Source organism: Mobula birostris, chromosome 7 (genome assembly GCF_030028105.1).
Source record: "Mobula birostris isolate sMobBir1 chromosome 7, sMobBir1.hap1, whole genome shotgun sequence".
NCBI lineage: Eukaryota > Metazoa > Chordata > Chondrichthyes > Myliobatiformes > Myliobatidae > Mobula > Mobula birostris.
Genome location: NC_092376.1, coordinates 107892882 through 108181239, shown reverse-complemented (window position 1 = coordinate 108181239; position 288358 = coordinate 107892882). Strand labels below are relative to the sequence as shown.

At 41.7% G+C, this 288358-nt stretch overlaps 1 protein-coding gene and 2 pseudogenes across 1 annotated transcript; all 3 read left to right on the top strand.

Moving 5' to 3' along the window:
- The first annotated feature begins 58984 nt into the window (after positions 1 to 58984).
- Positions 58985 to 59956, top strand: LOC140200953 (adenosylhomocysteinase A-like; annotated as a pseudogene).
- Positions 59957 to 84251: 24295 nt separating this feature from the next.
- Positions 84252 to 210375, top strand: LOC140200788 (janus kinase and microtubule-interacting protein 2-like). The gene is made up of 20 exons (XM_072264396.1): positions 84252 to 84472; positions 92747 to 93244; positions 106266 to 106481; positions 111598 to 111696; positions 116265 to 116411; positions 128262 to 128402; positions 129490 to 129546; positions 130995 to 131114; positions 140643 to 140771; positions 143514 to 143597; positions 145911 to 145973; positions 151755 to 151853; positions 155851 to 155949; positions 170494 to 170547; positions 176775 to 176840; positions 185057 to 185125; positions 187123 to 187200; positions 195595 to 195798; positions 200138 to 200203; positions 206892 to 210375. The coding sequence occupies exons 1-20, from the start codon at positions 84344 to 84346 to the stop codon at positions 207066 to 207068; spliced, it is 2595 nt and encodes an 864-aa protein (XP_072120497.1). The 5' UTR covers positions 84252 to 84343; the 3' UTR covers positions 207069 to 210375.
- A 49894-nt stretch (positions 210376 to 260269) lies between these two features.
- On the top strand, positions 260270 to 266592 carry LOC140200952 (uncharacterized; annotated as a pseudogene).
- The last annotated feature ends 21766 nt before the right edge of the window (positions 266593 to 288358 follow it).

The window sequence follows — 288358 nt, the reverse complement described above, 5'->3', positions numbered from 1 at the left end:
CTTGAGGTTTTCAATATTTGATGTTTATTCTAATTGCACTGCAGAAAACCTCTGATAGTACTCTGTACTTAATATTTGCATTAGTACAAAGGCAACATTAATATGTCAGTACAGACCTCATCAAATGATGGTTATTGACTCTGCAGGAGAATTCCCTTCTTGTTTTAGCATCAACAATATTTTTAGGTTTTGATCAATTTGAATTCCAAGTGTTAAGACAAATATAGTTTCGAGTTGATGTAACACTTATAAAGTAGGATGTTGTGGTTGTCTCTGAATGAATATTGAATATTTACAAGCAACAAGGCTTTCGTGCTTGAAGAACACCAAGCCAACTTTCTTTTTTGAAGCCAGAAATTTTCAAATTTATTGTCTTGGCTGGAACTCTGCTCTCTGTGTGAGAGTTGGAAATGATTCCAGTACCAGTAACTAATGAGTTCCACCAAATATGTTGTTCTTCCCAACATCCCCATCTTTTTGTGATCCAACTTGGGGAGGGAATGGAAGGATTTATATTCCAATATGTGGTTTTTACACTAGCTTACTTTAAAAGCTTTATTACAATCTGCTGACATCATTGATAAAATAAGTTCAATCTCAGAGACATTTTACAAAAATGACTTTACAAAAATGTCTCAACCCAGAGACATTTTACAAAATATTAAATAAATTTCTTTTAAACATATTGTTGCAGTTTCTGCACAAACATAAGTTGCGTTGACAGTGTTGGTGTCTTTTGTGTGACTTGCACACAGGATCTCAGTTTCAGAATAGTATATTATAAGACCCATAAGATATAGAAGCAGAATTAGGCCATTTGGCCCATCGAGTCTGCACCATTTCATCATGGCTGAACAATTTTCTTTCTCCGCTCCAATCTCCTGCCTTCTCCCCATATTCCTGACTAATCAAGAATTTATCAACCTCTGCCTTAAATATACCCAATGACTTGGCCTCCACAACTACCTGTGGAAATGAATTCCAGAGATTCACCACTCTGGCTAAAAAAATTCATCCTCATTTCTATTCTAAATGGATGTTCATCTATTCTGAGGCTGTGTCCTCTGGTCTTAGACCACAACCTTCCTCACCATAGGAAACTTCCTCTTCACATCCCTCTGCCGAGGCCTTTCAACATTCGACAGGTTTCAATGAGGTTACCTCTCATTCTTCGGAATACTGGTGAGTAGAGGCTCAGGGCCATCAAACGCTCCTCATATAACAAGCCTTTCAATTCCTGAATCATTTTCGTGAACCTCCTTTGTGCCTTCTCCAGTTTTAGTACATCCTTTCTTAGATCAAGGGCCCAAACTACTCACAATACTCCAAGTGAAGCCTCACCACTGCTTTATAAAACCTCAGCACTACATTCTTGCTTTCACCCAGTTCTACCGTGCTTATCACATTCTTGAGAATGTGCCTGGTACCTATCCTACCCTACAACTATCTCAAGATGATGTAGGCGTTGTTGCAGTTTCCTCTGCATTAACCTTCCAGTTTACATCTGTATGCATCTTGATATATTAAGAAAGTGCTTTTATGATCATTAGGTGAATTTTGTTTGGGTTGGTTGCAGAGTGCAGGAATGTAATGATGCATTTTACATCCTTTGTACATCCTGTGGTGAAGTACGCCCCCGCACACCAGAAAGCTGCAATGGTTAATCCCTGGCATGCTGAGTTAACTGGAATCTATACCCATTGGGCCAGGATGGGGGAAACCTCTCCAAGTTATCACTTTTGAGCAATATTCTCTGAGCCATGCTGTCTGTTTCTGTACATTACAAGTTTGTAACAGGCCACTATACCACTGCAGGAGAAGTAGTTGTTTACAAGTCTATAAACTCACAAGAAGAATGGGAAAAAATAATGTACATTTTCCCGTGAGCAGGTAGGAAAGGATAGGAAATCTGTGGGAACTTTATTCTGCATTTCTACTAAAGGATTATTCTAGAAGGTAAGGTACAGTTTCCACATTCAGTCAGTGGGCTGCAGCATTTCATTGAGTGCTCCGGAGTGGAGTAGTGCAGAAGCACAAAGGATATGTCGACTCTTAGCTTTGCTTCATTACCATATGAATTGCTTTCAATTTGCCACATCTGTGACCATGGGGAAAGATGTTGCGAGTGTGCAGGGGGATTCGGTATGTGTTGGGGAGGATTGGGAGTCGAAGAAATTGCATTGTGACGTGAAATTTTTGGGCTGGTTTTAAAAGATCCAATCCATTATCTCTGGAGTCGAGCAGGTATGTGACTGAGATTAGCTCAATGCTGAAGTGAATTGTTACTGCTTCCTCTGATATTATATTCACTGTGAGAGGTGTGCCTCACCCAAATGTGTCTTTAATGTCTCAAGATGTATAATAATAAATTTGTGTAATAATGAGAGACAGGAGGCTGAGCTGTAATTACAGGCAAGCAGATGCGTAATACTGGTCTGCTATTGGCCTATGGGGATTGATGTCCTTGAATGTGGTGTCTTGTTGCTGGAGCACTACAGGGAAATGGCATAATTCAAATATCCTGCAAGATTTTAATAAATAGTATAAGACTGTTTTGTTCGGTAAGCAGAAAGAGTGATGATTAGGCAGAACAGATGGCCAGATGTAATCCAAAGGGAAGAGAAATGGATAGAAAATGTCAACACAATTCATTCATGTGCGTGCCTGGGGCACTGTGGGTGGTAATTATTTTTAGTTGGTAGACCGTGTAATACATTTTGGTTCATGATAGGAAGAGGTAATCCTTGTGCACTATACTGGTGTTGTTAATATGTGGGAAGAAAATGGCCATCTTTTTACATAAGCTAAAGATGAGTACTTAATATCATAGCTTGGTGGGGTCTTGCAATTGGTGTGGGCCAGGCGTTTTTATTATGTTGCTAGCACAATAGGCATACTCGACTTCTGCAGTAATGCTTGTATCGTGTGGGAGGGGTGCCCAGTCAGGGAGAACAACAGCTGAGGCTCCTCATTCCCCTGGCTCCTGATTTTTTTTTCCCTTGCATTTATAAGTGAAGCAAACTGGTGCCTTCCGTACAACTGATTGCAGAGAGAGCTGGTGTCACTGTATTTATGATCTTGTAATTAGATGGTACCTACTTGGTCAAGGAACATTTTATTTTAGGAGGCCTATAATGAAGCAGCAATCCCTTTAAAATACAAAATATTTGGATTCTTCCAAATTGGACTCCACAATGATTCAGATTTTCATTCTGTATCATCCCATTTAACAGTATCTAGTTATTTTTTCTTAAATGAGATTACCTTCTGGGGTGTCCACTTGATTGTGCTGGTATTTTACGTCTGCTGCTAGCAAAATAAGTGGAAAGGATTATGAAATTTTAAACACAAATGAGTCCAGCCAAAATTGAGTTCGGGATATATTAAGACCAACCTGAAAATAGACTGTACTTTATATAAAATGAATCGCTTTGTCTACTCTCTCCTCATTTACCGATCTGCAGGCCAGAGTGGATCCTGCTGAAGCTATGTTGCTTTTTGGGCACAATGCCACAGAAAACTACATTTTAAAAATTATTAGATTATAACAAATATAGACAGGAGATGATTCTGAGTGTTGTGCCTTAATGTCCAGTTCTTTTATACAGGTTACTCACAGCTCATTGACTGGATCCAGTCTGAGATGTGAGTAATCTGATTTTAAATATGTTAATTGAATTGCATAAAATTACCACACTTAAAAATATCCTTTCAGAACATACTTTACTGCATCTCATTACAAAAAAAGACAGAAGATTTATCGCATATTTTATGTTCATCAAAATACAACTGAATTCTGAGTGGAAAGTGAAAATAAAATTCCATTCATTATTAGTCACAATATAATGCTCTGAGAATACTCTTAAGTGTACATGGTAATGGTGAAACCACACCTAGAATCAATGTGCATGTATGGTTTCCGTACCTGAGGAAGAATACACTTGCTGTAGAGAGAATGCAGCAAAGGTTCACCAGACCGTCTCTGGCATGGAGGGATTCGTCATTGGGACAGATCACACAGTCTGGGTCTACACCTGGAAATTCAGTAGCATCAGGGGAAGCTTCATTGAAACATTCATTTTTAAGGTTCTTTTGCAGAGAAGATGCAGAGTTTATAATTCCCTTTGCTAAGGTACCTAGAACTTACGATCGGTATCTCAAAATAAGGGGATAGATATTCAGGTCAGAAGTGAAATGGCCTTCCATTTTGCTTTGAGTCATGTGCCTGTCTAAGAGTTTCTTAAATGTCCATAATAGATCTGCCTCTATCTCCCCCCCGAAAGCTTGTTTCACGCACCCACCGCTCTCTGTATGGGGGGGAAAGAAAAACAACCTTTGACAGCCGACCTGTCCGATACTTTCCTCCATTCCCCCAATCACTTTAAAAGTGTGTCCTCTCATATTAGCTATTTCTATCCCGGGGAAAAAAGGTCTGGCTGTCCACTCTACCTGTGCCTCTTATCGTCGAATGTATCTCTATCAAGTTGCCTTTCCTGCAAAGAGAAAAGCCCTAGCTCACTCAGCTTTTCCTTATGAGACATGTTCTCTCATCCAGGCAGCATCCTGGTAAATCCTTGACTGTAAGACCATAAGATGCTGGCTGGTGCTGTAGCATCATCAGCACCCGACTTCAAGGTGAATGGTCCCAAGTCTGAATCTGGCCAGACCCTTGCATGCTTTCCATCTGTGCTGGGTTGAATGTTGAACTAGCAAATTCAGCCTCATTCTTTATAAATATAAAAACAGTCAAATCCTATGGAAAGCAGCAAAAAAAAAATGCTGTCCAATGCACCACAAGGTGCTAAAAGGAATAACAACAAGAAGACCATAAGATGTAGGCCATTTGGCCCGTTCAGTCTACTCCACCATTTCATCATGGCTGATCGATATTTCCCTCTCAACTCCAACCTCCTGCCTACTCCCTGTATCCCTTCTGGCCCTGATAAGAATCTATCAAACTCTGCTTTAAATATACCCAATGACTTGGCCTCCACAGTTGCCTGTGGCAACGAATTCCACAGATTCACCACCCTCTAGCTAAAGAAATTCCTCATCTCCATTCTAAAAGGAAGCCCCTCTACTCTGAGGCTGTGTCCTCTGGTCTTAGATTCTTCCACCATTGGAAGCATCCTCTCCACGTTCAATCTGTTGAGATCTTTCAACATTCAATAGGTTTTAATGAGATCACCCTTCATTCTTCTGAATTCCAATGTGCTAGTGCCCAGAGCCATCAAAAGTTCTGCATATGACAAGTTTTTCAATCCTTAAATCATTTTTACTAACTACCTTTAAACCTGTCTCTAATATCAGCACATCCTTTCTTAGATAACGGGCCCCAAGCTGCTCACAATATTCCAAGTGAGGCCTCGCCAGTGCTTTATAATGTCTCAACATTACATCCTTACTTTCATATCCTAGTTTTCTTGAAATGAATGTTAACATCTCATTTGCCTTGCTCAACACCAATTCAATCTGTGAAATAACCTTTAAGGAATTCTGCATGAGCGCCCCAAGTCCCTTTGCACCTCATATTTTTTGAATTTTCTCCCCATTTAGAAAATAGTGAATGCCTTTATTTCTTCTACCAACATGCATGACTATACACTTCCTTTGTACCCCCTCTAAAGCTTCCACATGCCTTCAAGTTCAATCTTCCAAAGTGTACCACTTTATACTTTACTGGGTTAAATTCCATCTGACACATCTTAGCGCAGCACTTCATCATATCAATATCTTGTTGTAATCTACGACAACCTACAAACGCTATGCACAACACACCAATCTTTATGTCATCTGCAAACTTATTAACTCAACCTTCCACACTGTCAACTGACATTTTAAAAATCATCATGGTCCGAGAGTCCTAGAATAGATCCTTACAGGCCACCACTAGTCACAGATCTCCAGTCAGAATAGGTTCCACTCACTATGATTCTTTGACTTTGTGGGCAAGCCAATTCTGAATCCATGCAGCCAAATTTCCCTGGATTCCATGTCTTCTGACCTTCTGAATGAGCCTAACAAGGAGAAGCCTTGTTGAGTGCCTTAGTAAAATCAATATACACAACATTCCTGCTCTGCCTTCAGTTTGTTTTGCCAGACCCTCGAAGAGTTCAATCAGTCATGTGAGGCATGACCTGCCCCTTACAAATCAATGCTGACTACCCTAATCAGATAATGCTTCTCCAAATGCTTGTAAATCCTGTCTCTAAGAATACTCTCCAATATTTTGCTCAACACTAACTGGTGAATAATTCCCAGGATTATTGCTATTGCATTTTTTTTTTTGAACAAAGGAACTACATTTGTCACTCTTCACTCTTCTGGTACCACTTTTGTGGTCAGTGATGATGCAAACATCAATCTGTTTCCTTGCTTCCTGTAGTAACATGGGTATATCCTGTGTGGACTCTGGGGACTTATCTTTCCTAATGTTTTGCAAAAGTTCTAGCACTTTCTCTTTCTTAACGTCATGCTCTGATGTATCAGGCTGTCCTACGCTGTACTCACATTTGTTTTAGTCCTTTTCACTGGTGTCACATTTGTTTTAGTCCTTTTCACTCTAGTCACCCTCTTGTTCTTTATGTACATGTGGAGTACTTTGGGGTTTTCCTTCATTCTACTCACCAAGTGTTCTCATATATACTTCTAGCTCTCCTAAATCCATTTTTCTGCTCCTTGCTGGCTACCTTATAACTGTCTAGAGCCCTGCCTAAAACTTAAGTAAGCTGCTTTCTTCCTCTTAACTAGGTGTTCCACATCCTTTATCAGCCATGGTTCCTCCACCCTATTATCCTTACTGTGCCCCGATAGGACAAAACTCCCCAGAACTCATGCAAGTGCTCCCTTAAAAAAAAAATCCTCCACATGTCCATTGTGCATTTACCTGAGTAAATCTGTTCCCAATTTATGATCCCAAGTTCCTGCTTAATAACATCAGAATTTGCTCTCCCCAACTAAATAATCCATGCATTAGTCATCTATCCGTGTCCACGGCAGTGCTAAAGGCAAGGAAGTTATGGTCACTGCCTCCGCAATGCTCATCAACTGAAAAATCTGTCACTTGACCAGATTCATTGGCTAATACTAGATCCTTCACAGCCTCTCCTCGATCCGTTATGTCTACATATTGTGCCAGGAATCCCTTCCTGGACACATCAAACAAATTCTGTCCCATCTGAACCTTTTGCACTAATATTAGGGAAGTTGGAGTCACCCATGACAAAATCCATGTTAGTTTTGTACCTTTCATAGTCATACTTTATTGATTCCGGGGAAAACTGGATTTTGTTACAGTTGCACCATAAATAATTAAATAGTAATAAAACCATAAATAGTTAAATAGTATTATGTAAATTATGCCAGGAAGTAAGTCCAGGAACAGCCTATAGGCTCAGGGTGTCTGACCCTCCAAGGGAGGAGTTGTAAAGTTTCATGGCCACAGGCAGGAATGACTTCCTATGACGTTCTGTGTTGCACCTCGGTGGAATGAGTCTCTGGCTGAATGTACTCCTGTGCCCAACCAGTTATTTCCAAAATGTGCCTATCTCTGTTGCTGTTGGTGGATCCATAGAATACTCACAATTGCTCCCTTCCTGGTTCTGACTTCTACTTACACTGACTCATCATGACATCCATCCTTTCTGCAGCTATGATAGTCTCCCTGATTAGCATTGCCACTTCCCTAACTGTTTTATCTCCCCCACCTGTCCCAGTCCTGCCCTTGTGACAGCTAAGTGTCTGTAATAGCCACAATGTTGTTGTTGCAAACTCTAAGTTTATCACCCTTGTTCCTGATACTCTTTGCATTCAAATAGACACATTTCAACTCATCCCACGACTGCATTTATGCTTTATCTGCTGCCTATCCTTCCTCACAGTCTCTCTACACATTGCATTTGCCTTTACACCAACTACTCCATCCTTTGGCCTATCACTCTGGTTATCTACCCTCTGTCAACCTAGTTTAAGACCGCCCCAGTAATTTCCCAGTGCATCAAATGTTTCTTTCTTTAAAGGTTGAATATTAGCTTTATTTGTCACATATACAATGTAGATGAAAATGTAGATGGGTGGTAAGTAAGTCTGTGGATGATACCAAGATTGGTGGAGTTATAGATATTGTAGAAGACTGGCAAAGAATACAGCACAATCAAGATCAGTTGCAGATGTGGGCAGAGAAATGGCTGATGGAGGGGGAGAACACAGATAGATGTGAAGTGTTACATCCTGGTAGGGTAAATGCAAGGAGTCAGAGAGATTATGGGGTCCAAGTAGCTACACGGGTCGATAGAGTGGTTAAGAAGGCTTATGCAATGCTTGTTTTGATTTGTTGAGGCACTGAGTTTAAAAAGTCAAGAGGTTATGTTGCAACTTTATAGAACTCTGAGGCCACATCTGGAGTATTGCAGGCAGTTTTGGTTGTCCCACTATGGGAAAGATGTTGAGGCTTTGGAGAGGGTGCAGAAGAAGTTTATCAGGATGCTGCCTGGCTTAGAGCATGTGCTATCACGAGAGGCTGGACAAACCTGTGTTGTTTTCTCTGGGGCACTGGAGGCTGAGAGGAGATCTGATACAGATTTATAAGATTATGAGAGGCATAGATAGAGTAGACCAGGAGTATCCTTTTTCGCAGAGTAGAAACATCTAATACCAGAGGGCAAGCATTGAAGGTGAGAGTGAGTAAATTCAAAGGGGAAGTGAGAGGTAAGTTTTTTTACCCAGAGCGTGGCGGATGCCTAGAATGCGCTGCCTCATATGGTGGTAGAGTCAAATACATTCAAGGCTTTTAAGGGACATTTAGATAGACACATGAACATGAGGAAGATAGAGGGATATGGACGTTGTGTATGTGGGAGGGATTAATATTTGTGTTTTTTTATTCATTCACTTGTTAGCTGGTTCAGCATAACATTGTGGGCTGAAGTGCATGTCCCTATGCTATACTGTTCTATGTTCTATGTACTTCAAAACAAAAAGTGAAATGCATGGTATACATCTAATCAAATTAATGAGGATTATACTGAGCAGCTCGTAGGTGTGGCATGCTTCTGGGGCCAACGTAGCACGCCCGCTACTCACTAACCCTAACCATATGTCTTTGGAACATGGGAGGAAACTGGAGTGCATAGAGGAAACGCATGTGGTCACGTGGAGAATGCACAAACTTTACAGACAGCGGCAGGAGAAGAACCCTAATCTTACTGCTGGTGCTATAAAGTATTGTGCTAACTGCTACACTACTGTGGGGAATGCAGAAGAAGATCCCTGTCAATGCGATGGTGTCTGCAGGTAACCCCTCCATGGCTAAGTTTGACTGGATTGGGGGAGTAGTGGGTGGTTTGCAGGGTAGGCGGTAGAGGAACCCATCACAATGGAGCACCCACATGTGCAAGATATTAATAAATAAATTCTTCTTTATTGAGATGAATTCAAATATCTGCCAGAGCTATGAATCTGGAATGAAATCAATGCAAATGTACTTCAGATAGTTTTAAATTTCAAAAAATGTTTCAGATCTATGGGAATAATTCTTCCAGTTCATTCCTTTGGCAAAGAATGAGTGTAGGCTTCGACTAAGAATGACCTTTCTTACTCTGCCCTCAGGAATATTGCAAACCCTTCTGGATTTCCAGTGTCTCCAAGGGTTCCACTACTAATATGGGCAACGGTAATAAATCGTTTGTTACAGTAAAGATAAACCAGTTGGCTGGCCAGTGAACATTAATCTCCTGTAGAGGACTACCTTATAAGAATTTAATTTAAATTTGAAAATTAGTACCATGCACACTGTTAACAGACCAACAAAAAATACAGATGGCTTTTATGTAGGAAAATGCAGGATAGCTTGAGGTAATAAATGCTCTCTCCCATACCTTCAGGTCTTAATGAACACTTTGACCCTAATTTCAAACCTTTGTACATGTATCCCATATAACCATTGTGCAGTAATAATGATATTTTAAATCAGATTTTTAAAAATGGTCTAGTGATTACATTATTTTGGTAAATAATAGATGGATATAATTTTTGTATAGTTTCTCAGGCTGTTCCTCTTGTACTTTGTCTCAAGGGTATTCACTGTACAGAGGGCAAACTGCACATATTACCAATGATTTGCAAGTCATTTCTGCAAAAATTGAAGACTGCAGCTGATACAACAAGGTAAATAGTTTCCACAAAAATAAGGGAAGACGTGAGATGCAGTGAGATGCAGACAAATGTGAAGTGGTGCATTTCAGAAGTGCCATGGAGAATCTGACAGTTTGCTCTGAGTAAGGTGCAAGGCCAAAAGGAGTTTTCACAAACCTCTTGAGACTGTTGGGGTACGTTGATATGACAGTTTGGAAAGCATTGGGATATCTGGATTTGTAAATGATGTGGGAACTTTGTAATAATGATGTGGCGAGCCATGCTAAACCATTCCAAGTCGAGTCTAAACTGGACAATTTGTACAATTCTAGTCATCGCCATTTTTGAATTGAAATGACATGTGCAAGAAACGTACTAAATATGTGGCAGTTTGTTCCTGCAGACACGATGGAAAACCTAAAACTGTTTCACTTAGACCACGGCAGTCAACAGGAGACCTCATAGATTTTTAAAATTTATTGATGATTTTGGTAAAGTAGTGGGATCTAATGCCATTGAATGTAAAGAGTGAAAGGATGAGGGAAATGAAATTTCATCTTTCATTTATTCAGGTGCCTTGCCGTTCGGCATGTGCGATCATGTCTTTCCATCCATCACAGTCCCTGACCCTCCGAATTGTAGTTGTTGCCTCCCCTGTTTCTAACCATGATATTATTCCATCTATCATTTTCATTCTCTGTCTGCCTCTGCTTCTTTTTCCTTCCAGCTTTCCAGTTGTAACTAAATGTTCTAATGTCTCTCTTCGCATGATGTGTCCAAAGAATTTTGCTGTTTTCTGTTTTTTTTTTAAGTAATGTATGTTTTGTTTTCATTCTCTGTAGAAATTCTTTGTTGTTTATCCTGTCGTATATGATATGCATAGCATTCTTCTGAGGAACCACATCTCTGCTGCATTGATTCTTTTTTCCATTGCATTTGTGATGGTCCATGACTCGCAGCCAAACATCAATATAGGAAGAATGTAGCAGCTGAGAGTTCTAAGGCAGATGTCAATTGCTACTTTCTTGATCGTTAGGATGTTTCTCATTTCATAAGAACATTTAAAATGCTATGGACTTGTATTGTGGTTGGCAGGTACCGTTCTAAACCAGAAATTGTTGATGCATTCCAGAAATTCAGAGAAGTAGTATTGGTTTATCGATTGCAATACCAGATCTTTTGAACAACTCATTGATAGTTTTTCTTGTAATTTGCTGGATTAAGTAGTTTATTATCAAATCTGTGAAATTCTTATTTTGCACTGAGAGTTTTTAAAATTATCTAACTTATTTTGATCAGTGCACTTTGAGTCCTGGATTTGAAACTAATTTGTATCATAGCTTCTCATCGATGAAGCCTCCACATGGGTGGCTACAAATGCTCAATACAAAGCATGTTTGTTGTGGACAACAGCAAGCATTGCAAATCCCTGTTCAGAAATATGAAGTACAGTGTTGGTATACTCTGCATTTTTTTTAGATTATGAAGACACATAGTCCTCTTTTACAGTCATAGTCATACTTTATTGATCCTGGGGGAAATTCGTTTTTGTTACAGTTGCACCATAAATAAATATTAATAAAAAACTGTAAATAGTTAAATAGTAATATGTAAATTATGCCAGTAAATTATGAAAGTAGTCCAGGACCAGCCTATTGGCTCAGGGTGTCTGACCCTCCAAGGGAGGAGTTGTAAATTTTGATGGCCACAGACAAGAATGACTTCCTATGACGCTCTGTGTTGCATCTCGGTGGAATGAGTCTCTGGCTGAATGTACTCCTGTGCCCACCCAGTACATTATGTAGTGGATGGGAGACATTGACCAAAATGGTATGCAACTTTGACAGCATCCTCTTTTCAGACACCACCGTGAGAGAGTCCAGTTCCATCCACACAACATCATTGGCCTTACGAATGAGTTTGTTGATTCTGTTGGTGTCTGCTACCCTCAGCCTGCTGCCCCAGCACACAACAGCAGATATGATTGCACTGGCCACCACAGACTCGTAGAACATCCTCAGCATCGTCTGGCAGATGTTAAAGAACCTCAGTCTCCTCAGGAAATAGAGATGGTTCTGACCCGTCTTGTAGATAGCCTCAGTATTCTTTGACCAGTCCAGTTTATTGTCAATTCGTATCCCCAGGTATTTGTAATCCTCCACCATGTCCACACTGACCCCCGGATGGAAACAGGGGTCATTGGTACCTTAGCTCTCCTCAGGTCTACCACCAGCTCCTTAGTCTTTTTCACATTAAGCTGCAGATGATTCTGCTCACACCATGTGACAAAGTTTCCTACCGTAGCCCTGTACTCAGCCTCATCTCCCTTGCTGATGCATCCAACTATGGCAGAGTCATCAGAAAACTTCTGAAGATGACAAGACTCTGTGCAGTAGTTGAAGTCAGAGGTGTAAATGGTGAAGAGAAAGGGAGACAAGACAGTCCCCTGTGGAGCCCCAGTGCTGCTGATCACTCTGTCAGACACACAGTGTTGCAAGCACACGTACTGTGGTCTGCCAGTCAGGTAATCAAGAATCCATGATACCAGGGAAGCACCCACCTGCATCGTTGTCAGCTTCTTCCCCAGCAGAGCAGGACGGATGGTGTTGAACGCACTGGAGAAGTCAAAAAAACATGACCCTCACAGTGCTCGCTGGCTTGTCCAGGTGGGCGTAGACACGGTTCAGCAGGTAGATGATAGCATCCTCAACTCCTAGTCAGGGCTGGTAGGTGAACTGGAAGGGATCTAAGTGTGGCCTGACCATAGGCCGGAGCAGCTCCAGAACAAGTCTCTCCAGGGTCTTCATGATGTGGGAGGTCAATGCCACAGGTGTGTAGTCATTGAGGCCGCTGGGGCACGGCGTCTTCGGCACAGGGACGAGGCAGAATGTCTTCCACAGTACAGAAGCCCTCCGGAGCCTCAGGCTCAGGTTGAATACATGGTGAAGTACTCCACATAGCTGAGGGGCACAGGCTTTGAGCACCTGGTATTGACACCATCCAGTCCTGCAGCCTTGCTTGGGTTGAGACGTTTCAGCTGTCTACTCACCTGTAGAACTGTGAAGCCCACCGTGGTGGTTTCGTGTGGTGAAGGGGCATAGTCATGAGAGCAGGGTGGGGGACTGTGAGGAGGGGTAGGAGGGAAGAGTGGAATATGTGTTGGTTGGGGACCGACAACAGATGGCTCGTGGGGGATGGGCAGGGGCCACAATGTCAAATCTGTTAAAGAACAGGTTAAGTTGATTGGCCCTGTCCACACTGCCTTCAGCTCCTCTGTTGCTAGTTTGCCGGAACCCAGTGATGGTCCTCATCCCCTTTCAGACCTCTCTCATGTTGTTCTGCTGGAGTTTCCACTCAAGCTTCCTCCTGTACCTGTCTTTAGCCTCCCTGATCCTGGCTTTCAGGTCCCTCTGTATTGCCCTCAGCTCCTCCCGATTTCCATCTCTAAACGCCCTCTTTATAGCATTCAGGATGTTCGTAATGTCCTTTGTCACCCATGGCTTGTTATTTGAATAACAAAGGACAGTTCTTGTCGGAACATTGCAGTCCACACAGAAGTTGGTGTAATCAGTGATGCACTCTGTGAGCCCATCAATATCCTCTCCATATGGCTCACAGAGTGCCTGCCAGTCCGTCACCTCCAAACAACCCTGGAGCGCCTCATAAGCCTCCTCTGACCATTTTCTCACTGTCCTCGAGGCTGCAGGTTTACTCTTCACCAGAGGCACGTAGCAGGGTTTTAGATGCACCAGGTTGTGATCTGACCTTCCTAGTGGGGGGAGGGGAGAGGAGCTGTAAGCATCCTTAACATTAGCGTACATCAAATCCGGAGTCCTCTCCCCTCTAGTTGTACAGCTCACATACTGCGTGAAGTTGGGCAGTGTTCTAGCCATAGTAACATGGTTGAAATCACCCGAGATGGTAATGAGGGCACTCGGGTGCTGGGTTTGTAATCTGGCTATGACAGTGTAAACGATGTTACACGCTGATGTCAGTCATTTAGTAATGCATGCATTAAGAAATGATACAATATTTCCTCCGGTGCGATATCACAAAACACAGAAATGAAAAAACTAACAAAACCACATAACTATAGCATGTAAACAACAGGAATACTGCAGATGCTGGAAATTCAAGCAGGAAGAGGTGCAGCTGACGTTTCAGGCCGAGACCCCACATCAACGTTACTGGTGAACGCAGCAGTCCAGGCAGCATCTGTAGGAAGAGGTGCAATCGACGTTTCAGGCCGAGACCCTTCGTCCTGACCTCTTCCTACAGATGCTGCCTGGCCTGCTGCGTTCACCAGCAACTTTGATGTGTGTTAACTATAGCATGTAGTTACAACAGTGCAACGATACCGTAACTTGATGAAGAACAGTCCATGAGCACAGTAAAAGTTCAAAGTCTCTCAAATGTCCCACATCGCACGCAGACGGGAGAAGGAAGAACTCTTCCTGCCATGCTGACCACGCACTGACTCTGATTCATCTGAAGACTTCGAGCTCTGATCAGCTCTCCGACACTGAGTACTGAGCACCACCTCTGTCCGAGCGATTCGACCTCAACCTCGGTCGCGAACAGCAGGCAAAGCCAGGGATTTTGAGGCCTGCTCTCTGAAAGATTCCCGACCGCGCAGTAACAACAGCAGCGAACGAACGTTTCAGAAATTTCCACTGGAACTTGCTCTCATCTGCTCTGTTTCAAAATTATCATTTTGATATCAAAGTTGAATTGTTACGCAGCCCATTTCACAAAGTTATGTTCAGTCAGCTCCACCATGTGTACTAGTCTCTGTATCCAGGATATCTTCAAAGAGCGGTGCCTCTAAAAGGCAGCATCCATCGTTAAGGACCACCAATACCCCCAGGATATGCCCTCTTCTCATTGCTATCATCAGGGAGGAGGTACAGAAGCCTGTAGTCACACTCAATGATTCAGGACGAGCTTTTTCCTTTCTCTTATCTGGTTTCTGAATGGACATGCAACCTATAAACACTATCTCACTACTTACTACTTCGTCCTGACGAAGGGTCTCGGCCTGAAACGTCGACTGTACCTCTTCCTAGAGATGCTGCCTGGCCTGCTGCGTTCACCAGCAACTTTGATGTGTGTTGCTTGAATTTCCAGCATCTGCAGAATTCCTGTTGTTTGCGTTTTTAATCTCACTACTTATATTTTTTTGCACTGCTGCCGCAAAGTTAACAAGTTCCACGATATGTGCCAATGATATTAACCATGATTTTGATTCTTTAGTCTTGATTTTAAATTAACTGTGATTACACAAGTTACTGAAAATAGCAATGCAAGAAATTACTGCTGTCTTAAACTGAAGATTTAAACTCCTTTCATGTTCAGTGGTTACAACCAAAATGTCTATTTATATGTGATAAAGATTTGCAGTGGTGTCATCTCACCACCCTTCATTAGGATTTTATGGTTCAGGGATTACAAGATGCATTGTTAATTATTAAAATGAATAATCGCTTTGCAGTCCTATTTTACAGGCATGGTCATAACATGCCTTTCCTTCTGAAGCAAACATGTCTCATCAGTTTGTTCGCATCGTAGATTTATCATCAAGTTTGCAAAATGACTCAGAACGTCAGTTGAAGAGCAAAATATCAAAGTTTGTTTTGCTCTGGACCACTCCTAAAACATCACCAAAATTTCCAGTACTGTATTGTTTTAAGTGTGAAATGATGTATTCTTATTTTTTTAGCTGTAATGCAACTTTACATTTGGGGATTCTTTGGGGAGTTTCCTGTAAGGTAAAGAGTTTGCATTAAATTGTGGTAGTAATATTAAGGATAGAGTATGCTACTCGAAATTCCAGTGATGCAGAATTGCTTTAAATCTGCTATTAGGAGTTTGAAGAGATTTGGTTTGTCAACTAAAACACTTGTAAACTTCTATAGATGTACTGTGGAGAGCATTCTGACAAGCTGCATTACTGTCTAGTATGGGAGTGCTACTGCACAGGATCGAAAGAAACTACAGAAAGATGTAAAATGTGTCAGCTCCATCTTAGGTACTAGGGTCTATCGTATCTTCAAGGAACAGTGCTTCAGAAAGGCAACATCCATCATTAAGGACCCGCATCCCCCAGGGCATGCCCTCTTCTCATTGTTACTGTCAGGTTGGAGGTACAGAAGCCTGAAGGCACATATTCAGCAATTCAGGATCAGCTTTTTTCCCCTCTGCCATACGATTCCTAAATGGACATTGAACCCATGAACCCTACCTCTCTTCTGAAAAATATATATTATTTTGGCACCATTTAAAATCTATTCAATTTACATAATATGCTTACTGTAATTGATTTCCTTTTTCTTTCTATAATATCATGTATTGTGTTGTAATGTTGCTGCTAAGTTAACAAATTTCACGACGCATTCTGGTGATAATAGAAACATAGAAAATAGGTGCAGGAGTAGGCCATTCAGCCCTTCGAGCCTGCACCGCCATTTATTATGATCATGGCTGATCATCCAACTCAGAACCCCGCCCCAGCCTTCCCTCCATACCCCCTGACCCCCATAGCCACAAGGGCCATATCTAACTCCCTCTTAAATATAGCCAATGAACTGGCCTCAACTGCTTCCTGTGGCAGAGAATTCCACAGATTCACCACTCTCTGAGTGAAGAAGTTTTTCCTAATCTCAGTCCTAAAAGGCTTCCCCTCTATCCTCAAACTGTGGCCCCTCGTTCTGGACTTCCCCAACATCGGGAACAATCTTCCTGCATCTAGCCTGTCCAATCCCTTTAGGATCTTATACGTTTCAATCAGATCCCCCCTCAATCTTCTAAATTCCAACGAGTACAAGCCCAGTTCATCCAGTCTTTCTTCATATGAAAGTCCTGCCATCCCAGGAATCAATCTGGTGAACCTTCTTTGTACTCCCTCTATGGCAAGGATGTCTTTCCTCAGATTAGGGGACCAAAACTGCACACAATACTCCAGGTGTGGTCTCACCAAGGCCTTGTACAACTGCAGTAGTACCTCCCTGCTCCTGTACTCGAATCCTCTCGCTATAAATGCCAGCATACCATTCGCCTTTTTCACCGCCTGCCGTACCTGCATGCCCACTTTCAATGACTGGTGTATAATGACACCCAGGTCTCGTTGCACCTCCCCTTTTCCTAATCGGCCACCATTCAGATAATAATCTGTTATCCTATTTTTGCCACCAAAGTGGATAACTTCACATTTATCCACATTAAATTGCATCTGCCATGAATTTGCCCACTCACCCAACCTATCCAAGTCACCCTGCATCCTCTTAGCACATCCTCCTCACAGCTAAAACTGCCGCCCAGCTTCGTGTCATCCGCAAACTTGGAAATGCTGCATTTAATTCCCTCATCCAAGTCATTAATATATATTGTAAACAACTGGGGTCCCAGCACTGAGCCTTGTGGTACCCCACTAGTCACCGCCTGCCATTCTGAAAAGGTCCCGTTTATTCCCACTCTTTGCTTCCTGTCTGCTAACCAACTCTCCACCCATAATAAATCTGATTCTGATTTAATGGATATTACTATGTAGAATGGAACTGTGTTATTGTGTGTGGTCTGTTCTGCCCTAAAGATCTGTTCTGCTGCTTGGTGTCTAATATATTCATAAATTTTGAAAGGTTTTAAATTCCAGATTGATTTGTAGATTCAGTGAGATTATATTAAGAAATTTAAACTTTTTGTTTTATTGAACACTCTGTTTCAGGAGGCATTGTGATTTGGATCCTGTTTATTTTCAGTTTTGATGACTACTGAACTAATTGTTTACATGGAGGGAAAAGCAGAGTCGCAGATACTTCAAAAACATGTTTGTATCTCAGTGTAAGCTTTGCAAAGTAAAAACTGCAAAAGGTAAAAAGTTCATAAGGACAATTCTCATGTAAGTTACAGTAGGGTGAGCACTGAGCAGGGAATAGGAAACTCAACAATAATTTCCCAGTAATTACCTTGTGGGAAACATAAATAATTTACTGGAAATTCTGTGAAGTCACCACTCCATAAATCAGCAGCATTTCAATAATACATACTTGGCATCTTTTTCTGTTGGCCTCGAAGGTGGTTTGGCCTTCCTGCAGTACTCAGTCAAATACTCAAAAATGACAACAATAACCAGTTAACAACAGGAATTCTGCAGATGCTGGAAATTCAAGCAACACACATCAAAGTTGCTGGTGAACACAGCAGGCCAGGCATCATCTCTAGGAAGAGGTACAGTCGACGTTTCAGGCCGAGACCCTTCGTCAGGACTCACGAGGGGTCTCGGCCTGAAATGTCGACTGTATCTCTTCCTAGAGATACAATAACCAGTTATTGACCAGATGTGGCCTACCTCTCACTTTAAATAGTCCAGTGACCATAGAATGATTCGTGTATTGATAGAGAAGCAATGGGAAATATCTTGATATACATATGTTGATCTGACATTTTGATAAGAATGTACAATTTAACGTAAACATCCTACAATTTTAAAAGCCACTGAAGTAGTAAATAGTTTTCAGGATTGCCAATATGATTTGAACCTCAGCGAAACCAACAGGCGGTATTTATTTTTTGTTTGCCATGGTTGTGTAGCAGTTAGCGTGACACTATTTTAACTTAGGGTGTTTGGAATTCGAAGTTCAATCCCAGCACCATTCTGTAAGGAGTCTGTGCATGTCCGCCCTGAGGAATGCTTGGCTTTTCCCCGTGTGCTTCGCTTTCCTCCCATAGTCCTAAGACGTACCATGTAGGTAAATAGCCATTGTAAATTGTCCTGGGATCATGTTAGGGGTTAATTGAGGTTGTGGGCTTGCTGGGGTGGCATGGCTCAAAGGGCTGGAAGGGACTACTCCATACTATATTGATAACTAAATAAATGAAATCAAGTATGATCAGCATTAATATTACTTGTTGAATAAATATAATCAACATTAATATCACCACAATAATTTGGAACGGGGTGTAAGTTGAGAACTGATGCACCACTCATAGTCTTATCAAGTAAAACTTGGGTCTATTTGAGATAACCTGCAGAACAATTTAATCCTTGCAGTCAGTCACTCACGATATTTTTCTTGCTATTTTCATAATGGCAAGGCAAACCTTTCGCCTCTCAAAGATGGACATAAGCATTAGATTCACAGCTGATGGCTTGTATGGTAAATGAAGTGTGTAACTGAACCACATCAATCAGAAGATCTCCATCTATATTTCTCAGAATGCATTCCATTATCTGATAGAAACAGGATAGATGTAGAGGGAGGGTAATTTGCTTCAGTGTCTCAGGGTTATGAGGGTAGAAATCAAATAGCTTGACACACAATGATCCCTGCAGGGAAGAATATTTGTCAGGGCATTGGCCAAGGTGTAAGCTGGGTTTCTTAAGGGCCTTTGCAATTAAGAGGCCCGTCCATACTCAATAACTTAGTCACTGCTTTCCAGCTCTAGTGACCTAGGTTCCATCCAGATCTGCAGTGCTGCCTGCTTTGTATTTGCATATTCTTGCGAGGTTTCCTTTGGGTTCTCCTGTTTCTTCCTACGGACCGAAGATAGGCAGGGTAGGAGGTTAATTGGCCACTGTAAATTGTTCCTAATGTGTTGCTGAGTGGTAGAGTCTGGGAGGAGTTTTCAGGAATGTAGTGAAAATGAAAATGGGACAAGTATAAGTGGAACTTCGATGGTTAGAGTGAACTTAATAGGCTTCTCTACAGTCAGTATGACTGTGTAACTCCATGGTGAAATTCTCAAGTGAAAAATGGCCATTTCACTGATGGACCTGAAGGCAAGGGATACCACAGAAAATAGTTCTGTCACAGAAGAGAAATGGGAAGTAAATGTCCTTTTTGCATATTACCTTTTGGAGATGTTCTGCTTTTTGTAGGTGATTGTTAAAACATATTAAGTTGAAAAGGTCAGGAAAACATTTTTACTTGTGAGAAATATGGCAAACCAACTTATAAAAGATCCTACAGCTTATTGTACACGTCATTTAATTTAATACCAACCATTCAAAGGCTGACTAGAACTATGAGATAGGACGGTTGTCTTTTAATGGGATGGTAAAAAATTCAAGCCCCAAAATATGACTGAAAGTACATATATGCTGTGTCACTGTATGACTGCCTCTCAGCTGACTTAGAGAAGGAGGTTTTGTTTGCCTCTCCCAGTGAACAGAAAGGATTGCGAAGTATGACTGCAAAAGGCTTCAGTCCAATACATCATGGGCACATCTCTCCCCCACCATTGGTAGTATCTACAGGAGATGCTGCCTCAAAACGACAATCTCCACCAACAAAGACCTCCCACAATCTCCTCACAGTTAGCATCAGGTACAAATTCTCCAAACCACTAGCTTCAAGAACAGCTACTTTCCATCAACCATTCAGTTCTTGAGCCCACCTGCACAACCCTGATTATAAGTATAACAACAGAAAGGTGATAGTTTTCTATGGTAGGGGAATCTAAGACCAGAGAAGACAGCCTTAGAATAGAGGGACATCCATTTAGAACAGAGATGAGGAGGAATTTCTTGAGCCAGAGAATGGTGAATTGGTGGAATTCATTGCCACAGGTGTCTGTGGAGGCCAAGTCACTGGGTATATTTAAGGCAGAGGTTGATAGATCCTGGATTAGTCAGGGCATGAAGGAATACGGGGAGAAGGCAGGAGATTGGGGCTGAGAGGGAAATGGACCAGACATGATGAAATGAAATGACTTGATGGGCCAAATGATCTAATTCTGCTCTGATACCTTATGGTATCCCAGCCTACTATGACCACTTTGATCATTGTACTAAACTGGACATTTTTGTTCAAATTGTGTTTATTTTCTCAAAAAATTGCATATAACTTATGCTTTTGTGAAAGTTGCGTATCTGATGCTACATACATGTGATGCTGCTGCAAGCAAGTTAGTAATTGCACCTTTGCATGCATGTATTTGTGCATGTGACAATAAAGGACTTTGAATATGAGAGCCAACATCCATCATTGCCATATAGACGAACGAGCCTTTCACTAGTATCCTCCTTTATTCTGGACCCTCCTGTGGATAATTTCTTTGAGTTACTGTCATATTGAAATATTTATTCATGCCATATGAATTTCAGTTCCTTCTGTTCTTCATACTGGTATTGCCAAGTTTAACAAAATCAATGTTTTTTTGCCATTAGGGAATGAATAATTATTAACACTTAATTATTCAAATAACATATGAAGTATACACGGACCCTGAATGATCATTATAGAAATTACCAATGACAGAGTTGATAGTTATGTGTTGGTAGATAAGAGACTGAAATCAGAACCAGGTTTACTATAACTGGCATATGCTGTGAAATTTGTTGTCTTTGCAGCAGTGGTGCACTGCAATATGTAATAATGGGAGAAAAAATGAATTTGTGAATTACAGTGTGTGCATGTATATACAAACATTGTATATATTTGTGTGTGTATATATATATATATATATATATATATATATATATATATATATATATATATATAGTAATGCAAATATCTGACTGTATACAAAACAATTATGTGTTCAATCTTAGTGTTTGGGCAATATCCTCCCACATTTCCCTTCCTCATTATTTGTACATAGTGATAATGATGCAACATGAAGACTTTTACTCCCTCATGTTGTGAGATGGATGGAAGAAATAAAATTCTAAATCCATCTAAAAATAGAAATAAAAAAGTAGTGAGATAGTGTTCCTGGGTTCAATGTCTAATCAGAAATTGGATGACAGAGGGGAAGAAGCTGTTCCTGAGTTGATTGTATGCCTTCACTCTTTTGTATCTCCTTCCTTATGGTAGCAATGAGAACAAGAGATGACCTGGGTGATGGGGGTCCTCAATGATGGATACTACCTTGTGGAGGCATCACTCCTTGGAAATGTCTTGGATACTACAGAGGCTAGTGGCCATGATGGAGCTGAGTACATTTACAAGTCTCTGCAGTTTATTTCGATCCTCTGCAGTAGCCCCCGCCCGATACTACCATTACCAGACAGTGATGCAGCCAGTTACTCCACAGTATATCCATAGAAACTTGCACGTGTCTTTGGTAACATACCAAATCTCCTCAAACTCCAAATGAAATATAGTCGCTGCATCAATATGTCGGGTCCAGGACAGATCCTCAGGGATTTTGACACCAAGGAGCATAAACTTGTTCACTCTTTCCACTTCTGATCTGTCTATGAGGATTGGTGTATGTTCCCTCGTCTTACCCTTTCTGAAGTCCACAGTCAATTCTTTGGTCTGACTGATGCTGAGTGTGAGGTTGTTGCTGTGACACCACTCAACTAGCTGATATATCTCACTGCTGTATGTCCTCTCGTCACCATCTGAAATTCTGCCAGCAGCAGCTGTATTCTCAGCAAATTTATAGATTGCAAAACTGAAGTTATTTTTGACGTACAGAGCAATTTTTAATCACAGTTCAAAGTAAATGTATTATGTAAGTGTATCTATATGTCACCATGTACAACCCTGAGATTAATTTACTTGCAGGCATACCCAATAATATAGAATTGATGAAGGACCACAGCAACAGGGCTACCAGGGCAAAGCGTAAAGCTACATGTGTTAAAGTTTTCCAGCACAGAAACAGGTCATCAAGTCTGTGCTCTTTACAATAATCTTAACATTAATCCCTTTTGTCCCTTCCACATTCCCATTAATTCCCTCCCAGATTCTAGCAATCACCCGTACACCAGTGGCAATTTATAGTTGCCAAACCCGTCAGTCTTTGGGATGTGGAGTCAACCTCCACAAGGATGTGCAAACTTTTCACAAACAGCACTGAGGCGAGGATTAAACTCAGGTACCTGAAGCTGTGAGGCAGCAGTATTGCCATCCAGGATACTCTGGCTCAACCAATGTTAATAAACACTCCACTGCACAGGCTCTATATATCCTGAACTAACATACAATGCTGGAGGAGCTCAACAGGCCAGGCAGCATCTTTCGAGAGAAGTGAACAGTTGACATGTCAGGCCAATCCCCTTCATCAGGGCTTTTCTTCCATCCCATCCTGATGATGGGTCTCTGCCTGAAATTTGGACTGTTCTTTTGCCCCCAGAGATGCTGCCTAATCTGATGAGTTCCTCTGGTGTTTTGTTCCTCCAGGTTTCCAGCATCTGCTGAATTTCTTGTATATTCTGAACTCTTTCTATTCCTCCAGGACCACAGAAAAAAAAAATTATTTTAATTTCGTAGAAAAAAAAGTGTAGAAATGTTTTCTAAGCAGTTTTTTTGAAGGAGCAACGTGTGCTAATGGAAATGGAGCACGTTTTCAATTTATTCGTGATTGCCTTCATACCCTTTTAACACTACTTATTGATTAGGTGCCTTTGGTTCGAACAGACTCCTGTTTTCGCTGTGTAAAATGCTTATTTGTTTTTCATGACTCACTTAAGCAGTCAAACTAAACAAAATTAAGCCTGTCATTGTTTGAGGCAGTTTTTTTTAAGAGGACTTGTGCTCCCATCAGAGAAGGGTAAAATAGTTGTCAAGTACTACACTATATAAATAGTCTTGGAAAATCTGTATTTCTGCAAGGTGAGTCTGTACTTCAATTTCCTGGCTGCCATGAGAAGCTTAAGGGAATATTTTTCTTAATATTTTGATATACAGTACTCTTAAAACGTAGAAGAAGGGCATTCTGACTGTCAACTCTACGCTAGCTCTTGCAGTAATCCCATCCCTCACTTCTTTTCCTATAACATCTTCTGTCTCACGTGCCCATCAACTCCATACTGATTTTCCCTCTGGCTAGTTATACTTGGGACAAATTGACCTAACAGCCAGCATATCATCTTGAGTCTTCAGTGTGGTCCTCCTTGCTGGTGGTTTTATACAAATCATTGGCTTACCTGACCATGTTCTTATGAGTTTAGAATCAGATATAGGCCAGATCAGCTCAGATTCATAGGTCTCCACCTCTAAAAGATATTGATGACCCCGTAGTCACTTAATATATTCCACAGCTGACTAGTCACTTTCACCGATCAATTTTTATTTCTAGAATTTAAAACAAAATAATACCATGTTAGGGATTGAACTAACTCTGCCATTTTTTTGTCTTTGAATTTTTTTAAATTTTATACAGACTCCACACTGGATATTTTTTGATAGCATAGTTCAACACCCAGAAAAAATAAGAAAGGATGTTAGATTATTCTTGTGCATTCATTATGTAGCCTTATGTGACACTAATGGCAACTACAGGGAGATCTAAAAAAAAGGAGGAAAATGATGTTCTTTTTTCCACAATTATATTCTAGATTTTGTATTTGCAATTCAGTACTTTTGAATTGTTGCAAGGTGGAGACTATTAAGGATAGTTCATAAATAACAGGATCCATCAAAGGTCAAAGTAATAGAAGTGATTATATATTTTGATAATATTCATTGAAAAATTTGGCTTATTGTGGATAACTTCAGTTTCCTCTTTAAAATAACATCAGCAATTGTTACCAATCCCCAAAGAGTCAGCAGCAACATGCTTTAATGGCTACAGACCAGGGCCACTCGCTCCCATAGTTGTTAAGTGCTTGGAAAGATTGGTCACGTCCCACATCAAGGTTGTAATCCCTGTTTACAAAGTGAAAAGATCAACTGAATCTGCCATTTCTATCACCCTGCTTACTGTCTTGGAACACCTGGAGCACAAAGACATCTATGTCAGGATGCATTTCATTGTTTACAGCTCAGCCTTTAACACTATACTACCGAACAAACTGACTGTCAAGCTCCACAATTTAGGTCTCGGCACATTAACATGAAAATAGATTTTGGACTTCCTCACTAATCATACCTAGCCTCCCCTCCGAAACCTGAACACCAATGCCCTACAGTGGTGTGTACTGAGTCAACATCTCTGCTCTCTCTTCACCTCTGACTGCTCTCCTGCTCGTGCTACAAACTCAATCATCAAATTTGCAGATAACACAACTGTGATTGGCCAAATCACAAACATTAACAAATCTGCATATAGAAATGAGGTGTTGAAACTGTCCAATTGGTGCAAGAACCACAACCTATCACTCAACATCAAGAAGACAGAAGGAATGATAATTGACTTCAGGAAGATGAGGTCTTGAAGAGGTAGTAGAAAGAGTTTCCAGTTTCAAGTTTTTTGGGACGAACATCATCTAGAATTTCTCTTGGTCCATCAATACTACCTAGATGGTAGGGAAGGCACGGAAGCAACTATTCTCCCTAAGGTGCTTAAGGAGAGCTAATCTTTCCCAAAAACTGGGGGGCAACTTTTATCAATATGGGATAGAGAGCATACTGACATTCAGAATGACAGTGTGGTACTCTAGCTGCAGCAAGGAAAACACAAAACACTCCAACAGGTGATTAAGATGGCTCAACACATCATATGGAGTCAACTATTGGACCTGGAGACAATTTACAACCTTCAATGTCTATGGTGCGCTAGTAACATTGCTAAAGACCCATCCTATCTTGGACACTGTCTGTTCAATCTCCTGCCATTTGGTAAGCGATCCAGAAACATCTTAGCCAGGACATTAGACTGAAAAATGACTTCTTCCTGAGGACTGTTGTACAGCTGAATAATACTACACCCTGGCTAACTAATGGCCTTTAAGTGTTATGGACTATTGATGTCACTTATTGCATATAAATATGGAAATTCTTTTCCTTTTAGTTAATCCATACTGCATGCATTGTAAATATTTGTTTTGCACAGATTGAAAGTACCACAACCTTGTTCTCTTGAGTAATGATAATAAAGTTCTATTCTAGTCTCTCAAACCTAAGAGGATGGACTTAGACTTGGTCTAATGTCTATTTGATGAGATAACAGTGCATTATATCAAGTGTTGTAAGGAGCTACCAGCCTAGATTTTTAGAGTGGGAGCAGTATGCAGTTTTGATTTAAGCTACTCATTTGTCAACTGAACTGCAGAGGAGATTGTTTGGTTCTCTTTGGTAAAGGATAAGGAGCAAGTTTGGGATGGTGGTGAAAATTGGTAGCTCGGGTTGAGGCACTTGCTGTTGCAGTGTTCATCAAGCATGGCAATTATTGGCAAAGTGAACAGGACATACCTAAAACTGAGCACTCCCAGAAAGGAACACCAACAACTGTGCACTGAAAATGTCACCTCGACAGGTGATGAAACATCTCCAAGCTCTTTGCCAAACTCAGCGAACACCACAACATCAAAGAGCAATTCTTGCCTCAGTTAAATTCTATGTTTTGCTCGATAGTCTCCTGTAAGCAACCCATTGCAAAGCATTGTTCTCAACAACCCATAGCGTCACTGGCACATCAGCCAAGTCAGCAATCTTAACACTAGTTTTGGATTACATTTTTCTGGTTTAAAAATGCTGAAGTGATTGGCTACACACCTTGATACTTGCTAAATGAAATTACGAGTCGGAGCTCTTAACTTTACCAAAACGGACTCATACTTAGCACTTAGTCATGCAAGAGTGCAAGGGAACATGCACTGCTCTGCCATGTACTGACAGGAACCCTCTACTCTGAGCATCAACAATCTACTTTGCTTGTTACAGTAATCAGGGGGGTTAAACAAGCAGCTCAGCAGGAGAGTGAAGCAGTGCTCACTAATTAAGTTTAATCGATTCAAAAGCTGCTGACGAGTCATTTTATCAATCTGGCCGTTGTGTGCACAAGACTGAATCCAGTCTCTCCAAACGTAATTTGAAATTTGTATGTGTTTATGGAGCCCAAGTGAAGTCTAGGTGTATTTAACAGACTGGCACACTCTTCTATTACTGTTAAGATGAGAACGAAGATGGCTAGAAAGGCTTCAGATGTTAGGGCTTGGAATGAGTTTTGTAACCACACTTCATCAAGGTTCAAGCAGGTTCTTAAGTACACAAAATTGCTGCCTGGCTTAGAATAATGACATTATAATTGTAGCTAGAGTTAAAGCAAATGGTTAGTAAACCATCAGTTCCCTGATATAAGCAACCAATGCAGCATATCAAATTTATTAAACATTAAAGAGATAAATGAACAATAAGCTTAAATGGCTTATTTATGATGATTGCAAAGTGCAACAATCTTGCCAGCAGTAAGGCATCAACTCCCAAAATTATGTTGACCCTTGCCCTTGCAACATTTAAATATTCTTATAATATTTTGGAAGTGCGAATGAACATTCAAGTTACCAAGGCGTAATAGGTTACTGACTAAGTATTATAAGACCATAAGGTATAGGAGTAGAATTAGGCCATTTGGCCCATCGTGTCTGTTCTGCCAAATCATCATGGCTGATCCATTTCCCTCTCAGCCCCAATCTCCTGCCTTCTCCCCATATCCCTTCATGCCCTGACTAATCAAGAATCTATCAACCTCTGCCTGAAATATACATAAAGATTCAGCCTTCACAGCTGCCTGTGACAAGGAGTTCCACCGATTCACCACCCTCTGGCTAAAGAAATTCCTCGTCTTTTCTGTTCTGAAAGGATGCTGCTCTATTCTGAGGCTGTGTCCTCTGATCTTAGACTCTCCCACCATAGAAAAAATCCTCTTTACGTCCACTCTGTTGAGGCTTTCAACATTTGATAGTTTTCGATAAGGTCACACTTCATTCTTCTGAATTCTGGAGTGTACTTGAACTTGAATTGCTATTAGTGGGACGTAGAGATAGGACTTGATGGCTGGTGTTGATATGGTGACGTGGGAGGTCTGTCTCTAAGCTTTGTGATTCTTCTGTGCTCTACAAAATGGGTTGCTCATCTAATGTCTTGGAAGATGACAAGAAATGTGATGATATCTGTCATTTAATGTTGCCTGGCAGTGGTGTGGGAGAAGAATCTCACCAGCAAGCAGCAAACCAGCTCCAACAGGCCCCGAGTCTATTTGTCCCACTGAAATGATAGATTGTGTCCTGCAGTCAACTCGAATTGCTTAGGATGCAGCAGAATGTCGAAACTCTGAATCAGCAATTGCTTCAAACAAGGCTCAAATTCAGGATTCCCACAGACTGACTGATCACTATTGGCAGCTAGCAGAAGTCGGGGCAAGGTCTGCAGATAAGCTAGTAAGCTTGCATAGAGAGACATATTCTACAGTAAGCCTGCAGTGGATTCAAAATGGGTGGTATGATTGACAGTGAAGGAAGGATGACATTCTCATCTGAGTATAAAAGTGGTAAATGGAACACATTTAAAATGAAGGCATTTTAAAAAACCCTGCAGCATTGCCTTCCTTTATTAGCTGAGGCAAGGAATATTAAAGGGGCAATTTTTGATAGCTGATCTTAAGATAAGCATGGCATGCAATTACATGGCTGTACATTAGCATGTTAACTATTTCTAATAGCCCTGGAGTAACTGGCTTCCATATGCTTGTAATACCATCAAAATGTAGTTCAAGATTTATTTGAAGATTTTCTGCAACAAAGACCATTAAATTGTATTTTTCATAATTACATAAATCAGATATTCAAAGTTTAAAGTGGAATTAAATTGTTTGACCTCTCTTAATCTATTCCAACCAAGTTGAGCAGTCAGGGATATTGCTGATGGATGCACTGAAGCATTGTGCAACCACTGCTAAAACTCTGTGGGAAAGATCACCTATCCAGGGTGCAACTGAGGGTTGGTAGCTGTGTCACCACTACTCAAACCATTCATGCATGCAGTGTTAAGGAAGGAAATGTAAGCAATGTTGACGCGCTGTAAGAGAATGTGTTGAATTGCTGATACAGGGGAAGATGCGTACTGATTGCGTTTTCCATATGCACTATGACTAAAGTCTATCTAAAGAGAAAAAAGCTAGATAGCTGGGTAGTCAGGAAGAATGTGGTAACAACATCCAGTAACTTGTTCACGGTTTATCAGGCTGCCATGCAAACTTTGTAAAGGTTTCTGAAAAGGTCTGCAATAACTACTTTCAAACTTATGAACAGTTTAACCAGAGAGAAAAATACAAAAATTCTCAGCAAATTTGCCACAGTAACTTTAGTCCTTAAATTTAACTATTGAATTTAAAATGTTTGCATCCAATTCCCTGAAGAATTAAATCAACTAATTTCTTTCTATTAATCCTATTTGGGTGTATTATATTCCTGTAACCTCCTTCAGCTCTACAATCCTTTGAGATCTCTGCTCTTCTGTCTATCTTGTTGCAGCTCCAAGAATCTAACGTTTGTGGCTGTGCTTTCCACTGTATTGTTATAAAGTTCTGAAACTTGTTCCCTGAACACTTCCGCATTTCTACCCTCCTCTCTCCTAAGATGCTTCTTAAAACCTACCACTTGGACCAAGCTTCTGTTATTTATAGTAATATTTCTTTATATCATTCTACATCAAATTTTATCTGGGAAATACTCTGGGATATTAACTATATTTGGCATTCAATGCAAGGAGCATATAATATTAAGAATTTATCTTAAATATTTCACCATGTGTTGACTAATGGACTGTAATTAATCATACTCTAGAATATAAAGTCTTCTAATTTTTGAATAAAATAAGAAAGTGCTGGAAAAACTCAGCATGTCAGAAAAAGTCCAAAGAAAGAGAAACTTAATATTTCAGATGGAAGACCATCATTACAAAAGGTGAGGGATAAAATAAGTTAATTTTAAGTTTTTGACTTTAACAGCTTGCACGCCTGACTTGCGGATCATTTCCTACTGTTATGCATATTGGGAATTTCATGCTGTTAGGTGTGAAGTTATTCATTTTGGAAGGATTAGTAAGAGTACAAATCAGCGGTCAGACCTCAGCTGGAGTATATATGCAGTTCTAGTTGCTTCATTACTGGAGGGACGTGATTACTCTGGAAAGGGTGCAGAGGAGCTCCACCAGGGAGGTGCCGAGGATGGAATGTTTTAATACTGCATAGACTTACCTTGCTTTACCCTGCTTTTGGCTGAGAAGGCTGAACCAGGTGTGCCAACAGTTCAAGTCAAGGGCTCAGGGGTTTAGAGATGAGTGGTTGGAATCTGGACCACACTGCTTGATAGTTTACTAAAGAAAAAGACTCCTTCAACATTTAAAAAAAATCATACTGAGCACTTGAAGCACTAAAGCAATAGAGAGCACAACAAGGGTAGGAAAATAGCATTAGTGTTGATAGGTGTTTGATGCTCATCGTGGACATGGGGTCAAAGGACAGGTTATTTGGTTTATGATTCTGCATCTGTGTATTTGGCAGCTTTTACCTGCCCTTCATTTATATGCTTTCATAATCTAACTTGGTTAATCTGTCAATCGGATAGCTTTATCAAGAGCTTGGTGTCCCAGGAACCTTTGTGTCTTCCTGTCAGAGGTATTAACTTTGTCCCATCCATCCCACATCTCCCACTCTTTCTGCAACTTAAAACTATTTGGTTTTCTCACCTTTCTAGTTCTAACAAAGGGGTTTTGACACAAAACATTAGCAGTGCTTCTCCAAAGTGCTTCCAGAATGTTCTGTTTCATTTCAGATGTCCATCATTCTCAGTTTTTAAAAACTTTCATGGGATGCTTTGAGTTAAGTTTACAAAGTGCTAATATTAATTTTGCTTATATAACTGTATCTGGGAAGAAATGATACAGAAATTGTTCCACCCTTTGACAAGGTTGTGGCCCTTTTGGAGGTCTATGCCCACACGAACATATAACTCTCACTATAGATTTGTCAGTAAACTTAAAAAATATGTATGTGGGAAAATTTGGTAAATGGGTAATATATTTCTGAATCTGAGTCATCAGCGAATTACGCTGCTATAATTAATTCAAGATACTTTATTGAGAAGTATGAAGGATCTTCGCTTTGAGACTGATCTGTGAATGATTGATGCAGGCAATGAAATTGAAAAGGCTTTTTTTTCTCTGCATTAATTTCCTTTATGCTGATGCGGGCAAACAAATTAAAATCTCCGGGCTATGTTAGGGATAAAGGAAATCCTTAGTCTCCCCTTTTAATTTAATTAAAAAAGTGACAGGTTCCATGGGTATATTTATAAGCTCTCAGTTGATATTGACGATTGTTTGGACATCTATGCTTTGCAGAATTCCACAAATTTCCAATTGATTTGTCCTGATGCTTGCATGTTAATGATTAATTTCTATCTTGGGTCATAAATTGGGATTTTATTCATCTTATTAACTCGCATGGTTCAGTGAAATAAATTGGCCTCTTTGTTATTTATTATGTTGTATTGTTTGCTTATTCAGCATCATCTGCTTTCTGTTGTTTAGTTTTCTTTACGAAGCTTATCATTTTTCAATAAATAATTAGTGATATTTCAGAGTACATTACCTTTCTTTGTATCATTTAGCATTGCTTTACACCTTTATAATCAAAAACCTTCCATCAATAAGACCATAAGACACTGGAGCAGAAATAGGCCATTTGGTCCATTGTGTCTGCTCCGCCATTCAGTCATGGGTGATCTTTTTCTCCCCTCTTCAACCCCACTCCCCGGCCTTCTCCCCTTAACCTTCAGTGCAGTGTCCAATCAAGAACCTATCAATCTCCACCTTAAATACACCCAACGACCTGGCCTTCACAGCTGCATGTGGTAACAAATTCCACAAATTCACCACCCTCTGGCTGAAGAAATTTCTCCGCATCTCTGTTTCAAATGGACGGCCCTCTGGTATGTATGTATGTGATCTAATCTCTCTCTCTCTATGTTTTGTGTAAAAGATTTGACCCCTTCTCCATAAGTCACTTTGTATTTGGGATATCATCACTTTAGTATGTTCAGCAGTAAATGCTCCAGCATCTTGGTTTATGCTTGTTGCCAACATTTGATCTCTACTCAAAGACCAGTGAGTACTGGCTAGATTATTGCACCTCTCTCACAGAGTCGATAATCCATCTCATTGTGTCTCTAGGACCAGCACATGGAATAAATGTCCTGCACCTTGCGGCAGTCAAGCATGACAGTGAGGTGTACAGAGAATTCGGTCACCCATCAGCCAAAAAAAAACATGATACCTGCTTCAAGTTCATTTTCCTCGTACAGTTAGTGGTAGTTGTCCTTGCTCAAGGTAGTGGAAACTATTGTTACTGAGCAGTACTTTTCCTGGGCCTCTGACAGCCAAGGAAAGACCTGTTATGTGATTTTATTGTGTTTTGACAAGGAGGAAAACTCCACCCAATTTCGCATATCAAGGACCCTCAAACAACACTTTGGTAATGACAAAATAATCTTCAAGGGTCCTAGTTAAATGTTAAATATTAATTCTTGTGTTCTATAAAATGGTGATGCAGGATTTTTTCCCCCTACGAAGTGTCCTGGTGCAACACTTCTGGAGAGCACCTTTAATATTTCAGTAGTCCCTTGACACGGTTCTGAAGTGTCAAACAGGGTATGTGTGTATATACCCTTGTGTCCTCCCGGTAGCCTCCAACCTGATGGCATGAACATCGACTTCTCTAACTTCCGCTAATGCCTCTCCTCCCCCTCGTACCCCATCTGTTATTTATTTTTATACACACATTCTTTCTCTCACTCTCCTTTTTCTCCCTCTGTCCCTCTGATTGTACCCCTTGCCCATCCTCTGGGTTCCCCCCCCCCCACCTTGTCTTTCTTCCCGGACCTCCTGTCCCATGATCCTCTCGTACCCCTTTGCCAATCACCTGTCCAGCTCTTGGCTCCATCCCTCCCCCTCCTGTCTTCTCCTATCATTTTGGATCTCCCCCTCCCCCTCCCACTTTCAAATCTCTTACTAACTCTTCCTTCAGTTAGCCCTGACGAAGGGTCTCGGCCCGAAACGTCGACTGTACCTCTTCCTAGAGATGCTGCCTGGCCTGCTGCGTTCACCAGCAACTTTGATGTGTGTTGCTTGAATTTCCAGCATCTGCAGAATTCCTGTTGTATGTGTGTATATTTCTGGAATAATCTCAAACCAAGTTTGAACTGAGAGCAATATTAGGTTAGACTACCTTAAAGCAATATTTCAGACAGAATCATGGGGTTGAAATGGTGACATATACAGTATATAATTTGATATTACAATTTAGTTTGGATTTTGAAATTTGAAATCTCTTGTATCTATAAGTCTTGAGCAATGGATTCAAAAACCTAGGAAAAACAACATTTTATACTTTTGCACTGCATTTTCAAAGTTTTTTTGTCATCAAGATTTTAAGGAAAGTTTTGATGAAAGTTGAGATTTCTATTGAAGCTTGATTTGTATCAATAGGGTTGTGACTATTTTGGTTTGTAAATAGATCTGATAAAGGGCAGGGTTAAGATATTCAGACCAAAAGAGCAGTGGATGATACAATTCAATTCATTATAATACCCAAAATTGTAGTTAACTTCTTCATTTCTATAGTATCTATCACATACTTAAAATCTTACTTTTGTATTTTGTAATACCACCTGGGCTAAATTGTGCTTATACATTTTGTGCTTCAGTGAAGTGAGGTCTGACCACAATGACATTTACCTTTTGCAGTCCTCCTGAAGAAACTTAAGTTGTGAAAGTTCAAGGGAAAATGCTGCATCTGGAAGTCCTTTAATTTAATGATCCATGTAAATAAAAAGCTAATTGCATTTTTTTCTTGCAATGAATTCACTCAAGGAATTTATAATTGTTATTCATAACTTGAATATTGATTTTGTAGGCTGTGACAGAAGATTGTTTTGAACTTTGAGTTGTGACATTTTTTATATACAGTATGATATTGGGTCTCTGTGGGCTTTACTGGGGGTTGGAGTCATCTACTCCAACTCGCTAAGGCAAGTTGTATTATGATAATGGGAATGCTAAAATGGTTAACTGTGATTCCTGGGATTTGGGACCTGTCATTTGACAGCTGAGGCAATATTATCAATCTGTGGGGGCTTAGGTGTTGGATGAAAAGAGCTTGGAATGGCAAGGGAATCATAGGGCATTGGATTACTACAGGAAAGCTGTACATTGAATGAAAGAGCCAATATGATGGCCATCTATCTCTGATCATTTTGAGCAGATTTTTATGTTCAATTATGGACTAGTGAATATGAATCTGAATGGTGGCCGATTAGGAAAAGGGGAGGTGCAACGAGACCTGGGTGTCATTATACACCAGTCATTGAAAGTGGGCATGCAGGTACAGCAGGCGGTGAAAAAGGCGAATGGTATGCTGGCATTTATAGCAAGAGGATTCGAGTACAGGAGCAGGAAGGTACTACTGCAGTTGTACAAGGCCTTGGTGAAACCACACCTGGAGTATTGTGTGCAGTTTTGTTCCCCTAATCTGAGGAAAGACATTCTTGCCATAGAGGGAGCACAAAGAAGGTTCACCAGATTGATTCCTGGGATGGCAGGACTTTCATATGAGGAAAGAATGGATCGACTAGGCTTATACTCATTGGAATTCAGAAGATTGAGGGGGAATCTTATTGAAACGTATAAAATCCTAAAGAGATTGGACAGGCTAGCTGCAGCAAGATTGTTACCGATGTTGGGGAAGTCCAGAACGAGGGGTCACAGTTTGAGGATAAAGGGGAAGCCTTTTAGGACCGAGATTAGGAAAAACTTCTTCACACAGAGAGTGGTGAATCTGAGGAATTCTCTGCTACAGGAAACAGTTGAGGCCAGTTCAGTGGCTATATTTAAGTGGGAGTTAGATATGGCCCTTGTGGCTAAAAGGATCAAGAGGTATGGAGGGAAGGCTGGTGCAGGGTTCTGAGTTGGATGATCAGCCATGATCATACTGAATGGCGGTGCAAGCTCGAAGGGCCGAATGGCCTACTCCTGCACCTATTTTCTATGTTTCTATGATACACTGCTGTAAAATCTTGAAGACATCAGTGCCAAATAACTGGGTTGGTTGTGTTCCTAAAGATCTTAATGACACAGACCTTTGACTATGTGGTGAAAAGGTATAAAACATTTTACTTGGGTTTTCAAATCCATTGCCTAAAACTCTTAAGGATACAAGAGGTTCCAAAATTCGAAGTAAATTTTATTATCAAGGTACATGTACAACCCCGAGATTCATTTCCCTGCAGACATGCTCAACAAATCTATAGAATAATAACTATAACAGGATCAATGGAAGATCCACCAGAGTGTAGAAGACATTACAAGTTTAAATAAATAGTATTAAATAGGGAGAACATGAATAGCCAGATAAGGAGCTCTTAATGTGAGATCAATGGTTGTGGGAACATCTCAACAGATGAGCAAGTGAGTGTAGTTATCCCCTTTTGTTCAAGAGCCTGATGGTTGAGGGGTAGTAACTGTTCTTGAATCTGGTGGTGTGAGTGAGGGTTTTGTACTTTCTACCTGATGGCAGCATTGTGGCCGGGGGTGGGGGGTGGCGGGGGTGAGAAAAGGCCTGGTCTCGGTGCTTTCCTCTGGCAGTGCGTTGTGTAGATGTGCTCAATGATCGGAAGGGCTTTACCCATGATGGACTGAACCAAATCCAGTACCTTTGGTAGGATTTTCCATTCAACGGCATTGGTGTTTCTATGCCAGGCTGTGATGCAGGCAGTCAATACACTCTCTACTACACACCTGACAGCTGTAAAAGTTTTAGATGTCATGCCAAATCTCTGCAAACTTCTAAGGAAGTTCTTTGTAGACTTAAATCAATGATGAGATAAATATATAGCAAAAAAACAATGGTTGCATAGAAGGAGCTAGTCCAGCTGCAGTGAACTGCTGTAAAGCAGTCTGGGGGCAACAGTGACTATAAGTGCCTTGTCTGTCTGCTAAAGCCTTTCACACTAGTGCAGGAATTAAACAGTTAATGCTATGCAGTACTGGACTTGCACATTGAGCTCCTGAACGTGGCAGCATTTTGAACTTTCTCGGTAATGAGGAAACACTTGAGATTTAAGATAACAATTAGTGTCAAGGGCCAACTTGGAGCTTGGGTATAAGAACACAGACAAATTAATGCATGCCATAATTACAAGGAGCAGGAGCTGTTGATGGTCTGTGCCTCCAGTAGCTTGCAGCCATGTTTATCTTTGTGTTGTATCAGGCAGTGGGGGAAAATTTGTACTTCGTGGTAGCTGAGCTGAATTCTGTGCCACATGTGAGATATTCAAACTTGTTATCTATTATGCAAGGTCTTAAGAGCCTCCTGGTTTAATAATTATTTTCAGAAAAAGAAACTGTGATATTTCTAAGGGCAATCCGAATGCAATAATCCAATTAGCTCTGCACTCTTTCAGAGTATTTTATTTATTTGACCAGCTCAATCAGTTCAATCTGAGAACATGAATGAACAAAGATAACAAAGGGAACTTTACCACTCTGTGCTGAATAACCTTGCAAGGCAGACCTCCTCACAGATAGGACTGGCTCATCAAGCAGTGGAGAGCCTGTGTCCATATGCCTGAGATGCATCCTAACGTTTCCAGATAAGTCCCCTGTAACACAGGAGCATTTGAAACTTGAAATAAATGTTTCATTTGCTGAGACTGTAATCTCAGTAGCTGTAGGAGGAAAATATTTCCAGTTTAATTATAATGAAACTGATTTAATATAAAACCCAAATCAGACATGTTTGCTGATATCTCTCAGTGATCAATCATAAATTATTAACAATATGGAGATGGCCTTTATTTGCATGGCATCAATGTCAGTGGCTTCAAAGAGAAAGCATGCCTATCTTTTAAGATTAAGATTTTGTATAAACCCAGCTTGTGTGATGGATGCTAATTTTCTCAGGCTTAGGACATCATCTGGAGCAGCAACTGGATGACCTTCGACTCATAAGGGAGAATGAGGCAGTCATAGATGAGAGCTACAGGGAGGTAGTCACACCTAGGCTGTCGGAAGCAGGTCGTTGGGTGATGGGGGAAAGCGAAGGTGAGCAGACAGGTAGTGCAGAGCACCCCTGTAGCCATTTCCTTGCATAATAAGTTTACCGTCCTGGATACTGTTGGCGGGGACGACCAACCAGGTGTGAGCCACGGTGGCAGGGCCTCCGGCACTGAGTCTGATCCGGTGGTGCAGAAGGCTGGGATGGAGAAGAGGAGAGCTGTCGTCATTGGAGACTCTATAGTCAGGGGAGCAGACAGGAGATTTTGCGGACGTGAGAAGGATACCCCCATGGTTTGTTGCCTCCCGGGTGCCAGGGTCCGGGATGTCTCTGACTGGGTACACGACATCCTGGTACGAGAGGGAAAGCAACCAGAAGTCCTGATACATGTTGGTACAAATGACATAGGCAGAAAGAGGGATAAGGTACTGAAGTGTGAGTTTCGGGAGCTAGGCAGAAGGCTGAAGAACAGGACCTCAAGGGTAGCGTTCTCAGGATTGCTGCCAGTGCTACGTGACAGTGATTGTAAGATTGTAAGGAGATGGCAGTTGAATGCGTGGCTGAGGAGTTGGTGCAGGGAGCAGGGTTTTAGATTTTTGGAACATTGGGATCTCTTCTGGGGAAGGTGGGACCTGTACAGGTTGGATGGGTTGCACCTGAACTCGAGGGGGAGCAATATCCTTGCATGGTTCGCTAGCATGGTTCGGGAGGGTTTAAACTAATTTGGAAGGGGGATGGGACCCAGAGCGATAGAGCAGTGAAAGAAGTGCACGGAGTAAAGCTGGATCTAACATAGAGAGGCTTTGAGGAAAGAGAAGCAGAATAAATGGTGTAAAGACAGTAAGGTAGAAGGGCTGAAATGTGTGCACCTCAATGCAAGAAGCACCAGGAACAAAGGTGATGAACTGAGAGCTTGGATACATACATGGAATTATGATGTAGTGGTCATTACAGAGACTTGGCTGGCACCAGGGCAGGAATGGATTCTCAATATTCCTGGATTTCAGTGCTTTAAAAGGAATGGGGGGGGGAAGGGGAGGAGGGGGTGGCATTACTGGTCAGGGATACTATTACAGCTACAGAAGAGGTGGGTAATGTAGCAGGATCCTCTTTTGAGTCAGTATGGGTGGAAGTCAGGAACAGGAAGGAAGCAGTTACTCTACTGGGGGTATTCTATAGCCCCTGGTAGCAGCAGAGATACAGAGGAGCAGATTGGGAGGCAGATTTTGGAAAGGTGCAAAAATAACAGGGTTGTTATCAAGGGGGACTTTAACTTCCCTAGTATTGATTGGCACCTGATTAGTTCCAAGGGTTTAGATGGGGCAGAGTTTGTTAAGTGTGTCCAGGATTGATTCCTGTCATAGTATGTGGACAGACCGACTAGGGGGAATGCCATACTAGATCTAGTACTAGATAATGAACCGGGTCAGGTCACAGATATCTCAGTGGGTGAACATCTGGGGGACAGTGACCACCACTCCCTGGCCTTCAGCATTATCATGGAAAAGGAGAGAATCAGAGAGGACAGGGAAATTTTTAATTGGGGAAGGGCAAATTATGAGGCTATAAGGCTAGAACTTGCGGGTGTGAATTGGGATGATATTTTTGCAGGGAAATGTACTATGGACATGTGGTTGATGTTTAGAGATCTCTTGCACGATGTTAGGGATAAATTTGTCCCGGTGAGGAAGATAAAGAATGGTAGGGTGAAGGAACTAGGGGTGACAAGTGAGGTGGAAAATCTAGTCAGGTGCAAGAAGGCAGCATACAAGAGGTTTAGGAAGTAAGGATCAGATGGGTCTATTCAGGAATATAGAGAAGCAGGAAGGGAGCTTAAGAAGGGGCTGAGAAGAGCAAGAAGGGGGCATGAGAAGGACTTGGCGAGTAAGGTAAAGGAAAACCCCAAAGCATTCTTCAATTATGTGAAGAACAAAAGGATGACAGGAGTGAAGGTAGGACCAATTAGAGATAAAGGTGGGAAGCTGTGCCTGGTGGCTGTGGAAGTGAGCGAGGTCCTCAATGAATACTTCTGTTCGGTATCCACCAATAAGAGGGAACTTGATGATGGTGAGGACAATATGAGTGAGGATGTTCTGGAGCATGTTGATATTAAGGGAGAGGAGGTGTTGGAGTTGTTAAAATACATTAGGACAGATAAGTCCCCGGGGCCTGACGGAATATTCCCCAGGCTGCTCCATGAGGCGAGGGAGGAGATTGCTGAGCCTCGGGCTAGGATCTTTATGTCTTCGTTGTCCACGGCAATGGTACCGGAGGATTGGAGGGAGGTGAATGTTGTCCCCTTGTTCAAAAAAGGTAGTAGGGATAGTCTGGGTAATTATAGACCAGTGAGCCTTACATCTGTGGTGGGAAAGCTGTTGGAAAAGATTCTTAGGGATAGGATCTATCAGCATTTAGAGAATCATGGTCTGATCAGGGACGGTCAGCATGGCTTTGTGAAGGGCAGATGGTGTCTAACAAGCCTGATAGAGTTCTTTGAGGAGGTGACCAGGCATATAAATGAGGGCAGTGCAGTAGATGTGATCTATATCGAGTTTAGTAAGGCATTTGACAAGGTTCCACACGGTAGGCTTATTCAGAAAGTCAGAAGGTATTGGATCCAGGGAAGTTTGGCCAGGTGGATTCAGAATTGGCTTGCCTGCAGAAGGTAGAGGGTCGTGGTGGAGGGAGTACATTCAGATTGGAGGATTGTGACTAGTGGTGTCCCACAAGGATTGGTTCTGGGACCTCTACTTTTCGTGATTTTTTTTAACGACCTGCATATGGGAGTAGAAGGCTGGATTGGCAAGTTTGCAGATGACACAAAGGTTGATGGTGTTGTAGATAGTGTAGAGGATTTTCGAAGATTGCAAAGAGACATTGATAGGATGCAGGAGTGGGCTGAGAAGTGGCAGATGGAGTTCAACCCGGAGAAGTGTGAGGTGGTACACTTTGGAAGGACAAACTCCAAGGCAGAGTACAAAGTAAATGGCAGGATACTTGGTAGTGTGGAGGAGCAGAGGGATCTGCGGGTACATGTCCACAGATCCCTGAAAGTTGCCTCATAGGTAGATAGGGTAGTTAAGAAAGCTTATGGGGTGTTAGCTTTCATAAGTCGAGGGATAGAGTTTAAGAGTCACGATGTAATGATGCAGCACTATAAAACTCTGGTTAGGCCACACTTGGAGTACTGTATCCAGTTCTGGTTGCCTCACTATAGGAAAGATGTGGAAGCATTGGAAAGGGTACAGAAGAGATTTACCAGGATGCTGCCTGGTTTAGAGAGTATGCATTATGATCAGAGATTAAGGGAGCTAGGGCTTTACTCTTTGGAGAGAAGGAAGATGACAGGAGACATGATAGAGGTGTACAAGATAATAAGAGGAATAGATAGAGTGGATAGCCATTACCTCTTCCCCAGGGCACCACTGCTCAATACAAGAGGACATGGCTTTAAGGTAAGGGGCGGGAAGTTCAAGGGGGATATTAGAGGAAGTTTTTTCACTCAGAGAGTGGTTGGTGCATGGAATGCACTGCCTGAGTCAGTGGTGGAGGCAGATACACTCACAAAGTTTAAGATACTACTAGACAGGTATATGGAGGAATTTAAGATGGGTGTTATATGGGAGGCAGGGTTTGAGGGTTGGCACAACATTGTGGGCCGAAGGGCCTGTACTGTGCTGTACTATTCTATGTTCTGTGTTCTATGTTCTATCATTGAAGTGTTCCACAGAGCAGTGTTCTAGGTCCAAGCCTCTTTATTGTCCTCATCAATGGTCCTCCTTGTATAAAACTTCAGACGTATAGATGGATAAAGCAACTGATTTTATTAGCAATCTATCCATCACTGTAAATATCATTCCCTCCTCATTAGAATAGTATGGATTTACATTTGTTTACCACCACCTACATGCTTAATCAACCCCCTCAAAGTTGCCTTGACTTCTTTCACCTTTTCTTCTCTGTTGCTATGCTTAAATCCCAGTGAGCACCATCTCTGAGGGGGCAGTTAGTTGGAAAAGGAGCTTCACCCATATAGTGTCGGCAATAAAGGGCAAATTGACATTTTGACATGTATTATGGAAACAGGCCACTTTGACTCAACCTGTCCACACCATCAAATGAGTATTCATTGGTATTAATCTATTTGCATTTTCCACCATTTGGTCTATAGTCTTCCATGACAAGGTCATTCAAGTGTTTATCTAGATACTTGAATTGAGATAAAATATAAAACACACGATCCGGAGGTGTTGTTGATAGTGAAGTTGGTTACCACGGCTTACAGGGATATCCCGATAAATTTGGGAACTTGGCCAAGAAGTGGCAAATTAATCTCAATGCAGATAAATATGAGATCATGAATTTTGTGAAGTCAAACCTGAGAAGGACTTCTACTATGAATGACACGGCACTAGGGAGTAGAAGGGAACAGTGGGGCCCAGAAGTACAAGTGAATAGCTCATTGAATATAGTGTTGCACATAAAATAATATCACACAGGAGCAGAATTAGGCCATTCAACCCATTGAGTCTGCTCTGCCATTCAATCATGGTTGATTTATTTTCCCTCCCAATGCCATTCTCCTGCGTTCTCCCCGTAAACTTTGAGAGTCTGAGCTACAGAGAGAGATTGGTCCAGCTAGTTACTTCCTTGGTATGTAGAAGAATGAGAGGTGACATTATAGAAGTGTTTAGAAATATTAGAGGCAAAAATAAATAAAGTGAATGATAATAGTATTTCCTAAGGGTGGATGAGTCCAGACCCAGGGGTCATAGATTTTGGGTGAGAGGGAAAAAATTTTACACAAATTTTTCACACAGGTTAAGATTAGATGGAACCACCTGCCAGTGGAAGTGGTTGAGGCAGGTATTGTAGTATAAATTAAGAAGCACTTGTATATGGACATGGCCAGGTGGGGCCTAGAGGGAAATGGGCCAAATGCGGGGAAACTGGGACTAGCTAGATAGACAATATGGGCAGCATGGACTTGGCTTTATTGCTATGCTGTTGGTGGTTCTGCTTTCACACTTTCTCTGAGAGTGCATTCCATTTTCCCCTCTCGAAATCTTTTGCCCCTTACCCAAAATCTATATTCTCCTGTTTTATTTATCTTTGATATGGGGAAATCTTCCTACAGGCTACCATATCTATACCTTCCATAACTTCATACACCTCAGTCATACTTCTCTGCTCCAGAGAGAAATTACCAAGGGTGAGAAGGAGTTTAAGTGTATACAGGAAAACTTTCTGGGACATGGCATTGCTGGACTTGGCTACAGAAAATGAACCAGATCATAACCTGCATTAATATCATTGGCATATGTCATGAAATTTGTTTGTTTTGTGGCAACAGTATACAGTATAGCGTAAAACATTTAAAAAAAAACCTATAACTTACAATAAGAGAAATTGCCTTTTGAAGTTGTGCTCAATGCTGGTGAGGCCAGTGCCCATGATGGAGTTGGCTGACTTCGCAACTTTCTGCAGCTTTTTCTGATCCTGTGCAGTGGCCTCTCCATGCCAGACGGTGATGCAACCAGTCAGAATGCTCTCCAAGGTACTTCTGTAGAAATTTGCTGGAGTCTTTGGTGAATTACCAAGTTTCCTCCGACACCTAAAGAAATGTAACAATTTTTGTGCCTTTTTTAGTAATTGGATCAATACATTTGGACCGCAATCAATTCTTTGGTCTTACTGATGTTGAGTGCAAGGTTGTTGTTGTAACACTACTCAACCAGCTGAGTTATCTCACTGCTGTTCACCACCTTGTCATCATCTGAGACTCTGCCAACAATGGTCATATCAACGACAAATTGATAGATGCTGTTTGAGCTGTGCCTAGCCACACAGTCATGGCTGTAGAGAAAGTAGAGCAGTGGGCTAAGCACACATTCTTGAGGTGTGCCAGCATTGATTGTCATTGAGGAGGAAATGTTACTTTCAATCTGGACTGACTGTGGTCTCCTGATGAGGAAGTCAAGAATCCAGTTGCAGAGGAGCAGTAGAGGCCCAGGTTTTGAAGCTTGTTGATTAGTACTCAGGGTATGATCGTGTTGAGGATATGACCAGTATTAGTGGGGAAGTATACAGGAAACACCGAGAATATTCAAGATAGACTGGAGGATCTCTGATAACCACCATGTCCCCCAGTAACTCTTAAAAAGTTTACAATAATGCATGGCGGTGCAATTCCATGTAAAGTCATTTAAAAAATTTCAAGTACGGTATTGGTTAAATCCGTACAAAGCCTCCCAGGAAGTCTCCTTGTGAGACTGTTGCTTCACAGCGCAGCTCTGAAGCACTGGAATTTGACAAGTTTCTGATTCCCTCCAACCATAATTTCCCTGAACAGAGGAATTTTTATTTAAGACCAACAGACACAAAATTGTAGTGGAGCTCTGCAAGTCAGGCAGCAGCTATGGAAGGGAATAAATAGTCAACATTTTGGGCTAGTCCCTTCATCAGGACTGATTTCAAAGTTTAAAGTTCAAATTTATTATTAAATTACATACACCATATACAACCTTAAGATTCATTTTCTTGCTGAGGTGAGCGAAGCCAGACCAGGGCAACAACTGCTCCAGAACCTGGTGGCATGGAACCTAAGCCTTCTGTACCTCCCGCCTGATGGTAGTGGTGAGAAGAGAGGGAGACCAGACAAACCCAGGCAGCTGGTGCTGATCACCTGTTTATTTTTGTTCTCGGCCTGGACAATTTTAATCTTGCTCAATGCTTTAATCAATGCAGAGTAATGGAGGCGAGCACGAGTTTGTCTTCTGCTATCAGGCCTCGAAGCAGCGTCCGCCCAGCAATGACCCTGCTGGCACTCTCGAGAGTCTAGTTCACCAAACTCCCAGGAGACTGCAAGAGTGCCAGTCATTTAGTTGCTTTAAAAGTACATCCCTTAAAGGAAAATCACAGGTTGTGGACTGCAGAGATCACAGCTCAGAAGTAATTTACTAGAGTATTTAGTAGCCTGCAAGATGTGGCTGTTGGTCACCAGCACTATCTAGGCCTGATTCCTGATATGCCTGATTCAAGGACCCGATTCCATTGCCCGGTTCAAGGACCCGATTCCATTGCCTGGTTCAAGGGCCCGATTCCATTGCACGATTCAAGGGTCTTGGCCTGAAACGTCAACTATTTACTCCATTCCGTAAATGCTGCCTGACTTGCTGAGTTTCTCCAGCATTTTTGTGTGTTGCTCCAGGTTTCTTGCATCTGCAGAATTTCTTGTTTGGGATTGTTATTTTTACTATTTCTTTAACCTTGAGGGAACTCAGCAAATTATCTCATTCTCTTGATTTGGTTTTCTTGTATACTACCAAAATACTTAACATTATGATCCCTTGTTTTTCAATCATTCCTTGGCATTAGTAATAATAAGAGATTTCTAGACTAGTTATTTTGCATATCAACATGTGTTTAAATATTTATATTGAAAAATGAGGAAACTGGAGTAACCACCCCCATGGTTCTTAGCAATAATGTTCAATCCTACAGACTGAATACATTATCCCTCAGGCACAAAACTATGGTTCCCCTAAATGGATTGTTTGCCAGCATCCATGATTGACTGACAAGAATGTATTTATTACAGGACTGAAATACTCCATCTGCAGCTAATTAGTTTCCTTTCAAACCATTTGTTCCTCCTTGTTCTCATTTACCCTTTTGTTCAACCAAAGTTGCGTATGTGTGCATGTGAAAGGCTTACTCTGCTTAAAACCAATCACTACTACTTAAGTCAGCCTTCAGTTTTTAAAGGGAAGAATTATTTTTTCAGATTTTTGAAGAGGTAACTAAGGGGATGGATGAAGCTAGGGCAGTGGATGTTGTTCATATGGACCTTAGTAAGGCCTTAGGAAGAAGTCCCAAAATGCAGCCTGACCTGGAACACGGGAATCAGGGGGAGCAAGTGAGGTGGATTCAGTGGCTCAGTGATAGGAAGCTGATGGTTATAATTGAAGGTCCATTCTCTGACTGGAGACCTGAGACTAGTTTAGTGCCCAATGGGGTCAGTGTTGGGACTTCTGTTATTCTTTGTTCATGTAAATGATCTGGAAGTAAATATATATGGCACAATTAGCAAATTTGCTGATGATACTAAATTAGGTGTTGGTGAAGCAGGCTACAATCAGTAACAAGGTTTTAATCATTTGGGGAGACATGCTGAGGAATGGCACATTTAGTTAGTGTGAGTAGATGCATTTTTGACAGTCACACCAGGGTAGGACTTGCATATAGAATGGCAGGGCTGAGTGTTATAGAACAAAAAACATAGAATAGTACAGCCCATTACAGGCCCTACGGCCCACAATGTTGTGCTGACCCTCAAACCCTGCCTCCCATATAACCCCCCACCTTAAATTCCTCCATATACCTGTCTAGTAGTCTCTTAAACTTCACTAGTGTATCTGCCTCCACCACTGATTCAGGCAGTGCATTCCATGCACCAACCACTCTCTGAGTGAAAAAAACTTCCTCTAATATCCCCCTTGAACTTCCCACCCCTTACCTTAAAGCCATGTCCTCTTGTATTGAGCAGTGGTGCCCTGGGGAAGAGGCGCTGGCTATCCACTCTATCTATTCCTCTTATTATCTTGTACACCTCTATCATGTCTCCTGTCATCTTCCTTCTCTCCAAAGAGTAAAGCCCTAGCTCCCTTAATCTATGATCATAATGCATACTCTCCAAACATAGAAACATAGAAAATAGGTGCAGGAGTAGGCCATTCGGCCCTTCGAGCCTGCACCGCCATTTATTATGATCATGGCTGATCATCCAACTCAGAACCCCGCCCCAGCCTTCCCTCCATACCCCCTGATCCCCGTAGCCACAAGGGCCATATCTAACTCCCTCTTAAATATAGCCAATGTACTGGCCTTAACTGCTTCCTGTGGCAGAGAATTCCACAGATTCACCACTCTCTGAGTAAATTAGTTTTTCCTAATCTCGGTCCTAAAGACATCCTTCCTATAGTGAGGCAACCAGAACTGGACACGGTACTCCAAGTGTGGCCTAACCAGAGTTTTATAGAGCTGCATCATTGCATCGCGACTCTTAAACTCTGTCCCTCGACTTATGAAAGCTAACACCCCATAAGCTTTCTTAACTACCCTATCTACCTGTGAGGCAACTTTCAGGGATCTGTGGACATGTACCCCCAGATCCCTCTGCTCCTCCACACTACCAAGTATCCTGCCATTTACTTTGTACTCTGCCTTGGAGTTTGTCCTTCCAAAGTGTACCACCTCACACTTCTCCGGGTTGAACTCCATCTGCCACTTCTCAGCCCACTTCTGCATCCTATCAATGTCTCTCTGCAATCTTTGACAATCCTCTACACTATCTACAGCACCACCAACCTTTGTGTCATCTGCAAACTTGCCAACCCAGCCTTCTACCCCCATATCTAGGTTGTTAAAAAAATCACGAAAAGTAGAGGTCCCAGAACAGATCCTTGTGGGACACCACTAGTCACAATCCTCCAATCTGAATGTACTCCCTCCACCACCACACTCTGGCTTCTGCAGGCAAGCCAATTCTGAATCCACCTGGCCAAACTTCCCTGGATCCCATGCCTTCTGACTTTCTGAATTAGCGTACTGTATGGAACCTTGTCAAATGCCTTACTAAAATCATATAGATCACATCCACTGCACTACCCTCATCTATATGCCTGGTCACCTCCTCAAAGAACTCTATCAGGCTTGTTAGACATGGTCTGCCCTTCATAAAGCCATGCTGACTGTCCCTGATCAGACCATGATTCTCTAAATGCTGATAGATCCTATCCCTAAGAATCTTTTCCAACAGCTTTCCCACCACAGACATAAGGCTCACTGGTCTATAATTACCCGGACTATCCCTACTATTTTTTTTGAACAAGGGGACAATATTCGCCTCCCTCCAATCCTCCGGTACCATTCCCGTGGGCAATGAAGACATAAAGATCCTAGCCAGAGGCTCAGCAATCTCTTCCCTCACCTCGTGGAGCAGCCTGGGGAATATTCCGTCAGGCCTCGGGGACTTACCTGTTTTAATGTATTTTAACAACTCCAACACCTCCCCTCCCTTAATATCAACATGCTCCAGAACATCAACCTCACTCATCTTGTCCTCACCATCATCAAGTTCCCTCTCATTGGTGAATACTGAAGAGAAGTGTTCATTGAGGACCTCGCTCACTTCCACAGTCTCCAGGCACACCTTCCCACCTTTATCTCTAATCGGTCCTACCTTCACTCCTGTCATCCTTTTCTCCTTCACTTAATTGAAGAATGCCTTGGGTTTTTCCTTTACCCTACTCGCCAAGGCCTTCTCATGCCCCCTTCTTGCTCTTCTTAGCCCCTTCTTAAGCTCCTTTCTTGCTTCCCTATATTCCTCAATAGACCCATCTGATCCTTACTTCCTAAACCTCTTGTATGCTGCCTTCTTTCACCTGACTAGATTTTCCACCTCACTTGTCACCCATGGTTCCTTTACCCTACCATTCTTTATCTTCATTACGGGACAAATTTATCCCAAACATCCTGCAAGAGATTTCTAAACATCGACCACATGTCCATAGTACATTTCCCTGCAAAAACATCATCCCAATTCACACCCGCAATTTCTAGCCTTAGCCTCATAATTTGCCCTTCCCCAATTCAAATTTTCCTGTCCTCTCTGATTCTCTCCTTTTCCATGATAATGCTAAAGGCCAGGGAGCAGTGGTCACTGTCCCCAGATGCTCACCCACTGAGAGATCTGTGACCTGACCCGGTTCATTACCTAGTACTAGATCTAGTATGGCATTCCCCCTAGTCGGCCTGTCCACATACTGTGACAGGAATCCATCCTGGACACGCTTAACAAACTCTGCCCCATCTAAACCCTTGGAACTAATCAGGTGCCAATCAATATTAGGAAAGTTAAAGTCGCCCATGATAACAACCCTGTTATTTTTGCACCTTTCCAGAATCTGCCTACCAATCTGCTCCTCTGTATCTCTGCTGCTGCCAGGGGGCCTATAGAATACCCCCATAGGAACATAGAACATAGGAACCTAAAAGTCCATGTGCACAGATTGTCAAAAGTGGCTGTAATTGGACTGGGTGGTGAAGAAGGTATCTCGTGTGCTGATCTTTTTCAGTTAGGGCAGTTAGCTCAGGAGAAGGGAGATATGTTGGTGAGGCCACACTTGGAGTGCTGTGTACAGTTTTTTGTCACCCTTTTATAAGAAAGACATTATCAAGCTGGAGAGGGTGCAGAAGAAATTTACAAGAATGTTACCTGGGCTAGAGGACTGAAGTTATAGAAAGAAGTTAGCTATGCCAAATCTTTACTACTTGGGGCTGAGCCAAATAGGAAATGACCTCATAGACATTTATAAAATCCCGAGGGCTATGGATAAAGTGGAAGGTCATGATCTTTTCCCCAGGGCTAGAGAGTCCAAAGCCAGAGGGCACAGGTACAAAATAAGAAGGGAGAGATTTATAAGTGAGCTGAGGGGTAGGGTCTTTGCACAGAAGGTAGTGAGTAGGACCTGGAATGAGCTGGATAAAGCGGTCAAGGCAGGTACATGTAGGGGAAGCGTTGTAGTCCAAACACAGGCAACTTGGACTAGCAGGGAGGCTGCTGTGGTTAGTATGGACCAACTGGCCGGTTTCCATGATAAGATAAATTATGGTCAATCAGGGTGGTCTTGCCCTGTTCCTAACTGAGGTTCAAGCGCAAATGCTGGCTCTCAGAGCATTCCTGTCAACCCTATTCCTACACGTATTTCCCTGTAATCCAATCTCTCTCACATGTCTATCACTTTCTTTGTATCCCCTAACATCTATGCATGGTCAAATTACAATGGTTATGTAATCTACAAAACAACACATCTTTGTTTCTGCAAACTCCAGAGTAGTGAAAATCCTTCAAAAACACTTCAGCAGTTGTGGGTAATCGTTTTAAATGGCTTCCCGTGGGTGTCTTTCTGCTGCTGGATGTGTTAATTCTGGGGAATTAAAGTATGCATTAACAAGAGTGCTGAGCTCCAAAATGACACCAAATTAGTTTTGCACACCAGAGCAGCATCTGTCTGCTCTCTCTATTTCTGGTATGTGTTCCAATCCCCTCACCAATATAGGGTCCTGCATGGGTCAAACCACTGTGTGCTTGTAGAGTGGATTCATTTTTGAAACAAAGGGTGTTGAGTACAAAGCTAATTTAGTACCATTTGGATCTTAGCGCTTCAGCTAATGCTCCCTGTTAGTCCCACTGGAATGAACATCCCCACAAACAGGAAGGTGTCCTATTCTGTATGTTGACTGTTGTTTTTGTTTGCCGCTGTTTCTGATGCGAGTACTGTAACCTGAAGACCTTGACTGATATTGTTTAAGGAAAGCCTGTAGTTACTGGTTTCCTCAACATTTATAACAAATTCTCAGCATTTTAATAAATATCTGGGTAAATTGTTAGTGATATTGAATCAATTTGTAATCCTCTATGCCCTAGCAATTGCAGAGAGAATAAAATACTATTCTCACATTACACTTATTATAAATTCTCATGATGCTAATACTAAAAACCTATTGAAATGAAAGGATGCATACTCTTTCTGAAATGAACTTGAAAATGAAGAGGGAGTTAATTTGATATCTATTTCATGGTAAGACGAATAAACTGTTTCTGACAACCCGTAAAGGGATCAGCTGTTTTCATTTTGCCTTTCTATATTAGATCATCCACAGAGGTGAAATGAAGGGTAAACAGAAGACGTTCCTTTGTAAGGGAGACTGCACCAATGCAGCGTACAAGAATACACCGCCAAGATCCTAAACAAGGTTGAGCACTTCAGATTCAAATGTGCTAGCGGTGATTGAATCTTACCTTTGTTAATATGTGTGCTTTATAATTCTGCCCTTGGCATTTTTCTGATGAGCACAGCAATTAATAAATACAGATTTATATCACGATTTGAAGTGCCTATTGTTAAGTGTTCCATAATATTTCAGCAAGCCCCTCACACTGCAGTTGTATTTCAGTGAAGTGAGACTGGACGTCAGCAGGCTGACTGACAGAATCTAAGTTATGCTTGCTTGATTTCTGCCCCTGTTAAGATAAAGAGCACGACGTAGAACAAAAACAATTAGTTTAGTATTAGAAAATGCTGTTCTGTGACCTGATGTAATTTTTATGTTGTGGTATTTCCATCTAGAATATATTTATTGCAATGTGATTTAAAACACAGCTGGGTATGGGAGCCCCATTTTAGATTACTTGCATACAGGAAGCTTCAAAACGTCTTATTCCTTAAATGGTTTGTCTGTGCTTGAGTGACTCTGCTTGGCAGATATCTGCGGATACCAGCGAAGGCATAAATTAGCATGTATAGTGCAAAATTTAGCTGTGCTGTACTGTACTGAAACAGCAACACCTGCTCTCTCAAGGTGGTAAAAGGTTAATATGCCAAATGAGACAGGAGTTTAAATTTCATTGTTTCACTTGCAACCCAGGTAATCTTCTAAAGAGCCATATTTATCTGTTATGAGAAAATTGTATATTTGATATTCCAATGAAAAAAATGACTATACTATAAAGTACACATACTACGTAGAATTATTCACAACAAAATTACTGAAAATCAGTGCCAAAGCTCTGAAGTCTGTGGCCTCCACTGTTTTTAAGTTGGTATACGCACCACATTGATTTGTGTGACTTGGTACGCAAAAGGTTGCGGGTTTACTATGCAGAGGGATTTCAATCAGATTAACAATAGAGAACAACTGATTTCGCACCTCCAGGATGAGGGAGCCTAATGACCTCGAGAGAACTTGCAGGTTCCTGGCCACTCTCCGTTTGAGGACCTTGTGTGAGAGAAGGTTGTATTTACATCTTTGTCCAAATAACCAGTCAGATATAAGCTTACATGCAAATGTCTCCCTTGAAGCAGTAATGGAGAGATTCTGGAGTGCTTAGAATTACAACCTTACAAGGGTCTGGAGGTGGGTGAAACTTCATATTAGAGATTTAATTAGATATTACAATGTAAGTCCATTAATTAGTACCAGCGAGCAGAGCAGTTTGTTGTCAGTTAGTATCCTAGCACATGAGTATACGGCCTCTTTGTCTGAAGATGCCGTAGGAAGTTTAATTGTTTCAGGTCCTTTCACTGCTGGGCAGCTACAGCTATATTTAGCTGCCAACTAGTTTGGAGAAATCCCTACACGACAGATCAACCATTGCACCTGCCAATCAAGAGATTAGCTCAAGTACTTTGTGCACGTAGGCTATTTTATACTTAATTGCTAGAGTTAATCCACAGACTGACAGACAGCGGTGTTTGATCTGTTTTCTAAGGTACTTGATTGAAGCTGGCTTTGCAGTTGATTTTTTTTTATTGTGGTCTTATTGGTTCCTGAAACTCAAGGGTTTGAAACAACATGTGTTGCCTGTCAGCCTTATATTGTGGCATGTTGTTGCCACAGGCTTAACCATATGCTGGTTGATGCCTAATCTTCCCGAGCTTGGAGACTAGTTGACAGTACGGGAAAGCAGAAATCATGGTACAGTCTGCTGCTAATAACAAAATTGCATATGAGTACAGCGACGTGAATAGATTTCCTCACTAATGTAAATCCATAATTCTAATGAGCGCAGCTACATCTTTTAGGTTACACACTTGAATCTTGTTCACTACCACCATGGTACCATGTATAATTGAAATTTAATTTAAAATGGAATGAGCCAAACTAATATCAATTGAATATTGAAAATATCTTTGTTATCTGGACTCTCTGAACATATAGTAATCAAAATTTATTTTAAACAGTTCTCTACTGCCCTTTATGCCATTGGCATTTAGTGCAATAATGAAAGTCCTTTGTCTCTAGTGGTGTTCGGGGCTCCCTTTGTCATGTTTTTACTACAGTTAGTCATGCAGGTTCTGGGTGTAGCCTCAGGAATACTATCATACTCAGGTGTAGAAGGATTCTTCATTGCTCTTTCCGTAACAGTTTTGTTTGACCAATCAGAGTTGTTTGCCCTGAGCTGAACCCCAGGACCTGGAGACTGGTCGACCACTCTTAGACTAGCCTCTACCCTTTAAATTGTTTGGCATGGATGACTCTACCAAGAGCCAAAGCATAAAGCCCTGATTCCAGCCAACATAGCTCTCCTGGTCATTGAGGCAAACAAGCCTCCAAACCCAACGACAAGGTTATGGTCCTCTTGGGGGATTTTAGGCAACAGGATGGTGCTAATGTTCCAAAAACAGCATGTCACTTGACACATTTGCAAAAAAAAAATCATTCGTGTTTAATAAAATTAAGTGTTTATTTTGTAATATATTTAGGTGAAGATTACACCCAAATGTATCCTATACTAATATATATTCCCATATTATATACTAATATATATTCCCATTCTCTTAAAGTAGACCTTAATCAGTTAAGAGAAGTCGATGCTCACTTCTGTGCAAGCCAAACTGAATAGAAACATTGGTATGAAGTGGAAAGAAAACAACTTGATTGCATAACCCATGAGTTGGTGCTGTGATCTGGTTAAATTAGTCAAAACCAGTGCAGTGCCTTAATTCTAATGAACTTGCAGTTACAATTTGTGTTGTAGGTTTAATCTGAGGGATTTGAAATTCCATGAAAATGTTGGTCGTATTAATATTTTCACGTTCGTTGAGACTCATCAGTAAACACAAGACGTGCACTAAAATACATCTCTCATTAGAATGCTTATGTTTATCAACTTCACATAGCTTTACGTAAAGGCACCACTCTCACTGTATAACTAGAAAGCGTACTGTAGTGAGTCTAGGTACTTTGAATCATTCCGTCAGAAATTAGAGAATTTTGAAAGCTGAAGTGACATTTTGCTGCTAAATTTGAACTTTGATGAATGATATTGTGTCTTATTAAATGGGAAACACACTGTAGTCTCAAGGACCCATTCTCATTTTAGACCTTTCAATAAGCTATTAACTGGAGTTAGTGAAGCAGCAAAATAGTATATTACTGGTAATTGATGATAGCAGACAACAAGAATGAAACCAAACAAAATGAGTTAAGCTGTCCTATATCAATGGGAAAAATAATAACTGTGCATTGCAATCATACCAAGCAGAGAATTTGAAAATAATGCTTTGCATCAGCGGAGAATGAATTATGGAGCAAAGGGAATTTAAGCAGACATGTATAAAGCTGTATTTTTATTATTTTTTTAGTGTAAAGCACATTTGTCATCGGGATCTTTGTTGGGACGTACTGAACACTTGGCTCATTTCAAAAATTTAACAATACTCCTATAGGATCTGGTTTGCACCCACTGCTGTCTTGCTCCTGCTTGTTGTTATAGACATATTCAATTGAGCAAACCTGAATGAAACTTTTGGCTGTGGATGTCGGTATACACTTGACCTATTCATATCCAGTCTCCATTGACCAAAGTATTAAATGTGAACACTCAGCATATCAGGCAGAATCAACAGAAGGAAAAAAACAGAGTTAACATTTCCAGTCTGAAATGTTGGCTTTGTCTTTTTCCACAGATTTTAGAAACAGAAAACCTACAGCACAATACAGGCCCTTCAGCCCACAAAGCTGTACCGAACATGTCCTTTACCTTAGAACTACCTAGGTTTACCCACAGCCCAATATTTTTCTAAGCTCCATGTATCCATCCAGGAGTCTCTTAAAAGACCCTATCTTATCCGTCTCCACCACCGTTGCTGGCAGCCCATTCCACGCACTCACCACGCTCAGCATTTTAAAAAAAAAAACAACTTACCCCTGACATCTCCTCTGTTCCTACTTCCAAGCACCTTAAAACTATGCCCTCTTGTACTAGTCATTTCAGCCCTAGGAAAAAGCCTCTGACTATCCACACAATCAATGCCTCTCATTATCTTGTACACCCCTATCAGGTCACCTCTCATCCTCCGTCGCTCCAAGGAGAAAAGGCCAAGTTCACTCAACCTATTCTCATAAGGCATGCTCCCCAATCCAGGCAACATCCTTGTAAATCTCCTCTGCACCCTTTCTAGGGTTTCCACGTCCTTCCTGTAGTGAGGTGACCAGAATTAAGCACAATACTCCAAGTGGGGTCTAACCAGGATCCTATATAAATCAAACATTTCCTCTTGGCTCTTAAACTCAATCCCATGAGTGATTGTGCCGTATGCCGCCTTAACCACACAGTCAACCTATGTAGCAGCTTTGAATGTCCTATGGACTTGGACCTCAAGATCCCTCTGATCCTCCACACTGCCCAGATTCTTGCCATTAATACTAAATTCTGCAATCATATTTGACCTACCAAAATGAACCATCTCACACCTAGTGGGTTGAACTCCATCCGCCACTTCTCAGCCCAGTTTTGCATCCTATCAGTGTCCCGCTGCAACCTCTGACAGTCGTCCATACTATCCACAACACCCCAACCTATGTGTCATCAGCAAGTTACTAACCCATTCCTCCATCTCCACATCCAGGTCGCTTATAAAAATCGCAAAGAGTAGGGGTCCCAGAACAGATCCCTGAGGCACACACCACTGGTGTCCAAGCTGCTGAGGATTTCCAGCATTTAGTTTTTCTTTTAGATTTTCAGCATCTGTAGTTTAGACTTTTGTTCAAGGGAATATTATGGGGAAAGATATTTCCTGTTGACACTACCTAATGCATAACTGTTTTCTTTGTTGATATATTCCCCTGTTAAAGTCACCTTTAACACAAATGAGTTTTAAAACATAATGTTTACAGCAATACAGGGTAATAAAAATGCTTTTAAAGTACACCTGGTGCCATATGAATCATTGTGAACACATCCACTGATCTCAAGTGATAACAGCTTAAACTTTGGTTTTGGAGCTAGAGAGTGCTTGGAGGCTCAACCACAAAGTTGAGAAATTTGAGGACAATACTTCCAAAAAATGTAGATTATGAATCAGAGTTTTCAGGGTGGACTAGGAGGAGTAGGTAAGTAGAACAGGAGTCTAATCAGTGTACTTCAACCAACAGCAGATTATTCCTTTTGGATACAGGCGAGAGTGATGGTTCCCTCTGAGAGGGTGGGCAGAGCCAGAACACGTCATGGAGAGTGGCTGATTGGAACAGAAGGAGTAATGTGAGGCAGTGGTGGTGAGAATGGTTTTCATTACATACAGTGGCAGTCTAGTGCTTTTTCTGGCCATTGTTGTTTCATTTGTGCCAAAATCCAGGATGTAACTGAATGGATACAGCACACCTTAAAGAAGGGAGTTAACAGCCAGAAGTCATTGTTCATATTGGTAATAATGACAAAGGAAGGAGAGGTGACTTCTTGTAATCAGAATTTAGTGAGCTATGGCATACTGTTAGTTGAAGAGCACACAAGCAGGAATCTCAGGAAGACAGAGCAGATAAATTTGTGGCTGGAGTGAGGGTGCAGGAGGGAGAGATGGATTTAAATATTAGAGATTTTGGCACTGTTTCCAAGACAGGTAAGACCCAAGTTAGACAAATTAGTTACACCGCATCTGGACTGGGACTAACCTCACAAGGAGGTTTAATAAAGCTTTTAGGATGGGTTAAACTAGATTAATAGTGGGGTGGGAATGTGAGTAGAGTTGGGAAAGAGAGAACAAAGCTGCAAATTGACATCAGATGTTGTAAGCAAAATAACTGGGCAGCAGAAAGAAGGGCAGGTAAAAACAAAGTCAGAGGATGGTAAAATGCTAAAAGGCCAAACTTAAAGACATTGTCTAAATGTAAGCTGCATCTGCAGCATGGTAGATGAATTAATGGCACAATTAGCAGCATATGATATAATCTAACTGTCATTGCTGAAAAGTTGTTGCAGGATAGGAACTAAATACTCCAAGATACATGTCATTCAGGAAGGACAGGCAAAATAGAAAAGGAGGTGATACAGTGCCATTAATGTGGAAAGAATTCACAACAGTACTTGAGAAGGATTGGCAGTTCTCTGTAGAATTTGAAATAGTTTAGGTGGAGTTCAAAATCTGCTGAGGACATTGGTGAAAACTGTTTATAGACTTTGGAATAATTGTAGTGATATAGTGCACACAGTGTAAAAAAGAAAATTAGACTTGTATGTAACAAGAAAGCACAATATAGATAGAAGACCTTAACCTACATATAGATTGCTACATCTAATTATTACTAGCAGTGTTGAAAATGAATTCCTGAAATGTATCTCAGAGGGACTTGTAGATCAGCATGGTGAGAAACCAATCAGGGAGCAGCATTTTGAAATGGTAGTATGGAACAGCTATGGATTAATTAATAAACTTGTTGCAAAGAACCCCAGGCTAAAAGTGTCCAAACTGTAGAGGAATTTTACATTTAAGTTTGAAAGTGATGTGATTCAATCCAAAATCAGGGTTTTCAGTTTGAAGGAAAGATATCATGGAGATGTGAAGGGCAGGTTTGCTGGATGGTAAATGGCACTGAAGTGTAGAAAAATGTATCATCATAAGGGACAGGAAGAGTCCAAGTGCTGTTTAAGGCTACTCTGGAATTTCTCAAGATCATGACTGATCGATCGATCTATCTATCTATCTGTCTATCTATCTATTTATCTATCTATCGATTGATTGAGATACAGCATGGAATAGGCCCCTCCAGGCTTTTGAGTTGTGCCACATAGCAATCCCCTGATTTAATCCTAGCCTAATCACTGGACAACTTACAATGACCAATTAACCTACAAACTGGTACGGCTTTGGACTGTGGGAGGAAACTGGAGTGCCTGGAGTCACAGGGAGGACATACAAACTTCTGAAAGGCAGCGGTGGGAATTGAACTTGAGTTGCCTGTATGATGAAGTGTCTTACGCTAGCTCTATTTTCCTGCACTATACTTAAATTACTAACTTTAAACATTTCAAAATTCTCTACCCTCTGAGATTGTAACATTTGGTTCTAGACTTCTCAGTGGGAAAGGAATATGCTCCCAGTCTTCATCCCACCAGCTGTATAATAATCTTGTAATTCTTAAAGAGATTGCCCCTCATTCCTCTGGACCATCAATCTGTCGTCATAGAGTAAAATTGCCATCCCTGGAAACAGCCTGGTGAATCTTTGTTGGACTTCGTTAATGGAAAAGATGTGACATAGAAACATAGAGCATAAAAAGAGACATCAGCCTATCTGGCCCATACTAACCATGATGCTCACCTAAGCTATTCCCATTTGCCCACGTTTGGCCTATGTTTTACCCATACTCTTCTAAACCTTTTCCAATCCATGTACCTGTCCAAAAGTCTTTTACAAGTTGTTAAGAACTTCCTCTGGCAACTTATTCCAAGTAAGTACAATCTTTTATGTATGTTAATAATGTTTTCCCCTCAAGTTCCTATTAAATCTTTCCCCTCTCACCTTAACACTATGCTCCCCCCAACTCTGAGGAGGAAAAAGACTGAGTGTGTTCACCTCATTCATGCCCCTCATGATTTTGTAAACCTCTAAAGAAAAAATCCTGGCCTGTCCAACCTCTTCCCAATAACTCAGTCTCCTGCATTCTGGCATCATCCTTGTAAATCTTTTATGCATCTTGTCCATTTAATAAGCTTTTTAATATCCTGGTGACAAATTGTACAATACCACCATCTTGTACAATAGCAACGTAACCTTCCCAACATCCAGATAGTTCAAAATTCCCCCAAAAAATCAGCTATTTTATGTTGTTGCATGAATGAAGTCACTGTAGAAAAGTACTGATGAATTCCAAGCAGCTTCTTTATTCAACAAAACAAGGAACAGCAGACATCATATGGAGATGTTTCTGGTCGAATGGTCAGGCTGGCCCAACGTGGGATTCAATATTCTAAGTGCTAAACATCAAAAGACAAATCTATATTTACAATGTATCAACAATGCTTTCTTTGAAACTACACACAAACTTCACACCACCTGATTCACACCACAGGCATCCCAGTGAATTTTAAGCAAGGTTGTCTGGTTTGGGATTCACGGCTTTTAGGAACCTGTTGTTCAGAGCTGCACTCCAAATTAAATGCACAATTTATATTCTGTTCCGAAGACAGGTGGCCAATGTCATTTGTTAAATATAGATGTGCTAAACTCCAAAAATAGCTCTAACAATCTTTGCAGATATAGACTAAAACCATACATAATCTTTACTACAGCCTTAGATAATTGCAGAGACATATTTATTTCTACATTCAAGTCATCTGGTAATAAAATCCAATGTACCATTTGCCTTCCTAATTACTTGTTACATCTGCATGTTGGTGCAAGAACACCTGTGTTTCTCACAACACAAGTCTTTCCAAACTTGTACCATTCAAAAACGTGTGTGCACTTAAGTGAATGACTTCACATTTTTCCAGAGAAAGGTTTCAAGGGAATATAGATGAGCTAAGTAAATGAACAAAAAAGGTGGATCAAAAGCAATATGGAAAAATGTGAGTCCACCCACTTCTGTTCTCTGATCTATACATACATTGTAATATTTTTAAATGGTAGAAGACTGAGAAATGTTGATGTTCAAAGGTGCCCTGGTGCACGTGCCATTGAATGTCAATTACAACCGGTAGGTAGGATGACAAATGGTGCATTGTTCAAGGATTTGAGAGCAAGAATAAAAATAGTTTTACACAATTATATACACCTCGGTGAGCTAACACCTTGAGTACCCGGCACAATTTTGGCCTCTTCATCTAAATGTACTTGCTGCCTCGGTAAACTATCTAGGATAATCAAAGACCTAAACAAACACAGACGTTCTCTCATTTCTCCACTTCTCATCAGGCAGAAGATACAAAATCCTGAAAGCAAGTATACCAGGCTCGAGGGCAGTCTCTATCCCATTGTTAGACTCGTGAATAAACCTCTTGTACAATAAAATGAACTCTTGACTTCACAATCTAACTCATTGTGATCTTGCACTTTATTGTTCACCTGCACTGCACTCTCTGCAGCTGTTATATTTTATTCTGCATTGTTATTGATTTACATTGTTCTACCACAATGTTGATGTAATAATTTGATTTGCATGAACAATATGCAAGGACAAACTTTTCACTGTATCTTGGTACATAAACAAATACTAATAGAGATTTCTTGTGGAATGAGTTGAGAGAAGATTGAACCCTATCACAATGATCCCGTTGTTGCTACCTGACATGTCTGACAAGTTGCTGCACACATTTGTTGACATTAGTTTGACTGAATGGGGTTGTAAAGCAACTAAGATTGCAGAAAATGAGATGCCTGGCTTGATGATGATGAGTAAGATGTATCAAGATAGAAACCAATCATTGCAGACAGTCTTCACAGGACTATTCAAACTGCTGTATTGATTGGGGCAGAGGTTCAGTGCTCAACTACAATATGTTCTCAACTCTAAATCCTGCAGCTGCTGTACTTGCCAAATCTGTGATTCCTGTGTATGCTTAAAAGTGAGAGATGGAGGAAGGAATACATTTAGTGCAGTAAAGACACTATAGATTTTGGTGATGGAAAATCTCTCAATATGATTTTGGATGTTGGTGGGATCTTACAAATCCATATTAAGCATCCTAAACGGAGTATTATAAGAACCTGTGAAGAAATGACAGTGACAGTCCATAATCTCTGCAAGATGTACAAGAATAAGGTGCTGAAGTTCCTGCTATTAATGTGATTATCCCTGTCACTAAAGGGTAAATTTGACTACCTTTACAGATGCAGAGAATGACTTATGGTATAAAACATGCCACAGATGTTATGATTGCTGCCAAAGTAGCAGGAGACGGTAATGTGGACAAAGGTGTGTTCAGGCTCTTTGAGGCTTTGGAGCAAGAGTTATTGTAACAAATATTGACCCCATCAATACTCTACAAGCTGCGATAGAAGATTATGAGGTCATAACAATGGATGAAGCATGAGAAGAAGGGAATATCTTTGTAACAACAACTGGTTACAGATCTATCATTGTGGGAAGGTACTTTGAACAAATGAAAGATCAATATTAGTAACATTGATCACTTTAATATTAAGCTAGATGTAAAATGCTGGCTAGGAATGCTACAAAGAAGGTGGACATTAAGTCACAGATAAGAGAATCACAAATGAAAGACAGTCTGCAGATGCTGGAAATCAAAGCAATATCATAGAAAATCCTGGAGGAACTCAGCAGGCCAGGCAGCATCTACGCAGAAGAGTAAACAGTCGACGTTTCAGGCCGAGACCCTTCATCAGGACTGGAGAAAAAAGATGAGGTCAGAATAAGAAGATGGGGTGAGAGGAGGAAGCAGTACAAGGGAGTAGGTGATAGGTGAAACCAGGAGAGGGGGAGAGGTGAATTTAAGTAACAGGAAGTTGATTGGTGAAAGAGATTAAGGGCTGGAGGATGGGGGGTCTGATGGGAAAGGAAAGAAGACTATGGAAGGATAGGAAGGGGAAGGAGTACCAGATGGACTTAATTGGGAACACATTTTCTCTGGCAAATACACATCAGGCATGTGGAGTGTGTTTAAATATCAATTGCACAGAGCATATAAAAGGTATGTTCCTGTTAGAAGGAAGGGCAAGGAAAACTATGAAAATCTTCGGAGGTTAGAATCAAATGGAGCACATGGATATAACAAAGCCAGAAAAGAACTAAAAAAGGAAATTGGGAAAGCCAGCAGGGACCATGAAGAGTCCTTGACAAGTAGGATTAAGGTGAATCCCAAGACGTGCAATACATGCATCAAGAGCAAGATATCACCAGGGAAGAGGGTAGGACCACGCAACGATAATGGGGGAAACATTTGCTTGGATGTGGAAAATGTGAATGAGGTACTTAATAAGTACATTGCTTCAGTATTTACCCAGGAAAAGGACATGGAGGACCAGGAGATTGGTGTTGACTGTATAAGTACATTACAACCTTTAAAGGCTGAGGAGATGAAAGCATTGGGCCTCCTGATGAGTATAAGGTGGGTAAATCCTCAGGGCCTGATGGGATTTACCACAGGTTATTGGAGGCAAGAGGCGAGATTGCTGGGGCCTTGACAGGTATCTTTGTGTCCTCTTTAAGCACAGGCGAGGTCCTGGAGGACTAGTGAGTGGCTAATGCTGTACCTCTATTTAAGAAGGGAACAAGGGAAAATCCTGGGACCTATAGACTGGTGAGTCTCACGTCAGTTGCAGAGAAATTCTTAGGGATAGGATATATGAGCTTTTGGAGCCCCATGGCCTTATTAGGGAGAGCCAGTATGGCTTTGTGTATGGCAGGTCATGCCTTATCAACTTGATTTAGTTTTCTGACAAGGTGATGGAAGAGATTGATAATGGTAGGGCGGTGGATGTTGTTTACATGGATTTTAGTGAAGTGTTTGATAAGTGCTTCATGAGAGGTTAATCCAGAAGATTAAGATGCATGGGGTCCATGGCGAATTGGCTGTTTAGATTCAGAACTGGCTGGCACATAGAATACAGAGGGTAATGATTGAAAGGGCTTGTTCAAGATGGAGGTCTGTATTTGGTGATGTTCCGCTGGGATCTGTGCTCGGACCTCTGATTGTGATGTATATAAATGACTTGGATACGAATATAGATGGGTGGGTTAGTAAATTGGCAGATGATACCAAGATTTATGGAGTTGTGGATAGTGTAGAAGATTGACAAAGAATACAGCATGATATAGATCAGTTGCAGATATGGGCAGAGAAATGGTAGATGGAGTTTAACACAGCTATATTTGAGGTGTTGCACCTTGATAGGGCAAATGTAAGGAGACAGCGTACTAACGGCAAGATCCTTAAGGGTGTTGCTGAGCAGAGAGATCCTGAGGTCCAAGTTCATAGCTCCATGAAAGTGGCTGCACAGGTTGATAAGGTGGTTAAGAAGGCTTATGGAATGCTTGTTTTTGTTAGTCAAGGCATTGAGTTCAAAAATGAAGAGGTTATGTTACAACTTTATACAAATCAGGTTCCGCCAAATCTGGAATATTACAGACATTGCTATTTGCCTCACAATGCTGAGGCCTTGGAGAGGGTGCAGTAGAGGTTTACCTGGATGCTGCTTGGTTTAGAGGGCATGTGCTATCATGAGAGGATGGACAAACTTGTTTTGTTTTCTTTGGAGCAGTGGAGTCTGAGTGGAGATCTGATAGAGAGTTATAAGATATTGAGAGGGATAGATAAGGAAGACAGAGAATATCTGTTTCCCAGGGTAGAGATGTCTAATACCAGAGGGCATGCATTGAAGGTGAGAGGGGTAAGTTCAAACAGGATGTGAGGGGTAATTTTTTACTCAGTTGTGGATGTCTGGAATGTGCTGCCTGGTATGGTAATAGAGGCAAATATGTTGGAGGCTTTTAAGAGACACTTAGATAGGCACATGGATGTGAGGAAGATGGAGGGATATAAATATAGTGTTCATAGGATAGATTGAGTTTTTTGGTGTTCTTGATTTACTTTTTAACATGTTCAGTATAACATTGTGGGCTGAAGGGCCTGTTTCTGTGCTGTACTGTTCTATATTCTAAACCAGAGAAGCTGGATGAGGCAGTGGCTTCTACGCATTTGGAGGAAATAAAAGTGAAATTAACCAAGCTACCAGAGGATCAGTCCTGTTATCTCAGAATTCCTATGGATGGGCCTTTTAAACTGGCTCATTACAGATACTGAGCCCCATTTTTTCCTGTTCCAGAGCGTAGCAACATCCCTTCAAGAGAGTGCATTTATAGGCATCCTTGAAGCAGTTCTAATTGTCAAATAAATAGTCCCAGCTGATTGTTGCTCCAGTCTCAGCTGTAACTAAAACACCTTTGTTTTGCACTTTCAATGATTTTGTAATCAATTTTTTCTTACTAGACCAAGTTGCTGGAACTGGAGATATTTTCCAGATGATTTCTCGGAAGTCAAGAATGAGATGCAAGGTTCATGGTTACAGCCGTTTTATTTGATGTTCATCGAAGTACAGATCAAGCAGTGTCATCTTGAAAGAACAACTAACAAAAAGTGAAAACGAGAGTAAGACAAGTCACAAAGTTCTGGAGATTCTGGGTTCTCCCTTTATACTGCAAACTATTTTAAGATGGTTAGAGAGAGAAGTCTGCTCTGATAGGAGCAGCCTGTGAACAACAAGAGCAGTTTGATTTACTCTACAATGATGTTTCAGGCTTACAGATAGATACATTTAATCCAGTGAGAATTTGTAGACCATCCTTTGAGAGCAGTGAACAGGAAGCTGGTAGATGTCGCTGGACACCTGCTCACTTTCTGCACTTGTTTCAATGATTTCAATCTTCCTTGGTGCTTTATTCAGTGGGATTGGTGAGAAATGGAGTCGATTACGGACTCGTGCCCCATCTCCAGGCTCCTTGGCCTCAAGGTTGCACATTTCACTTGAAGACTCACAGAACCCTCTCAGCAAAGCACTAGACCGCTCAATCAGCCTGAATACACACCACCAAAATGCAAATTACAGGCTCCAACAGTAGCAGAACCACATTTGAAAGAAACAGTGAAAGAAGTAGTTCTGTGAACCATCTGGAGGATGTCACCCTTAGTTGCGTAGTGTGCTGGCACCACCTTTCTTCTAGGAACGTGTCCATCCTGGTAGCATTGGCTGACTCTGACCCTATTTCACTTCATCTCCTACTGAAACCTTGTTCTTGTCTCCTTTAACCTCGGGACTTGATTACTCAAATCACTGCTAGCTGTTGAACTCTCCAGGAACTTGCCTCACAAGTCCATGCTGTCCACCTAGTGTCTGCTGACATATATTGACTCACAGTTTAGCAACACAATGTTTCTTTAAAACTCGCTCATCCTATCCCATCTGGACCTACACTCCTTTGACGTATTCGCCATTTTCCACTTTTGGCCTTTAGATCAACTTCAAATTTGATTGCTCTGCTCTGGTGTACTTCCTTCCAGCGACAAATGCCTCAAGTCTTAGAATTCCCTTACCAAACCTTTCCATCACTCTTTCTCCCTCCAAAGCAATTCCTTAAAACCTAGTACTTTGAGGTTCTGTAGAACTGCTCAGAAAATTCCTTGTATACCTTAGTGCCATATTTAGTTTGAGAACTCTGCTCTGTGTTACGGCTCTATATAAATACTCATTAAAGAGAAAGTATTGGGATTTATTTAACATAATTGTGGGACTTGTTTCAGTGTGAGATTACAGTGCACGCTTCTCAAAACTTGTCTGGCTATAACTGAATGAGGGAAGAAAATGACAGTGGTCTTTTTAGCCGGTTCATCAAGATTGTGGATGGTGGTTCTGGGATAAGGAACACTTTGAATTTTGACAATAAGCCCTCTGCCCTAGCCACGTTCTTTGGTCACTATTCAGAAATATTTCCAACTGTGCTAGGAGGCTATTTTTTTCATTTGCTACATTGATTATCTAGTAGCTTTTAAAATGGAATTGCAAGGTTAGTTTGAGGTGGTGCTGAAGTTCAACACAGATGAAGCTTAATTAAAGTGAAATCCTTTCTGCACAAAATTTTGAGGCAGGCTAAAGAAATTCTTTATTCTATTTCTACAAATTGGATTCAAGTTAAATTAGAGACCTTCCAATCAAGTTTCAATTGGAATAAAGTATTTATAAGACCATAACATATAGGAGCAGAATTAGGCCATTTGGCCTGCCATTTCATCATGGTTGATCCATTTTCCCTCTCAGCCCCATCCTTCTCCCTGTATCCCTTCATGCCATGACTAATCAAGAACCTATCAACCTCTGCCTTAGATAGCTTGGCCTCCACAGCTGTCTGTGGCAATGAATTCCACAGATTCAGTACTCTCTGGCTAAATAAATTCCTCCTCATCTCTGTTCTAAAAGGATGTCCCTCTATTCTGTGGATGCGTCCTCTGATCACTCCCCCACCACAGGAAACATTTTCTCCACATCCACTCTGTCGAGGCCTTGCAACATTCAATGGTTTCAATGAGGTCACCTTCATTCTTCTGAATGGCAGTGAGCAGAGGTCCAGAGCCACCAAGTGCTCCTCATATAACAAGCCCTTCAATCCCAGAATCATTTTTGTGAATCTCCTTTGACCACTTTCCAATAACATCACATCCTTTCTTAGATAAGGGGCCCAAAACTGCTCACAATACTCACCAGTGCTTTACAAAAGCTCAAAATTACATCTTTGCTTTTGTATTCTAGTCCTTTAGAAATGAATGCTAACAACACATTTACCTGACTGTGATGCTCTATAAAATACAAATTTATTAGTGTAAATAGTTAATTCCTTTGAGTTCTATTTCACTGCTTTCATTTTATGTGTGATTCTGAGCTTCACAGACATGGATAAGAGACCTGTTATTTCAGTTGAAGGTAAATTATACTGGTACATCATGAGGTTTGGTATGATAGTCTGTTCAATCAAGTTCTCAGGTTCAATTTACTTACAGTCCAGTACCAGTCTTCTGTTAAAAAGTGGCATTGGGTTAATTCTAGTATTACAATGCTTAAAAATTCTAGTATTACAATTGCTTAAAAATTCTACTTGTTAAATTGTGCCTCACCACAGATTTCAAGGTAAATAAGGCTAAGGCTAAAATATGAAGTTTAACTCCATAACTTGAAGCTAAGGAGTAATTAATAATCAAGGCAACATGCACAAGTTGCTGGAGGAACTCAGCAGGTCAGTCAGCCTCTACAGAAATGAACAAATGGTCAATGTTTCAGGCTGAGATCCTTCTTCAGGACTGGAAAGGAAGGGGGCAGATGCCAGAATGAAAAGGTAGGGGGAGGGAAGGAGAACCCGCTAGAAGGTGACAAGTGAATCTAGGTGGACGGGAAAGGTAAAGGGATGGAGAAGAAGGAATCTGATAGGAGTGGAGTATGGACCAAGTGAGAAAGGAAAGAAGAAGGGGCACCAGGGGGAGGTAATAGGCAGGTATTTAACCTAGCACTAAATCATGATCAACCATAATAAAAAAAAGTGTGATTAATTCCTGCAGTTAGCTGCTCTTGCAAGAATGCATAGGATTATGAAAAAAATATGGTACAGAAACAGGCTATTTGGCCCAACTGGTTCATGCCAGTGCTTATATTCAGAATCAGAATCCTGCTTAATATCACCAGCATATGCCTTGAAATTTGTTAAACTTGTGGCAGTAGAACATTACAATACACGACAAATACAGGAAACAATTACAGTAAGTATATTTATGTATGTTAAGAAGTAAAATAACGATAAGTAGTACAAAAACAAATTTAAAAGAAAGTAGTGAGGTAGAGTTCATGGGTTCAATGTCCATTTAGTAATTGGATATCAGCGGGGAAGAAGCTGTTCCTGAATCGTTGAGAGTGTGCCTTCAGGCTTCTATACCGCCTTCCTGATGGGATCAGGACACGTCCTGGGTGGTGGGCGTTCTTCATGATGGAAGCCACTTTTCTGAGGCACTGGTCCTTGAAGATGTCTTAGATACTATGGAGGCTAGTGTCCATGATAGAGCTGACTAATTTTACAACTCTCAGAAGCTTACACCACTCAACTAGCTGGAATATCTCACTCCTGTATCCCCTCTCATCTCCAACTGCAATTCTGCCAACAATTGATGTATCATCAACAAATTTTTAGATGGCATTTGAGCTATGCCTCGCCACAGTCATGGGTATAGAGAGTAGAGTAGTGGGCTAAGCACACAACCCTGAGGTGCACCAGTGTTGATCCTCAGTGAGGAAGACATATTATCACCAATCCGCACAGATTGTGGTCTTCTGGTTATTAAGTTGAGGATCCAGTTGCAAAGGGAGGTAAAGATGCCCAGCTTCTGTTGCTTTTCAATCAGAACTGTAGGAATGATTGTGTTAATTTTTTAAAGCAAAGTATTGAGATAGGGTTCATGCATTCAATGTCTATTTAGTAATTGGATATCAGAGGGGAAGAAGCAGTTCATGCATCATTGAGTGTGTGCCTTCAGGCTTCTGTACCTCCTTTCTGATGGTAACAATGAGAACAGGGCATGTGGTGGGTGTCCTCGAGCTATTGTCAATAAACAGAATCCTGATATGGTTATTTGTATTGCCCAGGTGATCCAAGACCACGTGAAGAGATATTGAGATTGTGTCTGCTGTAAACCTATTGTGGTGATAGGCAAACTACAGTGGGTCCAGGTCCTTGTGGAGGCAAGAGTTGATTCTAGCCTCTCAAAGCATTTCATCACCATAGATGTGAGTGCCATCAGATGATAATCGTTAAGGAAGTTCACTCTGCTCTCCTTGGGCACTGGTAAAATTGTTTCCCTTTTGAAAAAAGTGGGTACTTCTGACCGTAGCAGTGTGAGTCTGGAATTTTTTGAGAATGTAACTATGAAAATGGACAAGGGAGAGCCAGTGTATGTAGTGTACCTGGATTTTCAGAAAGCCTTTGATAAGGTCCCACATAGGAGATTAGTGGGCAAAATTAGAGCACCTGGTATTGGGGGTAGGGTACTGACATGGTTGACAGACAGGAAACAAAGAGTAGGGATTAACGGGTGCCTTTCAGAATGGCAGGCAGTGACTAGTAGGGTACCGCAAAGCTCGGTTCTGGGACTGCAGCTATTTTACAATATACATTTATGATTTAGATGAAGGGATTAAAAGTAACATTAGCAAATTTGAAGATGACACAAAGCTGGGTGGCAGTGTGAAATGTGTGGAGGATGTTGAGATAATGCAGGGTGACTTGGACAGGTTGGGTGAGTGGGCAGATGCTTGGCAGATGCAGTTTCATGTGGATAAATGTGAGGTTATCCACTTTGGTGGCAAGAACAGGAGGCAGATTACTATCTGAATGGTGTCAAGTTAGGAAAGGGAAAGTATAACAAGATCTAGGTGTCCATGTTCATCAGTCATTGAAAGTAAGCATGCAGTTACAGCAGGCAGTGAAGAAAGCTAATGGCATGTTGGCCTTCATAACAAGGGGAGTTGAGTATAGGAGCAAAGAGGTCCTTCTGCACTTGTACAGGGCACTGGTGAGACCACACCTGGAATATTGTGTACAGTTTTGGTCTCCAAATTTGAGGAAGGACATTCTTGCTATTGAGGGAGTGCAGCGTAGGTTCACAAGGTTAATTCTCGGGATGGCGGGACTGTCATATGTTGAAAGATTGGAGTGACAGTGTTTGTATACACTGGAATTTAGAAGGATGAGAGGGGATTTGATTGAAACATATAAGATTATTAAGGGATTGGACACGCTAGAGGCAGGAAACATGTTCCTGATGTTGGGAGAGTCCAGAACCAGAGGCCACGGTTTAAGAATAAGGGGTAGGCCATTTAGAACGGAGTTGAGGAAAAACTTTCTCACCCAGAGGGTTGTGGATCTGTGGAAGGCAGTGGAGGCCAATTCTCTGGATGCTTTCAAGAAAGATAGAGCTCTTAAAGATAGTGGAGTCAAGAGATATAGGGAGAAGGCAGGAATGGGGTACTGATTGTGGATGATCAGCCATGATCACAGTGAATGGCGGGGCTGGCTTGAAGGGCTGAATGGCCTATTCCTGCACCTATTGTCTATTGTGAGATTGAAAATGTCTTTGACTATCCCTGCCAGATGGCTGGCACAAGTGTTCTGAGCCTTATCAGGTACTCCGTTGAGGCCTGCCACCTTGCAAGGTCACCCTTCTGAGAGACAGCCTATTCTTCTCAACTCAAAGTTCTGTTAGCATTTTTATTCCAGTTAAACAAATACTTAACTTTGCAAAAGCCTGAATAAGATGCTTGGTGGAGGTAAGTAGCTGCCATGAAGAGATGGTTAATTTCTTGCAATGAAATGATGCTTTCTTTTCATTTTATTCTCATCTTTTGGAGATGAAAGACAAGATTTTCTGTAAAATGTTGATATGCATTACACAGGGAATGTCATTGAAAAATACATGAAAAAGGAAACTTAGAACTTCTCCCTTGACTTGCAACACTGATCCACAAAAAGTAATTCTTGTAATAGTGGTGAAAATATTCAATGATAACCTGCAGACTTTTCAGAGTAGAATTGAATCCTTTCATTTTTCATGAAGATGAGGCCATCAAGAACTTTGCTGCTCAGCCACTAACTCAGGCCATCGTGTTTACCAATCATTGACCCTGTGCTCACTGATCTCCACATACTGCATTTTGTCTGTCTTACAGCCATCCCTTAATTTAGGACATGAATGAAGTGCTGGAAAATATTTTGTAAGTCAGAAAGACAAGGTGAAATGCCTTATACTTTTTACAGAAAGGTATGGAGAATGAGTCACTAGCCAAGAGAGAATTAGCTTTGTGAAATGAAGACTCTTACCTGATTCTTAAATCAAGTGATTTTAAATTGAGAGATTAGTGTTCACGGGGCATGATTTGAAAAGCGATGTGATGGATGGGAGGAAGAGTGCAGGACAGGCAGGAGCAGGGTTTCCCCAAACCTCCCTGCTGCCTTCCACACAGAGAAACCTTCAAAAGGATGATGGCTCAGAATCAGGCAAGTTTTGTAATTGGTGGGAGGATTGTGAATGTGGGGGAGTTAATGCTCACACAATGTTGTTGGGGAGGGTATGTGAGGAGAGTGTGGTGCAAGTGAAGCTGTCTATCAAGGGAGATGAGAGATGGAGAGTGTGATCACGATGGAGGTGAATGAACTCACACATTTTTAAGTAGCTGACCCAAGCTCTGCTAAATAATCACTATAAGACAATATAATTGCAGCCAAGACATCTTTCCTCTGGTATTCAAATCCTCTTGTAATTAAAATACAATATCTATATACAATTTAGCTTCCTACTCACCTGCAGTTTACAGTGACCTGTGTCTCAGGTGACTTTTAACTACCCAATCTCACATCATTAAAAAAACATTGTACTTATCTGTTTGTGTACCTGGGTGGATAGCTTCACATTTTCTGCAATAAACTGAATATCCTTATGCAATCACTTGGCTTGCCTTTTTAAATCCTCGTCCCCGCCCCCTCACACAATTACTTTTATATCATTACTAAATTTGGAAAGATAGACTTTGGTATCCTTGACCAAATCATTCATTTGGGTGATGAATGGTTTTGAACCAAGCACTAATCCTCATGGTATACAATAACTTGAAAAGTTAAAGTTGACCAGAGTTTGACAGGACATTGATTCATTAATTTTTCAGGATCTAGGCTTGGAATTATTATTATTATTATTAGTGGCTCATCTAAAATAACTAGAACTGAGGTATTGGGAGTGTTATAAAACACAAATATTGTAGAGTAGACAGTAGTGAAGAAGGCTTTTGGCATGCTGGCCTTCATAAATCAGGGTATTGAATATAAAAGTTGAGAGGACATGGTGCGGTTGTACAGGATGCTGGTGAGACTGCACCTGGAGTACTATGTTTAGTTTTGGTTGCACTGATATAGGAATGATGTTATTAAACTGGAGAGAGATCAGGGGTGCAGTGCTAGCTGGAGCACGTTGGGAACCTCTCTAAGAAAAAGCCAAAATAAACAAGCTAATTAATTAGGTGCCACCCAGGGTGGCATTTGAGTATCTCAGAAACTGCTGATCTCCTGGGATTTTTACGGCACAACAGACTCTGGAGTTTACAAAGAGTGGCGCCAGAAACAAAAAAAAATCCAGCGAGTGGCTGTTCTGTGAGCGAAATCATCTTGTTAAATCCACTTGCTGGATTTTTTTTTGTTTGAACAATTATGTGAAATTCTGCGAAAACGGACTAGCTTGGATGAGGGCATCTTATAGAACATAGAATAGTACAGAACAGTACAGGCCCTTCGGCCCACAATGTTGTGCCAACCCTTAAACCCTGCCTCCCATATAACCCCCTACCTTAAATTCCTCCTTATACCTGTGTGGTAGTCTCTTAAACTTCACGAGTGTATCTGCCTCCACCACTGACTCAGGCAGTGCATTCCAAGCACGAACCACTCTCTGAGTAAAAAACCTTCCTCTAATATCCCCCTTGAACTTCCCACCCCTTACCTTAAAGCCATGTCCTCTTGTACTGAGCAGTGGTGCCCTGGGGAAGAGGTGCTGGCTATCCACTCTATTTATTCCTCTTAACATCTTGTATACCTCTATCATGTCTCCTCTCATCCTCCTTCTCTTGGTTTTCGTTAGCATAGGACTGTTAGGCTGAAGGGCATTTTTCCATACTGCCTGACTCTAAGAACTTGAAGTTGGAATTATCCATTTGGGGAAGGTGGCAAGGATTGCCATGGAGATTAGGATTAATTTACAGAAAACTTCCTTCAATGAATTATACAAGTTCTTGAGGAAGGGACAGAAATAGGCTATCTGAACCCTTAAGCATATTCTGCCATTCAATAAGATTACAGGTAATCTGAAATTGCCCGGGCCCATTTTCCTACCATCTCTCATATTCATTTGATTCTTGTTTCAGTTACAAATCTCTCTCAGCTTTAAATAAACAGATGGATTGGCTACTGGAAAGGGGTCCATGAATTGGATAGTCATTTTTAATTTGTGGTCAGATCATGTATATGTATTTCAGAAATCAAATTGCAACAGTGCAGATCTAATATCTTTGAAGTATACAGTATATGTACAGCCAACAGTAAATCTCTAACTTTGTATAGCAACTTTAGCCCAGTCAAGTGTCACAAGAGGTTTCACCTGTGTGGTCAAACCTGAGCAGAGAGAAGAAATGGCTGCAAATTAATACAAAAATCTGTTTTCAGGAAGTTTTTAAAGATGGTAACATATTTAAGAAATGTGAAGAAAGATTCCAAAATTATAGAAGCAAAAATAATAAGGGCTCGTATACTGGGAGTAGAACAGAGAAAATTTCAATCTGAACTTCAATGCTGCGGTCTGTCATGTTGCTATGAAGAACACCTTATCCATTATTGACTCATAGAACATAACCAACAGATCTCAGGTCGTCAGGATGCACAACAGTTCCTCCCTTCCCATCATCCTCAACATGGCTGTATGCTGAGCCCCTTGCTGTACACTCTGCTCACACACAACTTCATGGCCAAACACCTGAGTGCTCCCATTGACATGTTCGCCAATGACATGACAGTGGTGGGGCTTATCACCAACAATGATGAGACACTCTACAGAGAGAGGTGGAAGAGTTTGAGTCCTGGTGCCAGGCAAATAACCTTTTACTCAATGTCATTAAGGCAAAGGAGATGATTATCAACTTCAGGAGAACTTGTACCACACACACCCCTCTTTCATCGATGGCACAGTGAGGGAAACTACAAGCATTTTCAGACCTCTGGGAGTGCACATCCTACACAATCTCTCATGGTCCCAGAACACATCCTATGCAATCAAGAAAGCTCACCAATGCCTCTGCTTTCTGAGGAAGATGAAGGATGATGGACTATGTAGATCAATACTCACGACCTTCTATGCATTCACAGTAGAGAGCATCTTAACATGTTGTATCACTGCATGGTATAGATGCTGCCCCGCGGTGGACAGGAAACCTCTATCATATTTGCCTCCACTACCATCTCTGGCATTACACAGTAGTCACCCTCCATTCTCCCTGTGTAAGAACAGAACTTTCCCCATACATCTCCTTTAAATATAACCCCTCCCACCTCAAATGCATGTCCTCTATTATTGGACATTACAATCTTGGGGGTGAGGAAAAAGATACTGTTTGCCTGTTCTTAAGGAAGTTATATTAAATGTTTTGTTACAATTTATGTTTGGAAGCCCACATTAACATGATGCACCAGACAAGCTTATATTTAGCTTGAGAATAAGAATTGCTGGAAAACAATGAGGAAACCACATTCAATGTTAGTCATATACTTGTATTGGATTGGCTCTCCATTGAAATAAATGGCAGCAGTGATCCTGCATCGGGTCTAAACTGGTGCAAATCTGGATGGCGAACCACCCAGTGTGGTGCAATTGCTGAGAAAGTAGAGATTTGCCCTTAGCATCTACGTTCTATTAGGAATCTAACATCAGAACACAGCTGGGTAACCAGTGCTGAGAGCTTGTGAAGAAATTCAAAGCATGCACTGCCCTGTGGGATCCCAAATCTTCTAGTTCCGGAGGAAAGCACTTGACAGTTTCAGAAATTTATCAGGAAAATCAGACCATTCTTCTTTTGGAGGGACGAACTCCTAACTGAAATGCAAACTGATGAGAACATTTGTAAATCCCATTAACTGATAACTTGCAATGAATTGCCTGTTTTTTTTTTCCTGAAGAATTGGCTTACCTCACTATAAAGTGAGCGATATCTTTAATAAATTACTGTCCCTAGAGTTTATAGATTTACTGCCATCTCAATATTACTGTTTGAGGTTGATTTATTCTGTGAATACTGAGGGGTAAAATGAGGACTATCATGTGTTGTAGAGGGAAATTGCATCCGATATCAAACTGTTGCACAAGCACAGATTTGTCAAGTTATTCCATGCTCATTTAGATGATGTGGCACAAGTACTTTGAAATACATATCGAACCTTGAACTTCACGGGGTTTCTTCTCTCCATTGAATATTCCAGCTCGATATCCATACACAAGCGTAACCAGTTATAGTAGCTGAAGAAGTCCCATGAGTTCAGAGGGACTCTGCTACCATGATTAAATCTGCTTTGCTTGGATTCTGAGCAATAGCTACCCAGGCACTTTTAAAACTACTTGTGAGTGAATCACCATCTTCAATAACGTGAATGATACTGATTGTCTGTGGCTTCTGAGAATGTAATGCAAAACTAAAATGGACTTCTCTGGATGATGTTCACCGACACTCCCTTAGGCATCCCAGGGGACGACGAGGAGAAGAATGACATTTCCTTTTGCATCTCGACAAAATGGACATTGGTCAGAAAAATGGATAAATTTTAAACTAAATTAGTATTTTTACTTCTGGTGATTATTTAAGCAGTATCTTAATTTAGATATCTAAATAATTGTGAACTTCACAGATGAAAGAGATTTCTTTCTTATTACAACAGCAAAGGCTACTTAGTCTATTAGGTTCATACCTTCTCCCAGCAGAATAGTCGCATCAATCCTGTTCTCTTTGAGCAACACACATCAAAGTTGCTGGTGAACTCAGCAGGCCAGGCAGCATCTCTAGGAAGAGGTGCAGTCGACGTTTCAGGCCGAGACCCTTCGTCAGGACTAACTGAAGGAAGAGTGAGTAAGGGATTTGAAAGTTGGAGGGGGAGGGGGAGATCCAAAATGATAGGAGAAGACAGGAGGGGGAGGGATGGAGCCAAGAGCTGGACAGGTGATTGGCAAAAGGGGATATGAGAGGATCATGGGACAGGAGGTCCGGGAAGAAAGACAAGGGGGGGGGACCCAGAGGATGGGCAAGAGGTATATTCAGAGGGACAGAGGGAGAAAAAGGAGAGTGAGAGAAAGAATGTGTGCATAAAAATAAGTAACAGATGGTGTATGAGGGGGAGGTGGGGCATTAGCGGAAGTTAGAGAAGTCGATGTTCATGCCATCAGGTTGGAGGTTTCCCAGACAGAATATAAGATGTTGTTCCTCCAACCTGAGTGTGGCTTCATCTTTACAGTAGAGGAGGCCGTGGATAGACATGTCAGAATGGGAATGGGATGTGGAATTAAAATGTGTGGCCACTGGGAGATCCTGCTTTCTCTGGCGAACAGAGCGCAGGTGTTCAGCAAAGCGGTCTCCCAGTCTGCGTCGGGTCTCGCCAATATATAAAAGGCCACATCGGGAGCACCAGACGCAGTATATCACCCCAGCCGACTCACAGGTGAAGCGTTGCCTCACCTGGAAGGACTGTTTGGGGCCCTGAATGGTGGTAAGGGAGGAAGTGTAAGGGCATGTGTAGCACTTGTTCCGCTTACATGGATAAGTGCCAGGAGGGAGATCAGTGGGGAGGGATGGGGGGGACGAATGGACAAGGGAGTCGCGTAGGGAGCGATCCCTGCGGAATGCAGAGGGGGGGGGGAGGGAAAGATGTGCTTAGTGGTGGGATGCCGTTGGAGGTGGCAGAAGTTACGGAGAATAATATGTTGGACCCGGAGGCTGGTGGGGTGGTAGGTGAGGACCAGGGAACCCTATTCCTAGTGGGGTGGCAGGAGGATGGAGTGAGAGCAGATGTACGTGAAATGGGGGAGATGCGTTTAAGAGCAGAGTTGATAGTGGAGGAAGGGAAGCCCCTTTCTTTAAAAAAGGAAGACATCTCCCTCGTCCTAGAATGAAAAGCCTCATCCTGAGAGCAGATGTGGCGGAGACAGAGGAATTGCAAGAAGGGGATGGCGTTTTTGCAAGAGACAGGGTGAGAAGAGGAATAGTCCAGATAGCTGTGAGAGTCAGTAGGCTTATAGTAGACATCAGTGGAAAAGCTGTCTCCGGAGACGGAGACAGAAAGATCTAGAAAGGGGAGGGAGGTGTCGGAAATGGACCAGGTAAACTTGAGGGCAAGGTGAAAGTTGGAGCAAAGTTAATAAAGTCAACGAGCTCTGCATGCGTGCAGGAAGCCGCGCCAATGCAGTCATCGATGTAGTGAAGGAAAAGTGGGGGACAGATACCAGAATAGGCACGGAACATAGATTGTTCCACAAAGCCAACAAAAAGGCAGGCATAGCTAGGACCCGTACGGGTGCCCATGGCTACACTTCTAGTTTGGAGGAAGTGGGAGGAGTCAAAGGAGAAATTATTAAGAGTAAGGACTAATTCCGCTAGACAGAGCAGAGTGGTGGTGGAGGGGAACTGATTAGGTCTGGAATCCAAAAAGAAGCAGAGAGTTTTGAGACCTTCCTGATGGGGGATGGAAATATATAGGGACTGGACATCCATGGTGAAAATAAAGCGGTGGGGGCCAGGGAACTTAAAATCATCGAAAAGTTTGAGCATGAGAAGTGTCACGAACATAGGTAGGAAGGGACTGAACAAGGGGGGATAAAACCGTGTCGAGGTATGCAGAAATTAATTTGGTCGGGCAGGAGCAAGCTGAGACAATGGGCCGGCCAGGACAGGCAGGTTTGTGGATCTTGGGTAGGAGGTAGAAACGGGAAGTGCGAGGTGTGGGAACTATAAGGTTGGTAGCAGTGGATAGGAGATTCCCTGAGCGGATAAAGTCAGTGATGGTGTGGGAGACAATGGCCTGGTGCTCCTTAGTGGGGTCACGATCGAGGGGTAAATAAGAGGAGGTATCCACGAGTTGTCGCTGTGCCTCGGCAAGGTAGAGGTCAGTACGCCAGACTACAACAGCACCCACCTTATCGGCGGGTTTCAATAATAAGGTTAGGATTAGTGCGGAGGGAGTGGAGAGCAGAGCGTTCTGAAGGAGTGAGGTTGGAATGGGGACAAGGTGCGATGAATTCGAGACGGTTGATGTCCCGTCGGCAGTTAGCGATAAAGAGATCCAGAGCAGGCAGAAGACCAGAGCGGGGTGTCCATGAAGAAGAGGAGGGTTGAAGGCGGGAGAAGGGGTCATCGGTGGGGGTGGAAGAGTCCTTGCCGAAGAAGTAGGCTCGGAGACGGCGGAAGAAAAGTTCCGCATCATGGCAAACACGGAACTCGCTGAGGTGTGGGCGAAGGGGGACAAAGGTGACGCCCTTACTGAGGACAGAGCGTTCTGCCTCCGACAGTTGAAGGTCGGAGGGGATGGTAAAGACGCAGCACGGATGAGAGCTGGGATCAGAGGGGGGAGTGGGGAGGGTGGGGGGCATCAGTGGAGAGGGGAGGGTTGGGGTGAGAGGAAGATGGAGCCTCTGAGGGCCCAGGAGCTGATGGTGGGATCTGAAGGAGATGGGATTGCAGAGTATTGGTGGGGGAAGGGGAGACGGGAGTCACAATAGCAGCACATAAAGACCTGGCGTTTGTGGAACAATCTATGTTCCGTGCCTATTCTGGTATCTGTCCCCCACTTTTCCTTCGCTACATCGACGACTGCATTGGCACTGCTTCCTGCACACATGCAGAGCTCGTTGACTTTATTAACTTTGCCTCCAACTTTCACCCTGCCCTCAAGTTTACCTGGTCCATTTCCGACACCTCCCTCCTCTTTCTAGATCTTTCTGTCTCTGTCTCTGGAGACAGCTTATCCACTGATGTCTACTATAAGCCTACTGACTCTCACAGCTATCTGGACTATTCCTCTTCTCACCCTGTCTCTTGCAAAAACGCCATCCCCTTCTCGCAATTCCTTCGTCTCCGCCGCATCTGCTCTCAGGATGAGGCTTTTCATTCTAGGATGAGATTGGTGTCTTCCTTTTTTAAGAAAGGGGGTTCCCTTCCTCCACTATCAACTCTGCTCTTAAACAGATTTCTCCCCCATTTCACGTACATCTGCTCTCACTCCATCCTCCTGCCACCCCACTAGGAATAAGGTTCCCCTGGTCCTCACCTACCACCCCAACAGCCTCCGGGTCCAACATATTATTCTCCGTAACTTCCGCCACCTCCAACGGGATCCCACAACTATGCACATCTTTCCCTCCCCCCCTCTCTCTGCATTCCGCAGGGATCGCTCCCTACGCGACTCCCTTGTCCATTCGTCCCCCCCATCCCCCCCCACTGATCTCCCTCCTGGCACTTACCCGTGTAAGCGGAACAAGGGCTACACATGCCCTTACACTTCCTCCCTTACCACCATTCAGGGCCCCAAACAGTCCTTCCAGGTGAGGCGACACTTCACCTGTGAGTCAGTTGGGGTGATGTACTGCGTCCGGTGCTCCCGATGTGGCCTTTTATATATTGGCGAGACCCGACGCAGACTGGGAGACCGCTTTGCTGAACACCTACGCTCTGTCCGCCAGAGAAAGCAGGATCTCCCAGTGGCCACACATTTTAATTCCACATCCCATTCCCATTCTGACATGTCTATCCACGGCCTCCTCTACTGTAAAGATAAAGCCACACTCAGGTTGGAGGAACAACACCTTATATTCCATCTGGGTAGCATCCAACCTGATGGCATGAACATCGACTTCTCTAACTTCCGCTATTGCCCCACCTCCCCTTCATACCCCATCTGTTACTTATTTTTATACACACATTCTTTCTCTCACTATCCTTTTTCACCCTCTGTCCCTCTGAATATACCCCTCGCCCATCCCCTGGGTCCCCCCCCCTTGTCTTTCTTCCCGGACCTCCTGTCCCATGATCCTCTCGTATCCCTTTTGCCTATCACCTGTCCAGCTTTTGGCTCCATCCCTCCCCCTCCTGTCTTCTCCTATCATTTTGGATCTCCCCCTCCCCCTCCAATTTTCAAATCCCTTACTCACTCTTCCTAGACCTGACGAAGGGTCTCAGCCTGAAACGTCGACTGCACCTCTTCCTAGAGATGCTGCCTGGCCTGCTGCGTTCACCAGCAACTTTTATGTGTGTTGCTTGAGTTTCCAGCATCTGCAGAATTCCTGTTGTTTGCTGTTCTCTTTGAACCTGTTCTCAATTACTTGTCTTTTTTCAACACCTATTCAGTTTTATTGCCACTTACCTTCTGCATTGGGATACTTCTGTTCTGTGATGACAGAGCTGACTATCATCCGGTGGTGCAATGAAGCCAGTTCTTTTCTTACAGGGGATATTGCAGAGTGACAATATACTGATGAGAGATGGGAGGGTTGCATGGATAGATACCAAGGAAAGTAAAAAAACTGTAGAGAAAATAGGAGAAGCAAAGCCATTTCAAATGAACATCTGCCTACCTCTAGATCGATCTCTCTCTCTCTCTCTCTCTCCTCCTCTCTCTCTCTCTCCCCCCTCCCTCTTCCCTCCCTCTCCCCTCTCCCCTCCCCCTCTCCCCTCCCCCTCTCCCCTCCCCCTCTCCCCTCCCCCTCTCCCCTCCCCCTCTCCCCTCCCCCTCCCCCTCTCTCCCCCCTCCCCCTCTCTCCCCCCTCCCCCTCTCTCCCCCCTCCCCCTCTCCCCCCCCCTCCCCCCCTCTCTCCCCCCTCTCTCCCCCCCTCTCTCCCTCCCCCTCTCTCCCTCCCCCTCTCTCCCTCCCCCTCTCTCCCTCCCCCTCTCTCCCTCCCCCTCTCTCCCTCCCCCTCCTCTCCCTCCCCCTCCTCTCCCTCCCCCTCCTCTCCCTCCCCCTCCTCTCCCTCTCTCCCTCTCTCTCCTCTCCCTCTCTCTCCCCTCTCTCTCCCCTCCCCCTCCCTCTCTCTCCCCTCCCCCTCCCCCTCCCCCTCTCCCTCTCTCCCCCCCCCCCATCCATCCCATAGGATGATAATGGTTCCTTTCAGTCAGTTTGTGGGTACCCCACTCAGAAAGGAACAGCGTGTGCGTGAATGGATTTTAGGTGAGTAGGGGGTTGCACAGGTCCAGACCCACCCCCTCGACATCCCCTCCCGGATCCAGCAGCATGATGGGGTCCAAGATGGCTGGGGGAAGTTCTATTGCAGTGAATGGCCAGACCAAGCTTCGATGCAAGGGATGCCCTTTCCGTGCTTCACGGCACGTGTTTACTTGATGGCCGTTGACCCTACGAGAGGGTTCATCCACCCTTTGACAGGTCTTGTTTTACGTCCTGCAGGGTGTCTATCCACCCTCCTCACCAGGCAAGCCTGGTGGCAGAGCCAGTTTAGTCCCTGACCACCCGACCATGCAACAGGTTGCACTGGGTCACATGGTACCAGTAGCACTCAGACCAGTGACCTGACAGCACCTCTGGATAGATAAGAATGGAAATGGCCAATTATAATGGCATTCAGACATTAGATGAAAATAGTCCCATTTTAAGTGCACTTGGACTTTCAAAACTTGTCTGTCCAGATTTGAGCCTTCCTGTCAGAACAATGTTTCTGAATTACCCACTGTTGAATTTAATTTACTAGTTTTGCAGTTGAAACTCTGCTTCCTAATCATTGAATCTTTCTTGGCAATGGACATAGGCTGCAAACAACCTTGGTGACATATTTGACACTGACAGAAGCTATGAACCACATTTCATTCCTGCCTAATTCCTTCTATTTGATCTTCAGATTATTCCCTCAAATGAGTTTAAATTCTCCTGCTGCTATGATAGAACTTGAACTCATGCCTTTAGATTATTACCCCCGGCCTTTTGATTAAAGGCCTAATATTTTAATCTCAGTCCCTCTGTCTGATTATAATTAATTAATATGAGCTTCAGCTCTCATTCACAAATTATTGTCTACAGCAGTATTTTGCAACGTGCTGTTTAGAGTACATTAGGTCTTTTGAGAATGCTCATTTTCAAACTTTGGATCCTTTAGAAGATCAAGGACAGTAAATTTAAGCAAACAGCATCATCTGCAAGTTCCTTTTCGTCTTTCCCATTGACTCAGAATTATATCCTTATTCCTTCATTGTCTCTGGTCAGAATTCTGGGATTCCTTATCATCGAGCACTGTGAAATTAATGACCTTTAAACCACAGAAGAGTATAAGAATGTAATTTAGCAACATTGCAAGGGCAATAGAATTGGACAATATCTGAAACTAACGGCAAGATGTTATTAGGTTTGTTTCAGGAAAGAATATCTTGTAATTTCTTAATATAAAGCTTGATTGTATTTGACTAAAAGAATTAAGTGCATATGTGTCAGATTTGACATTCCTTGACAGAAGAGTGTGCCATATGTTGAAGTGTGTGAGCGAAGAGGAGTGAGTTCAGTTGCTATTGCAAGGGAGAAGGTGCTCAAAAAGCTGAAAGACTTCAGGGTACATAAGTCACCCAGACCAGATGATCTGCACCCTAGGGTTCTGAAAGAGGTAGCTGTAGAGGCATCAGTAATAATCTTCTAAAAATCATTTGTACTTTACGTGGTGCCAGAGGACTGGAAAATTGTAAATATCACTCTACTCTAAGAAAGGAGGAAGGCTGCAGAAAGGAAATTATAGACCAGTTAGCCTGACCTCAGTGGCTGGGAAGATGTTAGAGTCAATTGTTAAGGTTTGCTATGGACTACCTGGTGACACAGGACAAGATAGGACAAAGTCAGCATGGTTTTCTTAAGGGAAAATCTTTTCTGACAAACTTTTTGGAATTCTTTGTGGAAATTACACGTAGGATAGATAAAAGGGTTGTAGTGGATGTTGTATATTTAGACTTCCAGAAGGCTTTTGACAAGGTGCCACACATGAGGCTGCGTACCAAGTGAGTAGCCCATGGTATTACAGGAAAATTAGTGGCGTAGTTAGGGGACTGGCTGATTGGTAGGAGGCAGTGAGTGGGAATAAAAGGATTCTATTCTGGTTGGTTGCCAGTGACTAGTGATGTTCCACAGGGGTCGGTGTTGGGACAGTTTTTATGCTGTATATCTATAACTTAAATGATGGAATAGATGGCCTTGTTGACAAGTTTGCAGGTGATATGAAGATTGGTGGAGGGGTAGATAGTGTTGAGGAAACGGGTAGGCTGCAGAAGAACAGACAGATTCGGAGAAAGGGCAAGAAAGTAGCAAATAAAATACAATGTTGGAAAAAGCATTGTCATGCACTTTTGTAGAAGAAATAAATATGCAGACTATTTTCTAAATGGGGAGAAAATATAGGAATCTGAGATGAAGAGGGACTTGGGAGTCCTTGTGCAGAACACCCTAAAGGCTAACTTGCAGTTTGAGCCGGTAGTGAGGAAAGCAAATGCAATGTTAGCATTCATTTCAAGAGGTCTAGAATACAAGAGCTGAGGCTTTATAAGGCATTGATGAGGCCTCACCTTGAGTATTATGAACAGTTTTGGGCTCCTCGTCTAAGAAAATGTGCTGGAATTGTAGACTGTCCAGAGGCGGTTCTCAAGGATGATTCCGGGAATAAAAGGGTTATCATACCAGGAACATTTTTAAGGCTCTGGGTCTGTACTCACTGGAATTTGGAAGGATGAGGGGGGATCTCATTGAAACTTCTTGAATGTTGAAAGGCTTAAAGAGGGTAGTTGTAGAAAGGATGTTTCCCATGGTGGGAGAGTCTAGGAGAAGATGACACAGCCTTAGGATAGAGGGGCGTCCATATGAAGCAGAGGTGCAGAGAAATTTCTTTAGCCAGAGGGTGGTGAATTTGTAGAATTTATTACCACAGGTAGCTGTGGAGGTCAGGTCGTTGGGTGTATTTAAGGCAGAGCTTGATAGGTTCTTGATTGGATACAGCATCAAAGGTTATGGGGAGAGGGCCAGGGAGTGGAGCTGAGGAGGGGAGAAAAGAATCAGCCATGATTGAGTGGAGGAGCTCCTAAGTCTTGTGGTCTTATGGAAAATATTTTCTGTGAGTGGCACTGGACTTGGAGTAGAAATAAACTCATGTCTTTACCTCCGTGATGCAATAGCTGATCTCCATTAAGATGGCAACAACAGTCATTGGTAATTTTGTCCCTGCATTGGGGAGAGAAATAGTAGAATCTTGCTCTGTTAATTCATCCATTGAATGATGCTTAAATTAATGTTATGTAGCTTTTAGACAGAAAATTAGGCTGAATAATACCACTTGTCTCATCAAAACCTGGCTCTTTGTGCATCCAGCTTTCCCAATCTATATTTTATAAAATATTCCAAATCAACTAATGGATGCTTTTTTTAAAATTCCAAGTAAAATACTTAGAAAGTTACAACAACCCAGTCTTTTGTATGTTTTTATTGTATTTGCATCTTGAAATCTCCATTCAAACATTTAAAAAAATGCTAATTGGAATATTTTTTTCATTGTTCAGCTTTTTAATGTCAAATTATTATTATCCATACTCACTGCAGCCTTTCTATTGTACATAATGTATTTTGGTAAAAGGAACAATAGTGCAGACTATTATCCAAATTTAGAAAAGGTTCAAACATCAGATGTGCAGAGGGCTTTAGGAGTCCTTGTGCAAGACTCCCAGATCGTTAATTTACAGGTTGAGTCTGTTGTAAAGCAGGCACTTATTTCAAGGGGAATAGAATATAAAAGCTAGAAGATAATGCTAAGCCTTTATAAGACACCAGTCAGGCCGCACTTGGAGTATTGTCAACAGTTTTGGGCCCCATATCTCAGAAAGGATGTGTTGTCATTGGAGGTTCACAGGGATGATTCTGGTAATGAAGGGGATAACATATGAGGAGTGTTTGGCAGCTTTGGGCCTGTACTCACTGGAATTTAGAAGAATGTGGAGGGATCTCATTGAAATCTACCAAATATTGAAAAGACTAGATAGGGAGGATATGGAGGGGGTGTTCCCTGTAGTGGCGGTATCCAGAACTAGAGGGCACAGCCTGAGGTGCGACCTTTTAGACCTTTTGAGCCGGAGAGTAGTGAATCTGTGGAATGCTCTGCCACAGACTCTGCAGTGGAGGCCAAGTCTGTGGGTATATTTAAGGTGGAGGTTGAAAGTTTCCTGATCAGTCAGGGCATCAAAGGATATGGCGAGAAGGCAGGTGTGTGGGGTTGAATGGGATCTGAGATCTGCTATGATGGAGTGGCAGAGCAGACTTGATGGTCTGAATGGCCTCATTCTGCACCTGTGTCATATGGTCTTGTATTGCAATGAGCTAACAAGCACTGAGAGTTCATGTTAACTGAAGTGTGACCATTACACAGTAAGTACATGGCACACTTTTTACCTGCAGGGAGAGAAGGCAATCTCCCAATGTCATTGATCCTAGCTGAGGAATGGCACCACCTGTGAGTAAATGCAGTCCTGAAAAGGTAATGATTGTCAATTGGTGGTGTAGCAAAGTACATTACAGTATAAGAAAAACACTGTTTAATTTGGAGCATTAAATCTCAAATGTTGTATTGCCATTCTCAAAACGGTTAGAAAGATCAATTGTTTAACTGTACTTGAAAATCAACCTAATTTATTTTTGCTGATTTATTTTCACAGATGATTGCTGCTTCATTGGATAAATGGGTGTACATGGATGGATGAAGGTATGATGAACAACGATTGACATTGTAGTAACACCACTAGTGGCAATTTACATATAACTGAGGTACTTTTCATTGGTAGGATCACTAGATTCAAACAAACCGGCCTTGTGTTCCCTGTAGACAAGGGATTCCCGAACTCTTTTATGCCATGGACCCCTACCATTGACTGAGGAGTCCGTGGACCATGGGTTGGGAAACCCTGCTCTAGACCCATCGAAGAAACCTTATATATTTGCGATTTAAAAAAAAATGATGTGTTGTTAATTATGTTTTGCCCGTATTTTTTAAATGTCTGATATTTTTCAGAATTTCTTTCTATTGACTCAGAATACCTTTCTATTGACTCAGAATACTTGCAGTATCAAAAAACTAACATTTAAGTGAACAGGCAAAAATAGATGTTTCAATGACAAATTCCATTCCTTATTTTCCTATTGATGTGAATGTTTTTGTTACAACAGCCTGGCAGATTCTCAAAAACAATTCCAGAGGGGCTGCTTTGGAAGACGATGTGATGGATATAGTGGGAATATTTTAAGAGCTGGTGAAAATTTTTTCCCATATACTTATCTTCCCTCTGCCTTTGTAAGCTATGTTGACAAATTCAGCTTTGTGTTAGATGTGTAAAAGTACCTTCTTTTCAGTCACCTTTACTGAATCGTTTCCTTTGATGTCTATGATCCAGGCTTTGCACAGCCCTGCTGGTGGCAGGAGGATGCCAGGGAATGTGATACAGAATGCGCTAGTGCATTTGCACTAAAATAAAATGGCAATTTATTCTTGAATTCAAAAGTATAACAGGAAGAACTGAAGATGTCCAAGAAGGGGCGTGGGAAGGCTGAAAAGCCTGAAGCCCTGATAGCTGCCTTGCAAGCTGCTAATGAGGATCTCAGGACTAAACTGACTGACATACAAATAGAGCTTCATCAGGAAAAATGTAAGGTGAGTGTTGCTTCATCAATTGATTCATCAGTGGAACAAAACAATACATAATGTATTTGGGTTATTTTTGCCACATAAACCAATATGTTTATGTGGGAAGGTCAGATCACAACCTGGTGCATCTAAAACCCTGCTACGTGCCTCTGGTGAAGAGTAAACCTGCAACCTCGAGGACAGTGAGGAAATGGTCGGAGGAGGCTTATGAGGCGCTCCAGGGTTGTTTTGAGGTGACAGACTGGCAGGCACTCTGTGAGCCACATGGAGAGGATATTGATGGGCTCACAGAGTGCATCACTGATTACATCAACTTCTGTGTGGACTGCAATGTTCCGACAAAAACTGTCCTTTGTTATTCAAATAACAAGCCATGGGTGACAAAGGACATTAAGGACATCCTGAACGCTAAAAAGAGGGCATTTAGAGATGGAAATAGGGAGAAGCTGAGGGCAATACAGAGGGACGTGAAAGCCAGGATCAGGGAGGCTAAAGACAGGTACAGGAGGAAGCTTGAGTGGAAACTCCAGCAGAACAACATGAGAGAGGTCTGCAGGGGGATGAGGACCATCACTGGGTTCCGGCAAACTAGCAACAGAGGAGCTGAAGGCAGCGAGGACAGGGCCAACGAACTTAACCTGTTCTTTAACAGATTTGACAGTGTGACCCCTGCCCATCTCCCACATGAGCCATCTGTTGTCGGCCTCCAATCAACACATGTTCCATTCTCCCCTCCTACCCCTTCTCACAGCCCCCACCCTGCTCTCATGATTATACCCCTCCCCCACACAAAACCACCACAGTGGGCTTCACAGCTGAACAGGTGAGAAGACAACTGAAACGTCTCAACCCAAGCAAGGCTGCAGGACCGGATGGTGTCAATACCAGGGTGCTCAAAGCCTGTGCCCCTCAGCTATGTGGAGTACTTCACCATGTCTTCAACCGGAGTCTGAGGCTCTGGAGGGTTCCTGTACTGTGGAAAACGTCCTGCCTTGGCCCTGTGCCGAAGACATTGAGGAATATAGGGAAGCAAGAAAGGAGCTTAAGAAGGGGCTGAGAAGAGCAAGAAGGGGGCATGAGAAGGCCTTGGTGAGTAGGGTAAAGGAAAACCCCAAGGCATTCTTCAATTATGTGAAGAAAAAAAGGATGACAGGAGTGAAGGTAGGACTGATTAGAGATAAAGGTGGGAAGATGTGCCTGGAGGCTGTGGAAGTGAGCGAGGTCCTCAATGAATATTTCTCTTCGGTATTCACCAATGAGAGGGAACTTGATGATGGTGAGGACAAGATGAGTGAGGTTGATGTTCTGGAGCATGTTGATATTAAGGGAGAGGAGGTGTTGGAGTTGTTAAAATACATTAGGACAGATGGAATATTCCCCACGCTGCTCCACGAGGCGAGAGAAGAGGTTGCTGAGCCTCTGGCTAGGATCTTTATGTCCTTGTTGTCCACGGGAATGGTACTGGAGGATTGGAGGGAGGCGAATGTTGTTCCCTTGTTCAAAAAAGGTAGTAGGGATAGTCCAGGTAATTATAGACCAGTGAGCCTTACGTCTGTGGTGGGAAAGCTGTTGGAAAAGATTCTTAGAGATAGGATCTATAGGCATTCAGAGAATCATGGTCTGATCAGGGACAGTCAGCATGGCTTTGTGAAGGGCAGATCGTGTCTAACAAGCCTGATAGAGTTCTTTGAGGAGGTGACCAGGCATATAGATGAGGGTAGTACAGTGGATGTGATCTATATGGATTTTAGTAAGGCATTTGACAAGGTTCCACACGGTAGGCTTATTCAGAAAGTTAGAAGGCATGGGATCCAGGGAAGTTTGGCCAGGTGGATTCAGAATTGGCTTGCCTGCAGAAGGCAGAGGGTGGTGGTGGAGGGAGTACATTCAGATTGGAGGATTGTGACTAGTGGTGTCCCACAAGGATCTGTTCTGGGACCTCTACTTTTCGTGATTTTTATTAACGACCTGGATGTGGGGGTAGAAGGGTGGGTTGGCAAGTTTGCAGATGACACAAAGGTTGGTGGTGTTGTAGATAGTGTCGAGGATTGTCAAAGATTGCAGAGAGACATTGATAAGATACAGAAGTGGGCTGAGAAGTGGCAGATGGGGTTCAACCCGGAGAAGTGTGAGGTGGTACACTTTGGAAGGACAAACTCCAAGGCAGAGTACAAAGTAAATGGCAGGATACTTGGTAGTGTGGAGGAGCAGAGGGATCTGCGGGTACATGTCCACAGATCCCTGAAAGTTGCCTCGCAGGTGGATAGGGTAGTTAAGAAAGCTTATGGGGTGTTAGCTTTCATAAGACGAGGGATAGAGTTTAAGAGTCGCGATGTAATGATGCAGCTCTATAAAACTCTGGTTAGGCCACACTTGGAGTATTGTGTCCAGTTCTGGTCACCTCACTATAGGAAGGATGTGGAAGCATTGGAAAGGGTACAGAGGAGATTTACCAGGATGCTGCCTGGTTTAGAAAGTATGCATTATGATCAGAGATTAAGGGAGCTAGGGCTTTACTCTTTGGAGAGAAGGAGGATGAGAGGAGACATGATAGAGGTGTACAAGATAATAAGAGGAATAGATAGAGTGGATAGCCAGCGCCTCTTCCCCAGGGCACCACTGCTCAATACAAGAGGACGTGGCTTTAAGGTAAGGGGTGGGAAGTTCAAGGGGGATATTAGAGGAAGGTTTTTTACTCAGAGAGTGGTTGGTGCGTGGAATGCACTGCCTGAGTCAGTGGTGGAGGCAGATAAACTAGTGAAATTTAAAAGACTACTAGACAGGTATATGGAGGAATCTAAGGTGGGGGCTTATATGGGAGGCAGAGTTTGAGGGTTGGCACAACATTGTGGGCCAAAGGACCTGTACTGTGCTGTACTATTCTATGAAGATGCCACGCCCCAGCGGCCTCAATGACTACAGGCCGGTGGCATTGACCTCCCACATCATGAAGACCCTGGAGAGACTTGTTCTGGAGCTGCTCCGGCCTATTGTCAGGCCACACTTAGATCCCCTCCAGTTCGCCTAGCAGCCCCGACTAGGAGTTGAGGATGCCATCGTCTACCTGCTGAACCGTGTCTATGCCCACCTGGACAAGCCAGCGAGCACTGTGAGGGTCATGTTTTTTGACTTCTCCAGTGCGTTCAACACCATCCGTCCTGCTCTGCTGTGGGAGAAGCTGACAACGATGCAGGTGGATGCTCCCCTGGTGACATGGATTCTTGATTACCTGACTGGCAGACCACAGTACGTGTGCTTGCAACACTGTGTGTCCGACAGAGTGATCAGCAGCACTGAGGCTCCACAGGGGACTGTCTTGTCTCCCTTTCTCTTCACCACTTACACCTCGGACTTCAACTACTGCACAGAGTCTTGTCATCTTCAGAAGTTTTCTGATGACTCTGCCATAGTTGGATGCATCAGCAAAGGAGATGAGGTTGAGTACAGGGCTATGGTAGGAAACTTCGTCACATGGTGTGAGCAGAATTATCTGCAGCTTAATGTGAAAAAGACTAAGGAGCTGGTGGTAGACCTGAGGAGAGCTAAGGTACCGGTGACCCCTATTTCCATCCAGGGGGTCAGTGTGGACATGGTGGAGGATTACAAATACCTGGGGATATGAATTGACAATAAACTGGACTGGTCAAAGAACACTGAGGCTGTCTACAAGAAGGGTCAGAGCCATCTCTATTTCCTGAGGAGACTGAGGTCCTTTAACATCTGCCGGATGATGCTGAGGATGTTCTACGAGTCTGTGGTGGCCAGTGCTATCATGTTTGCTGTTGTGTGCTGGGGCAGCAGGCTGAGGGTAGCAGACACCAACAGAATCAACAAACTCATTTGCAAGGCTAGTGATGTTGTGGGGATGGAACTGGACTCTCTCACGGTGGTGTCTGAAAAGAGGATGCTGTCTAAGTTGCATGCCATCTTGGTTAATGTCTCCCATCCACTACATAATGTACTGGGTGGGCACAGGAGTACATTCAGCCAGAGACTCATTCCACCGAGATGCAACACAGAGTATCATAGGAAGTCATTCCTGCCTGTGGCCATCAAACTTTACAACTCCTCCCTTGGAGGGTCAGACACCCTGAGCCAATAGGCTGGTCCTGGACTACTTTCATAATTTGCTGGCATAATTTACATATTACTATTTAACTATTTATGGTTCTATTACTATTTATTATTTATGGTGCAACTGTAACGAAAACCAATTTCCCCCTGGGATCAATAAAGTATGACTATGACTATACAGTATCTGTATTGCCATCTACACTGGCCACTGTAATTGGCCCTGATATTAATGAGTATGTGGAGATTCAAGGATGGGCATGTGATAAAAGACGGTGACTGAGAAATGAATAAAAGAATGGTATATACAAAACAGAATGCTGAATAAGGTGTTAGAGTTACAGAGAAAGTGCAATGCAAGTAGATAAGTAAGGCACAAGGGCCAAGACAAGGCAGGCTGAGAAATCAAGGGTTGATCATGTACTGTAGGAGGTCCATTTCAGGACGGGCTAATAGAACTTGTATAGACTGATAATTATAATAAAACAATAAACTTTTAGAAAATAAGTATTTTTGAGGCATTGTAAACCAATTCTTCAATTGTTGAATCACCAGTGAATGTTTGTAATACTGGTGCCTAGTTGTACTGATGTTGCATTGTCCAATGACCCTGCTTCCATCCTGACCTTGGGAACTGTCTGTATGGATTTTATACATTCTTCCTGTGACCATCTGGTGTTCCCCTGTGTACCCGTTTCCTCCCACATGTCAAAGATGTGCAATCTGGTATTTTAGCTGGCCACTATAATTATGCCTGGTATTAATAAGTGTGTGGAGAAGCAGGGATGGGTCATGAGACTTGACAGGCATGTGATAAAAGAACAGGTTCCTGGGAATTGAGTGAAGGAATGCTATTGATGTGGATATTCTGAGAGCCAGCAAAGACCCGATGGGTCAAAATGCCAGCTATATCATAGGAAAATCATTGAATATGAATACAAACAATCTACAGCCACACATCATGTTGATTAGAATATTAACTTAGAGAATCATTAATATATGGTCATCCATTTTTTCCATTAAAACACTTCATGGAGTGAAGATTAATTCAGATATTTGAAGTTCTATGTTCATAGAATAAAACTTCTCAGCACACTGGATACTCTAGTAGCAAATCAAAATCTTCATAATCCTCTCTTTTCAGATCAGTCAATTGACAGATTAAAGACCTTCTAATCATTTAATTCAATTTAATTTTTAGAGTAGCACCATGGGATAAAATAAATTTGATCAAATGAATATCTAAATGGGATATTTTGCATCCACGCTGTATGGGGAGTGTGTGTATGTGTTTGTGTGTATCTTTGACCTTATCTCTTTTGGATTTAGTTGCTTTTTCTTTCCTTTCCTTTGTAGATGCCCTTGATTTTCTATAATTATTCCAGGGGTTATAGACTTTTAGGGAAAGTTGAGAGACTAGAAACTTTTTCTTAATTATTATAAATCAATTAAAGATAAAGATCTTAAGGGGCTTGCTATAGTGTTATTTGCTTCCAGGTTAGTAAACTTGACAAAAAGATTATGTTTATGAAGCATTAGCATTCCCTACCCGAGATGGCTGTGGATGCTCAGTCATTGAGTATATTCAGAGCAGATATTGATGGATATTTGGATTCTTGGAAAATCAAAGGATTGTGACAGAAGGTGTAAAAGAGTCATGATAATTTTTTGAATGGAGAAACAGGACAATATTAGAATATTTCCCTCAGTCATTCTTATTGATTACATTTTTATGACATGAACTACCAATGTGTCTTACAAAGAAATGCTTTCCCTTTAAAGGTTTATTTTTTATAAAAAGGGAAAAATTGTCATCAAATACATTTTGAATACCTTGCTAGCAGATAGTGGGTGGTACAGTGTTGAACTAGGCTATACAAAGCCTCAAGCTGAATCTTTCGCCTGTGTCGAGATGGTTAACCTAAAAGGAGCAGCAACAATATATGTAGGGGTTCTCGGGTCAATTATGAGTTTATCCTCCAGTTATTTCTCTGAACATTTCATGTTGATTATGATTGAGGACTGCCATATCCTGTATCTCCTGATGTTACAAATGGTAATTAGACTAAGAATCTATGCTGAATCTAACGACATTTACTACTGTCCTGTTCTTTCTTTCTAAATCTTTTTATTAATTTTTCAAAATTATAAACTCAATAACAATGTTGGTACAAAGAGATTGAAAAAATGTTCATCAGCATATATAAAATGAATTTTAAGCAACATAGATATAAAAGACTTCCAAACTCATAATGAGATTAAACATTAAAAAAGAAATAAAAAGAAAAAAAATATATAAACAAAAAAAATCCCCAAAAGAAAAAAAAAACCCAAGAAAAAAAAAAACAAAACAGGGCTAGACCAACAGCTTGTATCGGACACGTTCAATAATGTCGTTAACTCCGCTCCTCTCATCATATAACTTAAGTTTAGAAAAAAAGATTCGGAAAGGTCAGATTATATCATATGAAAATGTTGCATAAAAGGTTTCCAAGTTTCTTCAAATTTAACCGAAGGGTCAAAAATATCACTTCTAATTTTTTCTAAATTTAAACTTAATATGGTTTGAGAAAACCATTGGAAAGTGGTTGGAGGATTAGTTTCCTTCCAGTTCAACAAAATAGATCTTCTAGCCATTAAAGTAACAAAAGCTATCATTCAACAGGCTGAAGAAAACAAAGATCTATGTTCTACCATTGGCAATCCAAAGATTGCCGTAATAGGATGGGGTTTTAAATTGAAGCATAGAACTATTGAAATAATATCAAAAATGTCTTTCCAAATTTTTCCAAAAGAGGACAGGACCCCTGTTCTTTCACGAGTTTCTCTGTAACCTGTTCTTTTTAGCATATCCATTAACTACATCTTTCTACATTTCCTGCAACCCCACAACCCACCTACAGTAGGGACAACTTACAGTATTCAATTAACTTACCAAACTACATGTCTTTGGAAGTTGGAGGAAACCAACAATAGTCACAGGACAACGTACGGACTCCAACAGACAGCATCTGAATCCAGGATTCAAACTGGGTCAATGAAGCTGTGAGACAGCAACTCTGCCAACTGCACAACCAACTCACAAAATAATCCACATTTAGAAAGGAGATGAGATAGTTTCAGGGGAAAAAAGAGAACAAGCTTCTTACTCTGGTGGAATTAGATTTCTATCATTAAAAATTAGTAGCTTTACAGGATAAGCTCTGAACCATTAGTTTTCTAATAAATATTTTCTGTTGATCAATCAGGTGTATAGTTTCCACTTCCTTTGGAATTGTTACATGCAAGTGTTAAATTTTTGCTCGTTTCTAAATTGTTCGTACAGATAAAGACCAAGAAGCAAATACAACAAACTTAAAGGCCAATTAGCCTATTATCCTTGTGACATCCATCAATTTATCTTCCACAGCTCCCCGCCATGTATTATAAATCTACATAATCTTTCCTGGTTTTACAATGTCTGGACCTATTGCAAAAATTACTCAGCAGAATTAATTCCTCTCAGTATTTTTGCTTAAGAACTTATAGGTTTATGATGTAATCAGCTGAAGGAAGACGGTGTAAATTAAACTTACCTTGCACCCCAACTTATTTTGTGCCATGTCGTATGATGTGGGCAATCATGGTCTGTGACCATGATTGTTCTTGGCAATTTTTTCTACAGAAGTAGTTTGCCATTGCTGCATTCTGGGCAGTGTCTTTATAAGACAGATGACCCCAGCCATGATCAATACTCTTCAAAAGATTGTCTGCTTGGCGCCGGTGGTCACATAACCAGGACTTGTGATGTGCACCAGCTGCTCATACGACCATCCGCCACCTGCTCCCATGGCTTCACGTGACCCTGATCAGAGGGGTGGGGGGCTAAACAAATGCATACCATGCCAAAGGGTGACCTGCAGACTGGCTGAGGGACGGAGTGTCCTACACCTCCTTTGGTAGAAATGTATCTCCACCCTGCCACCAACCCACCCAATTAACACTTCCCTATTTAATTTCAATCCCTGTTTTGACTTTGCAATCAAATGACAAGTGAGATAGCTATGACATTCATTGATTCTGGTTTATTTTCTATCTCAAACACCAGGATTTTAGAATTTGTTTAATTTTCTTGAGGATATTTATCCTGATTCATTGAAAAAGTTGTGGTTTGAAATCTAACATTTTAGAACTCAGTCATTCCAATTTCCTGTGTTGCTCTGCTTTCAGGTTAGCAAACTTGAGCGAGAGAAGGTACAGGAGGGAAAGCGTATACGAGAGCAAGAGCAGCACAAACATACAGCAATGGTCACGGACTTGAAAAGCAAGCTGCATGAGGATAAAATGAAGGAACTCCAGTCTGTTCGAGAGACATTAATAAAACAGCACGATCAGGAACTCGCACGCATGATTAAAATTAAAGACCAAGAGATTCAACGACTTAAGTCACTTGTGAATGCATTGCGAGATGGCAGCAGTGACAAAGTAAGAACAGCACTGTCTAATGAGGCCCGGGACGAGGCTCGGAAAACATTTGACTCTGAGCGCCTTAAGCTGTTGCAGGAAATAAGTGAACTGAAGTCAGCCAAGAAGCAGGTGGAGGAGTCGCTGAGCAACATGATTCAGGCAGACAAGATAAAAGCTGGAAACTTGAGGAGTGAGCATCAGTCCCATCAGGAGGCCATTGCTAAAATCAAATGGGAGTCCGAGAAGGATATCCGCAGGCTGGTGAGCACCATTGCCTTCAGGAGTTTGAATGGCATCAATGTTCCACCAATTGCTGAATGGGTTTGCTTTCTGTTATAATTCTAGAATGTTGTAACCATGACAAATCTTGAGAGGGATGTGACTTTCCATTGTTAAAAATGACAGAGTTTAGTAACGGTTACTTTTGCTTAGTTTTTATTAACAGTAAAAACATGTTTGCATTATTGGAAATTTCTGGATAGATTACAACTTGCCTGTAAAATGCTGCTATTATCTATTGCTGGTATAATCTTGTTTTGAAGTTTGCAGGATAGAATTTGGATTCTGATTTGCAGTTATTGAATTACGCAGCATATTATTGTAGATGTATTGAGGTAATGTCATAGTTCACTTCTTCAATGAATGAATATGTTAATCCAAGTTTAGATGATCATTGGAATTTCTCTTCAGTTGTAGTTTTGGTTCCTTCTGGGATGAGATGAACAAATCAAAAGTAAAGTATTTAATGCTAGCAACAATCTTCAAAGGCATAAGTAACTTCAATATAACTTAATAGTGAATATTATTAGCTATAGTAATGGTAACATTCTTGTGATTACTTCCTTTTAAATGCAAAGGCAGAGATTATTGACACATACCTTTTCTCTTTACCAAAAATGTGAAGTTAGATTAACCTACCATGGATCCACATAAGAATGACCACTGTGAGAGGAATACAAACAGGCAAGGAGATTGGTTACATTCCTGTAAACAGCAGTGAAGGAGTTTAAAAACTCCACAACGCAAGAACTGACCTGAGCATTTTCTAATCAAATGCAAGTTTCTCTGATGATTGTCATCACACAGTTGCAGGAATTAATATTTTTAAATTAACAATGTTGCCCTTTTGAGGCCTATGGAACCTTGATTTTGATGAATTTAACTATCTTTGGCTGTATTGAATGTGAGAGAAATCACTAAATTAACAATCATGGACAGTTCAAAACTTTGCCACTGCCGTTTCAATGCATGAATCCCATTGATGTACATTAAGTTCAATGAGTTCCTCACTCAACAAAATAGAATGATCCAAAAGAAACATTAGCAAAAAAACAAGTGCAAGAGGAACTCTGTAGCTAATTAATCATCTTCAAGTGTTTGGATTTAAGTAGTAACTGAAGCCTAATGTTCCTCATGATTTGTATTCAGTTGATGTGACACAGAGAATCTACTGTTATTTGAATGCATTATTTGCATTTTCTTTCCTTTATTATTGATGATTTTTTGTTCCTTTTCAACTCCAAGCAAACTAATGGAGTGTGATATCGCACATTTTCTTTGTTTATTCCTTCTGACTTTCACCATCTTGTAATGATCCAGAAAATACATAAGAATTATTTTATGTCACACTTATTGCTTCTTAATAATGAAAGATTGCCCAATAAGAAAGGACAGGAATGGACAATGACATTCCACTATGAATGAGTAAACTATTCACAAAATGTGCATTTGTGTGTTCCCTTTGAACAGGTGTTAATCTGTTCCATGAACTGTATTAAACTCATAGGGAGCAACATATGCTATGTTTTATTGGCATAGATCTTAGTAATTTTTACCAACATGGTCTAGAAGTTTTATTAAAGGCGCAAAAGGTTTGTGATTAGTAATGACATCAGAGGTTGTGGGGTGAAGGCAGGAGAATGGAGTTGAGAGGGATAATAACTCAGGCATGGTATGGTGGAGAGACTCGACAGGTTGACTGGTCAAATAATGTTCCTATAACCATATAAGCATATAACAATTACAGCACTGAAACAGGCCATCTCGGCCCTTCTAGTCCATGCCGAACGCTTATTCTGTCCTAGTCCCACTGACCTGCACTCAGCCCCTAACCCTCCATTCCTTTCCTGTCCATATAGCTATCCAATTTAAATTTATATGACAGCATCCAACCTGCCTCATCCACTTCTGCTGGAAGCTCGTTCCACACAGCTACCACTCTCTGAGTAAAGAAGTTCCCCCTCATGATAACCCAAAACTTTTGCGCTTTAACTCTCAACTCATGTCCTCTTATTTGAATCTCCCCCACTCTCAATGGAAAAAGCCTATCAACGTCAACTCTATCAATCCCCCTCATAATTTTAAATACCTCTGTCAAGTCCCCTCTCAACCTTCTACGCTCCAAAGAATAAAGACCTAAATTGTTCAATCTTTCTCTGTAACTTAGGAGATGAAACCCAGGTAACATTTCAATAAATCTTTTCTGTACCCTCTCAATTTTGTTGACACCTTTCCTATAATTTGGTGACCAGAACTGTACGCAATACTCTAAATTTGGCCTTACCAATGCCTTGTACAATTTCAACATTACATCCCAACTCTTATACTCAGTGCTCTGATTAATAAAGGCCAGCATACCAAAAGCTTTCTTCACCAACCCATCCACATGAGGGTTCCACCTTCAGGGAACTATGCACCATTATTCCTAGATCCCTCTGTTCTACTGCATTCTTCAATGCCCTACCATTTACCATGTATGTCCTATTTTGATTAGTCCTACCAAAATGTAGCACTTCACATTTATTAGCATTAAACTCCATCTACCATCTTTCAGCCCACTCTTCTAACTGGCCTAAATCTCTCTGCAAGCTTTGAAAACCTACTTCACTATCTACAACTCCACCTATCTTAGTATCATCTGCATACTTACTAATCCAATTTACCACCCCATCATCCAGATCATTAATATATATGACAAACAACATTGAACTCAGATCCCTGAGGCACACCACTAGACACCGGCCTCCAATCTGACAAACAGTTATCCACCACTACCCCCTGGCGTCCAGCCGCTGCTGAATCCATTTTACTACTTCAATATTAATACCTAAAGACTGAATCTTCCTAACTAACCTTCCACATAGGAACCTTGTCAAAGGCCTTACTGAAGTCCATATAGACAGCATCCACCGCTTTACCCTCGTCAACTTTCCTAGTAACCGCTTCAAAAAATTCAATAAGATTTGTCAAATGTGACCTTCCATGCACAAATCCATGTTAATTATATATACCATCTCTAAGAATACTTTCCATCAATTTACCCACCACTGACGTCAAACTCTTAGAACCCTTTTTAAACAATGGAGCAACATGAGCAATCCGCCAATCCACCAGCACCATCCCCATTTCTAATAACATTTGAAATATTTCTGTCAGAGCCCCTGCCATTTCCACACTAACTTCCCTCAAGGGCCTAGGGAATATCCTGTCAGGACCCGGAGACTTATCCATTTTTATATTCCTTAAAAGTGTCAGTACTTCCTCTTTAATCATCATAGTTTCCATAACTACCCTACTTGTTTCCCTTACCTTACACAATTCAATATCCCTCTCCTTAGTGAATACCGAAGAAAAGAAATTGGTCAAAATCTCCCCCATCTCTTTTGGCTCCGCTCATAGCCATCCACTCTGATTCTCTGAAGCGCCAATTTTATCCCTCACTATCCTTTTGCTATTAATATAACTGTAGAAACCTTATGAATTTATTTTCACATTACTTGTCAAAGCAACCTCATATCTTCTAGCTTTTCTAATTTCTTTCTTCAGATTCTTTTTACGTTCTTTATATTCCTCGAGCACCTCATTTACTCCAAGCTGCCTATATTTATTGTTGATCTCTCTCTTTTTCCGAACGAAGTTTCCAATATCTCTTGAAAACCATGGCTTTCTCAAACTTTTAACCTTTCCTTTCAACCTGACAGGAACATAAAGATTCTGTACCCTAAAAATTTCACCTTTAAATAACCTCCATTTGTCTATTACATCCTTCCCATAAAACAAATTGTCCCAATCCACTCCTTCTAAATCCGTTTGCATCTCCTCAAAGTTAGTCTTTCTCCAATCAAAAATCTCAACCCTGGGTTCAGTCCTATCCTTCTCCATAATTATATTGAAACTAATGGCATTGTGATCACTGGACCGGAAGTGCTCCCCAACACATACCTCTGCCACCTGACCTATATCATTCCCTAACAGGAGATCCAACACTGCCCCTTCTCTAGTTGGTACCTCTATGTATTGCTGCAAAAAACTATCTTGCACACATTTTACAAACTCCAAACCATCCAGCCCTTTTACTGGATGGGTTTTCCAGTCTATGTGTGGAAAATTAAAATCTCCCACAAACACAACCTTGTGCTTACTACAAATATTTGCTATCTCCTTACAATTTTGCTCCTCCAATTCTTGCTCCCCATTAGGTGGTCTATAATACACCCCTATAAGCATTACTACACCTTTCCCTTTCCTCAATTCCACCCAAATAGCCTCCCTAGATGAGTCCACTAATCTATCCTGCCAAAGCACCGCTGTAATATTTTCTCTGACAAGCAATTTAACACTTCCCCCTTGCCCCTCTGATTCTATCACACCTGAAGCAACGAAATTGAGGAATATTTAGTTGCCAATCACACCCCTCCTGCAATCATGTTTCACTAATAGCTACAACATCATACTTCCAGGTGTCAATCCATGCTCTAAGCTCATCCACCTTTCTTACAATGCTCCTAGCATTAAAATAGATATGTTTAAGAAACTCCCCACCTCTTACTCTGTCTTATTGTCTAAAAGAAGGCTCATCATAAATGAATCTTTTCAGAACATTTGTGTATGGTCAATGTCAAATTATTTAGATGACAAAAAATTTAAACCCTGGTGTGATAGTAAAGTGTTAGGAGATTCCTGACTCAAACACTTTCCACCACGTGTTGGATTTGATATACATTACAGTGTGCTAAAACATCCATACACAACAAAAGAAAATCAATCCTCTTTTATGATCTTGATACTCGGCTTTCTTTTTTAAATGTCAAGTAAGATCATAGAAAGATCTTGAAAAAGGAGGCCAGTCTGCTCATTGCTTCAGTTGATAAAGAGATGCCCCTACAAATACCACATTACAGCACCAAATTCATAGCCCTGCAGGTCTATACGACAAGTATAAATTCAATATATTTCTAAATATGAGTATTGTTTCCGTTGCTACTGCCCTCCTTGATAGTATTCCAATATTCTACCACCTATATAATCTTCCTACCTAAATCCATGTTGACTACATTTTGCTCCTCTGCTAAAGCACATACATCCTCCATGTGTACCCCAAATAATGCCTGACATCTGGAGAATGAAGAAGCACAGACCCAACTGCAGTGCCCATAAAGAGAAGAAATTCTGCAGGTGCTGGAAATCCAAAACTACACACACAAAATGCTGAAGAAATTCAGCAGGTCAGGCAGCTTCTGTGGAAATTAATTAACAGTTGAGGTTTCAGGCTGAGACCATTCTTCAGGATGGGAAAGGAAGAGGGAAGACACAAGAATAAAATAGTGTGGGGTGGGGAGAGGGGAAGGAGGATAGCTCGAAGGTGACAGATGAAGCCAGGTGGGTAGGAGAGTTAAAAGACTAGAGATGAAAGAATCTGATAGGAGAGGAGAGAAGACCATAGAAGAAAAGGCTCCTGTCCCCTGATCCACTCTCCTCTGGTATCAGGTTCCTTCCTTTCCAGCCCTTTAACTTTCCTAACCACCTGGTTTCACCTATCAGCTTCTAGCTATCCTTCTCCCCGCCGCCCCTCCAACCTTTTTATTCTGGCATCTTCCCCCTTCCTTTCCAGTCCTGAAGAAGGGCCTCAGCCTGAAATATTGACTGTTCATTGATACTGCCTGAACTGCTGAGGTCCTCCAGCATTTGTGTGTGTTGTAATACCCATCAGTAGTCTTTGACCAAGTCAGTTGTTGCTCCCACTCCTTTGTCTTACTAATGTTGAGCTGTAGATGATTCAGCTTGCAACATTTCACAAAGTCCTCCACCAGGGCCCTGTGCTCATCCTCCTGTCCTCCTTTTATACACCCATCTATTGCTGAATCATCAGTGCATTTCTGCAGAAGTTATGACGCAGTGTTGTATCTAAAGTCCAAGGTTTACAGGATGAACAGGAACGTAATATAAGCCACTTATATTTTCTCCTATAAATATCTTCAAAAAGAATTATACCACAATTAATTCAGAATAAACAATGTCTTAGAATTGATAAGACAAGAAGAAATAGACACAGCAATCAACCATCCATTTCTTTGTGCCTAGTTCCACCATTCATCAAGACTGTAGCTGACCTTCTATCTCAACTCCATTGTCCAGTGTGATCCCAATGTCCCTTGATTCTCCTAACACTTGGAAATCTATCGGTCTCTATTTTGAATGAATGTATTGACTGAATCTGAGTTAAATCCTCTATGCATCTACCCTGTAAGGATGTTGTAAGTTTTGTTGGGATTACATCCCAGTATTCTAAACTCTAGAAATTACACACCTTGTCGAATGAGCATGTCCTGAAGTGACAAACCTTTCACCCAAGGAACCTGCCTATAAATTTGGACTACACCCCTTATATGGCAAATACAGTATATCTGGTCTGAGGGAGAGTAAACCTGTACACTTCTGTGTTGTCGTAACAAGACCCTATATTACTCTAGTAAAGCATCTTTTATTCCTTTCATCAAATTCTTTCAGAAAGAAATTTAGTATAACATATGTCTCACAAATTGTTTGCTGCACTCAATTTGCTTTCAGTGATTTGTGTATAACGCCAACAGTGAGGAAGCTCCAAGTATCAGAATTTCAAAAATCACACCATTTAAATAGCACACCTTTGTTGTGTGCATTTAAGTGAATAATTTCATACCTTTCTATGTCACACTCAATCTGCCATGTTCTTGCCCATTCACTTGGCTTGTCTGTAAGTCCTTCAGAGTTTCTTTAATCCTCTTCTTGCTGTCCGCCTGCGTTACGATACATCAACAAACTTTGAAATCTAACTTTTGTCCCCGCAGCAAAAATATCATTGTAGATAGTAAATAGTTGAAATCCAAGCATTGATAGTTGTGGTACCCCACTAGTTACAGTCTGCTAACTGGATATTATTGGGAGATTAGTGCAGAAATTGTGGGGACCCTGACAGAGATATTTAAAATGTACTTGGCCACAGTTGAGGTGCTGCAGGACTGAAAGATAGCTAATGTTGTTCTGTTGTTGAAGAAAGGCTCTAAGAATAAGATGGGAAATGAAAGACCAGTGAGCCTGACGTCAGTCAGGGGTAAATTAATGGAAGATATTTTAAGAGATAGGATATATAAGCATTTGCATAGATGTTGCCCAATTAGGAATAGTCTGCGTGGCTTTGTGTGAGATAAGTCGTGTTTAACCATTCTTAAGAGTTTTACAAGGAGGTTACAAAGAAGATTACAGAAGGAAGTGTGGTGGATGTTGTGTACATGGACTTTAGCAAGGCCTTTTGACCAAATCCAACGTGGAAGGCTGTTCCAGAAGGTTAAGTTGCTTTGTATTCAGGATGAGGTAGCCGGTTGGACTTAACATTGGCTTAGCAGGAGAAGCCGTAGAGTGGTAGTAGATACATAGATGTCTCCCTGACTGGAGACCTATGACCAATAAAGTGCTGCAGGGATTGGTGCTGAGTCCATTGTTTATTGTCTATATCAATGATTTGGGTAATGTGGTAAACTGGAAAAGAAAAATTGCAGACAACATCAAGAATGGAAGCAGAGTGAACAGTGAGGAAGACTATCAAAGTTCATGGAATGATCTTGACCAGCTGGGAGAATGGGCTGAAAACTGGCAGATAGAACTTAATTCAGACAAGTGTGAGGTATGGCACTTTGGAAGGAATAACCAGGATAAGACTTGCACAATGAATGGTAGGGTTCTGAGTTGTGTGTTGGAAAAAAATAGATCTGGGAATAACAGGTCAATAATTCCTTGAAAATGAAACCACAGGTAAACAGGGTTGTAAAGAGAATTTTTTTCACATTGGTCACAAGTTAGGGCATTGATTAAAGGAGTTGGGATGTTGAAGTTGTCAAAGGCGTTGCTGAGGCCAAATTTAGAGGATTATGTGCAGTTCTATTCACCTTCCTACAGGAAAAAAAAACACATCAATAAGCTTGAAAGAATGCAGAAAAGGTTTACAACATTGTCGGATCTACAGAACTTGAGTCATAGGGTTCTCAAGTCCTAACAACATGCTTGTGAACACTTTCTGCTCTCTTTTCAGCTTATTGGCCTTAATTGTAAGGGTGGTCTGAATAAGTTAGGACTTTATTCCCTGGAGTGCAAAATTATGAGAGGGTGCAGGTAGGGTGAATGCATGCAGGCATTTTCCATTGGGGTTGTTTGAATACAGAAATAGAGGTTATAGGTTTAGGCTGAAAGGTGAAATATTTTAAGGGGAATTTGAGTTGAAACTTCACTCAGAGTGTGTTTAGTATGGAACGAGCTGCTAGCAGAAGTGATAGATGTGGTTCAGTTGTAACATTTAAGAGGTTTGGATAGGCACATGGATAGGAAGGATTTGGTAGGATATGTTCTGGATGCAATTAGATGGTACTAAACAGATGAACAGGTTTGCACGGGCTAGATGGGCCAAAGGACTAGCTACTGTCCTGTAGTGCTCTATGACTACTTTCTATTCATTTTGTTTTTCGATGTCAGTGTAATATCCCAAATTCCATTTGCTGTAACATTGTTGAACATTCTCAAAGTCTTCTGAAAGTCTAAATAAATCAATGCACCCATTCCACTTCTTTTCAATATTTGTCATATCCTCAATGAATTGAATTAGACATGGCAACCATGACTTTCCTTTCATAAATCTATGTTGACTGTGCTTTTGTCAATACAATCTTTATTATTGATTCTAGTGTTTCCTCTTCTGCTCATATTCGATTCTTCTTCTTCTTCTTCATGTGCCTTGCGCGTTACACGCTTGGGCGATTGTGGCTCTCCACATCGAATGATCCTATGCAGCATCAATGATATCTCACACACTTAGATCTGTTAGTTCTTTCACAGTGTCCATATATTTTCTTCTTTGCCTTCCTCTTCCACGTTTCCCAGGCATACGGCCTTGTAATGTAAGGCATTCCATTTCTCTCTTTCTGATAACATGGCCCAGGAGTTTAAGTTTCCTCTCACTTAATGTTCTCATTACAGATCTTTTTGTATGAGCACGTTGGAGTACTGTCTCATTAGTTACCCTATCTCTATATGGTCTTTTCAACATTCTTCTGAGAAACCACATTTCTGTTGCTTCTAAGTTTCTTTGGACTTCTGGTGTTATAGTCCATGTTTCAGAAGCATACAACAAGATTGACTAGATGTAACATTTTAGTAGCCTAAGCCTTGTTGTCATAGAAATGTGTCTGTTGGTAAAAATGGTTTTCATTTTTTGGAAGTTGGTTTTGCCAATGGCAATTCTTCTTTTTATTTCTACTTTACTTCTAGGATCTTGTGATATAAAGCTACCAAGGAAATTAAAGCTGGTCTTTTGTTCAATCTCTTGGTTACTGATGTACAATTGGCAGTTGGGAGTGTCCTGCTGTTTTGATATTACCATACATTTGGTTTTTTTACAGTTGATGGTTAGACCAAAATCTGCACTTGTTTGTACTACTTTGTCTAGGAGGATTTGTAGGTCTTCTGCAGCACTTGCTATTAGGGTGGTATCATCTGCATATCTTATACTGTTGATGTTAACACGTGCAATTTTTATTCCATCTAGGTCTTCTATTTCTCTGAGAATCATTTCACTATAGATATTAAATAATTCCGGTGAGGCCACGCATCCCTGTCTAACTCCTCTTTGAATTTTAGTCCAACTGCTTATATTATCATCAATTTTTACTGCCGCTCTTTGGTTCCAATATAAATTTTGAAGCAGTTGTTGGTCCCTTCCATCAATGTTTGGTTTAGCGAGAATTTGAAATAATTTTTCATGTTGCACCTCATTAAATGCTTTAGTGAAATGAATAAAACATAAAAGGGCATCATTTTGATATTCAGTTGCCCTTTCTGAAAGCATTCGTAGTATGAAAATTGCGTTCCTAGTTCCTCTACCCTCAATAAACCCATATTGCAGTTTAGAAGTTTCTGGTCTCAACTTGTTTTTAATTTGACCCAGAACAATTCTCAACAAAATCTTTATTATGTGACTCATAAGACTGATTGTTCTATAATTTTCGCAGTCAATAGTTCCAGGAATTTTTGGCAAAGTAATAAATACTGATTTCAAGAGATCATCAGGCAATACACCAGACTCGTATATGCCATTAAACAGTTCAAAAAGAATATCTATGCCCAGATCTTCTAGGGCTTGTATCATTTCTACTGAATTTTCATCGGGTCCAGTGGGTTTACCATGTTTCATGCTTTTCATTGCTTTAGTTATTTCTTCTTTGGTAATAGGTGGGCCAGAATTAGGGTGTTTAATATCTGGGGGTTCCCCTCTATTATCTTCAAAAAGCTGCTCTATATACTGAATCCACCTCTCACATACTTTATCTGGATCTGTTAGTACGGCTCCATCTGCTGATCTTATGCATCCTGTAAAGGAGGTTTTCTTAATTCCAGTAATTTCCTTAATTTTCTTGTGCATTTCTTTGCTGTTGTTAATATGGCCTCTATTTCACTGCATTTTTGATTCAGCCATTCTTCCTTTGCAATATTGCACAATTGCCTGGTCTGTCTTTCTAGCCCTCTGTATTGTACTTCATTATTCTTCACTAACCTTCGTTCCATCAGATCTAGAATTTCTTAGGTTATCCACCCCTTGTTGGTGTGTTGGATTTCTTGTACTGGGATTATCTCCTCTGCTGATTGCTGTATAGCATATTTAAATCTGTCCCAAATAGGTGTTGTTAAGTTTTTGTTGAGGTGTTCTTCTACAGTTGTTTTGAATTGTTGCTTAAGTATGCTATCATTTTTAAGTTCTCCCAACATATACTTTCTCTTTTTTCCATGTTTTAGTTTCTTTAATTTTGTTTTAATGGTAGCTATTACTGAATGGTGATCTGAACCACAGTCTGCTCCTGGGTAGGCTTTAGAATTTGTGAAATTATTTCTAAAGCGTTCATTGATGGTAATGAAATCTATTTCATTCCTTGTTCTATCTCCAGGGCTAATCCAAGTACATAATCTACGTGGATGATTTTTATACCAAGTATTGGTGATCACTTGGTTGTTTCTGACACACCAATCAGTAAACCTTTCTCCATTGTGTGTGCTGCTTGAATTGCCAGCATCTGCAGATTTCCTCGTGTTAACCTTTCTCCATTTTCATTTTTCTCCCCTAATCCAAAAGGTCCTATGATATTATCAACCCTTTCCTGCCCAACTTTGGAGTTAAAATCTCCCATGACTAGTTTTATATCCTGAGATTTACATTGCTCATAAGCGCTGTTGAGATCTTCATAAAACCTTGTTGATATCCTCTTCATCCGCATCATTTGTTGGCGCATAGGCTTGGATTATGCTAGTGTTAAAAGGGTTACCCCTTAATTTAACTAGAAGCAGCCGGTTGGATATCGCCCAATATCACATAAGACATTTTGATACTTGTTTGTTTAAAATAATTCCAACTCCATACATAAGCTGTTGACTTCCAGAATACATTATCAGAGAACTATTCTTAGTGAATTTGCTATTGTCGGTCCATTTAATTTCTGACAGGCCTAAGATATCAACTTCCAACCTTTTCATTTCATTTAATGTGTTGTCCAACTTTCCTTTCTGGTAAAGTATATGGATGTTCCATGTTGCTACCCTTAGCCTTTCCCTATTGCTTACCGTCTCTGGATGACAGTCTGGTGTGACCTGCAGCACATGACTATCCCTACCGAGTGAGGTGTTGTTCTGTTGATTAGTATCAACCCCATTCATGCTGTTGTCTGGTTTCCTTCTTTTGTTTCTTTCCATGATTGACTAGGTAGAAATTGCAACAGTGGTTTGCCGTTGCCTCCTGTTGCCGCGGTGCTCATCTAACTAGAGTATTTGACCTCTACTGGTGTTCCCAGTTGGGAATCATACACTAGACGTCGCCCAACCTTTGCTGTTGTTGTACAAAGACAATCCTCCACCAAAGCTTGGAATCCATCTCCCTGCTGCTGAAGACTTCAGTGATCTTAGGTGACACCACCACCATTGGTCTGGTTATTTTTCTGGCACCAAACACTTGCCATAGACAGAGCTTCTTCAGCGAGACAGGGCGCACCCGGACCTAAGTCCTACGTGAAGGCGGAGTTGTCTTGGGTGGTAGAAGCTATATTATCGCTATTGGCATTTCCTAATATTTAGTCAGGACCCAACCACCCCATACACCCCCATATTCGACTAAGTTTGGTAATTTCCTGTTTTCTCCCACATTTCTTTCTTAAATAGTTGGGAACCAATCTAGATTTTCTCAAATTTTGGAAGGTGGTAATCAGTAGTCCCACAATCTTTCTACAGGCTCCCATTCAAAATCCTGATTTTAGCTTGAGGAATTAATCTGAACTAGTTTTCATGTTAAACTGTTGTGGTTCTCCCACAATTTCCACAGGTCTGAGGGGTGCTAGGTGGGTCTTCCTTTTCTTGAAGGAGGGTTGTTTTGTGACTATAGCAAATCATCATCCATGTATCTAATGTAGTTTATAATCTGTTGTAAGTCACCTATCGCACCTTGCCCTGTAAAAGTCCCCATGGCTGCAACACCTTCCACATGCACAGGGCCCAAACTCAGGAAGATCAGAATGTGCTAGACATTAGCAAAAAGATGATGATCCAACTGATTAAATTTTTAATGTTCCACCACCCAATCTGATTCTCGAGACAGAACAAATCAGTCTGCATGCCAAAGACCATATTGACCTTTGTTTGTAAATAGATATGCAAAACTCCAAATGTAGGTCTTGCAGAGTTTCATCATGGTACCACAAATACGTTTATGTACTCTATTCAAATTAATTATCTAAAAAGTCAGTGGAATAAAGTATTTCTGAAATGAAACAACTGTAAAGTTGGACGAGTTCAGTTCTTGAGTCAAAAAATCTCAGCAGAAATGATGGATTGCATGAGCTTGCAATAAATTACCAACGCAGAGTGACTCGATCAGAGGATAGTAGAAACTCTTCACTTTCCCTAGTTTTTAAAACCTTTCTGTTTTAATTTGTGTTTCAAGATGGATGAGATTAAAGCTAAAGATCGAACAATCTTTTCACTGGAGAAAGAGCTGGAGGTGCAGACTGGTTATACGCAGAAGCTTCAGCTGCAGAAGGATGCTCTGGATGAACAACTGTTCTTGGTGAAGGAAGCAGAGTGCAACATGGGCATGAGCAGTCCTAAACGGGAAGTTCCAGGCAGTGCACGGGATAACTCTGATCACCCTGGCAGTCCGGTAAACACCTCTTCAACTTGTGGCCTCTGAGTAAAATCAACATTTTTTAAAATGCCTTGATAAAATGCCCTTTCAAGTGATCTTATTGAAATTGCTATGAAAGTATTTGAAGCAATCATTTTTGCTCATATGCACCAAATCAGAATCGGGTTTATTTTCAAAACTCAAAGTTCAAAGTGAAACTTATTATCAGAGTACATACACGCCACCACATACAACCATGAGATTCCTTTTCCTGTGAGTAGACTTAGCAAACTTATAGAGAAGTAACGGTAAACAGGATAAGTAAACAACAAACAGTGCAAACACAAGTATAAATAAATAGTAATAAATAATGAGAGCATGAAATAACAACATAAAGAGACCTTAAGTTGAAACCATTGGCTGTGGAAACACAAGAAACAGAATGAGTGTAGTTATCCCCTTTTGTTCAAGAGCCTGATGGATGAGGGGTAGTAACTGTTCTTGAACCTGGTGGTGCGAGTCCCAGGCAGCTGTACCTTCTACCTGATGGCAGCATCAGTGAAAGAGCATGGCCTGGGTGCTGAGGATCTTTGATGATGGATGCTGCTTTTCTACAGCAACATTTCACGTAGATGTTCTCAAAGACTTTACCCGTGATGTATTGTGTCAAATCCATCATCTTTTATAGGATTTTCCACTCAAAGGCATTGGTGATCCCATACCAGACTGTGACGCAGCCAGTCAATACACTTTCCACCACACATCTATAGAAGTTTGCCAAGGATGCCGAATCTCCAGAGACTCCAGAGGAAGTTGAGGCATTGTTGTGCTTTCTTTGCAATTATATTTATATGATATGTCCATGACAGGTCCTCTAAGATAGTGTCACCCAGAAATTTAAAGTTACTGACCCTCTCCACCTCAGATCCTCCAATGACTACTGGCTCATTGACCTCTGGTTTCTCTCTCCTGAAGTCTGCAATCAGCCTTCTTGACATTGAGTGAGAAGTTGTGGTTATTACACCACTGAGCCAAATTTTCAGTCTCCCTCCTGTATGCTGATTCATCACCACCTTTGATACAGCCCACAACAATGGTGTCATCAGCAACCTTGTATATGGTGTTGGAGCTGTACATGGCCACACAGTCATAAGTGTAAAGTGAGTAGAGCAGGGGGCTAAGTATGCATCCCTGTGGTGCTCCTGTGCTGATGAAGATTGCGAAGAGATGTTTTTGCCAATCCAAGCTGACTGGGGTCTACAAGTGAGGAAATCCAGGATCCAATTGCACAAGGAGGTATTGAGGCCCAGGTCTTGGAATTTAGTGATTAGTTTTGAGGGGATGATGATGCAAAATGTCGAGCTGTAATCAATAAAGAACATCCTGATGTATGCATATTTCGAGAGCTTTGTAATTTTGTGGCAGCACTACAGCACAAAACAAAGTTTCTACAAGTTACAATATACTGAAAAGAGGAACAGCTAGTAGTATTCAAGGGTATTTTTTATTTAATAAAATTCTATAAACTGCAACTGACATGTTTTTAACCACATCATTGGGCGGAGGAAATGTTGGTTGGGATAATGTAGAATTCCTTTCATTGTGAAAATTGAAACAAAGCTCTAACGTTCACCAGTTGAGGTCAGCAAATCTTTTGTTTACTGTCTCACTGGACTTCCTCAGCACCACACTGGAATGTTAGGCAAATTTCTATGCTCAAATTGTAGAATAGCAGGAAGCAGGCCCTCAAAAATGTGAAAGATATGTGTAAATAGTATAATGTAAACACAAAAGAAAATATGTTATGCGGACTTTCAACTGCCAAGGATTAGATTGGCTCACATGTTAACATTGTTATATCTGAATCAGTAGGACAGAACTTTCATTTGCTGTCTGTCTGGGAACACACTGTTTCTGCTGGTGTGATCTGGACACAGTCAACCATTAGCAGCCCTTTGCCCTTGTACGTGGCATGCTGTGTGTGGTCTAATAGGTTTGCAAAGATAACAGCAGATGATTTTCTCCATAATTTTCAGCATAAAATTCCATGTAGACCTGATCACCCTATATATGCCTATAGTTCACTAGATTAGAGAGAGAATGGTGCATTTGAAATATTGCAGAATATCGGTAGCTGGAGTTGACAATTTGGAAGTTTGGTTGCCCGCCGACCTTGGCAAAATATTTGCAAATGTTTCAGCTCCAGTCAAGAAGCCATCATCAGTGTACAGCTGAGGGTGTAGTTTCCTCAGAATGCTGGCTTATATACTCCCCAGGGCCCAAATGGATATTGATAAAGCTTCATGATTTGGTTGGCTGGTTCAAAATACTGAAAAGTTAGTAGTTCAAAGCTGCTAAACGGCTAAACTGTTCAGTGATCTGAATCATTCAGCAAGATCATGATGCTTTATCAATATCCATTCAGACCCCGGAGGAGTATCTAAGCCGGCATTCTGAGGAGACAACACCCTCAGCTGTACACTGATGGTGGCTTCTTGATTGGAGCTGAAACATCTGCAAACATTTTGCCAAGCTCAGTGATCAACCAAACTTCCAGAATGGTGTATTGCAATTGCTCAGGTGTAAGTTTCTTTTTTCACTATTATATTTTCTTCATTGCTAAGACAGTGAAAAGAGCTCTTTTAATTGATTTGACCAACGCACAAGTCTCAAATAACATCTGCAAAAGCTGATTGGAGAGACCTTATTTATTTGCTGTTATTCATGCGTATACTAGCTGCCACATTTGCATGCATGAAATAGTAATGTAAACGTAACCCTCTTACACAGGCTCATAATGAGTTAGCTATTACTGTGAGTACAAACTAACAGTAACATAACTCACAATGCATGGAGAATAATGATGGAAAGGCAACTTCCAATAAATACACCTGGGGTAAATATGATTCAGGTAAACGCAATTATAAAAGTTTGAATGTCCCTTTAAGGGGAAATGAGGCCATCACTTGTATGAACACTGACACACCATGCAAATTTACCATTCGCTTGGAAGCAATAGATTAACTCACACCTGTATAAACTTAGATTGAAATTGCATTGACAAAATATTTTAAACTATCATCATCATCGTCAGGTGCCATGCCCAGTTTGATCTTTGACTGCCATGGCCCACACACTCCTGTTTCGGGTCAAGTGGATCAATTCGTTGGTGTTCATTTCCAGTTCTCTGGCTGCTATCTCCATCATCATTTGTCTTTGTCTTCCTCTTGCTTTCTTCCCTTCGATCTTTCCCATAATTACCGTGCATTCTAACTCCTTTTTCCTAATCACATGTCCAATGAAGTTACATTGCCTTTTCATCTCGTACATCATTTCTCTTTTTGTGTTTGCTCTGTTCATGACATCCTCATTAGATATTCGTTTCATCCATGATATTCTTTGCATCCTCCTCAAAAACCACATCCCTACTGCTTCAATTCTTTTCCTCATGTTACTAGATATTGTCCAACACTCTGAGCCGTATAATATATAACTGGATAAACATACCAGTTCAGTACTCTGAGGCGGGTTATCATGCCTAGTTTAGTGTTGATCAGCATACTCTTCATTCTCGTAAATGTGTCTTTTGCCATCCCTATTCTTCTTTAGATATCCATGTCGCACCTGCCATCTGATGTCACTCAGCTCCCTAAGTAGCAAAAGTTCTGTACTTGTTTTATGTCTTTTCCATTTATTTTCAGCCTTATTTTAAACTATAACAAACAAAATAAAGAAAAAAGGCCCGTTACATATTTATTAGTCTAAGTGTGCACATAACTGTTGGATCTTATTTTTGCATAGTCAATCCAGATGGCTTCACTTCATTTACTCACGGTACCAAACACAGTTCAGGCGAAGCATACTTAGCTGTCTGTTCAACATCCAAAGACAAGGCACTGAACTTTCTCCACTGTCATGTGATAACCAGCTAACTATCTGAACATTCTCCATGAAATCATTTGTCTGCATGAGGATTTTCCCACAGCAGTTTCCGTCTTTCCGAGTGAGCTCATGTTCTGCTATGTTTGTCGTCCATTTCCGTCTTCCTTCTTTCTCCTTCTTCCTCAAAACTCCTGTGCTCTCTCCAGGAAATCCCTCTAGGATGTTCCAGGGCATCTTGTCCAAAATGTTAACATGGCAAATCCTTTTGGCTCATACAACAAACCTAACTTCATGAACTGAATTATTATTTTAAATAGCAAAACAACCTAATTATATAATGTAATTTAAAGGTCATTGCATTTTGAGAAAATCTGTGGAAAATAAGATGCCCAACAGCATAGCTGTATTAACAAAATAAAGCATGGCCTTAAACCAGGGTATGACATAGAGAATCAGAAAAGGCACCATTTGTGTGTGGCCTCAGAAACAGGACTGGATGCTTTAGGATATCCTATAGATGTGAAAGGTAACATACTCTTCCATCAATAATTAATGTGAGCCAAAGTGTAAATTTACAGTTTTTTCAGTTTCCCTCATATAAGACTTGCTTGTAAAAAAAAAATCAACTACCAATTTTACTTCTTTATCTGTCTTGAAACAAATATCTCTTTGGATGAATGATTGAGCAAACCAAAAACTAATCAATGGACCTCTGGAATATATGAAGACATGTCAATAACCTACAATGTAAGGCTGATTTGCTCTGATAACCTTTGTTTAGATTTCCTTTAAATATGTGTAGAGAATTTATTACATCCCATTCAGAAAAGGTAATCTTTGCTACACCAATGTTTGCATTTCCTGAATGATTCCTTTTGTAAACTCTTTCTCTTTCACTGCTTAGAACAAACTTATCAGCTTATAATAAAGATTCCATACTGAGTTTAACAATGTACCACTTATTCGCTAAATGCATCATTTATTTAAACATCAATATTGGTAACAAAGTAGGAGAACAAATGATATCACCTGACCTGAATGTGACCAGCAACTTACATTCCTATTTTACAATTCTAGTATCTGTAGCATTTTTCTTGTTCTGAAATGAAAACCTGTTTTCATTTTCTGATTGCTCTCTGTTTCAACCTGCTGTTCATGTGTTCGATGAGCGGATGGAGCAGCTAGTGGGCATCGGTATCCAGGGATCGGTCTGATCAGCATGCACAGAACTTGCATTCTTTACACACAGTTAATTCCATTCTTTCACCAGGATTTGCGGAGAAACCAACGCAAGATTGCAGACCTTAATGCAACGATTCGGAAGCTTGAAGATAGAAACACACTGCTGGTAGATGAAAGAAATGAACTGGTAAGTTATTTACGTCTAAAGCTCAATAATGTATTTATGAATTCACACTGTTATCTTCCTCCAGCAGTTAATCTGCCCATAAAATTATTTTTTAAGCTTCAGCAAACTGTCATTCTAGGGGATAGAGAACCCCAGGATGATGCCATCTGTGCACATTGTAAGAAGAAGGGCATTCTGATAACTAGCAAACCATCCAACCCCATTGTCCACATTGTAGAGAGTATGCTGTTTTTTTTTGTGCTCCTAGGTACAATCTCCTACTTGGAGCAAGTGGTCAGCTTTACCCCTAAGTGGTGTTGGCCCACGGTTAAGTTCTGTGTCCATGCTCACCAGCCAATATTCAGTTATTTTCTGCATCACAAGAGATGTAGCACCAACCAGGAGTTGCACATCTATTGAAAGCATAAAGTACAATGAGTTTTGCCAAAGTGAAGGACGACCACCTCACAAGTTGTTGTCCTGCCGAAGGGTCTCAGCCTGAAATGTCGACCGTACTCTTTTCTATTGATGCTGCTTGGCCTGCTGAGATCCCCCAGCATTTTGTGTGTGTTACAGGTTGTTATTGGCTTGGAAATGGTCTGATAACATAATTTCCTAAATGCCCCTTGAACGTAGCAAGAAGTACTCAGTTAAAACAAAAAATACAAATAAAACAAATAAAAAGTACCAGTGACAGTATAAAATTACATGTTTGGATCTCTGGTCTATTCAAGGTTGTTGGGGGTAGATGCAAATGTAGAATTTGCAGTCATGTCACCTGTGGTTTTATTGAATGTCAGAGCATGATCATAGGGTAAATTGGTGTGGTCTGGTTCCTACTTCAGAAATACATATGTTTATATCATTTCCAAAAATGTTTTTAAGTGGATTCCATTCAATTTTTGTTCTTGTCTGCTGTTCCCATTGTCTCACTAACATAAGCCCACTTCATTTAATCTCAGTTAATTTCCACACAACAATTCCCTGGCAGGAAATTATATAATTTTGCCTCTAGTTCTTTGGTTTGAGTCTGAGTCCAGCAGATTCCACGATGATGCTGAGATTTAGCATTTAGTCAGTTACCTAGAAAAAAATATGATGAATTTGATGGACAGAGTTAGATTATTTTGAACTAGTGGTTGGAAGAAAAGACCTGAAATATATTGTGCACATTTCCAGCACATAGTACATGAAGAGAGCGAGCTCTTGATGCAACTTTAGAAAACATTGGTTGGGCCACATCTGTATAATTGGGTACCAGTTTACTCACCACATTTAAGATAAATGTGACTGAACTGAAGAGGGTGCAGAAGAAATTCACAAAGATATTGCCTTGGATGGAATATTTCATTTATGAGAAAATACTGAACACGCTGGGTTTGTTTACCTTCAAGCAAAGGGTCCAAAAGAAGTGAAAACATTATGAGAGGAGTAGATAGGGTAAATATCAAGAAACCACTCCCAATGGTAGAAGTGTGTAAGAGCAGAGGGCATGGGTTTATGAAGAGAATTTGAAGGGATATGAGGAATTTTTTTTTCAGCCAGAAGTGTTTTGGAATTAGAAATGTGGCTGAAGCAGACAGGCACAATATTTAAGCAAAAAGATAAGTACTTGATTTGCCAAGGTATAGAATGCCATGGACAAAGTGCTGGTAAATGGCATTATGTAGATATTTAGTGGTTTATGTGAACAGGATGGATGGAAGGTTTTAACTCTCTGCTGTATTATTTGATGAATATGCTATATTATTCTATGAGGATGTTTGCATAGAATAAGTACAGGTTATCACCATAGGAAGAAATAGGCAAAATTCTGGATCTGATTAACATTAAACTACCTTTTACAGGATTTCCCCTGTCATTTTGGCCAGCATTTTGTTTGTTTTAGGGGGAGCTTGTACAAATCACCCGGAGAAGTGGTGACTGAGATCCTAATCTGGATCAAGTTAGTTGATTTTATTTCTGTGTGTGATTACACAAGCAATGTGTCTGACCATTTGAATAGCATTCAGCTTGAACTTTGTGTTATTACATATTGGTTCTTCTGTGAATGATCAGCATCAGTCCTGATTTAGATATAGGTGTATTTTGAGCCAGAAAAGATTTCTATTATTCATATCATTTGACTGTTTTGAACAGCAAAATAGAGTCCCAGGATAATGAACGTTTTGTACTAAGAAGTGCATTGCTGATCATTCTCTGATGAGTGAAGGACAATCTCATTGAAACCTACCTGGGCAGAGTGGATGTGTTGAGAATGCTTCCATTAGTAGAAGAGTCTAGCATCTGAGGACACAGGCTCAGAATATAGGGGTGCCCCTTTAAATTGTGATGAAGAGGAATTCCTTCATCCAGAGGGTGGTGAATCTATAGAATTTGTTGCCACAAAGGGGTCTGAAGGCCAAGCCGTTGTGTGTATTTAAAGCAGAATTTGACTGGTGAGGCATTAATGGTTATAGGGAGAAGTGGAGATTATGTGGTTGGGGGAAAAAAATCAGTCATGATTGAATAGTGGAGCAGACTCATTCAGCTGAATAGCCTAATTCTGCTCCTGTATCTTATGGTGTTGTTTTTATCAAACTGGTGAATGCTGCATTATTGTGACTTTCAACTGTTCAATGCTGGTTTAGGAGGTCGCACTGAGATGATTTCTCTATGAAATGGGGCCAAATCAATTTGCATACGATGAACCAACATACATATTCCCTAAACTGAATCTGTATATTTACTAAACTTGAGAATAGCTAAGTAATTGAAACTTTAATTGGAAAAAATTGTGAGTCAGCCCATTTAGTGAATGACATAAATTAAGGACATTTAACATAGATTTATAAAGAAAATATTGCATTTGATTAATTAATTTGATTTGTTGTGAGGTGGTAACAAGTAATATTTTTGGATGATAGTAATTCAAGTAGAGCACAAACTCCCAGCCTGATTCTGAGAGGGGCTGCCTGTAAATGTGATGTGCAGGTTGAGTCATGAAGACAGAAGTCAGCAAAGGCAGAGGAAGACTCACAAGTGGACCAAATGAAAGTGAAATCAAGATGGAAATTGGGACCAAAACCAAAAGTAGCACTAATTAACATCCTTGTGTTATCCAATGCAAACATATAGGATACTCGCCTTTCTTAGCTGGAACATGGGCTAAAGAGTACGGAGATTATGTGCAAATTATGTAAAATATTGCATACAACCATAGCTAGAGCAGAAGGCAAAAGAAGGGCAGGAATACATTAGAGAAATTGCAGAAGAAATTATCAAGGATCTTACCAGGGCTGGAGAATGACAGTTATGATTAGAGGCTGTGTAGCTGCTCCTTTCCTTCCAACAAAGAAGACTGGGGGAAGATTTAAATGAGGAGTAGAAAACTATGTGAGGTTTGGGTAAAGTGAACAGAAAGGGCTTATTTTCTTAGAGGTCTGTGACTAGGGTACACAGATTTCAGTAGAAGGGTTAGTGAGCACATCAGGATAAAAAACACTCTGGAAATGCTGATATCTGGAGTACTTTGCCTGGTAGGAAGATAAATATAGAAATCTTTCCAATTTTCAGAAATCTCTGGATACATTTGAAAAGTCAGAGATTGCAGGGTCATGGAACTGGAAATGAGAATAACTGAAATTTCATGACCCTTCTGTGTGGGGACTTTTGGATAATTCTATGTGTATAAAATATCTATTGTTTGGCTTCAAAGTAAATCTGAAAAAGTGTTTCAACAACTTAAAATGTATGAAACAATTAACAAAGCTAATTATTGTTGTGTATCTGAATTGATTCATGTATTGTATTGTATCTTCCAAAGACATGAAAGTGAAGGGAAATAACAATAGATCAAGATAAAAGGGAAGAGTAGATGGCTGCTGCTTGATGAGAGCCCCTGATGCAAAGATACCAGTGAAACTGTGTCCAAGTACAAAATCTTATAATGCATCCTTCATAGTTTTGTTTTCAATCAGTCAGTTTCTGAGCAATTGAAAGGTTTACCCTTTTGAAATATTGTCCAGTCGAAGACCCACTGATCCGCTGCCTATCAAACCCAAACTGTTCCTGACTAAACTATTCAATGATGCATTGCATCATTTCACAACCTTGTGTGGTCACATTGAATCTGAGCTTCCTTAAGCTCAGTCAGCAGTGCCCACATTAGATCTGAGGACGGAAAGTAAGGTTCTGTTAGCACAGCAACTAGGTCTTCAACATAATGAAGTTTGACCCGTTTCCTTTCATAGTGAGACAAACACACTACCAAGTATTGACCCAGCGGCAAGGCAGTTATGATTATAAATAACACCACAGTTAATTTCAATGGTTAAGTACATCTCAGCATTATTTCCTACCAGTACTGTGCTCAGTGCTTTGGGGCTTCACATGAAAGCATAGATTTTAAATTAGATTACAGTATATTGGCTGAATTTTGTCAACCTCTATGGTATATAACTATTGACTGACTAGACCCAAGGGTGTGACTAGTTGACATCGTTCAACAATCAGAACTGCGTAATGCCCGAGGACATCAAACAGTTATGCGATGTGACGGTAAGAAGACAAAAGGTCAAACAAAATTAATTTTGACCTTGTGTTTCCAGCTGAAGCGAATTCGTGAAGCTGAAAAACAATATAAACCTCTCCTGGAGAAGAACAAGTGCCTGTCTAAGAGAAATGATGATTTGACTCTGTCTTTGCAACGCATGGAAGAAAAACTCAAAGTGCTTACCAGAGAAAATGCAGAAATGGTAATTTCCAAGTATGACATGCTTTTGTTTCTCCACCTTCCAGTAAAATAGTAACCAATTTTTGCTAGGGATCAATTATATCACATTTTGGTAGCTATTTTGAGTTATTAGAATCAGTTGACACATTCCATTTTTCTAAAAAGCCACCATGTGCCCCAAGCAGTGCTAAGATTAGGAGGGAACTCATTAGCAAACCAAGAAATTGAGCATTGGCTGGGTCCGTTTAAATCCAGATGACTGAGTTTCTGACAGGTTTATGGGAAGCAATGGGAAGTCCCAAGGTATGGAGAAGCTCTTAGGAGGGTCTTGAAAGGGTTGTGTTCAGGAGAAGGAATGCCCCAGGGCAGAGGAAGCAAAACTTTCCTTGTGGTTCTTGGAGAAGAAACGTCTACTTCCCCATGGTTCACTTGCCCATTGTTTGGCTTCTTTTGAGGATGACTGTCATTGAGAGGATTTGAAATTATCTGGGACATATTCTATTGCACTTTCCTGGTCCTCAGCGGATCTGGTTCAACTATATGTAAAAGCTGCATTGATTTCCCGGCCTAGATTTCAATTCAACATTCTGATTTCCTTCATGACCATCGGCCATGGATCTGTGTAGATTCAACCATTTGTGGGTAGTTGCCCCTGCCCTTCCTCGGGCTCATTGAAGGTGGATTCAGATAGGGGATTGGTGGCTGAGCACCCTGCTAATAATAGCTATTATCCCACTTTGCTCCCTTCCCTTCCAGGGTTAACATAAGTCTCCATCTTCTTAACAGCATATCCACTGAGGTTTTAGTTCAATAATTTGTAGACATGTAGCAAACCCCTGACTTACAGAAAAATTCTCAATTTGCTTAACTTGCGTACTGCCTCCTCTCCATTTCCAAGTTTATTTTCCATGAAGTACTATCCTTCTGAATTCTCTGATTCTCTCTGTAATTATAGGGTACACACATTTGTCCTTTCCCAAACCACTGCCATTGTGTTCTTCAAATAAAAATTGCACACTACCCATCCATTGCCCCAATTCAACACCCCCCCCAAAACACACACACAACTCCAATGTCAACCATACCTAGCAGTTTGAATCCTCAAGTTCTAATTCTACAGGATCTTTCATGAAGCACAGATATGACCATCGACTTTGTTGAAATGGTTAACCATCTTTCTCTTCCAATAACTCGTTTTCCACATGACTGCTCACAAAAGATCAAATTAAGCTGCTATCACTTGTGCTTTCTTCATTTATTATATTTGTATATAACTTCAAGTGGATTATGATGTAGTCCCTACATTTTCAAAATCTCCAGTAATGACATTTTCCCTCCACTGCTACATTGTTTAGTCCTTCCTACCTTAAGAACCTATTTATTTACAACTCAGTATTCAGAAATATTCACATATATTGTAGCTAAGACGGATGTGAAAACAGTGATGTCAACCTCTTCACGTTTGCTCGAACTGTCAGCCTAAAGTGAAGCCATAGATTGAATATAGCATTCTGGAGCTTATTGCTAGGAAAATCAAAGTTAATAGCTTAACCCAGTTCCCCCTACTTCTGACTTCATTCCACCCCAGGATGAATCACTTCATGAACAGCCTTGGAATTCTGTTCAAATTGTGTTTTGATTTCAATATGCAATCCAGCATCAGAACTGCTAGCTGGTACTTCCCAAAGGACTACCTATTTTCTCCTGTACCTAAACCCTTTCCTACTAAATAGGTGTGTGAGACATAACTATTCCAATCCTGTCCAGTTTGGCTTGCAGTGTCCATTCATCGGTGTTCTAAGGGGCATACAAAAGTCAGGCTTAAGTGGCCCACTGTACCCGGAGACCTGATCTCAAGTTGAGAATACCAGGGCCTTGTTCCTAGACTGCCCTGGTGGCCTTTTGCAAGGTTCTCTTATCAGAAACCTTTGCTACTTTTTTAAATATCTGATTATCAGGGACATTTTAAAAAGAGTTCAAGTTAGGCTTTAGTAATGAAAACATTATAATCATTATAAAGAAATGTATTTAAGTAAAAACACTTTAAAACCCTTGCAATTAACTAAGAACAAGAAAGTAGATTAAACAAAATGGGGAAAAAGTAAAACACCTTATCCCATTTCAGATTCTCAATTTCAAATGTCAAGCATTCCTTTGCCTTCACAGATGCTGCCGGACTCATTGAGTTCCTCCAGCAATTCAGTTTTGTTTTCCTCCAGCTTCCAGCACCTGCAGTCTCTTGTGTCTCCAAGTAAACCACTTGCCCAAGGATTCCTATCAACTCAGCGTCCAGTGGTACGAAGGGTGGTTGGAGACACCCGCAGCTTATCTCTGACTTTCGCATTTTAATGCACAAGAGTGCAAGTCTGAGGTGAACAGAGCTAAGCACAAATAAGGAGAGTACTGTTGGTTCTTGATAGGATTATTGGCCACAATCTGAGCAATCTAGACCAGTATCCTGACATGTCCATTAATCGTACTTATCCCTGTAAGTAGAAGAAATGCTACACCTGCCTATTTACCTCCTCCCTCACCTCTATTCAGAGCCCTAGGCAGTCCTTCAAGGTGAGACAGCACTTCACCTGTGAATCTGTTGGGTTTGGCTACTGTATCAGTGCTTACAATCTGGTTTCCTCTTCAGTCGTTAGACGCGACATAGATTGGGGGACCACTTTGTCAAGCACCATAGCTCCATCGGCAAAATGCTGGACTTCCCAGAGGCCTACCATTTTAATTCCAGTTCCCGTTCCAACATATTGGTCTATGTCCTCCTCTATTGTCACAATGAGGCCACTCTCAGATTGGAGGAGCAACACCTCATATTCTGTACATATAGCTTCCAACCTGATGACATGAACATCAATTTCTCCAACTTCTAATACTTTTCCCCTCCCCCTTCCCACTTCTTCAATTCCCCACTCAGGCCCCCTCTTACCTCTTCTCTGCGCCTCACCTGCTTATCACCTCCTCTGGTGACCCCTCCTTCCATTTCTCCCATGGTCTACTCTAGTCTCCTTCTTCTGCAGCCCTTTATATTTTCTGCCTATCACCTCCCACAGACTTCTTACTTCATTTCCCCTCCTCTACCCGCCTGGCTTCATCAATCACCTAGCTTGCACTCTTTCCTTCCACTCACCTTCTTATTCTGGCTTCTTCCCCCATCCTTTTCACTCTTGATGAAAGCCTGAAATCTTGAGTGTTTATTCCTCTCCATAGAAGACTTCCTTTCTATAGCTAAACAACCAAACTACACACAGCCTATAAATGGTGTCTCATCAATGGCTTGTAGAGTTGTAACATGATGTCTCAAGTCTTGTACACAATGCCTGACTCACAAAAGTAAGCATGACATACAGCTTCTCCATCACCCTATCTACCTGAGTTGCCACTTTCAGGGACTGTGCACATGTAATAATTCTAGGCCTCTCAGTCCTACAACACTTTCCAAGGTCCTACCATTTACTATGCAAACCCTGTCCTGGTTTAACTTGCCAAAATGCGACACCTTGTACTTGTCTGAGCTACACTCCATCTGCCATTCTGTGGCACACTTTTCAAGTTAATTTAGGTCCTGTTGTATTCTTAAATACCTTCTTCATATCCACTACACCAACAATTTTGATGTCATCTACAAAATTACCAAACTTGGTTAAATTAAAAAAAATAATAAATCAACTTTGTTAAGCATTTGATTATTCCTCTTCACAAAAACTGAGAGTTGGTGTGAACAGAAATAGACCTTGTGACCTGTAAACTAATCCTGCTAGTGCCAGTTGCATGATCTTAACCACAACCCTGCATATTATTCTCTCTGTTTTTATAGTACGGTTTCTTCTAAAAGCAGTAATTGATTCTGTTCCTGTTACCATTGCAGGAAGCAAAACAAAATCCCCACATTCACTTTGTATCCTTTAGCAAAGATTTCAGACCTGGTCTGTAATTATTCTCCATTGGCAATGGCTTCTCTAAACCTTGCTAACCTTAACTTTTCAACACTCTCTGTCCCCATCTTCAGTAGTCTAATATTATAACTGAAATGTTTGGAACTACTCCAATAAATCTTTCTGAATTCTCGGAGACATTGATACTCCTAAAGGTTACTTACCAAAATTATCCCTGCATTCCTGGCACAGCATTCATTTCCTGACATAAGTGTGAGTTTCCTTTATTAAGGTTACATTATAGATGCAGCTTGCCGTTATTTACATTTTTTGCACACTTCCCTCAAGAAGAGACACAAGAACTGGAAGCAGGAGTAGGTTACCTAGCCCCTCTCACCTACCACATCAATCAGGAAGGCCAGTTCACCCCTAGCCTTAACTCCTCTTCTGTGCCAGTTCCCTAAAGCCCTCAATTCTCCAAACTTTCAACAAAACTATCTACAGTGGTGCTAGAAAGTTTGTGAACCCTGTGGAATTTTCTCCATTTCTGCATAAATATGACCTAAAATATGATCATATCTTCACCCAGGTCCTAAAACTAGATAAGGAGAACCCAATTAGGTAAGTAACACAAAAACATTTTACTTGTTCATTTAAAAACGCAAGCATGAGAAAATCTGCAGAAGCTGGAAATTCAAGCAACACACGCAAAGTGCTGGTGGAACACGGTAGGCCAGGCAGCATCTATAGGAAGAAGTACAGTCGACGTTTCAGGTCGAGACCCTTCGTCAGGACTAACTGAAAAAAGAGATAGTAAGAGATTTGTTGGGTGGGGGAGACACCCGAAATGACAGGAGAAGACAGGAGGGGGAGGGATGAAGCTAAGAGCTGGGAACTTGATTGGCAAAAGGGATACAAGGCTGGAGAAGGGGAAAATTATAGGACGGAAAGCCTTGGAAGAAAGAAAGGTGGAGGGGAGCAGCAGAGGAAGATGGAGAACAGGCAAGGAGTTATTGTGACAGGAAAAGAAAGAAAAAAGAATTAGAGATGGGGTAAGAAGGGGAGGTGGGGCATTAATGGAAGTTAGAGAAACCAATATGGCTTTCTATATACTAGTGAGACCTGACACAGATTGGGAGACTGCTTCGCTGAACACCTACTCTCTGTCCACCAAAGGAAGCAGGATCTCCCAGTGGCCACACATTTTAATTCCATGTCCCATTCCCATTCCGATATGTCAATCTATGGCCTCCTCTACTGTCGAGATGAAACCACACTCAGGTTGGAGGAACAACACCTTGTATTCCGTCTGGGTAGCCTCCAACCTGATTGCATGAACATTGATTTCTCTAACTTCCGTTAATGCCCCTCCTCCCCTTCTTACCCCATCCCAAATTTTTTTTTTCTTCTCTCTTTCCCTCTCCCAATAACTCCTTGCCTGTTCTCCATCTTCCTCTGGTGCTCCCCTTCCCCTTTCTTTCTTCCAAGGCCTTCCATCCTATGATTCTCCCCCTTCTCCAGCCTTGTATCCCTTTTGCCAATCAACTTCCCAACTCTTTGCTTCTTCCCTCCCCCTCCTGTCTTCTCCTATCATTTTGGGTCTCCCCCTCCCCCTCCCACTTTCAAATCTCTTACTACTTCTTTTTTCCGTTAGTCCTGACGAAGGGTCTCGACCCGAAATGTCAACTGTACTTCTTTCTATAGGTGTTGCCTGGACTGCTGCGTTGCACCAGCATTTTGTGTGTTTTACTTGTGCATTATTTATTGATTAAAAATTATCCAATATTACATGTATTTCTTGGAAAAAATATGTGAATCTTTGAGGTCATGCCTTCTACAAAAACTATTTGGAGTCAAATGTTCCAGTCAATAAGATGAGATTGAAGGTATGGGTTCTAGAGGTGCCCTGCTATATATATAAAACCTGACTTAGTGTGTGATTTTGTGATTTTATTTATATATATATATATATATATATATATATATATATATATATAAAATCACAAAATCACACACAAAATCACACACACAGTCAGGTTACTGGCAGAGTCTGCTCTTCTCAAGAATTATCTGTTTATGTGCACCATGCCTCAATCAAAACAACTTCCAGAGGACCTTAGCAGAAGAATTGTAGAGATGTGTGAAGCGGGAAAAGGCTACAAAAGCATTTCTAAAGACTTGAGTGTTCATCAGTCCACAGTAAGAGAAATCATCTCCAAATGGAGGAAACTGAGTACTGTTACTACTCTCCCTAGGAATGGGCATTCTGCAAAGATCACACCAAAAACATGTGCATTGCTGAAGAAAGTGAAAAAGAACCCAAGGTTAACAGCAAAAGATCTCCAGAGATCTCTGGAACTTCAGCAAGTCTCTGTTCATGTGTCCACTATTTAAAAAAAAAAGCACTGAACAACAATGGTCTTCATGGAAAGACAGCACAGAGGAAGCCACTGCTCTCCAAAAAAAAAATATTGCTGCACGTCTCAAGTATGAAAAAGACCACCCGAATGTTCTACAAAGCTTCTGGGACAAAGTTTTGCGTACAGTTGAGACGAAAGTTGAACTGTCTGGCAGAAATGCACATTGCTATGTTCGGAGGGAAAAGGGCACTGCACACCAACATCAAAACCTCATGGCAACTGTGAAGCATGGTGGAAGGAGCATCATGGCTTGGGGCTGCTTTGCTGCCTCAGGACCTGGACAGCTTGCAATCATTGAGGGAACAATGAATTCAAAATTGTATCAAGACATTTCACAGAAAAATGTCAGGGTAGCAGTCTGTCACCTGAAGCTTAATAGAAGTTGAATAATGCAACAAGACAATGATCAGAAAGACAAGAATAAATCAAAAACAAAATAGTTTAAAAAGAAGAAAATTTGTGTTTTGGAATGGATGAGCCAAAGTCCTCTCCTTAATCCTATTGAAGTGTTGTGGAATAACCTAAAGCAAGCAGGTCATGCAAGGAAGTCCAACTACATCCCAGAGTTGAAGCAGTTTTGTAAGGAGGAATGGCCTAAAATTTCTTCAAGTCGATGTGCAGGACTGATCAACAATTACTGGAAATGTTTGGTTGAAGTTATTGCTGTACAAGAGGGTCACACCAGTTAATGAAAGCAAAGGTTCACATACTTCCTCCAAGAAATACATGTAATATTGGATAACTTTATCAATAAATAAATGAACAAGTATAATGTTTTCTATATTATTTAATTGAGTTCTCTTTATCTAATTTTAGGATGCATGAAGATCTGATCACATTTTGGGTCATATTTATGCAGAAATAGTGATTCTACAGAAATTCTACAGGGTTCATAAACTTTCTAACACCACTATACCTCCTCTTTAAGTGCCTCCACAGCCCTCTGGTGTAAAGATTTCCTGAAATACAACCTGTTCTATGAACAGAAATACCTATTCCTCTCAGTTTGACATGACTGTTCCCGTAAGTTCCCGTAAATCTCCCACAAGTGGAAACTTTTCAGCATATATGTTGTCTTGGCCCTTCACTCATACTGTCTCACTTGTTTAATGCACTTCAGTAACTACAGAAAAGGTACTAATAGCTTGACAAATATGCTTATTTCATTATGAAGCATGAGCCAAGTATGTGCAGCTAGAACGGGAGAAATACCTGCAAAGCTGGGCAGCACACAATATGCCATGTATAAGACTGCAGATCACACTGAGCAGTTGTTGGACATTGAATCATGGAAGGTAGCTGAGGATGGAGAAGTTTGAGCATCAGATTGCTGCAAGTTAGGTCAAGAGATGGATCAGAGAGTGAGGGATTCAGCCAAAAGATTGATGGAAGGAAGAAGCTGAGCTACAAGTGAATGACGACAGATGAAGGATTGGTGAGGAAGAAGATTGGATGATCAATTAGTGGGTTAGAGAGAAGGGGTTGTATTGTAGAGGGGGATATATTTATGAAGAAGCATGGTGGTGTAGCAATTGCAGCAGTGGTGACTGGTGCAGTGACTGGGTGTTAAATCAGGAGGAACAGCCATATGCGGGACCAGTTGGAGGGGCAGCAGGTTAGGGGACATACTGGGGTTGATCAGGAGAGGTTTGTGGAGCATGAAGAAGTATGGATGTGAATTGTTGGCTACAAGGAATTTAGGTACTAGATCAGTTGGGTGGCTAGATAAAGCTTGCAAACTTGGCGGTGGCATGGCTGGAGACTGGAGGAGATGGTGGGATTGGTAAGAATTTACCTTAAAGTGAAACTGTCTGAGGTGGGTTCTTAGTGGTCGTGTTTAAATAGGCCAGATAGCTCCCTGCAAAAGCCTACTTCTACCTGAGTGGCCAATGTCATCAACATATCAAATGAATATGGCCGTGGTCCAAATCAGGATATGCATGCAAATATACATCACTGTGCAAATCCTGAATGCTCTAGATGTTAACAGTTCTGAAACATGGAAGGGTTAATGACATTGCAAACGTAAATTATATCCACAATTTCTTTGCCATTTATTTTGTTCTTTAAATGTAGTCACATAATACACAAAACCTTGGATTTATTGCATGCAACCCATTTTCAAAGTAATGAGTTATTGGTCATTGATATTAAGATTGACATAGAATATTAAAATATCATATACTGAAACTACCAGAAATTAATTATTATCATCAGAAATTGCAAATTTGTATACATGTAGGTTGAATTGCCTAAAGTTAACACTGAAGTAGACTTAAAATATGTAACCATTCCCAGAACCTGAATAAATGAGTTACTAGGTCAATGAGTGGAGTCTAAGTGCTGAGTTGATAGTCAAATTATAACGTATTAGAGAAGAAATGATCAACCTGCTCAGCACTTGGCACATTTGGCATCATAATGATTGAATTTTGGCCACTTAGATGTGTACCTCTGAGATAATGTGCAAGGGAAAAAACAGAGAAACAACACTTCAACCTTAAAAAAATACACCCAAGAGGTGGTCTCAGAGTGTAATGTGATTAATTCATACTGAAATGGTGGCAAATCCAAAAAAATAATTGTCAGAGTAGGACAAAACAGTTACGAGAACCAATGTCACTATAATTTTCTTCATTAAAATGGGATCAACAGTTGAAATAGGCCTCAGCTGTAGAGGAAAAAGCAAGATTTAGAAACAAAAAAAACAACTGCTCTGTGAGATATATTTCAATGTATGATTTTATTATAGAATCATAGAGAGAGATCAAGCACAGAAACAGGACCTTCACGCAACCAAATATTTAAGTTAACTGACAACCTCACTGTTGTTGGCTGAATCAAAGGTGGTGACAAATCAGCATGTAGGAGAGAGACTGAAAATGGTGTTGAGTGATGCCAGAACAACAACCTCTCATTCTACATCAGCAAGATCAGAGAGCTGTTTATTGACTATAGAAGGTCCATGAGCCAGTCCTCATTAGGTGAAACAATGTGGATAGTGTCAGTATATTTAAATTCCTTTGTGTTACCATATCGGAGGATCTGTCCTGCCACCAATACATAATTGTCATCACAAAGAAGGCACAAAACCATCTCTAATTATTTAGAGGTTTACATAGATACAGCATGTCACCAAAAAAGCTTTGATAAACTTCTCTGGATCCACTGTGGAGAATATCCTAACTGTTTGCACCATGTCTGGCATGGAAACACCAATGACCAGGCAAAGAAAAGGCCACAGAAAGTGGTGGATATAGGCCAGTCCATCACAGGCAAAGCCTTCCCTACCACTGAGTGTATTTGCATAGAGGTTGCCACAAGAAACCAGCATCCATCATCAAAGACCCTCACCATTAGGCCTTGCCCTTTTCTCGCTACTACCATCAGGTAGGAGGTACCAAAGTCTTAGGCCCCACACCACCAAATTGAGGAACAGTTAATAGGCAACAACCATCAGGCTCCTGAACCGATGTGGATAACTTCATTCACTACTACTCTGAACTGATTCTATGATCTACAGACTGACTTTGAAGGACTCTGTATATTCTCAGTATTATAATTATGTACACAGTCTGTCCTCTTTTGCACATTAGTGTATGTTAGTCTTTGTCTGTTTTATGTCTCATTTTTTCCCTGTAAATGACTGCAAGAAAATGAGTATTTCAGAATTATATGGTAACATATAAGTTCTTTGATAATTACAGTGAAGTTTGAGGTCCACACTGACCATTCACGCTATTTCCACTGGATTCTCTTCACATTCCCATCAACTCCACTTGTCATCATACTAGTGACAATTTACAACAGCCGTTCAATATGCTAACCTGCATATCGCTGGGATAGGGGAGAAAAGCAGAGCAAATCAAATCCCAAACCACATTCCAGATACAACATACCATTTATATTCAGATTTGGAGTCATTAATATGAATGTGGTAATTCGAAGGACCATTTCCTTGTTGTAGTCTGTCTAATCAGGAAGACACATTACAATTATAATTAAAAGTCAGTATATAGATAAAACATGTTTAATGGAAGACAACTATTCTGACACGGGTCCAGTAGGTGTATTGGTGTTACACTTCAAAATTGTACACAAGCTCATTTGTGCAAGTAGCCATGCCTGTCTTTTTGATCTATTCACTGTTCTTGGTTTCAAATCTGACTGGGAGAGAAGGGAAATAACAAGGAAATAACCTCAGAGGAGTAACCACAAATTTAGTACCTACAACCGCTAGTCAGCACTGGTTTCCAATAAAAGTTTCACCTTCAGATCCTAGAGAGTATGGTCCACTTTCCATATCTTGGGAGTCAGCTCTCGAGCAAAGGTATCATCAGTGAAGCTTCCTTTCAATGTCAGTGTTGGCCAGCTGACAAAAGGGCTGTTTGAACATCAACCACCAGACCAGGCATCAGATTGTTGGACTGCTGAGCCGTTATGAGCCAGTACTCATGTACATATTCGAGGTGCGGACTATTCACAGCAGCATCTCAAGGCACTGGACAAATGCCACCAAAGCTGCCTCAACAAACTCTCCAAATTTATCAAATCTTCTGGCAGAATAAATGAAACTACATCAGTGCCTTCTTCCAGACCGACACTGAGATGCTAGGTACATTTATTCACCTCTACTGGGCAGACCACATTATTCACTTAATCAACACCAGATTGCCAAATGAGGCACTCCACAGCTCTGACCAGGGAGAAGATTACCAGGTAGACAGAAGAAAACATTTGAAGGTATTCTTAAAGTATTCCCAAATAAATGCAGCATGCTTGCTGACTGCTGTAAATCTCTGACTTGTGACAACTCAAAATGGAGAACCTCAAATCCAGTACCCAGTGTAAACAGGAGTCCAACACCTCACATGTGGAAGAATCTTCAGGTTTCTCATTGTCTTCATCAGTCACCCCAAAACCCACAGAGCAAGAATGGAAGCAACTTTGGTTTGATCTCAAGGAACTGGCTAAGAAGATGAGATGGTCTATTAATAAACCATCATTACTGTTTAAGAATATTTAGAAATTCACTCAATAGCATTGGGTGGGGCAGAAAGGAGGGGGAGCTGGAAGCTTATAAAATATATGCACAGTATATCAGACACTGATTCTTTTGATGATTTAGAAAATTAAATCTGTTTGAGAGCAGTCCAAATAGATGGCATGGTGGTGATGACCTGGGTTCAATTCCCACTGCTGCCTGTAAGGAGCTTATATGTTTTTTTCCCATGACCACATGAGTTTCCTCCAGGCACCCTGGTTTCTTCCCACAGTCCAAAGAAGTACCAGTAAGTAGGTTAATTGGTCATTGAAAATTGCCCCCTGATTAGATTAGGGCTAAATCAGGGGAATTTCTGAGTGGCACGGCTCAAAGGGTCAGAGGGCCCTACTCTGTGCTGTATCTCAATAAGTAAATAAATGTGGTTGTGATCTGTGATTGTCTTTTGATGATATGCTATGCTCTACATCACCATTTCATGTAATCAAGAGAATCACTGCATCCAGAGGGATTATGTTACTGATAATTCTGCTGATCCATATTTTCTTTGTATTTCATTCATTTCACAGAAAGAGAAGATTGGCTCCCACTTGCCACTGAAAAAGTTGCGTTCCTTGAATGATCTTGACCAAGCTCATGAGGAACAAGAAGTTGAGTTTTTAAAGCTTCAGGTTCTTGAGCAGCAGAACATCATTGATGATTTGACTAGGGTGAGCACCTGGAACTTCTATGCCTTTGCCAGAGTCCACAGAGCGGTCTTGGGGAGAATCTGCTGATAACCAACACATTTCCCAAGCTCGGGAACATACAGAATCACGATGGAGCCTTTCTTATGGTAGATGCTAAAGATGGGGAGAAATAGCAGAGGCTAGAGATTATGATTTGAAGAAAGATAGATCATATTGAAACACAAAATACCGAAATCCCTGCATAGAGTGGATGTGGAGAGGATACCTGGATTAGCAGGGGAGTTTATGATTGAAAAACAGTACCACAGAATGAAGGGATGTCCCTTTAGAATCGAGTTGAGAAGGAATTTCTTCTGCAGAATATGGTGAATCTGTGGACTTCGCTGCCAAGTAGAGCTTTTAAAGCCAAGTCACTAAGTGTATTTAAGGCTGAAATTATTATTTCCCTCTTGATGGTTAAGTGGGAAAAGCAGGAGAGCAGTTGGTGTACCCAGTTGTATTCTATTTTCTAATGGGATTAAGAAAGGTCAGCCATGATTGAACAGTGGAAGCAGATTCAATGGGCCAAATCGCCTCCCTCTTCTGCATTCTCTTATAGTTTTCTTAACAGCATATGGGTAAGCTTTTGAATCAGCTGTATCACTTGTACTATTCATTAGGTGTTAAGTGCAAACCTGCTGTATTTGCTGCAAAACTAGAAAGAACCAAGAAAATCAATAGTGCAGAGTGATTAGGAAGCGTACTAAAAGTGCTCAGATTTCAGAAATCTTTCTAAACTCCATCTGTCTTAAATTCTGTGGAAATTAATGAGGGTTCCACCTTCAGACGTACTTTATGCAGAGTTAGCAAGCCCCCAGGGCAGTCATGAATGGCACATATGAGCTCACAAGTCATTTTCGCCTTGTATTGAAGGTCTTTCTGTTTCAACATAGCAATGAATTCTATATACAACTCAATGCATGACAAATGAATTGTGCAAATGGGACTTATTTCTTTCAAATGAAACTCTGTTTTATTTAATCGTAAAGCACATGATTCCCTAGAAGCTGCTGTCAGTTCAGTGGGTCCAATTGTAGCCCTGTTTGATCACCTTGTCGTTTTTTGTTAGGACCGTGAGAGGCTGCTTCGACGCAAAAGACACAAGCGAAGTACAAAGCATATCAAGGTAAATGGTATTGTTTGGAACAGTGAAGGATGATTTTTATCCCATTTTATCTTCCAAAATCTCATCGCTATATTTGGTATTGTGATGATGCAACTCTTCTAAAAAAAAAGTGCACATTTATTTCTTGCATGCATTAACTCATTACAATGCAACTTGTTTTAGTTGGATATATGAAATGCCAATGCCAGTAATATGTAATAATCTTGAAAGGAGCTACAAACACCAGGAACTATGGAAGGTAAAATAGAGTTAATGTTTGAGATCATTAGGTTCTTTAAACTGAAGTGTTACACTGTTTCTCTTTAGTATAACAAACACATCGAGGGATGTTGATAATATCAGCTATATGTTTGCACGACCATAAGGTTCTATGCAAGGTTTCTCCAGTATTAGAGTGGTAAGGAAAATAATTTGGTGAAATATTATCAGGTTAAAGTAATATTATGCTTTTGTGGTTTATGAAGGTTATTCATTTCCACATATGTAATATTTTTATATTGTGACACCTGGTAGTTGAGTTCTATAATGGACCCCTGCTGTTACCAAATATTCAATTCAATTGAACTCAAGTTTAATTGTTGTTCAACAATACATGAATACCCATGAATACAGTCAAACGAGACAGTATTACTACAGGGCCAAGGTACAAAACACAGTGCTAACAGTCACACACAGCACAAAGCATATGTAGCTCATATAAGATGAAAAGGTGCAGCCACGAAATAAAAGAGTCCAAACTTGAGTCATCCAGCTCTGCAGATAACCACAACAGAGTTTGTCTTCTGCAGAGCAAACACTGGGGGCAGAGGCAGCTCTGACCTGACCTGGATTCGTCATAATACCGTCCCTGGTTATATCCACGTCCATATTATATAAATATCCGGCCATTTTAATTTGCTTATGGACGAAAGAGAGAGACAGTTTCCAATCTGAATCTTCACCAAGACTTAAGGAATTGAGTGGATTTAAGTAGCAATAGGAGAATTTGGCATCTAAACCAGGGTTTCCCAACCTTTTTTATGGCGTAGAACAATACCATTAAGCAATGGGGCCATGGACCCCAGGTTACAAACCCCTGAAATGAAAACTTGTGAGAAATGTCTTGGAAGGAGCCTCATGCTTCAATTCAGTAGAAGCTGCCTGATCTGCAGAGTTTCCAACATTTCTCTGTTTCCTTTCATTTCAGAATTCTAGTATCTGCAGTTTCTTTTTGATTTTAATTTTCATGTTTCAATTCCTTTGGTTTGAAAAGTTACAAGTGCCTTTTTAGGTCCACATTAGGTCCATTCAAGTGTGTAACTGAAGTGAAGTATTTCAGCACCATCTCTGGAGGCAGAAGACCTGATCATACACAGACATAAATCATGCCACTTGATCTTATCTTGCATGTATATCCATTTTAAGGAATGGCTATTCACAATTTTTCGCCTCTACACCTCCCCTCACAGAGACACGTGGTAGAAACCTGTTTTGGGTTTGATGAAGAATCGATGGATTCAGAAACATCTTCCTTGGCCTCCTACAGAACAGACAGGACACCAGCAACACCAGAAGATGATCTGAATGAAGTGAGTAAGATGACTAGACTCAACAGAAGTATTTATTTTCAGGAGTCGGACTGTATGTTCTACGTTCATATTTCCTTTGTGCACATTTCATTCATTATTTATTGTAATGCCTGCACTGTTTTGTGCACTTTATGCAGTCCTGGGTAGGTCTGTAGTCTAGTGTAGTTTTGTGTTGTTTTACATAGTTCAGTGTAGTTTTTGTATTGTTCATGTAGCACCATGGTCCTGAAAAACATTGTCTCATTTTTACTGTGTATTGTACCAGCAGTTATGGTTGAAATGACAATAAAAAGTGACGACTTGATAATGCAATGGCAAGAGTTAACTGAAAAGTAAAGTCTAATGTCTTTGAAAGCATATACGCAAATACCACAGCCTCTGATGATTTGTATCATTACAGGTAATATACGTAGCTAAATATATATGTAGCTGAATGTTATGGATGACTACTTATTCTGATAAACTAAAAGGTGCTAGGAATCACACATTGATACTTCAGAATGACTAAAATAGTAATTGTGCAAAATGGGAAAAATTCTCCTGGCGTGATTAGAAATGTTCTTTTTGGGAATATGTTACATTTATTGTGTTATTGAGTCATTGAGATTGTGAAACGGTAACTGTCATTTTTGCTTGGTATTCAGGGAAAGATTTTTTCTTTATTTATTGAGATACAGCATGGAGTAGGCCCTTCTGGTCTTTTGAGCTACGCCACACAGCAACCCACTAATTTAACCATAGCCTAATTATGATACCATTTACAATGAACAATTAACCTACAACCAGTACACCTTTGGACTGTGGGAGGAAACTGGAGCATCTGGAAGAAACCCACACAGTCACAGGGAGAATGTACAAACTACTTTCAGGCAGCATCAGGAATTGAATCCGGATTGCCTGTATTGTAAAGTGTTGTGCTAACCACGACACTATCATACCACTCCAATACATTTATTTCAATACATGTTTACTTCAATAACTGCTAATAACTGTAATGACTGATGGTTGCTTAAGTGATAATATTTTACTTGCAAATATATGTAAAAGCATGCCCATTGAAAATCACTTTTCCTCTGAAAGCTACAAGCAGTCATTTACTCTCCAGCTGCCCTTGAGAAGATGGTGCTGAGCTGTCACCTTGAATCACTGTACTGTGTGGATCAGACTGTATTGTAGCTGATCAGGACAACTGACAGGCCATTTCAGAATGAAGTTGTTGCTGATCACTTTATTGCTCGTTGTTGTTGCGTGAATGAAATCACCTGAGAAAATTACCGGTAGATACCAAGCAGCTTCTTTATGTGTCAAAACAAGATACAGCAGGCATCATATGGAGACGCTTTCGGTGGACAGGTCCGCTGGCCCAACGTGGGGCTCGATATTTATTTGCAAAACACAAAATATTTACAAAGTATAGATAATGCTTTCTGCGAAACTACTTGCAAACTTTACATCTTCTGATTCACATCCATCCCATAGATACCAGCATCATCTATGCACTAGGATTCACAGCTTTTCGGAAATGCATTGTTTCAAATTAAATCCGTAATACATCTTCAAGGAACAGAAGACTGGTAGCCAAAGCCATTTGCTAAATGTAAATGACCTAAACTCCAAAATCACTCTAACAAGTCATTTAGACCAAACCGGACAAGACTGGCAGAGGTTTTACTTCAACACAGAAGGCCATTTAGCCTAGCAGTCTGATTTCCCCTCCTCATTTCCCTGTATACATACAATTTATTTTCCTCATGCGCATCAACCCTACTTACCAATAACAATAAACACAGAAGTAAACTTAACCACAGCACATTCTCAGGTGGTGTAAGAAAACCCTGTACACCTGGGTAAACCCATGTGGATGTGGTGTGAATATGCAAACTCAATACAGATTGCTACTATAGTCAATTTCAAATCCAGATCCCTGGAACTGAGAGGCATTAGCACAAAATACTGCTGCCTGAAAAGACACTTCTGTGAAACACTTAGGATTTTCAAGACAATGTGGTAGTGATGTGATTATTAACATTTTATTCCAAATACATTTAATTAACTCGAGCTACGTTCTCCAATAGTTGCGATGTTAGTGACCCTGATACAATTTCTTAATCAGGAACAACTAATATATCTAATATGAGAATCATTCCATGCCTTGCTAAATATGCAATGAATATCATTCTTGTCGTGAATGTGTCCATAATAATGTGTATGATATTGAAGATAATATCCTTGAATTGTAAATTTACAGATGACACAACCTATCCTGGAATTATTTTGAAACTCTAATTCCTTTTGAAATCTTTGAAATCTTGTTGTCCACAATGTAAACTTATTAAAGGAGCCTTTAAAGTTACCAATTTAACACTTAAAACATGGTTCTTCTGAACCTTGTAGATTTTGCAAATTCTGAGATTCAAGTGACATGTGGCTGTATTTACCAGGTTGCATGCAACAATCTGAACTAAGGTTCAACAAATTAATAACATGCTATGAAACTTTGCTGCCAGTGCCTGAACTATTTTATCAGGTACTTAGTTTACAAAACCACAGCTAATTTCTTCAACATAATTACCAGTTATTGTTCAATGTTTTCCATAGGATGCTATTTAGCACGTGAATGAAGATGAATTTCTGATTCAGATCCTTTGAAGCTGAATTCATTATTGAGAACTCGCTGACTATGACAACACATTGATAAACTGACTTCAACAGCAATTCAGTGGCCTGACCAATGATCCATAGATGTGAACTGAGGACCTGCAGGGCAACCAGTGTGATTTAGAATTCCAGTTAAATCTCCTGCAATGAGAAGTTAGCATCAGTTATGCTATCCATGAAAATAATGGTTGGTTGTAAAAATCCAATTGAGTTCACTAATTTCCTTTAGGGGGAGTAAAATCTCCCATTCTTACCTGGCCTTTAAGTGATAACAATTACCTCCTTACTGTCGGAAAAGCACTCGGCCCAATGGCTACTGAAGATGGGCAATGAGTGTTGACCCATCAAGTGACACTCACATTTTCAAACTGGAACAGAAAACAGCTCAGTTGTTTGAAGTGACTCAGTGTGGGTCAAACCACGTTATAAATTATAAAGCAGCCCTGCTTATGTGGAGAACAAAAGATAATAACTGTCGTCATTTTGAGTTATGTAGCGAGACTAATGGATCGCCACCGCAGCCCAGCCTGTTTTCTTTCCATTCTCTCCCACACCAATCAGCTATAAATCAAACCTTCCTACAGAGTGCAGCAGTTATATTGTTGAACCCAGTTACCCATAGGGTAAGATGTTAAGTGCTACTATAGCATTGTCAGAATTCAAAAGCATTTTCTAACATTGCAAATTAACAAATTGTTTGTAGTAAACATCACCGTTTAAGCTGAATGTTGTTAAAAAATCAATAGATACTTTATTAATCTTTAATATCATTGTCCTTGCCAAAGTTGACTGAAGCACGACTCCTGTTCTACTGCAATTAGCTGACTAATTTTTGTCCTCTAGAATGCCCAAGCAAGTCAATCAGCTGTGATTGGTTAGGTAAAATGGTTTGCTATAATTATCACAGGTACTGAGGTACAATGAAAAACTTTGTTTTGCATGTTGTCCGTAGAAATCATTTCAGTCAACGGTGCATTGAAGTAATGCAAGGTAAAACAATAACAGAATGCAGAACAAACTGTTATGGTTATCGAGAAAGTGCCGCATAGGTAGACGTTAAGGTGCATGGCCATAACAAAGTAGATTCTGAGGTCAAGAGTCCACCTTATCATTCTGGGGTTATGGTATGAGACTGTGCAGCAGCAAGCTAGAAGAAACTTGTTAATCATCTCAAGTAAGATCATGTCCCATCCCAAGAGTGAACAAACACATCCAAATTATGGGGTTCTGAATAGAACATTTACACACTTCAAGCACGGGTATAATGAAGAGCTCTTCCAAATCAAATCTGGCCAGATTCTCTTGGGCTGGTCACAGAGCAGAGCCAAATTTTGCAGAATATTCGGTCTCAATGGAGCAATGAACTACAAAAAATGATGAAATACAAAGTTCATTCTAAATAAAGTAAGTGCTCAGGAAATACAACTCTCCACATAGCCAATGGTGAGAGAGAAGTTAAGAAACAGGGCACAATAAAATCTCCCATACTTCTTAGTAATGGTACTCTGAGTTCTGCCCAAAAATACTGAACGCAATATCCTCACTCCTTTAGTCACATTGTGAATGTCCCTCAATTCCACTGGAGAAGGTTGCACAGTGTAGTCTGTGGAGCAAGGCTGAACTAACAGCAGTTTTAGGATTTCTGTAGTAACATATGCACGGCTGAACTTGTTGCCATCCTCACAGAATAACACTCGTCAATGCCAATATTTTTACTGATGCAACTAGCATAAACCTGGGCTTCTGGATTGAGTGTTTGAAACAGTTTTGATTTTCCTTCTACTCTGCTACCTGCTTTAACATACAGTTAAACCCCTTCCATTTACTGAGCAGGCTCATTTGAACATTAATATCTGTACCTTCCATTATCATTGATAACCATTTCTTTGAAGTTTGAGTTCACATATAAGGTGAGGCAGAGTCATTGACCCTAGGCCACATCTGGCAACATACTTGACACAATCAATTCCCCTTCACCAACTGCTCAAATATTCTAAATATTACTGACTGCCTCTACTAACACCTTGTTCTAGAAAGTTAAGATCAGGGGGACGCCATTTAGTTGCTCTGTCTCAGTATCAGAATCAGGTTTAATATCACCGGCATATGTCATGAAATTTGTTGGTATGCGGCAGCAGTACATTGCAATACATTATAATAAATGTAAATTACAGTGAGAAGTGTGTATATATTTAGTTAAATTAAATAAGTACTGGAATAAGTACTTCAATGTCCATTCAGAAATCTGATGGAAGAGGGGAAGAAGCTGTTCCTAAATTGTCGAGTGTGGGTTGTCAGGCTCCTGTACCTCCTTCCTCATTTTACCTTTCAGTTAAAAGACAAATTATCTGTGCCCTGGTATTTTGCCTATATACCTTAACACATTTGATTAATAGGTAGTTTCAGATCTAAACTAAACAATCTTTTCTCTGCAGTAACACTTTTTTTCAGAAAGGCATAGTCCAATTGCTATATTATTCCCCCTGCCTTAAACTCCCCTATAACCAAAGAAATGCACAGGATCAGTTCACTTTATTTCTTTATTTATTTATTGACACTTAGTGCAGAATAAGCCATTCGAGCCACCCCACCCAGCAACCCTGCATTTTAATCCTAGCCTAATCATGGCACAATTTACAATGATCAACTAACCTACCAACTGGTACTTTTTTGGACTTGTGGAGGAAATGGGAGCACCCGGAGGAAACCCAAACGGTGATGGAGAGAACATACAAACTCCTTACAGGCAGCAGCTGGAATTGAGCCCAGGTTGCTGGTACTGTCAAATGTTGTGCTAGCCACTACACCACTGTGCCATATTTTGAAAACCTGTACACCTCAAAACTTTACAAATTCTGGGAATTAAAGACATAATTTCTTATTGAACTTGTACTTCTTTCTTTTTCTTCCGAGACCAATATATCTTGCATAAGGTGTTGCAGACTGTGTGTATTGCTCCAGTACTGTCTAATGGGGTTTTGTGGGCTACAGCATAACTTCTACCTCTTTATATTCTCATCCTTTATGTCAGGAGTTCCCAACCTTTCTTATGCCGTACAGTTCTACCATTAAGCAAAGGGTCCATGGACCCAAGGTTGCAAATCTCTGTTTTAGATGTACAAGCTAGTGTTTCAATGGATTTCATGATCATTTGCGGTCCTAGTTCATGACATTTTAATAACTTAAGTACATGAGCTCCTTAACTCCTTTCTCACAGTTCTTCATTGACAAATGGTGTTTGGTCTATCTTGAATAACTTTCCAATGCTTTCCCATGTTCAACCTCCTATCATCCTAATCGATATAACAGTTCTTGACCTGCCCCAGGTTTCACAGTTCTTCCTTCTACAGTTTTTATTGTGCAAACATGCATATGTTTACAGAGATTAGGATTAAAATTGTGAACTTGATTTCCAAAATGACAAATTTCAAGTGATCACTTAAAAGAAATACAAACATTTATCTGCTATTAGATTAGCCTAAGGTGTCCATTTGTTCTCTCAATACTGTGGTGGTTAAATTACTATTTTGGAAAATCAGAAAACTGCTGCAGTAATCCACACAGATCATATCCCACCACACAGCTGTAAAGTTTTCTATCAATTAATAATCTGGAATTCTATTAGATTGTCATGAAAATAGACCAAAATCACTGAATACTTTCAGAGAAAGAAATCTGCACCCTATGCTTGGCCTGAGCTGCCCTACATGTGAATCGAGACCCATATATGTGGATGACTCTAAAATAGTTTCTGAAATGCTTTTAGCAAGTGCCCCCCCCCACAATTTGAGGGGAAAATAGGGATTTCTAGTAGTTTTTCCAGCACTACACAGAAGAATAAATGTTTAAGATTAAGCATAAGATTGCTTCTACTTGAAATACTCTCCTTCACTGGTTATTCATTATAGAACTGATGTTACAAAAATATTACAATAAGGCTGTGAGAAATCACATTTTATTGTATCATAGTTCATAACAACAGAAATAATGAGCTATTGTCCAGTGGGAGATTTTTTTGTACAGTTTTAAGGGAATAAATTCTGAACCCGAAATCTGAAAACAGACAACAGAATGTAGTCATGAGATTCAAAGCAGCTTATCTTGCCAAATAACTCGCTCTTAAAATTTAATCTATAAATAAATCTGCATGTAACTGAAGAACTTAGATGTTCTTAGATTTGGCAGTGCACAATAAACTAAACCATCGTAGTCTTATTGTGAACCTGAATCCATCTGTCTGCAGGTTGACTTACGAGAATATGTGTGGGATTTTCAGAAAGTGTTTGTTCTTCATATTTTCTCAGCAGGAATTTCATAAGATACTGAATCCCTCCTAAATATTGGCCAAGTGACATTTGCTGAAAATCCTCACACAGTTCATGCATTGCAATCATTAAATCGTTACCTGCAGTCTAGTACCAATAATAAAAGGTAGGAATAGGAGAAAACCATTTAATATTTCAAGCATAAAATAGAAAGAAAAATGCTGGGAATATTAGCAGGACAGGAGAGAAAAAGAGTCAACATTTCTGATGACTGAATTTTCATCAGAACTGTAACAAGTCAGGGTCACTTACCTGAAGTGTTAACCCTGGAGCTGTCTCTGAAGATGATGTCTGATCTATTGAGTAACACCAACACATTGTTTTTATTTAATTCCAAGTCCCCAGCATCACTGAATTCTGCTCATCAACTTAACAGGAGCACACCTGCACTTACCTAATTTCATATAACCCCTCACCTTTCTAACTTCTGAGCCATATAATACAAGGTTGTGTATTTTTTTTCATACAGTTCATTCTTGGAGGTAAGATTTCACCTTGGTAAATCAGCATTGCACTCATCCTATTGAATCTCCAAATGAAGACAAGTATGTGATGAGTAAATTGTCCATAGTTGCTCAGTTTCTCATGTGCAATCCAAGCAGTACTTGTGGCATAGTTTCTACTGTTTCAGTATCTCACTCTGAGACAATGATAATAGTAATAAAAACCAACAGCAAGAAAACTTCATTAAATAAAGGAAAACTTCCAGTGTCAAAACTGCATTTCCCAGTGTGGGTTTCTACATAGAGGACTGGTTTCTGGGAAGTAGCATGCTAAACAATGCTGTGAGAACAGAAAGAGAAATTGCTCACTTGATGTACAGTAGTTTTTAAAGTGGTGCAGACAGATACAACTGACCTAAATTTTATAACACCCTTTGTCTAGATATTTCAGATGTAAATCCTTACAGTCCAACTGCCTGTTTTTTTATTCTGCTCATGACATTCTTATCTTTTTACAAGATAGCTACATAGAGAAAATGTAAAGACAGGTGTTTTAAGTAAATAACTTAGAGAGGTCTTTCAAAGTTATTCTTTTAAAATCTGGGTAGGTATGGAATAAAATGGTGGAAACGCACAGTTGATCATTCACTATCCATGGAGAGAAGAATCGAAGCCAGCATCAACAGTGGGGCAGGCTTTAAAGGCCTGACAGCTCACTTCTGTCCCCAAATTCCCCTGTTGTAAAAGTTGTAATATCAAGTGCTAGAAGGATTCCATATGCGTAGTCTGAGGTCAATCTTTGGCATACATTAGCAGGATCTAATCACAAACCTAGAGATCCTCAACAGGGCAAGGCCCACGAGAGTTGAGGCCATGATTGTAAAAGCAGTACTTCAGTGTGACAGGGCAGGTCATGCATATGAAGGATTCCTGAATACCCATGCAGGTACTGTATGGTGAGCTTTTGCTGGGCAAGAGGAATCAAGGCAGGCCCCATAAGAGGTTCAAAGACTGCATGAAATCTGACATTACACATGCTGTGCTTTTATCAAAATGAATAGAACCGGTGTGGTGATAGCCGCTCGCAACAACCTGGAGGAGAGATGTCGAGCATTACTAATCTCTGTCCAACGGATATGTTGGACAACCAATCAATCAATATTTAAAGACAAACAGATGCAGGCTGTACTTAAGGTGGTAAAATAATCCAGTGCATTCTAGGTGCCCAAGTATTTAAAGGTAAAAACTGCTAAAGGAATTCTACTCCTTAAATACTTGGGTGTGGTGAAACATCAGAGGGAAAGAACATCGAAAATATTATTTCCTTGATTAAACTGAGTGAGAGATAAATATGGCAGTCTTCAGCTGCTGGTGATATAATTCTTATGCACAACATTCCAATGCAGAATTAACTAGCTTTAGGGGGAAAAAATGAGCCTTTACAGGACTGAATTGCACTGGGTTGAGTCAAGCATCTGTCCACTCTATCATTAGTCTCCCCATTGAATCGCTGAGGAGTGGGGCTGCGTACACTTGACATCTGCTCTTCAGACTCTGCAGGCAGAGCTGGCGTAGGGTCATGACCCCCTCATCAGGAAGGGTGGGCAAACCTGTGGGAATTTCTAAGTGTGGGTAGATGTGCAACTTAAGACAAAATCCTTAAAATAAATTAAGTGTGTGTTTGTAATGTTTCTTTCCTTAATACTACTTTCAGTAAACACTCAAAGAGTATGCAACCTCTACGTGGACAGTGCCTAAAGTTAGGATTAAACACAAATTGTTATAGCTGAGATAGCAGCTCAATGAATTGTGCCACTGCACAGTCCGCAGTTCTGTATGGTTCTCTATTATCATTCCTTTTCACGCCTTGTATTGAAAGGCTTCCTATTGTGCGTACTTTACTCATCCATCCTCAGTCACTGCTGTTCATGCATAAAGGCTGCAAAGCCTTGAACCAATTGGACAAGTAGAAGGATTGACGTTCTTCCAAAGCTGCCTTCTGGTAGCAGCATAATGCTTGGCTTGTTGACAGATTATTTTAATATGTGAAGATTTAAGGGCATTATATCCAAGAGGCTAACTCACTTTTTATTCCCCATAAGAGTCTGGCAGCTGAAGAATCTGAGCTTCGCTTCCGACAATTAACAAGGGAATATCAAGCACTCCAAAGGGCTTATGCATTACTCCAGGAGCAGACTGGAGGAATTCTGGATGCAGAACGGGAAGCAAAGGTGAATGTTAAATGATTTGTTAAAATGATTAGCAAAAGTCAAAATGGTAAGTTGGGAATAGAGTAGTTTGAAAATGAACATTGGATGTTAAGTACTGACTTTCAGCTCAGGATCATTTTGGTGTCAGTCTTCACTGTGGAAGACACTAACTATATGCCAGAAATTCAGGAGTGTCGGGGGCAGAAGTGTGTGTATTTGGTATTACTAAGAGGGAAATGCTCGGGATGCTGAAAAATCTGATGGTAGAAAAGTCACTTGGACCCGATGGACTACACTCCAGGGTTCTGTAAGAGATGGCCAAAGAGACAGCGGAAGCATTGATAATGACCTTTCAAGATCACTAGATTCTGGAATGCTTCCAGTGGTCTGGAAAATTACAAATGTCATTCCACTCTTCAAGAAGGGAGCGAGGTAGAGGAAAGGAATTTTAGGCCAGTTAACCTGACTTCAGTGGTTGGGAGATGTTGGAGTCCATTATGAAGGATGAATTTTCGGCGTACTTGGAGGCACATGATAAAATAGACTAAAGTCAGCATGGTTTCCTTGAGGGAAAGTATTGCCTGACAAATTTATTAGAACTCCTTGAGGAAATAACAGGCAGGATAGACAAAGGACAGGAAGTGGATGTTGTTCACTTGGAATCTCAGAAGGCCTTGACAAGGCACTGCACATGAGGCTGCTTAACAAGAGCCCATGCTATTACAGGAAAGATACTAGCTTGGATGGAATATTGGCTGACTAGCAGTAGGCAGGAGTCAAAATTAAGGGGGCTTATTTTTGTTGACTGCCAGAGACTAATGGTGTTCTGCAGAGGTTGTTACAGCTGTACTGGGACCGCTTCTTTTCATGTTTTGTGTCAGCAGTTTGGTTGACATAATTGATGGCTTTGTGGATAAGTTTATAGATGGTACAAAGATAAGAGAAGAGGCAGGTAGTGTCGAGGAAGCAGGTCTGCAGAAGGGCTTGGACCAATTGGGAGAATGGGCAAAGAAATATCAGATGGAATATAGAGTAGGGAAGTGTATGGTCGTACACTTTGGTAGAAAGAATAAAGGCACAGGCTATTTTCTAAATGGGGGAAAAAGTTCAAAAATCAAAAGTGCAATGGGACTAGAGAGTACTCATGCAGGATTCCTACAAGTTGAGTTGGTGGTAGGGAAAGCAAATGTAAAGTAAGCATTCATTTTGAGATGACGGAAATATAAGAGTAAGAATGCAATGTTAAGACTTCATAAGCATTGGGCAAACCACACTTGGAAGATTGTGAGCAGTTTTGGGCCCTTTCTCTATGAAAAAATGTGCTGGCGTTGGAGAGGTTCCAGAGGAGATTTATAAGCATGATTCCGGAAATGAAAAGGTTAATATATACAAGGAATGTTTGATGGCTCCAGGCTGGAGTTTAGATGAATGAGGGGGGTTGTCATTGAAATCTGTTGAATATTGAAAGGGCTAGATAGAGTGAGTGTGGAGAGAATGTTTCCTACAGTGTGTGAGTCCAGGACCAGGGGCACAGCCTCAGAACAGAGAGGCATCTATTTAGAATAGAGATGAGAAGTAAGTTCTTTAACCAGAGGGTGGTGAATCTGTTGAATTCATTGCAATGGACTGCAATCGTGGACCAAGTCAGTGAGTATATTTAAAGCAGAGGTTGATAGGTTGTTGATTAGTCAGGGTGTCAAAGGGAGAAGGCGGGAGAATGGGGTTGAGAAGAATAATGGATCAGCCAGAATGGAATGGCAGAGTGGCCAAATTCTGGTCCTTTGTCTTATGGTCTTATCTTCATTCCAACATGTCAGAATGTGGTGCGGAAGGCCAATGTGATGGCAGGCTCAGTTGCACCCCAGCTTTGACAGAGCTCCCTTCACAGAGATCGCGGGGCAGTTCATTTGGGAAGTAGAGATGTGTGAGGGAGGTTTAGTGTGCGCCTGGACATCATGTACCTGACTTGTGGAAGCTTCACCAATAAATAAATGGCTCATAAATGGCTCAGTCGGCTGTACCTTTGCTTTGAATTTCAAGGTTTGGTTTCACACTCCATTCTTGGGTCCCAGCTCAAAACTTCGACTCTTGGGTCAAGTTAGTGAGAGAATGCTGTCCTCCAAGACTGAAGTATTTGCCTTGGGATATTTTATACTGCAATTTTGCTGTTACATGGTGTCCTAACAAGTTAAAGCCAGTTTTGAAGGACCCAGGGCAAGATTGGAAGAGCAGCGGGGAGATTCAGAATAATTCTTTTAGTCAGCATTGTCAACATTAATGTCATATATTAATATATTGCATTTACTAAAGAGTACATATAAAAATGAATGTCTTCCTCATCTGGATTGCAAGAATCACTGAATCTCAGAATTTTTCATTGTGTGAGAAATGCTTTGGTTTGATCTGGCCACCATCATAAAGCAATATTTATGATAATCTGTTATGATTATCAACATGATAATCTGTTCTGTGCCAAGACATCTCTTGCACTGTTGCTTTTGATTTCAGAACATGAACATGAACTATTTCTATTAATGTATTTTTATGTGCTTTTAATTGTACAATCCCAGGCTTTGGATAGGTGTATAAGCTATTGATGAAAAGCTTGTTTTATTGTAATCTCTGGTGATATAAAGTTTTAAATATTATAGTTGCATACTTTTACTAAAATTAATAGCCATCAGTTGTTATTTACTGTGTATTGTTCTGATGCATGTGATCCTCCCATTCTCAAGTTTAATGACATTTTCCCAATTTGATTAGGCTCATGAACAATTACAAACAGAAGTCCTCAGGTATAAAGCTAAAATTGATGACCTCGAAAAAGCCTTGGCTCAGAAAGGGCAGGTAAGATAAAACATTTGTCCAAATATTGATTGTAACCAAGGGCATACATTCTCAAAATTCTGACTGCTTCTGAATCATGTACTTATCATTAATCCTGGACTTTTGCCTCACTGCAACTCTGTCAACAGTTTATACTTAAAAAGATAAGTCAAAATGGTGTTCATGCAGAAATTGTTGTCTGGTCAGATTTATTATTAATATCATATAAATAATTGTTCCTTACGTACACTATCTGACATCTTTCTACAGGTAGCAAGGGCATTAGAATACTCACATGAATTGAATGTTTCATTGCTGTCCTTACCAAACCCTGCATCAGTTTTCAGTGAAAATACTTAATAGTTTTTTCTTGATCTGAATTATCCCACTGTTCAACATAGACTCAGTGGCCATTTATTCGTCACACCTGTACACTTTGTAAATGCAAATATCTAATCAGCCAATCATGCGGTCGCAACTCAATGCATAAAAGTACTCAGACGTGGACAAGAGGATCAATTGTTGTTCAGACCAACAGAGTGGGGAAGAAATCTGACCTAAGTGACTTTGACTCTGCAATGATTGTTGGTGCCATATGGGGTGGTTTGAGTATCTCAGAAACTGCTGATCTCCTATGTAGAAGCATTCTCCATGTTCAGTTGTAATGGGCAGAGCCAGATGTCTGCATGCCAAGTTTGGTCTGTGCTACAGCTAATCTCAGAGAATGCATTGGGTCTGGTTAGCTGTTCAGAGCCCTGCCCACTCTGTGAGAAGTTAGTAGCAGATCACTGATGAGGTGGTGGCCTAAATCCGTGCAAGTAGTCTGTGTCTAGGAAGCAGATAATGACTTCTGCCAAACGCCAGTTTTCAGGCCATGGAGTTTCTCCTAATGTCCCAGTGTGGAAGCCTCAGCTCAGGGTTTGTTGGGGTAAATTATGAAGCTAATGAGGAAAAGGTCCTTAAACAGAGGCAGGCTTATTGTCTTGAGCAGCTTATTTGTTGCACTCTGCCTTCTAAGTTGGGGGGGGGGTAAGTGTGGGTCAGAACTGGAGAGTCATGGTGAATGGTTTAGTTGAAAAGTCTTGTAATGACATGATTTGTTGAGGTAAGTTGGGTATCTATGATCTTGGTGAATGCAGCTCAGCTCCACACTTCACACTGAACTCTACTGTTAACGATGAGCTGGCAAGGGCTGAAGTCCTGAGTGTTCTATTATCTGCCTCTTTACTGAAAGGCCGTTACCTGTCTTGTCCCTGAGGACAATGATATAGGGCACTATTCTTAATAATCCCAAACACCTGTTAAGAACAGTTTCCTTGGCCAGTAATTCACCAGTTTCAATTGTACATTAAGTACAATTCTTTGTGCTGATACCATGAGAAATGTATCCCAATTTGTTAAAGTAAGTGGCTTCCATTTCCAAACTCTACTGTGTGCTAAAGAGGGGGGTGTTAGACTTTAGAGAGGGGCAGCCATCTTACATTGAATTTCATTCTATTGCTGTCATTCAGTGGATCCAATTTTATCCAAAATAGGTTATAGATGCAGCAGGTATCACTGATAATTACTGCGGGTGAACTGAACCCTTTATTTTAATATTGATTCTAGAGCTATCAATTACCATTAGAATCATTGGCTTATTTTCCAAGTGATTGGATTCTATGAACCAGGTTAAGTAATTTGCTCTTGGGCTTAGCTTTGTATTTTTTTATTTTGTGGTGGGTTCTGAGAGCATCACTTAGTACTGCATCAAAGCAACACTGTGAACCCTAATTTTACATAATTTCTGAAGAGACCTTGTGAAAGTCTTTGAATAGTGTTTGAATAGGATAGTTACTGCCTGCTATGCCACTACCATTTAGGGCAACAATGAAGGTCTACTTCTTTGTCTGTCCTTGGCACCATTGCACACAGATATAGAAGCATACTTCATTGTTTTTCCATAACAATTTTTTTGACTAGTCAGGGTTGTTAGCCCTGAGCTGAACCCCCAGACCAGGAGGACTGGTGGACCACTCTTAGTCTGGGCTCTACTGTTTGACCTGTTTGGCATGAGTGACCCTGCCAAGAGCCAAAGCAAAAAGCCCTCACTCCAGCTAACATAGCGCTCTGGGTCATTCAGGCATGCAAGCCTATAAACACTATGACAAGGTTGTAGACCTCTTGGAGATATTTGAACTGAACTTAGGGATAATCGCATGCTGTAAGGACTGGGCAGAATTCTAACTCAAAATTCATCTGGAGGTTTAAAAATGTAACAGCCAAGTTAATTACCAAAATGTTAATCAATTCCATTTTTTCCTTAAGACTTTATAATATTTTATTTATTCACAGGATTCAAAATGGGTTGAAGAAAAGCAACTATTTATAAAAAGAAATCAGGAACTTCTGGAAAAGGTATTACTATCACTTGTGATAATTATTTATACACATATATTTTCAATATGGCATTTTAATCATTGGTATTTAGGACTGTTAGTTTAATCACTCACATTTTACAGTCTTAAATTTGCCTAGAGTTGTGCTGACCAAAACAACAGAGGTTTCAGTGTGCCTGTGCATTGATGGTTTTACATCCTCTGTCTAATTTAACAAATGGTTAAATATTTTTAAGCACAACATGTTTGGGTTATTCATATTTCTCACACCAAGTAAGTACCTTTAAAAGGCTAACATTTATTCCAACCAACCTGTGGTACTTTTATTATTATTCAATCAAATTCATTCAGAGAATTATTGAGGAACTCTAGCAATGCACAGTGTATATTTTGAGGATTTATTGTGGTACTTATTTGTCTGGGTGAAATATTTTGATGAGTGCAATGTTCTTAGTGCTCTGTAGGATCAGTTTGTGCCACTTTTGAGTCGAGGCAACCTAGCCCTAGATCTTCACAATATGCTTCTTTAATGTTTGGATTTTGTGGGTGTGCAGGTTTGAATAGGTCTGCTCTAGGCACCGTCACCTCATTAACAGAAAATTCTAAATTTATAACACCCAAAAGCACTCGGTATCAACAACTTGTTTAGATGAATCAAATTTAAATTTTGCAGCATATATTCACCAGCCTAATATTCCCCATCAATAAAGTATAATACCATAAGACACTGGAGCAGAATTAAGCTATATGGCCCATTGAGTCTGCTCCGCCATTCAATCATGGCTGATCTATTTTTCCCTTCCTCAACCCCATTCCCCGTAACCTTTGATATTGTGTGAAATCAAGAACCTATCAATCTCTGCCTTAAATACACCTAACAACCTGGCCTCCACAGCTGCATGTAGTAACAAATTCCACAAATTCACCACCCTCTGGCTAAAAAAAAAAATTCTCCACATCGCTGTTTTAAATAGACACCCCTCTATCCTAAGGCTGTGCCCTCTTGTTCTAGACTGTCACACCATGGGAAATATCCTTTGCATGTCTACTCTGTCTTGGCCTTTCAACATTCGAAAGGTTTCAATGACATCACCCCCCTCATCCTTCTGAATTCCACTGAGTACGACCCAGAGCCTTAAAAACCTTCCTCATATGATAACCCTTTCATTCCGGAATCATCCTCGTGAACCTCCTCTGAACCCTCTCCAATGCCAACACATCTTTTCTTAGATGAGGAGCCAAAAACTGTTCACAATACTCAAGGTGAGGCCTCACCAGAGCCTTATAAAACCTCAGCATCACATCCCTGCTCTTGTATTCTAGACCTCTTGAAATGAATGCTAACATTGCATTGGCCTTCCTCACCATTGACTCAACCTGAAAGTTAACCTTTAGGGTGTTCTGTGCAGGGTCTCTCAAGTCCCTTTGCATTGCAGATTTTTGGATTTCCTCCCCATTTAAAAAATAGTTTGTACATTTATTTCTACTACGAAAGCGCAATATCATGTATTTTCCAACTTTGTATTTCATTGCCACTTTCTTGCCTATTCTCCTAATCTAAGTCCTTCTGCAACCTACCTGTCTCCTCAACACTACCTGCTCCTCCACCAGTCTTCGTATCATCTGCAAACCTGGCAACAATGCCATCTATTTCATCATCTAAATGATTGACATACAGCATTAAAAGAAGCCGTCCCAACACTGACCCCTGCAGAACACCACTAGTCACTTGCAGCCAACCAGACAAGGATCCTTTTATTCCAACTCGCTGCCTTCTTCTAATCAGTCAATGCTCTAATCATCTTAGTAACCTTCCTGTAATACCATGGGCTCTTAAATTGGTAAGCAACTTCATGTGTGGCACCGTGTCAAAGGCCTTCTGGAAGTCCAAATATACAACATCCACTGTATCCCCTTAATCTATCCTACTTTTAATCTCCTCAATGAATTCCAACAGGTTCATCAGTCAAAATTTTCCCTTAAGGAAACCATGCAGACTTTGTTCTGCCTTGTCCTGTGTCACCAAGTACTCCATAAACTCATCCTTAACAATTGACTCCAACATCTTCCTAACCATTGAGGTCAGGGTAACTAGTCTGTAATTTCCTTTCTTCTGCCTTCCTCCTTTTTTAAAGAGTGGAGTGACGTTTGCAATTTTCCAGTCTTCTGGTACCCTGCCAGTGTCCAATGATTTTTTGAAAGATCATTACTAATGTCTCCACAATCTCTACCACTACTTCTTTCTGAACCATAGGGTGCAGTTCGTCTAGTCTGGGTGAATTACACAGTGAAGACTGATGCTAAATACTCATTTAGTTCATCTGCTATCTCCTCGTCCCCCGTTATTATTTCTCCAACTTCATTTTCTAGCAGTCCTGTATAAACTCTCATCTCTTTTATTTTTTATACTCTTGAAAAAGCTTTTACTATCCACTTTGATATTGTTTGCCGGCTTTCTTTCATATTTCATCTTTTCCCTCCTAATGATTCTTTTAGTTGCTCTCTGTAGGTTTTTAAAAGCTTCCCAATCCTCTATCTTCCCACTAATTTTTGCTTTGTTGTATGCCCTCTCATTTGTTTTTACATTAGCTTTGACTTTTCTTGTCAGCATTGGTCGTACTATTTTGCCATTCGAGTATTTCTTTGTTTTGGAATATACCTGCACCTTCCTCAGAAACTCGTGCTATTTCTACTCTGCCGTCATCCCTGTCAGCAGCTCCTTCCTTTGGCCAACTCCTCTCTCATACCACTGTAATTTCCCTTACTCCACTGAAATACTACTACATCAGACTTTACTTCCTCCTTATCAAATTTCAAGTTGAACTCAATCATATTGTGATTACTGCCTCCAAAGGGTTCTTTAGCTTAAGCTCCTTAACCACTTCTGCTTCATTAGGTAACACCCAATCCAGTGTAGCTGTTCCCCTAGTAGGCACAAAGACAAACTGCTCTAAAAAGCCATCTTGTAGGCATTCTAGAAACTCACCCTCTTGAGATCCATTGCCAATCTGATCTTCCCAATCAATCTGCATATTAAAATCTTCCCTGACGTTGTCCTTTTGACACGCCTTTTCTATGTCCTGTTGTAATCTGTGGTCCACCTCCCAGCCACTGTTGGGAGGTCTGTATATAACTGCCATCAATATCCTTTTACCCTTGCAGTTTCTTAACTCAAGGTGTGTTGGCGCATGGCCAAGTGGTTAAGGCGTCAGTCTAGTGATCTGAAGGTCTCTATTTCGTGCCTCAGCTGAGGCAGCGTATTGTGTCCTTGAGCAAGGCATTTGACCACACATTGTTCTGAGACGACACCGGTGCCAAGCTGTATCGGCCCTAGTGCCCTTCCCTTGGTCAACATCGATGGCATGGAGAGGGGAGACTTGCAGCATGGGCAACTGCCAGTCTTCCATACAACCTTGCCCAGGCCTGCACCCTGGCGCAAATCCATGGTCTCACGAGACTAACAGATGCCTATTATTCTTAACTCAACTCATAAGATTCAACATCTTTTGATCATATGTCACATCTTTCTACTGATTTGATGCCATTCTTTACCAGCAGAACCACACCACCCCTTCTGCCTACCTTCCTATCCCTCTGATACAATATTGAACACCCAGCTCCCAACCACAACCATTCTTCAGCCACGATTCAGTGATGGCCACAACATCATACCTGACAACCTGTAATAGTGCAACAAGATCATCCACCTTATTTCTGATACTCCCTGCAATGAGATATAACACTTTGAGTGCTGTATTTATTACCCTTTTTGATTTTGCATCCCTAATGCACTGATACTCACGCTGCAGGCTGCAATTTTGTCCTATCAACTGCCTATCCTTCCTGACAGTCTAACTAAATGCTATCTTTGCTTTCTTACCATCTGTCCTATCCTGAGTCAGTTCATTCTGGTTCCCACACCCCTGCCAAATTAGTTTAAACCCTCCCTGACAGCTCTTAACAAACCTGCCCATGAGAATATTGATCCCCCTTGGGTTCAGGTGCAGCCTGTCCCTTTTGTACAGGTCATACCTCCCCCAGAAGAGATCACAATGATCCAAGAACCTGAAGCCCTGACCCCTGCACCAGCTTCTCAGCCATGCATTTATCTGCCACATCATCCTATTTCTACCCTCACTAGCACAAAGCACAGGTAGCAATCCAGAAATTACTATCCTGGATGACCTGCTTCTCAGCTTTCTACCTAGCTGTCTAAGTTCTCTATTCAGGACATCATTACTTTTTTTCTCCCCCATGTCATTGGTACCAATATGTACCAAAATAGCTGGCTGCTCTCCCTCCCTTTCTAAAATGCTTTGGACATGATTCAAGACGTCCCTGACCCTGACACCTAGGAGACAACATACCATCCGAGTGTCCCGTTCACATCCACAGAATCTCCTGAATATTGAGTCCTCTATCACTACCGCGCTTCCCTCTTCTCCCTCTCTAACTTTAGGATCTTGGACCCACATTCCACACTAACCTGGTCTCCGTGGCATTTCCCTGGGAGGTCATCTCCCCCACAACAGTATCCAAAACTGTACACTTAATATTGAGTGGAGTGCTCGGCGCTAACTGTCTTTTCACATTTCCATTTCTCCTGACAGTCACCCAGCTACTCGCCTCTTGAAACTTTGGGGTGACTATATTCCTGTAACTCTGATCGATTATTTCCTCACTCTCCCGTACAAGCTGAAGGTCATCCAGCTGCTGCTCCAGATCCCTAACACAGTCTTCAAGGAGCTCCAGCTGGATGCACCTCATGCAGATGTAGTTCCCTGGGAGAACACAAAATGGCTATTTACTAAGTACAGCAAGAGAAAGAAAAAAAATGGGAACCTTAACAGAAACTTACGCAGAGCCAACGTCTCTTTTGAGCAGAAGCCTCCATTGAGCCAAAGTCTGACAGTGCTGCTCTCACCACTGGCCTGCTCCCAGCAATGGCCGCCCGCTTGTTCCTTCTGTGCTTTTATTTAATTCACTGTGCTCTACTGCCGCTGCTGATTGGGCCTCTAGAATATCTGAACACACATGAAGCTCTCCTATTAAACAAGCGTCACCGACCTGCGAGAAACTTCATCGCTGGGCTCTGTTCCTGCTGCTGATTGGGCCTCCAGATGTACTGTATATGAAGTGTGTATTAATGGGTGGAGGGGTTGGTGCAGGCTATGATATAATGGGGCAAAGAACACCTCAGGAGAAAGCTGAGAACATTTGTTGTGTGGAAGTGTGTCCTTCATTATATTAGTGAGGATGCATTACATGGATTCTGAATGATGAATTCAGTTGAGCAGGAAAGACTTCCTCAACATACAACATGGATAATCATCTAATATACATCAGGGTAATATATTCCATTTCAGCCACTGTTAACACCCCGGGTTCACTTTTTTAAAAAAAAAAGATTCTTTCTACAGTTCTCTGGGCATAGATGATTATTCCTCATCAGGCTGCAACAATGATGGTTCAGAGAGCTGGTGGAGTGTTATTAAGCCATAGATACAGACTGGCTAAAGTATGTTATATCTTTAAAAACAGTTTATTTACTTTCCAAACTATAACATAATACTGTTATCATAAAATTGTTTCTATTAGGAAAGCTAGAAAAGGTCTTACTCGCTTAGTTTACAATGGATCATTGTGCAAGTGATCAAAGTTCTCATCAACATTTACCCATTGAATTTTATTTTTGTCAGCACATTAGGGCAAGCTTGCAAAAGTCATATGATTGAAATGATCAGTGCCCGTGAACATAAGATAATAATCGCACGTGATGTTTCAATATCCTTCCTTACAGATGGAGAAAATGGATGGTGAATTAAACCGGTTGCAACAAGAGGTTCAGGATTCTCGGGATCAGAACGAGTTGTTAGAATTTCGCATCCTGGAACTGGAGGTAAGGTGGATTTATAAGAACACAATTTTGCAATGTTTGAGAGGGTTTTACTGTTGATATTTCACTGGGGACATTAATTGAGTCTTATCCATCAGCACAGAGCTAAGACCATAAAGCAAATCTCAGATAACTACAGGATAATACTGTTTAACCCCCTGGACCTGCAGCCATTATTCTGTTGGACTAACCTTAACTCTACTATATTTTCCTGCCTTTGTTCCATTATTCTGAATTTACCTAAAAAAAGATTTTATTAATCTCAGTCCTAAAAGATCTTATTGTTATTTTTGGGAGGAGGGTCTACAAATAGGGGAGTGACCAGGTAGTACAGCTGACAGAGCTAAAATAACCCTTGTCTTATGGTCTAAATTTTTTCCCCTGTTAATCTGATGTGTGGCTAGCAAGGTCAGTAATAAGGTGTTCAGTCTATGAAGGTTTTAAACAACCTGAGTCAAATTTAATTGAGTGGTTGGAGCAGGAAATCAGTCAGAAATGAAACATTTAAACTTTTACTCAAAGGCATCATAGTGATGACTGATGAAGGAAATGCAAAGCCCCACAATGAGAGTTAAAGGTTAACACAGTTAGTGTGACTTCTATTCCTCACTCAAGCTGGGTGAACTTGACTTACAGAGCCTATAAAAAGCATTCACCCACCCCTTGGAAGTTTTAATATTTTATTGTTTTACAGCATTGAATCATAGTTGATTTAATTTGGCTTTTTGACACTGATCAACAGTAAAGGACTCTTTTGAGTTAAAGTGAAAGCATTTCATAATAAAGTGATCTAAATTAATTATGAATATAAAACACATAATTGATTTAATAAGTATTCACCTTTTTAATATATTCACACCAAATCATCACTGGTGCAGCCTATTGGTTTTAGAAGTCACATAATTAGTTAAGTGGAGATCACCTGTGTACAGTCAAGGTGTTTCAATTGATTAGAGTAAAAATACACCCATATCTGGAAGGTTCAACTGCTGGTGAGTTAGTATCCTTGGCAAAAACTACACCATGAAGACAAAAGAACACTCCAAGCAATTTTGTGAAACAGGTTATTAAAAAGCACAAGTCAGGAGATGGATGCAAGAAGAAAAGAAAAGCTTACAAAAGGTTCAGAGCTGGGTAATGTTAGAGATCTAGAAGATTACAAAGCTAACAGGAAGGAGCTTAAGAAGAAAATTAGGAGAGCCAGAAGGGGCCATGAGAAGGCCTTGGTGGACAGGATTAAGGAACACTCCAAGGCATTCTACAAGTATGTGAAAAGCAAGAGCATAAGATGTGAAAGAATAGGACCTATCAAGTCTGACAGTGGGGAAGCATGTATGGAACCGAAGGAAATAGCAGAGGTACTTAATGAATACTTCCATATTCACTATGGGAAAGGATCTTGGCGATTGTAGTGATGACTTGCAGTAGAGTGAAAAGCTTGAGCATGTAGATATTAAGAAAGAGGATGTGCTGGAGTTTTTGGAAAGCATCAAGTTGGATAAGTTGCCGGGACCGGATGAGTTGTACCCCAGGCTACTGTGGGAGGTGAGGGAGGAGATTGCTGAGCCTCTGGCAATGATCTTTGCATCATCAATGGGGACGGGAGAGGTTCTGGAGGATTGGAGGGTTGCGGATGTTTTTCCTTTATTCAAGAAAGGGAGTAGAGATAGCCCAGAAAATTATAGACCAGTGAGTCTTACCTCAGTGGTTGGTAAGTTGATGGAGAAGATCCTGAGAGGCAGGGTTACAGCAGGACATTGATAGGATGCAAAAATGGGCTGAGAAGTGGCAGATGGAATTCAACCCAGATAAGAGTAAAGTAGTTCATTTTGGCAGGTCCAATATGATGGCAGAATATAGTATTAATAGTAAGACTCTTGACAGTGTGGAGGATCAGAGGGATCTTGGGGTCCGAGTCCATAGGACACACAAAGCAGCTGCGCAGGTTGACTCTGTGGTTAAGAAGGCGTACGGTGTATCGGCCTTCATCAATTGTGGAATTGAATTTAGGAGCTGAGAGGTAATGTTGCAGCTAATAGGACCCTGGTCAGACCCCACTTGGAGTACTGTGCTCAGTTCCGGTTGCCTCACTACAGGAAGGATGTGGAAATGATAGAAAGGGTGCAGAGGAGATTTAGAAGGATGTTGCCTGGATTGGGGAGCATGCCTTATGAGTATAGGTTGAGTAAACTCGGCCTTTTCTCCTTGGAGTGACAGAGGATGAGAGGTGACCTGATAGAGGTTTATAAGATGATGGGAGGCATTGATGGTGTGGATAATCAGAGGCTACTCCCAGGGTTGAAATGGTTGCCACTAGAGGTCACAGTTTTAAGGTGCTGGGGAGTTGGTACAGAGGAGATGTCAGGGATAAGTCCTTTACTCAGAAACTGGTGAGTGAGTGGAATTGGCTGCCGCCAACGGTGATAGAGGCAGATACAATCGGGTCTTTTAAGAGACTTTTGGTTAGGTACATGGACCTTAGAAAAATAGAGGGCTATAGGTAAGCCTAGTAATTTCTAAGGTATGGACATGTTCGGCAGAACTTCTTGGGCCGAAGGGCCTGTATTGTGCTGTAGGTTTTCTTTGGTTCTATTTCCAAGTTATTGACTATCCCTTCAAGTACAGTTAAGTCAATCATCAAGAAATGGAAAGAATATGACACAGCTGTAAATCAGCCTAGAGCAGGCTGGCTTCAAAAACTGAGTGACCGTGCAAGGAGACAAGTGAGAGAGGCCACCAAGAGACCTTTGACAACTCTGGAAGAGTTACAAGTTTCGGTGGCTGAGAAGAGAGAGACTGTTGCCTAGTTGCCTCACCAGTTTCAGCTTTATGGGAGAGTGGCAAAGAGAAAGCCACAGTTGGGGGAAAAAAAACTCTGGTGAAATCTTGGTTAGAGTTTGCCAGAAGAAATGTGGGAGACTCTAAAGTCGGGTGGAAGAAGGTCCTATGGTCTGATTAAACCAAAATTGAGCTTATTGGCCATCAGACTAAACTTTATGTTTGGTGTAAGACAAACCCTGCACATCATCAAAAACACACCAACCCTACTGTGAAGCGTGGTGGTGGGGCATCATGCTGGGGATTCTTTACTGCAGTAAGCTCTGAAAGTCTTGTGAAGGTAAGGGTAAAATGAATGCAGCAGAATACAGGGAAATCCTGGAGGAAAACCGGATGCAGTCTGCGAAAGAACTGTGACTTGGGAGATAATTTGTTTTCCAGCAAGACAGTGACCCCAAGCATAAAGCCAAAGCTGCACAGGAATGGTTTAAAAACAGCAAAGTTAATGTCCTGGAGTGGCCAGGTCAGAGTCCAGACCTCAATCCAACTGAGAATTTGTGGCTGGACTTGAAAAGGGCTGTTCACTGATGATCCCCATGCAATCTGACAGTGCTTGAGCAATTTTGTAAAGAACAAAGGGGAAAAATTGCAGTGTCCAGATGTGCAAAGCTGATAGAGACCTATACACCCTGACTCAAGGCTGCAATTGCTGCCAAAGGTGCATCTACTAAATACTGACTTGATGGGTGGGGGGGGGGGTGATTATGCAATCAATTATTTTGTGTTTAATAAATTTAGACAAATTTGTTTTCACTTTGACATGAGTCTTTTCTGTTGTTCAATGGCAAAAAGGCCAAAATGAATGATCCACTGTGATTTAATGTTATAAAACAATAAAACATAAAATCTTCTGGTGGGGGAGGGGGGCAAATACTTTTTATAGGCACTGTAAGTGCACTTGAGGCTTGTATCTTTATAGTTTTACCGTGTTTCTTGCAATTATTTGCTCTAACCTGTCTGAGTGCTGTCATCGTGATTGATTACATCCTGGCTGTGCCATTTCTTTATCTAGAGGACCTGATGATAGATAACAAAAACTTATTGAATGTGGCCTCACCTTGTAAGGGGCAAAGATAAATCCAGTAAAAGTGTCAATCTTTAAATGTATGTGCGCTCATTGAACTGCTCAGTTTTGTAATTTCTATACACTTTCTGTTCGCAGGAGAGGGAAAGGAGGTCTCCTGCCTTTAACCTCCAGATCACACCTTTCTCAGATGGTATAAGTGCTCTTCAGATCTATTGCATGCAAGAAGGTGTGAAGGTATCTGTCACATTATGTCCAAATCAAATTCTCATCTTTAAATTAGGAATGATGGATGTTTTCACAAAGTCTAAATCTGAATTATCACAATAATAAGTACAGAATATACAAGGGACTGGCAGCTGTTGGTGGACCTCGAAGGGCAGCTGAAGTTCCCCAACCATATCGCAGCCACCACCAGACATTGTCATTGACCAGACATTGTCCTAGTGTCTGAGTCTACTAAGCAAGTGGTGCTGCTGGAGCTGACAGTCCCATGGGAAAATAGCTTGGAAGAGGCCTTTGAAAGGAAGCTCTCCAAGTATACAGGACTGGTCAGCAATTGTCAGCAGGCTGGATGGAGAGTGAGGTGTCTCCCAGTGGAGGTTGGTTGTAGGGGATTCACAGCCCATTCTTTAGTTAGAGCCTTCAGCATTTCGGGCATCGAGGGAGAGAGGAAGAGGAGAGCCATCCGCAGTACCACCGATGCGGCAGAGAGGGCCTCAAGATGGCTGTGGCTCAAAAGAGGGGAGCCATGGAGTCATAAGTGGCTAGCCATCTGGACACAAGCTGGGGTCTGACCAGCCCCGGCTGGGTCACCTGGAGGAGGTTGTATGATGTTGAAAGACCCGAAACACCTGATGATTCCAGGAACATCACTGAAGATGTGTCCAGAAGCATCAATAGATGTATATACACAGCAGGGCATTTACTTAGGCGGGTAATATCCAAGGAGAGAGAAAATATAGCTAATGTTTGAGATTGATGATCTCTGTAGAATATCAGTGGCATAAAAGGTCCTAAGCATGGAAAAGGGGAGCAAAAGTTTTGAAGGAGACCTGTGGTTGAAAGAGAACGTGGAGTTAAGAGAGATGAATTAACAGAGGATGGTGGGGCAAGGCAGAAGAACACCTAATGCCCAATACCCACATAAAAAACTGAAGCTGGATACATTAACTTTATATTTTATTGGTCTATGGAATAATACACAGATTATTTGAAATATGAATATTAGCATAACCTTTAAAAGCTGTGGTTCACCCCACAGAGACTTAATTCCCTAGATGTCTTGTTTATGCATGGCATCACATTCAAGCCTACCATTATTAAGGCCAAGGCTTTTGCTGACTTGGAATCCATCAGTTTCAGTTTGCATTATAGATTATGATATATAAACAAGATGAAATAAGGCTTCATGGATTTCAAAGGAGAATTGGAGAAATATTTGATATCTAACTATTTCTAGGGTTATGGGGAAAGAGCAAAGTGGTTGATGTAATTGGATGGCTCTTTCGCAAGGCTGTTCATAAACATTATTAAAGAAATGGCCTTTTTCTTGCTAAACAACTCTATAATTTTAGGGTGCTATAATCACTACTGCTAGATCACCGGTCTTGTATTCCATTGGAATTAGTAATATGAAGCCACCTGCTTCATTGCTTTCACTTTGTAAATGCAGGGTTATGAGTGGCTGTGCACAATGATGATTTCTGGATTAATTTGGTTGAAAGCTGTCACTGGTATGGTGGGCCAGGTGCCTGTGATTTGTACTACAAGTGTCTTTGCTTCTGTAGCTCTAATCCCAGATGATTTCCAGGAAACCACCACCTACCTTATCAAAAAAACAAAGGAATTTGCAGTCATGGAACTACCACACATTCGTTTGGTGTCATGCCTCGTCACCTCCAGAACTTACCCATGTTTATCTTGAGTGCAAGTCTCTACCTTCCTCCTACGTGGAATACTATGAGTTTTGACATGTATACTGCTGGATATCAAAATTGCACTAGGTGCGCGTGTGCGTACACACACGCACCCTGTTCAAAGACTGTCTGTTGGATTCCCATCAGGGAAGAGGATACGTAGCATCCATGCCAGGATTACCAGACTCAAAAGGAGTTAATTTTCCCCAAGCAGGAAGGTTGACCAACACCTCCACCCATTGACTTCACCACTAATTTATTTCGTGCCGGTCACCTTGTGTACAACCTAGCATCAATTTATGGACATACAATCAATCTATTTATGAAAGTTCAAAGTGCATTTATTATCAAAATATGTACAGTATACTTCATACAACCTTGAGATTCATCTCCATACTGGCAGCCACAAAAAAAGAAACCCAATAGAACACATTTTAAAAAAAAGTCTGTCAAACACCCAATATGCAAAAAAAAGAGTAAGTCATACAAACAATAAAGATACTTAGAACTAATTTTAATGAAAGTGAGTCCATAGCCATGAAGCCAGTGATCACTGCAGCCAATCCAGAAACCCATTAGTTGCAGGTCACAGCCTTAGGTCAGCACAAAGATGAGAAAACCTTGTCAAGTCCGAGCTGAATACTGGCCCTTCCCTCACCTCTGGCTCCGATACCCTGACCTTTTCAATCTGGCCCAGCACTTAAATCAGCCAAACCTCAGCTCATTCCTCACTCTCAGACCCGGGTCCTACCACTTCAATTCGACCCCTACCCGCCATTTTCAATCTGGCCCATAGATTAAATCAGTGAAACATCAACTTGTTCCTTGCTCTTGAACCCATCCCCTGAGACCTTGACTCTGCCTCACCTCGGTTCTGCTGTTTTGAATCAGTTCTGAGTTAACTCCAGCAATGGCTGAACTTTGGCTCATTCCTCACTCTGGAGCCTGGGCCCCACTGCCTCAATTCAACCCATACACACCACACCAGAGCCATCTTGTACCTTTGAGTCTTCAGTTCACACTGCAAAAGATGCCAGATCGTACAGGCGGTTCAAAAGATCAACTCCAAAAGGGAAGTTACAGGCTATTGATTGCAGTGATTGTTTTCCAGAAAAGTGTGACTAATAATGTAGTTAATAGTTTTGTTTGCTGCCAGTAAGTCATCACTGTGTTTCACCAGCACCATCTTAAACTCAAGCCAGTTTAAACTATCTGACATCTTAAATGCATAAGACAACTTGTGCATTTACTATATATTCATTGTGTTTATTATTATTATTACATTTTTTGTGCCACAGCAGATCCACACTTACAATTATTTTGTTCTCCTTTACCAATGTGTACAGGAAATGACATCAAACAATCTTGAATATCCATTATAAGAAACAAATATTGCTATGTATAATACAGCAGAAATGGAAAAATCCAACAATTCTTTTAATAAAAACAAATCACAACTTCAGTAATGGTCAAACTGTCCCTGCAAACTATAAGTCACTAGAGCTAAGATGTTAAAAAACAGTGCATTGTCTGTACAGGGCCTCCCCAACCCATGCCAGGTTCCATTTCTGTGAATTGTAACTTGTACTGTTCACAAGGCAGAAATGTGGCCGTGAACTCAGTCACAGGCAGCAGAAGATGCTGCAAGTATCTTCTATAAGTGCGGGCTGTACATAAGATAGGCATTCAGAACCTGGGGAGAACCTCTTGTGACTAAATGAGTAGTGACCTGTGGTGACTAGTTTTGGCAATCAATTGGAGTTTGTTCAACAGCACTTAATGATCTAATTAGTCATAAATTCCATCCAAAAATGATTTCTTACCCCCTGTAATTACACCCATCCCTCAATGTTCTAGTCGTTTTGAGTTGCCCATACTCATAGTGATTTTATCTGTTTCTGCAGTGTAGTATGGCTTCCTGGTTCTAATGGTTTCTAGTTTTCAGAGGTGGTATGACTACTGCTGAATTACCGACTTTCTTTTTTCACTAAAAACGCTAAAAGAAAATCCATGGATCACAGTCATCAAACTCCATCACTGATTGTTGGAAAGATGATAATCAAACATGCAAGTTCATCTATTAATATTAAACTTCTTCCAGTATTGAACAAATCTGTGTTTAAGGTGCAGAATTTAAAAAAAAACAACCCTCCATCATATGTTTTAAGAGTTCACATAAAATGATTTACTTTGGAATATTAAAACCTGTTGTGGAGAGAAACAAACAGAGTGATCACTGGAGTCGTCATATGCTGACAAGCCCATTGTTGCCCACTGCTTGAAGGTTGGTAGAAGACTAAGGCAGATCTCAGGTCTTCCTCTGATAATGTAATTGAATCATTAATGTAAAACTGCTAAGTAACACTTTTTTTTTTATCCTGGTCAAATAATATCAAAGAATGAAGAATCAAGTTACATTTACTATCACAGTACGTTTGCAGTATTCAGTCCCAAGATTAATCTTTCCCACAGACAGCCATGAAACAAAGAAAACCATATAACCTGTTCAAAGAAAAAGATCAAGCCCCTCAAGTGCAAAACAAAAATAAATAGCAACAAAAAAAATTAGCAAAAATGCAGAATATAAAACACAAGATCGAAAGAGTCCAGGCATATTCATTTCCATCCAGGGGGTCAGTGTAGACATGGTGGAGGATTACAAATACCTGGGGATATGAATTGACAATAAACTGGACTGGTCAAAGAACACTGAGGCTGTCTACAAGAAGGGTCAGAGCCGTCTCTATTTCCTGAGGAGACTGAGGTCCTTTAACATCTGTCGGATGATGCTGAGGATGCTCTATGAGTCTGTGGTGGCCAGTGCTATCATGTTTACTGTTGTGTGCTGGGGCAGCAGGCTGAGGGTAGCAGACACCAACGGAATCAACAAACTCATTCGTAAGGCCAGTGATGTTGCAGGGATGGAACTGGACTCTCTCACGGTGGTGTCTGAAAAGAGGCTGCTGTCCAAGTTGCATGCCATCTTGGACAATGTCTCCCATCCACTACATAATGTACTGGGTGGGCACAGGAGTACATTCAGCCAGAGACTCATTCCACCGAGATGCAACACAGAGCGTCATAGGAAATCATTCCTGCCTGTGGCCATCAAACTTTACAACTCCTCCCTTGGAGGGTCAGACACCCTGAGCCGATAAGCTGGTCCTGGACTTATTTCATAATTTACTGGCACAATTTACATATTGAAATTTAACTATTTATGGTTCTATTACTATTTATTATTTATGGTGCAACTGTAACGAAAACCAATTTCTCCCGGGATCAATAAAGTATGACTATGACTATATTCAATTCAGCTCTGTGTTCATTATTTCCAGGCTGCCCTGATTCAAAATCACTCAAAATAGCAGCAAAAAAGGAGCCACCAAAAGCCAGAAACACACCATAATTTGAACTACAGAATCAAATCAACAAGCCACATCAATCAAACCTTGCCCAAGACCCAGAAGTCAGGTACCATCCTCTGAAAACAGTGAGCGAGAGGGAGAGAGAGAGACTGCTAAATGCAGACACCTTCCACTGGCTGCAGCAAGTGAGACACTGGCCGGACAGCGCTGGATACCCGCTTGTCTTCTGCCCTCACCTCAATGATTTCAATCTTCCTTGACACTATAATGGGCAAGAAGTGGTATCGATCATGGGCTCACACCCTATCTCCCACCTTCTTGGCTTCGAGGCTGCACACATCACTTGAAGCCTCACAGAACACCCTCAGAGTCAGCAAAGCACCAGAACACTTAATCCGCCTGATAACAAATCTCCAAATGTAGATTACAGACTCCAACAGTAGCAAGACCACATTTGAAAGAAAAAGAAGGTGTAAACGAAGCAGTTTTGTGAACCATCTGGAAGATGTCACCCTTGGCGCCATCTTTTTCAGGTTCCCCTTAAATCATCTCCAGTTCATTTGAAATGCTCTCAAGTTAAAAGTTCGGCAATCAAGTAGATTGCTGAAGTAGAACATCATCCCTCTACCTTTACAGCCCTTGCAAGTGTTATGCTTCAGGCATATGTGCGTCACAAAGGTGGTTTCTCTGCATACTCTATATTAACAGAAATATGAAGGCTCACAAGCCAAATATCATCCTGCCATCTGTCTTAGCAGACCTCTTTCTGTCTGGTTGTCTGAAATTGTGAATTGTTATTAAGATATGCATTTTTTTTACTGAGTCACCTCACTCTGTTAGAACTGCTGTGTGTGTGTATGTATACAGTATATGTATCTGTGTGTATATATGTGTGTATGTATGTGTGTATATACACCTAAAGATTTAATCACTGTGGAAGTTTTCTTACCCTTGTGGGATAACATTTTTCCTGACGAGGGCAATCACTCTGCTTGGTGGGAGAGGCATGTGGCTATAAAACAATCTCAGGTTCTGGGGCCTCCTCCATGATGGTTGTAAGAGTTGACTCTGGGATTAACAGGAAGTGGTTCTGACAGCCCTGACTCTGCTTTCCTCAACTGATTGATGTGTTGTCTCCAGGTGACATCAGACACAATCTCCACTGTGTAGAAGAATGGTCTACTCCTGTGCTTAATCTTACCAAGTACCCACTTTTGATCACCTCTGTAGTCTCTCACCAGGACTGCTTGCTCAGGGATGAAATATTGAACCTCCTTGTTTGAGGAGCCCTCAATTTGTCTCAGCTGTTTGTCCTTCCGACTCCTTCTGAGACTGGGTTTGAGCAGATCCAAGTGTGAGCACAAGGGATAACCCAGAAACAGGACAGCTGGTGAGTTGTGAATTGTGGAGTGTGCTGTATTGCAATATACAAAGAGGAGATCAGTGAGATTCTGATTCGGTGTCGTGTGTTGTGCTGACATTGCTTGCAGTGCAGTCTTTAGACTCTGGAAAAACCTTTCTGCCAATCCATTTGTAGCTGGACAGTATGGTGCTGATGTAATATGTCAATTCATTTTCAGGAATGACTGAAACTATTCCACAACAAACTGGTACATGGTCACTGACTGTGTTCTGGAACACCAGTCCTTGAGAAGAAGCTACTCAACACATCAGTAGTGTGTGAGGATGTAGTGGAGACTATTGGGAACACTTATGGCCACTTTGTTGTTGCATCCACTACCACCAGGAAATCTGTGCCCATGAGTAGTCCAGCAAAATCCACCTGAATCCTTTTCCAGGGCAATGCAGACCATTCCCAGGGATGGAGAGGTGCTGCTCTTGGCATATTCTGGACATGTTGGCATCCCGGAAAGTGCCTGGCAAGCTGTTTGATCTGTTGAATTATACCAGGCCACCAGCCAAAACTTCAACCAATGCATTCATTTTTACTATGTCTAGATGTCGTGAATGTAGCTCTTCCAACACGCTACGAAGGTCAACCCCCATTAAGGGCAAGTTCATCCCACTGCTGATAAAAATGAGAGATCTGGAATTTTTGCTGCACATTCCAGCTATTTTGGGTTGCCATGTAGACCTGAGACTGTATGGGGGTCTTTTCTGGTTTCCTTTTGGATCATCTCTGTTGTAATAAGGAGTCCTTCAATTTGCACTGGAGAGAATACATCAAAGGGGGTGTCCTCTTTGTAAAATTCTGAGGTATTTCCTTTTCCAAGAGTAAACAGGACAATTCATCAGCATTTCCATGAATAGTCGTCATTTTGAACTTGATCTTGTGGATGTGTCCTCCAAGAAACAGAGCCCATTTCTCCATTCATGCTGCTGCTATCAGTGGAACACTCTTCTATGGATTGAGAACAGACAACCGTGGTTGATGAGAGTGAATTCTCTCCCATGTAAATACTGGTTGAAATGTTTTACGCCCCAAACCAGACGCAAGGCCATTCTATCAATCTGTTTGTATTTTTTTGTCTGCCATGTTAGGGAACATAATGCCAAGTCTATAGAGCGTTCACTTCCATCACATACAACGTGTGACATGACTTCACCTATATCATAAGGCGAGGCGTTGCAGGCAAGCTTCAAAGGATGATATGGATCATAATATAAAGTATAGTGACTCAGTACCATTCATTTTGCCACTTGGAAAGCCATCTCACACTGCTTTGTCCATTGGGATTTCTTCCCAATCTGTAGTAATAAGTTCAAAGGTGGAACACAGTAACAGGTTTGGCAGGAACCTGTCATAGTAATTGACAAATCCTCAGAAGAACCGGGCATGTGGTCATGGTCTTTGGGGTATGCACCTCTGCTTGAATTTTCTCAGCACCCTTGTATTAATTCTAGTACATCAATGGTGTGACCACAGTAAATGATGCACAATTTAAAGAATTCATGTTTGTTGCATTGTGCTTTGAGCCCATAATCATCTAATCTTTTTAACACTGTCTGAGATTTTGGAGATGCTCCTTATCATCCTCACCAGTGACGCTGGTGTCATCCAAGTTACCCTGAATGCCTTGGCAGCCTTGCAATACCTGGTCCATAGCTTTCTGCAAGACTGCAGATGCAGATGCTACTCCAAAAGAAGCCTATTATAGTGGTAAAGCTCACTGTGTGTGTTTAGGTTGAGGAACACTTTGGACTCCTCTTCCATCTCTATCTGTAGGCAGGCCTCAGATAAGCCCACTATGCTGAAGTGTTTCCTTCCAGAAAGGTTTGCAAAGATATCCCTGATCCTGGGTAGAAGATATTGATCTGCTTTCAGTAGAATCAGAATCAGGTTTATTATCACCGGCATGTGACATCAAATTTGTTAACTTTGCAGCAGCAGTTCAATGCAATACATAATATAGAAGAAAATAAAATAAAATAAAAATAATAATAAATAAGCAAGTAAATCAATTACAGTACATTGAATAGATTAAAAAACATGCAAAGAACAGAAATACTGTATATTAAAAAAGTGAGGTAGTGTCCAAGGGTTCAATGTCCATTTAGGAATTGGATGGCAGAGGGAAAGAAGCTGTTAGAAACCATAGAAAAACTACAGCACAGAAACAGGCCTTTTGGCCCCTCTTGGCTGTGCCGAACCATTTTCTGCCTAGTCCCACTGACCTGCACACGGATCATATCCCTCCATACACCTCTCATCCATGTATCTGTCCAATTTATTCTTAAATGTTAAAAAAGAACCCGCATTTGCCACCTCGTCTGGCAGCTCATTCCATACTCCCACCACTCTCTGTGTGAAGAAGCCCCCCCCAATGTTCCCTTTAAACTTTTCCCCCCTCACCCTTAACCCATGTCCTCTGTTTTTTTTCTCTCTTTGCCTCAGTGGAAAAAGCCTGCTTGCATTCACTCTATCTATACCCATCATAATTTTATATACCTCTATCAAATCTCCCCTCATTCTTCTATGCTCCAGGGAATAAAGTCCTAACCTATGTAACCTTTCTCTGTAACTGAGTTTCTCAAGTCCCGGCAACATCCTTGTAAACCTTCTCTGCACTCTTTCAACCTTATTAATATCCTTCCCGTAATTTGGTGACCAATACTGAACACAATACTCCAAATTCCGCCTCACCATTGCCTTATACAACCTCATCATAACATTCCAGCTCTTATACTCAATACTTTGATTAATAAAGGCCAATGTACCAAAAGCTCTCTTTACGATCCTGTCTACCTGTGATGTCACTTTTAGGGAATTTTGTATCTGTATTCCCAGATCCCTCTGTTCTACTGCGCTCCTCAGTGCCTTACCATTTACCCTGCTCTTGAATCTCTGAGTGTGTGCTTTCAGGCTTTACTACCTCCTACCTGATGGTAACAGTGAGAAATGGGCATGCCCTGGGTGCTGGAGGTCCTTATAATGGATGCTGCCTTTCTGAGGTACTGCTCCCTAAAGATGTCCTGGGTACATTGTAGGCTAGTGCCCAAGGTGGAGCTGACTAGATTTACAACCTGCTGCAGCTCCTTTTGGTCCTGTGCAGTAGCCCCTCCATACCAGACAGTGATGCAGCCTGTCAGAATGCTCTCCACGGTACAACTATAGAAGTTTTTGAGTGTATTTGTTGACATGCCAAATCTCTTCAAACGCCTAATCAAGTATAGCCACTGTCTTGCCTTCTTTATAACTACATCGATATGTTGGGATCAGGTTAGATCCTCAGAGATCTTGACACCCAGGAACTTGAAGCTGCTCACTCTCTCCACTTCTGATCCCTCTATGAGGATTGGTATGTGTTCCTTCATCTTACCTGTCCTGAAGTCCACAATCAGCTCTTTTGTCTTACTGATGTTGAGTGCCAGGTTGTTGCTGTGGCACCACTCCACTAGTTGGCATATCTCACTCCTGTACGCCCTCTCGTCACCATCTGAGATTCTTCCAACAATGGTTGTATCATCAGCAAATGTATAGATGGTATTTGTGCTATGCCTAGCCACAAAGTCGTGTATATATAGAGAGTAAAGCTGTGCGCTAAGCACACACCCCTGAGGTTCGCCAATGTTGATCGACAGCGAGGCCTTTGTCAAGGTGCCACACATGAGGCTACTTAACAAGATAAGAGCCCATGGAATTACGGGAAAGTTACATAAGTGGATAGAGCATTGCCTGATTGGCAGGAAACAGAGAGTGGGAATAAATGGATCCTATTCTGGTCGGCTGCCGGTTACCAGTGGTTTTCCACAGGGGTCTGTGTTGGGGCCGCTTCTTTCATCAATGATTTGGATGATGGAATAGATGGCTTTGTGGCTAAGCTTGCTGACGATACGAAGATAGGTGGAGGGGCCAAGGGTGCTGAGGAAACAGTCTGCAGAGAGTCTTGGATAGATTGGAAGAATGGGCAAAGAAGTGGCAAATGAAATACAATGTTGGAAAGTGTATGGTTATGCACTTTGGCAGAAGAATTAAAGGGGCAGATTATTATTTAATTGGGGAGAGAATTCAAAGTTCTGAGATGCAATGGGACTTGGGAGTCCTCGTACAGGATACCCTTAAGGTTAACCTTCAGGTTGTGTCGGTGGTGAAGAAGGCGAATGCAATGTTGGCATTCATTTCTAGAGGAATAGAGTATAGGAGCAGGGATGTGATGTTGAGGCTCTATAAGGCGCTGGTGAGACCTCACTTGGAGTACTGTGGGCAGTTTTGCTCTCCTTATTTAAGAAAGGATGTGCTGACGTTGGAGAGGGTACAGAGAAGGTTCAATAGAACGATTACGGGAATGAGAGGGGTTAACATATGACCAACGCTTGTCCGCTGTTGGACTGTATTCCTCGGAGTTTTGAAGAATGAGGGGAGACCTCATAGAAACATTTCGAATGTTGAAAGGCATGGACAGAGTGGATGTGGCAAAGTTGTTTCCCATGATGGGGGAAATCTAGTACTAGAGGGCATGACTTAAGGATTGAAGGATTGAAACAGAAATGCGAAGAAATTTTTTTAGCCAGAGGGTGGTGAATCTATGGAATTTGTTGCCACGGGTGGCAGTGGAGGCCAAGTCATTGGGTGTATTTAAGGCAGAGATTGATAGGTATCTGAGTAGCCAGGGCATCAAAGGTTATGGTGAGAAGGCAGGGGAGTGGAACTAAATGGGAGAATGGATCAGCTCATGATAAAATGGCGGAGCAGTCTCGATGGGCCAAATGGCCGACTTCTGCTCCTTTGTCTTATGGTCTTATGATATGTTATCACCAATCCGCATAGATTGTGGCCTTCCAGGTAGGAAGTCGAGGATCCAATTGCAGAGGGAGGTACAGAGGCCCAGGTCTGCAACCTCTCAATCAGGATTGTGGCAATGATGGTATTAAATGCTGAACTATAGGTGATGAACAGCATCCTGACATAGGTGTTTGTGTTGTCTAAAGCCATGTGGTGAGCCACTGCGATTGCATTTGCTGTTGACCTATTGTGGCGATAGGCAAATTGCAATGGGTCCAGGTCCTTGCTGAGGCAGAAGTTCAGTCTAGTCAAGACCAACCACTCAAAGCATTTCATCACTGTTGAAGTGAGTGCGACTGGGTGATAGTCATTAAAGCAGGTCACATTATTCTTGTTCGGCACTGGTATAATTGTTGCCATTTTGAAGCAAGTGGGAACTTCTGCCCGTAGCAGTGAGAGGTTGAAAATGTCCTTGAATGCTCCTGCTAGTTGGTTGGCACAGGTTTTCAGAGCCTTACCAGGTACTCCATCAGGACCTTCCAGCTTGTGAGGGTTCACTCTCCTTAAAGACAGCCTAACATCGGCCTCCAAGACAGAGATCACAGGGCCATCAGGTACAGCAGGGGTCTTCACAGCTGTGGTTGTGTTCTCCTTTTCAAAGCGGGCATAGAATGCAGTGGGTTCATTTGGTAGTGAAGCTCCACTGCCATTCATGCTACTGGGTTTCGCTTTGTAGGAAGTAATGTCTTGCAAACTCTGCCAGAGTTGCCGTGCAGCCGATGCTGCCTCTAACTTCATTCGAAATTGTCTCTTCGCCCTTGAAATAGTCCTCTGTAAATCATACCTGGTTTTCTGGTACAGGCCTGGGTCACCAGACTTGAATGCCACAGATCTAGACTTCAGCAGACGACGTACCTCCTGGTTCATCCACGGCTTTTGGGTACTGGGTTGATGCTGACCTTAAAATCAACAGAGATCCTGATAGACCCATTCTTCTTGGCTACTGGCACCACTGGCATTGTCCATGGCTCCATTCCAACTTGGAAAGAATTCCTTCAGTCTCCATGTAATCTAGCTCCCTGGCTACTTTATTACAGATGGCATAAGGAACTGGACAAGCTTTATTAAACTTTGATCTGGCATTTTCATTTAGCTCTATTTTACCATTGATATGTTTGAGTTTCCAAATGCCACCCTCAAACACTGCTCTGGCATCATTCAGGATCTTTCTTAATTCACTTTCAGTTGACTCTTGCAGGGATATAGTGGATAGATCTCCAACCAAGTTGCAGTTGTCTCAGCCAGTTGCACTCCCACAATGCTGGTCCTCCTGCTTTTACCAGCTACAAGCCCAGTGGGTTGTTGGTGGTTGTATTTCACTGTTAAAAATGTAATTCCCATAGGAGTTATCTTTTCTCCAGCTCAAGTTCTTAGTTAGATATATGCAGACTTCAGTTTAGTATCTTGGAAATGCCATTCAAATTCCTTTTGTGGAATGATTGGAACAGCTGAGCCAGTGTGCAATTCCATTTTAATTAATTTGCTGTTCAATTCTGCTGTAAGCCACATTGTTTGTCTTCTGTTACTTTTCACATTATTAATCTCAAATCCAGTCCTGTGTCACTCTCATCATTATCAGATTTTTTATCAACAGCATACAAGTTAATGCTCTGTTTGAAACTGCAACTTGATTTTTTTCTTTTTCTCTTCCTTGTGCAGTCCATTTATTTTTGTCTGACATGCACTTTATATGTGTTCTACTTCACTGCATTTTCTGCAAGTGTCACCTTTAAGTGTGCATTAGTCTGGTGTATGTGAGCCTCTGCCACAACAGTAACACAACTTGTTCAGCCAGGCATGTTTCTGTTCGGTCTTTGCAATTTTGTTCAAGCTCACTTTCATTCCTGACTATAACCCAATTAAGTGTCTGTGTGCGGTTTCCATTGATACAGCAATTTCACCAGCTCTTTCAAATGTGAGTTGTGCCTCAGACACCATTTTTGAATACTTTCTTGTAAGATTCCAAAAACTAAATGATCTCTCAGTGCATCATTTAAGCCCATGATTGAACTGACAATGCTTAAATAATCTCTTCAATTCAGCCACGTAGGCTGAAATAGACTCCCTTTCTTTTTGATTCTGTTGATGAAACCCAAAATATTCTGCAATCAATTATGGTTTTGATTCTAAACATTCCTGCATTACGTTCACAATATCAGCAAAGTGTACTTCGGCTGGTTTGGTTGCAGTAGTCAAACTTATAAGCAAGCTGTATGCTCTTCCACCAGTTACTCTCTGCAAATCTGGCACTTGTTTCTCTTCTGCTATTCCATTTGCTTTAAAATAAAGCTTTTTTTTTCAGTAATCTTAACCCAGTTATCTGTTGTACAATCAAAATCACCTACCTTTCAGATGTAGGCAACCATTTTTATGCTATTTTTTAAAAAAAATATTATTTTTATCACCCAGTACTCACCGTTAGTAAACCCATGATTTTCATTTATTTACTGTCTTTTAATTTATCTGGACCATCTTTCTCCCCTTGAAAAAAAAATCATGCTGCCCTTTTGTTAAACTTGAAAGTCTCTCTCACCTTATGAAGAAAACATGCTGCATTTTTTTTGAAACTTGAATGTCTCGGGTAGGTAGTCATCTCAGATTCGTTTTAAAACTTATTCATTGCCATGATTATGTTTTGTAACTCAAAAAAATAAAACTCATTGAAATAAAAGCATAGAAGCAGGGATATTTCATGTACGTTTAGTTTTTACTTTAGTTCGGTGCGCATGTATGACGTGGTGGCGTGGTGATGTATGCCATTCACATACTTTTACATATAACTCATTATGAATTTTGGAAACAATCAAGAATACTTAAACAATATATTTACAATATTACAAAATAGTTACTGAAATATTTAATACATAACATTCACCATTGTGAAACCATCTATATACTGTGCCCCATCACAAAAAAAAAGAGAAAATTTGTAGATGCTGGAAATCCAAGCAACACACACAAAACAGTCAGCATTTACTCTTTTCCACAGATGCTGTCTGCCTGCTGAGTTCCTCCAGCATTTTGTGTGTGTTGCTATATAGTGTACCTTTTGACCTGTCAATCAGATCTCAGACTCCAAACAAAATGTTATATTGTGCCTCTTGACATTCTCACCATAAGCTGCAATCTGTCTTATAAGGTGTGCATATAATCAAATAATAATTCATTTTTACATTTGTGTTGTTTGATTTGTAAATGACATCAGTGATACTAAACCTGCTAAATATCTGTGGATTAATTTATTTCACAGGATGTGTCTATCCATGAACTCATCAAACAGCTGGATATCCTGGGAGATAATGGGGTAAGTTTCTTTCCCATGCAGAGCTGTGTATGTACACAAAATTTCTGTATTACTTAACACTGCAACAATGGATTTTCTCTTTATAACAAAAGCACCTTCGCCTCCCCAAGTGTTACCTTGTGTTTCAGTCCAGGAGCTTGTAGTTCAACGAGAGTGGCTTGACAAGCTGTCACCTATTACCCACATGGAACTGAATTTACAGGAGTATGGATTCTCACTTAATTAGGGCTTTGGCACACAGCAACAAGTGAAATCAGAATCGGGTATATTGTCTCTGTTTTATATCACCTGAAATTTGCTGCTTTGAAATTATACGTTGGAATGTGTTGAATTGCAGCAGCAGTACAGTTTAAAAGCACAAGGCGCAAGTCCATAACCTGTCGGAGTAGAGTTAGTCCATTCAGCCCATCGAATTTGCTCTACTATTCTGTCATGGCTGATTTATTATCCCTCTCAATCCCATTCGCCTGCCTTCTTCCCGTAACCTTTGATGCCCTGATCAATCAGGAAACTATCAGTTTCTGTCTTACGTATACCCAATGACTTGGCCTCCACATCCATCTGTGGTAATGAATTCCAGAGATTCACCACACTCTGGTTAAAGAAATTCTTCTTCATCTCTCTTTGAAATAGACATCCCTGAATTCCAAGGCTGTGCCCTCTGGTCCTACAGTCCCTCATTATGGGAAACATCCTCATAAGACTACTATTTATAATTAGTTAAATAAATAAATAATGAGGTAGTGCTCTTTAATGAGCTCATTAATTATCAATACAGAAGGAATAATGAGACAGCTCCCCACATTTGGTAGTTAGACACTACCAGGTGTCTGTTCATTAGAAATACTCTATTGGAATTAATGTCAACTGAGGATTTGGTCATGTTAGTAGAGGAATCACACAAGGTAGTTGGTTTACTGTTGTCACATCACTGAGGTGCTTTGAAAAGCTTTGCCTGCCTGCCATTCAGAAGGATCACTCAATACATTAGTACAGTCACAGAGATCAGAATGAAGTGTTGCTGTAACAGAGGAGAGTGCAGTGCATTCCTCCAACATTTTGTGTGTGTTAGTATAGTGTTGATAGTTAAACAGCCAATGGGCGTTTTAGTCAGGGGCGCACATTTGATAATTAATTTATTATTGTCACATGCACTAAGATTCTTTGAAAATCTTTGCTCTGTATGTCTTCCATCTAGATTATTTCAAACCATGCAATTATTGAGTAACGCAAGGAAAAAGCAGTAACAGAGTGCAGAATAGAGTGGTACAGTTCCTGGGACTGGGAGAGTGCAGTGCAGGTATACAATAAGGTGCAAGGGCCAAAACGAGGTAGATAATGAGATCAAGAGTTTAACTCTATCGTACAAGAAGCCCATTCAAGAGACACTTATCAGTGAGTCAGAAGCTGTGACGGAGCCTGGTGGTATAAAGTTTTTACTGTGTTAGCCCACTGGAAGGGAGAGAAGGAAGTGTGGATGGATTCCTTGATTGTTGGTTGCTTTCCTGAGGAAGTGTGCAGTGTATTTAGAGTCTATGAAGGGGATACTGGTTTTTCTGATGGACTGAGCTGTGTCCACAACTCTCTGCAACTTCTTGATGTCTGGGCAGTGCAGTTGCTATACCATGCAGCAATGCATCCAGATTTCTGTGGTGCACCTATAAAAATTGGTGCAGGGCAATAGAACCATCACAAATTTCCTTAGCCTTCTAAGTATGTTGAGATGCTTCCTTTGGTGGCTCCTCTGATTCCGTGCTCTTTTAAAAGGGTGAAGGGTAATTGGGTGAAACACTCTGTATATATGACAAAGGCAGGAAGAGGGATGAGGTCCTGAAGTGTGAATTTTGGGAACTAGGCAGAAGGCTGAAGAACAGGACCTCAAGGGTGGCGTTCTCAGGATTGCTGCCAGTGCTACGTGACAGTGACGGTAAGAATTGGAGGAGAAAGCAGTTGAATGCGTGGCTGAGGAGTTGGTGCAGGGAGCAGGGTTTTAGATTTTTGGACCATTGGGATCTCTTCTGGGGAAGGTGGGACCTGTACAGGTTGGATGGGTTGCACCTGAACTCGAGGGGGAGCAATATCCTTGCATGGTTCGCTAGCATGGTTCGGGAGGGTTTAAACTAATTTGGAAGGGGGATGGGACCCAGAGCGATAGAGCAGTGAAAGAAGTGCACGGAGTAAAGCTGGATCTAACATATAGAGAGGCTTTGAGGAAAGAGAAGCAGAATAAGCGGTGTAAAGGTAGTAAGGTAGAAGGGCTGAAGTGTGTGTACCTCAATGCAAGAAGCACCAGGAACAAAGGTGATGAACTGAGAGCTTGTATATGTACATGGAATAGTGATGTAGTGGTCATTACAGAGACTTGGCTGGCACCAGGGCAAGAATGGATTCTCAATATTCCTGGATTTCAGTGCTTTAAAAGGGATAGAGAAGGCAGAAAAAGGGGAGGAGGGGTGGCATTACTGGTCAGGGATACTATTACAGCTACAAAAAGGGTGGGTAATGTAACAGCATCCTCTTTTGAGTCAGTATGGGTGGAAGTCAGGAACAGGAAGGGAGCAGTTACTCTATTGGGGGTATTCTATAGGCCCCCTGATGGCAGCAGAGATACAGGGGAGCAGATTGGGAGGCAGATTTTGGAAAGGTGCAAAAATAACAGGGTTGCTATCATGGGTGACTTTAACTTCCCTAATATTGATTGGCATCTGATTAGTTCCAAGGGTTTAGATGGGGCAGAGTTTGTTAAGTTTGTCGAGGACGGATTCCTGTCGCAGTATGTGGACAGGCCGACTAGGGGGAATGCCATACTAGATCTAGTACTAGGTAATGAACCGGGTCAGGTCACAGGTCTCTCAGTGGGTGAGCATCTGGGGAACAGTGACCACCGCTCCCTGGCCTTTAGCATTATCATGGAAAAGGATAGATTCAGAGAGAACAGGAAAATTTTTAATTGGTGAAAGGCAAATTATGAGGCTATAAGGCTAGAACTTGCGGGTGTGAATTGAGAAGATGTTTTTGCAGGGAAATGTACTATGGACATGTGGTCGATGTTTAGAGATCTCTTGCATGATGTTAGGGATAAATTTGTCCTGGTGAGGAAGATAAAGAATGGTAGGGTGAAGGAACCATGGGTGACAAGTGAAGTGGAATATCTAGTCAGGTGGAAGAAGGCAGCGTACATGAGGTTTAGGAGCCAAGGATCAGATGGGTCTATTGAGGAATATAGGGAAGCAGGAAAAGAGCTTAAAAAGGGGCTGAGAAGAGCAAGAAGGGGGCATGAGAAGGCCTTGGCGTGTAGGGTAAAGGAAAACCCCAAGGCATTCTTCAGTTATGTGAAGAAAAAAGGGATGACAGGAGTGAAGGTAGGACCGATTAGAGATAAAGGTGGGAAGATTTCCTGGAGGCTGTGGAAGTGAGCGAGGTCCTCAATGAATACTTCTCTTCGGTATTCACCAATAAGAGGGAACTTGATGATGGTGAGGACAATATGAGTGAGGTTGATGTTCTGGAGCATGTTGATATTAAGGGAGAGGAGATGTTGGAGTCGCTAAAATACATTAGGACGGATAAGTCCCCGGGGCTTGACGGAATATTCCCCAGGCTGCTCCATGAGGCGAGGGAAGAGATTGCTGAGCCTCTGGCTAGGATCTTTATGTCCTCGATTGGAGGGAGGCGAATGTTGTCCCCTTGTTCAAAAAAGGTAGTAGAGATAGTCCGGGTACTTATAGACCAGTGTGCCTTACGTCTGTGGTGGGAAAGCTGTTGGAAAAGATTCTTAGAGATAGGATCTCTGGGCATTTAGAGAATCATGGTCTGATCAGGGACAGTCAGCATGGCTTTGTGAAGGGCAGATCGTGTCTCACAAGCCTGATAGGGTTCTTTGAGGAGGTAACCAGGCATATAGATGAGGGTAGTGCAGTGGGTGTGATCTATATGGATTTTAGTAAGGCATTTGACAAGGTTGCACACGGTAGGCTTATTCAGAAAGTCAGAAGGCATGGGATCCAGGGAAGTTTGGCCAGGTGGATTCAGAATTGGCTTGCCTGCAGAAGGCAGAGGGTCGTGGTGGAGGGAGTACATTCGGATTGGAGAATTGTGACTAGTGGTGTCCCACAAGGATCTGTTCTGGGACCTCTACTTCCCATGATTTTTATTAACGACCTGGATGTAGGGGTAGAAGGGTGGGTTGGAAAGTTTTCAGACGACACAAAGGTTGGTGGTGTTGTAGATAGTGTAGAGGATTGTCAAAGATTGCAGAGGGACATTGATAGGATGCAGAAGTGGGCTGAGAAGTGGCAGATGGAGTTCAACCCGGAGAAGTGTGAGGTGGTACACTTTGGAAGGACAAACTCCAAGGCGGAGTACAAGGTAAATGGTAGGATACTTGGTGGTGTGGAGGAGCAGAGGGATCTGGGGGTACATGTCCACAGATCCCTGAAAGTTGCCTCACGGGTGGATAGGGTAGTTAAGAAAGCTTATGGGGTATTAGCTTTCATAAGTCGAGGGACAGAGCTTAAAAGTCACAATGTAATGATGCAGCTCTATAAGACTCTGGTGAGGCCACACTTGGAGTACTGTGTCCAGTTCTGGTCGCCTCACTATAGGAAGGATGTGGAAGCATTGGAAAGGGTACAGAGGAGATTTACCAGGCTGCTGCCTGGTGTAGAGAATATGCATTATGATCAGAGATTAAGGGAGCGAGGGCTTTATTCTTTGGAGAGAAGGAGAATGAGAGGAGACATGACAGAGGTGTACAAGATAATAAGAGGAATAGATAGAGTGGATAGCCAGCGCCTCTTCCCTAGGGCACCATTGCTCAATACAAGAGGACATGGCTTTAAGGTAAGGGGTGGGAAGTTCAAGGGGGATATTAGAGGAAGGTTTTGTACTCAGAGAGTGGTTGGTGTGTGGAATGCACTGCCTGAGTCAGTGGTGGAGGCAGATACACTAGTGAAGTTTAAGAGACTACTAGACAGGTATATGGAGGAATTTAAGGTGGGGGCTTATATGGGAGGCAGGGTTTGAGGGTCGGCACAACATTGTGGGCCGAAGGGCCTGTAATGTGCTGTACTATTCTATATATTTAGAGAATGATACAGATATTTCCAGCAAACACTAGATCCTCCCTATGAAAATGCTAAGGAAAAAGCTCACTGCCATCACGACAAGAGGTTGTATGTTTGAGAAAGCAAAAGAAAATCAACCACCACACAGAATGTTCCATAGCTAAACAATGAACCTGGTTAATTTCACTGAGGTTTTTTAAAATCTATTTTGCAGAGGGTGATGGAGGATGTTTTCCTCCATCCTTATGGGAAGGTCTTTGATTTCTTCCCGCATCTTCCAGAGTTAAGAGCTGGGAATCGGAAGGGGAGGTCCTCCTGTGCACTCACATTATGTCATTTTTTCAGCTTTTAGATGGTTGCTTATGTAAAAACACCTAATGAATGCGGTTTGTATTTTTGTAATGTTTTCATGTGCAAATGCTTGTGTGTTTGTGGATATAGGTAACTGTAAGTGGGTGAAGACAGCAGACGATTTCTCTATGAGGATCTTAATTTTTCCCTATTTTAGCATCACCTTAGTCATCATCAGAACTACAATAATGATGGTTTCAGATCATTATTATTCTGATGATGACTAAGATGATATTAAAAATTGAGTACTCACAGCAGTGCTGTCAGCTGCACTATTTGAGCCAGCTACTAATCTAAAATTGAAAGTGGAGATTAAATTTGCTCTTTGCTGTCATGACAACTAAACAATCTGGCAGATTAATGACTGTTCTTAATTCTATGGTGCAAGCTGTTATTGACATATTTCCTGACAAGAGTATTGTGTACCATAAGTGGAGCTTATATGAGGTGTGCTTAAGATGAGTAGAATCCAGCATATTCCACTGTCTGGTGCTTAAGCTTCAGGACAACAATGACTGTCTGCATTTGTGGGAAAATCACTGGGTTAGAACTCCAGTCTTATCCATTGAATTAAATGAATAAATGTCACAGGCTGACTCTGTCGGAGACAGTGCCAAATCTATTTCAATATACGTGATGTTAAACAATTAGTCTTGCATTTTAAATGTCAGCTAGGTTGCAGCTGAATTGCATCCAACATTGTATTTCTAATATTTTTTCTCAGTAACATTTCTATTCAAGCTGATCTATCTTTACGGTGCAAATACATTTAACAGTGAAACATTTATTCCCACCCTTTTCCCCCTGTAGAATCTCAGAAATGAGGAGCAAGTGGCAATTATCCAGGCGAGCACTGTACTGTCTCTGGCTGAGAAGGTAGAGTCAAATACTAATTTGTACATTTTTTAAGTTTCTGTAAGGAAATTAACATCTGACTAGATTTTACAATATCCTGCGTCTTTTGCAAAAAAAAAACTGGTAAACTTACTCAGAAACTATTACCAATTACACTAAACCTGGAAGGCTTGAAAGCATTTCAGTCCTCATACAATTGTTTCACCCCAAAAATTTTGATCAACTTCCTCTTGAAATCTTCCCTCAAGAAAAATGCCTGATTTTTGCATTTATTTCATTACATTCTTTAGTTATTGACATCTCAGCACTTCACCCTCATGTACACAGGAGAAAAAGATAAACAACATTCTGAATAGTCAGGGAATTCTGGGTTATTGTAACACAGAATTTGTGTCCACCAACCATGGCAGCTCATTTTGGAGTAAAACAACAGAAAATGTAGCAGTTCTTCAGCAGTCAATTTTGTACCATAGGGATAATTCTATTCCATTTTTTGCAATATTCATGAATTTCTATTGCTTATAGTTGTATATACAAATTAAAGCCACATAAAGCTATAGGAACTGCTGTTGTATTTATAACAGGTAATATTATGGGGATGTTATGGTTCACAAATATGATGGAATTTAATCATTTGCTGCTCTCTAATGGTTATATTGTGGAACTGCACTAAAATGAGAGTTCAATCTGCTTACTCTGGTGGATGTGTTCCTGGGGATTTTATCCTGTGATCTCCCACCTCCAACACCTCCCCCCTTCCAATCAAAAGTCCTTTATCACTATATTCAGCATTATTTTAATTGTCTATTTTACAAAATTCATCTCTGTGGTGAAATATTAGCTAAATATGGCAAGTAGTTCTTCTCTGTGCACATTGGTACAGTTAACACACCTGTAATAATGTTAGCACATACTGCTAACACTTACTGAAAATGTGAGGAGCAGGCAGAGTGTCTGGTTTAACATTTTGGAAGCCAGTGTTCCAACGAACGCGGTTCTTAACTGAACGTGCATATAGCAGTGGCAATCCCCACCCATCACAGGCATTTAAACGTGGGCAGTACAGTGTTGCAGCTAGTAGAATTCTCCCTGTGAATGTGTGGGTTTTCTCTGGGTCCCACACTTTCCTCCCGCAACTGAGGCGTGCAACAAGAACCGGCAGGAGCGGACTGCCAAGGTGAAACAGAAACTGGGACTGTGGGGAGGGCGCTCCCTGTCGATAACGGGCAAGAACCTGGTCATCAGGTGTGAGGTGCTCTCAGGGCTGCTGTACTTGGCGCAGGTCTGGCCCGTCCCCCGCTCCTACAGCTCGGAAATCACCCGGGCTGTCTTCAGATTCGTCTGAGGATCCAAGATGGAGCGGGTGAGACGGACCGCCATGCACAAGTCCCTGGACAACCGGGGCAAGAACGTCCCCAATGTCGCCCTCACCCTGATGGCCAGCTTCGTATGTGGCTGCATCAGGTTGTGTGTAGAGCCCAGGTATGTGGGCACCAAGTACCACTATGTGCCCAGGTTCTACTTGTCGCCCTGGCTACGAAGGATGGGTCTGGCCCCACTCCCGCGCAACGCCCCAGTCAGCTGGTCGTTGCCGGCATACCTGTCCCACGTAGCAAAGTTCTTCCAGGAGAACGCCTTTGACCACAAGGCCATCAGGCAGTGGTCGGCACGAAGTGTCCTGCAGGCACTGCAGGAGAAGGATGTGATGGACACAGTGGGGTGGTTCCCTGAGCAGACTGTCCAGTTCATCTGGCAAAATGCCTCATCGCCAGATCTCACTAACAGGCACCAAGACCTCGCCTGGCTGGCGGTGAGAGGGACCCTCCCAGTCAGAGCCCTCCTGTACGCCCGGAACATTGTTTCCGCACCCCACTGCCCACGAGAGGACTGCAGTGAGGAGGAGTCAGTGACCCACCTCTTTGCACATTGTGAGTTCGCAGAGAAGGTGCAGAGGAGGATGGACGCGCTAGTGTCACGTTTCATCCCCAGCAGCTGCGTAACAGAGGACTGTCTGATCTACGGGCTGTTCCCGGGGACGCACACGGAGACCAACATCCGGTGCTGCTGGCAGATCATCAACTCGGTGAAAGACGCTCTTTGGTCAGCCCGAAACTTGATGATCTACCAGCACATGGAGATGTCCGTGGGAGAATGCTGCCGACTGGCACACTCTCGGCTGCAGGAGTACGTGCTGAGGGACGCACTGAAACTTGGAGCAGCCACCGCAAGGGCCCGGTGGGGAAGGACCACAGTATAGGTTTTCTCCACCCGTGGGAGTGGGAGGGGTCGGTGGGCGAGGAGTATACCCCTCAACAATGAGATGCTAAGCTGAACTACTGGAGTGCCACGTGGGTGGCTATAAACACGGATATTTTACTGAGTATAATGGAAACGTATGTAAAGGATGAAAAGTTATTGAATGGTTTATTGTATATATTTATTTTTGAATAAAGTATATTTTGAAATAAAAAAAAACACAACAATATGGTAGCTTAATTGGCCACTGTAAATTAGCCTTGGTGTACAAATGAATAGAATTTGGGAGCAGCTGTTGAGAATGTGGGGAAAGTAAAAATTAAGATTAATGTAGGTAGGATTGCTGAGGGAGATGACTATTTATTTATTTATTGAGCTACGGCGCAGAATAAGCCCGACGAGCCTTTTGAGCCACCCTACCCAGCAATCCCCTGATTTAATCCTAGGCTAATCATGGGACAATTTACAATGACTAATTATCCAAACAAACGGTAGGTCTTTGGACTGTGGGAGGAAGCTGGAGCACACAGAGATAATCCACACAGTCACAGGGAGAACATACAAGCACCTTACAGGCAGTGGAGGGAATTGAACCTGGGTCCCCTGTACCGTAAACCATTGTACTAACCACTACACTACCATGCGTATTGGTAGGAATGGAGTCAATACACCAAAGTCCACCTTCCATGCTGAACATCTCTCTGACACTAAATGAACATAAAGTATTTGTAGATGATACGCCAATTTCACTAAGTGGCAGAATGCTAGTTAACACTATCAGAAGTTCTTTAAAATTGTCAGTCTATGACTCCTGACTATAATTGCTCCCAGGTGTGTTTAAGAGTGCATGTTGGGACCCATGCAGCCCCAATACTACTTTATTTTGATTGGTACAGGAGACCTTTCAGTAATAGAGATAAGCTTAAGTCAAAAGGGCTGTCCTCTGACAATGGACAATGTAAATGGATCTGCCTGCCCAGAACAAAGCAGCAGCAGGAGTAACAGGGTTCCTACACTGGGTTTATTGTGCTATGCAATCCCACACCTGTGTCTCAGTTCTACAGAATCTGGCCTCACCAAGCTTCTGAATAACACCATGTTCTCTATATTTCCCCTCTTCGTAGGATGGACAATTAACATCAAGCAAATGCTCGGTGCTGGCTGTTGGCCAGTAGTCACTTGCAATTTTGTTGGGTTTATTCAAACCAGGTTTCATATTAGACTCTTTAAGCCTACATGTGTGACGCTTGCCTTTATTGGCTGGATTTGTTCCGAATGCTAGTTCTTAAAGAAGACTCTGCTACAGTTATAGTTTGACCTTGATGGTGACAATTGTTCTGTAGCACAAGCACAGAGAGAGAAGAGAAAGCTTTGTAAACATAAGCATGGTTCATTGGCTCTGGCAGTGTAGTTCTGTTCTAAGGTTACTGCATTGTAATGTGGAAAGGAATCTGTAAATGATTATCAACATCCAAGAAGAAAATAGCTAGATTTAACAAGGAAAACACTGCAATGTTTAGCGTCGGTTCTATAGCAACTTCAGAAAATGTTTTACCAGCAGGTCGGTGGGACTAGGTGAGAGTAAGAGTTTGGCACGGACTAGAAGGGCCGAGATAGCCTGTTTCCGTGCTGTAATTGTTATATGGTTATAAAATGTCCATAATTTTACAATGCCTGAAAATGGCATTCCTTTAAAGAAGCACATAACATGCTGCAGAAGCTCAGCAGATCAGGCAACATCCATGGACATGAACAAGCAGTTGACATTTCCACTGAGACCCTTCATCAGAACTGGAAAGAAAGGGGGGAAGAAGCCAGATAAGAAGGTTGGGGGGGGGGAGGGGAAGGAATACAAACTAGAAGGTGAAATTCCACTTTTTGCGGATGGAGTGAAGGTGTTCAACAAAGTGGTCCCCCAGTCTATGTTAGGTCTTGCCAATGTAGAGGAAGCTGCATCAAGAACACCAGATACAGCAGATTTTCAGGTGAAATGTTGCCTCACCTGGAATAAGTCTTTGGGGCTCTGAATAGAGGTGAGTGAGGAGGTGAGTGGGCAGGTGTAACTCTTCTGCATACAGTGGTAAGTGCCAGGAAGGAGGTTAGTGGGGTGGCACAAAAGGACAAGGGAATCACAGAAGGAGCGATCCCTGCAGAAAGTAGAGAGTTGAGGGGAGGTGAACATGTGTTTGGTGGCAGGGTCCGGTTGAAGATGGTGGAAATTCTGAAGAATGGTATGTTGGATGCTGAGGCTTATGGGGCGGTAGGTAAGGACAAGAGGAATTCTATTACTGTTAAAGTGGCAGGAAGATGAGGTGAGAGCGGATGTTCAGGGAATAGAGGAGATTCAGATGAGGGCAACATCAATGTTTGAAAAATGGAAACCCTCTCCTTTGAAAAAGGAGGTCATCTCTGATGTCCTGGAAAGAAAAGCCTCATCCTGGGAACAGATACAGTAGAGATGAAGGAACTCAGAAAAGTGAATAGAATTTTTACAAGAGACAGATTTGAAAGAGGTGTAGTCAAGTTAAGTCAATAAGTTTATAACAGATGTCTGTTGACAGTTTGTCTCCAGAGATGGAGAAAGAGAGAGAATGAGAAAGCAGAGGAAGGTGTCAGAAATGAACCAAATAAATTTAAGCTCAGGGTGGAAGTTGGAGGCAAAGTTGATGAAATTGACAAACTCAACATGAAGCAACACCAAAGCAGTAGTCAATTTGGCACAGAAAGAATCCATGAGCATTACCAGGGAAGGCTTGGAAGAAGGATTGATCCACATAGGCAATGAAAATGCAGGCAAAGTAATTGTGTGTGCCCATGGCTATACCTCGAATTTGGAGAAAGTAGGAGGAGCCAAGCAAGAAATTGTTGAGTATGAGGACCCGTTCTGCCAAACTGGACCTTGCACTCAATAATTTGTGATTACTAGTTTCCTTTAAAGAAACTGCAATTATTTAACAAAGTAAAAATAAAATCATAGAAGTATTGTAGAGCACTACAGCACAGAAACAGGCCCTGCAGCCCAACCAATCCACGACAAACTATTAATCAGCCTAGTCCCATATACCTGCACCTGGACCATAGCCCTTCATACCCCTCCCATCCATTTGTCTATCCAAATTTCTCTTAAATCTTGAAATTGAACCTGTATCCATCACTTCCGCTGGCAGCTCGTTTCACATGCTCACCACCCTCCGAGTGAAGAAGTTCCCTCTCATGTTCCCCTTAAACATTTCACCTTTCATTCCTAACCCATGACCTCCAGTTCTAGTCCACACAATCTCAGAGGATAAAACCTGCTGGCATTTATCCTATTCCTCTCATAATTTTGCATACCTCCATACCTTGCAAATCTCCCCTCATTCTTCTATGCTTTAGGGAATGAAGTAATAACCTATTCAATCTTTCCCTAAAACTCAGATCTTCAGTCTCAGCAACATCCTTGTAAACTTACTTTGCACTCTTTCAATTTTGTTTAAATTTTTCCCCATGTGTAGGTGACCATCACTGCACACGATACACCAAATTAGTCCTCACCAATATCTTGTACAGCTTCAAAATAACATTTCGACTCCTGTACTGAATACTTTGATTTACAAAGTCCAATGTGACAAAAGCTTTCTTTATGATGCTATCTACCTATGACATAATTTTCAAGGAATAATGGATCTGTATTTCAAAATCCCTCTGTTCTACCACACTCCTCAGTGCTTACCATACAAGTCCTACCCTGGTTTGTCTTCCCAAAGTGCAACACTTCACACTTGGCTACATTAAATTCCATCTGTCATTTTCTTAGCCCACTTTCCAGCTGGTCCAGGGCATTCTGCAAGCTTTGATAGTCTTGCTTGCTATCCACTACAACACCAATCTTAGTGTCATCTGCAAATTTGGTCATCCAAATCATCCAGATCATTTTACTGTAGATGACAAGTAACAACAGACACAGCACCAGTCCCTGGGACACACCACTAGTCACAAGCCTCCAGTCAGAGAGGCAACCATCTGCTACCACTCCCTGGCTGCTCTTGCAAGGCCAATGTGTACTACCTCATCTTAAATGCCAAGAGATTGAACCTTCTTGACCAACCTCCCATGTGAGACCCCTTGTCAAAGGCCTTACTAAAGACCAGGTAGACAACATTCACTGCCTTGACTTCATCAATTTTCCTGATAACTTACTCAAAAAACTCTTTAAGATTGCATGGACATGATCTACCATGCATAAAGCCATGTTGACTATCAGTCCCCGTCTATCCAAATACTTGTATATCTGGTCTCTTAGAATACCATTCATAACTTGACCACTGCTGACTCACTGGCCTATAAATTCCTAGCTTATTTTTAGTGCCTTTCTTGGACAACGGAACGATATTAGCTATTCTGCCATTCTCCGGCACCTCGCACGTGGCTAAGGGCCTTTTAAATATCTCTGCTAGGGCCTCTGCAATTTCTGCACTGGCTTCCCTTAGGGTCCAGTAAAACACTTCGTCAGGCCCTGCGGATAATCCACCCTAATTGTCTCAAGACAGCAAACATCTCCTCCTCTCTAACCTGAATGAGATCCATGACTTCACTACTGCTTTGCCTCGCATCAATAGACTCTGTGTCCCAAGTGCATACAGATACAAAAATTCAGCTTAAGATCTCTTCCATATCTTCCAGCTCCATGTGCAGATGACCACTCTGATATTTCAGAGGACCAATTTTGTCCCTTACTATCCTTTTGCTCTTAATATATCTGTAGAAGTAGTTGAGATTCTGCTTCAACTTGTGTGCTAGAGCAAACTCATGCCTTCTTTAATTCAATATGATTTCCTCCTTAACTGTTCCCTTAGATTTCTTATACTCCTCATGTACGAGGTTTGCTCCTTCCTGCCTATACCTGCTATGCATCTCCTCCCTTTTCTTAACTAGGGCATCAATATCTCTCTAAGCCTGTTATCCTTACCTTTTAATCTGACAGGAGCAAATAGTTCTGGTATATATTAGAAGGAATGAAGCCAATGAAACAAGGGTGGATTTATCCTTTCCTGGCACTTTGGTGATTGGTATTCACCAGTCCTAAAGCATAGAGAGAGAAAGCAGTAGCCTTATCCTTGGTTCTTTGTCTCCTTTATAATGTTCTCTGAATTCTTGGAAGTTCCCCTTAATATGATCTCTACAGAGGATAATGAATCCTGCCTGCAGTGCACATCACAACGACCCTTACAAGAAAACCAATATGCATTGTGGCATCAACGAATGAAGAAAAAATGGATCACCATAAAGTTTCCTCTTTTATGCCCTGTACTTTTTTTTTCAACTTGGAATTATGTTACATCTTTACAATGGGTATTCGTATAATAATTAACTTCTCTTATGATGTTCAGAATATGTTATGTATTGTTCTAGGCTAATGATTTATTGGAAATTGCAGCTGGAATTTCTCGGAAAGAGAAATTTGAACATCTTGCAATGACGGAAAAAATTGGTGGAAGAAAAAGTCACGGTCAGCAGCACATGACAATCATGAGTTACATCAAGGGATGGACAGGGAAAAGTTTTAAAGGGCTTATTAGAACTTCTCAGATGGAAGACCATGATTGCCTATGTCATAAAACATGGCACATGATGATAATGAATGATTTATGGACTGGACTGTCCATTCAGTATCTGATATAAACAGTGCTCATTCTGACTACTAAAGTTAGTTATTCTGACTAAAATGAAAATTAGATCCAACTTATTGATAACCTTGGGAATGTTTATGAAAATGAGGACATGAACAATTGGTCAAAGAGCCCAAGATCTAAATCTGAGGTTTCTGATGTTCACAGGCATCCAGAGGCTATGAATTACTATAATGTACACCAAGTTAATGGATGCATAATAAATTAATTATGATCCTCTAACTGGCAAAGTTGAAAGGTCTCTGTACTAACAAACTACTGCAGTGGATGTCATGCTTTCAGTATTAACACTAACACATTTATTGTTTTCAGTGGCTGCAACAGATTGAGGGTACGGAGGCTGCCCTTCATCAGAAGATGATAGATTTGGAGATTGAGATGGTAAGTAACATAATTTTCATTGTGTCTAATTGAACAGCTTGAAACTGTAATACATCTTTCCCTCTATCTAATAGTATCTGTGGTAGAATCCAGTAATCTGGCAGCCTCATGAATTTGGTGATGCTGGACCAGCAGAATTTTATGGTCTATTAGATATTACTTGTAATTATAACCCAGCACACATATGTTTTGTTTTTTTTTTCCTTTGCAAGTTACACAACAGCATAATAAATTTTCCAGTGAAGACTGTAAGTTTAAAGGGAGGGTGGGAGATGTGATCCTAGTGAGTTTAAAAGGAGTGTGGGAAACAGGAACACTGTTTAATGGGGACCTGGTGAGCCAGATTTCAAACCATTGGCATATCCATGGATTTATGGAGCTTTAGGATGAATGTACATACAAATTGTAAGGCTAGAAATTGTTTTATTCCCTACTAATAGCAATGTTGTGGGTCACTCATCTATGGTTTTTGAAGTCATATTAAGGTCATAATTGTCATTTGCAGTATTTAAATTTTAAAAAAAGATCTGTAAGTGTTACTGCTTTAACAACACTTTCTGACTATCATGGTATTATGAATTGACAAAAAGCAAGCTCTTTCAGCTATCAACGTTTAACAGGTACGATCTTTGCACATCTCGAGAGATGTACAATGATCTAAACAACTCTTCCAAGCTATCACTGCTGCAACATTGGGAGAGGGGGGAAATGTGTTGTTAGATCAACTCAAATTGGCAAGGAACACAAGAGACTGCTGAAATCCAGAGCAAAAGAAAACAAGATATTTAAGGAACTCACTGAGACAGGCAGCATCTATGGAAGGAAGTGGACAGTCAGTTTGTTAGGTTGAGATCCTTCACCTGGACCGAAAGGTAGAGAGGAAATAGACAGTATTAAAAGGTGAAGGAAAGGAGGGCAGCAAGAGCTGACAGACAATAGCTCAATCCAGGTATGAAGCAGAGTAGGGGAGTGAATTCCTGTATTCCCATGCAAATCCTCCAGCCTTATTTATTGCATCTGCTATTGCTAATGTGGTCTCCTCAACATCGGTGATCCCAGTGCAAACTAGGTGACCACTGTGGCCATCTGGAGCTCCTGATTGCTAGTCATTTTAATTCCATTCTCAATTCCCATACTAACTTGTCAGTCCTTGGCTTCCTCTACTACTAGGGTGAGGCAAAACATGACAGTGCCTCATATTCCACCTGGGTGGTCTACAACTTGATGACATGAAAGCTACATTGTCCCCCAGCAACTGTTTTCCCCCCGTCCCCTTTGTCTCTCCTCGTGATCCACCCATTTCTTCCTGTACTCATCCTATTCCCCATCACCCTGTTTCTTTTCACCTGCCCCTCCCCATAAGCTGCTTCTATTGGGTCCCATCTCCCACTGCTGCCATCTGTGCTCTCCACCTCCCTCGCTTGATTCCATGCTCCAACTTTCTTTCCTATCAAATTCCTTCATCTTCAGCCCTTTGTTGCCTCCACCTATCGCCTCCCACCTACTGCGATTTCCATTCTTGCCTCCTCACCTCCCCTCACCTGGATCCATTTATTCCCACAGTCGAACCACAGAATATCCTTCACCAAAGTGCTGGTCGCCCTTGCTCCATCCCTTTCCTCCATCTTTCTTATCCTACCTGTTTCTTATCTATCCTTCAGTCCAGGCAAATGGACTAGACCCAAAATGTTGATTCTCCATTTCCCTCCATAAATGCTGCCTGGCCTGCTGAGTACCAACAGCTTCTTGCTTTTTGCTTGGTGAAGAACACTGTCCACTGGAGGAACCATCTATCTTCAAGGGGTTACAGCCTTCTGCTCCTGGCAGGAGGTTGTCAAGTAATTGACGAGCCTTTGTGTGTACACTGTCTGATTCTGTTCCTGTGGGCTGAAGGAGAAGTAGGTGAAGTAGGATGTAGGGTATGGGACATTCATCATGCAGTAGGGAGAGCCAACCAAGGAGTGGTGAGAATTAAGCAGATATTCTTTTTCTTGCAGGATATGTTTTGCAAACAAAAAGGCTACCTGGAGGAAGAGTTAGATTACAGGAAGCAAGCCCTGGACCAAGCATACATGGTAAATAATCTTTGATGGAGCTAATCCCCCAATATACAGCATAGCTTTCACACAGAGATTTAGCTTTCCTCTCTGCAAAGGTGCCTTTGTATGTTTATCGTATTTTGTTTCGAGGTACAGGTCAACCTTCTATAATCCGGCACCACTGGGACCTGAGGAATGCCGGATTAGTGAAAATGCCGAATTACAGAAGGATCACATTAAGCAATAACAAATGCCTCATCATACCTTTAAAATATCAAAGGATTCAAAGGTTCATTTAATGTCAGAGAAATGTATACAATATACATCCTGAAATGCATTTTCTTCGCAACCATCTATGAAAACAGAGGAGTGCCCCAAAAAATGAACGACAGTTAAAATGTTAGAACCCCTAAGTTCCACCCCCAGCTCCCCTCCCTCCCGGACGTAAGCAGCAGCGAGCAACAATCCCCCTCCCCACCGGCAAAAGATAAAGCACACCCACTACCAGCACTCAAGCATGAGCTAAGCGATAGCAAAGACACAGACTTGCAGTTATCCCAAAGACTACATTGCACTCACAGTTACTGAGGGAATCCTCGTTAGTTTCTTTTCCTCCACTTAAATATGCTTAAATTCAGCGGGTCACCACGTCTGATCTGAGGTCATAGGCAGAAGAGAACGAAGTGCTGGCCGGGCGACGCCGTAGGACAGTGCGTGACTGCTGGCAAGCGGGCGAGAAGGTGGACCGAACCAGCGCACGCCAGCTCCCCTGCCACTGGCGGGTGAGGCGGGCAGGTGCTGGGCGGTCGCTCCTCACGTAAATGATATTAATCAATGCAGGAAAACAAGCAGGAATCGCCTGTCTGTGCTTACAAGAGCGTGCCAACACATGAACAGATCTAGCGCAACCAAAACAATGCGCAGCAGATTGGTACGGTGGCCCGTAAAATTTGAAATTACAGTTGCGCGGAAAATTTGAAATCAGTGCGGATTATCGAAGGAACCGGATCACAGGTAGTCGAATTAGTGAATGTCGACCTGTATTTTGTAAGAGCTTATGTAGGTTCAGTGTTCCACATATTATGTCATGCACAAGCTGCTCATTCTAAGCCATGCAGAGAGTTCAAGCGATTCAAGATATTCAAAAAACTTTATTGTCATTCTAACTGTACATCAGCTCTGTAGGGCAGAATGAGACAGCGTTTCCCAGGAGCAGTGCAATCATAACATAACAAACGCAACACTAAATAATAACCATAACAATAAATAGTAAAACACAACAGCCACATGTCAGTTAAAATCAGTTATAAGTGTCCAGTGCAAGTTAAAAGTGTCCAAAGTAGAGTCAGGTGGAGCAGCTATTTAGCAGTCTGACTGCCTATGGGAGGAAGCTGTTTAGTAGCCTTGTGGTTTTAGTTTTAATGCTCCTGTAACGTTTGCCTGATGGCAGAAGAAGAAGCAGTTCATGGAGAGGGTGTGAGGGATCTTTAATGATGTACCGTGTCTTCTGGAGGCATCAACTCTGAAAGAGGTCTTGGACAGAAGGTAGGGAGACCCCAATAAATTTCTCTGCTCCCCTAACCACCCTCTGCAAGGCTTTTTTGTCGACAGCACTGCAGCTGGAGTACCAGGTTGTGATGCAAAAGGTCAGCACACCCTCAACCACCCCTCTGTAGAATATAGTTAAGATGTTAGTGGGGAGTGATGCTTGTTTAAGCTTCCTCAGAAAGTGCAATCTCTGCTGGGCCCGTTTCACAATCCCAGTGGTGTTCCTGGACCAGGTGAGATTGTCCGAGATCTGCACCCCAAGCAACTTGATGTTTTCCACTCTCTCCACTGTGGAGCCACTGATGCTGAGGGGTATGTGCTCAGGCTGAGACCGTCTGAAATCGACGATCATCTCCTTGGTTTTGGTGACATTAAGCATCAAGTTGTTATCCCTGCACCAGCTCTCTAGGTGTTTGACCTCCTCCCTGTACGTAGTTTCATCATTTTTGCTGATGAGCCCCACCACTGTGGTATCATCTGCAAATTTAATGATCAGGTTCTCCTTGAATCTGGCTGCACAGTCATGTGTTAGCAGTGTAAACAGCAACGGGCTAAGCTCACAGCCTTGTGGGGATCCAGTGCTCAGTGTGATGGAGTCAGAGAAGTTCCTGCCAACACGGACTGACTGTGGTCTCTCTGTCAAGAAATCCAGAATCCAGCGACACATGACAATGTTAAGGCCAAGCAGCGACAGTTTCTCCACTAGTCTCTGCAGGATGATGGTATTGAACGCTGAACTGAAATCAATGTACAGGAATCTGGCATAAGTGTCTTTGTTGTCCAAGTGAGAGAGAACTGTGTGCAGTGTGGTGGGTATTGTGTCCTTCGTAGAGCGATTTGGATGATAAGCAAACTGTAGAGGATCCAGCGATGAGGGGAGGCTGGCTGTGATATGAGGCTTGACAAGCCGTTCAAAACATTTCATCACTATGGGGGTCAGGGCAATGGGATGGTAATCATTCAGACAGGCTACAACTGATTTCTTTGTTTCAGGGATGATTGTACAGGGATGTTCTTTGTACTACATATAAAATATTCACTATCCCATGTATAGATTGTTCATTGCATGCAGGTATTCTTAAGTATACATCATATTCATCATTCAACAATTGAGAGTGTAATCACACTAACATTGAGGCATTGAATTACATAAGTAAAGTTTTGTATGAAGTGAATTGAGGGGTCTGTTTATCTGACAACCCAGGTCTGCAGATTTGAAGTAAATCAGGGGGTAAATCAGGCGCTTGCACGCCAAGGTTTAAAAAGAGAAATTTTTCAACGGTTCTTGTTTCAGTCGAAGCAAGCAGCTGAGAAGGAGTGAAGAAATCGGGTAGAAAAAGTCGTGTTTTTTTTAAACACTGCTCGGGGAGAAGGGTCTGCACTGCACAGGCGCGTGATGTAGCGCGCCAAGGTTTAAAAGCAGACCACCATATACAGTGGCCATCGTCGGAGTGGACTGAGTCCGAGCGGGACGGCTTTGGCTCAAACAGGCTTCGGCGAGAACAGGCAGAGGCCAGGGTAGGTTTTGGTAAGTTTTTTGTTCAGATTGTCTAGTGTAGAGAGAATGCCAGGCAGGATGTTGGAATGCTCCTCTTGCAGGATGTGGGCAGTCAGGGAGCCCTCCGGTGTCCCTGACAATGACACCTGCAAGAAGTGCATCCAGCTGCAGCTCCTGACAAACCGCGTTAGGGAACTGGAGCAGGAGCTGGATGACCTGCGGATCATTCGGGAGAATGAGGAGATTATAGACAGTAGCTACAGGGAGGTAGTTACGCCAAAGGAGCAGAGGACAGGAAATTGGGTCACTGTCAGGCGAGGGAAGAGGAAAGGGCAGGCAGAGCAGGGTTCCCCTGTGGCTATTCCCCTCAACAACAAGTATACCGCATTGGATATTGTTGTGGGGGATGACTTACCTGGGACAAGCTGCAGTAGCCGGATCTCTGGCACTGAGTCTGGCTCTGCAGTGCAGAAGGGAGGGGGGAAAAGAGGAGAGCGGTAGTGATAGGGGACTCGATAGTTAGGGGTACAGACAGGAGGTTCTGTGGTCGTGACAGAGAATCCAGGATGGTCTGTTGCCTCCCAGGCGCCAGGGTCAAGGATGTCTCTGATCGATTGCATGACATTCTGAAGTGGGAGGGTGACCAGCCAGATGTCGTGGTGCACATCAGTACCAATGACATAGCAAGGAAGAGTGAGGAGGTCCTGGACAGTGAGTATAGAGAGCTTGGTAGGAAGTTGAAAAGCAGGACCTCTAGGGTGGTAATCTCAGGACTGCTACCTGTGCTAGGTGCCAGTGAGGGTAGGAATAGGATGCTCTGGAGGAGGAACAAGTGGCTGAGGAACTGGTGTAGGGGGCAGGGTTTCAGATTTCAGGATCATTCGGACCTCTTCTGGGGCAGGTGGGACCTGTACAAGAGAGACGGGTTACACTTGAACCACAGGGGGACCAATATCCTTTCAGGGAGGTTTGTTAGTGCTACTGGGGAGGCTTTAAACTAGATTTGCAGGGGGATGGGAACCAGAGTGCCAGAGCTGACAGTGTGGCTGGGGTGAAAATAAATGATGTTGAAGGTTTAAGCAAATCCGCTGATAGAAAGGTTGTGAGTGGTGGTAAAAATCTTCTGAGGTGTATATATTTCAATGCTAGGAGTATTGTGGGGAAGGCGGATGAGTTGAGGGCGTGGATTGACATGTGGAATTATGATGTTGTAGCAATTAGTGAAACTTGGCTACAGGAGGGACAGGACTGGCAGCTTAATATTCCAGGGTTCCGATGTTTCAGATGTGATCGAGGCAGAGGAGTGAAAGGTGGGGGAGTAGCATTGCTTGTTAGGGAAAATATTACAGCAGTGCTCAGGCAGGACAGATTAGAGGGCTTGTCTACTGAGTCCTTATGGGTGGAGCTGAGAAACAGGAAAGGTATGGCCACATTAGTGGGATTGTATTACAGACCACCCAATAGTCAACGAGACTTGGAAGAGCAAGTCTGCAGAGAGATAGCAGGAAACTGCAGGAAACATAAAGTTGTGGTGGTAGGGGATTTTAATTTTCCATACATTGATTGGGACTCCCATACTGTTAGGGGTCTAGATGGTTTAGAGTTTGTAAAATGTGTTCAGGAAAGTTTTCCAAATCAATATATAGAGGGACCAACTAGAGGGGATGCAATATTGGATCTCCTGTTAGGAAACGAATTAGGGCAAGTGACGGAAGTCTGTGTAGGGGAGCACTTTGGTTCCAGTGATCATAACACCATTAGTTTCAATTTGATCATGGACAAGGATAGATCTGGTCCTAGGGTTGAGGTTCTGAACTGGAAAAAGGCCAAATTTGAAGAAATGAGAAAGGATCTAAAAAGCGTGGATTGGGACAGGTTGTTCTCTGGCAAAGATGTGATTGGTAGGTGGGAAGCCTTCAAAGGGGAAATTTTGAGAGTGCAGAGTTTGTATGTTCCTGTCAGGATTAAAGGCAAATTGAATAGGAATAAGGAACCTTGGTTCTCAAGGGATATTGCAACTCTGATAAAGAAGAAGAGGGAATTGTATGAAATGTATAGGAAACAGGGTAAATCAGGTGCTTGAGGAGTATAAGAAGTGCAAGAAAATACTTAAGAAAGAAATCAAGAGGGCTAAAAGAAGACATGAGGTTGCCTTGGCAGCCAAAGTGAAGGAGAATCCAAAGAGCTTTTACAAGTATATTAAGGGCAAAAGGATTGTAAGGGATAAAATTGGTCCTCTTGAGATCAGAGTGGTCGGCTTTGTGCGGAACCAAAGGAAATGGGGGAGATCTTAAATAGGTTTTTTGCGTCTGTATTTACTAAGGAAGCTGGCATGAAATCTATGGAATTGAGGGAATCAAGTAGTGAGACCATGGAAACTGTACAGATTGAAAAGGAGGAGGTGCTTGCTGTCTTGAGGAAAATTAAAGTGGATAAATCCCCGGGACCTGACAGAGTGTTCCCACAGACCTTGAAGGAGACTAGTGTTGAAATTGCAGGGGCCCTGGCAGAAATATTTAAAATGTCGCTGTCTACAGGTGAAGTGCCGGAGGATTGGAGAGTGGCTGATGTTGTTCCGTTGTTTAAAAAAGGATCAAAAAGTAATCCGGGAAATTATAGGCCGGTGAGTTTAACGTCAGTAGTAGGTAAGTTATTGGAGGGAGTACTAAGAGACAGAATCTACAAGCATTTGGATAGACAGGGGCTTATTAGGGAGAGTCAACATGGCTTTGTGCGTGGTAGGTCATGTTTGACCAATCTGTTGGAGTTTTCCGAGGAGGTTACCAGGAAAGTGGATGAAGGGAAGGCAGTGGATATTGTCTACATGGACTTCAGTAAGGCCTTTGACAAGGTCCCGCATGGGAGGTTAGTTAGGAAAATTCAGTCGCTAGGTATACATGGAGAGGTGGTAAATTGGATTAGACATTGGCTCGATGGAAGAAGCCAGAGAGTGGTGGTAGAGAATTGCTTCTCTGAGTGGAGGCCTGTGACTTGTGGTGTGCCACAGGGATCAGTGCTGGGTCCATTGTTATTTGTCATCTATATCAATGATCTGGATGATAATGTGGTAAATTGGATTAGCAAGTTTGCTGATGATACAAAGATTGGAGGTGTAGTAGACAGTGAGGAAGGTTTTCAGAGCCTGCAGAGGGACTTGGACCAGCTGGAAAAATGGGCTGAAAAATGGCAGATGGAGTTTAATACTGACAAGTGTGAGGTATTGCACGTTGGAAGGACAAACCAACGTAGAACATACAGGGTTAATGGTAAGGCACTGAGGAGTGCAGTAGAACAGAGGGATCTGGAAATACAGATACAAAATTCCCTAAAGGTGTCGTCACAGGTAGATAGGGTCGTAAAGAGAGCTTTAGGTACATTGGCCTTTATTAATCGAAGTATTGAGTATAAGAGCTAGAATGTTATGATGAGGTTGTATAAGGCATTGGTGAGGCCGAATCTGGAGTATTGTGTTCAGTTTTGGTCACTAAATTACAGGAAGGATATAAATAAGGTTGAAAGAGTGCAGAGAAGATTTACAAGGATGTTGCTGGAACTTGAGAAACTCAGTTACAGAGAAAGGTTGAATAGGTTAGGACTTTACTCCCTGGAGCGTAGAAGAATGAGGGGAAATTTGATAGAGGTATATAAAATTATGATGGGTATAGATAGAGTGAATGCAAGCAGGCTTTTTCCACTGAGGCAAGGGGAGAAAAAAACCAAAGGACATGGGTTAAGGGTGAGGGGGAAAAGTTTAAAGGGAACATTAGGGGGCGTTTCTTCACACAGAGGGTGGTGGGAGTATGGAATGCGCTGCAAGACGAGGTGGTAAATGCGGGTTCTTTTTTAACATTTAAGAATAAAGTGGACAGATACATGGATGGGAGGTGTATGGAGGGATATGGTCCATGTGCAGGTCAGTGGGACTAGGCAGAAAATGGTTCGGCACAGCCAAGAAGGGCCAAAGGGCCTGTTTCTGTGCTGTAGTTTCTATAGTTTCTATGGTTTCTATGGAAATGTTTCTCAACTGTTCTCTGCTGAGTTATGACTCAATTTCTCTGGTGCTCTGGCCATCTAACTGAGGAGTATTTCTTCGTGACTTGTGGATTATCTCAGAGAAGTTTAAATGAAATTCATTTGTTAGTAAAGCACACTTTTCCTGTAAGTTGATCACATCAGTGCAAAAGTGTAACATTTCAAAGTTCCTTTCATCCTGTCAGGGATCAATAGGCTATGTGGAAAGAACTTGAATTTGCCAGTAGATGTAAGTGGCAAATATGAACATGAATGAAACTCCTGTGAGAAAGAAAGAATCAAAAGTATTGTTAGTGAAGAGTCTGCTTTAGAAACAAACTTTTGAGATTTGGAGAATACTCCACTTCCTCGAAAGGTTCAGATAGTAACTGAGCCTCATGTGACCCAACACATTTTTGATTGCATTACTCCCACACTAAGAGATTCTTAAGTTTAGTAGTTCAGTGTGGGCATATTTGGAAAGTTGATGGGGAAAGTAACAACTGAATAAAGTCACTGCTTAAAGATTATGGAATCCAGATGAGGGATGAATCCCTTTACATTAAGTACATACATTTGTTCTCATGTAGATAATATACATGGTGCTATTTAAAATTGCTTCTTTTGTTACTGATTCAGATTGTTACCTCCCTTTCTATGCAGGTTCTAAGTAGGAAGTTACATTGCTTATAGTCTTTCAAATAAGCAGGTTCTCATTTAAGGATATGATTCATTCCAGAAGCTCACTGAGAATCCACACCATTCAGATAATGGAGCTAAATTTAAAGTATCTGGACTACAGTTAGTGCAAAGTACAATACAGAACCACATGCAGATCATTTTGGAAGTCTTTGTATTGGATGTTTTAAGTTGAGGGTAAATGTTTTAAATAAATCTTAGAATATTTGGGAACCTGATTCCCACCTGGCATTGATGTAATCAGGCTTAGATCTCCGCGTTAAGTCCACATCTGTGTAGAGTTGTTAGATATCAACCCTGATTAGTAGGTGGTGGGGAGTGTGGAGAGGAAGTTGCAGCTGTGGAGGTTCCATGACTTGTCTTAATGCTCCCAGGATAGTGAGACAATAACTAACTGTGGTTCTTCCATCTTGTATTCAATGGTTCCCGTTGAGAAGTCCATAATCATGATGGGTACCCCGGGCAAAATAGTCCAATGACACTCCCAGCCATTCTTGTATGAGTGAAAGCTGAAATTGATGAGCTGGAATACTAAAGGTATAAAATACTAGGAGAAAAAAAAGAGACCCAAAGTATTGGACACATGTCTGCCCAGAAATAATATTGACTATTTTCAGCATGCAGCATTTTCCTTGCTTGTTCTGCCTTCCTCCATGTCAAATCTGTCTTTTCAGCATATCCAGGAGCTGGAGGCTACACTGTACAATGCACTACAGCAAGACACCGTGATTAAACTTGGAGAATCACTAACAGAGAAGCAAAAGGATGACCTGCGAACTGCAGTGGAGAAACTGAGACGTCAGATGCTGAGAAAGAGCAGGGAGTATGACTGCCAAATCCTGCAGGAGCGAATGGAACTGCTGCAGCAAGCGCATCAGGTGAGGCTTAAAAATAAATGGCACCTTCCAAAATCGCACAATCTGTTTCAAATAGCAGATAAATTGTGAGGGATGAGACAAGGGAGAAGAATAAGGGAACATTTGTGAGTGAGCTACAGGAGATATAAGGTGGCTCGTAATTTGAGGAATAAATTTGATCCATTTGTTTTGCTGTGTATGTAAATTCAGTTCACTATGTAGACGAGAAAGATGTTTATCTACAAATACAGAGTAACCTCAAAGCATTTCAGATCCTTGACTGCCAATGAGGTATTTTTTGTGGTTTAATTAGTAAGGCTTGTAAAGAAAACTCCCAAAACCAGTCTGGAGTGTGCCACTTGTGATACAGGATTCTGAGTAGGTTGGCATATTGTTACCAGCAATAAACTTGAATGAGTATCACTGACCTGAAGATTGCAATTTATATTGTTGCTCAGAATTCTGCTATGAGGGAGAAAGAATTCATAAAGTGAGATCTCCTTTCTCAAGAAGCCAGTGAACTATTGGAAGTTGTCAGATGTGTGTTTCCTTGCTAGTTATGGCTATGCCGTTACCGAACAATAATTAGACACTATATCACCTCAGTAATTCTCTCCTTCCTGTTACTGTCAACTCAACCTATTCAGGGATATAATCACCTTCACGTGTTGCTCATTCCCAAAAATTAAGAAGTAGGAGTTTGTGGAAGGGATGGAAAATAAAGCACCATTTTTAAGATGGGTCATTAAGAGACAACTGTTTGTAGGCAGCTCCGATGGGAATAATCAAAAATTTCTGTTCAGAACTAATACAGCTGGCATCCTTTGTCACATTAATGGGTACTTCAGTAAGCGGTAGTGTTTTAAGACTTTAAAAAAATCTATCGGTACTCAAAATCGATGAACCTCAGGTGGTAGGCTTGAGTCCCAAGTGCAGTTCCCCTTTAAGAAAATGGAACCAGGGATGGCGTGCTGATCTGCAAGTACAATTGAAATGCAGAGGCTATACACCCCCACTCCTAACTAATCTGCTGGTGAATGTGGAGTCTCTGGAAAATAAAGTTGAAGATCTTGGAGCAAGACAGTTTTAGCAGAGGGACATCATGGACTGCTGTGTACTTTGCTTCATGGAACCATGGCTATCCCCAACCATTTCAGATGCAGCACTGCAGCTCAGTGGCTTCACAATTCTCCACAACAGGACAGATGAGGCTTTTAAAGGCAGAGCCGGTGCAGTATGCCTTATGATTAACTCATTGTGATGCACAAATGTGATGGTTCTGTCTCAGTCCTGCTCACCTGATCAGGAAGATCTAGCAATCAAATGTCATCCATTTTATCAGCCAATGGAATTTTCCACCATCATCCTGATGGTAGTGTACATTCCACCTCAGGTCAATCTCAAGCAGGCAGCAATGTAATCAACAGGCACAAAACTGCACACTCTGATGCCTGTCTATCATTGTGGGAGATTTCAACCTGGCCAACTGGAAGAAGTCTCTAAACAACTATCATCAACATATCTCCTATGGGACCAGAGGACCCAAAGCATTTGACCACTGTAGTACCACTATCACACTATCAAGAATGTTTACCATGCCATCAGATAGCCACACTTTGGCAAGACCTATCATCTGGCTCTACTTCTACTCCTGGCATATACGCAGAGACGACAGACCTCAGCACCGGTGATGAGGACCAAGAAGGTATACTCAAGGGAGGTGGAGGAGTGCTTTTAGTCAGTGGACTGGGCAGCATTCAGGGACTCATCTTTGAGTCTGAATGAATATGCTATGCTTGTCACTAATTTCATCAAGACCAGTGTGGATGAATGTGTACCTTCAACAACTTACCGAACATGTTCAAACAAAAACCTGTGGATGAACCAGGAGATTCATTGTTTGATGAGGGCATTCGAGTCCAGTGATCCAGATATATGCATGAATCCAGGTACAACCTAGATTCTACTTTAAGGGTGTGAAAACAATTCCGATTGAGGTTAGAGATGGAATGTCAACTCTGGCAGGGTTCACAGGTCGTATTTCCTACAAAGTGAAACCCAACATCATAAATGGCTGTAATGCTTCACTCCCAGATGAGCTCAATGCTTTTTCGGTATGCTTTGAAAGAGATAAGAAAGCTACACACGTGCGAATCCCTGCAGCCGCTGCTGACCATGTGATCTCTGCCTCAGAGCCTCATGTCAGAACATCTTTCAAAAGGATGAAATTTCGCAAGGCATCAAGCCCTGATGGGCACTGAAAACCTGTGTCCACCAAATGGCAGAAGTGTTCACGGATATTTTAAAATCTCTCTCTGCTGCATTTGAAGGTTCCCACCTGCTTCAATAGAGTGGTAATCATACCAGTGCCCATGAAGAACAGGGTGAGCTGCCTCAACAACTATCGCCCACTGACACTCACATCAACTGTGATGAAGTGCATTGACAGGTTGTTCATGGCCAGAATCAACTCCTGCAAAAGCAAGGACCTGGACCCACTGAAATTTGTAACCTCACTGGCTCTCCACTCAGCCTTGGATCACCTGGACAATAGCAATAGTTGCCTCAGCCTGCTGTTTATTGATTGCAGTTGGTTAAGTGATGTCATAGCAACGACCTTGCACTCAACATCAGTAAAGACAAGGAACTGATTGTGGACTTCAGGATGGGAAAGTCGAGGAAGCACATGCCAGCTTTCATTGAGGGATCAGAAGTGGAAAGGTTAAGCAGTTTCAAGTTTCTGAGTGTCAGCATCTCTGAGGATCTATCCTGGGCCCAACAATTTGATCCAATTACAAAGAAAGCATGACAGCCATTCTATTTCATTAGGAGTTTGAGGAGAATTGGTATGTTACCAAAGACACTCTCAAATTTCTACAGAAGTACAGTAATGAGCATTCTAACTGATTGCATCACCATCTGGGATAGAGGAGCCACTGCACAGGATTGGAAAAAGCTGCAGAAAGTTGTAAACTCAATGCTCAGAACACCTTCAAAAGGCCATGCCTCAAAGTGGTGGCATCCATCATTAAGGACCCGCATCACCCAGGACGTGCCCTCTTCTCATTGTTACCATCAAGGAGGAGAAACAGGAGCTTGAAGGTACATGCTCAGTGTTTCATGAACAGCTTCTTCCTACCTGCCATCAGATTTCTGAATGGACAATGAGCCAGTAAACATTACCTCAGTAATGAGACATATATGTATTCAACATGAAAGCAGGGTCTTTGGCCATATTTATCCATGCTGACCATAGTTCACTTCTTTGTAGCTGAGAGATCAGCAATATTTGAAATCTAAGAGACAAAAGAGCAAATAACCAATTTGAGTAAAACTGCAACATGTGCTGAGGGAGTGAATCTCGTCTGGTTTGTATCTGAGACACACCTGGTTTCAATGCAGCTGAAAAGGGATTGGGGATCTGTGATTGCTGGGTTCTAGACCTTTACATTCTCTGTGTGAATGCAACGGGTCTGAGGTGGGCTGGAATGGGTGTGAGGTTTGCAGAGGTGGCTGGAAAGGTTATACTTGCTGCAGGGTCAAGCCACTAAATGGTTAAAGAGGGGAAAATGAAGTCTTGAAATCTTGGGCAGAAGCTAAAATTGATCTTATCATAAATCAATGCTTTTTGATTTTATTGACATTTCTCTTGCGATCGCAAGACCCTGTTGGACATTGATAATGTAAAATGCTGCAAGTCTGTTTTTCTTTTTTATTAGCAAGATATTTGGCAGAGGAGCTGTGTGGCCTAGTTGTTGTGAAGATTAGGCCTCAAACTGCTTGTTGGGCATGCTTGTTGGAGAGAAGACACCAGAGGTGGTGTGGTGCAGCATTCATGCTGGGTTGAGGGCTGGTCTCTTCCTTTGGTGCTGCCTCCAGAGTTCAGTCGGTGGAATGACAAGCTAGATGGCATACATGCATAATCCATCTGTGCGATACTGATAACTGCTGGAATCCCATGTGCCTTTTTAATCACTGGCACCTTCAAGAATCTTTGGATCCCTCTGTTCCACAATACTCCATAGTACCTTATCGTTGATAATGTGATAATATTGAAGGTGTTCTCCTGTTAAATAAGGAATACACAGCTTGTACTGGCAATTTTAAATAAATGGGTTAAAAATTATCTTTGGTTTTGCTTTACACCAATGTATAATATCAGCTGCCCATTGTAATCACCTTCTGAAATTCATTTGCATTGAGTAATGGCAGTGCAGAATGATTGTATAGATAGATATCATGATGCTAAATTTCTACTCAGCATTTAAAGGGATGTTGGTGAGTTTGTTTTGATGATTGAAGTAAATCCTGAGTTTCTGTTTATGTCAGCAATCTTATTGTGAAACTTTTGTTCCACCAGAGAATACGAGACCTGGAGGACAAGACTGATGTTCAGAATCGGCAAATCAAAGATTTGGAAGAAAAGGTGAGTGTGTCAATCTCCCAGACACATGTGCTCTTACACTAGTCAGCTAACCTTGTGTGTTTGTTGCTTCTTGAGGAACTTTGACTGTGGTGACAATGTTGCAGGGAGTACAGTCATTCAGATGACTAAATGCTTTGGTCAGCATCAAGAGAAAATTCGCTGGGGCTTAGCACTGGAATTCACAAAAGGCCCTCGCAATGCTTGATATTCTATGTTCAATCACCCCTAAGAAGCCTAATACTTGGACTAACACATTGTTTGATATACCAGTGAGAAGGGCAGCATCACCTCCAAAGAGTTAAACATAAAATGCAATGGCTGTGTAACAGTGTAGAAATAAGTGTTTAACTTTAGTATTCCTAATTGGTTTGTTTTAATGTCCCTCAGACCCTTAACCCGACCATAAGTTGGATAATATGTAGTGTTTGTCAGTAAGAATAATCCGTATGTTATAAACTGTTTTAACATTGTTCCATACATGCTGTTTATCATATAACTCTACTTGTTCTAAACATTTTGCTCTTCTTCTGTCTTTCCATTTTCTTTTCCATCTGCAGTTTTTGTTTCTATTTTTATTTTTCTCCCTTGCCTTTATCCTTTGGCCTTGATGTCAATGGGACTTCTAAAGAAGGTAAGTGACTCTATTATAAAGTCCCTTTGTTGATATTGGACTGATGGACAATTATAAAAAAAAATCAACTGAATCTTCCATTATGACATTTTAATGGTTTGATGGTCATTCGTCCAAGCCTCTCCGTCTTCCTGTCAGAAGTCAGAAAGACAACAAGTTGCTGATTATAGTTTTGATCCATCTTGTTAAAAAGTCATGACAGGAACCAATATTTATTATCTAATTGTTGGGGTATGTTGTCATTTTATAACACACCCCTGGAAATATAGAAGAAATGAAGAGACATTTTCCCACTAGAATTTGTATCTGTAACAATCAGTGACATTTTTCTACAGAATTATCAGAAATCCAGTGTACTGGATTTCCACTGCTTAAAAATACATCCACAAAATGGTAACAGTGCTTGAACTGTCTCTTTTTCAAAAACACAATTCTAAACAAGAATAGGGTTTATGGTTTCACCTTGCAATAAAATGTGGACAGAAATAATAGGATATTCTTCACAACCTAAAGCTTGCTGAGATGCTAGGAATTTATCTGGGGAAGTGTAACAGCAAGCAGGGTTTATTTTCTGAAGGATCTGAAATTTGGTATTTTTTAAGCTTTGCTCATTGACCTATGTGAAATCAGAGAAATTCTGTAGAAGTTTTGAAATGCATCGGCAATTACTAAAGGAATTAAGTCAAATCTTCACTGAGTAGCATCCAAGCACAGGATAAAGAATTCTGATTAGGGTAGCATAGTCTATTTTTCCTACAGCATAACACGCAAATAAAAATCTGGAATCTAAATGGTACAAGGTGAGAGGAGAGATTTAAAAGGGACTTGAGAGGTAACACCTTTATACAAATGGTAGTCAATACCTGGAATGTGCTTGTTGGAGCAATGCATCACTTCAAGATTGTATGGTTGCTAATTGCTGATAAAGGACCAAATACATATGTTCAACTTTGGAGCAATCATTATTAGAGCTGAGGGTGTGCCATACAAGTATAACAAATCTGTGGGGGTCGCCAATAACAGCAATTTGGTTTGGTTAGAATTGGCCGCTACAGAGTTGCTGGAGCTGCCAAAAGCAACCTTTAGGAGACATGAAGGGTTATGATCTGACTGCCAGCAACCAGGACTAGCAGGGAGGGCATTTGGATCGGTACATGGAGGGTTATGGGCTGAGTCCTAGCAACCGGGACTAACGGGTAGGGCGCTGTGGTCAGCGTGTACCAGTTGCAACAAAGGGCCAGTATCTGTTCTCTATTACTATAGTTCTGTGACATTCTGAGGTATAAGAGTTTTTCTACTCTTATGCACTTTCAGAAATCAAACAGGCAGCATGTTGAATTTTCAGGTATAGAACATAGAACAGTACAGCATATGATCAGGCCTTGTTGCCCGAAATGTCCTGCTGAACATGATGCCATACTCAACTAGTCTCTTCTGCCTGCATTTCTATCCAAATGCACACCTTCCCAGATCTACTCTGTAGCTTCTGTTGGCAAGCCAATTCTGAATTCAAACTGTGGATTCTATGAATCTTAATCCCCTGGATCAACATGCCATAAAGGACCATATCAAATTTTACAGAAGTCCATGTAGATAATGTCCACTACCCTTCCCTCATCAATCTCCTTCATCACCTCGTCAGAAAAATTCAATCAGGTTTGTAAGGCCTAACCTGTGCCACAGTAAGCCATGCTTTCCCAAAGCAATATCCCATGTTATTCCAAAGGTAATTAAGTCCTATCCCTAAGAATTGTTTGCAGTAGCTTCACTACGAACTGATGTGAAGTTCACTGGCCTATACTTACCTAGAATTCCCCTATTTCCCTTCTTAAACAAACAATTCTGGCCATTCTCTACACCTTTGGGACCCGCAATGGTCTTCATCTAGGCCCGAGAAATCTCATCTCTTGATAAGATGGAGGATATCCAATCAGACCCCGGGGTCTTATCCATCTTAATACTCTTCAAGGCTCAACACCACCTTCCTCTTGATCTCAAAACACCCTAGCAAATTCATATAACCAACAGTGATCTTATTCTCTTCCATGTTCTTCTCCTTGTTGAATACTGATGCAAAGTATTCATTTAGCCTGTATTTCTGATTCTAAGCATAAATTCCCTCCTTTATCCTTGAGTGGTCCTACTACCTCCCTAGTTATCCTATTTTTTTTCAATGTATGTAGAAATGCCTTAGGATTCTCTGTGATCCTACATGCCCTTTTTGCCCTTCCTAATTCCCCACTTGAATTCTTTTCTACTTCATTTTCCTCAAAGGCCTTGTCCAATTGTAGCTTCCTAAACCTTACACATACTTTTTTTTCCTTTTTACTGAATTTACAACTTCTTTTGCTATCCAAGATTCCTTAACCTTGCCATTCTTGTCTGGAATATGGCAGCTCTGAACTCTGATCAGCAGGTCTTTAAATAACCTTCACTTGCCAGATGTGAACTTGCCCAATAATAGCTGCACTGAATCTAATTTCCCTCGCTCTTGCTTAACAATGTTATGATTTACTTGACTCGAGTTTAGCACTTTCCCACAAGGTTAGCTTTATTTACAACTATCTTAAAACTTAAGGGCATGCGATCATTGTTCCCAAAATGCTCTCCTACTGAAATGCCAGTCACCTAGCCAGGTTTGTTTTCCACAGTTCTTCATGCACCTGTGACATTCTTCTTGATTAGTAATGTAGATTTTTCAGCTCTTTGATTGTCCTCGTTATCACCTCTGTAGCATTGAAACCTGGGAATGCAGAGTCACGAGTCTTGTTGCTCCTCCAACCATGTCATAGAGTTGTATTGTACAGGAATAGGCTCTTCAACCGAATTGGCCCATGCTGACAAAGATTCCCATTTAAGATAGCCAAATTTACCCATCTTTGGCATACCCCTCGATCTTTCCTATCCAGAAAGGGGCAGCCTGGTAGTGTAGTGATTAGCACAATGCTTTACAGTACAGCTGACCCTGGTTCAATTCCCGCTGACACTATTCACATTCAGCTCCATCATCTCATCAACCTGACCCTGACTTTCAGACTTCTTATAATCCTTACCTTCCCATTAATTCCTCCACGTAATGTTATGTTATGACTAATGGAAACCAATTTTCTAGCAAGCTGTGACACCTTTTGTCCTTGCTACCTTAGTGATGCTATGTTAGGGGATCTGATTTCTTTTTCCCTAATGGTTTGTTTGACTAACAGAAAACTATAATAATACTAACAGTTCAGTTTTGTAAAACCTAACTTTCCCATCATTGTCCCAAAAAAGAACAACACCATCAATTCATGAAGGGCAAATAGAACTTGTCCTTTATGCTACATAATCTTGACAATATAGAAGAAGCAAAGAGATAGAGTATCAAGTGAGAAATGAGAAGGAAGATGATGGGGGATGATGAATAAAGAAACAGTCATTAATCATGGTGCAGAGAACAGAACTGCTCCAGGTCTCAACTTCCTTGGAAAGAAGTAGCAGTCAATCAAACAATAGGAAAAAGAAGCGGGTTGTCATTTTAAGATTGATTTTCCTGATCTCCTTTGGGTGACATTTGCTTGAATGATCACTGAAAAAAAACATCAGCATCCCATTGAAGTTAGTGCAGGCGATTAGTGAGAATTCCCCTGGAAATCTCACCTTTACTCATTTGCTTTTGACAGGAAGATTTTGGCTATTTCTACAGTTATTTTTCTGCAGGTGCATTCATATTGATTGTCCTATTATCCCTAGCACTCATTTATCATAAAAGCAGAGTTATTTGAAGTGCAGTCACTTTTCTTTTACCAATGTGTGCCAAGTTGGACAGGCATTTTATCCTAATATCCTTCACTCTCAATCCACCCAACTTTGTTCATTGGTATGAAAGATTTATTGTAGATCTATTGGATATCTATGCCTTTATCTGTTTCTCCTCCATTATGAAATGAGTAAGAGCCTAGATGTACTTTTGTAGAATGTGCTCACTAAATGCTTTGTCTGTGTAGACCACATTGATGCATATTATCTGCTTGCCTTTTGTTAAATAGTTTATGGTTTCGTAAGCTTGTCCTAAATGTTGAAACCAGTGTGCAAGTCCCAGGTCTGAAATCTCTACCAAACAGCAACCAACAAGCACTGAAACTCAAAGCAACATCAATTAGCTAATATTCTAGAAACAGTTCCATAGATTCAGATCATTAAGATTGAACATAGTTTTGCTTGTGCAGAAATATTATCGTCTGGTCACCTCTTGTCTATTTCACGTAAAGTATGCCGCTATCCTAGTTCACAACTGACTTTCAGCTTCCCTTTACAATAGAATAGTATGGTCTACCTGATCCACAAAATCACTTTCTGCTGACAATTGAACCCATATGCTTTTCAGAGGCTCTTAGAGACATGAAGTTATTAACAATGAAACCTTCAGCCCAAATTGCCCATGCCAAGCAAGTTGTCTACTTGAGCGAGTCCCATTTCCTTATGTTTGACCCACTCTTCTCCAAACTTTTCCTATTTGTATATCTTCTAAAATGTCATTTAAATGTTATAATTGTACCCACTTTTACTATTTCCCTGCCAGTTTGTTCCATGTACCATGTTCCTCTGTGTAGGAAAAACTTGCCCCTCAGATCGCTTTTAAATCATTTCCTTGTCACCTAATCCTATGTGCTCTTGTTTTTAGAATCTCTACACTGGTTATGAGAATGTGACCATTCACCTTGTCTATGCCACTCGAAATTTTATAAACCCTTCAGCTTTCTTACCAGCCTGTCCAGTCACTCTTTATAGATCAAACTCTCCAGTTCTAGTAACATTTTCAGAAATCTTTTCTGCATCCTATCTAGGTTTAAGATGTCCTTGCTATAGCCAGATGTCCATAACTGCACAAAATATTCCAAGTGTGGCCTCACCAATTTCTTGTACAGCTGTTAAATGATGTTCCAAACACCTTCTCCACCTTCACTTTCAGGGATCTTTATATCTGTAAATCTTGGTCCCTCTGTTGTATGTCATTTTCCGGGGACGTACCATTTCCTGCACAAGTCCTAACCTGTTTCTACGTACCAAAGTGCAACACCTCGTACTATTCTGATTTAAATTCCATTTGCCATTCTCTGACCCACTTCATGCATTGGTCTAGAACCCTTTGTAAACTTAGATAACCCTCTTCACTGTCCAGTACATGATCAATTTTGGTATTAACCACACTAACAATGTTGTCATCCAAATCATTGATATAGATGATGAAGAGCGGTAGATTCAGTACCAATCTCGGTAGCACAACACAGAACTCTATTCTGAAAAACAACACTCATCTGCTACCTCCTGTCTCCTTTGCCAAGCCAATGCTGTATCCAAATGGCTAGCTCATCCTACATTCCATCTGATCTAAATTTTCAGACCAGGCTACCATACGAGACCTTGTTAGAAGCCTTGCTAAAGTCCATTTAGACCAAATTCACTGCCCCACATTTGGCAGTCCAGTTGGTCACCTCTTCAAAATAAAGAGCTTCAAGTTCATCTATACACATTATTTCCCATCAAGATTAGCTTGTTTACAAACCAGTCAAAGAAGAACATTGTGGAGCTTTTCGCTATCAACTTACTCTTTGAACTTTATAGATAAATTCATGAATGAAATTTCAAAATTGCTAAACACCCAGTGCCTGCTTTGTTTGTGATCTATCAACAATTGCCCGACCTAACTCCCTCTGATCCTGTGATAGTTTATGAGAGATATGAAGGCAGATAGTCAAGCTCAATTCGCCGTTGGCAGTGATCACTGAACCTTGCACAATAGTTTCACTGATGCCTTGCTGCTATATTGTTCAGTGTTAGTCTCTAAATTCCTCACCCATTACATGGAAAATAAACCTGAGACCTAGATTATCTCAACCTCAGTTAAGCTTGCTCTTGACTACAATGACATCTCACTTTGCCACATAAAATAAGACTAAATTCTGTTTCCACTCATCAGAGAGAAGTGCAATTAGAAATCTGACAAGTAGAAATACGGATGTGGGGTGAGCCTTGTAATAAGAGTTTAATGTTGCCTTTCTGTCTATGTGCATTTTGCAGGGTACTGGATGGTTAAAATGCTTGGAAGTCAATGAAGTGATCATGTTGAATCATCCTAATGGAAGTGAAGAAAAGCAGAAAAGATTATGCCTGAGATTGTCTGCCTACTTTGCCAGAACAATTACCCGAGATTTATTTTGCTTGATTCTCCCTGTTGAAGGAAGTCACAAGTCATAATACCTGTTGCATTTAGCAACAACTGCTTTGCAAATGAAGAGTATTTTGAAGCAAAATAAAAACACATTAATGGCAAAGATACACAAAAAGAAGTGTCTTAGACATGGAACCAAAGTGAAGAAAATCAACTTATCCCTGCTGTGCAGGGGAACAATAAAATATCAGAACACCACTGTATTCAGGACTAAAGGGTGAACACATCGCAGAGAGAATAACGTATGATTACAAATTTGTAATCAAATTTGTCAGAGAGGAACTAACTAGTGGTGATGTACAGACTGAAACCATGCAGGGTTAAAGGACATCACACAGATTTACAGGGATTCTATGAATTTCTTCAGCAATGGTAACACTGAGGGCATTTCTTGACCAAGGAAGACGTGATAAGTTAGAAGAAAGAAACAAATGAAGACGGGATGAAACTTGGGGATTAAAGAACTAATAAGACCTCTGTGGGGAGGTTAATTGTTCATCTGGAGAAGCATACCTGGGGCCCAGTTGAGCAGTTGTGGCAACATTTTATGTGAACTGTTGTGCAAGTTTACAAAGATTCAACAGCTGTCCATCTAGGTCCTTCCCTCATAGCTGTGAATATATTAACTCATTCCTTACTAGTTGAATGAATCTGACCACTATTAACAGGTGCCTTTCATTATCACACTGTGGATTTAATGTTAAGTTGACTTTTTTCCCTCTAATTCTCTGAGGAATATATGATTTGATTAGCTTTCTCCATTATCCTGGTGAATGGAGAAGTAAATGTCCAATCTGGCAACCAGTAAATTGTTCACAATTGATGGACAATGGACTTGCAACTAAGCAAACAGTAGGTTTGGTGTTTTTGAGCTTCCTGTACTCACTCCATTTAATACATGTGCAACTTGCTAATGTCTTTCGCATGGACTACAGAATAACTTAATGTCCCTTTTCGTCTGAAATTTGGAGATGTTCCATTTCAGAAAGTGGAGTTCCTGTATAGCTCCCACCCCTGTATAACAGTACCAAGTTAGAATGATAAAATCTTAAGAACAGACACCTAACCAGACAGCTGTAGAAAAATGGTAAAAGTAAAATTTAATTGAAATACAAGTGAATTATGAAATGAAATGGGGCAATTTGGTCATCTGATGTAAGAGAACAGTTATGAAAGCATAGAGGACATGACTTGCAAATATGAAAGCCAGGCTTTTTAAGCTAGTCCTGAATCCTATTTTAAGAAAAGGCTAAGAAACCTACATTGGTTACAAGCACTAAAGCATGACATCAACAGTATTGAATGAGGCAAAAGTGATAGCAGTCATCAAATGACACTGTTGAATCGCTTCAGTGCTGCCATCCAAGGATGAATTGACTCTGGTCCTTTTTCTAGATCTGCCTTACATTTTTCTCTTACAAATTGAAATTCGTTCCTTTGGAATCGTAGAAAAGCACTGCACAGAAGCAGACCCTTCTGGCCATCTAGTCTGTGCTGAGCCATTTAAACTGCCTACTCCCGTCGACCTGCATCAGGACCATAGTCTTCCATACCCCTACCATCCATGTACCTACCCAAACTTCTCTTAAATGTTGAAATCGATCTCAAATGCACCACTTGAACAGACAGCTCGTTCCACTCTCTCAACCCTCTGAATGAAGAAGGTTACCCTTAAAAAATTTCATCTTTCACCCTTACCTCATGATCTCTAGTGTAGTCCCACCTAACATCAGTGGAAAAAGCCTGCTTGCATTTACCATATCTATACTTCTCATAATTCCTTTTTCTAATTTAATTTCCTTGGTACTTTTTTTCAGTTTTATCTTCCTCCACCTTTGTTCCATATGTGTCGGTATTTTTAAATCATTTCAAGCCCTGTTATCTGCTTGAGTTTATGGTAGTATTTAAAAACAGTTGTGTGGCCATTAAAATGAATAACTTGATATAGGATTGGTCTAGAATGATTCTGTGTGTATGGTCAGACTCTCACGACTATCTGGCAGGAAGCAACCAATTACAAAGCTGTTGCATTCTACTCCTAGTCAATGTTACACTATATAAGTGTGCTTTTAGAGGATTCTACCTGAGGCTACAAGGGCCGAATAAAAGAACACTCAGGCCTGAAAATGTACATCAAAAGAGTTGAGGAAGATCTGTTGAAAGGTTTCTATTCACCTTCAAAACAGCCTGAATAACTATGCAATTCCATACATTGCCCCAATTTGCCATCTTTGTAGCTACACTGGATCATTCATGCTGCAACAGTAACCCACTGTGATGAGGTGAGGTTTGGCTCGTAGAATGTGGCCAAAGGCTGAGACAACTTTGGCAGGGTTAGTACCTTGCTGTAAAATCATAGACAGTTACAATGCAAGGGGGAGCTATTCATCTCGATGTATCACTGCCAGCTGATAAACAGCTACTCAGCCTAATTCCTCCTCCTAGCAACTTAATCCATAGCCCTGCAGGTCACCTGCTCTTCACTTGTACATTGTGGTACAGGTTAAATATAGTGAGGGGATCTGCTTCTCTCTGTCACAGAGCTTCTGATCAGTACTAACCTCAGGATTATAATGTAGTTCAGGGGGTAGAGATAGTCCAATTGCTAATAGCATACTAAAAAGCACTGCAACATCAGAGAACCTTGGAAATGTGTTACAACCAAATAGCTTTGGTCCTTGATTTTCATACACCTTCTGTTTCTCCTCCCACTGCAGCAAATAAATAAAACAGGATTATGTTATGAAATTGAATAATGACTGCCTAAGCTCACCACATTACTTGTACAGACCTGAAGTTCTCTGGACTTAACATTTTCTTTCCTGAATGCGGCAAGCATTCAGAGAAACATTAAAGTAGCTGTACATTTTTAATTTTCTTTAAACAATTTTATTTATTAGTTATAAAAATATTAAGTGCATGTAAAATGTTAACAAGATGATTAGAGATAACGTTTTAGGAAACCTAAGTAAGGTTTTTAATTCTTATGTTATATTGTTGGCCCAATTCTGGCTCAGAAAATTTATCAGATGAATCTAGGATTTCAGAGTCTGACTGTCTTTTCTCCACACAAACAGGCACTTCCAGTTAAGAATGAGTTAATACATTCAGCAGGAGCTAGGTGAATAATGAAAACTTGAAAATATTATTTTGCAGAAGTCAATTAAGTAATTAAAACAATGGTTTGCAGAAACTCTACCATAGATCCTTTGAATAATATCTGAGAGGATCTGCAAGCAGATGTAATAAAATGTATTAATGTGTAGAGGAATATTAATGCCATGTTATGTTTATGAACGGTTATTTTTTTAATTTATTATTGACACTATTTAAACAAGTATTTAGTTGGAGTTTGTATAAAGAAATAAAAACATGTTTTTCTTATAATTTTGCATTAATCTGCAACCTCTCTTCCCTGTGACTTGCTGTCTCTTGTGAACATCCTTTGTGTTTTCAATCGGCCTTTGTAAATAATACTTGCATTCGAAACTGGAGTGTGAATACTTAATCCAAACACTCTTGACTTCAAAATAATTAATAAGATTATTAATTATGTATTCTTGTGGGAGAAGATACAGAGAAGAGAAAGCTCCCAGACCTCAGTTAATAAATCAGATTTGGAGAAAGTTTCTGCAAGGAGACTTATAAATTCGGAACAGGAGTAGGTAACCTGGCCCCTAATGTTTTCTCTGCCTTTCACATTCTCAAATACTTTAAAAATACTCAACAACTCTGCCTCCGTCAGCCTTTGAGGAAGGGAGTTCCAAATATTTCAGAAATTCTATTCCTGTGTGTCTAGGAATCAGAAAGGATGACAAGCACTTCACCAACATCTGTCCTGGTTAGAACATGGAGGTTCAGTTGTTAGGTATGTCTGAGATAGAAATGGGTAAACTTGTGAAAAATTAGGGTAAATTGAGGTATATAAGTTTGTGGAAGAAAGACTAAGTAAAAGGATTGGCCCTGATCTAACTGAACAGCTGAATGGCTTACTTAGGCTTCAACTTCTACTACTATTACTGTGAATACCCATGCACACTGCACCACACAAATGGAAAGCAAACTGCCCAAAATAATTCAATAAAAAGTGAATTAACTAACTGCCCACAGGAGCCAAATTTAGAAAGATGGTATATAAGGTTACTCTTGGAATAAAATAAGGGTCAAAGTGACCATCTTACTGGCATTGGCAGCTTCCGAGCTGCCAATGAAAAAAACAGATACAAATTGATTGCTTGGACATCACACAGCATAGTAGGATGCAAGTGATTGTATGATGCTCTTTGAAGAAAGAGTAACATGTATTTTGTTCCATATCACGAGTTTGACCGATTTTCACTCCAAAGTATTAAAAGAATAGTACAGTGGAAGAACTGATACATAAGCACATGATCCTGGGCAAACTAATTAAGCTAATAATGCCTAATTAAACATCCCTTCTGCCTGCACATGATCCATATTCCTTCTTCCTCTGCACATTCACGTGACTAATGAAGAGCCTCTTAAATGCCTGTCTCATACCTACTTCTACCACCTCCCGGCAGTCAGATCCAAGCACCTACTATAGACAATGATGAGATAACCAACTTGGCACATTACATGACTTTAGATGACTGGTTACAGTGGATGAACCAAGAGATTCATAGACCTGTGGCATTCAAGACCAGTGATCTAGAACAATACAAGAACTCCAGCTATGCAGGAACTATGGGATACAGAAAGAGATGATGAGAATTAATCTAAGGGAATTTGGGGTGCAGGAATTCACATTAAAAGGGTTGCTGGGCACAGCTCAGGGTACTTTAGCTTTCTTAAGGAGTTCAGGTGTTTTTTTTATAAGATATGATGGATAAGCAGGAATAGGGTACTAGGTTGGCCAAAGTTGGGAGGATAAAGTGTAGGTTAGGGTATGGGTGTGATTGGGTGAAGGGATTTAGAACGTAAGTCTATTATACACTCCAGAGCAGAAGGTGGCGGTAATGCACCATTAAGCTGGGTGCCAACTGGCGTAAAAGAAGACGACGATGACGACGACCAAGGGGAAGCTATTTTAAGAGTGAAGAAGCAATTCATATTGAGGGCAGAGAGGAACTGGATGCATATCAGCTATAACATGGTTTGCAGGCCATTATTTCCTACAAGGTGAAACCTAAAATCACGAATGGCTATGATGCTGCACTTCTCAAATGAGCTTAATGAAACAGAAAATAAACCTACACCTATGCAGATCTCTGTGGGATGTGGTGACCCAGTGACCTCGGACTCAGAGGCCAACAACAGAACATCTTTCAAGAGCATGAACACTTGCAAGGTGTCGTGTCCTGATGGTGTAGCTGATAGGGTTCTGAAAATGTGGCAGGAGTGTTCACGGACATCTTCAATCTCACTGCCGCAGTCAAAGTTTTCCATCTGCTTCAAAAGTGTGACAATCATGCCAGTGACCAAGAAGAGCAGAGTGAGATGCCTCAATGGCGATCATCAGTTGACCTCGCATCTAATGTGATGAGGTGCTTTGAGAGGTCAGTCATGGCTAGAATTAACTCCTGCCTAAGAAAGAACATGGACCTGTAGTGGATGCAATCTCACTGGCTCTCCGCTCAGCCTTGGATCACCTGAACAATAGTAATACCTCTGTCAGGTTGTTGTGTATTGATTACAGCTCAGCGTTCAACACAATCTTACGCTCAATTGTAATCAACAAGCTCCAAAGCCTGTGTCTCCGTACTTCCCTCTGTAACTGGATCCTTGACATCCTCATTGGGAGACCACAGTCTGTGCAGATCAAATCAACTTCTTCTCCTCGCTAACAACCAATACTGGCACAGCTCAAGGAGGTGTTCTTAGCCCACTGCTCGGCTCTCTCTACACCCAGGACTGTGTGGCTAGGCACAGCACAAACGTCATCTATAAACAACACAACTGTTTCTGACAGAATTTGAGATGATGACGAGCAGGCATACAGGAGTGAGATAAATCAGCTGCCTGAGTGGTGATGCAGCAACAACCTTGAACTCAACATTAATAAGAACAAGGAATTGATTGTGGGCTTCAGAAAGCAGAAGTCAAGGGGAACACACACCATTCCTCTCCAAGGGATTAGTACTGTGGAAAGGATGAGCAGTTTCAAGTTCCTGGGTGTCAATATCACTGAACATCTATCCTGGGTCCAACATACTGATGTCATTACAAAGGTGGAGTTTGAAAAGACTTGGCATGTTAGCAAAGACACTTGAAAATTTCTATAGAGGTACAATGGAGAGCATTCTAACTGGTTGCATCACTGTCTGATATGGAGGGGCCACTGCACAAGATTAGCAAAAGCTGCAGAAAGTTGTGAACTCAGCCAGCTCTATCATTGGCACTCACCTCCCCCAGTATCATGTACACCTTCAAAGGGCATCAAAAAGGTGACATTCATCATTAAGGACCCCCGTCACCCAGGGCATGCCCTCTTCTATTTACTACCATGAAGTACGAGGTATAGGAACCTGAAGAGAGACACTCAATGTTTCAGGCAACACACACAAAATGACGGAGGAACTCAGCAGGCCAGGCAGCATCGATAGAAAAGAGTGCAGTTGATGTTTTTGTCTGAGACCCTTCATCAGGACGTTTCAGGAACAGCTTCTTCTCCTCCACCATTAGATTTCTCAATCCATGAACGCTACCTCACCATTTCTTCCCTTTCTTTTTGCACTACTCATTTAATTTTTTTATAGGTGTATACTTGTAATTTATAGTTCTTTTATTATTATGTATTGCAATGTACTGCTTCTGAAAAAACAATGCACTTCAAGACATATGCCAGTGATATTAATCCTGAATTTGATTCTGATTGATTATTTACTTGCGATCTCTGGGTCATCTACAACGAGAGAGTATTTACTCCACCACTGCAGCTTTATTCAGCATCTAGTTGCAGGTCTAAGACAAGCACGAGCATAATCTGCCAATTTATAAAGCTCATTGAAAAGCAGTAAGTGAAACAGATTTGGAAATCTGAAACAAAAGCAGAAAATGCTCATCTAGCCAAGTAGAATATGCAGAGAGAGAAACAAAGTTAATATTTTACGTCAATTATCGTTTGTCAGACCAGGGATGAAAGTGCAAATTTAAATGTTACACTAAAGATTTGCTGTTTCAGAATCTTATAGAAATATTGTAACTGAGAATACAACATAACCAATTTACATCCTTACTCCTTACTCGTTCAATCTGAAACTAATACTCTGAATATAGCATATCACAATTTTCCACTGTTGTACACTTACAAAAGTCTGGCACACAGGAAACATTTTAAGGTATTTTCTCTACAATAGAAAGCAGTTCCCTAACAGCCTGTGAAACCTGTGTCTTTGTTATATATTGTTTTGTTAGAGGATTTGAATTGATTTTTGTTTTCTCTGAGTGGGTTGTCCAACAAAGTGAAATATAATGGCTAACACGAGGGGGCATAGTTTTAAGGTGCTATGGCTAACACGAGGGGGCATAGTTGCTACAAGGGGGATGTCAGAGGTAAGTTTTTCACACAGAGAGTGGTAGGTGCGTGGGATGCACTGCCAGCGAAGGTGGTAGAGACGGATAGTATAAGGTCTTTTAAGAGACTTTTAGATAGATACATGGAGCTTAGAAAAATAGAGGGCTATGCAGTAGGGAAAATCCAGGCAGCTTATAGAATAGGTTACATGGTGTCACAACATTGTGGGCTGAAGAGACTGTAATGTGCCCTAGATTTCTATGTTTCTATGATAATAATTCAGTATTTTGTAAAGCCTAACTTTTCCACAATCTCTCTTAAAATCTCTGCATTACCCAACTTTGGCAGTGATGAGCAGATTTTAACTTCCAAACCTTGTTTATGCAATCTACTTCTCATCCATAATGAACAGGGACAGACAACTGGCCTGCTTCCAAAAGCAGATCACAGCTCAGCACCTTAGGGATGAGCAGCAATAACAAAAATGTCTCAGCCTAGAGAAGTTCTGAAAGTCCCACAGGAGAAAAGAGAAGCAAACTATTACATGGCAAGCTTAAATCTTCCTTAAACTAGTCTGAAACATTTTTTTTTGCCAGAGCAATTTTTCTTGTGGATTTTGGACAGGAGTTATAAGTGAGCTTTGTGGGATTGGAGCATTAAAGTTGGAAGTTGTGGAGGGAAGATCAAAGAATCAATCCTGGAATTTTTTTTTTTTTGATTTTCACTTAAATTTTCCTTGTTCCTCTTGCAGTGCAAGTGATTTTGAGTATTCATTTAAGTACAAGTTCAAGTTTAATTGTCTTTTAAAAAGTCGCACAAAAAATGCTGTCAATGACCCTGAGTACATGAATGACTGAAGTAGAAAAAATACAGCTTGTCTTCTGCCAGGCGAACACTGGAGGGGCTGGGGGGTCGGGGGGGGCGCCGTATCAACTTCAGATTGGACGCCATGCCAAACCTCCTCCAGTGGAGTGCACCAGCTCCAACACCTCTCTTCTGGGTGGGTTGAGGCCTTGTGTTTGCTCAAACCAAGGCTACGCAGCGCCGCTGCCATCCACCAATAAATCAGTGAATCAGACTTTTAGCATTCCACCTTATCAATGTCCAACAGGGTCTTGTGATCACCAGAAAAGTGACCAAGATAATCACTCGCTGTTAGACTTTCCACTGCCTTCACACATCAACTCCTCTGACACTTCTCTGATTGGGTGGCAGCACAATCCACAGTAAGTCCAGTTCCTTCAGTTTCTCTGCCAATGAGCAACTTGCTGATGGGGTAGCGCTTGCTGTAGTACTTTAAGTTCTTAATGTCCAGTAGTTTCTGGTGATCATTAAAAAAAAATACATTTGAAAGGGACAAAAACACCCTTAGTAGACCCCATAGAAGCTGCTGCAATCAAGCATGCCGCCAACTTTGTTGTATGTAATTTAAGGAAATAAATTGCAGAGCAAGTATCTCCTCCAAATGAAAACAACCCCATTTCTGTTCTACTCAGACTGTGGGTCTCAGTTACATCCTGAGTCTCAGAAAACAAAGCAAACGTAACATTGCAGCTGCAGCCTTTCGTACCATGTTTCTATTTACAAAGATACTCCTGCATGAGGTTCGTGTTCCAAACTTGGGCACAACCTGTAACTCTAGAGCAGGCTTCATTTGAACCTGACATAGTTCTCTGAACATGCTTTAATTTAAAATCAAATCAAATTCAAGTTTCATTATCATTAACCATACATGAATATAGCAGAATGAAAGAGCATTCCTCTGGGGCCATGTGCAGACCATACACAGTACATTTAAATTAGCGAGCAAAGAAACAGTCACCCAAATAAAAATAGCCCAAGTCCCTGAACGACATGTCCCTCAGTTGATGGTAGAGTTCCCAGCAGTGTGCAGATGCACACAATCCAGCCCGTCATTCCACAAATCGAACACTGGAGGACAGCACTGATGGGCGAGGCCAGCTCCCAACTGAGCATAGATGTCATGCTACACAGCCTCTGGCATCTCCTCTCCAGGACTGCAGCAACAGGTGAGCCAGCGGCTTGAGGCCTAGTCCTCACTACAGCCGGGGCCACACAGCTCCCTCGCCATCTGTTGCACCACCAAACAAGCGAAACAGGCCTGTAGCATCTTACATTATCAATGCCCAACAGGGCCTTGCAATCACAGAGGAAGTGTCCAAGACAATCACCCAACGTTACACTGCACACCACCTTTGTGCACCATCTCCGATGTGTTTCTGTAGCAAGCAGTAACACAGTTTACACCCAGTCCAGCACTGATGGGGTAGACCTGCAGTACCCAAAGTTTTTTACGTTCAGCATTGTCTTGCAAACTGTAATATTATGAAAGCTTAAACCAGCAGCAATAGATATGGTGATTGAGGAGGTGAATAGAACCCTGAAAGGAGACATCCTTTTCATATCTTCATATGAGGTATCTATTTAATGTAAGTCCCCAAGCTTTCTCTAATATTCACAATATCCATTCCAGATTACAACTCATTGTGCAAAAGAAAGATTTCTCACTTTGCCTTTGGTTTTGGTTTTGAATTAAATAATATTGCTTGATATACAATACATATGCAAGAGTGATGGATAGGTGAAATTTAACAACCTAGTGGGAAAACTGTTCTGTCTCAAAAATATGATGATTTTAATCAGATTATCTAATTCGACAGTTGTACATACCCACATTATAATCAATTTTAAGCATGGTATCTTTGATTAGTTTAATTAGTAAAGTTCCTTAAGATGCTAAGTTGTTTTTAGAAGTCTGAAAAAAGTAGCTTGTGCCTACAAAACAAAGATTAATTCTAAGAGTCAGCTCAAATTGTTTCAGTTAGCACAAACGAGCAATGGTTATCAACTCAATACTGAAGAATGGTCATTTGGTTTGGCTTCTCGAGCAATATTCCTTTCCAATATGCAGTGGGAACATTTCTTCTAGTATTAGAACAACCTTCTAATGAACTGGGCTGGTTGACTGAAACAGGCCCAGATATGCCCTTGGTCCTGCTACGTTAACTCTGGACTCAACAGTTTACCTTGTGCACCATGAAAGGATATCGGAGAAACAGTTACTCTAGTGTTCTACGTCAGTGAGCAGTTCACACATGGACCAACAACAAAAAGCTAGGGTACGTCATAAACTTCCTACTACGTTTTTCTAATGAACAGTTAATTATTGGAATATTAATATCTCATGGTCAGAGCGAGGGTTAACAGCAACCAACAATTTTAGCATCACCGGCATCATAAAACCATGTGCCACCTCCATGAAGGAGATCCTTAAATAGATCCTATTTTCCTTCCTTAAGCCTAGTAAGCATGAAATGTTTAGTTTAAACCCCTATCAAATATATGAGAGGTGATTAAGTGGCTGTTAGACACATGAATATGCAGGAATGAAAGGATGTGGGTCATGGGATTTATTATGCAGGGATTGACAGGATATGGATGGTGGGATTCAATATGCAGGGAATGAAATATTGTGGGTCATGTGCAAATAGAAGAGATTAGTTTAATTTGCCACCATGTTCAACACAGATATCTTGGGCTAAAGGGCCTATTCCTGTCTACACTATTTTGCCTTGTACGTTTTAAATCTCTTTTCAAAGCTGCTGTTGAATCTGCTTCCAGCACCCTGTCAGACAGTAAATTCCAGATGACCACAAACTGCCACATAAAGGAGAAGGTAGGACATTGTTTTTGTTTTTGTCTGTTATCATAAAGTGATGTGCTCTAATTACTAACCTCCTGAGAGCTGCTGTAGTGTCTCCTTATTCACCTCATGAGCAATGCTTCATAATATTAGAGTTGTATGGTTATAGTGCACTGAAATAGGCCCTTCTGCCCAACCAATCAATGCTGATCATGATGCCTCATCCAAACTGGTACCAATCACTAATCTTCTAAACCTTTCATATCTATATACTTATTCCTCAGCCTTCAGGCTCTTGAACCAAAGGGATTAACTTCACTCAACTTCACTCAACCCATCATTGAAACGATACCACAAGAAATTGACTCACTTTCAGGGACTCTACATCTCATGCTCTCAATATTTATTGTTTACTGTTGTTGTTGTTTCTTCTTTTTGTGTATGCACAGTTTGTTGTCTTCTGCATTTTGGTTGAACACCCTAGTTGGGTGGTCTTTCATTGATTCTGTTATGTTTTTGACTCTATAGATTACTTGAGTATAAATCTACAAGCAAGAATTAGCGGGAAGATAGAGGATTGGGAAGCTTTTAAAAACCGACAATGAGCAACTAAAAGAATTATTAGGAAGGAAATAATGAAATATAAAAGCAAGCTCGCAAACAATTTCAAAGTGGGGCATAGTAAAAGCTTTTCAAGGTATGTAAAAAAAATAAGAGAGATGAGAGTGAATATAGGGATGTTAGAAAATGAGGCTGGAGAAATAATAATGCTGGACAAAGAGATTGAATTGAATTGACTTTATTTCTTACATCCTTCACACACATGAGTAAAATTCTTTATGTTACATCTCCGTCTAAATGTGCAATGTGCAATCAGAGTAATTCATAATCATTTATAATAAATAGAACAGTCAATGTAACACAAGTACACTCAAATCAACATGATGCACATTCAAATCAGATGAACTAAATGAGTATTTTGCACCAGTCTTCACTGTGGAAGACACTAGCAGTATGCCAGGTGTTGAAGGGTGTGAGGGAAGAGAAGTGAGTGCAGTTACTATTACAAGGGAGAAGATGCTCAAAATGCTGAAAGACCTAAGGGCACATAAATTATCCAGACCAGATGAACTGCGCCCCAGTGTTCTAAAAGAGATAGTGGTAGAGATTGTGGAGGCATTATTAATGCTCTTACAAAAATCATTGGACTCTGGCATTCTGCCAGACGACTGGAAAATTGTGAATATCACTCCACTCTAAGAAAGGAAGAAGGCAACAGAAAGGAAATTATAGACCAGTTAGCCTGACCTCAGTGATTGCGAAGATGTTGGAATCAATTGTTAACGATGAGGTTATGGAGTACTTGGTAAGACAGAACAAGGTCTGCACAGTTTCCTTAGGGGAAAATCTTGCCTGACGAACCTGTTGGAATTCTTTGAGGAGATTACCATTAAGATAGCTAAAGGGGATGCAGTGGATGTTGTATATTTGGACTTTCAGAATGTCTTTGACAAAGTGCCACACATGAGACTGCTTACTAAGTTAAGAGCCCATGATATTACAGGAAAGATACTGGCATCGTTAGGGCATTGGCTGATTAGTAGGAGGCAAAGATTGTTAGGGGGCAGGTAGTGTTGAGGAAACAGGTAGGCTGCAGTAGGACTTAGACAGATTTGGAGAATGGGCAAGAAAATGGCAAATGAAATACAAGTTTGTATAATATTGGAAAATATATGGTCATGCACTTTGGTTGAAGAAATAAATGTGCAGATTATTTTCTAAATGGGGAGAAAATACTAAAAATTTGAGATGCAAAGAGACGTGGGAGTCCTTGTGCAGAAGACCCTAAGGGTTAACTTGCAGGTTGAGTCAGTGGTGAGGAAGCCAAATGCAATGTTAGCATTCATTTCAAGAGGTCTAGAATACAAGTGCAGGGATGTGATGCTGAGGCTTTATAAGGCACTGGTGAATTATGAAGAAACTATTTCAAATGCTAGAAGAGACCAGGAAAATGCAGAATGATCTGAAAACTATTAGCAGGTATTTGAAGAGTGGTGTCCCCTAGATAAATCTGGACCCCCACGGTGAAATGATATTGAGGCTTGGGGTGAATCAAACATGTCAAAACTGCATTTTGAACTTTTTGATGAGCTGAACTTTGAACTTCAAAGTATCACAATTTACAGAACCAAGGTGGATTGAGTTAAGGTGAAGATTAGCCAGGATTCAACTAGATCTCAGGGCAAGGCCATAGGACTGTCTTCCTCCTGTTCCCAAACTTCTTGTGCGCAAAGTTGGGACAAAGTGAGTGAAAATCAACTCATGCATCAAGTACTGCCAAATAGGACATTGATTGTTGTAACATTCAGGGAGCAATGGGAGAAAAAGGTCAACGAAGACTGGGGGAGTAGAATTGGTGTGGGACAAAGAAAAGGGTTAAAAGAACATTACTGTAGTTTTGGTGAAGCATTATTTTTGGATGAAACAGTAATCATTACTGTAATTTTGATATTGATTACACTGGGCAACAAAGATTTTGCTTCCTGAATACTTTTTGGAAGTATTTATAGATATTGGGCTGCTGATCATGACAATCACCATAAAATCTCCCCATCACACTCCACATTTTTGAAATTGCCTACATTTGTTATTTCAATACATAATTCAAGTCAGAATAACTGATGCCAAGATTAAGGAAGGCATTTTTGTTGGTCCACAGATCAAACATGTCATCAATGTCAGGCAATTCAATAAACTTCTGGTGGGGCTGGAGAAAATCGCATGGAAGGTAATCTAGGATGTTGTTGAAAATTTTCTTGGTAAATGACACAGAGCACCAAACTACAAGCAATTGGTTGACAAAATGCTTCAGATATCTGTTCGTCCATCATCGACGTCGATGAGGACCTCGACACCATTATGATGGTGTCGAGACTAGCACATGAATTGGATTTAAGTGAGAGAGAGTTGCACAGCGTCAGCCTCACTCTCTCTTCCCAATTCCCATCTGGATCCAATGGCAAGACAGAGTCGAGATGGCTGAAGATGGGACTAGGCACAGTGGATGACCAGGACGTCTTCTGTGCCTTGCCCTGCTCTACATGTTCCACGACATTTGCAGAGACCGCCTTCCTGACTGTTGGACCTTCCATTGGTCTCATCAGGTCAATCTGCCGGAGTCTGTTTTCACATGCTGGAATAGATAACTACCTATCTCACCAAGGGTTTGAGACACGTCGGCTACCCTCACCTGGTGTAGCCGGCTTGTCGAAACTGTTGCCCGGGGTGTGGCCGCTGTAGCATGCAAACAGCTACGAGGAGCCACAGGTGAGAGCTGAGTGCCAGGTGGGGACCAAAGGTGAACTAACTGCCTTGAAAAGGACGTGACATGTTCCCCCACCAGAGGTGCTACCCCTCCCTGACACCCCATACACCCCGCTTCAGATATACAAAACCACGAAATGCAACACATCAGTAAAAATTGAACTTTCTCCATTTCCATTTAGACAACTTCCCTACAAATCTTGGCGCGGGCAATAATGAGCATAGTGAAAGATTTCACCAGGACATTGTGGTCATGGAGAAACGGTACCAGGGCAACTGGAATCCAGCAATGCTGTCAGATTATTGTTGGATACATAAGTGAGATACTGTGTACAAATGAAAATCATTGACAGAACATTTTAGCTTAGTTGAACTATTGCAAAGCATTAGCGCCATTACGTAATTAAACACATTAAAGGCATTGATCGTGTGGATAGTCAGAGGCTTTTTTCCCAGGGCTGACATGGTTGTCCCAGGAGGCCACAGGTTTAAGGTGCTGGGGAGTAGGTACAGAAGAGATGTCAGGGGTAAGTTTTTTACTCAGAGTGGTGACTGCGTGGGATGGGCTGCTGGCAATGGTGGTGGAGGGGGATACGATAGGGTCTTTTAAGAGACTTTTGGGTAGGTACATGGAGCTTAGAAAAATAGAGGACTATGTGTAAGTCTAGTGATTTCTAAGGTAGGGACATGTTCGGCACAACTTTGTGGGCCGAACGGCCTGTATTGTGATGTAGGTTTTCTATGTTTCTATTATATTCAATAAAAGTTGATTTATTTTTCTCTAAATTTGTACGTGATACAAGTAGTCTGAAATTATATTTGTGTTCAGCTTCAAGTGGTCTATTACAAACAAAAAAACTTCTGAGGAAGCAACACTTTTGGAAAAACAATTGTTGCCCTGTGTTATTCCTTTACCAATCTTTCCATTACAGTACTACTTAACATTGACTTAATCCAAGCATAACATTCTATGCTGAGGCACTCATCCTGTTGAAACTGATAATCAGCGCACAGCACTGACCACCTTATTAATCAAAGTGACATCATGTCAAACCCATTTCCTTAACAGATGTGATTCTACAAGCAATGACTGGAACGCTGCACACACTTTTACAAAGGAGTATCTTATTTTTCTCTTTCCCTCTCCCCCTCTCTCCCTCCCTCTTCCCCTCTCTCCCTCCATCTCACCCCTCTCCCCTCTTCTCCCTTCTCCCTTTCCCTCTCCTACTATTAGCATTTTTCAGTTTGGTTCCTGCAATGATATAACATGACATTTAGTCTTATGCCATATGTGGCAATCACAATGTATGGAACTTAAGTTTTATCTCCTGGCTGAGACTTCTGCAGAGCACTGGAGAAAAGCTGCAATTTTGAGGCAGGGTATTAACCTGCCCTTAGTTTGTTCACAGGGATCTTCTTATGTTCAATCAGTCAACACAATCAGTATGTGGGTGACAAACTGAGTCTGGCAAAACTGGCATTTCATCTGATCGCAACAGTCAACCTTCCAAGCTAGTTTATTAGTTTAAAAATGGTTGCTGAGAAACAACATGCTGTGTACATTGTTTAGGGCCTGTTGCCAACACATGGAATAAATTATGTCAATTGTGCTGATTATTAGCTGGTTCCTGGACTTGGGTCTGTGCTGTTATCACGTGTTCCCATTTCCTCTTCGATGCATCCCTGGAATTCTGACATTCAACTGGCTATGAAAAAGTGTGTTAATATTTTGACTGCAGCTTTCACTGTTGGTTAAGCAATGATACTCTGCTTGTCCTTTAATTAACTTTGTGTGGAAGAGACATAAGTGTGTTTGGATCTCAGCCAGAGATGTGTCTTTGATTTGTATACACTAGACTCCAGTGAAGGAAAACAAGTCACAGGTAGCATTTCCAAAGTAAATATTAGCAGAGTAATGATTTTTCCAATATTTTGATAGTTTATGCACTAATGGGTACATACATATAGATTGGATGTCATTTAGGAATGGTCAGTGTAAACTGAATAATTCTTTCACTGAGTCATTGTAATCATAGACAACTAGATACAATATTAAATGTTAAAAAAGATTTCTCTCTATTTTGCTTTTGTTAATTGATAATATTTGTTTGAAATTCACTAATATGCTATCTATAATTGGAAGATAGTAGAGAATAATCAATTAAATCTGCATATAGTCTCATAACATAAGAGGAAACCATTTGGCCCATCGAGTCTATGCTAACTCATAGAACAACCCCATTCTCCTAATGTCCTCTACAGCTTATTGTCCCTGCATTCCCATCAGTTCTACCATTCTCGGGGAGAATAGGCAAAGTCCACACAGATACGGATGAGATCATGCTCTCATTTTCCTTCTCAAAATGCATCATCTCACTCTTGTCTAGATTAATTCCCAACCCTCTAAGCTATCCATAACACCACCAAATTTTGTGTCAGCTTCAAATATACCAATCATGCTTCCTACACAAGAGAAAGAAACCCTAGTGGCATGGTGACATGATAACAACTTTTCTCTCAATGTCATGTAAATATAAGAGGTGGTCACAGTTGAGAGCTTCAAGTTCCTAGGTAAAAACTTCATCAATAGCCTGTTCTCATCCCACCAAATGAATGCCACGACCAACAAAACTCCACAAGAATTTCTTGAGTCCCCAATTTTTTATATATAGAAAGCATCCTATCTGAATGCATCACAGCTTGGTATGGTAACTGCTTGGACCAAAACTACAAGAAACTGCAGAATTGGGAATGCATCTCAGCCTGTAATGGAAACCAACATCCCATCCATGGCCAAACACAAGTTTGCCGATGACACCACTGTTGTGGGCTTCAAATCAGCATACAAGAGGGAGATTGAACATTTGGTTGAGTGGTGTAATAACAACAATCTCTCACTCAATGTCAATAAGACCAAGAAACTGATAGTAGACTTCAGGAAAGGGAAACCAGAGGCCCATGAGGATCAGAAGTGGGGAGGGTCAGTAACTTTAAGTTCCTGAGTGTCACTATCTCAGAGGACCTGTCCTAGACACATCATCATAAATATAATTGTGAAGAAATCATGACAGCACCTCTACTTCCTCAGGAGTCTGTAGAGATTTGGCATGTCATCGAAAACCTTGGCAAACTTGTACAGAGGTGTGGTGGAAAGTGTGTTGATTGGCTGCATTATGGCCTGCTATGGGAACACTAATGCCTTTGAGTGGAAAATCTACAAAAGGTAGTAGATTCGATCCAGCACATCACAGGTAAAACCGTCCCAACCACTGAGCAAATGTACAAGAAATGTTGCCATAGAAAAGCAGCATCCATCATCCAAGATCCTCACCACCCAGGCCATGCTCTTTTCTCACTGCTGCCATCAGGTAGAAGGTGCAGAGGCCTCAGGAGTCACACCACCAGGGTCAGGAACAGTTACTGTCCCTCAACCATCAGACTCTTGAACAAAAAGGGATAACTACATTCATTTAAGGACTCTTTTGTTTTGTTATTTCATGCTCATTATTTATTGCTATTATCTGCATTTACACAGTTTGCAGTTTACAAGTCCTGTTTGCAGTTACTGTTCCGTAGATTTGCCTAGTACGCCTGCAGAAAAAGAATCTCCGTGTTGTATGTGCTGACATGTATGTACTCTGATAATGAATGTTATCTTGAACTTTGAACTATTTGAACTTTGAACACTGTCTACTTTTCTCTCTGCCTCAGTAAAGCGGCCAACATAAACAAATGCCCACCCCACTTTGTACATTCTCTCTTCTCCTCCAACCGATCAGTATACAGAAGTCTGAAAGTACATACCATCATGTTCAAGTATAGCTTATATCCTACTGTTATCAAACTCTTTAATGGAGGTCACATGATAAAATGCAATCTTGACCTCATAATCTACCTCATCATGGTCTTGCACCTATTGTCTGCCTGCACTGCACTTTCTCTGTAAATGTAACAAAATATTCTGTATTATATTGTTTTCCCTTTGTACAACCTCAATGTGGCATGACGTGATGAAATGATCTGTATGGATGGCATGCAAATCAATGTTTTTCACTGCAGCTTGGTATATGTGATATTTATCAACTTATTTACCAATATTATTATCAATAATATTATATCTATTTACCAACTTATATTCACATTCAAATCATTCATACACAGCACATCACAAATATTAAGTTCCACCAGCATTTTGTGCGTGTTGCTTAAATTTCCAGCATCTGCAGATTTCCTCGTGTTTTCATTTAACATCACAAATATTAATAGTTTCCAGCACTAACCTTTGTGGTATGCCACTGGTCACAGACTTGCTATCAAAAAAACACAACAACTCCAGTGATCTGTCTTTCCTACTACTAATCCAATGTTGGATCCATTTGGCTTGCTTGCTCTGGATCCTTTGAGTCTAACCTTTTAGATCTTCTCATTTCTCCATTAAGTGATGGAGAAGAGTATTTCACTGAGATACATTTAGTCCTCTATGTGGTTCATTATCATGAGAAACATACAAGCAAGCTGCAGGTCACCAGCGATATTAAGACTGAAGTAATAATAGGGGTTACCAGGAATCAAGCCAAACGTTATCCTTTTTTCAAGTTGTTGACCAGCACCTCAGTATTCACCATTAACTCACACCTTCTGAGCACAGCACTTGCAACAAAATTTCTGCCTGAAGCAGTTTCCCCGAAAGTTGCAAGGTCACAAGGCAATTCATGCCATGTACTAAAATCTAGCCCAGTGTCTTTCTCTGCTAGTTCAGCCTTTTGTCTCCAACTGAATATTGGACCCTAAAAATCTACTTCTTAGAGTTGTGACAAGAATACACATAGATGTTAGCTGTCCTGTGTGATCAGCAGTTGGTCTGCCACCTGTCTTCAAGAGAGAGATAAGGAACAATGAAGCAGCATCTGGAGATGTGTAATGAAGGGACGGGAGAGAGAGAGCTGTCTGAAGCGGCTCCCCCTTTGAACCCTGAACTGTTTGAAGTGATGGACAGGCGATACCCCAGCAGGGGGATAAAAAGGCAAGACACACACGACACCCGAGGTAATGAGACCCTGGTGTGCCTCTCACGAGTCGGTGGGAAGTACCGGACCTTAAACGCACAGGGTGGAAAGGTACGATCAGTGGGAACCCGGTGTGTGTCCACCCTCGCTTGGGTGCCAGGTTCACTGCAGAGGATCGACCGCATCTGGAGGAGGGGTCACAGTCGGTGACCTCAGGTGACATCACAAAGGACCCGCCCGGAAAGCTGCTTCTGAGCAATTATCGCCGGTCTGTGAGTGAAAGCTGTTTCTGAATGATCAGTCATTCCCGTTCTCTCTCTCTCTCTCCCCCCACGTTGTCCATCGCCATGGCAACGATTACTGCAAACTGAACTACTAAATTGGACTGAACTTTGTGTCACTTTGAAATTGGTCATTTACCCCTAGACAATGATAGAGCTTGATTGATGCTGTTATCTTAATTCTGTGCACGTGTGTTTATCATTGCTGAACTGTTGCATTTATTATCCTTTCGATTACTGTGTTGCTTGTTTCTTTAATAAAACTTTCTTAGTTCTAGTAATCCAGACTCTAACTGAGTGATCCATTTCTGCTGGTTTGGCAACCCAGTTACGGGGTACGTAACAGAGTCCTAATAAATTAAATAGCCTGCACCCAAATAGTTAAACTGTTTTTGCTTTCCTGGCTGAATTATTACATATTTCCAGCATTTTCGGTGCTTGTTTTGCCTTTCTCTAGCAGCTGTGCTATTTGGCTTTTTAACTTTATTCTAATAACCCACACAGCTACATACCCATCATTGCTTTTGATTCTCAAAACTTTCCATTGCAAGTGGAATTTTTTGGCTTACAGTCCAGTAGTTCCTGAATGCAGCTGCTTTTAATGCAGCCCCTAAGAATAGTCATTTCAATGCATTTAAAGGAGAGTTATACAAGTACTCAGTGAGATAAAGGAAGCATCGTTATAGTAACCTAGGAAGCATAAAGTCAGAGGGGCAATGGCACATTTTTATGCTATAAGTAAGGAAGTGGCACAGCTAGAGGAGCTACTGCCTCACAGTTCCAGTAAGCCAGGTTCAAGCCCTACCTCTGATGCTGTTGGCGACGAGCTTGCACATTCTCCGTGAATGCATGAGTTTCCCCCAGTGACCTTCTTTTCTCCCACAGTCCCAAACCTCATGGCTTGGAATGTTAGTCGTGCATAGATGGATAGTAGAATTTGGGAGGATCCTGATGATATTCGTAATTAGCTTCTTCCTTTTGCCATCAGATTTCTGAATGGACATTGAACATTGAACCAATGAACACTACCTCACTACATTTGATTGTTTTTATTTTTGCACTAATTATTTAAGTTGACTATTATATATAAAGACAACAAATTTTGCAACATGTGCAGTTGATATTAGATTTGATTCTGATTCTGAGAATAGGTTTCAATGAAAAATAGCAATGGGATTGCTCTGGTTGGTGAAAGGAAATAGGGGCATTCTATGAAATTAATTTTCAAAACAATAATTGAAGCATCTTTTTGACACACCCCGATTTTTTCCATGCTGTTATGTTTTATTAAAGCTCGTCTGTAAAGTGTCCTATGTTACTTTGGATGTTGCTTTGACCTGCCCCCCTGATATTTCATCCAGTTTCCTCAAACCTCAACCTGCAGAATACTGTATCTACCACAAGGTGGCAGCAAGTCTGCATGCCAGTGGATGATGAAGTTCAACTTTTTCGGCAGCTGGGTTCAAGTTAATTGAGGCCAGATTAATCTGATTCATATAGTAACAATAGATATTCTGTTCTCTGTTTACTAGGGAATTCCTGTTAAAAGTTATTTGTATATGTGCACTGTAGATTTTTCTGTGCTATCAAATTGGGAAGAAATCTAGAGAGGGCTTCAAAAATACCAAAGGATAAATCATTTAGTCTCCTTTCGAAAAGATCTTAATTGATTCAACAGCTTGGACAAAGTTTAATCTTCTCTAATTCATCATCATGGAATTTACACAAAAAGAATGCACATTTCAATATGCGTTTCAAATTGCCTATTATCTTGAAATGATGTGATTCATATGCACATGCGAACAGAATCAGAATCAGGTTTTTTATTACTGACATATGTTGTGAAATTTGTTGTTTTGCAGTAGCAGTACAGCAATAAAAATACTATAAATTACAACAAGAAATTTCAAAAAGAAATAAATATAGCAAAAGTGTGAGATTGTGTTCATGAGTTCATGGACCATTCAGATATCTGATGGTGGATTTGAAGAAACACTCTGCAGAGAGGAAGTCACCACCCTAACACAGTGGTGTCAAGAGAATAACGTCTCCCTCAGTGTTGCAAAAACAAAGGAGCTGGTTGTGGACTACAGGAGGAATGGAGATGGGCTAACCCCTATTGACATCAATGGATCTGGGGTTGAGAGGGTGAGCAGCTTTAAGTTCCTCAGCATACACATCACCGAGGATCTCACATGGTCTGTACATGCCAGTTGTGTGGTGTAAAAAGCACAACAGCGCCTCTTTCACCTCAGACGGTTGAAGAAGTTTGGCTTGAGTCCCCAAATCCCAATTACTTTCTACAGGGGCACAATTGAAAGCATCCTGACTGGCTGCATCACTGCCTGGTATGGGAACTGTACTTCCCTCAATCACAGGACTCTGCAGAGAGTGTTATGGACAGTCCAGCACATCTGTAGATATGAATTTCTCATTATTCAGGACATTTACAAAGACAAGTGTGTAAAAAGGGCCCAAAGGATCATTGGGGCCCTGAGTCACCCTAACCACGAACTGTTCCAGCTGCTACCATCTGGGAAATAGTACACAGCATTAAAGCCAGGACCAACAGGCTCCGGGACAGCTTTTTCCACCAGGTCATCAGACTGATTAATTCCTGCTGATACAACTAATCAGCATGCTTTCCACAGCACATCTGTAGAAATTTACTGGAGTATATGGTCAGAAGCTGCTCACCCTTTCTACTGCTGATCCCTCAATGAGGACTGGTGTGTGTTTCCTTGCCTTCCTCTTGCTGAAGACCACAAGCAATTCCTCGATCTTACTGATGTTGAGTGCAAGTTTGTTGTTGCACCTTTCCACTAGCCCGTCTATCTCGCTCCTGTACACCTTTGTCACCATCAAACATTCTGTCAACATTAGTTACATCATCGACAAATTTTATGGATTCCATTTGAGCTGTGCCTAGCGACACAGCCATAAATGTAAGGAGAGTAGAATAGTGGGCCAAGCACATACCCTTGAGGTGTGCCTGTGTTGGCAGTCAACGAGAAGAGGAGGTTGTTTCCAATCTATATTGTTTGTAGTCTCCTGAAGAGGAAGTCAAGTTTCCAGTTGTAAAGGGAAGTACAGAGGCCCAGATTTTGAAACTTGTTGATTGATATTGAGAGGATGATGGTGTTGAACGCTGAGCTGTAATCAATAGACAGCAGACTGATGTAGGCATTTGCCTTTTTTCAGGTGGTCTAAGGCTGAGTAGACAGCCAGTAAGATTGCATCTGCTGAAGGCCTGTTATGGTGGTAGGCAAACTGCAGCAGGTATAAGTTCTTGCTTAGGTAAGAGTTCATTCTAGTCATGACCAACCTCTCAAAGCACTTCATCACAGTAGACATGTGCCACTTGGTCATTGAGGCAGCTGCCCTGCTCTTGGACACTGGCATGATTGTCATCCTTTCAATCATGATTGTCATCCTAACTGCATCAGTGAGAGTTTGAAGCTGTCCTCAAACACTCCAGACAGTTGGTTAGCACAGGTTTTCAGTGCTCTGATCAGCATATCATCAGGGCCTGATAACTTGAGAGGGTTCACTCTCTTAAAAAATGTTCTGAGATCGGCCTCTGAGATGGGGTCGCCAGATGCTGCCGGGATTGGTACAGGTTTATTCTCCTCTTCAATGCATGCATAAGAGTTTTTCAACTCATCGAGGAGTAAAGCACCACGGTCATTTTATGTTAGGTTTCACCCTGTAGAAAGTAATGGCGCAGCTGGTACGCATCTGATTCCATCTCTAACTTCACTCAGAACTGATTTTTTTCGCTCTCAATATGGCCTTCCATAGGTTGTACCTGGACTTCTTGTAGTGTTCTGGATCACCAGTCTTGAACGTCACAGTTATAGCCCTCAGTAGACTATGAATCTGCTGGTTCATTCATGGTCTCTGGTTTGGATATATTCCTTATGTTTTCATGTTCACATGCTCATCCACACAGGTCTTAATGAAGTCCATGACAGCTGTGGCATATTCATTCAGATCCATAAATGAATCCTTGAATAAGATCCTGTCCACTGATTCAAAGCAGTTCTGCAAGTGTTCCTTCTCCTCCCTTCACCATTCCCTCACAAGCCTCACCACCGGATCTGCAGTCCTCAGTCTCTGCCTGTATGCTGGGAGCAGATGGTGATCAAGCTTGTCAAAGTCTGGCCATGGGATAGCACGGCAAGCATTCTTGATGATGGCTTAACAGAATGACATACAAATACTAAATACCAGCAGACCATTTAAAAGAGAGTAAGCAAATGAGAGAGGATTCAAAGAGTGTTCACACTTGGAGTATGATCCTAACCATTTCCTCCCTCTGTCAGTTCCTGTATATTGTTGAGCCCCTGTTGCACTCCTTTCCCACCCCTGCTATGAATTTCTTTCTTGATTTCTTTCTGCATTGAGAAATTTTATTAAAATTTCTTCTGCTAATATAATCTACATTATGCATCATACTTGTCAGTCTTTCTTCATAGTTGCTCTTCTCCAGAAGTTTTGCTCATTAGTATCTCCTTTTTTGTGAACTTATGTGAGCCGAAACAAAGCTATATTAAGCAGGAATGACCTGTTCTCCCTTTGTTGGCCTATTTAAACATTGCGGTGGAGCCTGACCTCAGCTCACTGCAGCGTTTTTGTCTGGTGAATGTTAAGCAGGAAGTAGTGTATCAAATCTTACTGCATTGTGTAATGGGAAAATCAGCCTATCGGCCAGGTGTGGCCAATTTAATCACTTCCCATCCTGTCAGAAACTGAAAACACAAAAGAAAAACAAGGTCATTATGTGCAAATATGGAATGGAGGCTCATGCATTTATATGGCCAGATTTAGGGATAGTGTATTCATTAGACATGCTCTGATTCTGGAAGCTGCAATGAAATGGGAGACTGACAGCTTGGAGATGTTATAAACACTGACCTAAGCACAGTTCCCACTGAACAGGAGTCTATAAAATAAAACAGCCTCTTCTTGACAGGACCTCCTCAATGTCTCAGTTGGAAGCCAGATATTTAAAGAGAGGGAAAAGAAGCGATAAGTATGAAATGAATTAACCAATACAAATTCAGAGCACACACTCTGAGAAGTTTAAGGAATACTTTAGGTTGTGCCTGATCCTGTCCTTTGATGCTGCTGGCAGGAAGGTGGCAAAGGTCTGTGACAGTTAGATGAATAGTGTAGGGAGCCCATTGTTGCAAGTGATCTGATACCTATGGCTCAGGGAAATCCACTATCACGGCTGACCATTCAATGGAACGGTATGTATCTAGTATACAACCATGAGGTTCATATATTCCACAGACAGCCACAGACCAAAGGCAACCATGGACCAAATTCAAAGCAAAACATCAAACCTGTCTTCCAACACACAAAGAAAATTTTTAAAAATCATACAAGTGACAAAAAAGTGAGTGAGAAACACAGAATATGAAACACAAAATTGAAAGAGTCCAGGCATATTCAGTTCTAGTTCAATCTAGCACAGAGCTGTTCATTATCAAAATTGCCCAAAATAGCAACAAGAAAACAGTGACTGGAAACTGGAGGCACATCATAAAATGGACTACAGATTCCTATCCACAAAGCATGTTGAATAAACCTTGCCCAAGATCCAGGTCTCCAGCATCTTCCTCTGACAGCATCAAGGGAAAGAGAGACCATTCCAATGCAGGCACCTTCCTCCAGGAGCAGTGACACACAGACACCAGCTTCTCCTGACAGCAGCAAGCCAGAGGCTGATAGATGCTGAACACCCGTTCACCTCCCGGTCCCTCCTCAATTATTTCAATCCTCAGCGACGCTTCAAGCAGTGAGATCAGCGAGAAATGGAGCTGCGCCCTGTCTCCAGGCTTCTTGGCCTCGAGGCCTTGATGATCAGTTTGTACTCAAGGGGACAAAGGATCCAATACAATGCTGTTTAATTCTATCAAACACATTAAATTATTATTCCTAAAATGTATGACACACACAGACTCTATAGAAATACTTATGTCTGGGATTGTCACCCTTAAATGAAACTAGTGAACTCTTTCACCCCTAGGTATTGAGGGAAGCTGCATGGGTTATAGCTACAGAGATTATTGAGGATCTGGCTCACTCTAACTCTGGTTCACAACCCATCACTCCCCTACAAGGGAGACAAGCAACCCACACACACTGCTTGGAGTAACTAGGGATTATGTAGAGCAGTCCTCCTAGCTATTGAGCAATGGCACAGAATTGATTCTGAGTAAAAGGCATTTCGTGCAGTCACTTCCAGCACTGTAAAATGATCTCTCATTCATCATTCTGGTCAGTATTCTCCAAAATAGAATGAATACAATCAGTGAAATGAATGTTTCCTGTGGCCTAAAATCCATTAGAAGAAAACACCTACTGCAATACATCTTACAGGCATTGGCTGTAGAATGCCCATGATTTTGGTGCTAAAGTGCTAGTCTGCTTCTAATTTAGAAAGTGATGCATTTACAGCATTCATTCTGCAGGCAGTCAGATTGAGAAATGTGTTGGGTGCACATAGCTGGAGTTGCCACCTCGCTGGTGCAGGAGGTCCATTCTTGACCTCTGCTGCTGCCATTGTTGAGTTTAGAAAGCATAGGAGTCCACTAGCTGTTTTGATATCCTCTATTGTGGATCAAAATAAATTGACTCCCTGTGTGCAAGGTACGTGTGGTAGAAACGATGTCACATTGTGGGGGGAGTAAATTACAAGGAAAACTAGTGTGGGTAAATAGGGCTTTTATTTTGAGTTTGCACCTGTAGTTCCATTGTGCGATGGTCAACCCAGATCCAACCCCTCTGGTAAATTATAAGTCACAGTCACAGGATTGAGAGGAATTAACATTGGTTTGAGAAAGGGAAATAACGTTTGACTAATCTATTAAAGATGTGGCCAGTAGGTAGGCAAGGTGGAAATCAGATGATATATTTAAATTTTGGAACTTTCTTGAGAAACACCCTTATATTCCTATTCTTTGCTTTCTGCTTGATAACTGACCCATTCTAGTATAGTACTGTAGCTTCTTATTCCAAGTAAGACCATAAGACCATAAAACCTAGGAGCAGAGGTAAGGCCATTCAGCCCATCGAGTCTGCTCCGCCATTCAATCATGGGCTGATCCAATTCTTCCAGTCATTCCCACTCCTCTGCTTTCACCCCCATACCCTTTGATGCCCTGGTTAATCAAGAACCTATCTATCTCTGCCTTAAATACACCCAATGACTTGGCCTCCACAGGCTACTCGTGGCAACAAATTCCACAGATTTACCACCCTCTGACTAAAGTAATTTCTCTGCGTCTCAGTTCTAAGAGGACGTCCTTCAATTCCGAAGTTATGTCCTCTTGTCCTAGGATTCCCTACCATGGGAAATAACTTTGCCATATCTAATCTGTCCAGGCCTAAAATGTTCTAGATAATTGTTCTAGATATTGTGGCAGACTTTCTGGATTGCCTCGATGGAGTATGAGAAAGCAATGCAGCATTCGCCTTGCGTGGCTTCTGAAAGAGAAAGTGACTATCAGATGATTGGGTCTAAAAGCGAATTATCGTGCTTTACATTTTCTCCAATCCTGGTGCAGCAGTTGCTTATGCTCTATGACATTGTAACCTGGCTTTTGTACATCCCTACCATTGCATTGCATAAGTATGTCATTATATATTGCTATCAGCAGAGTCCTTAATATCAGAACTGGTGCGTGGTCTTACCTTCTGGAAGCTGGCACTTGGACCAGCCTCCCCCTGCTTGTAGATCACTTGTGTTTGGCATTTGGCTACTTAACTCCCATGCTAATCACTGCAACACTGGCAGGTGCAAGTATCTGATCTTCATCTTCACTCTCACACTATTGAGTTGCCACCTAGCTATGGTGGAATTTTTAACCATCTGAAAGGGGGAAAGGCATGAGGTTGGGATGATGGAGTGGAGGTGCAGCAGTAGAGGATGCAAGGCATACTGTATCAGCTATTCATAAACCAGAAGAGAGTGGGTGATGAGTGAGAAAGGTATATGGGGAGAAATGCACATTCACAGCTGATGGTCTCTCCCCATCCCTCTCTGATTTAGATGAGTACTCTTTCCTCTGTGGGAGAAGGTGCTTTATCTGGGTTCTCTCTCTGCTGCTTCTTCATGGACATGCCACTCACACTGGGGAAGAAATTACTGTGGGAGAGTGAGAATGTGTCTGAGCTAGGAGATGTGGATATGAGGAGAGCATCTGAATGTCAGGTCCCAGCGAGGTTCATGGAGATGGTCTGAGGACGTGTGATGGGAGAGTAATGTATTGAGGCCCGAATGGTGGTGATGAAATGGCTAACTAGCCTCCAGGTCAAGGCTTTATGTATGGTTGGTAGTACAGTCAGTGAGATGTGGCATCTGACAATACATTCACTATATTGGCCATCCCATCAATGAACCTTTGTAGTTTGGTCCTGGAGTTGAACTATTGAACAGCAGCAAGTCTTTTGTACACAGAGTTAAACAGATGGAGATCAATCATGCATTAGGACCCCAGTTCCTTATTTGCCTGGGCACTAATACTGGTAATGCAATGGTTAAATAGCCACCAGATTGAGATCAGTTGCACATCTGTATTTAACAACTGACTGAGGAAACATAACACAGACGTTGCTGTAGACTGAGCAGAAAAGCAATGAAGTCAGTTCCAAAAAAAAGCAGGCAAGCATATCCATTAAAACCATCGTTAAAAAGAGGACAACTTGAAAGAAAAAGAATTAACTGGAAAAATACAAAGTAAGTTTGCTCTTTGTCACTACACAAGAATTTAATAGAGTGTTTAAATCCGGATATTACAACAATAAAACTGAAGAAAACAAACAGGAAACATTTACTGTTGGACTTCCGCCGGTAATGTCTATTCCTGTTTTGTGTTTTGCACATGTCAATGAAACAGTCTGGACAGTTTTGTTCCTTTCCCCTTGGCAACCATTCTTAATCACTGTTCCCTTCTTCCTTTATTGTCCTGCTGGAATACAGTTCTATCAATATTCTCCATCTATTACTTCAATTGGAAATTAATTCAGACAAGCTATGCAATCATAAGCTATTTATTGCAAAGTAGAGTCAGTCTGTTTCCCATGACCCTCAATGTTTTAAGTCAAGTTATTTTACATCAGGATACTCATTGTTTGGGGATTATATGGTGCATGTCACAAAGTTGATTTGTAAGGGACAGAAAACGTTGGAGATACTCAACAGGACAAGCATCTGAGGAATAAGAAACAGAGTCAACACTTGTCAATGGGTCTCTGACCTGAAATATTAAACCTGCCCCTCATTTCACAGATGCCACCTGACCTGATGCATTTTGCCAACATTCCTGGCAGCTGAAATTTTTTTTACATTTTCACTGTAAGGCACAGACTGGGCTAAAGGTTTCTTTTTAAATACTTGTTTAGCCTCCTATATCTCCAACTCCCATAAAATTCCAACAACAGGGTAGCACAGTATCACAGTTTCCAATGACACAGATCTTAACTTCTGGTTCGGCTGTGTGAAGTTTGCATGCTTATCTTGTGGTTGCCTAGGTTACCTCCAGGTGCACTGGTTTCCTCCGACATCTCAAAGAATTGTTGGTAAATAGGTTAATTGGATACTGTAAATTGCACCCCGTGTGTAGAATCTGGGTGGGGATGCGGAACAGATGGAAACACCGATACCTTTGAATATAAAATCCTACAACAGGTAGTGAATTTGGCCCAGTACATCATGAGTAAAGCAGTACCCATCGTCAGAGATCCCCACCACCCAGGCCACGATCTCCTCCATTGTTCCCATCATGTAGAATATACATTAGACTCCGAACTTGCACCACCAGGTTCAAGAACAGTTACTACCCCTCAACCAAAGGAAAAAACTACACTCACTTGCCCCACCATTGAAATGTTCCTACAACCTCACTTTAAGGACTCTTTATCTTATTATCTCATGTTCTCATTACTTATTGCTATTTATTTATACTTGCATTATTTTCAGAATCAGAATCATGTTTATTATCACTGGTATATGCGTGAAATTTGTTAACCTAGCAGCAGCTGTACAACACAATACATGATAATGTAGAAAAAATAAGTAAATCAATTGCAGAAAGTATATACTAAATAGTTAGATTAAAATAGTACAAAACAGAATAATACATAAAACAGGGAGCAAATGTTCTTGGGTTCAATATCCATTTAGAAATCATATGGCAGAAGGGAAGAAGTTGTTCCTGAAACACTGAGTGTGTGTGTTTTAGGCTTCTGTATTTCCTTCCCGACGGTAACAATGAGAAGAGGGCATTTACACAGTTTGTTGTTTTCTGCACTCTGGTTGATCTTTCATTGATCCTGTTATAGTTACTATTTCATACATTTGCTGAGAATATCCATAAAAAAAAAATATTCTCGGGATTGTTAATGGTGCCACATATGTATTTTGATAATAAAATTTACTTTGAATTTTTGAACTTTGAAGGGCATTATTATCTTAATGGATGGATGGTTGGCCTAGACTAGGTACACTGAAAGACCTGTTTCCATGTTATATCTGTCTCAATGCTTCTTGTTAGTAATCAAAATGGGTTCCTGATGTTGTTCTTGTAACAGTGGGACAATGGGACTCTTGTGATATCTTTAGCTTATAATGGCTGAAAATACAGACTGTGAGTCTTGGTTATATTCATCTTGGTTATTCTTCACCTAGTTCTCCAGGCCAGGGACACAGGGCATTAAATTGCCAAATGCATGTATGATAACCCTCCTGGACAACAAACATTTTGAATGTGATGATACAATGGAGTCTTCAGTTTTAGGAAGGTCCCCAGGCTGAGGGATAAGTGAGATAATAATTTCAATCTGAAATATGCAGACTGCCATAGCTTAGTTACTTAACAGAGAAATGGGTCAACAGTTTGGGAAGCAGAGTGCTTTGTCTACAATTGTACAGGGAGTTGGTGAAGGAAAGCCTGGAGCACGAGTACCGTTTTTACTCCCTTTCCTAAAAAAGGTCAATAGAATTGGAAACAGTCCAAAGGATGTTTCTTAGACTAATTACTTGGATGAGAAAGCTGTCTTATCACAGGTGAGTAATGAAATTTGTTATAAGCTCAGTTTAGAAAAATGGGATGTGATCTTATTGAAACCTGCAGAGTACCATGGGAGCATAGTAGAATTTATGTTGATATGTCTTAATTATTGGGAGAATCATCAACAAGGCAACATAGTTACAGGATAAGATGTCAATCTCTTAATACGATGGTGTGTAGAAATCTCCTTTTGCAAAGGGTGGTGAAAGTCTGGATACCTCTACTGTAGAAGGTTCCGAATGCTAGTTCATTAGAAGCATTTAACGTGGAGGTAGATAGCTTTTTGAAAGATTGCGGGCCATAGGGAACTAATGTAGATAAGCTGAGCCCAGCATCGAGCAGCCATGATTCTCATGAATGGTGAGAGAGGCTTGAAGGGCCAGGTGGCCACTCCTGCTCTCATTTTCTTTTGCTCTGGTGATTCTCCATTTAACACTGTGCATCCAGTGTATGCCATACTTCACTATAAGTGGTCACAAATTAGAAATTACCTGGTATCAGTGGGGATTTTGCACTTTTTCGAAGGAGGCTATGAGAATTTCCTTAAATATTTTCCTTCATCTAATCACCTCTTGCTATGATGGAGTTTGGAATAAAGTATCTGTTTCAAGATTCTGGTATTCGGCACATAAGCATTATGGTGGGATGTGGTGAAACTTTTCCAAGTCTCAGGAACATACAGAGGGCAGGGATTATTGCTGTTTCAATCTCCATTGATCCAGAAAAAGATGGTACCAGTTGTGGTAAACCATATATATATGTTGTAACTGGTTACCTGTCTGGACACACCCCTCTGCTGACTGCTACTGTGGCTCCTCCCACAATCCCTGAATAAAGGCGATTGCGCCATTGCTCCTCCTCTCAGTCCAGGGCAGACACTCAGCATGGTGGACATCACATTTTACTGCTAATAATAGACTTTCAGTATTTACTCTACTTCCAGTCTTTTGGAGTTATTGATGGTGCATCACCAGTGAACAACACAGCCAAGAGAAACATCCTCCAGACAGTTGACAAAACTATTTCTTTCACTTCTTTTATGCCTTTTTTTTTATTCAAATACCGTTCTGCTATTGTTGGGGCCTGTGATCTACATTTTGGTGTGTGTTTTCGGGCCGATTGAGTGATCTGGTGCTTTGCTGTCTCCGAGTGGGTTCCATGAGGCTTCAAGAGAAGTGTGCAGCCTCGAGACCAAGAAGCCTGGAGATGGGGCACAAACCCTTGATCAACTCCATTTCCCACTGATTAAAGCACCAAGGAAGATTAAAAGCATGCGGAAGGTGAGCGGGTGTTTGCCTCTAGCTCGTTGCTACTGGGGGAAGGTCTTGCTTTCTCTCTTGCTCACTGCACCCAAAGGAAGGTCCCTGCATTTGAATGGTCTCTCACCTCTTCGATGCTGTTGCTGCCAGACTTCTGGGTCTTGGGCAAAGTTTAACCAATGCAGTTTTTGGATTTGACTCTGTAGTGTATGTTATGATGTGTTTCGGGTTTCTGCTTGCTCCTTTTTTAGTTGCCATTTTGGGCAATCTTAATCAGGGCAGCCTAAAGATAATGAACTGAGCTAAACTGAACTCTTTTGCCTGGACTCTTTTAATTTTTTATTTTATATTCTGTGTTTTTCACTCTTTCTTTGTTGCCGTTTGGGCAGTTCAATTTTTTTTGTGCATGGAGAGAGCTTTGATGTTTTCCTTTGAACGGATTCCGTATTTTTCCTTGTTTTGTGGCTGTCTGTGGGGAAAACAAAACTCCGGATTGTATACTGCGTACACACTTTGATAGTAAATGTACTTTGAATCTTTGGATCCACTGACTCCCAGTTTCTATTAGATTGGATGATTGACTTGCAGAAATAAATTCATTTTTTTGGATTTTAATTTGAAATTATTAAATAAATCAGGAATTAAAAAATAAGCAAAGCAATGATCTGATTGTTGCTTTAGAAAATGAAATCACTTGATTCACAAACGTCCTTCAGAGAAGGAAATCTGCCATCTTTCCTCAGTGTAATTGCAACTTCCGAACTACCAATAAGGTTAAAGCTCAACGACCTTTGAAGTGGCGACTGAAACCAGGGGAAAATATGGGTGCTACCTCAGAGGTCTCTCTCTGGCTATTAACTTCCATGGACAAATAAATGTAGTTTGCCGAGAAGTAACACGACAATGGAGGACAGTGTGATTATGACAGGATCTGCATACCACATGTTAAAATCTCCTCTCATGACAAAGCTCAGAATAGTGTTTTGATTGAAAGGAATTACTCAAAAAGTTAACTACAAGAGTTTCAGGAGAATTGAAGACAAAATTTCAAAAGAATTTAGACATCAAATATCACCCTGTACTATAACACAAATACTATTTTCTAATGGTACCACGTTGTACTGAATACTGCTTCAACAGAGTTTGATTGCAAGTTAAAACAAACGTGATTACATAGAAACACCAAACTCCTGAAAAATACATTTTTTTCCAAACTTTGTATTGGAAGGAGGTTAGTAGGTAGACATGATAAAAGATTCAAGGATGTCCTCAAAGTTTCCTTGAAAAACTGGACCATTCTCACTGAGTCCTGGAAAATCCTGCCTTGAAAAATCAGAGAATTTATGTTTGAAATGGCACTGTAAGAGTGTCCACCGTAAGGAACTGAGCATCCAATCACATACGACTGGAATAAGTGCAGTTTCCTAAATTATCTATGCACACATTCTGTTATGTAGCTCCTGCCTTGTCTATGACCGAGGCAAAAGTTCCCACATTTGACTGATCATCCACTTCAGATCCCACAGAATTAGTGTGGAAGAAAGATCTCCTGGATACAAATGGACTGACTAGGAAGAATAAAAATTACACAACAAAACAGCTTGAATTCAAATGAATAGATTAGATTAGATTAGATTATGAGGACACACAGTCCTCTTTTATTGTCATTTAGTAATGCATGCATTAAGAAATGATACAATAGTCCTTCGGTGTGATATCACAGAAACACAAGACAGACCAAGACTGAAAAACTGACAAAAACCACATAATTATAACTAATAGTTACAACAGTGCAAGCAATACCATAACTTGATCAAGAACAGGCCATGGGCACGGTAAAAAAAGTTCAAAGTCTCTCGAAAGTCCCCCATCCCACGCAGACGGGAGAAGGAAGAAAACTCTCCCTGCCATGCCCGACCACAGTCAGACTCTGAGTCATCCGAAAACTTCGAGCTCCGACCAGCCCTCCAACACCGAGCACCGAGCACCATCTCAGCCGAGCGCTTCAACCCCAGCCCCAGCCACCAGCAGCAGGAAAAGCCGAGGATTTGGGGCCTCCCCTCCGGAGATTCTCGATCGCACAGTAGCAGCAGCAGCAAACCAGGCATTTCAGAAGTTTCTCCAAATGTTCCTCCATGCTTCTCACAGCTGTCTCCATCAAATCAGAATTGTGCACGGCCCCCTATTTAATGAACACGATATCATTTCACCAGAGAGGCTGCTCATGCTGCATCGCACCGCCATCCTCTCCTCCTGCTTCCCGAATTTAACCACATTTTCAACATTTAAGAGCAAGGTGGCACTATCAAATGTGTGAGACAGCTTTCAGGTAGTTAAAAAGTTAAGAAATCCAACTAGGACATCACTAAAAATATGTTTCTGAGGTAATCTGTGTTAAATTATCACCACAAACAGTGAAGTGGTGAATGATGACAAGGTGAGCTCAGGGGATTAGCCGAGGTGATGTGTTGCAAAATCGTTGCAAGTGAAGTTCAATGGCCACATGACTGGCCCGGGTGCGAGGTTAGATTGCCCTGGGCACTGAGAGCAGAAGTCTGGGCCTGGGCGGAGGAGATGTGATGGCTGTACAACTAGACTGGGTGTGAGCTTAGATCGCCCTGGGCACTGACAGGAGAAGTCTGGGCCTGGGCAGAGGAGATGTGATGGGAATACAACTAGCCCGGGTGCAAGGTTGGATTGCTCTGGGCACTGAGCTGATTTGAAGAGCTTGAGAGCAGCTTTGGGCAGGGTAGCAAGTCTGGGCTCAGAGTGAGTCGCTGGGCAGCGTGGTCTAGGCCTGAAGTCTTTCAGTGCAGCTCGGTCCTAGTGGGAGATACGAATCGCTATTTAGACAATTTAAACAGCAGCCCAGATCAGAGATGAGAGTTGATTTTGCTCACTCTCCACGATGTTCACTCCTTTTTTCAGGGCGCCGTAGCCTTTCGCTGTCTGTTTGGCCAATTTAAACGCCTGCTCAGATAGACTGAAAAGATGGGATGTCAGAATCAGGAATGCGATCTGATTTTGCTCGTTCTCCGCGATAATCACTCCTCTCACCACGGTGCTGAGGCTATGAAGACTGCCCCTGCTGCTGTGCTCCATGCCTGCTAATATGATGAACTTTGGGTTCAGATCTGAGGACTCAGTTTTGGTTCCATAAGACCATAAGACAAAGGAGCAGAAGTCAGTCATTTGGCCCATCGAGTCTGCTCCGCCATTTTATCATGAGCTGATCCATTCTCCCATTTAGTCCCACTCCCTCACCTTCTCACCATAACCTTTGATGCTCTGGCTACTCAGATACCTATCAATCTCTGCCTTAAATACACCCAATGACCTGGCCTCCACTGCTGCCCGTGGCAACAAGTTCCATAGATTCACCACCCTCTGACAAAAAAAATTTCTTCACATTTCTGTTCTGAATGGGCGCCCTTCAATCCTTAAGTCGTGCCCTCTCGTACTAGACTCCCCCATCATGGGAAACAACTTTGCCACATCCACTCTATCCATGCCTTTCAACATTCGAAATGTTTCTATGAGGTCTCCCCTCATTCTTCTAAACTCCAAGGAATACAGTCCAAGAGCAGACAAATGTTCCTCATATGTTAACCCTCCCATTCCCAGAATCATTCTAGTGAATCTTCTCTGTACCCCCTCCAATGTCAGCACATCCTCTCTTAAATAAGGAGACCAAAACTGCCCACAGTACTCCAAGTGAGGTCTCACCAGTGCCTTATAGAACCTCAACATCACATCCCTGCTCCTATACTCTATTCCTCTAGAAATGAATGCCAACATTGCATTCGTCTTCTTCACTACCGACTCAACCTGGAGGTTAACTTTAAGGGTATCCTGTACAAGGACTCCCAAGTCCCGTTGCATCTCAGAAATTTGAATTCCTTCCCCATTTAAATAATAGTCTGCCCGTTTATTTCTTCTGCCAAAGAGCATAACCGTACACTTTCCAACATTGTATTTCATTTGCCACTTCTTTGCCCATTCTTCCAATCTATCCAAGTCTCTCTGCAGACTCTCCATTTCCTCAGCGCTACCGGCCCCTCCACCTATCTTCGTATCATCAGCAAACTTAGCCACAAAGCATCCATTCCATAATCCAAATCGTTGATGTACAATGTAAAAAGAAGCGGCCCCAACACAGACCCCTGTGGAACACCACTGGTAACCGGCAGTCAACCAGAATAGGATCCCTTTATTCCCACTCTCAGTTACCTGCCAATCAGCCAATGCTTTATCCATGTATGTAACTTTCCCGTAATTCCATGGGCTCTTATCTTGCTAAGTAGCCTCATGTGTGGCACCTTGTCAAAGGCCTTCTGAAAATCCAAATATACAACAGCCACTGCATCTCCCTTGTCTAGCCTACTGGTAATTTCCTCAAAAAATTGTAATAGGTTTGTCAGGCAGGATTTTCCTTTAAGGAATCCATGCTGAGTTCTGCCTATCTTGTCATATGCCTCCAGGTACTCTGTAACCTCATCCTTGACAATGGACTCCAACAACTTCCCAACCACTGATGTAAAGCTAACAGGTCTATAATTTCCTTTTTGCTTCCTTGCCCCCTTCTTAAATAGCGGAGTGACATTTGCAATCTTCCAGTCCTTTGGAACCACGCCAGAATCTATTGACTTTTGAAAGATCATCACTAATGCCTCCGCAATCGCCACAGCTACTTCCTTCAGAACACGAGGATGCATTCCATCTGGTCCGGGAGATTTATCTGCCTTTAGACTATTCAGCTTCCTGAGTAACTTCTCTGTCGTAATTGTGACTACGCACACTTCTCTTCCCTGCCACCCTTGAGTGTCCGGTATACTGCTGATGTCTTCCTCAGTGAAGACTGATGCAAAATACTCGTTCAGTTCCTCTGCCATCTCCTTATCTCCCATTACAATTTCTCCAGCATCATTTTCTATCAGTCCTATATCTACTCTCACCTGTCTTTTACACTTTATAGCTTCCTTTCACAGTTAATCTTTTCCCTCTTAATGACCTTCTTAGTTTCCTTTTGTAAGCTTTTGAAAACTTCCCAATCCTCTGTCTTCCAACTAATTTTTGCTTCCTTGTATGCCCTCTCCTTTGCTTTAATTTCGGCTTTGACTTCTCTTGTCAACCATGGTTGCATCTTTTTTCCATTTGAAAATTTCTTCTTTTTTGGAACATACCTGTCTTACACCTTTCTCACTTCTTGCATAAACTCCAGCCACTGCTGCTCTGCCGTCCTTCCCGCCCGTGTCCCTTTCCAGTCAACTTTAGCCAGTTCCTCTCTCATGCCACTGTAATTTCCTTTACTCCACTGATATACTGACACATCAGATTTCGGCTTCTCTTTTTCAAATTTCACAGTGAACTCAATCATGTTATGATCACTGCCTCCTAAGGGTTCCTTCACCTCAATCTCTCTAATCACCTCCGGTTCATTACACAATACCCAATCCAGTACAGCCGATCCCCTAGTGGGCTCAACAACAAGCTGTTCTAAAAAGCCATCTCGCAGACATTCTACAAATTCTCTCTCTTGAGATCCAGTGCCAATCTGATTATCCCAATCCACTCACATGTATAAATCCCCCACAATTATCATAACACTGCCCTTCTGACAAACCTTTTCTATTTCCTGTTGTAATTTGTAGTCCACATCACTGCAGCTGTTTGGACGCCTATAAATAACAGCCATCAGGGTCCTTTTATCCCTGCGATTTCTTAGCTCTACCCATAAAGATTCTGCACCTTTCAATCCTATTCGGGATATTGTTCTTCGCTTCAATGGTTTGCATGATTGAGTTTTTATTTCCTCCTCCTGTGCATCTGGTGTTGATCTTTTATTTTTCTTTTTCTTCTTTTTTTTCCCTAATCGGATTTCTTGCTTTGTGGCTACCTGTGAGCAAGTGAATCTCAAGGTTTTATAGTTTATACATTCTTTGATAATAAATGTACATGAATCTTGAATAATATCCTGGAGCTAATATTGCCAAATAGGTTTTTGTCTGTCATCATTTTGATTTGTGGACCCATTTACACTTTGCTGCTATAATGTGAAAACTAGATTTAATAATAGCAGCATTAAGAGTATTTCACCTACTTTGGACCTCTGAATTGGACTTTATACCAGTAATTCAGTATCAGGAGTAACATCATAAAACTGTTATAAATGCTATAAAACTCCATTTATTTCAATGTAAAGCTACCACCAATAGATATCAGTATGGAGAGAAAAATCAAAGATCTGAAATGCAAAGGGACTTGGGTGTCCTCATGCAGGAATCCCTGAAGGTTCATTTGCAGGTTGAGTTGGTGGTGAGGAAGACAAGTGTGATGTTAGCATTCACTTCGAGAGGACTAGAATATAAAAGCAAGAATGTAACGTTTTGACCTTTTAAAGCACTGGTGAGGCCTCACTTGGAGCATTGTGAGAAGTTTTGGGCCGTTTATCTAAGAAACGATGTGCTGACCTTGGAAAGGGTTCAAAGGACGGTCACAAAAATTATTCCAGGATTGAAAGGCTTGTCATATAAGGAGCGTTTGATGGCTCTGGTCCTCTTCTCATTGGAATTCAGAAGAACGAGGGGGAGAACTCATTGAAATCTCTCAAATGTTAAAAGGCCTCAATAGAGTGGATGTGGAGAGGATGTTTCCTATGGTGGGAGAGTCCAAGACCAGAGGATACAGCCTCAGAATAGAGGCTGTCCTTTTAGAACAAAGGTGAGAAGATATGGTGAGTCGGTAGAATTCGTTGCCACAGGCGGCTGTGGAGGGCAAGTCATTGCGTACTTCTAAGGTAGAGGTTGATAGAGTCTTGATTACTCAGGGAATGAGGAGATATGGGGAGAAGAAAGGAGTCTGGAACTGAGAGGGAAAATGGATCTGCCATGATGAAACAGTGGAGCTGTCTTGATGAGCCAAAAGTCCTAATTCGATTCTTACAGTCTTATGGTCTTATGATTTAAAATGATGGTTTTATTTGGTAACAAAATCCTGATTTAACTCCAAAGTGTAATGTAAAACACATTGCAGGCATTTCAATATTTTAAGTGCATTAAAATGTTGAACTTAAGTTTCTGTTGTGAATGCTTCTTATGCGCATCTATATGAAAAACATCTATATGATTGATTCTCTGTCCTCATTCTGTTATGACCATGCATTATATTCTTAAAACATATAGACCAAGTTTTTGCACTTAAATATTTAACAATAAAACCAGAAAAAGATGGAAATATTCAGTAGGTGAAGGTGATGAAGGTGATCAGAATGAAAAATAAACTCTATGTTTCAATCCCACACAGATGCTGCTTAACCCACTAGGAACAGGAGGTACCTAATAAAGTGACCACTGAGTATATGATTATAGAGTTAGAACAGAAACAGGGCATTCTGCTAACAGATCTAAGACAATGGTAATGCATAACTTAAGTCTCTTCTTTAGCCGTTCATATTATCGATCAATTTTTCTCTTTCATATTCACTAGAACTCCCTTCTCTAACACTTCCCTCTTTCTCTGCAATGTAAAACTTCTTTACGTCTCACGTTTCTCAGTTCAGATGAACTGTCATCAACCTGACACATGAATTCTGTTCCTCTCTCACAGATTCTCCCTCACCTTCTGTATACTTCCAGCACTTACTATTTATTTTATACTTTCGGCATCTGCAGAATTGTGCTTCTTGGAGAACACTGCTGCTGCAATGTATCGTTTTATAAAAGGAATATCGAAAACAAGTCACAAACTGTGCCAGCAAATTCTGCAGGAAGTCTTCCAAAAACTATTCCAAGTAAATATTTTGTATACCTTAAATGTTTAACATAATTAACACCATAATTACTTTAAAACACACAGTTATTATCTTTTAATAAAATCAAATGACAATATTACCACCAAAAGAAATCCACAGAATTCTTCCAATGCAAAAACCCACTGACACTAAAAAAAAAATAGTGGGGCAGTCCTATGAATGCTACCAAATCTTAAATTATTTCTTTTTTTAGAAGCTATAGTATAATTCTAGGATCGTGCATTATTTCCGTGATTGAAAGGAGGTTGGTGAAACTATCCACAAACTTGTATTCTGGCCTCTGAATCACTCCATTGCTGGCAGTTATGAGCTCTGCTGCCAGCACCTAACCTCTAGACTTATTTCCCAAAATATTTCCAATTCCTTCTGCTCTTTGGCATAATTGTTAGTATCTCTTTGCTTTTGATCATTTGCAGCTATGACAAATGTCAACCTCATATGGTAACTCCTCATGTAAAGAAACATCAGATGTTTTATTAAGATAAAGATGTCATGTAATTATGCTATTATTGACACATTTGGATTTCTGCAACCTAATTACAATAACACAAAAGTGTACATGCAGTTTTTAATGTTTGGTCTGGATTTTGCCTTAATGTCTCAACCCTCCTTTCTCCCAGTCTATTCCTCCATCTGTCCATCAATCTCCTCCCCCTCCCTACATCATCTAGTTCCACTTATCACCTACCTGTCTCTATCTCACCTGGCCCTCTTACTTCTAGATTTTTGCTATATTTCCACAATACATACAGTCCTAATGCCAATTGTCACATAATTTCTTTGCCTCTACAGATGCTGTTTGAGGCGCTGAGTTCTCCCAGCAGTTTATACTTCTGACAGGTAATCAAATGTAATTGCATCTGCCTTTAGCTCCTAGCCTGGCAGTTTGTTCCACATAAACACCACCATGCGTGTGACAAACCTGTCCATTAGCTTTAATTTAAATTGCTCCGCTCTCACCTCCCCTCTCACCTGCTTCCTTTGGTTTTAGACTGCCTTATCCTGGAAAAAGTTAGCTACACTATCTATGCCACCTCATAATTGTACAAACATCTAAAAAGTTCACCCCTCAGCCTCCTATGTTCCAATGAGAAAAAATAACTTGGGATATCCAATCTCTCCTTAAGGGAAAATCTTATCTGACCAATCTGTTAGAATTCTTTGAGTAAATAACTCAAAGATAGGCAGGATAGACAAAGGAAAGTCTGTGGATGTTGTTTACTTTGATTTTCCGAAGATGTTTGACAAAGTGCCACGTGAGGCTGCTAAACAAGATGAGATTCCATGGCGTTACAGGAAAGATTCTAGCATGGATAGAAGATTGGCTTACTGGCAGAAGGCTAAGAGCAGGAATAAAGGAAGCCCTTTCCAGATGACTGTCAGTGAGAAGTGGTGTCCTGCAGGGGTAAGTGTTGGAACTGCTTCTTTTCATGTTATATGACAATGATTTGGATGATGGAATTTATGGCTTTGTAGTCAAGTTTGTGGACAATATGAAAATAGGTGAAGAGGCAGGTAGTGTTAAGGAAGCAAGAAGACGGCAAAAGGATTTAGCCACATTAGGAGGATGGGCAAAGAAATGGAGGATGGAATATAGTGTAGGGAAGTGTATGATGATGCACTTTTGTAGATGAGTTAAAAGCGGAGACAATTTTCTAAACAGGGAGGAAATTCAGAAATCAGAGATGCAAAGGGACTTGGGATTCCTCCTGCAGGATTCCCTAAAGGTTAACGTGCAGGTTGAGTCAGTAGTTAAAGGAAGGCAAATGCAATGTAAGCATACATTTTGAGAGGACGAAAATGTATGAGCAAGGATATAATGCTGAGGCTTTACAAGGCATTGGTCAGACTGCACAAAGTACTGTGAGCAATTTTGGGCCCCTATCTGAGAAAAGATGTACTGGCATTGGAGAGGGTCCAGAGGACGATTATGTGAATAATCCCAGGAATGAAGGGGTTAATGTATGAGGAGTGCTTGGCTCTAGACTTGTATGCACTGGATTTAAAAGAATGAGGGGGATCTCACTGACCTGAAGAGACTGTTTTCTATAGAGGAGGAGTCTAGGACCAGAAGGCACAGCCTGAGAATAGGGCATCCCTTTAGAACAGTGGTCCCCAACCTCCGGGCCGCAGACCGATACCGATCCGCGAAGCATGCAGGGATGCAGCCATAGCCAGAACACATTGAGCACATCCTTCAGAAAAAATCCGAAATAAACAAGCTAATTAATTAAGGGCAGTGAATCTGTGGGGTTCATTGCCACAGACGGTTGAGGAGGCCGAGTCATTGGATAAATTTCTAGAAAAACATGTTTGACAATGAACAATATCAAATCCCAGCAGATCTGCTAGTAACCTACAAGAAATACTTGCTGAATTTGAAATTCTCTTTGCCAAGTTTCAAGGGCAACACATCTTAATTTCTATTACAGCAATAACTGGTTCTTCTCTTGCATTACTATGTAAATTGGTGCTCAACTACTTCATTAAACATTAATACCACTTTGCTAAATAAAAAAAGAGATTTTAAAATCCCAGAGTTTTCAATCCAGGTGTTTAATCTTTTATTTTTGAGCTTCTAGATACTACACTGTTTACCCACTCAGCAAACAGATACAAACGATAGCCCCTTCTCCTGGAAGAATGTTTCTTCAACAAGTTTTATCAGTCCTTGAAACATTAGATCAGTTAACTCTGTTGTAGGATGAAACTGCACATCTTGAGGGGTTGTGAGGAGGGTAATGAATAATGATGCTTCTTATGATAGCACATGTAGATAAACAGAAAGTTCATTCAAAGTTTAAGATCTCCTACCAAAATTGTTACCAGGAATGGCAACAGCAATCATGATAAAGACTAACTAATATATCTCAGGATAAAAAACCTTTAATGTCTCTTTCACATTTCTTTGCATAGATCTAAAGATGCCTTGTAACCCACCAGCGTTAACTACCAGATATAATCACATCTCCTGTAATGTGTCTTCTGCAGGATATCTTCATATACTTCAATAGCAAAAGATACATTGCCTGTACCACACCCTCATGACTAATTATTTTGACCCCTACTAGATGTTGACCTTTAAATGGACATTTTTGCTGCCAGTAACTAGAAAGTCCTATTCAGTGCATGCTTTTCCTGCACAATGTAACCTTTTCAGATCAGTAAAAAAAATTTCCCAATGGACAATGAGGCATTGGAACATTATAGTTAGATTTTGATGTGGCTAATGAGGTCAATGTGAGAACTTCATTTTCTTCTACAGATAGGTAGGAAATGCTGGTCAAACAGGTGGATGGGTGCTTCATGAAGTTCTGAGCTTCTTCCACCATTTATAGTAAGCCTCTACGTGTACCCAGAACACGGACACGTGGCTTCTAGTATCATCCTGGATGTTTATCCTCTACTTTGAGAAGTAAGGGGTCAGAGATTCTCAAAAATCATTGGCATATTGCACATTTTCAAGGAGGCTTTCAGCACATCCTTGAAACTTCTCTTCTTTCTACCAAGTAATCTTCCCCCCACCCCATCCTGTCAATATCAAAACAAAGTGTCTGCTTCAGGAGTCTGTGCTGCACTCACGAATGACCTAGTCTGCCCCAGTAGAGCCTACTGAGTGTAACTAGGACCCTAATATTAGGAATGTTGATCTGGGAGAGAATGATAACTTTGATTTGTTTATCCTTCTGGTAAATTTGGAAGGCTTTCCAGTCCTTTGAGGTACTTGCTGTAAGTTTTCCAAGTCTCAGAAGCATAAGAGAGCAGGGACACTTTTCCCAGAGGACCATCAGTTTTATGCTTAGTTTGAGGTCTTGATTTTCAAATACATAGAGCCAATGAAAGGTTGATACAGTGAAGCAGATAAGCCAGAATCAATGGAATCGACACATCATGGTGCACAGAAATTATTAAAAGAAGAATGAGAATGAATAATTTCAGATGTAAACCAGTGAGAACGCTGGAGATTAAGTATCATAAGAAAGATCCCCCCTGTCTGGGGCAGGGATAAGAAGGATCAATCACTTGGCCCATGGGAGATTCCCTGTTCCAGTATTAAGAGTTAGTTGGCTAGGGGTCAACATATTTATGAGGACAGGTCCAAAAAGGAACATAGCTGCTCCAAAGAGTGTTATATGAAGTAACACACATAAAAGTTACTGGTGAACACAGCAGGCCAGGCGGCATCTCTAGGAAGAGGTACAGTCTATGTTTCAGGCCGAGACCCTTCATCAGGACTGGTGTTTGAGTGTTATATGAGGTCATTCTTACCCTCAGCCGTTGGGCTCGATAATGAGTCAACCTATAGCCGGGGAAGTGATGCCCCCCTCCTGTTAGACTGTTTGAGGTAACTTTGTATAGCTGTGCACTTGTGATGCTGCCATGACACTGTAATTTCCTTTGGAATCAATAAAGTATCTATCTATCTATCTATTAGCAACGTGGAAACTAAGTATTGACCAGCGATCAACATAATTTATGTGGAGATTTATGTAGCTACAATGAAATGTGGGTTTTGAATGAAGTTTGTGCAGTAATTTACTTGAACCGACTCAGTTTGGCGGAGTTAAGGTTCAACATGAGAATGATTGACAAAAGTGTAATGAGACAGTTTTGCTTGACATGAACATTCACCAATATTGGCTGATGGTTATAATCAAGGATTGCATACCATCATGAAGCAAATATGAGATGGATTTAAATTTCTGTGGGCAGCCATAAATGAGGAGGGTGCTCTATCTTTATGAGATAGATTTTTAAACCCTTAAATTAACATTTCTCTTTCAAGCAATTGTAAATGCCAGAATAATTATATTTGTACAATGATTGAAATATGATTTACACTGATTATTGATCCCTCTCTTGCAACCTGCAACAGTTCAGTCTATTTGCTTTCCTTGTGAGAAAGCACAGATCCTGGCCATAGGAAACTGACATTGCAACAAAGGAAATCTCCACGGCAGAGTCACTGAAAGTTGGAGGTCAATATTCTTCAAGGACAGCAAAGAGGACCAACTTTATCATAGACCAGCAAAATTGTGCGAATATTATTATGATAAACCAAAAATAAAAATAAAATCACATTTCAACTCTCCACAATATTTGAACTATGTATTTTTATACATCACACTCAGTCTTATCTGAATATGTAATCACTATACTGTACATTATGACTAATAGAGCAAAATATCTCTGTCCTGATTAGATAATATTAACTAGACAACAAAATAGATCCACTAGAGACTTGGCTTTCCTGGATGAATGCAAAATAGAATGATTCCTTTGACCCCATATTTATATAAAAAAGTATAATTCCAGTGTGCACATTGTTATGGTAAGTACGCAGAAAGCTTAAGTGATTCTTTATAGGTGGTGGAGACATTATAGTTTAATCACTAGCAGTAAAACTGACAAATTGTATAAATAAAAAAAATCTGAAAAGAGCAAGTTTTTGCATTAGAAGATTCATTATTTCAGCTAAATAAATAGACACATTTATTCTTATTTCTGTACATGTTTAAAACATGTTGCACAATCTGTCTGACAATCACATCAAATTCCCGGCCTAGTCAAGTTCATAAATAATTAATAAGCCATTTCTTTAGATTGCTTGTCAAATTCATGTCACCCTGGATTTACTACACAGATGCTGGAAAATGTTCGCACCACTTTCACTCTTTATCTATTCATTTAAAATATTGAGAAAGAATGCAAATAATAAGCAAATACAGCAACATCTACAGCAGCCAGATATGACAGCACAACTTAACTTGGCATCAGTTGGAGAATAAAAGTGCTCAATATGTGTATTTGAGCATGTTGTTACACTGCTTTATTTCCAACTATGTCCATTTATATTACAAAGGATTATTGCAATTCTGCAGCAATCCATGAAAAATAAGAATTTGAATTTGTTCCAAAACTTCCTTATAGTGCCTCAGAATTGAATTAATGACCACTCTTTCATTACAACAGTCCATTTTCAATTTAGAAGCCCCAGTCTTCTCTTTGAAATTACAACAGATAAGGAAACTACACAGAATGTGTTGGTAACTTAATGTTACAGAGTTTTTGATATAATCTACCCACTATGCATTATTCTCTTTCAAATCGATAAAATTCTCTCCCAAGCCAAAGGGAGAGAAACATTTACCAGCAATAGGTGGAATCATTATTGAATTGTTAATAGGGTCTCCAAAGGCCCTACTTCCATGCTCTATGGCAAATGCTGAATGGGTAATTGAGGAAAATGTGTTCTATCTCACAGAAAAGATGATCCGGTGTGATCAAATGTTTGTCCAAGGAAGTAGGTGTATAGAGAAGAGGGTGAAGTGGAAATGAATAGGGTTTGGTAAGAAAATGGAAAGTGTAGGAATGAGTTAGATGCTGATGCAGGTACCAACAATGGGAGAAAGAATGCACCATGGGTACTGGCTGAGGAAACCAGGAAAGTGAAAAGAACAATGATCTTTCTAATTACTCTTGCTATGCAGGTGTGGGTTAAACAGTATTACAGTGCTAGGGAAGGATAAAACCATGGAAGGATTTAAAAGTGAAAAGCATAAATTTGCAATTGAGCTGAGAAGACAGAAGAATGGGGTTGAGAGGGATAATAAATCACCCATGATAGAATAAAGGAGCAGACTTGATGAGCCGAATGACCTAATTCTGCTCCAATGTCTTATGGTCTTACATGCAGTAATATTAGAGGGGATGGGCAAGTGAGATGTGATGTGTGACACAGAACAGAGGTTTATATGTAAGATCTTATAAGGCGTGGCAGCCAGGACTATATCAGACTCATAATATGGTGTATTGTACTGTACGTGCAGGCCTCTTCATCTGGAAAGTAATCTGATTGACAACATTGGCTTCTTTTAGGGCATGGAATTCTCTGAATGAAGCCACAAAGCAGATGCTGATAGGGTGGCTGAAATGGGAATGTCTAGAATTGTCTATTTCTGGACAAAGAAGCAGTAAAACTACTAGATCACTGGCCTGAAATGTTAACTCTGTTCCTCCCTCCACAGACGTTGTTTACTTCCCGCAATTCTAATTTCCAGCACCTGTTTTTTTTTGCATTAGAAACTGTTAAACTTGGTTGTCTTGGAAGAGAGGTTCCTCTTTCTCCTTTGTTTGGTTAATTAGCTGCGAGATTTTGCCACTTAAATCTTCTGCAAAACAGAAGTCACCCACGTTTGTTGCCATCTTGGAAACTGGTTGCACGACAGGGAGGGCAGATACATTTTAGTATTTAAATACATAAGCCTACTCCTGGGGGTACTTGCTTGCTCAGTGTCACCTTGTCTTATCTTAAACCTGAAGTGGATAGTTGGAGGTAAGCTTTCATCAGTACTTTCCTAACAATGTTCAAATCCAGGCATTAATTGAGGTTAAAATTCACAAATAATTAAACAATGAACTCAGTTCATTCAGAGTTTAATTGTTTGGTGATTGAATGGAGGATTCCTGCCAATATGATGATGCAGCTCAAAAACAGAAAAACATTTTGATATATCAGTGGAAGTGTTATCTGAGACACTTGCCTAAAGATGTTATTTATTTACTTAAGATACAGTGTGGAGCAGGTCATCTTAGCCCAAACAGACACTCCACCCAGCAACCCACCTATTAACACTAGCCTAATCACAGGACAATTTACAATTACCAATTAACCTACAATCGTAGGCCTTTGGACTGTGGGAGGAAACTGGAGCAACTGGAGGAAATTCACGCGGTCACAGGGAGAATGTGCAAACTTTTTACAGACGGTGCTGGAATTGAATTCCAAGCTTTGAATGTCCTGAGCTGTAATAGCATCATGCTAACCATGACATTAATGCTTCTAAAAGTAGATGGAAGGCAGAGTAGTCATCTTTCAATATTTTGATGCAATGTAACAGAGCTAATGATGCCCCCAATCCCTTTCATAAAACACTTGGAGGTACATTGTTCAGTTTAGTTACATAAAATGAGCCTTAAGGCACTGAAATTGCATTCCAGCAGAAATACAGCTATTCTTTCAAGATGAGTTAAGACGATTTTAAAAAAAAGCATTATTTGAAGTTACCCATGCATGCAATTCCACAACGAACAAAATATGTCTCCTTGTTTATAGGTGCTTTGAATTAACCCAGCAACCAGCTGCTCTTTGAAATCGGCCCTCCTCTCAACTTTATAGGAGATGTCAAAATATGCAAGCTAGACAATCGTACTGTAGAAACAGCTGAATCAATCCCACGGTCAACGGTTCAGATCACTCGGAGAATTGAGGAGTCAGTTATTAAAAGCTGGAACAACCCACTAAAAAAGTAATAGAGGAAACCTGCTGGTCCAGTGAAAATATCAAAATGAAGATGAATGAGATGGAATGATAGGCTCTGATGTCTTTTCTATCTTTAAACATTTGTCCTACATTCTGCTGAGTTCAGGATTATCTTACTCTGTTACTTTGTCTGCCTTTTCTGATATGTAAGATTCTGTTATATCAAAAGCTTAAGTTATTGTGTATGTAATAGTTTTGTAGTAATTGAGTAATATTGTAAATATATTCTTTGATTAAGTATTGTTGTTTGTTTAAATAGTTCAATATGGGTTATACGTGAAAATAAATGAATTACATACATTATGACGCTACCATGTGATACATGCGTGTCTCACTTAAAGTAAACATGAAGGTAGAATTGCCTTCAGACTTCTGTCTTTTCCTTTACATTAGCTTAATGTTTTGGAGTTACAAAACATAACAGAAATCTTCTATATAGTGCAGCTTTGCTTTATTCAATTGCAGGGTATGGACATCACAGAAACAACCATCAATTATTTATTACCCGTCTCTAATAGCCCTTGTATAGAGTGACTTGCTAGGTTATTTAAGAGCCCAATTAAGAATGAACCATTTTAAAATTACATAGTTCAATCTAACATGTCTGGTTTCCTTCCATCATAGACATCCATGAATTAGGTAGAGTTATTTTACGAAAATAAGGTGATTTTAAAGTAACCATTTATTTTAAACACAAAAATATTTAAAACCTTTACTTAAATTTCCCAGTCTGGAATTTGAGTTCATAATTTTAGATCAAGAATTTAGATTCCAATTCCTTTATGATCTGTTTTCTCCAGAGTGAAGGAGGCTGAAGATTACAGAAGTTTATAAATTCATGAGGGGCATAAATAAGCAACACACATCAAAGTTGCTGGTGAACGCAGCAGGCCAGGCAGCATCTCTAGGAAGAGGTGCAGTCGACGTTTCAGGCCGAGACCCTTCGTCAGGACTAACTGAAGGAAGAGCGAGTAAGGGATTTGAAAGTTGGAGGGGGAGGGGGAGATCCAAAATGATAGGAGAAGACAGGAGGGGGAGGGATGGAGCCAAGAGCTGGACAGGTGATAGGCAAAAGGGGATACGAGAGGATCATGTGACAGGAGGTCCGGGCAGAAAGACAAGGGGGGGGGGACCCAGAGGATGGGCAAGAGGTATATTCAGAGGGACAGAGGGAGAAAAAGGAGAGTGAGAGAAAGAATGTGTGCATAGTAATAAGTAACAGTTGGGGTACGAGGGGGAGGTGGGGCCTTAGCGGAAGTTAGAGAAGTCGATGTTCATGCCATCAGGTTGGAGGCTACCCAGACGGAATATAAGGTGTTGTTCCTCCAACCTGAGTGTGGCTTCATCTTTACAGTAGAGGAGGCCGTGGATAGACATGTCAGAATGGGAATGGGATGTAGAATTAAAATGCGTGGCCACTGGGAGATCCTGCTTTCTCTGGCGGACAAAGCATAGATGTTCAGCAAAGCAGTCTCCCAGTCTGCGTCGGGTCTCACCAATATATAAAAGGCCACATCGGGAGCACCGGACGCAGTATATCACCCCAGTCGACTCACAGGTGAAGTGTTGCCTCACCTGGAAGGACTGTTTGGGGCCCTGAATGGTGGTAAGGGAGGAAGTGTAAGGGCATGTATATCACTTGTTTCACTTACACGGATAAGTGCCAAGAGGGAGATCAGTGGGGAGGGATGGGGGGGACGAATGGACAAGGGAGTCGCGTAGGGAGCGATCCCTGCGGAATGCAGAGGGGAGGGGAGGGAAAGATGTGCTTAGTGGTGGGATCCCGTTGGAGGTGGCGGAAGTTACGGGGAATAATATGTTGGACCCGGAGGCTGGTGGGGTGGTAGGTGAGGACCAGGGCTATCAGGGCTATCTCTCACAGCTATGTGGACTATTCCTCTTCTCACCCTGTCTCTTGCAAAAACGCCATCCCCTTCTCGCAATTCCTCCGTCTCCGCTGCATCTGCTCTCAGGATGAGGCTTTTCATTCTAGGACGAGGGAGATGGCTTCCTTTTTTAAAGAAAGGGGCTTCCCTTCCTCCACTATCAACTCTGCTCTTAAACGCATCTCCCCCATTTCATACACATCTGCTCTCACTCCATCCTCCTGCCACCCCACTAGGAATAGGGTTCCCCTGGTCCTCACCTACCACCCCACCAGCCTCCGGGTCCAATGTATTATTCTCCGTAACTTCCGCCACCTCCAACGGGATCCCAACACTAAGCACATCTTTCCCTCCCCCCCCCCCCCTGCATTCCGCAGGGATCGCTCCCTACACAACTCCCTTGTCCATTCATCCCCCCCCATCCCTCCCCACTGATCTCCCTCCTGGCACTTATCCATGTAAGCGGAACAAGTGCTACACATGCCCTTACACTTCCTCCCTCACTACCATTCAGGGCCCCAAACAGTCCTTCCAGGTGAGGCAACAATTCACCTGTGAGTCGACTGGGGTGATATACTGCGTCCGGTGCTCCCGATGCGGCCTTTTATATATTGGCGAGACCCGACGCAGACTGGGAGACCGCTTTGCTGAACATCTACGCTCTGTCCGCCAGAGAAAGCAGGATCTCCCAGTGGCCACGCATTTTAATTCCACATCCCATTCCCATTCTGACATGTCTATCCACGGCCTCCTCTACAGTAAAGATGAAGCCACACTCAGGTTGGAGGAACAACACCTTATATTCCGCCTGGGTAGCATCCAACCTGATGGCATGAACATCGACTTCTCTAACTTCCGCTAAGGCCCCACCTCCCCCTCGTACCCCATCTGTTACTTATTTTTATGCACACATTCTTTCTCTCACTCTCCTTTTCTCCCTCTGTTCCTCTGAATATACCTCTTGCCCATCCTCTGGGTCCCCCCCCCCTTGTCTTTCTTCCTGGACCTCCTGTCCCATGATCCTCTCGTATCCCCTTTTGCCAATCACCTGTCCAGTTCTTGGCTCCATCCCTCCCCCTCCTGTCTTCTCCTATCATTTTGGATCTCCCCCTCCCCCTCCCACTTTCAAATCCCTTACTCACTCTTCCTTCAGTTAGTCCTGACGAAGGGTCTCGGCCTGAAATGTCGACTGCACCTCTTCCTTGAGATGCTGCCTGGCCTGTTGCGTTCACCAGCAACTTTGATGTGTGTTGCTTGAATTTCCAGCATCTGCAGAATTCCTGTTGTAGGGGCATAAATATGATGGATGGTCACAGTCATTTCTATAAAGTAGAGGCAACGTCTTCACACTGAGGAGGGTATGGATATGGATAGAGATGTCAGAGGAAGTGGTTGAGACAGGGAAAGTACAATATTTAAAGTATACTTGGACAGGTACATGGATAGGAAAGGTTTAGACCTTTTAGACCTCAACCTCTTTTATGCCATGATGCCATAGACCGATACCTTTAACCAAGGGGTCCGTGGACCTCATGTTGGGAACCCCTGGTTTAGATGGATAAGGGCATCTTGTCAGCATGGACAAAATGGACCTCAGTGCCTGTTTCCATGCTGAATTGCTCTAATGAATGAACTTTGAACTCGGAGTTATAGATACAAAATTAGGAGATGGTCATTAAAACTAAGGTACAAAGGAACTTCTGCTCACAGAGGGTGGTGAATTCATGGAATTCTTTACGCCAGAGGATTATATAGGCCAGGTCATTAACTGCATTTAAAGAGGAAGCTGCTGCTTCTTTTTGAAAGAAGGGGTTATTGAGGGTTATGGGGAACTGACACTGAAGATGAAGTGAGGTAGTCCAGCCACAATCATAGTGGGCAGATATGAGGGGCTACTTCCTTTCCTACTTTCCTATGTTGTTATATGGCTAATAGTCTCCTCACCAGGGGTTGAGTTAACTCTTAATTTCTGTTTGTGACTGTTTGGAATAAATACTTAACTGTTCTATTTTATTGCATATTAACATACCCGCACAGTTGGTACATTTGGTGCTTCTTGTCTTAAGAAGTGGTGTGGCATGGTCAAATTACCTTTGAAAATTTGACTATGAACATAAAGCTACACATTAAAAGTCTTGCTAACACCAAGCCAAGGAGGACAATACCTGAAAGTTAAGTAACAATTCGTTATGGCTATATCGTATAAAATAATCTGAACTAGAATCCCTTGATTAGTGTTGGGAAACATTTTGTCCATTACCCGCACTATCCATCTCATTGCCGATTCACTGTTCTTCTCAGCTCACTCATCTCCTCCTCATAGGATCACAGGGAGATAAAACATGGAAAACAGGTACTTCAACCCATTAAGACTGCTCCCATCATTAACCATCCCTTTTCAGTCCCTCACTGAAGGCAGCACAATAGCAAAGTTAGTAAAACCTCTGCCTCTTTGCATGAGAGATCCATATTTCATCCTAACCACAGATGTTACCCATGTGGAGGTTGCACATTCTTCCTGTCACCACAAGGAATTTCTCTAGGTTCTCTAATTTCCTCTCTATCCCAATGATATGCAGATTGCTTGGTTAATGCAGGCTGGGTAGTCACTGTTTATTGTGGCTGAGTGTTAGATGAATGACAGAATCTGACCGAGTAGGGGGTACTTGTTGAGAATGTAGGCAGAATAAGAAACAAATGGGATCAGTCTAGGATTAGAGTAAATGGGTGGTTGATGTTCAGCATGGACTTATGGGCCAAGTATCTGCCTATGACCTGATGGTATTCTTATCAACACCTCCCCAATTCTACCACTAGGAATGGGCATCAATTTTCACAGATTATTTATCCACCAACCCAAACACCAGGGCTTTGCCTTTCTACTGCTACCACGTAGCCCAGCACTACCTGTCTCGTGTCGGGTTGTCCGCGACTCAGCCGGCACAACCCCTGGTGCACTTCGGTTAACCAGGGAGGAGGGTGTGTAGGCACCCAGCAGGACTAAAAGCAAAACCTGTCAAAGGGCGGATGAACTCTTTGTGAGTCAACAGCCACCTACTGTCTGTGTGAGGAGTGACACACCACACAGTCTTTCGTTTCGTGCCTTGTTAGACATTATGATGACAGACAACCCAAAAAACCCTATACTTCCAGAGCCGGGAGTGCTCAGGAACTCTGTGGAACGCCGAGACCCTGGCCTAGACAGGCAGTATGAAGTTACAACCTCAAATCTCACGGGGAGGGTTGAGTCCAACAGGGGGGCTGACCGAACTGCGCCTCTTTTGCGTTGTAAGGTAAAAACGATCATCTCAACCTTCAACGCAAACACCATCCGCCTCTTGCTTCGATGCACAGAGTTGGCATCACAGGCAAGCAGATACGAGATCTCCATTCTGGGGATCCAAGAACACCATCATGTACACCCTGACAAAGAGATAAGGTTCACAGAGGTAGAGGGGATGTACCTCATCACCTTGTCCGCATGGAGAGAGCCGACGACGATGTCAGCACAAGGTGGAGTAGGGCTGATGTTGAACCGCAAGGTGAAGGAGGCACAGAGGAGCGTAGTCTCAGTCAGGGACAGAATCCTTACTGTGGAATTTGACGGAAACCCAGCGACCTCTGTCATCTGTTACTCCCCGCACAACTGCAGCGAGGAGAAGGAGGTGGAGGCCTTCTACAGTAAACTTCACGAAGCTGTCACTTCAATACCGGCTCATAACTTCCTGGCTGTGCTTGGCGATTTTAATGCCCAGGTCGGACTGGAAGATGTTCCATACTCATACCAAGACTTTACTAACAGAAATGGACAATATCTAATTGATTTCATCCAGGAACACAGTCTCATTGCCACCAACACACAATTCAAGAAGTGAGCTGGTAAACTGTGGACATACAAAAACAGCCTCCATCTACAGGAAACAGCTCGATTACATTCTCGTAAGAACAAAATGGCGTAATTGTGTGATCAACACAGAAGCCTACAACACCTTCAACTCGGTCAGTACTGATCACAGAGTAGCGTCAATGCAAGTGAGACTGAGCCTGCGGCAACCCCAAGCCACAGGTTCCAAGGAGAACGTAGACTGGAAGGCATTCTCCTCACAATCTATTCTTCAAGCTCAGAATACAGTGGAGGTGAGAAATCGCTTCGGCCCACTGGAAAGGGGGGAGGAAGAGACTGCCACTGACGGCTATCAACGGCTCATAGACACACACACAACAAAGAGTTTGCCTACTGTGAAGCGAATCAAGAAGAGCTGGATCTCGAAACATCTTGTCGTCGTCGCAGCAAGAAGTGTGTTCAATGCTTGTCATGCCGAACTTAGAAGGAGCGAAACAGAAGAGCTAAGAGACAAGTTCAAGACAGCAAAGAAGAATCTCTTTGCCACCTACGACCGACTGAAGGAAGAGGAACTAGCTGAGAGGATTAGAGAGATAGATGCTGCTAATGAAGACATGCGGCATGGAGAAGCATGGCGCCTAGTCAATGAGATCAGTAGATGGAAGAAGTCCCCATCAGGTCAATTAAGTGGTAAAACAGCAGAGGACCGTGTCCAGACATGGTTTACCCACTTTAAGAACCTGTTGGGAAGCCCTCCAACGATTACAGAAGAAGAAGAGGACATACCCACGATACTAACGCGTCAACATCGATGTTGGCCCATTCACCATTGAGGAACTGAAGAAGACCAAATATGTACTCAAACAGGGCAGGAGCGCTGGACCAGATGGGATACCACCAGATGTCCTGAAGAACTGCTACCTGGACGACATCTTGCTGGACATATGTAATACGGTGCTGATGAAAGGTGACAAACCAAAACAGTAGTCACTCTCAAACATTATCCCAGTCCCCAAGTCTGGATCCCTCACAAACACAGGTAACTACCGCGGTATCAGCTTGACCTGCATCTTAGCAAAGTTACACAATCGGATGATCTTGAACAGGATTCACACCGCCATTGACCCTAAGCTAAGATTCAATCAGAACGGTTTTCGGCAGAAGTGCACAACAGTAATGCAAATACTTGCTCTCTGTAGGATCATCGAGGAAGTCAAATAGAACAACCTACCAGCCGTGCTTACTTACATTGATTTTCGCAAAGCTTTTGACTCCATTCACCGAGGTAAAATGCTGAAGATCCTGAAAGCTTACGGAGTGCCAGAACATCTACTGAGAGCAATAGAGTCCAGCTGTACCAAAACCATGGCGAAAGTTGTATCTCCAGACGGAGAAAGAGCAGTGTTCGAGCTCCGAGCTGGTGTGCTGCAAGGAGACACTCTGGCACCCTACATCTTTATAATCGTCCTTGATTACGCTCTGCGACAAGCTACCAAAGATCATGACAGGCTTGGGTTCACCATAAAACCAGGACGGACCAGAAGGGTCAGACCAGTTACACTCACAGATCTCGATGTTGCAGATGACATAGTCCTGCTCTCTGACCAGATGGAGGAAGCACAGCAGCTACCGACAAAAGTGGAAATTGAGTGCAATAAAGTTGGACTTCACCTAAACACTAAAAAGACAGAGTACATGGCGTTTAACTGCGACAAAGGTACTCTCAAGACCGTAAAGAATGATACCATTAAGAAACTCTTTGACTACAAGTAGTTCGGGTCAAGAATGATGAGTTCGGAGAAGGACATAAAGATATGGAAGGCGCTGGCATGGAGGGCTATGAACGACATGAAGGAAATCTGGAAGTCGAACCTGACCAGAGGTCTTAAAAAGAGGATCTTCATAGCAGTCATAGAGTCCATTCTCACGTACAGATGCGAGACATGGACACTCACCAAGACGATGCGAAAACCTCTAGGTGGTTGCTATACACGAATGCTCCGGATGGCTCTTGACGTGTGTTGGCAACAGCACATGGCAAACGTTGAGCTCTATAACAACCTACCAATGCTCACCACTAAAATCGAGGCGAGAAGACTGCAAGTAGCGGGACACTGTCTACGCCACCCTGAGCTACCTGCCAGCCCCGTCATCATATTGGAGCCCAAGCACGGGAGGATGAACCCTGGGCGCCCTCCCAGAACTATGGTCAACACACTCCTAGAAGACAGCGGCACGGCTAATGTAGATGAACTGAACACACTGATGAGGGAGAGGGAGAAGGGGAGAGTCCGTCATCGTGCCCGACGCCGGCCCCCTAGGCCTGAGTCGACGTAGTAGTGGTAGTAGTAACCCAAGCAGACTTGGGATACGGGAGAAATCAGAATCACCTAGAGGAAGCAGGTGTGATCACAGAAAGAACATGCAAACTCCACACGGACATTCCTACTTTTACATCTAGTCCTTCATATCAACTCCTGAATAGGAGTTTCCCTCTGTTGTGTTCATTTTGATATAAGACTTGTATGTATTTAACAACTGCTCAGCTCCAAGGATCCATGGTTTGGGCTCTTGACACTGCCGGCTGACAGCAGTGAATATGAAGCTGGAATGGACTCGAGACCAGATGCCAGTGCAGATCTCTCACTCTGGCACTGGACTGAGAATTGGACAGCCATGTGCATGGCCTCTCATCTTGATACCCGCCATGGTCGACAGGACAATAAACAGGCTGGATTCATTTATCCACACCTGACACTCTGTTACTACTCACAGTCTGCCCGCTTTGCATGGCAGACACAGGGTAATTAATAATAATAAGTACTTTATTGATCCTGAGTGGGAAATTATTTCATTATAGCAGCAACATTTAAAAGCACATTTAGCAATAATAATAAATATAATAATAATAGCTAATAATAATATACACAATAATAGTTTATCATTGTGCAATAATGTACAATACTGTACAATGATAATGTACAAAATAATAAAACAGAAACTATTGTAGTATTATGTGTGTTCTATCACACAGAGATGAACTGTTGCATATGCTTATTGGGTGCAAGGCATGGAGAACATATGGGCTCACTGGCAAGCAAAAGTGTGACCACAGAGATAGCACAGTGGGGATGAAAGGCTGGAGCAGACTGGATCAAATCCAATGCAGCTTGTCGTATATTTTGCATACCAGAAATAAAGGATCATTTCCAACAGTAACCACATGCTTCTAATGAATCAAAATGAGACCTTTTATAAACGCACAATGATATACAGCCAGTGCAGACTGCACTTTAAGGCTACTAATCAGTGAAACATTATTACTGAGAGCTTGAAGACAAAAAGACGTATGCCAATTTCCTATGGTTTATTTTAAGTTCAGCAAAATTCCATCATCTAGGGAACCTTGCATCATCCTTTGGTTTAATTTTATTGCTTAGCAACCCAATTTGTTTTGGCCCCTAGAGATACATTCAAAGAAATGTATCTATTTGGTGGGAAAAGAATATCAGGAACTCTACTACAATTTGGCTGTAGAAGTATACTGAAATTCCTCTATAGTACTGTTGCATTAATACTCCATTTACCTCATGTTTCTGCTTTGCCCTACTTACACAGTAATGTACCAAATTAACTCCAAAGAGCCCAATTATTCTATTTCCGTAATACATCAATAATACATAGAAAAACAAAAAAGATACAACACAACTGATTCAAATGTTAAACACAAGAGATCCTGCAAGTGCTGGAAATCCAGAGTAACACACAAGATGGTGGAGGAACTTAGCAGGTCAGGCAGCATCTGTGGAGAGGAATAAAGAGTCAATGTTTCTGGCTAAGACCCTTCATGAGTGCAGATTCAAATATCCCTGCTCTGTCATCTTCCTCAAACTTGTAAACTTTTAAAGTGCCTGGGCTAGGAAGTAGATTGCAAAGGTGTGTTTTATTTTTGTCCTCAGTTACAGAGTCATACAGCACAGAAACAGGCCCTTCAGCCCAACTTGGTTGTGCTGACCAAGACGCTTACCTGAGCTAGTCCTAGGTGAAGTATTTGGTCTATGTATCCCGTAGGATATATAGATCAAAGAGTATCTATTTTTTGTCTGTATTGTATTTTGAAGCATGCTTATTATGGTAATCTGTCATATGGGTTGGGGTGTGGTAGAAACTAATTAGTATAGTTATGTATTTATACTTGTGGTTAGTTAGTAGTTTAGTTTAAACTAGTGGAGAGGGGTGACCTATGGGAAATGATTTTTTTTATTGACCTTATTCACTAACTTCACTTAGTTACACTAACCAGATCACTAATTGGGATGTTTAGTTATGCTAGCTTCACTTAATATCATTAACTGTACTATTATGCTGCTTGGTATGACTAATATCACTAATTAGATCATTATATAGCTAATTTAGTTTTGGTAGTTTTTCATCGCTACAATATGGTTTCATAATACAGTATCGAAAGTACCTTTATTGATTTTAAGATTTGTTATTTGGAAGCACTTCATACAGTATCAATTAAACTGGCTTAGTCGCTCAGTAGTTTCGGCTTGTTTTCAAGTTGTTGCTACATATCCCTAAACTATTTCTATCCATTTACCTTCCCAAATGTCCTTTCAACATCGTAATTTTTCCCACTTCTATTTATGCCAATTTGATCAGAACTTTTTGAATTGCATGGCTCTAGCCCTTTGTGCACATGCACCATAAAAAGACTGAAAAGGTGCAAACACTTCAAAGTACTGATCAACAGACTCAAGGATAGGATATATCCTGCTGCTATCAGATACTGAATGGACGTCTCACACAGTAATGATGAATTCTTAATCACCTTGGCCCTCTCACTTTGTTTGTCTGCCTGCACTGCACTTTCTCTGTACCTGCAACACTATATTCTGCATTCTGCTTTCTTTTCACTACCTCAGTGTACTGATAAATGGCATGGTCTATGAGGACGTCATTCAAGCAAAAGTTTTTCACTGTAACTCAATACACCTGACAATGATAAACTAACCAGTACCAAAAGTGTCTATGGGAGATAGTTGTTGGTGTTAATTCTTCTATAGTGCTGATCTGACACCTGCACCACGAAACTGAGATTAGCACTGTGTACTCAGTACTTAGTACTGTGTATGTCACACTCACGACCTCGGCCTTACCAAACCAACAAAATGCAATTTCAATTACTGTTATATTTGTTAGTTATTAAGTAGAAAAGTCTGTTAAAATTGTAATTAAAACTGTAAATAACGTTTTTCTATAAATGGAAAAAATCAGAGGTGAACATTATGAAATTGGGAGAAGCAGAATCAGGTCACTTGCCCCATTGAAGTTGCTGTACCATTTAACAAAATCATGACTGACCTTTGACCTCAGCACCATTATCCTACCCTATCAATTCCCACAGATGAGAGGTCTGTGGCTGTGCTGAACCTGCAATGGTTCTGTGAAGAACAGAAAAAGATGAATACCAGGCCACTTGGCCATAGAAATCCTAAGGAACAAAGGCGGGGTAACCTGGCTAGGAGGGTATATGTGTCTTTCAGTATGTACTTAGGAATAGTTGCTATTGGTTACTGCATGGAGGAGTAACACATCTGAAAACCAGAGAAGAATGTCTGTCTCAGACCTGTCATAGACAACACTGCCATCACCTCCCCAGCTTTCGGGCCACGGCTCTTTACAGACAGCTGCTGTTTGAAGCCACTACTGCTAATTACTCCAGGACAGGGCATTGGTCTCTTCCTGCCTAGTAGCAGGCAGCAGGTCCTGCAATCCTACGGATCTACAGATAGTTTTCCCATGTTGCATGGAATGAGAAATCATTTACACATGGCATTAGACAGCCCCAACCTGTTCAGGAAAATAATGAACTTCCTCTGGATGAGTAACTGTACAAGAAATCTGGTGTGACCAGCAGAAAAATATTGTGAACTGTGAGTTTGCATGACTTATTTACAGTACAGGTGACCTGGGTTCAATTCCCACTGCGGCACATAAAGACTTCATACATTCTCCCTGTGACTGTGTGGGTTTTCTTCCAGGTGCTCTGGCTTCCTCCCACAGTCCAAAGATGTACTGATTGGTAGGTTAATATGTCATTGTAAATAGTCCCATGATTGGGCTAGAATTAAATTGGGGGATTGCTGGGCGGTGTGGCTTGAAGGGCCAGAAGGGCTGTATGTCAATAAATAAATACAAACAACACACATCAAAGTTGCTGGTGAATACAGCAGGCCAGGCAGCATCTGTAGGAAGAGGTGCAGTTGATGTTTCAGGCCGAGACCCTTCGTCAGGACTCATCCTCTTTGCTGAGCCAACAGTGGGCTCATGGGGTCAAGGGTTATTTCTAAACTTCTTGGTTCTTCATTTCTGCCGGAACTCCAGCAAGCCCAGCTGAGGGCAGCTCTAATGACAGCCCTAGAACTCCAGCAATATTATGGAGACAGGATGAGGGTACTCGGAGAGAGTTTTAGATGCCTGGACTGCGCTGAGGGAGCACAGCAGCACCCTTTGTCATCTCTGATGACAAGTTCTTGTTCTTGCCACCAAATCACAATGAGGGATTTTCTCTGTTATTCTAAATTTGATTTACTTGAGTCAAGTTTAACCTCATCAAAACTCAGACAATGTAGCTGTCTGCGCACATGCACCAAGACTGGCTGAATTCTGCCTTAGATCAATAAGAGGCAAATATTATCTGTAATGTATAAGTAGGATCAGCAACGACTCTAACAGTAGTGTCCCATCATTTATACTTGAGCTTCAATGGCACCAGCACTGTCAAATGTCTTCACTATCAATATCCTGAATTATGATTAACTAAAAACTGATCTGGATGAGACTGGCTGCAAATATCAGAAGCTGAGTATTTTGCGGTGAGCAACTCACTCCACCATCAATAATGCAAAAAACGAGTATGCGAAAGAATTTACAGTTGTTTGGATAAGTGCGGGACTTGATTGTACACCTACCTGTCTCCATCCTGCCATAGGCAGCTGTAGGTTGGGAAGAAGTGTGGCTAAATCATCTGAGGTAGCCCATGGATTTGTACCGCATATTTGTCACCAGTCTATCGGCTGATTTGGGGATGGAGATAGTGAAGCCAAGGAAGGGAAGAGAAAGGGATAGAATGTATGAAAGAGAAGTAGGGAAACTTGGCAGCAAACATTGTTGAAGATTCTCATTCAATACAAGTGGAGGAAGCAGCACTAATGCAGTCATGAATATGCAGAAAGGAGACTGAGGGATAGGAACAAGGAAAGTGCCAGCATCCCTCAAGTACACCAGCAACTGGGCCCTATGAGATGAGCAAACTTGAATTACACAGTGTACCCAGCACTTACAGAATCATGGCAATAAGCGCTGGAAGTCAATAAGCAAGCAACATGTGAGGGATGGATGACCTCTTTAATTTAATGTTCAAAATTCAAAATAAGTATATTACCAAATTACATATACTGTATGTCACCATGTACTACCCCGAGATTCATTTTCTTGCAGACATTCAGAGTGAAAACAAATGAACACAATAAAATCAATGAAAAACCACATAAAACAGAGATGGACTAACAACCAATGTACAAAAGATGTCAAGCTGTGTCTAACATGAAGGGTTAAGCCACTTCCACCATGTGGACTGGCCCATTTGAAGGATGTGGCAGCTCTCTCCCATTGGCTGGGTTTTGCGCCACAACACCAGCTTCCTATTCCGGGCACCCCAGAGTATAAAATAGTGGATGTGAGAGCCTCAGTCTCTTTTCGCTAGGAGCTCCCCTTCTGACAAGGGCTGAAGGACCATTGGTAAAGTTTTCTGCAGAAAAGACAGCCCACACACACACTTAAATAAGTACCTGTTTATTGAATGATTAGTGTTGTAGTTATGTAATTTGGGGGGACTTAACAAAGTAGCTCAGAAGTGCCATTGACTATTTATTCTTGTAGTTTTATAACTTCGGGGCTTAGTACTTATTTGACTTGGATGCTTGGTTGAGTGTTTCACTGTCTGGTTGTAATTAAATGGTTAACATCCTTTCTCAAAGTCAGAGTCTTCTGTCCCACTCACTGAATCTGCGAATCTACTTCTGTGTAGCATTTGGCATAGTCAGTAGGATTTTTTTTTAGATTATGAGGACGCTGAGTCCTCATTTATTGTCATTTAGAAACGCATGCATTAAAAAATGGTGCAATGTTCCTCTGGTATGATATCACAGAAACACAAGAGAGACCAAGATTAAAACTGACAAAAACTACATAATTATAACATATAGTTACAACAGTGCAAAGCAATACAGTAATTTGATAAAGAACAGACCATGGGAACGGTAAAAAAAAAGTTTCAAAGTCCCGATAGCCTGACCATCTCACACAGATGGTAGAAGGAAGAAACTTTCCCTGCCATGAGCTTCCAAAGCTGCAAACTTGCCAATGCAGCATCCTGCAGCATTTGGTGAGTGTAACAGGAGTTTAAAATGTTCAAGGGCAAAAGGAAGCAAGAGAACTCCTCGTGTGAGGAGTGCCGAGTCCCAGGATGGACCGACTGACAACAGTGCTGAGTTTGGCAGTCCACCAATATACTTGCAGGCCACACACAGCACGGCACTGGATGGCTCAGACAAGTTGAACTCCCACGGGAGAACACCACATTGAGTCCATGTTAAATGAGGTAGGGTTCCCAGACGTCATAAAGCACCAGCACAAGACAGTCACACAGAGAGAGCAGGAGGTAGTAAGCCTCAAGAGTGAGGTGGAGGTGCTGCACCAGCACTGTACCACCATGGGGGAAGCTGCCCTGTTGGCACACACCTGGGCTAAAGAGCTAGAAGACAACGGTATGGCGATAGATTGTCAGCTGGTAAAAGTGCAGCAATTAGATGCCATGATAGGGCATTTGGTTAAGACCGCAGCTACCCACTTAGAAAGAGTGGTGCTGCCTTTAGTGGAACTGGCAGTCGGGAGTACCATAAATGTGTCTATTCAGTTGCTGGAAGGATTGGAGCATGTGGCAGAGGTATGGGTAGCAGGGTCTGGAAGTTGAATAAGTAGACAGGGTTTGTGGGATCCCACTAGACCCATAAGGAGATGTTTTTAGTGAGGCTTAGGGCAGGGGTCCCAAAAGAGCAAGTAGATGGGATTCTCACTCCCACCCTCTATGCGATATGGAGTGAACACTGTAAGGGGAGTTCAGGCAAGGGAAGTGTTGGGGGAAGGGGATGCCATCATCTAAGCCCTCTCCAGTTAAGAGTTTGCTTGATCCCTTACTGGATTGCTCATGCTGCGATCAAGGTTCCCTGTACCCCTCACTGGAGGCTCCACGAAGGGCATGGTGGACCTCTAGTGATGGTGGGTGGTACCTTCCCACCCCACTCATTTTGGGATGGTGTCAGGGCTCCTGGCGGATATGCTTAGCGGTCCTTTCACAGCCAGGGCACCCAACGCTTTACATACCCATTATGGTACATTCAGGGAAAGTGAACGTGCAGTGATGGATGAGATTGGTGGACACTGGGTGGGAAACAGTTGACAGAATCCCTGGGTTACAATACAGGTTTTAAGGGGTTCGCTTCTTCCTGCCTAGGAGGTTACCCTGCAGATGGCCATCAGACTAGGACAGCCAGGACCTATGAGTGTCTTGGTGGCCGCATCTGCCAAGTCCATACTGGGTATGAATGTCTTGGAGGTTAGATACCTGCAAACAAGTAAGGATCATTTTACCTTTGTAGTGGCCTGGGTGAAGGAGCTGGTAGGATTGGCCAAATAGGAGCCTTTGGTAATTCTGCTCCCCTTGAGGGAGGGCAACACTGGATCCCAGGAGGTACCAAGGGGATGAGAGAGACTGCAGATGCCCTGTTGCAGAAGGGAGTCATTCGCCCTGCTGCTTCCCTCTTTAGCGGCCTGGTGTGGCCAGTGCAGAAGGGGAATGAATATCGACCATTGACAGTTGAATAAGCATGCACTGCCTCTCACAGCAGCTGTTCTGGATGTGGTGACCATTATGGAGGATAGAGCAGATAGGGAGGGGAAGCATTGGTATGCAGTAGTGGGCCTGGCCAATGCCTTTTTCTCTGTTCCGCTGTCCAGAGTCACAGGATCAGTTCACCTTCAGGTGGGAGAGTCAGCAGTACACAATTTGCTGCCTCCGCCATGGGGATGTACAGAGTCCCGTGTCGTTCCACAGCCTGGTAGCTTGACATTTACAAGGGGTACAGTACACTCTAGCAGCTCCATATCCCACTATAGAGACAATGGGCTCCATATCCCACTATAGAGGCAATGGGCTGTTACAGGAGCCGGCATGGGTCGCAGTGAGGCAGGCACTGGATGAAGTGGTTACCTCCCTGAGGGAACAGAGCCGGCCTACCAATCCAATAAGATACATGGAGTGTTCTATTCCTGGGCATACAGTGCCATTCTGGGCATTCTAGGCAGTGCATACAGTGGCATTCTAGGCAGCATGAGGTACCTAATAAGGCTAAACACAAGACCTTGAATGTTACAGTACTCACCTCCAAGGAGGAAATGCAGAGCATTGTAGGGTTCCTTGAGTTTTGGCACCAACATATCCCCCACCTGACCATGATATTATGTCCCCTTTAACAGGCTTCCTGCAAAAGAGCACTTTCCAATGGGTCCCCAAACAGCAAGCGGCCTTTGAGAATGCCTCACTCTCTTATTACCCTAGTCAGAGTGGGGTACCCTTTGAGCTACAGATTCAGCTATCCCTAGTGTGGCTGAGTGGAGCCTATTGCAAGTGTTGAAGGGACATCATAATTCCTTGGGTTTTGGACGAAGGCGGCGACTCAGTACACCCTCTTTGAGAGGCAGTTGTTGGCCTGTTACTGGGCTCTCCTGGCCACTGAGCAACAGATAGCCTCTGAGCCAGTCATAACTCCCTATTATGCAGTGGGTGAAGTACAACAATGCGACTCTCAATGCAGGCCATGCCCAACAGTCTTCACATGGAAATGGTATATCGCAGACGGAGCCAAGAAAGGTGCTGATGAGATGAGCCATCTCCATGAACAGGTTATGTCCCTGCCTGACAATGATAACAGTACTCAGAGACCCGATAATTGATCCTTCACACATACAGTGGCGCAAACCATATAGCAATCTGACCCCTGAGGAGAAGTGACAAGTCTGGTTCACCGACAGCTCCAGCCGTTGGCGGACAGACAAGCAGTGGTGGAAGGCTGCGGCTCTTCAGCCTGCGAGGAGCAAAGTGGTCATGCAGGAGGGAGAGGGGGGATCCAACCAAAAGACCGAGTTGGTGGCTGTTTTCCTGCCCCTCCGAGAGGTGACAGGGCCTATACCAACTCCTGGGCAGAGGCCGATGGCATGGCGGTATGGATACCTCAGTGGCATAAGCAAGACTGGGAGGTGCTTGGACAACCTCCCTGGGGGTGTCCCTATTGAGAACATATCTGGAGGGATGCACAACAGCAGCAGATTACAGTCCAGCATGTAGATGTCCACGGCTCTCGGATCACTGAGGAGGCTATACATAACAACACACATAAAAGTTGCTGGTGAACGCAGCTGGCCAGGCAGCATCTCTAGGAAGAGGCACAGTCGATGTTTCGGGCCGAGACCCTTCGTCAGGACTAACTGAAAGAAGAGCTAGGAAGAGATTTGAAAGTGGGAGGGGGAGGGGGAGATCCAAAATGATAGGAGAAGACAGGAGGGGGAGGGATGGAGCCAAGAGCTGGACCGTTGATTGGCAAAAGGAATATGAGAGGATCGTGAGACAGGAGGCCTAGGGAGAAAGAAAAGGGGGAGGGGGGAAAAACCCAGAGGATGGGCAAGGGGTATAGTGAGGGGGACAGAGGAAGGAAAAGGAGAGAGAGAAAAAAAGAATGTGCGTATATAAATAAATAACAGATGGGGTACAAGGGGGAGGTGGGGCATTAACAGAAGTTTGAGAAGTCAATGTTCATGCCATCAGGTTGGAGGCTACGCAGATGGAATATAAGATGTTGTTCCTCCAACCTGAGTGTGGCTTCATCTTTGCAGTGGAAGAGGCCGTGGATAGACATATCAGAATGGGAATGGGACATGGAATTAAAATATGTTGCCACTGGGAGATCCTGCTTTCTCTGGCGGACAGAGCGTAGGTGTTCAGCGAAATATCTCCCAGTCTGCGTCGGGTCTCGCCAATATATAGAAGGCCACATCGGGAGCACCGGACGCAGTATATCACCCCAGTCGACTCACAGGTGAAGTGTCGCCTCACCTGGAAGGACTGTTTGGGGCCCTGAATGGTGGTGAGGGAGGAAGTGTAAGGGCATGCGTAGCACTTGTTCCGCTTACAAGGATAAGTGCCAGGAGGGAGATCAGTGGGGAGGGATGGGGGGAACGAATGGACAAGGGAGTTGTGTAGGGAGCGATCCCTACGGAAAGCGGGGGAAGGGGGGAGGGAAAAATATGCTTAGTGGTGGGATCCTGTTGGAGGTGGTGGAAGTTACGGAAAATTATATGTTGGACCTGGAGGCTGGTGGGGTGGTAGGCCATACATAATGCTGTTGTAGATAGAGCAGCACAGATCAGGATGGTCACCGCGTACTCCGGGGAGGTGGACTGCTGTTACGTAGCAGTCTGGGCACTCCAGAATAGTGGGCACATCGGGATGGAGTGATTGAGAACATGGGCAGAGTCTTGAGGGGCGGTGCTAACTTATGATGAGGTCAAAATGGCAGCCGTAATCTGTCCGACCTGCCAACAAGCTAAGCCCATGGGATGGCTGGCTCAGGACACATCTGAAGGGGTTTGGGAGTTGCTCAGGTCTGGAAGATAGCTTTGGGCCTCTGCCATGACAAAATAAAAAGCATTATGAGTTCACCATGGTCAAAATGTATTCTAGAATCTTAGTGACAGTGCCCTGTGACCATACTGACCAGGAACATATAATAAAAGTGTTAAAATGCTTACAGTGCGTGGCTGGTTTCAACCAGACAATGGTTCACATTTTCCAGGACTGAGCTGCGGAATCCAGCGTTTTGTGGGTGTTTTACTTCCTATTCTGGACTGGTTGAATGTATGAATGGGTTGTTGAAGCAATAGGTTAAGCTATTGACCCCTACCTGCACCCCTCAGGTGGGGCTGGGTGTGCTGCAGCAAGCAGAAGACCACCTGAACTCTCAGCCAGCAAGTCCAGGTGGGTCTTTGATGTTCCGGCACTTCGCTTTTTGGGGTGCTAGCAGGTTGGTGTCCTGCTGTAGTACACCAGGTAGTGATTATCCAAAGATTCAGAAGATTCAAAATGCATTTATTGTCAAAGTATGGATACAGAATACAACCCTGAAGTTCATCTCCTAACAGGGAGCCACAAACAAAGAAACCGAAAAGAACATATAAAAAAAGACTGTCGAACACCCAATGTGCAGAGAGAAAAAAACACATCATGCCCATAAAAAAACCTATATGAATAAAAGAAGACTGTCAAACACCAATGTGCAGAGAAAAAAAAAACCCACAAGCAAATAGCGCTCTGAACTGAAGTCCACAAGAGTCCCATAGTTCAGCACAGAGCTAAGTAAGCGTCATGGAGCAGAGATCTGAACCAGTCTGTCCCTTGCCTCGGGCCCCACCACCCAGACCTTTTCAATCAGGCTTGGTGCCTAAATCAACGTCTAAATATTGGGTTTAATCCCCTTGACTATAGGGTTTACGGTATAGTTTTACATCTTAAATATAGCTTAATGGGGCACTCGCAATATTTGTACAAGTATGAGGGCCGAATGCCATGGTGTCACGTCTTTTGAAGGGGGATTATAATGTGGAGGTTTGAGTTAGAAGTGTTAGTGAATGTTCAGTGTCATAGTTTTCTAATTTAAGGGGCTTAAATAAAGATTTATTTGACTTAGATGTTTGGTTGAGGGTCTCTCTGTTTGGACATAAATAGTTAATGTACTTACTCACTACCAGTGTCTTCTGTTCCACTTACCAAATCTCTGAATCTGCTTCTGTATAACACTGTGCAAATACACAAAGAAAAGAAGAAAATAATGATAATGATCACAAGAAGTGAATAAATAATATTGAAAACATGAGTTGCAGAATCCTTAAAAGTGAGTCCATAGGTTGTGGGTTGTGAGTTGCAGTGAGTGAAGTTATCCCCTCTAATGGTTGAGGGGTAATAACTGATTTTGAACCTCGTGGTGTGGGACCTGAGACTCTTGTATCTCCCTCTTGATAGCCCCAGCAAGAAGAGTGCACGTCCTGGGTACTGGGTGTCCATGATGATGGATGCTGCTTTCCCATGACGGCGTTTCCTGTAAGTGTGCTCAATAGTAGGAAGAGCTTTAGCCATGATGGACTGCGCTGCGTATACTCTCCACCGTACATCTATAGAAGTTTGTCAAAGTTTTAGAAGAGATGCTGAATCTGTGAAAACTTCTAAGAAAGTAGAGCACCACTGTGCCTTCCTTATAATAGCAGTTACATACTGGACCCTAAACATACCCTCTGAAATTATAATTCCAAAGAACAAGAAAGGCTTCCTTCCTTCTTCTGTATGTTTACTAATCTATTTGAGTAATGGCATTGATGGCATCTCTCCAGGAGCTTGATGTCCAGGAGCTGTAGATAGTCGATAGACAATAGACAATAGGTGCAGGAGTAGGCCATTCGGCCCTTCGAGCCAGCACCGCCATTCACTGTGATCATGGCTGATCATCCACAATCAGTACCCCGTTCCTGCCTTCTCCCCAAATCCCTTGATTCCGCTATCATTAAGAGCTCTATCTAACTCTTTCTTGAAAGCATCCAGAGAATTGGCTTCCACTGCCTTCTGAGGCAGAGCATTCCGCAGATCCACAGCTGTCTGGGTGAAAAAGTTTTTCCTCAATTCCGTTCTAAATGGCCTACCCCTAATTCTTAAACTGTGGCCTCTGGTTCTGGACTCCCCCAACATCAGAAACATATTTCCTGCCTCTAGCATGTCCAATCCCTTAATAATCTTATATGTTTCAATCAGATCCCCTCTCATCCTTCTAAATTCCAGTGTATACAACCTCAGTTGCTCCAATCTTTCAACATATGACAGTCCCGCCATCCCGAGAATTAACCTCATGAACCTACACTGCACTCCCTCAATAGCAAGAATGTCATTCCTCAAATTTGGAGACCAAAACTGTACACAATACTCCAGGTGTGGTCTCACCAGGGCCCTGTACAACTGCAGAAGGACCTCTTTGCTCCTATACTCCTCCCCTTGTTATGAAGGCCAACATGCCATTAGCTTTCTTCACTGCCTGCTGTCCCTGCATGCTTACTATCAGTGACTGATGAACAAGGACACCAAGATCTCGTTGTACTTCCCCTTTTCCTAACTTGACACCATTCAAATAGTAATCTGCTTTCCTGTTCTTACCACCAAAGTGGATAACCTCACATTTATCCACATTAAACTACATCTGCCATGCATCTGCCCACTCACCCAACCTGTCCAAGTCATCCTGCATTATCTCAACATCCTCCTCACATTTTACACTGCCATCCAGCTTTGTGTCATCTGCAAATTTGCTAATGTTACTTTTAATCCCTTCATCTAAATCATAAATGTATATTGTAAATAGCTGCGGTCCCAGCACCGAGCTTTGCGGTATCCCACTAGTCACCGCCTGCAATTCTGAAAGGGATCCGTTAATCCCTACACTTTGTTTCCTATCTGCCAACCAATTTTCTATCCATGTCAGTACCCTACCCCCAATACCATGTACTCTAATTTTGCCCACTTATCTCCTATGTGGGACCTTATCAAAGGCTTTCTGAAAGTCCAGGTACACTACATCCACTGGCTCTCCCTTGTCCATTTTCATAGTTACATCCTCAAAAAATTCCAGAAGATTAGTCAAGCTTGATTTCCCCTTCGTAAATCCATGCTGACTCGGACCTATCCTGCTACTGCTATCCAAATGTGCTGCTATTTCATCCTTTATAATTGACTCCAGCATCTTCCCCACCACTGATATCAGGCTAACTGGTCTATAATTCCCTGTTTTCTCTCTCCCTCCTTTCTTAAAAAGTGGGATAACATTAGCTACCCTCCCATTCTCAGGAACTGATCCTGAATCTATAGAACATTGGAAAATAATTACCAATGCGTCCACGATTTCTAGAGTCACCTCCTTAAGTACCCAGGGGTGCAGACCATCAGGCCCTGGGGATTTATCAGCCTTCAGTCCCATCAGCCTATCCAACACCATTTTCTGCCTAATGTGAATCTCCTTCAGTTCCTCTGTTACCCTAGGTCCTCCGGCCACTATTACATCTGGGAGATTGTTTGTGTCTTCCCTAGTAAAGACAGATCCAAAGTACCTGTTCAACTCGTCTGCCATTTCCTTGTTCCCCATAATAATTTCACCCATTTCTGTCTTCCAGGGCCCAACTTTGGTCTTAACTAATTTTTTCCTCTTCACATACCTAAAGGAGCTTTTACTATCCTCCTTTATATTCTTGGCTAGTTTGCCTTCGTATCCCATCTTTTTTGCCCCATATTGCCTTTTAAGTTCTCCTCTGTTGCTCTTTAAAAGTTTCCCAATCCTCTGGCTTCCCACTCATCTTTGCTATGTTATACTTCTCTTTTATTTTTATACTATCCTTGACTTCTCTTGTCAGCCACGGTCGCCCCGTACTCCCCTTAGAATCTTTCTTCCTCTTTGGAATGAACTGATCCTGCATCTTCTGTATTATTCCCAGAAATACCTGCCATCGTTGTTCCACTGTCATCCCTGCTAGGGTATCTTTCCAGTCAACTTTGGCCAGCTCCTCCCTCATGGCTCCATAGTCCCCTTTGTTCAACTGCAATACTGACACTTCCGATTTTCCCTTCTCCCTCTCAAATTGTAGTTTAAAACTTATCATATTATGGTCACTAACTCCTAATGGCTCCTTTACCTTGAGTTCCCTTATCAAATCCGATTCATTACACAACACTAAATCCAGAATTGCCTTCTCCCTGGTAGGTTCCAGTACAAGCTGCGCTAAGAATCCATCTCGGAGGCACTCCACAAACTCCCTTTCTTGGGGTCCAGTCCCACCATGATTTTCCCAGTCTACCTGCATGTTAAAGTCCCCCACAACAGCCGTAGCACTACCTTTGCGACATGGCAATATTAACTCTTGATTCAACTTGCACCCTATATCCAGGCTACTGTTTGGGGGCCTGTAGATAACTCCCATTAGGGTCTTTTTGCCCTTACAGCTTCTCAGTTCTATCCATACTGACTCTACATCTCCTGATTCTATGTCGCCCCTCGCAAGGGACTGAATATCTTTCCTCATCAACGGAGGCACCCGACCCCCTCTGCCCACCTGTCTGTCCTTTCGATAGGACGTATACCCTTGAATATTCATTTCCCAGCTCTGGTCCTCTTGCAGCCGTGTCTCTGTTATTCCTACAACATCATACTTGCTAATTTCCAACTGAGCCTCAAGCTCATCTGCTTTATTTCTTATACTTCGTGAATTCATATATAATAGTTTTAATCCATTACTGCCCTCACCTTTCACATCGATTCCTATTGCACTTGGCCCTACTGTCCGATTCCCTTCCTGAGCTTTCTGTCCTGTTAATTCTGTTGTCTTTCTTAACTTTCCTTATTCTCTTTCCCTTTAACTCCATCCTTATATTTCCTCTCCTCCCCCCCACTACTTAGTTTAAACACACCCGTGTAGCAGTGGCAAACCAGCCTGCCAGAATGCTGGTCCCCTGTCTGTTAAGATGCAACCCGTCCCTTCTGTACAATTCATCCTTACCCTAAAACAGATCCCAGTGGTCTAAGAATCTAAATCCCTGCCTCCCGCACCAGCTCCTCAGTCACACATTCAGATCCCCTATCTCCCTGTTCCTGCCCTCACCAGCACAAGGAACTGGAAGCAAACCGGAGATAACCACCCTGGAGGTCCTGCTTTTCAGCCTTCTTCCGAGTTCTCTGAAGTCACGCTGCAGAATTTCTTTCCTCCTCTTCCCGACATCATTTGTGCCAACATGCACCACCACTTCCGGATGTTCACCTTCTCCCTTGAGGATGGCCTGCAATCGGTCCGTGACGCCCTGGATCCTGGCACCAGGGAGGCAACACACCATCCTTAAATCTCGCCTGTTGTCACAGAAACCCCTTTCTGTACATCTCACTATGGAGTCCCCTACTACCACGGCTCTGCCTGACGTCTGTCTCCTCGGCTTTGCTTCAGCACCAATTTTTGACTCGCAGACCTGTCCGCCTCTCAGACTGGCAATGTCTTCTGTCCCGACAGCTTCCAAGAGGGTGAACCTGTTTTCAAGAGGTATATCCCCTGGGGCCTCCTGTACTTCAAGCCTCCATCCCTTCCTCATCGTCGCCCCGCTTCTCTCTTCCGGTACCTTCAGTGTAACGATCTCGCTGTAGGTCCTGTTCAGAAAACTCTCGTTTACCCAGATGAAGTTGAAGTCATCCAGTTGCTTCTCCAGTACCCCAACACAGTCCTTCAGGAGCTGAACCTGGACACACTTTTCACATTTGAAGCAGCCAGAGACACCATCTGGGTCCCTGACTTCCCACATCATGCAAGCAGCACACTGAATCAGTTGACCTGTCATTTCTTCACCACCTCTCACCCTCTTAATCTGTGGCATAGTCTCCTCCCTCAGCCTCCTCACCGAAGACTCTCAAGCAAAAGACTCGCACTTCCCTCGACAAGGCCGCTCCCCTAGAGCAAACCTTGATTATATTGGATGATAAATTGACTAGTTGGCTGCACCTGCCGCACTTTGCCGACCTTGAAGGTGTGTGTTGCAGGCTGGTCCTGACTGGTTTTTAAATCACTCGCTCCTGAAAACACCTGAAAAAAGACTCCTAGAAGTCCATGCCTCAGAAGGGTAGGAGAGGACAGGGATCCCTGCTGTGCAGTAGACCATCAGCTTACTGCCAAGTGTAAGGTCTTGGTTTTAAAACACACTTCCTCAGACAACCAAGGACTGAGCTAAGGCACTCAGCACCTGCCTTTGCTTAGGGCTGTTTCCTGAGGTACAGAAAAATGGCCCATGCTTACCTGGGTTTCTTCTGGTCACTAAGACAGTAGCTTGAATGGTTCAGATTTCAAACGGTATGTGCTTCTGACTACCTTGAAACTAATTTAGTAATATTTTAGCAAGAGATGTGTAGGAAATGGAGCTGAATTTTGAGCTTCGTGTGCTTCAGTTGTTTATGTAAATTGTTGCATAAAACCTCTTCAGTAATCACTTAAACAAATGACCTGGATATACACAATGATCTTAACAACAGAGTCTATTCTCCTAAAAGCATTCATCAGATTAATAACTGGAATCTCAAAGATGTATTTTATGATTTTAATTAAGACAGATCCCTGGCCTTTAAACAGCCATCATCACGAAAATATGGTCGAAGATAATTTTTTAAAGAAACAAGAACGTCCTATTGAGAAAACATGAGAGTGATGTCACTCTGACAAAAGGCTTTACTATCCTTTGCTAGATAGCAAGTAAATTCAAACACTTCTTCCCAAAAAGGCAATGATGACTTAATCATCAGGACTTGAAGCTCTCTCAGTAAAACTGCTATTTTATACAATTACCTGTTTGAGTAGTTTTCAGTCTTAATCTTGGTTTCTCTAACTGTCCTCTAATGTTCACAAAATACTTACACTGACTACAAAATGCTTTCTTTAACATAGGACATAAAAACAACTTGAAGACATGGTAATGCTTTGAGTCTACAGGTAGCTTAGATGTAAACATCTAACTGATGGATTCAATAAATAAGACTAGTTGTAAATTACATAATTATTTGGAATAAAAACCTGCAGAAATATGCTCCTGGCAATAAAATATAACTTATTAGGTACACATTTTATTCTGTGATTATCTAATATGTCTTTGCAACATTATAGTGTTCGTCAGGACTAACTGAGTCTCGGCCTGAAACGTTGACTGCACCTCTTCCTAGAGATGCTGCCTGGCCTGCTGCGTTCGCCAGCAACTTTGATGTGTGTTGTTTGAATTTCCAGCATCTGCAGAATTCCTGTTGTAAGTGTAAAGTGGTTCATTTTGGTAGGTCCAATTTGAAGGCAGAATATTATATAAATAGTAATACTCTTGGCAGAGTTGAGAATCTGAGAGATCTTGGAGTCCGTGTCGATAGACACTCAAAGCTACTGCCCAGGATGACAATGTTGTTAAGAAGGCATAAGATGTGTTGGCATTCATCAACTGTGGGATTGAGTTCAAGAGGTAATGTTACAGCTACATAAGACCTTGGTCAGATCCCACTTGGAGTACTGTGTTCAGTTCTGGTCACCTCACTACAGGAAGGATGTAGATACTATAGAGAGAGTGCAGAGGAGATTTACAAGGATGTTGCCTGGATTGGAGGGCGCACCTTATGAGTGTACTTGACCTTTTCTCCTTGGAGCAACACAGGATGAGAGGTGACTTGAAGAAGAAGACGAAAGCCCTTAACTCCAATTGGAGTCATCGGGACGCCATCATGATGGCGCTTTCTTAGCAGGCTTTCTTATTTTTATGAAGCCAACTGGCTAGCTCGATGCTTAACCCAGCATGGATGAAAAGCGTGCAAGGGGAGGTGACTTGATAGAGGTGTATAAGAGGATGAGGGGCATTGATCATGTGGATAGCCAGAGGCTTTTTCGCAGGGCTGAAATGGTTAGCATGAGGGTGCATAGCTTTAAGAAGCTTGGAAGTAGGTACCGAGGGGATGTCATGGGTAAGTTTTTCATTCAGAGAGTGGTGGGTGCATGGAATACACTACAGATGGCGATGGTGGAGGTGGATACTATAGGGTCTTTTAAGAGCCTCTTAGATAGGTACAGAAAGCTCAGAAAAATTGAGGGCTAAGTGCTAGGGGAATTCTAGGCAATCTCTAAAGTAGGTTACATGGTCGGCACAACATTGTGGGCTGAAGGGCCTGTAACGTGCTGTAAATTTCTATGTTCTATGCTCTAATTAATGGCCAATTGTTACGTTACACCAACAGGTTCGCAAATCCAACTTGGTGAAGTAGAAAGACACAGACTCCAATTATTTACTTAGAACTATGAAACTTTGTTTATTAGCACAGAATAGCAAGTTCCTCTCACAGCAGTACACCTCCTATGCTACCGGTCCTCATGCTGTTCATGACAAGCCCATCAGTGAGGCCTCAATGAACTATCCTCAGGCCCCCAACCACTCTACATTTATATCAATTCCACTGATATGAAGTGCTGCAATAAGTGGACCAATATATTAGGACCAGCTCAAACCACCAAGCCTGACCCAATCATCACTTGTCCCCTCCTCAGTGTTGATTTGATATTAATAGAGTTATAAAGTCATAGAGAAGAGCAACACAGAAACTGGCCCCCTCAGCCCATCTAGTCCATGCCGAAGCCATTCAAACTGCCTACTCCCATCGACCTGCACGGGGACCATAGCCTTCCATATCCCTACTACCTATGTGCCTAGCTAACTTCTCTTAAACATTGAAATTGAGCTTGCATGCGCTACTTGTGCTGGCAGATCATTCCACACTCTTACAATCTTCTGTGAAGAAGTTTCCCCTCATGTTCCCCTTAAACTTTTCATCGTTCACCCTTAACCATTGATGTTTGGTTGTAGTGCCACCCAGCTTCAGTGGAAAAAGCCTGCTTGCATTTACCCTATCTATACCGCTCATAATTGGGTACACATCTATCAATTCTCCTCTCAAACTTCTATGGACTAAAGAATACAGTCCTAACCTATCCAATCTTTCCTTATAAAGCAGGTCCTCCAGACTCAGCAACATCCTTGTTAATTTTCTCTGCACTCTTTCAACGTTGTTTACACCTTTCCTGTAGGTAGGTGACCAAAATTGCACACAATACTCCAAATTTATACAGGAGAGGCCTGCGTCGGGCATTTTCATGCCTTACAAGGAGCAGATTGGAAGTCTGTGTGGGGTGCCACTCCTCGCACAGATGAGAGCAATGTGTGATTAAGTGCCTTGCTGAAGGGCACAAACACACTGCCACAGCTGAGGCTCGTACTAGCAACCTTGAGGTAACTAGACGAATGCCTTAACCACTTGGCCATGTGCCCAGATTTATACAACTTCAACATAACATCCCATCTTCTGTACTCAATACATTGATTTATGAAGGCCAATGTGCCCCAAAGCTTTCTTTATGACCCTATCTAACAGTGATGTCACTTTCAATAAATTATGTACCTGTATTCCCAGATCCCTTTGTTCTACCACACTCCTCAGTGCCCTACCATTCACTGTGTAAGACCTCCCCTGGTTTGTCCAAATGAAGTGCAACACCACACACTTTTCTGCATTAAATTCCATCTGCCATTTTTAAGCCTATTTTTCCAGCTGGTCCAGATTCTGCTGCATGCTCTGATGGTCTTCTTCACTACCCACTACATCCCCAGTCTTGGTGTCACCCTCATTGGTCCTACCAAAGTGCAAAATCTCGCACTTGTCTGCATTAAATAATATCTCCTATTTTCACCCCATTTTTCCAGCTGACACAGATCCCTCTGCAAGCTATGGTAGCCTTCCTCACTGTCCACTACAGCACAAATCTTGGTATCATCCATAAATGTGCTGATCCAATTAACCACATTATCATTCAGATTATTGATATAGATGACAAACAAGAAGCAACCCTCTACTATCACTCTCTGGCTTCTCCCTCAAAGCCAACATCTAATCCAATTGCTTACATCATTCTGAATGCTGAATGACTGAACCTGCCTGACCAGCCTCCCATGCTGAACCTTGTCAAATGTCGTGCGAAAGTCCATGTTGACAACATCTACTGCCTTGCCTTCATCAACATTCCTGGTAACTTCCTCGAAAAACCTTATAATATTGGTTAGACATGACTTACCACACACAAAGCTATGCTGGCTATCCTTGATCAGTCCATGTCTATCCAAATACTTATATATCTGGCCCCTTAGAATACTTTCCAATAGCTTTCCCACAACTGATGTTAGACTGACCAGCCTATAATTTCCCGGTTTCTGTTTAGAGCCTTTTTATATGTAGTGGAACAACATTGGTTATCCTACAATCCTCCAGTATTTCTACCTTTGATATCTCTTTTTTTCCTTTTCAAGGTTTTTTTGAAGACCCTGACCTGGAGTTACATGTTGACTTTGGTTCTTTGCAGGAATGGGACTGCTCTTCATGCCTCACAACTGGCCGCTTTTCGATATGCCAAGGATGCGGCTTGCAAGACTAGCGCACCTTCAGTGTGCTGGATTTTCGTGGCTCTGGAGATGGGTGGATTCAAGGCCAGTGCCACTGCCACCTGATGCATCGTGGGAGATGGAAGATCGTATGCAGCGAGCTGGCTGCTGGCTGTGTGCCCAGAGACCCAAGTTATTTGGACACAGAGCTCCGAAAAAGTGATACAACAGACTTTTAACACCATAATTCAGCGAATTGCTTTGTCATGTCTCCCCTCTCGCTGTGAAACAGGGTCACCTCTTTTTACCTCATCAGGGAGAGAGAGAGAGCTTGTGGAATGTTGAATACCGGGTGAACAAGTCGTCTTTGGGGTACTGCAGTTCAGTGTCTTTATTGATGCTTTGCTGCATGGTGTAGTGCTTAGTGGGGGAGGGGGGTCATCAATGCGTTTTTGCTTTGCTGTTGCTTATGTGTAGGGGGGAGCTGGGGGTTTCTTTGGGGTTCTAACATTTAACTGTCATTCATTCTTTGGGGCACTTTTCTGTTTTCGTGGATGTTTGCGAAGAAGAAATTCAGGATGTATAGTGTATACATATCTCTGACATTAAATGTACCTATTGAAACCTTTCCTGTCGCTACGGATATTTTAAACATCTCAGTTCGGGCCCTGGCAATTTCTGCACTTGCCTCCTGTAGGGTCCAAGGAAACACCTTCTCAAGCCAGGGATTTATCCACCTGACTTGTCCCAGGGGAGCAAATACCTCTTCCTTTGTAATCTGTATGGGGTCCATGAAGTTGATGTCACTTTACCTCACTTCTATTGACTCTGTATCCATCTCCCTGTCATGGTCCGGTCGGTGAAGTCTACATTCCGTTTCATGATCTGGTCCATTGACCCTTGCTCCAGGTTTTCCTGTCTACCCTGTTTCTTTTCCTGTTTGAGCCTTGCCTTGTCTTGCCAGTAACTCTCGCCTCATCTCGCCTGAAGTCTTGTCTTGGAGCCACCCTGTACTTAGCTCCCTTTCTGTCCCTCGCCTCCGTTAGGTAAGTCAGGCCAGATTGCCATTACCCTGTGGTGGGTCCTGTCCCTTCCTGTCCTTTGCCCTCCGTCGGGTAAGTCAGGCCAGATTGCCATTACCCTGTGGTGGGTTCTGTCCCTTCCTGTCCCTTGCCTCCGTCGGGTGGAGATCTGCGCCTTGCCCAGGTGATCCACGCCCTGTCCAGGAGGAGCTTCAAGCCCCCAAGCCTCTAGCCGAGCCTTGCCACAAATCTCTAGCCTCGCCTCGCTTCAAGTCTCCAGCCGAGCCTCGCCCCAAGCCAAGCTTCAAGATCCCAAGCCTCAAGACTCCAGCCAAGCCGAGCCCCAAGCCAAGCTTCAAGACCCCAAGCCTCAAGTCCCTGGTCTCCAGCCTCGCCTCAAGTCTCTGGTCTCCAGCCTCGCCTCAAGTCTGAAGAATCCAGCCTCATCCTGCCTGCCAGCCAAGTCATGTCCTTGTCTAGTTCTGGGGTCCGAGCCAGAGGAAGGACCCAGGTTCTGGGTCCTGTCCAGACTCTGGCTCGCAGTCCAAGCCTAGGCTCCTAGCTTTCTTGTCCAGTCCTGTTCCGGGTTCCTGGTTTTTGTGTCCATGTCCTAGCCCTCACCCTGTGTCCTAGTCCTGTCCCTAGTACTTCAGTGTCTGTGTCTTGCACTTGAGTCCGTTCCCAGCCACCCCCCTATAACAGAACCATCCAGCCAACCATGGACCCAGCGACACAGACACTGCCGTTTTCCTCTTGCACCCCCGGGTTTCCCTTCTGTTAAATACTCACCCATCCGCCCGGGTCATCCATATTCTGGTTAGCCTGTTTGGTCACCTGGAGGCTCCTGTAGAGTGCCGGGGGGGAGGTGGGAGTACTGTCATGGTCCGGTCCGTAAAGTCCGCATTCCGGTTCACAGTCCAGTCCATTGACCCTTGCTCCAGGTTTTCCTGTCTACCGTGTTTCTGCTCCTGTTTGAGTGCTAATTGAGGCAGCTGATTCTCATTGGGGCTGGCTGCATAAATACTTCCAGAGACCAGGGTGGGGTGCTAGACTGTTCTTGTCCTTACTCCTCGTATCCCTTCCCCTGCCTTCTGTTTCCTTGCCTGAAGCCTTGTCTTGTCTTGTCTTGCCGGTAACTCTCGCCTCGCCTTGAAGTTCTTGCCTCGCCTTGCATTACCTGAAACCTTGCCTTGTCTTGCCAGTAACTCTTGCCACGTCTCACCTGAAGTCTTGTCTTGGAGCCACCCTGTACCTAGCTCCCTTCCTGTCCCTTGCCTCCATCGGGTAAACCAAGCCAGATTGCTGTTACCCTGCAGTGGGTCCTGTCCCTTCCTGTCCCTTGCCTCCGCCGGGTAAGCCAGGCCAGATTGCCGTTACCCTGCGGTGGGTCCTGTCCTTTCCTGTCTCTTGCCTCCGTTGGGTAAGCCAGGCCAGATTGCTGTTACCCTGCGGTGGGTCCTGTCCCTTCCTGCCCAGGTGATCCACGCCCTGCGCAGGTGTACCACACCCTGCCCAGGAGGAGCTTCAAGCCCCCAAGCCTCTAGCCGAGCTTTGTCTCCAGTCTCTAGCCGAGCCTCGCCTCAAGCCAAGCTTCAAGACCCCAAGCCATCTCTGGTCTCCAGCCTCACCTCAAGTCTCTGGTCTCCAGCCTCGCCTCAAGTCTCTGGTCTCCAGCCTCATCCTACCTGCCAGCCAAGTCACGTCCTTGTCTAGTTCTGGGGTCCGAGCCCGAGACAAGACCTAGGTTTTGTCCTTCACCTTGTCTGCTCATTCAACTTCATGCCTTCTTTTAGCTTCCCTGATTTATTTCTTAAGTGTTCTCTTGCATTTCTTGAGCTCCATAAGTACCTCAATTGCTCCTAATTGCCTAAACCTGCTAGGCACCTCCTTTTTCTGCTTAACTAGGACTTCAATATCTTCTGAAAACCAAGGTTCCCTGCACCTGTTAGCTTTAGCTTTTATTCTGACAGGGACATACTAGCTTTGTACTCTCAAAATTTCATTTTTGAATGCTTCCCACCTTCCAAGTACACCTTTGCCAGAGAACAGCCTGTCCCAATCCACACTTGCCAGGTAATTTCTGATAGCATGAAAATTGACCTTCCTCCAAATTAGATTCTCAACCCACAAACTAGACCTATCTTTTTGCATACTAACCTTGAAACTAATGGCATTGTTTTTACTGGATGTAAAGTGTTCCCCTACAATATATTCCCAGTCAGTGTATGGAAAGTTAATATCGCCTACTATAACAACCTTATATTTCTTGTGATTGCTTTACAAATTTGTTTCTCTAAATTCCTAGGACTTGTTGTGTGGTCTGTAACATAGTGCCATTAACATGGTCATACCTTTCTTATTTCTCAGTTCCACTCATAATAACTCACTATTCAGGTTCTCCAGTCGGTCCTGACTGAGCTCAACCATGGCATTTTCCCTGACTAGTTACACCACCCCTCCTCCTTTAACCCTCCCACTCTGTCACATCTAAAACAACTGAACCCAGGAATACTGCGCTGACAGTCTTGCCTCTCCAGCAACCGAGTCTCACTAATGGCTAAAATATCATAATTCCAGGTGTTGATCCATGCCCTGAGCTCATCCGCCTTGCCTGTGATACTTCTTGCATTGAAATATACATGGCTCTGGACATTAGTCACACCATGCTCAACGTTTTGATTCCTGACCTTGTCTAAGGTCTTACCAACATTGGCCTCCACAACCTCTCCACTAACTGTTCCGGCACTCTGGTTCCCATCCCCCTGCAATTCTAGTTTAAACCCCACCATACAGCATTAACAAGCTTTCCCACTAGAATATTTGTCTTCCCCCCATTCAAGTGCAAACTGTCCTTTCTGTAGAGGTCCAACATTCCCTGGAAGAGAGCCCAATGATCCAAAAATCTCTCTAGCACGTGGCACGGGTAGCAATCCTGAAACTATAACTCTGGCCATCCCGCCCTATATCTTAGCACCTTACTCCCTGAACTCCATATGCAGAGCATCATCACTCATCATCACTCATCCTACAGGGACCACAACCAGCCTCCCACTTAAGAATGCTAAGGACTCAGTCCAAGATGTCCCAGACCCTGGCACTTGAGAGGTAACATACCATCCAGGAATCTCCTTCTTGCCAACAGAACCTCCTGTGC

What these genes read in the sequence shown, in the direction of transcription:
- LOC140200788 (XM_072264396.1), top strand. Translation starts at nt 84,344, where the DNA reads ATGTCCAAGAAGGGGCGTGGGAAGGCTGAAAAGCCTGAAGCCCTGATA. An exon ending in TTCATCAGGAAAAATGTAAG is followed by an intron (nt 84,473 to 92,746) that starts GTGAGTGTTGCT and finishes CTCTGCTTTCAG; the next exon opens with GTTAGCAAACTTGAGCGAGA. An exon ending in CCAGAGAAAATGCAGAAATG is followed by an intron (nt 116,412 to 128,261) that starts GTAATTTCCAAG and finishes TTCATTTCACAG; the next exon opens with AAAGAGAAGATTGGCTCCCA.